This window comes from Megascapheus bottae, chromosome 16 (genome assembly GCF_031878675.1).
Source record: "Megascapheus bottae isolate mThoBot1 chromosome 16, mThoBot2.hap1, whole genome shotgun sequence".
In the NCBI taxonomy this organism is placed as follows: Eukaryota; Metazoa; Chordata; class Mammalia; order Rodentia; family Geomyidae; genus Megascapheus; species Megascapheus bottae.
Window position 1 is genome coordinate 34,439,819 of NC_143524.1, and position 260,415 is coordinate 34,700,233.

At 37.0% G+C, this 260,415-nt stretch overlaps 3 protein-coding genes, 1 long non-coding RNA gene and 1 pseudogene across 7 annotated transcripts; 4 read left to right on the plus strand and 1 right to left on the minus strand.

Moving 5' to 3' along the window:
- Window positions 1–9,095: 9,095 nt before the first annotated feature.
- On the minus strand, window positions 9,096–108,818 carry Pde3b (phosphodiesterase 3B). 4 transcript variants are annotated; one of them, XM_090348102.1, is made up of 17 exons: window positions 107,422–108,818; window positions 39,842–39,892; window positions 37,186–37,434; window positions 32,794–32,927; window positions 30,436–30,542; window positions 28,971–29,181; window positions 27,877–27,950; window positions 26,295–26,437; window positions 24,589–24,726; window positions 23,487–23,598; window positions 22,443–22,556; window positions 17,111–17,310; window positions 15,122–15,325; window positions 13,413–13,574; window positions 11,725–11,977; window positions 11,352–11,486; window positions 11,086–11,173 (listed from the first exon to the last, which is right to left on the minus strand). In XM_090348102.1, the coding sequence occupies exons 1-16, from the start codon at window positions 108,430–108,432 to the stop codon at window positions 11,398–11,400; spliced, it is 3,252 nt and encodes a 1,083-aa protein (XP_090204228.1). In that variant the 5' UTR covers window positions 108,433–108,818; the 3' UTR covers window positions 11,086–11,173; window positions 11,352–11,397. The 4 variants fall into 4 exon arrangements, with proteins under 4 accessions (XP_090204227.1, XP_090204226.1, XP_090204225.1 ...); XM_090348101.1 differs by lacking the exon at window positions 11,352–11,486 and having other exon boundaries at window positions 9,096–11,173; window positions 11,791–11,977; window positions 107,422–108,813; XM_090348100.1 differs by lacking the exon at window positions 11,352–11,486 and having other exon boundaries at window positions 9,096–11,173; window positions 26,295–26,431; window positions 107,422–108,810.
- Window positions 108,819–109,022: 204 nt separating this feature from the next.
- Window positions 109,023–148,395, plus strand: LOC150053145 (uncharacterized). The gene is made up of 3 exons (XR_016538074.1): window positions 109,023–109,165; window positions 111,834–111,922; window positions 147,294–148,395. It is a non-coding gene; the product is annotated as an uncharacterized LOC150053145 (long non-coding RNA).
- A 27,700-nt stretch (window positions 148,396–176,095) lies between these two features.
- On the plus strand, window positions 176,096–176,562 carry LOC150053146 (large ribosomal subunit protein uL23 pseudogene; annotated as a pseudogene).
- A 21,047-nt stretch (window positions 176,563–197,609) lies between these two features.
- Window positions 197,610–207,281, plus strand: Psma1 (proteasome 20S subunit alpha 1). Its single transcript, XM_090348103.1, has 10 exons — window positions 197,610–197,666; window positions 198,809–198,853; window positions 199,505–199,606; window positions 199,728–199,831; window positions 200,539–200,627; window positions 201,112–201,182; window positions 201,897–202,026; window positions 203,279–203,358; window positions 203,797–203,907; window positions 206,925–207,281. The coding sequence occupies exons 1-10, from the start codon at window positions 197,664–197,666 to the stop codon at window positions 206,979–206,981; spliced, it is 792 nt and encodes a 263-aa protein (XP_090204229.1). The 5' UTR covers window positions 197,610–197,663; the 3' UTR covers window positions 206,982–207,281.
- Window positions 207,282–211,297: 4,016 nt separating this feature from the next.
- Window positions 211,298–252,939, plus strand: Copb1 (coat protein complex I subunit beta 1). The gene is made up of 22 exons (XM_090348105.1): window positions 211,298–211,401; window positions 212,096–212,245; window positions 216,439–216,668; window positions 217,392–217,561; window positions 219,655–219,769; window positions 222,561–222,653; window positions 224,580–224,717; window positions 225,671–225,790; window positions 226,676–226,783; window positions 226,867–227,013; window positions 228,525–228,670; window positions 229,888–229,984; window positions 232,394–232,554; window positions 234,105–234,225; window positions 240,896–241,123; window positions 241,293–241,472; window positions 245,093–245,237; window positions 246,023–246,142; window positions 249,217–249,362; window positions 249,846–249,935; window positions 251,946–252,101; window positions 252,563–252,939. Exons 2-22 carry the CDS (start codon window positions 212,155–212,157, stop codon window positions 252,620–252,622), a joined length of 2,862 nt encoding a protein of 953 aa, XP_090204231.1. The 5' UTR covers window positions 211,298–211,401; window positions 212,096–212,154; the 3' UTR covers window positions 252,623–252,939.
- Window positions 252,940–260,415: the final 7,476 nt, after the last annotated feature.

The window sequence follows — 260,415 nt, forward strand, 5'->3', positions numbered from 1 at the left end:
AGAATATTGATTTACATATATTGAACTATAACCGCCATCTGACTGCTGATGTGCAACTTGTTTGTGTGTAGAAAGATCCTGCTGCTCCCCAGATTTCACTGTTCTCATCCCGTCACCAACTCAGTCTTATTCCTGAAGACCCCGAACTATAAAGAATGATCATGTATTCATAAACATTTTACAAGTCTAGATTATAAAATGAGAAAAATGTTGGGGGGAGAGAATTTTGAATGCTTGGTTTTGTCTTTTTCCTTCCCAGAACCCTTCTTGATCCTTTTCATCTATTGTGAGGTAGTTAGGTTTTTCTTTTTGCCAGTGCTGGGCTTGAACTGAGGGCATGGGCACTGTCCTTGGACACTTTTTCTTAAGTGTCACTTGAGCTATAGCACTACTTCCAGCTTTTTCTGAGTATCTGGTACCAGGGAATCGAACCTAGAGGTTCCTGCATGCTAGGCAAGCACTCTACCACTAAGCTTTGTTCCCAGCCCTTGTTGTTAGTGTTTTTAATTGGACTATTAATAGGAAATTAAAGAAGGTGTTACCAACTTAAAAAAAAACAATATTGATTTAATCTTAGTTTGGTCTTGTATACTGAATATTTGCAAGTTTTGTGTTATGAAAGCTGTTTTTATGTGCAAGGAAAATTATTATTTAAATAATAAAATGAAACTTTAAGTTTTAGAGTTAGTATGACCTTAACTCCATGGTTAGATCCTATTTTTCCCATCCCTCTGATTTACCTACTGGATAATAAATACCTTTTCTTAAGGGTGGCTTGTGTACTATTATCCAGCTTTGTATAAAGAGGAAAACCTTAAATGATTTCTTAGAAAGGAAGTTTTTTAGTTTTAGCTCAGCACTCCTAAATGAATTATTAACATAAAATTATGTGTTATCTATGAGATTATGATTCACTTAGGCCTGAATATGTACCTGATTATATAACTAGTGATAGTATTCTCTTCCCTTAAACTACCACTGCTAACATCTTTGTGACAAATATTGATGCACTGGCTTCATACACTAGATTATTTTGGGAGAGTTCAGGAAGTGGCGCTGTGGCTTAAGTGGTAGAGTGCTAGCCTTGAGCTGAAGAGCTCAGAGACGGCTCCAGGTCCAGAGTTCAAGCCCTATGACCAAAAAAAAAAAAAAAAGAGGTAAACTTTGGGCTGGGAGTTTGGCCTAGTGGGAGATTGCTCACTTAGCATGCACTAAGACCTAGGTTCGATTCCTTGGTCCCACATACATAGAAAAGGCTGGAAGTGGTGCTGTGGTTCAAGTGATAGAGCTCTAGTGTTCAGGTTCTGGGTTGAAGTCCTAGGACTGGCAAAAAAAAAAGTCAATATCGGGAAACTTCAACACTCCACTCTGACAATAGCTATGTTATGTAGACAAAAAAATCAACAAAGAAGCCTCAGATTTAAAGACAAAATTGACATTTACAGAGTATTTTACCCAATAACTGTACAAAATACATTCTTAGCAACCCTAGAACTTTTTCTAAAATAGATAGTATTTTAGGACATAAAATTAGTCTTTGCTAATACAAGAAAACAGAAATACTTCCAACATTCTATCAGATTCTAGAGATGTCAAATAAATAGCCTAAGAAAACACCTCAAACTTCTAGAAAAACGAACCTAAAATTAGCAGGCAGAAATAATAAAGATTATGGAACAAGCTAATCTAATATAACATGGAGACTTAAAAAGAAATGTACCAAGGGCCAGGAGTGTGGCCTAGTGGTAGAGTGCTTGCCTAGCATGCATGAAGTGCTATATTCAATATCTCAGTACCACATACACAGAATAAGCTGCAAGTGATGCTGTGGCAAAAGTGGTAGAGGGATAGCCCTGAAAAAGCCCAAGGAGAGTGCCCAATACTCAGTTCAAGCCCCAGAATTGGCAAAAAAAATGCACAAAAAAATCGGTGAAACAAAAGATTGTTATTTTTAAAGGTAAGTAAGATTGAAAAGCCCTTAACCAATCAGACTACAAGGAGGAAGGTAAAGATCTAGGGCCATCACAACAAATACCAATGAAACTCAGAAGATTGTGAAGTAATACTTTGAAAACATGCATTTAAGATAATTGGAAAATTGAAGGATGTATGCATTCATAGATGTAATTGACTTAGCAAAATTGTACCAGAAGGATATAAAGCATTTAAATTCCTTTATAGCAAATAATAATTAAAACAGTAATAGTTTCCCATAAAAGTCTAGGACCTGATTCACAGATGAACTATACAAAACTTTCGAAGAACTAACTCTAGTACTCCTCAAAATATTTCATGGAAATATTTCAAGGAAAGGAGCACTATCAATGCATTTGGTGAGGCTAGTATTACGTTCATTCCAAAACTTGACAGGGACAAAACACAAAACAATTAGGGACCAATATCTTCGACAGACATATATCATTGAAATTTCAGGGATCCAAAAAAATCAGTATGTAGATTTATGAGCATAAAGATTCTAACCCAAAACTCCTAAATCTGATATACTAAGGGGTGGGGGAGAAAGCTAGCAGTGTGGCAGGATACAAAACCAACACAAATATCAGAACCTTTTATGTTCACCACCAATGAACAGACTGCAAAAGAAGTTTGGATAACAATTCCTTTCACAATAGCCTTTAAGAAATAGAGGAATAGGTAGCCTAGAAGGTGAAAGACTTCTACAATGAAAAATATAAAATCTTAGAAAAGGAAATTGAAGAATATATTCAGTTATAAAGACCTCTCAATCTTACTTTGGATTAACAATTTTATGAAAATGATTCTACAAATTGAAGGCAATCTACAGATTCAGCATCATCCCCATGAAAATTCCAATGTCATTTTTAGCAGAAAATCAATTCTAAAGCTCACATGGAAGCACAGAAGACCCAGATGTATTATAATACCAAATTTCAAATTGTACTGCTGAACCATAATAACAACCAAGATCACTGGAACAAGGGAAGCAAATCCATGCAGCTACAGCCATTTAATAGGAACCCCAAATATAAGTTGGAGAAAAGATAGACTTTTCAACATGGTGGTAAGAAAACTGGATTCCTACAAACTAAAGCTTGATACCTATCTTTCTTCCTGTACTAATAGCAATTCAAAGTGGATTAAAGATCTTAATGTGAGACCTGACAGCTTGAAACTACTACAGGATAAAATTAGGGAAGTACTAGAACATGTTGGCATGGGCAGAAACTTCAATACTGAATAGTTCAGAAAATTGATTCAAGAATTGGCAAACGGGAAGACATCAAACTAAAAGGCTTCCAAAAAGGAGAAAATCTTTGCCATCTAACAAAGGTAATAACCAAAATATACATATAGATTAAAAATATGATTTAAAAGGACTGATCACAAAATACATCATATGAACACAATTCTTTAAAAAGTATTATTAATAAATGTATGAAGAAATGTTCAGCATCCTTGACCATTAAGTACAAATCCAAACATTTCACCTAACTTGAGTAAGAGAATCATCAAGAAAACATAAGAAATGCTGATGAAGATTTGGGGGAAAAGGAACCATACTACAATTATTGGTAGGGATATAAATAACAACTATAGAAATAATGTGGAGATTTCTGAAAAAAAATGAAAATAAAGCTACCACACAATGCAGTGATAACACTGGGGCATCTATCCAGAGGAATGTAAGGATTCAATAGAGGGACCTGCACACTATCATGTAAGCATACAATAGAGGAACTGCATCACTATTCACAACAGTCAAGCTCTGGAAACAGCCCACATGCACTACAACTGGTAAATTGGATCATGAGAATATATACACACATACACAAAATGGAGTATTACCCTGCTGTAAATAATTAAATTATATTGTTTTCAGGGAAATGGATGAAACTAGAAATCATTGAGACATAAGGACAAAAGCTGCATATTTTCTCATATATGGATGCTAAACCTAAAGGATAAACATATGCTTATCAGCACCCATGGGATCTCATTTTATGTTTGTATTTACAGATATTAATGTTTGCAGTTGTGAGACTATTTGAGGGGATTAAAGGGAAGAGAAAAAGAAACTATTAAAGATAAACAACATTGAAATACATTGCATCTTGAATGAAAATAGCAAAATCAAACTCAGAAAGCTATTGCATAATAGGAATGGTGAGGATAAGGAAAGTGTAAAAGAGGAGGTCAATCTACTTAAAGTACCATACATGCAAATAAAAATTTGCAATACCATGTTGAAATACAATCAGCATACACTTAAAAAAATGAATGAAAGCAAAATAACACAGGTCCTATCTCTAGTGTGGGCATTAGTGGAAAGGGTGTGGGTGTACATTATTGAGAACAGACTTGCAAGTAAAAAATCTAGTGAAATAGAAATTTTTACCAAATCTAGGGAAAGATATGGATATCTCAAATAGTAGACATTTAGACACCCAAAAAGACATGACAATAACTCATCTATATCATTATAATTAAAATACCTAAAATCAAATGAAAACATAACTCATCAGAATGTGTGGGATACAACAGTCAGTTCTAGGAGGGAAACTTGTAGATATGCTTGTCTATATTTTGAAAAAGTGAAATCTCAAATCCAATGATGTACCCTAAACTCATAAAAACAAAAATAAGCCACACCCCAAAACAATGATGAAAAGAAAGATGAAAGCTCAAATAAATAATACAAAAGATCAATAAATCATAGAGTTGGCTCTTTCAAAAATGAACTACACAAAACTTTAGCCAAAGTGACCAAAAGCAAAAGAAGACCTAAGTTATTACCATAGCACTGAAATCAAGAGATTCAGAATATTTCGAGAACATATTCCAAAAGGTTGGGAAATCTAGATGAAATGCACAAAGCTCTAGTTCTTTTAAAGAAGAGCCTACACTAATCATAATATATTCAACAAAGCAGAAAGGTGAACATTCCAATACTCACTTCTAAAAAGCCAATGTTATCTAATTCCAAAATCAAATAAGGGAACAACAACAAAAATAAGCCTGAAAACTAAGCCAATTTCCTTGATAACTATAGGTGGAAAAAAATCTTCAGTAAAATATTTGCAAATATGATTTTATTTTGAGGTTCAATAATATAGTACATAAACAGAATCAATGACAGAATAGATTCAAGAAAAGGTCTAAATTCAAAATCCCTTCATGTTAAAAGTCCTAAAGCTAGTGAACAATCATAGTTCAAATTAATAAATGACAAACCTCCAACCAACATTATATTGGATGGGAAAAACTGAAAGCATTTCGTTTGAAACCAGGAACAAAAATGTTCACTTACATCTGAAAATGGCAGAAACAAAATCTATAATGCTAAGTACTCAGGAGGATGAGATCTGAGAATCATGGTTCAAAGCCAGCCTGGTCAGGAAGTCTGTGAGGCAGTTACCTCCAACTAAACACCAGAAAACTGGAAATGCGCTGTGGTTTAAAGTGTTAAAGTGCTAGGCTTGAGCAAAAAAGCCCAAAAATACCGAGTCTCCAAAGGCTTCCTCGAGTGGGGTCTGGGCCCTCTCGTCTCTGAAGGGTGTGGGGCCAGCCACCAGCTGCGGCTCGGAGCTGTGCGCCTCCTTTGTTGCATCCAGAAGAGAGTGGAGGGGCTCTGGGCTACCCATGGCGAATGGCAAGGTGCAGTGCTTTCCCACCAGCCAGCTCTCCTGGCTTCTCTCACAGGAGCTTCCTTCCCCAGAAGTGCCTATGATCCAGTAAATTTTGGAAAAGGACGGGGAGAGAGTCAAGATATTACAATTACCTGGTACAGTAGGATCCTCAAGACACTGCAACATTAATTCTGATTTATAGGACTCCAAGGAGAGACCTTTATGCTTTTCAGTACTGAAGACTGTGAAATCCTATGGACCAAAATGCACCTTCTGCAAATCAACCATGACCACTCCCTCTATCTGCTGGGCATTAGAGGATAGAGTTACAATGCAGTATATTTGGGCTAAAATTTCTGGGACTCTCTTGCCCAGCTATTCACACAGAGAAGCAGAGGGAAATTTTGAGGCTGCCCCTCCCCCCCAGAAGTCAATATAAAGCCAGAGGCAAGACTGGAGTGAAGTGTCCACAAACCCTGGAATACCAGAGGTAGTTCATGCAATGGAATACTGAATATCAATAAGAAGAAACCACGCTTGGAAAGGCTCCTTTGAATTCCATGCAGATCACTGGACTCATTCCACACTTAACAACATGAAGATTGCAAGATTGTACACCTCCAAAAATAATAGGGAAGACTCTTGCCTGGCTGCCTGAAGCCCAATAAACAACTCCATTAATTAAAAGGGAACAAATTTGTCCTTAATATAATCATTATTTATAGAAGATGCAGAGTAAGTAATGTTTGAAAGGCAAAAACATGAGGGCCTAGACATATAAATCAATATATGCAAATGGTTATTTAATAAATACTTCAATGGCTTTACTATATACTTGTTAAAATCTTCATGTAAAATAGCACATTGTGACTAGATGACAAAAAAGATATGAGACCCATGAAAAATGATGGCATGGTTTCTGAGAGAGAGAAGGGAGAGATATTGACAAGCTAAATTAAAATATTTTTTCTAGTTAGGTGCCAGTGGTTCACACCTGTAATCCTAGCTACTCAGGAGGCTGAGATCTAAAGATCACAGTTCAAAGCCAGCCTAGGCTCAAAAGTTGGTGAGACTCTTATCTCAAGCTAGCCACCAGAAAACTGGAAGTGGCTCTGTGGCTCAGAGTTGAAGAGTGCAAAGTTGGATCCTTCTTTGTCACCCTGCACTAGAATTAACTCCGAATGGATCAAAGGCCTCGAGGTAAAAGCCGACCCACTGACAACTTTACAAGAAGGAATAGGAGATACACAAGGCCTCCTTGGCACAGGTCGAAACTCATTAAATTAACATGAATGTCTACACATTTTCTTTCCATCTGGAAAAATCATTTCTCAAGTTATCCGAGTTTTCAGAATACTCTGTTCATACTGAAGTTTGCTGAACTGTAAACAAGGTCCCTGTTAACTTTGCCAAATAAGATCAATTTATAAAGAAAATGGTCTCCGAGTTGGTTTAAATGACCAGAAACAATTGAAGTCTATTGATTTTTAAAGATGTAAAAAAACAACAAAATATCCAACAGCCTGTTGCTTTGTGGACTTGGAAATGTCTCTGCCAAAGCAATGGATGGCATGTCTCCTCAATTACTGACAGTACCTTGGCATAGGAGTTCATTTCCTCAGGAGAGCTATTGATAAACAAGAAAGGGGGAAGCACATTCGTTCTGTTTACTTATTCAAGTATGTATGGAGTGGTTTCTATGTGCCAGGCATATTGGAGGAAAAAATTAATTACGAATTTCCAGGGCACCATCGGATACTCCTAAAAGATTGCAAAGGCAACCCTCCTTTTCCCATTTCCCGCAACTGATTTTAGTTCCCAAAAATAATTCCAGCAATTTAATTTCTTTCATGCATGTAAGATAGTCTTCCATATATATCATTAATAATGGTCTACAGAATACCTCTCATGTATGAAAAGCCATGGAAGATGGATATATCAGGATGATATTCTTCCACCAGGAGGGAAAGAATGACAATGTGTGTTACTGACAGGGATGGTAATAATAGGAAGAAAGGACTTTTATTTGGATTTGGATTACAACTACTTATTAGATTTTCTCTCCCTTCACTTTCTTCACCCCCTTCACAACTCTGATAACAGGACAAAGGAATGCTTGTCTTGGTTGAATCCTCAGGAACAAAAGCATTCCTCATGCCTATTTTTATACATGCTAGATGTTTTTGCACAAAAATATTGGTCAAATAAATAAATGTGTAAAAGAATATATTCAAAAAAAAAGCCCAAAGACAGTTCCTGGGCCTTGAATTCAAGCCCATTTTTGCTCTAATTATTTTTGAAATAGGGTCTTTTTTTGTTTTCCTTCACTAGGCTGAACTGTGACAGAAGGTGTGAATTCAATTTAGGTACATTATGCATATATGGACATTTCAAAGTGAAACCATCTTATAAAACTAATTGATGCTAATAAAAAATGTGGAACAAATTAAATCCAATTCAGGAGCAACCAAAATAAGACCTAAAATATATGGTGAAAAATAGGTTAGTGGTAGAGCACTTGCTTCTCATACAAAAGGCTTGAGGTTCAATCCTTAGCACCCAAAAGAACCCAACAAAACAAAATTAGATAAAGAAATATGGCAATTTGGGGCCATGAGTTTGGCCTAGTGGTAGAGTGCTTGACTAGCCTGCACGAAGACCCAGGTTCGATTCCTCGGTACCACATATACAGAAAAAGCCAGAAGTGGTACAGTGGCTCAGGGTAGAACACTAGCCTTGAGGAAAGTCCAAGGACAGTGCTCAGGTCCTGAAATCAAGCCCAGGTCTGGCAAAAAAAAAAAAATATGGCAATTTATTAACTAAGATTCTATCTAAAAATACTATATATATATATATACATATATATTATATATGTATATGTGCATGTAGAATATTTGCATATTCATTTACAAACATGAATTTTAAAAATTTAAGCAAAATACTGAGTTTCCTTGGACTAGTTATTTTGATTTATATTAAGCAAGAGTTAACTAGCTTAAGAATTTTACTATTTTTGAGTTTTCAGTAATATTTTAATAGAATAAGAACCACGGTTCTTTCAAGAAAATAAAATGAACAAATAAATAGTGAGTCTACATAAATTTTAAAATAACAGTATAGAAATTTGAAGCTGGGTGCTGGTGGTTTATGCCTGTAATCCTATCTACTCAGGAAGCTGAGATCTGAGGACCACAGTTCAAACTCAGCCAAGACAGGAAGGTTCTTGAGAGCCTTATCTCGAATTAATCACAGGAAAAGCTGTAAATGTAGCTGTGGCTCAAGTGATATATTACTAGCTTTCAGCAAATGGAGCTCAGGGATAGCACCTAGGCCCAGAGTTCAAACCCCAGGCCCAACCAAATAAAAAAAAAAAAGAAAGAAATTTGACTGAGTCTATGTATATGTGTATACACATACATGAATTGACATACATACCTGTGTATAATGTATTGTATACAAGAAAGAAAACAATAATGAAAAATACAATGAGGTGAAATGTAAGATGTATTTTAGAGAAGCATAGATGATCTGTCACTTATACACAGACATGTACATATGCCGGCATACATGTAGACATATTCATATAAAAGTACAAGCTCAATATATTATTGGTTAAAATTTTATTATTCAGTAATATATTAGTTTGCAAACTGTGTGGCAATGGTAGCAAGACTAGCAGGAAGGAATTCAGCAACACTCAACACATTTAATAAATAAAGCTTAGTGATTCACTTACTGTATAGAGGCTGAGGCTGGCCTCAACCACTCGATCCTTGGGCCTCCACCTCCTACATACTAGGCTTAGAGATATATACCACCATACCCAGATCAAAAGAGCTTTTGAGATCCTTCAAATAACCTAAATATTCTAGTTAAGCCAATATCACACTATAAGTTAACTACCTTGAAAATTAATGGTTCACTGTCTTCAAAATTGCATAATTCCAAAACATGCGGTCTTAAAGAATAATGAAAAGTATTAGTATCTGGGTATCATGTTGGCTGTTCTTTGTAACAACAAATATTTTTTTCACACCTAGGATACATATGTCCACCCTAACAACTATATCACTATTATCCATCTTAATATCATTACTATTAATGTGAAATAATTTATAAACCTACTCAGACTTTTAATATAGAAATTAAGTATTCCCATTATTTACTTTATCTCAGAAATCAGGTTTACAATTGGGATCCAAAATTATTCAGTAGTGGCAGGTCATTTCTGCTATGTAGTTCTGAGTCATTAAAAAAAAAGCTAAATTGGATATCAAACACATGACATCTAAAATAAGGATGTAAGATTGCCACATATTCTAGCTAATTATTCAATGTACATATCTTTTAGAGCCCACCATATACTATTATTCTTTATCTTTAATGGCATTAATTTCATTTCATTTTTTCAAGCAAAAGACAGATAGCTCCTTTTTCTTGCCTTTAATTAGTCTCACATTCATCCAAGAAGACAGAGTGATACTTATTCATTAAAAAAGTTAACATTAATATTAGAACAACTTTTTTTCTTCTGGCAAATCTATGCCATGTTTATAACAACTCAATGTGTTTGAAATACTAATCCTGAGCAAGAGTAAAAGTAAGAACAGTTCTGACTAAAGAACAAAATTCCTTCATTATTGAACAGCTTCAAAATTCAACCATGGAACATAAAAATCAGTCACAATACAATTCTGATTTCTGATGTCCATGGCAAACCTGAATACTATGAGCAAAAATAAAACATGTAGTAGATAATACACAGCAATAAAAAGCATCAGAAATTGATGCACCTGAATTTTGTTAAATATAACAAAGATTACTCAGTCCTTCATGGATAAACCTAGCTGGGATAACAGCATTGAGCAATATATTGCATTGAGCAGAAATCCCTCAAAAAGGCCACAATGGATTCATTTTTAGATAGGCATAAAAAAATACAAAGACATAAAAGATACATTTGGAAATACTATTTGAATCCTGTTTTCATAAAAGCAGAAAGTTCTAGCCACTTTCAAAACTGAAATAAGTCACTTGAGAGTTTATAGATACAGCCTCCCAACCTCATAGAAAATAAGAGCTCACCACCCTGCAAAGCAGCATTATGACAAATTTGTATACCAGTGAAGGCTTCAAGGGAGGACTTTGCAACAGAGGCCAACTGAAGCCTAGCTCTAGTTCATTTGGTGAAAGTGCTTAGGAGTGGGAATCTGCCAGAATAACAGGATCCTCTCACAGTATTAAGGCTGGTTCATATGCGAATGGTCAGTTGGAAGTCAGCACAGTGAACACTGGGTCATGATTTCTGAGCCTGGGCACAGCACTCCAGGCTGCTTTAGGATGACTTTCCCTTCATTCAGACTGTGGCTCTTCCTCTTCATCTGCTTCTTCAATGACCTGAATCTCATCTGGTTGAGGTAATGTGTTCTCCGCCTGTAGTTTATCCCCGTCCACTTTACATTTTTCTTCTTCCTCTATGATTTCCTTCCATATTTTGTGGTTTTCAGAGAGGTGGTGCATTAGTTGACAAAATATTCGCCGCCTGCTTTTCCTTCTTTGTGGTTCTGTGAAATTTAAAAGAGGCAAATTCCAATCGCAGCCATAAAACTCAGGCACTCGTTCAACCAATAGGTTTAAGCACATGGATTATAACAGTGAACAGAATGATTAAAAAGATAACCTCTGGGTTATGGCACTCACATTCCATCTAAAAAAAAAAACCCACAAATTTGAATATGCTACCTGGTACTTAGGTTAGGCTGCTTTGAAAGTTGCACTCCTCAACTGCTCACAGGGTATTTGGGGAAGCGTAAGATAAAGGAAGCCGGCTACTAGGACCCATCAACCTCACAGATGTGTGTAGATGTGGCTGCATCCCTGGTATGAATATATAGGAGAACCTGCTGAAGAGCACTGGCTGATATACTACACTCATTAATTAAACAAAAATTCTTGTGTGTGACAGCATTAGCATAGTGCCCAGAAACACAGCATTACTATTGAATTTGAACATATCAAGACAGGACTGCTAAAAAAAGTTTAATCCATGTTAAATTGGTGACATTTGTAGTTATTAATCTGGGACATGTGTAGTTCTTAAATAAATTATTCTTACTAGGAATCAGATTGTCTCCCATGTCTTCATCATCTGTATCTAATCCTTCACCATCTTCATCCTCACCACTTTCTGTGTCATCCTCCTCCTCTGCTTCTATCCATTGACCTGGTAGCAAACCAGCAGCATCATACGAGTTGCACAGAGGACCCACAATGTGGGTGATAAAGGATTCTTGGAGTTTTGCTAGTTGAGGAGAAGAACGATCCATGAAGGGACTGATGGGTAAACCCAGATTTGCTTCTTCATCTCCCTGAGAATTTTATAGAGAAAATATAATTTAAGTTGTTGAAAATCAATCACCAAAGTTTGCTATTAAATCTATCTTGAGAGAAAATGTCTCTAAGAAAAAGATCTTTGAAAAGATAAAAATAAGATTAACAAACCCTTAGCAAAACTAACAACAATACAAAAAAAGAAGTGGGATTTTTACCCAACTGATGTTTCTTTGTAACTGATATCTCTAGTTACTATTTCTACAGCAAAGCTGAAAATTTGCTGATAACTTCAAGGTGGTGAACCAGTCTATAATCCCAGAACTCAGGAAGCTACATGCAGAGGGATCATGAATTCAAATCTAATTTATGCTATATAGTGAGACCCTGTCAAGAAAGAGGAGGGGGGAGGGAGGAAGGAACAATGAAAAGAAAGCAGGTTAATAGTCTTTAAATATATTTTGGGCATGCTCTGAAATCACTTTAAAACTACTTCATGTAAATATCAACTGTTCTGTTATAGATCCTCAAAGTTGAAAAGAACTTTACAATCACAGCCTATACTGTTATGTAAACTCAAGATACATTGAACTCATTCCAGATCATCAGTACATTTATTTTTGTTGTTCTTGTTACTGCTTTTTTTTTGGTTTTGTTGTTGTTGTTGTTGTTGTTGTTTTTGCCAGTCTTGGGCTTAAGCTCAGGACCTGAGGACTGTCCTTGGATTTTTCTCAAGGCTAGAACTCTAACACTTGAGCCTCAGCACCACTTCTGACTTTTTCTAAGTAGGTGGTACCAAGGAATTGAACAGGGATCTTCGTGCATGCTAGGCAAGCACTCTACCACTAGGCCAAACTCCCGGCCTGTTTTTTTGTTTTTGTTTTTGTTTTTTTTAACCAGTCCTGGAGCTTAAAATCGGGGCCTGAGCACTGTCCTTGGGCTTTCTCAAGGCTAGAGCTCTAACACTTGACCCACAGCAGCACCTCTTCCAGCTTTTTCTATATGTGTGGTACTGAGGATTCGAACCCAGGTCTTTGTGCATGCTAGGCCAAACTCCTGGCCCGCTACTTCAAAATTTGGTAGTGAAGGTAAATGTGAGAAGCACACACACAAAAACTCTCAGCAAAAACTCTCTTTCAAAGCAGCTCTGAATTCACTTCAAATAGCTATCCAAATCCTAAAAATAAACTTACTCACATGGCATCTCTTAAAAAATATTCCACAAATCAAGGGAGGCATACAAATGGAGGGACAAAGGGTAAACCAATGCAGCAGTACTAACTAGACGCTATGTTGATAATGAACTATACAACTTGTTGGTGGGGATAGGAAAGAAAAACTGAAAGTGAAGGGGTGGCATTGTCCAAAAGGAATGTACTTTTACCTGACTTATATAACTCTAACCCCTTTGACCATTAACTTTTTATAGTAACAATAATTTTTTAATAACACAAATTCCATGATTCAACTTACCTGCTCATAAAATTCATTAACAATGCCTTCTGTCCATTTCAAATGCAAATCCCGAACTTTTGCTGGGCCATTTATATCTGCTAATTTGATGCACACCTGGCAGACTAAGAGTCGATCATTTTCACTGTTCCATTCTATACCATTACTGTTTACATCATTAGCCTATTTTGAAAAACAAAATTATTTTAGGCTCTGAAGTCATAAGGAATTTTCTAAGCTATTTTTTAAAACAAATTACCTACCTTAAAACTGTTTCCTGTTCAAATGACAGGAAGAAATTTCAGTAAATGTTTCTGTTAATCAGTTTATACCAGAAGATAAATCTGCATGAGTTCAACTTCCCATTGAAGTATTGTTAGGATTTTAGTTTAAAAAAGCATAGTATTCTAAAAACAAATACCTATGAGTTTTAATATTTGTGTTTAGGACAGAATTATAATCTATATGTACAGATGTATGTTTTATGCATAGTAAAAACATGCACATATATCAATAAACCTGTAAAATTATAACTATTTGTTCCTTTAAAAAGAACATGTAGGGCTGGGAGTTTGGCCTAGTGGTTAAAGTGCTTGCCTAGCATGCATGAAGACCCGGGTTCAATTCCTTGGTACCACATACATAGAAAAAAAAAAAAGCCGGAAGTGGTGCTGAGCCTCAAGTGGTAGAGCTCTAGCCTTGAGAAAGTCCAAGGACAGTGCTCAGGCCCTGAGCTCAAGCCCAGGACTGGCAAAAAAAAAAAAAAAAAGAACATGTAAAGAACTAAGAATTTGGCTCTTGCTGTGAAAGGCAAAGTGATGCAGTTTAAAAGAACACAAGAACTAGAAGCTTGCCTTTTTAGTTTTAAACCCTGTCAGAATGATTTACTAATTCTTTCTATGATTCCAATAAAATTACATCTATCTGAAACTTTCTTCATCTATAAAGTAAGAAACACTCTATCAATTTATATACTGCCATACAGATCAATAAATTAAAATGTCCTGTTTATAATAACTATAAAATATTCTTTAAATGTCATTTAACTAGATGGGATAATCTCTTTTAGATAGGCAAACTTGTCTCCTTTGGTAAAAAATGGAGAGAATGGCCAGGCCCCAGTGCCTAAGGCCAGTAATCCTAGCTACTTAGGAGGTTGAGAGATCTGAGGACTGCAGTTTGAAGTCTGCCCCAGCAGGAAAGTCTGTGAGACTCCAATTAACAACCAGAAGCAACACTGAGCACTAAACTTGAGCAAAAAAGGCTCGGAGGCAGTGCCCAGGCCAGTTCTGGAATTTGAACTCAGGGGCTAGGCACTGTCACTGAGCTTTTTTTGTTTCAAGACTGGTGCTCTATCACTTGAGCTATGGCACCATTTTCGGCTTTTTCTGTGTATATGATACCAAGGAATTGAATCCATGACTTCGTGCATGTTAGGCCAAACTCCAGGCTCATGATTTCCCTTTTTTTTTTTTTTGGGGGGGGGGGGAGTCTTGAACTCTGGGTCTGGGTGCTGTCCCTGAGTTCTTGAACTCAAGGCTACTGCCCTACCACTGAGACACAGCCCCACTTGCAGTTTTCTACTGGGTAACTGGAGATAAGAATCTCTTGGACTTTAGTGCCTAGGCTAGCTATCTTAGTCTCCTGATTAGCTAGGATTACAGGCATGAGTCCCCTCCCTGGCTCTTGATTTCCCTTTTTAAAGTCAGACACAAATTTGCATAACAAACCTTGGCATTGAATTCAGCAAGGAAGTCAAAATGCTTTTTAAGATCTGTGGCCAGGATGGCTTCAATGACTAAAAACCGAAAACGCTTGAATTCTACATGATCCAGATTAAGAAGGAAGTTGTATTCTGATCGAGAAAGATAAAGATTCCAAGCCGATGCAGCATGATGATTTTCCAGAACGGATCTGTCATTGTACAGAACTGCCTAAAATGTATGAAAAAAATTAAACAGGAATTTCAAAAATATGAAACAATAAACAGAGTTAGGAAGAGGTTAAAAGTAGGGTAATATCATCTACTAGATATTTTACCAGGTATTTTCATATGAAAAAGGTGATCATCAAGAGGTTAAGATGCACCTTTGCTTCCTGCACACTCAGCTAGTAAATAAAAATTTACTAGCTAGTAAAAATTTACTTAGCTAGTAAATAAAATTTGTCCCCAAATTTCATTTTCTTTGTACACAATCATACTGCACCCCAAGTGATAGAAAAGTAGTATTTTGAGGTCTGCTTTAATAAGCAAACCTTCTCGGGTAAAGCTTCAGATCATAGCTACTTTAGGGAACTAGAGCAGATTTCAGATATATTTCTGTAGCCAGCATTGTCTCAATGGTTACTGAAGAGGAAGCAAAGGGATTTTCCAGGGCAAGCCAGAAACCTGTATGTTAGAAAGAGAAGCATCCTCTATTTCTGTCCTAACGGAGTCTATAAAACAGATAAAACTACAATGGGTAAACACATAAATCTGTTTCTATCATATGCCAGTGGAGAACTTTGAAGTACCTTCTCAAGTACTCTAAGCCTTTGGAGTATAGAATTTCTGAAGCTTCTTTGACCTCTTAAGGTAGGCAATTTTAAATTATTAAAGTAAGCAAAAACTTCCACACTGAGCCATACTTAAAGCTATGGACAACAAAAACCCATCCTGTTTATAAGGCCTTAGTATCTAGTAAAGAACAAATAAAAATACTGTGCAATATTAGGTAAGACATATACTGTGCGAGATTGTTGTGCTTAATTGTAAAGCCCAGCTCCAGTCTAGATTTCAGCACAGATGAATAATGTCATATTATTGCTTCATACAAGGATCTGACCTTAAATTTGCAGTGAGACACATAAAAGGTTTTAATACTATTTTGTGTACATGTGCTGCACACCGGGCTCTTGGGACTTGAATTCAGGGCCTGGGTGCTATCTCTGAGCTTTTTGTGCACAGGACTATCACTACATTTTTCAGCTTTTTGGTGATTGATTGGAGATAAAAGTCTCACAGATTTTTCTGTTTACACTGGCTTTGAACCATGATTAGCTTCCTAAGTAAGTTCATACTAATCTTAATAGACATCATAAATTTCTAAGAGAAAGGGTCACTTCAAAGACTACATAAAGGGTGAATTTCTAATAGTGTCTTGATAAATTTATGCTATAATTTGATAAATAATGATAAACTATCAAAATAGCATTGTCTCATCAAGAAGAAGTAATCAAACTCCTAGCTCAATAGGGAACTATGTATATAACAAGCACAATTTACACTAAAAACAATATATCCCATCCATCCTGTGAAATTTACCTAAATTTGTTTGAGTAAAACAAGAGTGGTTGGGCCTGGGAGCTTGGCCTAGTGGTAGAGTGGTTGCCTAGCATGCATGAAGACCCAGGTTCGATTCCTCAGTTGAACATACATAGAAAAAGCCAGAGGTGGTGCTGCTGTGGCTCAAATGGTAGAGCTCTAGCCTTGAGAAAGCCCATTATATATGATTTCTATGTCATAAATAATTTACCTTTTTTAAAAAACTTAAAGAAAAATGATTTTTCCACTTACTTAACCAGAATCATGTTTTTAACCAGTCAATTACAATGTATAGCTTTGGGGTCAGATAGAATGGCTTTATGACTAAAATTACCAATGGCTTATAAAGGGATATGCAACAGGGTTGTTAATTTTCAGAATTACTTGTTAAACTGTCTTAAAAATAATTTCCTACCTGAGGTGCATTTGTAGCCACAAGAAATGCATTTGTCCTCCCTGGGTGATCATAATCATGCATGGCAGCTGCCACATACAAAGCCATCAATTCTAATGCAGGAATGTTTGAAGACAGGCAGCCATAACTCTCATCTGGAATAGAGCAGCTCTTTGAAGAAATGTAAGCAATTTGCCCATGAGTAAGTCTACCAGCAGAATCTGAGAAACAATAAGTAGCAAAACAAATGTGAATTAGCAGTTAGCTTCACCACAATTGTGCTAAAGACAGAATTCCCATGATTATCTTAAAATGGACACCACGGGCTTTGAAGAAACACTTTCCAACACAACTGACATAGTGTGAAAGATGGAAGTTGTGAATTTGGTAGGCTATCATAGTACTTTACTATTCCTATACTCATAGGACATTTTATGCTTTTTTACTCAGACAAACACTTTTTAAAACATCTGATTTTCTAAATATTTGTTATTTAAATGCTAGATAATCCCTGTGGCCTGTAATCCTAGCTACTTCAGGAGGCTGAGATTTGAGGATCACAGTTCAGAGCCATTCTGGGCACTAAAGTCTGTGAGATTCTTATCTCCAATTAACCACCAGAAAACCAGAAGTGGCAATGTGACTCAAATGGTAGAGCAGTACCTTGAGCTAAAAAGCTGAGGGATAGCACCCAGGCTCAGAGTTCAAGCCCCACACTCAACAAAAAAATAAAACAAAAAAGGCTAAGTAAGGTCAGGAAATTGGATGTAGGAAAAAAGAAATAATAATTAATTTTGACTTAAAAAAAGATTAGGAATTTAATATATTATCAAACAAGTCCTGTTAATAGACATGCTTTTCAAATCCCATCCAGAAAGATGACATTTCATTTGCAACACTAACTACAACTCTCCATTCCTTTATTCCTTCCATGAAGCTTTTATAAACTAATGGAAGCTGGGCACTAGTGGCTCAGGCCTGTAGTCTTAGCTAGCCAAGAGGCTGAGATCTGAGGGCCGCTGTTCAAAGCCAACCAGGTAGGAAAGTCCATGAGATTCTTATCTCCAATTAACCCCAGAAAACCAGAAGTAATGTTGTGATAGAGTGCTAGCCTTGAGCAAAAGAGCTAAAGGACAGCAACCAGACTGAGTTCAAGCCCCACAATTGACAATGACAAACAAATAAACTAATAAACTAATGAATGAAAACTATATACAGAGAAAACATGGAAAACGATGAAATATTTCAGTTAACTCTATTTTATTTCCTTGCTAGGGATAATATGTTAACTGTCCAAACTGTACTTTTAGTTCTTAAAATCTAATCATTTGTACTTTCATGTATTTTATTGCCTTTATCTAGTTATGCTGTTATTTTTAAAAAATAGAAACTATTTGGAGTAGATAACACATAAAATCAAAGATATGATAAAAATTTCCCCCTTGTAAAACTAATTTATGTCAATAATAGAAAGAGAGAGAAAAAAGAGAAGAGAAACTAAGGAGGGCAGAAGGGAGAGGTGAGGAGAGAGAGAAAGTGGTAGAGAAAGACAGAGAATGAATTTCCTTGTTTGTGAAAACAAGAAATGACTTCGCTTGTTGAAAACATGATCTTTTGAGCCCAATTTAATAGACTCTCCTATCATCATGGCAATTATTTTTAACATGGTGACTTTAATTCTCTAGAAATACCAATTTTTTTTAAATTTTCATGCCATGTATTTTTATAAAAATTAACTTTTAAAATAGAATATGAAAAACCTATTTTTGATTTTTTAATTAAACATATGCATGAGGATATACAAATTAAACTTCTAAGACTTATAGTATTAATATCAGAGTCAATAATTTCAATTCTATCATGTTATATCCATTCTGGATTTCACATATAATTATAAAAATATATATTTAAAAACTGAAAAATGGAAAATATATACTCAATAATTACTTAAACTTACATATTAGGATCTGAATACATTAGTGTATATATGTTTAATAAAAAATAATAATATAAAAAAGGAAGTTGGTACATATATACAATGAAATTTTACTCACTCACTAGAAAGAATAATGTCATCTGTAGGAAAATGGATAGACCTAGAAAAAATCATGGTAAGTAAGCCAGTCTCAGAGAGACAAACAGAGCATGCTTTTTCCCATATGTGAAAGCTAGATAGATCTAAACTACAACTATGCATGATAACATATACAGGGCTCTATGAATTTACACACAAACAAACTGATTAAAGGATGGTATACTTAATGGAGGAATCCAAAAGTTGTGACTCCTTGGCTTAACTAGTGCAGTTCATCAAACTGAATACCAAGAATTGGAAACATGTCTTTGGGGTAAGCAAGAAGGTAAGCAAACTCATTATAGCCAATATACCTTATGTAAAAAGGAAACTATGTAATTGAGGGTAGGGATGGGAAAAGAAAAATGGGGAGAAGGATGGAAGGGTGACTCTGACCATTAAACACTGTATTTATAACCTGACTTATAGAGTTGTAACGCCTTTGTACAACTAACTAGTAATAAAGAATGATGGTAAGAATGATTAACGAAGAGAACATGTACAAACACCTCAGTGAATTATTAGAGTATAATCATCTATAAGAATTCCAAGAAGGACCCCTCTATACATTATCCAGTAAAATAAACTGCTAAACAAAATAAGGAAAGCAATGAAAATGGAATTTAATAGACATAGAAATTGAAAGGTACTAGAAAAGTGCAATTGAAATTCTAGAAACTAACAATTCAAATAAAAAACCTCAGATGGAAACTTCCCCAAAAGACTGAATTAAATATAATACAGTCTTTGAGGCTTAAAAATGTTACATTTGTTTGGAAAAAAATCAGACAATGAGGCAGGCTCAGGTGGCTCATGCCTCTAATCCCAGCTACTCCAGAGGCTGAGATCTGAGGATTGCCCTTCAAAGCCAGCCCAGGCACAAAAGTCCATAAGATTCTTATCTCCAATTAATCACAAGAAAACCAGAAGTGGTGCTGTGGCTCTAGTGGTAGAGAATTAGCCTTGAGCTGAAAAGCTCAAGGATAGCACCCCAGAGTTCAAGTCCCACAATGGACTCCCCCAAAACATCAATTTTTAAAAATGAGGGAAAGTTCAAGTCCTACAATGGACCAAAAAAAAAAAAATCAATGATTTTTAAAAGTGAGGGAAATTCATGGACTATGCCAAACCTTTCAAGCACCATGAAGAGAGCAAATCTATAAATCATGAGTATAGAATAGGTTTAAATTAAAGTTACTGGAAACATTGAATAAATTAATTGCAGAAAAGTCTCAAATCTTGAAAATGAGACAATTATCCAAATACAGGAGGCAATTATGACTCCCACCAGACGATACCCAAATAGAATCATTCAATCTCATAATATACTCAAAACAAAAGCTCCAAAAAAGAAGCACCATAACATATATAAATATAAATGTAAAAGTTCTGGTTTTCCAACACAAAGTTTAAAAGCCAGAAAGGAATGTAACTATAAATGTAGATTACTCTATACAGTAGAATTGAAAGAGAAATTTTAAAAATAAAAATTTTAAAAAAACTTTCATGATAAGCAAAAACTAAAGCAATTCATAATGACTAACCCAGTGCCAAAAAGATTCTTAAGGGAATCCTAAACACAGAAATGATAATAAATGCAACCATGAAAATGATTGGATACTCCAGTGTGTGTGTGTGTGTGTGTGTGTGTGTGTGTGAATGTGTGTGTGTGCGTGTGTATGCACATGCTCTTCCCAATATGCCAGTATCTTCTGAAAGTGGATGGCTATAACTTTATACGCCCATCCAAGAGCTGTCAGTAACATCATCTTTTGGTCCTTCTCTTTCATTTCTATGTGCATTAGGAAAGGAGTGTCAATGTATTAGGAAATAGTGATATAGGGGACTGAACTTATGTTTTGTGCTTCTAGAACTAGGTCAGTATTATATATAAAAACACTCCTCCTTGATGACTGAGAGCAACCACACCTATCAGCTTGGTCTAACAGTGCCAAGTTCATTATGGGTAGATCATGGGATAAACCTAGAGTCCCAGGCTAAGTACACTATTTACCAAAATAATAATCTAGCACCCAAATCTGTAAGACAAACCGAGCTTTTTTGTATCTGTTGGAGGCCATTTAAAAAAATTAGAAACTCACATAACCTGAAACTGCCTACCATGCTTCTCATTGTCTGGACTACATATCAATTCTACAGCCTTAGAATCAATGGACTAGAGTAACAGTATTCAGATGTGAATTTGCTTTCAGAATCCCAAGAACCCTTTAGGTAGAGAATTTCTAATTTATCAGTTGTGTTTCAACTTAGGACAACTTGTCCTCCACATATCTTACCCCTTTTGGACACGAACACAAAGAAATCACAGAATGTATTATAATAAAAACACTAAAAATCAAGAGCAAGGAGAAAAGGAACAAGTTACACTCACATATTTCTCAGTAAGACCAAAGGCTGATTTAACATAAACTACAGAATATGATAGAATTATATATTTGCACATGCTGAAATATGAAAATGTTCTTTGAAGACAAAGTGATATTTATAAAACCCCAAACAGAAAAAAGTCAAAGAAAATGATGTACAATGAAAGGACAGAACCACTGAATGGAACAAAGGACATCAGAAAAAGTAAATAGAGATGGCAGACCAGAAGGAACATGACAGAAACCAAATTCATTAAACAACCACTAAAATGCAAAATGGTGCTGAGTTAATGATATTTACAAAGATTACTATGGTATTATCACTTCACAGGTATTGGCATCAATTAATTCTTCTCTGATTATGTATATTATTGGAGTATCCTCTCCATACCTTTTAGCCAAAATAAGAGTTATAATGTTATAATTCATTATAGTTACATTTATAATTTGGACTAGTATTAACTTTTGGAAGCAAATTTGGTCACAAGTTCTTTAATACCATTTTAATATTTATGTGAAAATTTTAAATATATTCTTTTTAAGGTGGTAATACTATATACCTCATATATAATACATCTAAAATTCAACAAAAATTGAAAAAATCAAGGTAATAATTATTGCAATACTCAGGATAATGATTAACTCTGAGGGGAAAGCAACAGGATGGAAAGAGATGAGAAAGAGAAGGAAACAGGTTAAACTCAGAACCACGAGATCTAAATCTAGCTTTTAAGTGGGCTAATAGGTTTAAATTTTTTATGTTAGCATTACATATCATAGCTTACACAATTCTTTCTTGTACCAGAGGTCAAAGAATTTTTTTTAAGAAAAGAAGCAATAAAATTAGACAGTTTGACTTATTTAATCAAATAATTAAAGTAGGAGGACATACCTGTTTCACTTCCTGTTTCATTATCATTATGGATCTGTTGTAAGCCTGGAATTGGCCGTGTTGTCAGATACCAAACTGCATGTAGGACATCTGTGGCATGTATACGATTATGATCTAAAGTTATTAAAATATTTTATTAAAATGATTATATAAGCATGGTATTATATAAAGTATAAGAATTTGGGGTCATATCAAATCCCCATAAACAAAATGTATGAGTAAGTATAATTTACCACAATTATATTTTGCCTTATCTATTTCTAATGTATCTTGATATATTAAAGAGTTCTCTTGCACAGATAAATAAAAATATTGCTGAAATTCTTGACTTAATATTAGCAAATATTTAAAAAGATAAGGTACTCAGATAAATATTAGTATATATACTTTAGATATGTACTTTATAATAGGCAAAAAGTAGATTATAAATAAGCATTGTTATGATTCACATTATAAAAATTAATTCATGTAAGGAGAAAGTCTTGGAGGGTATATATCAAAATGTTAATGTCATTTAACTTTAGGTGCTAGTAATATATATTTTATCTTTAAGTCTCTATTTAAAAAAATTCTCAAAAATGCACTTTAAAAAATGTTTAAGGTGGGCCGGGAGTTTGGCCTAGTGGTAGAGTGCCACATACTTAGAAAAAAAAGCCAGAAGTGGTGCTGAGGCTCAAGTGGTAAAGTTCTAGCCTTGAGAAAAATCCAAGGACAGGCCCCAGGCCCTGAGCTTAAGCCCAGGACTGGCAAAACAAAACAAACAAAAAAAAAATGTTTAAGGAGACTGAGTTGTAAGCTCAAGTGGTACAGTGCTTGCCAAATAAACACAAAGCCTTGAGTTCAACTTCTAGTAAAAAAAATTTAAGGGATTTATGAAGTAATGCACCTTCTATCTGGCATATATAATGTAACCCTTTTATTAATTACAATAAAAATTAAAATTGAAATAAAAAAATTTAAGGGACTATATGAAGAGAAAGATGTATTACTGAAGAAAACAACTTGTATTATTTGAACTTATGTATAAGATAGGTTAATACTTACATGGAATGTCACGATAGCCATTTTCTAATGCATGAAAATAGTTCATGAATTCTTGAGTGGGAATTTTAAATATTTCCAATAGACCAGTGTCTTGAAATAAGGTATACATAGCCTAAATGTAAATTAAATTAAATTCACTTTAAAAATCATCAAATTTCTATCAAGAGAGAGGGAGAGGGGAGGGAAATAAACCTATGGGCCATGTAACCAAAAGAAACCAAAAATACCATGTCTCAATTTTTAAAATATCCCATACTTCTCTTTAGTTGTTTACTCATAATCAACTGTAAGATTTGTGAATTATATATATATATATATATATATATATATATATGTTTGGGGTTTTTTTTGCCTTGTGGTCAGGGCCTGAGCACTGTCCTTGGGCTTTCTCAAGGCTAGTGCTCTACCACTTGAGCCACAGCACCATTTCTGGCTTTTTCTATATATGTGGTACTGAGGAATTAAACCTGGGTCTTTGTGCATGCTAGGCAAGCACTGTACCACTAGGTCAAACTCTGGGCCCTCCTACTTTTAAGTATTTTTAAAAGTCAGAAAATATATTCATCATGTTTATCCCTAAAGAATTTGATGAAATTAATTTTCATGTCTGCAATATAATTTGTCCTTAGGCTTCTGCATTTTGTAAATAGGATATTTAAAGAATTAATCAGAGTCATATTTGGTAGAGGTGGATTGATCAGGTAGACATTGAGTCTGGGTTCCAGCATGAAATAAACTATTTGGCCTTGGGTAAAATATAGAGAGGTAGGTGAAAAAAAATGAAGCTTCAGTTACAGTAGTGTGAAGTATTACTTGTGTCCTTTTACACCTCAAGATTCAGAAAAAAGTAATTCAGTATTACTTCTTTGATTAAACTAAATTCCATTCATATAATCAAATAAACCACATGTATGTATACATATAAAATGTGGATACAACATGTAATATAACTGTTTCGTTTCTTTGAAAAAATACATAACTCAATAAATAATGAAAATGTCAAACTAATACCTAAACCAATATTATGTTTAAATTTTACTTTTATAAACATTACAGAAAAAAATAATTTATAGTAAAATATAATAGACATCTGAAAACAAACCTGACTGAGAATCCTTCCTGATTTTTCCCCCATCTTTTCTGCAAGCTCAAATATTTGAAAATTCCAATTACTCATCTTTTCTATTAAGGAGTCATAATCTTCTACTAACATTTGGTCCAGTGATGCATCTTGTTCAATCTGTAAATATATTACAAAAAAACAAGGTACTGTTAAATCCACATCTAAATGAGAACACTTAAAATTGAATATTAAAAACTGTCAGTGCCAGAAGAAATGGTTCACACTTGAAATCCCAGCTACTCGCAGAATGGAGACATGAGAATCATTAGCCTGGGAAAAGGTTAGCAAGATCCTATCTCAAAGCACAAGCCAGGTGTGGTGGTTCAGACCTATAATCTCAGCTATGTAGGAGTTATAAAATGGTGGGAGAAAAATTAACTAAAAATAAAAAGGCCTAGGAGCATGACTCAAATGATAGACTGCTACAAGACCCTGAGATCAAATCTTACCACTAAGTTAAAAATAGCACTGCTGTTTTCTATTGTATTATATAATCTATACACTAGATACTTTTATCTGTATTTGCTAATTTTCATTGTAGAATGATGTTACATAACAATAAACATGTTTTCTATCCCAAAAATGAATTAACCTAAAATCCATTCCTTTCATTTTAAAAGTTACAGCTATCAAAAAGTAAGAAAGCCTGGTGCCAGGGGGTCCTGTCTATAATCCTAGCTACTCAGGAGGCTAAGCTCTGTAGATTCTGACCCAAAGCCAGTTCAGACAAGAAAGTCCATAAGACTCTTATCTCCAAACAATTGTCAAAAAGCTGGAAGTGATGCTATGGCTCTAGTGATAGCGCATCAGCGTTGAATGGAAAACTAAGGGATAATGCCCAGACTCTGAGTTCAAGCCTCAGTACCTGCATTAAAAAAGGAGGAGAGCCAGGCGGCGAGGTGGCTCTTGCCCATGATCCTAGCTACTCAGGAGGCTGTGATCTGAGGATCAAGGCTCAAATATAGCCCGGGTACAAAAGGACCTGAGACTCTTATCTCCAATTAACCTCTAGAAAACGGAGTAGTGGGGCTTAGCTGAAGGGTAGGGTGGTAGCCTTGAGTGGAAGAGCTCAGGGACAACACCCAGGCCAAGTTCCAGCTCTAAGACCCACAAAAAAAAAAAAGGAGGAGGAAGAGGGGGAGGGGGGAGTGGTGCTGTTGCTGAAGTGGTAGAGCACTAGCCTTGAGCACAAAGGCTAGGAACATGCCCTGGCCGAGTTCCAAGTTCCACAACCGACAAAAAGAAAAGTAAAAGATACTTATTTCAGTATATTGACATTTATTACTAAGACACAGCTTCCCCAAATTAATGGAAAGGATTGTTTTCTAAAAGCTTACATTTTTAACTTCAAGAAAAACACTTGCTTTTTATAGGTATATCATTCTCTTTGTTTGTTCTTAATGATTATGCAGCTTCTCTCTATATTTTAAAATATACACTGAAGAAATAGACTAACCTATATCCTCTATGAAATTAAATAAATATATTCATTTAAAAATCAATTTAGCTGTTGAATTTTGATTATAGGCTTAGGACTAATTATTCTGTACATCCCAAGCACTATTTCAGTTATTGTGACTTCTCAACAAAAATGAATAAATAAAAATATCACTACATTAAAAAATCTTGTTCTGGGTAAAAAATATTTTCCCTCTAACATAATCATATTGAAATTTATCTTTTACGTTTGGTTGCTGTGCCTCTTCTGTTAGGCGATTATCACCTTCCAAAAATAATTTTCTGCTGTCTCTCTTCTCTGTTTCCTCTTCTTGCTGAATTTCTGTACGGTTGAATGGTTCTTTCAAAACAACACTGCTGTCTTCTGCATCTTTCAAAAAGTGTACAGGGCAATAAAGACAAATATAATTGCTATAAATATAAAGCTTTGCAAGAAAAATGGTTATTGCTTTAAAATACCTAGAGTGATCCACAATAGAATTCTGCTTAAAGTACACTATTGAGTTGTATTTAATCAGACTATTCTGCACATGTACCTTGTGCTTAGGCAACCCACTATATATCTACTTAAGAATGAAAGAGAGGGCTGGGAGTTTGGCCTAGTGGTAGAGTGCTTGCCTAGCATGCATGAATACCCGGGTTCGATTTCTCAGTACCACATACATAGTAAAAAGCCAAAAGTGGTGCTGAGGCTCAAGTGGTAGAGATCTAGCCTTGTAAAAGTCCAAGGACAATGCTCAGGCCCTGAGCTCAAGCCCAGGACTGGCAGAAAAAAAGAATGAAAGAGAAGGATGGATATTCTTTATAAAAGTGAGAAATAAGAAAAAGCCAGTCCTTACCAGCACACACTTACTTGCTGATTTGATATAAAATATTCATAATTGTGAGTGAATACAATTATGTCACATGTAAATTTTAAAGCAAAATAACATGAATTTTGAGATATTTCTCTGCCCATATAATTAATAATACTCTCTTTATCAATTCACATGGAAAAGTAGAATAGTACTGGTAACCAAATTATACTCTTTCACGTTTCACTCTTAGCATAGACAATTATTTTATCAACATTTTTGTTTGATGATAAAACATGTTTCAGAATGATATAATTAACTATACCTTTCTATGACACGCATAATTACACTCTATGACAGCATGCTAACATTTTTTTGTTTAGTACAAGTCTTAATATTTATCAAAACTAGCCAAAATCAAAGAATATTTATCTGCATATTTTTGACTTTTCAAAGTACTTTCACCATCAACTAATTATAATTCATTCTCTTATTTTTTGTTTTTATTATAATTTGTCAATAATTTTTCTGTAAAATAAGTAAAATCATTATCTTCATTTTAAAGATGAATAAATGAGAGCTAAGGATTTAGCTAAGCAGTCATGCACTTGACTAGATCATACAAATTCCTTGTTTAGGTCCCAAGCATCACAAAAGAAATAAAACACACAAACTTACAGATGGATAAATGGAAGTTAAATCCATTTATTCATCCATTCAGAACAAATACTATAAGAAATTACTCTTGTCTGGCATGGTGGCTCAAGCCTATAATCCTAGCTACTCAGGAGGCTGAGATCTGAGGGTCAAGGTTCAAAGCCAGTCAGAGCACAAAAGGACCTGAGATTCTATCTCCATTTAACCTGTAGAAAATGGGAAGTGGGGCTTGGCTCAAAGGTAGGGTAGTAGTCTTGAGGTGAAGAGCTCAGGGACAGTGCTCAGACTGAGTTCAAGCCCTATGACCCACAAAAAAAAAAAAGGAGAGGGGGGGGGAATTACTCTTGTACATTCTTACCTGATTTTCCATTGTGGTGGTCAATACCATCCAATTCACATGTTGAAACATAGTTTAGTATTTGATGTCCACAACTTACAGAATAAAATAGATAAATAATGTTTATATAGTGAGGTTTAAGAGCTTTTAACCTAAACACAATTAGAAAGTCTACTGAATTTTTAACTAAGATTCCAGATGCAACACATCCTAATATTCCAATCTCTGTCAATGAAAATTTTTAGCTGGAATGGGGTGCTGGTGACTTAGCCCTGTAATCCTAGTTACTCAAGAGACTGGTATCTGAGGATCACAGTTCAAAGCTAGCCTAGGTAGGAAAATCTATGAGACTCTATCTCAAATTAACCACACACAAAAAAATCAGAAGCAGAGACATGGATCAAGTGGTAGAACACCAGGTCTGAGCAAAAAAGCTCAGGGATATCTGTGTTCAGGCTAGGACCTACTGAAACTCTAAGACTAGAATTCTTCCTCACCCCCCTCAAAAAATTTCTTTACATATTAGAAACTGTCTGTCCTTGAAGGAAATAAAACATTTCTGAAAGTCACCATTGGAATCTGAGGTAAAGTACAAATTTTCTATCAAAGCCTGAGTGAAAATTAACACTATATGAACTGGATACCACAAAGAAGCACTAATGTATATTAAAATAATTCTCTATTTATAAATAAAACACCACTATATTTCACCACAGATTCACTTCAGATAGAGATATTTAATTAGGAAATTAGTAATAGCACTGAACTGGGAAAACAATTATTTGGAATAAAAATTTATTAAAGAAAAGGATAGGGGGTAGGAGTTTGGCTAGTGATAAAGTGCTTGCCTAGCTTCCCAAAGCCCTGGGTTTGATTCCTTGGTACCACTATATAAAGAAAAAGTGAAGTGGCACTGTGGCTCAAGTGGCAGAACGCTAGCCTTGAGCAAAAAGTGTTCAAGGACAGTGCCCACACCCTGAGTTCAAGCCCCAGGACTGGCCAAAAAAAAAAAAAAAAAGAAAGAAAGAAGAAGAGGATAGGATTAATTTATCATCTAGTATTAGATAGAAGTAGAAATTGGTAACATTTCATTAATATAAAGTTAAGAAACTTACCTGTTACACAGATTGTTTTCAGAATTTCTAAAGTACTGATAAAAATCTGGTGAACTAGGTATATTGCCCAGAGATCTGTGTAAAATTACACTTGGCTTAGAAAGGAAATCAGCAGTATCAGGAAATTCTATGGGTGATCGATTAGTCAGAGAGCCAGAAGACATGGGTCCATAACTAGGAGAATTCACAGGACTCAAGCTGGGCAAAGCACCTTAAAAATTGAAAAGAAAAGAACACAAATCAACCAATATATAAATGCATGCATACAATGTGTTCATTGTATTTATGTTTACATAAAAAAGCATTTTCCTGCTCTAAAAAAAACATTTGTACTTTAAAAAATTAAATTTTATGGGGGGGGTTTCAAGACATTCTAGGAATTTAATAATTTTTATATCTGTCATCACTCACCATTGAGTAAACAGCCTTTTACAGAATAATATATAAAAATGACACAAATTAAAAGTGGCTAATGCATCTCTTTTTAATTATTATCTTTAAATAGTGTACAAAGGAATTGCCACTTAACAAAGCAGCTTATTATATAGTATATCGTGATCAATTTCACCCCTTTGCTCTCACCTATGTGGCCACCCATATACTACTTGAATGGCAGACATTAGGAAGACACTTCAGTTCCAGATCAGGCAAAAAGTTAGCAAGATCAATTTCAATTTCAATCTAGAAATTGCAATGGATGACTACCATCCCAGGTATACAAAAGGTTACAAGTAGAAGGATCTTTTGTTCAAGGTCAGCCCAAGCAGAAAAGGATATAGGTGTGTCTCAGATACTAGACTACTTGTAAACTAGACTGCTAGTAAACACAAGACCCTGAGCTCACACTTCACAAAAAAAATTATTATATTTCACTCATTATACCTGACTGAGAATATCAATATTCTCTGTGGTGACTGTTATATTTGTAAAATATCCCTTACCTAGGAAGTTTTAAAGCTTTTTCTAAGTTTTACTTATTAATAAGATGTAGCCAAGGTTTTTTGATACACTCATGTTTTTTCTCCAGAATTACCACTTTACAAAAAAAATACCTTTCTTCAAGATTTTTCCTTTATTCTAGATTTGCAAACATTTAAGCTAGTCAGGTAATTCTGTGCTTTCTGTTTGAAATCTTAATGCCTAACAAAATGCCTAGTACACAGTAAATGTTGAAAATGTGTTTATCAAATAGATTAACAAATGGTCAAATAGCAGCCAACCTGAACAGATTTAGTCATATTAATTTAAATATATTATGTAGTATTGAAACAGTGCAAATTTGCAAAATTTGCACTATCATGTCCTTTGAAAATTTCCATATTTACATCATAAAGAAATCTTTTAAGGCAGGCAAGATAGTGTATACCTCTAGTACACAGAAAGATACTTTGAGCCTAGTATGGACAAAACAATAAGATCTTGTCTCTTGACAAGATACATATATTTTTAAAACAGAATTTCTTACCAGCTCTTTTCAGACCTACGTGATGTGACAGCGATATAGAAGATGACCTTTGCTTTGGCACTGTCAAGAAATTGGAACTAAAGGGCCCATTCTGATGGCATCCTTGACTGAAAAAAAAAAAAAAGATAAGGTTAAAAAAAATCCTTTATATCCTTTTCGATCTTCATTTCAATTAGCAATACCTGCTTACTCATTCTAAAGTAGGAATCAGCAAAATTAATAAATACTACTGTAGACTCTGAAGCAGGCCATACTTATCATCTCTGTTGTAACTGAAGTGTTGTCTCTGTCACAGTAGCACAGAAACATTAATAAATAACAATAAACAAGCTGGTATGGTTGTGTTTCTATGAAATGGCTGAGATAATCACCTCTCCAGAATTCCTCCTGAGACAAAGTCTGAAATAATGGTCAACTAGGCCACAGCTGTAACTTAGGACTGTTTCGACTACACATAGTTTTCTCACCCACTGTCCTCAATTCTTCCTATTTAACCTGAAGTCAGTGTCTGTACCTCTGAAGATGGCTGAAAATGAACTAAAGTACTGTCTTCCCATGGCTCCCATGTAATAAATCTTTCTCTTCTCTTCATCATGTCTCTTCATTTGGCATATGGAGTCTCTTGGACTTTGGCCTGGGATCTAAAGTATTTCATACTTGTTAAATCTGTAAATCACCCAATGTTGGCATAGTTGTGGCAAAACTGGAATGATTATGCATTGCTGATTATAATTATGACCCTTTTAGAAAGCAATATAGAGAAATTATCAAGACCATTGCTACAGATTAGTTATGAAATGCTCTGCAAAGGTGTATGCATTGAAGGTTTGATATGGTACCACTAGGATGTGGTAGAACCTTAGGAGGTAAGACCCAGAGGAAGACAGGTCACTGGGAATGTGTCTCTGAACAGGATGTTGAGACTGAGGCTTCCTTTCTCTTGTACTTTCTCTCCCTCTTCCCCCCACCTCTCTGTCTTTGCTTCCTATCTGCAATATTCTTTTGTTCTGATGTATTATGCTCCAACAAGCCCAAAGTGACAGGCCAGGAAACATTGCACTGAAGTGTCCGAAACAGAATCAAACTTAAAAAGTTGTGACCATGACATGAGAAAGGGTATCAATATTTGTGAAGTAATGTACCTTCTAACTGGTGAATATAATGTAACCCTTTTATTAATTACAATAAAAATATATGAAAAAAAATAAATAAAATGGCTGAGAGATTGTCTTTAGTGGTAAAGTACTTGCCTAACAAGCATACAGCCTTAAGTTCATACTCCAGTACAAAACAAAAACATCAGAAAAGAAAACATACCCTATGGACCAGAGGCGATCCAAAGGTTTCAGTTTTCTGATTCCCTGGCCTAAGGCAAGTTTCCATTAAAACACAGATTACTCATTCCATCCTCAGGGATTCTGATTCAATGTCTTTTCTAGTAAGTGCTTATGTAAGGCAAGTGAAGCTAATCAAAGAGAACTAAAGTATAGTTTTTCATCATTTTCTTTTCCTGCTTCCTCACAAATATTATCATTATATTTAATGTAGAGTTTAGGACTTTTATAAAGAAATTAAATGTAAACATATAATCATAGCACAATAGTATGATAAAAAATAATTTGTTATATGTTATAAATACATGAATAATTTGTACAAAAGTTTTGGACACAATGTCATATGCATATGAAACACAACATGAATATTACTTTCCTTTCTTTGAATAGTTATTGGCCTATTTTCTTCTATGTGGACATTCTGATATAGGTTTAAAGATAAATCTAGATTCTGTATCTAGTCTCATACAACTTTTCTTAGTTCAGTTATCAATTAGCCCTTATCAAATTCCTTGTCTTTCCTATTTTGTCACACTCCATTTACTCAAGGAAGATTATCGTTCTTGGAAAATAAGGGAAGGGGATATTCTTAAAGGTGATATCATTTGCTTGTACTTCAATTATTTTTAAAACAAAATTGAACTTAATTTTCAAGTAAATTAAACAGAGACAAATTTCAAAACTTCAAGGAAATCGAAAACAAGTCCTATTAGCGTTTCTACTTAAGGTTGGAGGTCTACCACTTGAACCATAGCTCCATTTCTGGCTTTCTGGTGCTTAATTGAAGATAAAGGTTTCACAGACTTTAATGCCCAGACTGGCTTTAAACTACAATCCTCAGCTCTCAGCCTCCTGAGTAGCTAGGATTATAGGAGTGAGTCATTATCACCTGAATCCTGAGTAGCTAGGATTACATGTATAAGCCAGTGCTGCCAAGCCATAAATTTGGGGGGAGGGAGGAAGGACTAGTACAGAAACTTGTATTCAGGATGCTTTCTTTCTTTAAAGGCTCTGGGCATTTTACCTTGGAATGTTAAATTCTTGGTGAGGCCTTTTACCATTACTTCGTTCCCACCTTGATGATTGTTCAGTAGATAGCAATCCTGAAGTTCCAGAGCTTCTCCTCATCTGTGGTAAACTATTTCTACTGCTTATCCCCTGTTAGATGATTTAACAAGAGTTACAACTGTCATCCTTTAATACGACATATATATGTAATTATTATAATGGCACATGAAAGTATAAACAAGTATATTTTTAACATATACAGATGAAAAAATTCATTCTGAAAATCTGTCAGTTTGCTCCCAGTCTCACACTCCATACTGTTTTTCTAGTTATTTCTCTCCTACAAAAAATTTTATTTCTGTTGAAGATCTGATTCAGTGCTAGAGTATAAATCTAGCAGTGCAAGGTACTAAATTCAGACATCAGTACTACCAAAAACAATTTATGAACTCTGTAATTTTACCTAGATTTTTTCATTTGTAAATTTTATTTTTAGATAGCTAAATGAATTTTTATTTTTTAATATATCTTCTTTATTGTTAACATATTTAAGTAGATATTTTTCATTTAAAAATTTATAAAACATTAAATTATATTTAAATATAAATTATATACTTTGTTATTTTCCTTTATTTTTTTATTTTATTTTATTGTCAGGCTAATGAATAGGGAGGTTACAGTTACATTCATCAGATAGTAGGTGCATTAAATGTATCTAACAATCGTTTTCAAAGGACAAGCTTAGAATGAGGAATGATCAGCTCTGTATCTTAAGTTTTTAAAAATATTTTTAGTACAAGGCAATCTAATAGCAACTTCCAAGATTATGTTACCTTTCAAATTAATGATTATATTAACTACAGAACATCTTAAGCATTGCTCTACCCAAACCTTTGAAAACATTCTCTTATTCCAAATGCTCAATTACATTTTTTACTACTGAACTGAGATTTACATAAAATTGTTTTTTTTTTTTTTTTGTGGGTCATGGGACTTGAACTCTGGGCCTGGTCATTGTCTCTGAGCTCTTCTGCTCAAGGTTACTGCCCTACCCCTACAGCCTTGGCTCTACTTCCAGTTTTCTAGTGATTAATTGGAGATAAGAGTCTCATGGTCTGTTCTGCCCAGGCTGGCTTTGAAATTCAATCCTCAGATCTCAGCCTCCAAGTCGTTAGCATTACAGGCATGAGCCACATCGACCAGCTATAAAAGTTTTTGCCTCTTATTAATTCTCTTATTTTCTCAAAGATATTAGATTTACATTTTCCCAAGGACATTGATTTTGTAAAGGCTCATGATTTTAAGTTCATCTAGTATTTATTTCTTAGTCACACAGATGATATTGCCTACTAATCATTTTTCATAAATGCTGTGTTTCTTTCTGAAGTAATATTGGGTTTTTATACATTTTTCCAAAATTACAGATTAATTCCAATATAGGGAATTCCAATAAAGTATCTAAAGTACACAAAAAGGAATGAGAGCTATTTCCTGACTTTTATACAGCTTTACTCCTAACAGTAAATTCCAGTATCCAAAATAAGCCTACTTAATAAGCAATCCTCATGATGTGAGCTGTTTAGTCATTTTGTTAAATTAACAATATGCTTAAAAATCTTTCTAAAGTAAACCAGTAAACACAGCAACAAATATAATACTAATATTAATAGGACTTTAATGGTTAAGTGTGTTTGGTTCTTTTTAAAAAGTTTTGAGTCAGGGTATTGCTCTGGAGTCCATGCTAACCCAGAAATTGAGATCTACCTGCCTCCAAATCCTGGAATTATAGAAGTATGCTGCCATGCTTGGTTTGTGATTAAGAGGGTTTTTTTAACAATTATTATTATTTTTTGCCAGTCCTGGGCTTGAGCTCAGGTCTGAGCACTATCTTTGGACTTTCTCAAGGCTAGAGCTCTACCACTTGAGCATCAGCACTACTTTGGCTTTTTTTTTCATATATTTTTTATTGTAATTAATAGAAGGGTTAAATTATATTCGCCAGATATAAGGTGCATTAATTTACATACATTGATACCCTTTCTCATGTCTTGGTCACCATTTCCCTCCCCCCCATCCCCACCCCTCATCTTGTTTTCCCCCCTTCCCTATCCTATTTCAAATAACCAAATACAAATATATCCAGTATACCAGATAACAAAGTGAGATACTGTCACAATATGAGATAACCAAGAGACAGCAAAAGAGATGAGAGATAACATAGTATATTAAGGACAACAATCACTCATTATATGGCTTTTGTTTCTATATCCTAGAGGTCCTTTCATCGTACTATATGGCCTTATGTATGTTTTGCTCTATTGCAAATCTCTGCTATGAGAGCCCAAGGTTTTTACTGATTATGACAAATGAGGGAAACAATTGAGCCTATGTTCCTTTGAGTCTGGCTTACTTCATTTGAAATGATTTTTTCTAAGTCTTTCCATTTCCTAACAAATGGGGCGATGTCATTCTGACAGCAGCATAGAATTCCATTGTGTACAAATACCACATCTTGTTGATCCACTCATCAACTGAGAGGCATCTCTTTGCTATGGTAAATAGTGCTGCAATGAACACCATTGTGCCAGTGGATTTAGTATGTCCTTGTTTCTGGACAATTGGGTAAATACCTAGTAGTGGAATTGCTGGGTCATAGGGGAGCTCTATGTTTAGTCTTTTGAGGAACTGCCATACTGCTTTCCATAGTGGTTGAATGAGTTTGCACTCCCACCAATAATGTAGTAATGATCCCTCCTGGCCACATCCCCTCCTGACCTCTTGATCCTGACCATTCTAACTGGAGTGAGGTGGAATCTTAGAGTTGTTTTGATTTGCATTTCTTTTATGACCAGAGATGTTGAGCATTTCTTCATGTGTCTATAGGCCATTTTTGTGTTTTAAGTCTTTGGCCCATCTTTTAATGGGATGGTTGTTACTTTGGAGATTAGTTTTGGAGTGATTCAATTTTTTGAGCTGTTGATATATTTTAGATATGAGGCCTTTGTCCATTGTATGGTTGGTGAAGATATTCTCCCATTCTGTAGGCTTCCTAATTAATTTACTAGCTATGTTCTTTGCCATACAAAAGCTCTGCAGTTTAGTGCAGTCCCACTTATCCAGTCTTTCTCTGATTTGTTGTGATTCTTGGTCCTTATTAAGAAAGTTTCGACCTGTACCAAGGAGGCCTAGTGTTTTTCTATGTATATAGTACCAAGGAATTGAACCTGGGTCTTCATGTATGCTAGGCAATCACTCTACCGATAGGCCAAACTCTCAGCCCTAGCAATTATTATTATTTTTTTTTTTGCCAGTCCTGGGCTTGAGCTCAGGGCCTGAGCACTGTCCTTGGATTTTCTCAAGGCTAGAGCTCTACCACTTGAGCCTCAGCACCACTTCCGGCTTTTTGCTATGTATGTGGTACCGAGAAATCGAACCCGGGTCTTCGTGCATGCCAGGCAAGCACTTTAACCACTAGGCCAAACTCCCGGCAGCAATTATTATTTTTTTAAATTAACATTTCAAGCAACAAAGGGAAAACATAAAAGAACAGCAACAATTTGGGTTAAAATTAACTCTGGAACACACTAAAGTTGTTTTACTGAAGATCATCTGTGTAACAAAACTCCTTGTAAGACAAAGGCCTAAAAAATACTGGCATATAAAAGTAGCATTGTTAAATGGATTCTAACAGAGGCACTAGTATAAAAAAGGTTTCTAAATGAAAACATCACCTACCTACTTATAATCCAGATCATTTTCTGTAATTTTTAGATATTCGGCCTTAATTTTGCTTTAATTTTCAACATATCCTAAACGCTACTGCTGAGATCTGTCAATAAATTAACTGATCAAAAATCATTCCAAAAGATAAATTTACCTTTTCTTTTCTAGATACTGTATACACTATTATAATTAACAAAATTAACTAATTAGAATTCCATCTTCTTTTGGTTATTTCCTTACCTGTAGAATAAGTTTATTGAACTAAAATAATCCCTATGATTAAGCTATTTGTGGGCATGTTAATAATAACAAAAATAAGCCAAAGTTCTCTGAATAAATAAAATAGTTGTTAGCATTTAAATTATAGGTGTCGATTACAGCAATATTTATTTAAAATTAAAACTGCTGAGGATGTAGTGTTTGCTTGGCATGTTTAAGGCCTAGTTTGATCAGGGATTCCAGGAAAATTTAATAAAATTAATAAAATAAAAACTGGAGTACTGATCTAGAACTACTTGAGATCATAATTGCTTTGCCTCAACAGTTCCAAGCACCATGATATAAAAAAAATGCCTCTGGTTCTTGGAAAAGAAGTTGTGTGTTATATAACATCCAAATGAGCAGTTTTAATTGGGATGTAACATTAAACATGAGAAGTAGGGTTGGATGATTACTGTATTTTAACCTTGTGAAGTTTTCGATCTCCTTTCTCAGATGGATCCTCTATTTCAGAGTACGGGTAAAATCCAGGAAATGGGGTAAGAGGATTAATCTTTGGCCTACAGGAACCTGAGAAAGCACCCATCAAGCTACTGATACTCCGGAGAGAAGAAATAACTTGTGGGGGAAGGCTTGGGTCAACCAGAAGATCTGACACCATATTTCGAGCCTCATTTAACACTGACAGATCAATTCCATTTCCACCTCCAGAATTCTAGAAAAGATAAAAGGAAAATCATGTGTTATTACATTAAACACTAAACACTTTTTACAAAACTTCCTCTAATTTAAAATCAATTTCACAATACACAATTTATCTATTAAATATAAATTTCTATTCACTTAGACATCTTTGTATCTGTCATTACTAAATGGAATCATTCTTGTGTGTGTTTCACTATGAATTTCATCTATTTTGTGCTAGTTTCTTCCCCTCATGGAATTTTTAATTTATTACTAGTAGCAGAGTTTGTTACACAGGGAAGAAGGGGAAGAAAGAATGGAACACTGAGCAATTTAAGAGGCTGGGAACCCATGACACTCCTTATACTCTCTAAAGAGAGATGGGACAACAAATTGGGAGCTCAAGTCTACTAAGACAATATGGAGAATTTAAAAAGCCAAAATAAGATGGAAAGTAAAACAATAAAATCACCCCCAAGAGTAAAATAGTTTTTTTAAAAAGAAAAAAATAATAAAATGTCCACAATGTAACAGAAAAGAAAATCTTGGAGGTAGAGATTTTAAATACATGAGAGCCAAGGCATAGTGATATTGCTTTTTCCTTAATATTACCTGACTGCAATGGTTATATTATTTTTCTGATCACAGACCAACAATATTTTATTCTTATAATATTTTACCTATTGCATGATGCTTTTAAATAAGTAATTAAAATGTGTAAAAGTAATCTGAGCATTGATGTCTCATGCCTGTAATACTAGCTAACTGAGATGCTGATGCTGGGAAAAAGGTAGTTCGAGCTATTAAAAACAAATTAGCCGGTGGCGGTGGCTCACATCTATTATCCTAGCTACTCTGGAGGCTGAGATCTGAGAGTCAAGATTCAAAGCCAGCCCTGGTACAAAAGAACCTGAGAATCTTATCTCCAATTAACCTTTAGAAAACAAGAAATGGGATTTGGCTCAAGGGTATAGTGGTAACCTGGAGCAGAAGAGCTCAGGGACAGTGCCTAGGACGAGATCAAGCCCCATGACTCACAAACACACACACACACACACACACACACACACACACACACACACAAAAAAAAAAATTAAAAAACAAGACTAAAGGAATAGCTCACTGGTAAGAGCAGCTGACTGGAGAAAGTTGAGGCTTTTAATTCAAACTCCAGTACCACTAAGAAACAAAAACTTGAAAGTCAGTCGTTAACAGGGATATTCACTTTTCAAAACTTTGTGTGATGACACTACAGAAATAAATCAATAACATTTGTGCAACATTAATGAATATATGGTTATTAATGTTATCCATTATAGTAGAAAAACATCAGGTTTCAAAACAGCATATAGAAGCATTATGATGCAATTTTGTAGAAGATAATACAGAAACACGGTTATACTAGGAATATATCTACAAAACATAACAATTAGTTCAATTAACAATATCATATTTATTGAATAGAAAACATTTTCCAGTGATTTTCTCTTTTTTTCTATACTTCTATTTCATTTAATCTGATATTGACATGTATTTCCTAAGTGTTCAAACAAGTCATCTCTAAATATACTATGTTATTCCCAATGTATACTAAATAAGCAAAACTAATCACTTAAAATCAAGATAGGAGTAACTCTGTGAATATAGATAATGACTGAACTGGAGCATGTGAGGCCACTAGTAATGTTCTCTTTCTTCTTACACATGGTAGATACTTGAGATTTAAACTTGTGAAAATTTAGCTAGGCGCAGTGGCTCACACCTGTAATCCTAGCTGGTCAGAAGGCTGAGAGCTGACAATTGAAGTTCAAAGCCAGCCCATGCACTGAAGTCTAAGACTCTTATCTCTAATTAAAACAGGAAATGGCACTGTGGCTCCAAGGGTAGGGGAGTAGCCTTGAGCTGAAGAGCTCAGGGCAGCACCTAGGCCCACAGTTCAAGCCCCGCAATCAAAAACAAAAACAATAACAACAAAAAATCTTGTGAAAATTCATAGCTTGTGCACTTTTCCATATATGTATTATAGTTCAATAATAAGTTTATCAAAAATGTGAGTAAATTACTTTTGGTCACCTATTACAGTATTTTGAAATTGATTTCTCATAGCTTTAGCCTATTCCTCTCTCTCTGGTAGATCAGTGCTCCATATGAAAAAAGAAAAGTAATCTCATCCTTAATATAAAAAATTCAGTTTACTCTGAGCCCAGATCATATTAGCAACACTTCAAAAATAACTTCATAAATTTGTTTTTGTTTCCCTTAACACTTACAATGGTCTTTTTAAAAAATATACCTCAGCTAAAGGTTCATATACATACTCAGTTTAGGTAAAGAAAATCTTTTAGCTAAACAAAATCGGGTGAATGTAACTTTAGTTTGAGATCAAAAGTTTCATTACAGATATTAATTAATAACATTGATAGCTCATTTATATTTACCTGGTAATGAGGTTTATGCCACTGCTTTAAGTCCCAATCCCATAAGATCATCTGAAAAAAAAAATCACTTGGTTATAAACCATAAATAAATAAGCATATGTGAAGACAAATCATAGTCTCTTCAATTATAGATGCCTAAAATAGAGTAAATATGGTGAGAGAAGCGAGAAGGTTAAAATAAAAATAATCTCTTGACAAAATATTTCATTACATCAGACATTTTGTCCTTTTGAGAAATCAAAGGGGTAAATAATCAGAATAAAGTCACTAAAAGAAGCTATAACAATCGTCAAATATTGATTACTACAAAAGGGAAAACATAAATCCAAAATCACAAATAGTTACTAAAACTGTCAGAAAAACTAAATATTACCCAACATACTTGTTACCTATCCCTGTGCTCTTTAAAGGCTCATCATTCATCAACTTAAAACCAGTGTCAATGGGTGGAGCTATTTCCTCACCAATAAAGCACTTCTGTGAAAGTACTTTAAAAAGCTTGTTGACCTTGAGTTAGATCATACATAAAGAAATAGATTTTTTAAAATCAGAAATACAAAAATACAGATATACAGATACCTCTCTGACTAGGCAGATAATTTGTGATTGTTTGCCTTCTTCTCATGTTTATAGGGTATCAGTGAAAACTTCTTAGTCCTAAACAAGTTTTTTATTTTTCTCCCTTCTTCCTAGCAAGCTTTCTGGCTATTTACTTATTCAAAATAGTTGTTGCAACACTCTAAAAGATACAAAGTTAACTTCAACAAGCTATCGTTACCATGATTGTTAATCCTATATTTCTTTAAATTATATTGAGTTAATGGTTGGATTTCCTAGTATCACAGATCCAGTATATACATTTCTATGTTCTGCACTATTTATATTGTTTCTTATCCTTGGTCTTACGACTTTTGGTTGCAAAAAAGTGTTGTCCATTCAATCACTGTCTAATATCACAAGTTGACAAAATTATTTCTGTAATGGGACAGAATATTTTAGTTATAGAAAGCCACATAAAGTATCTATGACATAATCTTTGGGGTTTTTTTCTCTTACAACTATTTAAAATGTAAAAGAAAAAAATTAAATTAAAAAAAACCTTAGCTCAACGGTCATGTAAAAAGGCTACTGGCAAGATTTTGTCAGTGAACTATCATTTACTGATTCCTATTTTAGTTAATAAACTCACCCTAATAATTTCAAGATGTATCAATTGTTATTGCCATCTCCTTGTCAACATTCTTGTGCAAGGTAATCTTTTTGTTTCCAGTTCAGAAAAACATTTCTTCTTAAAGAAAATCATACATACTACACCCACTTAGGATTCATGGCTCAGTGCCAAAAATGGGGCAGTATACCAACATATAAATATGTCATATATTTTAGTTGACTCATTATATTTGCACAGTATTTTACATGGCCCTAAGTGTACTTACTATCATTATTTTAGGTTGTGACTTAACCAGTATGCATACTGTGCTCTAGAGATATTAATTAACATATTTTAAGATTTTAATAGTGCTCCTCCCTTCCCCCCCCAAAATATTAATAACCAGTCAGGCCCTTGTAACTCATGCCTGTAAAACACTTGGAAGAAGGAAATCAGGAGAACTGTGGTTCCAGGACAACAGAGTCAAAAAAGTTTTCAAGGCCGCATCTGAACCTACAGCTGAATATGTGATGAATGTCATTCCAAACATGCATGAAGCTGAGACTGGAAGAATTTCAGATGCCTGGCATCCCAACTACAGTGAGAAATGTAAAATACAAGGATCATGATCCAAACAAAAAGAGATAGACCCTATTCCAAAAACTAATTAGACCAAAACGGGCTGTAGGCATGACTCAAGTAGAGTGGTTGTCTAGGAACTGCAAAGCCCTGAACCCTCAAATTCCATGTTATTTTTTAATACACTAACTTAAAATTCTTAAGATTATTTTATACTTGGCATTGTAACAGTTCAGTTTCTCCATGATATTCTCATATAACTGGATTTTTATATTTGTTTACTTTCTTAGTCTATCAGCATTTCTTCAGAGATTGGGAATGTTAATCACCATATCTCTCATTGTGTCATTTGTAAATTTTATGTTTTTTTTAAGCTCACTAATGAAAGTCCAGAATAGAATAACACTGAAAACTCAATCACACAGTACTATAAGTTACCTAACTGGTATCAATTCACTAATTTATATTCTAAATCTGTAAACTTGCTTAACTGTATAATCATCACAATCTAAGAAGTACAATCCACAATGCATTTATTCAACAAGAATCTAGTAAACAAAGATAAATGTCTCATTCTCCTGATTCACTAGTCTAAACAAAGTTGAATTTTTGCTAAGAAAAGCATACTTATATTAGGATACATCAACACTGAGTTGCCTTCTTTACTCCCCACTTCATTGACCCATAAATGATAATAAAAACATAACCCTTTAGGGCCGGGAGTTTGGCCTAGTGGTAGAGTGCTTGCCTAGCATGCACGGAAGCCCGGGTTCAATTCCTCGGTACCACATACATAGAAAAAAGCTGGAAGTGGTGCTAAGGCTCAAGCGGTAGAGCTCTAGCCTTGAGAAAGTCCAAGGACAGTGCTCAGGCCCTGGGCTGAAGCCCAGGACTGGCAAAAATAAAATAAAATAAAATAAAATAAAAAAACATAACCCTTTAAACTTTCAGCATTCTACAGCAAAAATCCAGATGTGTGTTCACATCTAGTACACAGGAATCAATCCCAAGCAGGCAAAATGTTACCCTTGCTGCCAAAAATCTTTAATAGTAAGCCTTCCAAAGCTCATAATGCATAAACAGATTTACCTGTACATAAAGAGAGATGTCAAAGGTTTGTGGTTTCCTAATGCATTTAGACAAATCCAAACTGCCTACTCTGAAGCTGCTGCTAACAGGAGCAGTTTACACTCCACTTTAACTTTACTCTTAGAGGTACATAAAACCTTACAAAGTGTAATTCATTTTTTTTTCTCTGCTAACTTTTTAGATCCTTTCTTTTCTAATATTTTCTACTGTACACCATTTCACTTAATGAAGTCAATCCTCCTGGTCTTCTATCCAACTGCTGTGGTTTTTCTATCACTGTACTTGCTAGTTAGCTTGGAATCAACACTTCAGAAGTAGCATATGCTTATTTTCTTTCGTTGTCTCTAGGATCTAAATTAAATTCCCAAAAAGCTGTCTTAGGCTGAAATACTCTTCATATTACAACCTAAAAACTGATACAGTAAATGTCATAAAGAGTTGGCAGACTGCCTTCTGTGTAATTTGAATCACTAGAATATTTAGCAACTTTGAGATTTTCTATGTAATTAGCAGAAGATGAATGACCCAGGAATTCCACAGTAAAGCAATTAGAGCACTGTTACTCAAAGTGTGACTCATAAAGTAACATACAGAAAATAAGAGTACACATGACCCCAAGATGGCTGCTAAAAGGTATTTGCTGAAATTTCCTTTACCAAAACATAAAATAAATTAAGAAAGTAAAATAGAGCCCTTTTCCTCTAAATTATTTTAATATATGTGTACTGTACACAGGTACTATAGAAACTTTGCAGAGCACAAACTCAAGATGATCTTAAAAAGAAGGTAATAAAATGCACAGTATCTAATACTCCTGCTTCAGCTGAGATCAGGCTGAACCATAAATATCTTCAAATTGAGGGAAAAGCAAAGCCTTGAAGCTAATAATGCCATTATCACATTTGCTGTTAGAGAAGCCTAAGCTCAGTTTGAGGAGCTGTTGGAGAATCTTCACATACAGTTGGATTATCCTGAGAAAAAAAAATGCCATCTTGAGACCTCACACCTCTAGGGTCTGGGGAAGCCCAATGACAGCCACCCCAACAGGTCAACCAATCCTGTCTTTAGAAAAGGAAAAAAAAAAAGTGTTTCCATTTCCTTACTAAGAGGACAATGATATTCTATCTTATGGCAGCATAAAATTCCAATATGTATAAATACCACATCTTAATTCAATCATCCATTGAGGGGCATCTAGGTTGGTTCCATATCTTAGCTACAGTAAGTAATGCTGCAATGAACATGGTTGTGCTAGTAGCTTTAATGCATCCTTGTTTATGGACATTTGGGTAAATGCCCAGGAGTAGGATTGCTGGGTCATAAGGGAGCTCTATGTTTAGTCTTGTGAGGAACCACCATATTGCTTTCCAGAGTGGTTGAACAAACAAGTTTATACTCCCACAGACAGTGTATGTAGCAGTATTCCCTCTGGCCACGTCCCTGCCACCATCTGCCATCAAATTAAGTGAAGTGAGCCAGACCTAAAGAAACATAGGCTCCATGGTTTCCCTCATTTGCAATAACTAGTACACATCTAGGATTCTCCTAGCAGAGGACCCTAAAGCTCAAAAGCTATGTGCATTTGGCCATACAAGATAAGTGAAATAAACTCCAGGATATGATAAACAATAGGTTTATCTCTGTAATTATTGTTCTTAACCTATTATGTGAACTCATTTCTTTTCTCTCTCTTTTTTTTCTCCTTATGGTTTATCTCATGTTCTTACTGTATCTGACTGTGGTACCTGGTATATTGTATATAAGCTTATTTGTTTATCTGAAATAAGGAAGACAAGGGGCAAACAAGATGACTGGGAAGGGGTGGGGGAGGGAGAAAAACATGGGAAGAGTATCAATGTTCAAGAAGTAATATACCCACTACCTGGTGAATGTAACTGTAAACCCTCTATACATTACCCAGACAATAAAATACGATTATTAAAAGAATCCTAAAATTTATATGGTGCCAAAATTACCCTGAAGATTAAATTATTGTTATTATTACTATTATTATTATTATTATTATTTATTAGGGATTGAACTTAGAGACTTGTTCTTGCTAGGCAAGCACTCTGTGACTTAAGCTCCTTTCAAAATTTTGTATTTTTCAAACAAGATCTGACTTATTCTCAGGACACTACACCTAACTTCAAAGATATCTTAAGCAAAACAACAATCTGGAAACATTATGATACTGTGTGCATGCGTGCATGCATGTGTGCGTGCATGTGTGTGTGTGTGTGTGTGTACACGTGTGCACCCACAAACATGTAAATATATACATATATATGTATGTGTATATATGAGTATATACATATAGTGAGAGAGCTAAAAGCTCTACACACAAACTCACACACAAATATGTTGGTACCAGACTCCAAAATATATTACTATACTATAACAACAACATGTTATTAGTATGAAAGTCAACACACAAACTAATACATAAAATGTTAAATCCAGAGGCTAGGAATTTGGCCTAATGGTAGAGCGCTTGCCTAGCATGCACAAAGACCTGGGTTCGATTTCTCGAGCCAGAAGTGGTGCTGCTCAAGTGGTAGAGCACTATCCTTGGGGAAAAACCCAAGGTCAGTGCTCAGGCCCTGAGTTCAAGCCCAGGAGTACTGGTAAAAAAAAAAATTATGAAGGAAATGGCGCTGTGGCTCAAGGGGTAAGGTGGTAGTCTTGAGCTAAAGAGATCAGGGACAGCACCCAGGGCCAGAGTTCAAGTCCCACGACTAATAAAAAAAAAATTGTGATGAACTGTTTTTATACATTTGCTTACATCCACCAATTGAGCACATAGTAGTGGTACATAGATATTGAAAGTTTTTCTTAATATCAAAATATTCATTCCTCAAATATGATGCAGCCCATTTAAAATCTTACTTCCACATAAGTAGACAGGAAGTGATCTCTATACACATTGATTTTGAGTAAGCAAAAGTTTAGGCATCTAATCAGAGTAACATAGCAGATATATAAAATATGAAGAAGTAATGCCAAATGCCAGTGGGTCATGCTGTAATACTAGTTACTCAGGAAGCTAAGAACTGAGGATCACAGTTTAAAGCCATGACAGTCAGGAAAGTCTGTGAGACTCTTTGATCCAATTAAGCAACAAAAAGCTGGAAGTAGAGCTGTGGCTCAAGTGGCAAAGTGCTAGTCTTGATTTATAAAGCTCAGGAATAGCAGCCTGGTCCTGAATTCAAGCCCTGGGACTGACAACAAAAGAAAAGATAAGTAAATAAAATTAACTTTTAAATCACTGTAAAAGACAAAACAAAAAGTTACAGTGATATTGTTTTCAAAATGTAATTCTATTATACTCTAAAATATCATTTAATGAAGAGATAAACATTTTAACTTCCTGCTTTTAACAGTGTCCATTGCTATTAATTTATTTCCTTCCTAGCTTAGTTACATTATCAGAAATTATTGTATCTTTTTTCATATTGTAGTTCATTACAAACTAATTTTTTTCTAAGTAAAGTATAAAGTATACACTTTTAAAATTTAGTTGATTTGATAGTTGTACCCAAGACTGTGCACCTATTTAAATTTTTTCTTTGTGGCTAAAAAAGTTAAATCCTGATAAAAAGTTTCTGTTTGAATATGTTTATAAGTCTAACATGCTTTATGGAGCTCTACAAAACCACCAAAACCACAGTTGAGTCATCAGCAGTGCAGCCAGGAGATGTTATCAGGCTCAATTACGTCAATGAGGTTTTATTTCATTGTTCCCTATGTAGCCAAAAAGAAAAACATATATATGCCCTCAAATCAAACTTACACAATGGTTACATTTATGTGAATTACAAAAGAATACTTCTTGTGGCATACATTCTGAATTAACATTGCAACAATCTGTACAGTATTCTACTTCTACTAGCCTGTAGTACTACCTCTATTTTTTTTTTTTTTTTTTTTTTTTGCTGGTCTTGGGGCTTGAACTCAGGGCCTGAGTACTGTCCTTGGGCTTTCCTCAAGGCCAGAGCTCTACCACTTGAACCACATCACCACTTCAGGCTCTTTCTATATATGTGGTACTGAGGAATCAAATCCAGGTCTTTGTGCATGCTAAGCAGGCACTCTATCTACCACTAGGCCAAACTCCTGACCCCACTATTCTATTTCTTAATAACATTCTACTTGCACTTCAGGGACAAATCTATGGTAGTAAAACTGATTTTCAGTTCTCCCAATTTTTCTATTTTTATGACTTCCATTTCAGGCCAAGTGATGATAGCAATTTAACTTTTGAACATCATAAAATCATTTAATCATTGAACATCAATCAAAAAATAAAAGGATAATCAAAGATAAATTAATCATAGCCTGAACTTCTTAAGAGTCTGAAGTGCAAAGAAGGAATACAATTTAGACACACTGAGCAGGTTTATGTGAGGTTTAGGGGTAGGAAAAGGAGAAAAAAATGTAATATGGAAAACTAATCTTACTATTTTTATTAATAAAATAATATGATGGTCATGGTGAACTTGACTATTCCCCCTCTCTCTCTCTCTCTCTCTCTCTCTCTCTCTCTATATATATATATATATATATATATATATATGTATGTATTAGCGATATATTAAGCATTTAATATATAGTCTTCTTTAAACTTTACCAGGACTTTATTTTATTATTCTCTACTTTATTTCTCCACTTTACTGATGAAAAAGAAAAGATCAGATGGCCAAAGTCACATGACTAGTAAGTGACAAAGATAAAATTTAAATGTAGATCTGCCTAATTCCTAAGTGTTAGGGATCATTAACCATTAGGCAACAGCCTCTTATTTACTAAACACTATTATGTGCCAGCAGTATAGCAGGAGCTTGGTAGAGCATGTAAAGTTCACAATATCATTGCATACAACCCCATTTTACATATAAGGAAAATAATACTTAGCAACTGTACAAATCAAATTACTCTGTACTTGCTTCCAACATCCATTCTTTCCCCTTCTCTGCACATAAGAAAGCTGAACTGGAAAAGTGTATCTGTTATCTGCTTACTTGGACAACAGAAGCCAACAGTAAGTAACTAGAATTTAAAAACAATGTTATTTCTTTTCTGCTATCTTGCTTGCTCTAGGCATAATTTCCAACAACAGCCATCTACTTTGTGGCTATCCATTTGTCCTTCAGATGGATGCTTTAGCAACTACTAAATTCTGAAAACATCATTCCCACCATTGTTCCCTCAGCTCCAGGTAAGACAGCAGCTTTCCACAGTTATAGGTCTTATTCTCTCACAGTGGACCATTCATTAACTGTTCTCATTTGAACCATTTTTGAATGGTTTGTATTTCTACTGGTCTGCTAAGTAATATGGGGATAATCTAAGTTCTTCCATGTCTCAGCTAGAAAACAAATCTGAAATCTGAACTCAGGTATACCTCCCTCAAAATTCATTTCCTTTTACTGTAGGAAAGTTTGGTGTACTAAAGGGACAACAATGACAACCTATTTTTGATTTACCACTTCTATACAACTTTTCTTTCCAGAAATGAAAAGTATCAACCTATAAATTGTTTCTAATTATCAAATAAAAAATACCTTCTAGTATTTGTATTTATATATCCTGCATTTTATTGTCTCTTCAGATGAACTGTTTGGGGCCAACTTTCCTTCTTTCTTAATGATAATTCACCAATAGTCCTCTCTCTTCTTCTACATCACTATTCCAATTCAGTTATAAATATGCTGCAATTTCTTATGTCTTACATAGATTTACTTTACAACAATTGTTCTTATACTTATAAATAAGCCTAGCTTATGCTTGTAAACCAAGTTTATGGTTGTAAACCTAGCTACTCAGGAGGCTGAGACTGGAAAGATCACAGTTCCAGGACAGCCCAGGTTAAAAAAACAAAAAGTTCATGAGACCATCTCAAAAGAAGAAGGTGAGCCTGGCGGAAAGCTGGCAATACAGGCATGGACCTTAGGGGAAAAGTGAGACTCTATTTTAAAATAACCAGTGCAAAAAAGGGGCTAGAAAGAGGCACATTCAGTGATACAAAGGCTGCCCAGCAAATGAGAAGCTCTTAATACAAACCGCTCTTTCTTCCTGACTTACTTCTCTTTCTTCAATTCCAGAACTCCAGTCTCACCATCTTTCTAAGTCTCTGGCCTCTATAGTAAAGTCTCTGGGTCTTACTCAGCATCCTGATGTCTCAACATTGGTGTGTACCACAGCTCTGCCCTTGTACCTTTTTACTTTTCTACTTACCTAGTCTTGCAGTTATAAATACCTTCAATAATCTCACAAATCTAAGAGCCCTCCTCCCTTGGGCCAAAGAATCACATATGCAATTACTTTCAACTGCACATTTCCACATTTGTCAAATGTAGCGTGTCCAAAACTCAACTGGTCTTCATCTCAGACATTTTAATTAGTCCATTCCACCAAGAGACATGTATTTAGGAAAAATGTCAAAAAACAAATAGAGATTGGAAACCTTTAAAGAACGTAACTTTCAGATGAGTGAAAAGATGAGGATGTAGTTAAGAAAAACTCAATGTATGGCCTATAAAAGTTTTTAAAAGTGAGAGAAGTGGGAAAATTAGGAAGGAGAGATGAGAATGTCCAAAGGGGTATCACTGACCAAACTGCATTCCATTCATAAACTGCTTTGTTCAACAGCAACTCCTTTGTACAACTTCTTAAACATAATTTTAAAAAGAACATAATTTCCACTTTCATCCTTGAATAGATAAAATGTTTTCATTTTAAATTACAATAAAATGTTCAGTACAGGCCAGGAGTGTGGCCTAGTGGTAGAGTGCTTGCCTAGCATGCATAAAGACCTGAGTACCTGATTCCTCAGTACCAAAAGCATAGAAAAAGCAGGAAGTGGTGCTGTGGCTCAAGTGGTAGAGCTCTGGCCTTGAGACAGTCCAAGGATAGTGCTCAGGCCCTGAGTTCAAGCCAGGACTGGCAAAAAAAAAAATGTCAAGCACAATTTAAGCAAGGAAAAGATTAAAAGCAGCTAAGATTTAGAAGAACTAAATATTATGCTTGAACAACTAATAATTATTGAAAAAAATCTAAAAAATATTCTAGAATTCTAAGCACAAACAATTTTAAAAGAGAAAAAAATGGACCAGACACCTGTGGCTCATGCCTATAATCCTAGCTACTCAAGAGACTAAGTCTGAGAACTGCAGCTTAAAGCCAGTCAAGACAGATAAATCTAAGAGAGTCTTATCTCCAATTAATAAGAAAAAAAAAACTGAAGTGGAAGTGTGGCTCTAAAAAAAGCAGAGTAAGAGCTAAAGGACTTGAATTCAATCCCCTTTCCTCTAGTACCAACATAGGTACACACACACACACACACACACACACTCTTCACTAGCAGAAATATACTACAAGATGAACTCCAGGTCTGGAAGTAAAACCTTAAAAGGTGATTCTAAGCTGCAATCCTTTTGCAAAGATTTAAGACTAGCTTAAATTGGTAATTTAATAACCAAATTTAGAGATGCCACATGTGTGTACATGATAAGGCCTAGGTCTCAAAACAGTACTTCCTACTGAAATAAGGATAGGTTGCTCTCTTCACCAAATCAACCCTGTAAAACACAAACTAAAAGAACCAAAAAACATCAAGTAAAGCATATATTTTTATTCTAATTTCTTTCTTTTTTATTTTTGTTTTTATTTATTTATTTTGGTCCTGGGGCTTGAACTCTGGGCCTGGGTGCTGTCCCAGGGCTCTTGAGCTCAAGACCACAGCTCTAATCCTTGAGCCACAGTGCCACTTCCGGTTTTCTGGTGGTTAACTGGAGATAAGAGTCGCATGGATTTTTGTGCCAGAAGTGATGTTGTGGTACAAGTGGAACAGCACTAGCCTTGAGAAAGCTCAAGGACATTGGCCCTGACTGAATTCATGCCCCAGGACTGGCAAAAAAAAAAGTAAGCGTGATGTACAAAGGGGTTACAGTTACATAGGTAAGGTAACACATTTCTTTTTAACTGTTTGCCCCTTTCATTTTCTCCCACCCCCATTTTGCCCCCCTCAAGCTATAAAGTTAATTTCCAACACACTATCTAGTGAGTATCACTGGTGCATTGGGCCACCCTTTGTTCCCACCTTCTGTGATTCCCTCTCCCTTCCTCCAATAAAATAACTTTCTTGCTTGTATTTCTTGGAGCTCATTTTCATAAGCATCTTTTTTTTTTTGCCAGTTCTGGGAGCTCAGGGCCTGAGCACTGTCCTTGGACTTTCTCAAGGCTAGAGCTCTACCACTTGAGCCTCAGCACCATTTCTGGCTTTTTTCTATGTATGTGGTACCAAGGAATTGAACCCGGGTCTTCGTGCATGCGAGGCAAATACTCTACCACTAGGCCAAACTCCTGGCCCCGATAAGCATCATTTTTTCATATATTTTTATTGTAATTAATAGAAGGGTTACATTATACTCAACAGATAGAAGGTGCATTACTGGCCGGGAGTTTGGCCTAGTGGTTAAAGTGCTTGCCTGGCATGCACGAAGACCCGGGTTCGATTCCTCGGTACCACATACATAGCAAAAAGCCGGAAGTGGTGCTGAGGCTCAAGTGGTAGAGCTCTAGCCTTGAGAAAATCCAAGGACAGGACTCAGGCCCTGAGCTCAAGCCCAGGACTGGCAAAAAAAAAAAAAAAAAAAAAAAAAAGAAGGTGCATTACTTCACAAACATTGATGCCCTTTCTCATGTCTTGGTCCCCATTTCCCTCCCCCTACCTCTGCCCCTCATCTTGTTTTCCCCCCTTTCCTATCCTATTTCAAATAGCCAAATAATAATAAGCATCATTTTATATGGCTCTATTGAGCCAGTGTAATCCTCTGCTAAGAATATCATAGACATATTGCAGTTATTACAAATGAGAGGAACCATGCAACCTATGTTTCTTTGGAATTGGCTTACTTAATATAATTTTCCAAGTCCTTCCATATCTATAACCTTTATAATCCTATATTCCAACAATCTCACTCCTGAACCTTTACCCAAATGGCCACAAAAAAGAGAAAAGCTACCAGCACAGCCATGTTCACTAGAGTATTATTTACCATAGCTAAGATATAGAATCAACCCAGATGTCCCTCACTAGGTGAGTGGATCAAGAAAATGTGGTATATATACACAATGGAATTATATGCTTCCATCAGAAAGAATGACATGGAATAAATTATTAATTTTAAAATCGTCTAAAAAGAAATTTTATGTCTTTCCCTTAAAAGTATCAAATTATGTTTCAATTAAGTAAAAGGCTAATTTTCAGGGTTTTTTTCTATGAACCAAAAGCTACTAGGATAAGAGGAAAAAAAGAAGGAAAACAAGGATCCTAAGCTCCTGATAGTCACTATCACTCCTTAATAGTAGAGCACCAAGTAGTTTATCTGATTAGCTGTAGCCACAAAATAAGAATCACAAAACAGTCAGGCGCATACTAGAATTCCACATAACTTTTAGCAAAATGGCAAGGGAGTAAGGCAAAAGAAAAGAGGAAAGACTTGATTAGGCGGGCAAAAAAACAAAAAACACAGAAGCCTTTGTATTATACAAAGGTGGTAATACTAATGACAGGCACAGAATTTAGCAGGATCAAGTAGAAAATGAAAATAGTAAACATGTCAGATCAGAGTTGTAATGGTCATAATTAAGACAAAGTCTGGATATAATCATTGTGTTTCCTTAAGTTTAAGAAAATATTTCAAAATTTTCATATAAACTGTCACAGCTCTAAAGAGTAAAACTGGAGATGCAGGAACTTCAGGAAAACTAAAGCAATGTACTAAGTTGACTAAACCCTAGTAGACTTTTTAAAAAAAGGCCAAATTTCAAACTATCTTAAAAAACATACAAGACATAATAAAAGGGACTTTGTTTCTTAATTAAAGCAGAAAAAAGAGTAAGCCTGTTTCAGAAAAGTAGTATAATATCAGGAAAGAAAAAGAACTGGGCGGCGGTTTACACCTGTAATCCTAGCTACTCAGGGGGCTGAGAACTGAGGATCTCGGTTTAAAGTCAGCCCAGGCAATATAAAGAGACTGGTATCTCCAATTAACCCCTAGAAAAGTGTAAGTGGGGCTGTGGCTCAAGGGTGGTAGCCTTGAGCTGAAGAACTCAGGGACAGTACCCAGGCCAGAGTTCAAGCCTCATGACCACCCCCCACCCAAAAGAAAGACAGACAGACAGACAGACAGACAGACAGACAGACAGACAGGAAGGAAGGAAGGAAGGCATGGGCAAAACTAACTTCTGAATGGTCCCAGTTCTGTTTCCAGAGTCTAACAATCTTTTTTTTTTATTGTAATACTAGACCTAAAGCTCAAGACAAGAAAGCCTAAGTTACTGTTCAGAGTTAATTATAATCACAGGATACCAACACATCAGGTTACTGATAACCTTCAGTGGTTCTAGAAAAAAAGCAAATATAATGATTAAAGAGTAGTTTCAGAAAATATAAAAGATTAGTAAACAATTGCCATTGTATTCTATGTCGTAGACCCTCGGCCCACTTCAGTCATACCTGGAAATACATTCTTGGGAACATTCAGGGAACATTCACATCACTTAACAAATTGTCATTTCAAACATACATCTGCCCATCCTTCTCCTGACTGTTTCAGGGCACTCAGTGTCAATACATTGCACCCCCTGGACTGACAAATGTAGCCTGGATATTAAAGACAAGTTAACTTCCCAGGGAAAAAGCACATATCTGCCATTTAAAAACAAACAAACAAACAAACAAACAAGAGAGAGAGAGAGAGATAAAGATAAATGCTCTAGTCACTTATCCTTCCGACAGAAATTCCAGGAGGCAATCTGAATACATTTCATGGTATCTCAGAAGAAATTAGCCTGTGATACCATAACAATCACTGCAATAATGCAAATAGCTTTTCTAGCTTCCCTTTCTACCTTTCACTTGTGCACTTTCATACTCTGCTTTATAGGAGTAACTCCTAAAGAAATTACCTACACCATGTCTCAGTCTTAGGCTTTACTTTTAGGAAAATGTAAAGCAAAACAATAAAACTGATACTAATTGTTTATAAACAATATTTAACAAATGTTTTTATCAGGTAAAAGGAATCTTGTAAAAAAAAGAAGCAAGTATTGAAAAACATGTTTAAATAATTGCCTTTTTCTAAGATTTATTATTAGCTGTCAAATCAAAGAAATGAAATCTTAGATTTCTCAAAATACACTTGTTCTTATCAAAAAGGATAAAGTATATCACAACATTGATATAAACCAATGATCACTTTTAAAAGGGTGCTTCTTCAGGTCAATTTGTAAAGACACAGTGAGTGTAACATTACATAGTTCTTACTTATATAACATGCTAATGAACAATATAAATCACATGAATGATATAAAATAATGGATTTTCCACTATTTCTCATTTATGTAAGTACTAACTTAAGTAGAGAACGAAGTTTATATAAAATATAAAGATGTTATGGCCACATGTAACTGCTCTAACATGAAGTTTGCTTTTGCTTTTATGGTTTAGAGTGGTATGGGTTTGGGTTTTTTTTTTTTTGGTTTTTGCCAGTCCTGGGCTTGAGCTCAGGGCCTGAATACTGTCCTAGGACTTCCTCAAGGCTAGAGATCTGCCACTTGAGCCTCAGCACCACTTCCAGCTTTTTTCCATGTATGTGGTACCTAGGAATCGAACCTGGGTCTTCGTGTATACACTAGGCTAAACTCCTGGCCAAGAGTTTTTGTACGAGCATTTAAATACTTAAGAGAAAAATCACTGCCTTTTTACCTGAATTATAATGTATTTAATAAAAGTAGCTGCCTTCAAAACTGTCCTAAAAAAATAGAAAAACAAGAGGTTTGTCTTGTGTGATTGTTGTTCTTAATGTACTATGTTATCTCTCTTCTCTTTCTTTCTTGCCCTTATGGTTAATCTCATGTTGCTACTGTATCTGACTTTGTTACCTGGTATATTGTACATATGTTTATTTGTTTATTTGAAATAAGAAATGGAAGGGGGGAAAACAAGATGATTGGGGGGAGGGAAACGGGGACAGAAACAGGAGAAGGGGTATCAATGTGTAAGAAGTAATGCACCTACTACCTGACAAATGTAGCTGTAACCCCTCTATACATTATCCCAATAATAAAATAAAAACTGTCCTAAATAATAATAAATGAATTTTTAAAACTTAAAAGTTAAATGATGAGAATTTCATTGGAAATAATTTTTCCTATTTCAAAAAATGTTTCCAAATGTCAACATCTTATTTAAATCAGAATTTAAATAGTCATTTCATAAGAAGTTTAATATAATAAGTACCCTTTAGTGCCTTTTTAAAAAGTAAGTCATTACATAGTTCACAAAACTTAAAAGAATACTGTATTAAAATGAAAATTAATGCATATGTGTAAGATTGTTGTCCTTAATGTACTATGTTGTCTCTCATCTCCTTTGCTGTCCCTTGGTTATCTCATATTGGTATAGTATCTCACTTTGTTATCTATATTGAATTTATTTGTATTTGGATATTTGAAATTTGATAGGGAAGGGGGGAAAACCAAGACGGGTGGGGGGTTTGGGGGGGGGAGGGAAATGGGTACCAAGACATCTGAAAGGGTATCAATGTATGTGAATTAATGCACCTTCTATCTGGCAAATATCATGTAACCCTTTTACTAATTACAATAAAAAAAATAAATTTCCAAAAAAAAAAAGAATATTCAAGGAATGACTCTAAAATTTCCTCTGTACTAAAAAGCCTTGGTTTCTGAGAAAAAATTTAAAATACATAGAAAAAAATTTAGGTATTAATTTATGAATGCTGCCTCCTCAGGTCACCTGCCTAAAATCAAAACAGTAGCCAATAATAAACTGAGATTGTGACCATTCTTAAACAAACAGATTCATATTAATGAGAATAATTCATAAATCACAGAACTTATTGGTTACCCATTGGTAACTAATGGTAACCCAATTGGTTACCAACTTCAAGTTTGGAGTCCCAATGTAGAATCACAGTATCATATTGTAAAGTTAATCCTCAATATTTTTAGATTTAATTTTAAATTATATGATTTATTTTTACTAATATTACAAAGTAGTGCTATATAAAAGTACAGAATCTTATAATATTCATTTACAATATAATATAAACAATGCGATGTGATAAAATTATTAAATATTTAATCCCTAAGATAATTAAGTATTTTAATTCATTTTCATTCCATATCCAGTGACCAGTGAATGACTATTCCAAAAGGGTTTTCAAATTCTGAAACACAAGACTTAGTATACTTCTATTAAAATGTATTATTAAAGATCTGTGACTTCAATGGTTTACCTATGTCTATAAAACCATTTTTTAAATCATTTTATTCAAAGTATGAAAGTTAAAAAGGAAAAAAGATTTTAAAGGAAGTCTCTCTCTTTTCTTTCTTTTTTTTTTTTTGCCAGTCTTGGGGGCTGAACTCAGGGCCTGACCACTTGTCTTTGGGCTTTCTCAAGGCTAGAACTCTACTCTATCACTTGAGTCACAGCACCACTTCCAGCTTTTTTTTTTTTCTGTGTATGTGGTACTGAAGAATCGAACTCCGGTCTTTGTGCATGCTAGGTAAGTACTCTTACCACCAGGCCAAATTCCCCAGCCCCAGGAAGTTTCTTTTAAAGCCATTCCCCCCTACTCTTTTCCCCTTGACATACATATATACACCATCATCACTAAATTTGGATTATTTTATAGAAATTATGCATACATTACAAAGGGTTTATAATGAAAATTACAAGCTTCCCTTCCATTTCTCTACCATGCTGTCAAACCACAGGCAAGAGATCTTGTTTCCATTATCTTCTGACTACCCTTTGGCATGGGGAAATATATGGCCAATTGGCTAGATAGCATTCATGAAAACATTTGATATATGACAGATAGGAATGTAACACTTCTCATTTACATGTATTAATAATTTTTATGTAATTATATTACATTTTTTGAACTCAGGGCCTGAGCACTGTCATTGAGTTCCCCCCCCCCAGGACTAATACCATGAATGTTTAGAGTGCTGTTTAATTAATCGTATCCAAGTGTAATTACTTGTCTTTTACTTGAGTTTACTTGTAGATTTAGAGACACATTCTAATTATTACAACCTGTATTTCTTTAGGTCTAGCTACTTTGCTCAATATAATTTTTTCCAAGTCCTTCCATTTCCTTACAAATAGGAAAATGTCATTCTTTCTGACAGAAGCATAGAATTCCATTGAGTATATATACCACATTTTCCAGAGCCACTCATCTTCTGAGAAGCATCTGGTTTAATTCCATATCTTAGATATGTTAAACAATGCTGCAATGAACATGGCTGCCCTGGTAGCTTTAACATGGGCTGGTTTGTGGTCATTTGGGTAAATGCCCACAAGTGGGAAATCTGGGTCAGATGGAAGCTCTGTTTAGTCTTTTGAGGAACCGCTATACCGCTTTCCATTAACAGTGTAGGAACATTTTCTTCTTTCTGAAAATTAGGGCAGCATGTACCTACCCCAGGAGTCAACAACCTCTTTCATTCTTTGTAGTAACTTAAAACTATAGGTAGTTCCCAATTTTTCTACACATTTTGTCCATGACTTGTAGCATAATTCATCTATAATAGAATATCTTAATACGTTTATAAGTAACACACTCTTGTATTATTTTCATTAATCTTGAATGTCAGTTCACTTATGATAACTAAGTTTTCATTCTCTTACAGAAATTTTAGTTATGCCCTTTTCATTTAGAAATGTATTAATCTCCTTGTTCCAAATATTGAAATATATACAATTGCTGTCACCTTTAATTTCTAATCTCCAAGCATTAAAAACCTTGACCAAGTAGTAGAGTTCTTTCCTCTTTAACATAATTAATTCACAGAAAGAACCCTCAATGCCCATCCTCAAAAAAATTTAAACTGAAACCACTTCCAACTTTTTTTTTTTGGTGGGTCATGGGACTTGGATTTGGCCTGGGTGCTGTGGCTACCGCCCTACCCCTGGGCCTGGAAGCTGTTCCTGAGCTCTTCAGCTCAAGGCTACCGCCCTACCCTTGAGCCAAGCCCCATTTTCCCTTTTCTAGAGGTTAATTGGAGATATGAGTTTCGGGTCCTTCTGTGCCTGGGCTGGCTTTGAACCTTGATCCTCAGATCTCAGCCTCCTGAGTAGCTAGGATTTACAAAATGAGCCACCGTGCCCAGCTCACTTCCAACTTTTTTAGGAACATTAAGCTTCATCTATACTTCATTTGGTCTTAATCAGACATCATTTTCTCATCTCGTTTGTCACGTTGTTTTCAATTCCTTTCTTTTTATGTTAGCCTTACCCCAATCTTCAGTTCATGGGGCCAGTCATGGGGCATATTCTATCAATACCTAGTCTCAGGGAATTCAGACCACATAAAAGGCTTAGACCCTACTTACAAGGAGGAAAGTACAGATATTTGTTTTCTACTAGATATCTCCCTTCTTGGTTCCAACATGGCATTCAACAATAGAAATGATATATATACATAAAAATTCATAAAATTTATTATTCCCAACATGTTAGGTGCCTTCTGAAAACTCTAAAGATGTTTTCTCTTTGTCTTCCTCACTGTCTTTATCCTTAGGACTTTGATCCCATCTAGGAAGTCTTCCTGCCAAATTTTGAATTCATACTTTTAAAAATCATACTTTTTAAAAATTTATATGGAACACAAATGTCTTTCTCACAGTTCTAGAGGTTAAGAAGTCCAAGATTGGAAGTGGCACTGTAGTCAAGGGGTAAGGCCGTAGCCTGGAGCTGAAGAGCTCAGGAACAACACCTAGGCCAAGAGTTCTAGCCCCACAACAGACCCCCTCCCCCAAAATAAAGTCCAAGATTATTTGTCCAGTAGAGATTATATCTCACAAGGGACGGCGTGCTGTGTATTTGAATGACTAATGGTAGAACAAGAGAGCCAGTTAAACCAGCATATTTCATATTGTATATATTGTAGAACTGTCCAAATGAACATGTGTTAATGCTGGAAATGTTCTAATATGGTAGCCATTAAACATATGTGGCTACTAAGCACTTGAAATGTGACCAGCATGACTAAAGAACCAGATTTTTAATTTTATGTAATTATAGTTGAAGTTTTAAACAGCCATTTGTGGCTATCAGGTGTAGTAACAAATAATTACAACCTATCTCTTGTACACAACCATTAAACTGCTTCCTGTAATGATTCAGTTCTAGACAACATTGCTTTTCTTCCACACTATACATCAGGTCTAATATTGTATTTATGTATATATTTTGTAATCAATTTAAAGAAACTATAATTTCTTCACTGTATTTCTCACTATTGACCTGCTTTACAACCTCCTTAAACATATATTATATAGCCATTTATATTTGTTATATATTACCATTTATTACATAGCTCCAAATTTCAAAATTTTATTACTTCCTTGTTATATAATATTACCATTCTAGTATCAGCTTTGTATCACTGGACCTCCCTGTATTTTATTTCTTCTCTTAGACTTAGAAACTTTCCATCTTCTTTCGGAGTACAGAGGTATGAAGTTTCAGTGCCTATCACCTTCTATAGCACTTTGTCAGATTCACCCTTAGCATGCATTTATACATGATTTTCCTTTAGCAAAATGTATGATACTCAAGAGTCTCTGACAAAAACATGAGAAAGGGTATCAATGTTTGTGAAGTAATGCACCTTCTATCTGGTGAATATAATTATAACCCTTGTATTAATTACAATAAAAATGTTTAAAGAAAGAGTCTCTGAAAATTGTTCTAACAGGCCACATAACTTGAACAGAGTTAGAAAATCAACTAGAATTTATTTGCTAATCAGTGACTTCTGGGTCGCAGCCTGTGTTAATCTCAGAGGCAGAGTAGTGAGTTAATTGTGCCTTCTAAGAGACAGCACTATGTCAGGAACAGCATAGGAAAAAATGTATAGAAATGATAGTGATTAAAAACACTGGCTTTGGACTCAGAGCTGAGCTGCTCTGATCGAGATCTGGTACTTACCTAATGAGTATGTAAAGAGCAAGTTATTTGTACATTCTGATTATACTTTCTCTAATCTAAAAGTTGGAGGCAATAATGGTAAATCATAAAGATATTAAAAAGATCTAGCACACTTACCTTGCCAACTGTACTTTTTGGAGAGCATATTAGTCACCGGGTGGATATTTCATGGTATTATCATAAAAAATTTAAATAAGGCAATGTCCTCAAAGAACTTAGCATACAGGGTGAACATAATAGTATCTATTTTAATTACTAATCTACTTCTAATTCTGAGTTTATACTTTCTAGCCAAACATAATAACTTGGCTCTAATCAATAATTTAATAATAATTACCACCTGATATACTCTCTCTAAACACTGTTACTGCACTGCAAAATGTCTAATTCAGAAAAGTTAACCATTTGTCTACTGTCTAATTTTTCCATCATCTAAAGTCTGTGACTTAGATCCATATTTTATAAATGTATGGATAATACCTCCAAGAACCCAATTTTGATGTGGGGTCAGTATCACAGGGCCAGGAGTGTGGCCTAGAGGAAGAGTGTTTGCCTAGCATGCATGAAGCCCTGGGTTGAATTACTTGGTACCATATATACAGAAAAAGCCAAAAGTTGTACTTGTGCCTCAAGTGATAGAGCTCTAGCCTTGAGAAAGCTCAGTGCCCACACTCTGAGTTCAAGCCCCAAGGCTAGCAAAATAAATAAACTACTAACAATTACTGCCAAATTAGAATTTTAAAAACATGTCCGTATTTTCTTTGTTTTTATGAAAGTGAAGCCAAGTGGTCCAAATGTTATGATCCACATTGATCATCCCAGTTATTCAGAAAGTAGAGAATGATGCTAGGTTAAAACAAGAATATTGTGATAGGAAAATACTTGTATATATAACACTTTACTATTTAGAGTAATAATACTCATGGTCATTTATTATCCAGGAAAATTAAATACCATAGAGTACATTGCGGTTAATCTAAGGTATGCAGTGTGCACACTTTCTAAAAAAATTTTCTAATTTTATTTTATTATTACAGTGATGTATAGAGAGGTTACAGTTACATAAGGTAGTGAGTATATTACATTTTGTACATTATTTCTTCAGCATTGTTATTACTTCTTCACAATACACCAGGTACCAAAGGCCCCAAAACAAGGCCATACTAAACCTACCACCACAAGCATGTTTATTGCAGCATTATTTACCATAGCTAGGATATGGAACCAGCCCAGATGCCCCTCAGTAGATAAATGGATCAAGAAGATGTGGTATTTACACACAATGGAATTCTATGCTTCCATGAGAAACATAGACATTGCCCCATTTATAAGGAAATGGAATGACTTGGAAAAAAACATATTAAGTGAACTAAGCCAGATCCAAAGGAACATAGATTCCATGGTTCCCCTCATTTGCAATAATTAGTATGCATCTAGGATTTTCCTAGTGGAGGAGTATAATAGCTCAAAAGCTATGTGCATCTATAAGAGCCTAAGCAAAATAAACTCCAGGTTAAGGAAACAAGAGATTCATCCTTGTGGTTGTTGTTTCTAATGTACTATTTTTTTTGAGAGTTCTTAAATATAATTTGCAACATAATGTCGCAACTTTTCCTTGGAATGGAAGATTTTTATTGTCCCTCAGTAATAAATAAGAGCTTAGCTGGGTACAGTATTCTTGGTTGGTAGTCATTTATTTGTCTTTAGGGCATGACAAACATCTTACTTGCATGGTCTCTGCTGAGAAATCTATGGTTATTCTGATTCGTTTTCCTTTGTAGATGGTTATTCTCTTCCCCCTGGCCACTTTTAGGATCCTTTCCTTGGTCTCTATTGATTTTGTATGGACTATAAGTGACGGCGGGATGTGGTCAGGTCTGTTTGGGGTTCTAAAAGCTTCTTGTATCTGGATGGGCCTGTCCTTGGCTGGATGTTTGGGAAGTTCTCTGAGATGATTTCCTGGACCAACAAGATGTGGTATTTATACACAATGGAATTCTATGCTGTCATCAGAAAGAATGACATTGCCCCATTTGTAAGGAAATGGAAAGACTTGGAAAAAATCATATTAAGTGAAATAAGCCAGACCCAAAGGAACATAGGCTCAATGGTTTCCCTCATTTCTAATAATTAGTATAAACCTTGGACTCTCCTAGCGGAGTATTACAACAGCACAAAACCTACACACATAAGGTCATATAGGATGAGGCTAAATGAAAAGATCTCCAGGATATGGAAACAAGAGCTTTATTTTGTGTGATTGTTGTTCTGAACAACACTATGTTATTTCTCTTCTCTTTTGTTGCCCTTTGGTTAATCTCATATTGTTACAGTAACTGACTTTGTTAGCTGGCATATTGTATATACATTTATTTGTTTATTTTAAATAGGAAAGGGAAAAGGGGAAAACAAGAGGATTGGAAGGGGGTGGGGAGGACAAAAACATGAGAAGGGGTATCAATGTGAGAAGTAATGAACCTATTATCTGGTGAATATAACTGTACATTATGATAAAAAATGAAAGAAGAAAAAAATTTGCAATGCTTAATTTTCCTTTTCAAAATTCAGAAATTATAACCCATTATGTGATAAAGTTTGAAATATTTAATTATAAGGTCAAAATCAACTAATCACACTAATTTAAGGTTTAAAATGTTAAGAAAATGACTAGTTAAAGATAGTAGTGGATTTTAAAATCCAATCAAAGGAACTCTACACCATAGCATATAAAGAATAAAAATTCTGACCCCAATGAGAAATTCTAGATAAACTACTGTTGCATACTGATGAGACAAAGTATAAGTACTAATATACAGTTAGTTACAGATGGGTAAAACTATAATTACACTATAATAAAATATAGATTTTTAATTATAAAATCCACTGACTATGTTCTGTCATAAAATATTCTGATGTAAAATTAAGGAAAAGAAAAGCAATTACAGGGGCTGGGAGGGGAAAAACTGAGAGAAAATGAAGGACAGGGTGACACTGTTCAAAAAAGAAATGTACTCCTTATCTGACTTATCTAACTGTAACCCTTCTACACATCACCTTGACAGTAAAATTTAAATTAAAAAAGAAATGCAATTACAATTACAGAGTGTCATTACAAAAGTAAGAATGTTTTTCCTAAACAATATAGATTCATTTGGTTGCTGTTAGTTTCTTTTCCTGGATGCATGCCTATGGACTTTCTAAAAGACAGAATAATGACAAACACGTGTTTCAAGAAAACAACGCCACAAGCTGTGGAAGGTCACATATATTACGTCAGATATGAACTTTATTCAACAATGGCATGTTTCAAACATGAACATGTACTGCAGAAAACAATAGATTTGTCAGCCTGTTTTTTACAGAAGGAAATTAAAACAAAGCTTGACTTGGTTTCCAAAACATTTACAATTTTTCATGCTCAAACAGCATTTGAGATGTTTTCTTGTTAATACACTATGGATTGTCAAATTATTTTTTACTCCTGTCTTTCTTCCCTTCCACATTTCTTTCTTACATGTTTCATTATTATTATTTTCCTTTGATGTGTAGCACCCTAGCCTATTCCAGAGATCACTTTGTGATATCCTTGCTCACAAGTCAGCCCGTGCACTTAAAAATAAACATGTTTTAATTTCTTTTCTGTTCAGTTTCTCCTAATTATACCTTAAATCCTTCCCATAGTTACTATGAGTATAAATATAATTATAATAAATGGAGAGGAAAAGTGAATTGAAAAGAATGAGCTTACTCAGTTACTTACCTAGGCCCTAGCATGAAAGACAAAGAAAATACACCAAAGAAAAATTCTAATTATTTTCGGAAAGCTAAAACATCAATGAATAAATATCTAAATTCTAGGGCCAGGAACGTGATCTAGTGGTAGAGTGCTTGAATAACATGCATGAAGCCCTTACACAGAAAAAGCCTCAAGTGATATGCTATGGCTCAAATAGTAGAGTGCAGGGGAAAAAAAAGTCAATAACACTGCCCAAGCCCTGAGTTCAAGCCCTGGAATGGAAAAAAAATCTACATTTAAAATATGCTTCATTATTTTTAAAAAAAGATCTTTGTAATAGGTATGTCATTGATCAATACTACTAAAACTGAAATTATGTACGATTTTTAAAAATGAAGGAATCCAAGATTTTCTTATCTTATAAGAATCTTTTTAAGTACTTTCTGTCTTCTAATTTTTCCGCAATTGAATTATCACAGTTTTGTTTTTCCTAACAAACCTCTCTATTCTATATTAATGTTGTAGTTCTTTCCTGTAATCCCAGCATCAGGGAGGATAAAGCAGGAAGACAGCTGAGTTCTAAGCCAGTCTAGGCTATATAAGAAAACCCTGTCTTCAATTTCTGTTGGTAAACCTTCCTTTGAAGAAACAAGGAAATAATTTCTGAAAACTCCCTCTACTTTGAAATAATAAAAATGTCGTCCACCATGAATCAGACTGGCATTTAATTTCAAGCAATACCAAAGCAGAAAGGACAAGATGGCCTTCACATTTCTGAGGAAAAATAGTATTAACAAATTCAAGACTACAATGTAGATTGTATAATTAAGTCTGAGAGTGAATATTGCCCAGGTATGTAAGAATTCAGAAAATAGGTTCCACATACTCTTTGTTTAAGCGATAACTGTACATGTGCTTTAGCAAAATGAAAAAAAAATACACTAACAAGAGAAAAACAACTAAATCTTGAATTATTAGGGAAGTTCAAAGGGCTTATATCAGAGGGAAATGTAAATGGGATTCAGTTACCTAAAAATACATGGGGAAAAGAGAACTTATAATAGAGGAGATAGCATCATAAAAGACTCAGTCCACTGGGGGAGGAAAATGGTGACAAAAACATGAGACGAGGTATCAATGTGTTAGAAGTAATGCACCTATTATCTGGTGAATGTAACTGTAACCCCTCTATACATTACAATTAAAAAAACTCAGTCCAGACAAAGAGAACAACATAGCAAAGACCATCTTGAGTTACACCTGGATACGGTTCTTCAGTATAAAGGACAAGATGAATTTGTAAGCAATGATATTCCCCCATTGCAGTTCCAAGAATGCTGACTTTTAAGATCTTCTAAGTGGATTCTTTTGTCTCCATAGCATGGCATATTTACTTTTGCATGTAAAATATAACAAACTAACCAAATTTTGTTAAGAGGCATCACTTTAACAGACTCATACTTAAAAAAATTTTACTCTGATGATTCCTACACCTATCCTCACACTAAATGATAATGTATCATTTTCAATTTTTTGCAGTATGTTCTCATTTTCAAACAGTACCAAATATAACAAGAACAAGCAGGTAAAAATCATTACAAGTATAAACTGAGTAAATTTCATTAAAACTTTAAAATAGTAAACAAATGCAAAATGATTGTGAAGGGGCATAAACAACAGTTTTTAGGATATGAATAAAAGCTCCTCAAAATTCCTCATATAAAACACATGGAACTGAGACATACAAACCAAGAATGATTGACCATTCCTGTAATTAAGGCAAAAATCAAATGCATAACTGGAAACAGGCAATAAAGTCCACTGCACAAAGTCCACGGGCAATAAAGTCCACCGATATAAGCTAAAAATACTTATTCTAGCTAGCTGGACGGGCACACAGTAGATGCATCTACTGTACTTTCAAAACAAATTAACCAAATTGAATTAAAATGTAGTGAAATTCTATGTATAGGTGATTGTGTTCAAACACCAGTATCAATATGTTATCTGTACTACCTTGATTTTACAGACTATGTTTTCAAAAAAAATCTAAAAAATAAACAATGGACAGATTGTAGTTATAGCTCACTTTGCATGTATGAGGGCCTACATTCTATCTTCAATAGTACAAATAAATAAAGTGCAAAGGTTGGAAATTGTCCTCATTATAAATAAGAATAGCTAAATATATGACCAACCAAGTCTTTTAATATACAATTTTTAATTTATGAACTTTTTCTTTTTGCAATCATAAAGTAGAAAAATTCATAAAACAATGAAACAGAACAAAATCAGATCCGTAACAACAGATGCAGTAGACTGTCAATAGAGTGGGTATCTGTCCATTTCTGGCCAGCTAAAAGCTGAACTTCCAACAATTGAAAATATCTTTACCTGGTGAGTATTAATGGACCACAGAGTTCAGTTTCTACTACAAAATCTGAAAGTGTTTCTTAATTCACCTTCTAAACTATGTTTGAGGTTACAGCATTAGTATAGGACTGTAGGTCAGCAATTGAGGAACATTCATCCGTTCTTGAAACCGAAAGATAGCAGTTCGATACCATTATCAATACCAATGAGAACCCAAAATTCACTCTGCTTCCACAAATGAGAAATTACAGTAGCAACTTTAAGGTAATGGTAAAATGAAGTAATGGTGGCATTGGTGCATTCATATGTGACAGTATTCAATACTGAATACTGAATGAGCAAGTATTCAATATTGAGTACTGAGTAAGTATACAATATGTGCTCTAATTCTGGCCATGATTCTATTTGAGACCTATCTTCCTCTACCTTTACTCTAAGTTTTGAGTTGAATTCCTTAGACTTCTCAGTAATTCTGTAAACTTATCAGTATTTTTTTCAGTTCGTGAAAAAAATCCAGTTAATTTCTATTATTTGCAGCTAAAGATTCCTAAAATATATAGCATTATTTCATCATGTTATTTTTATTAGAAAGTATTTGAACACTCTAATAAATGTAAAACAAGATTTTGATTTTATAGTCAAAGGCTATTTGTATACTAAAATATGGAAATGAATGATAATCATACATCAAAACTTCCTAAGTAAAAATTCAGAAACACAACAAATCAAAGGAAGACTGGATAAATGGGACTGAAACAAACTAAAGAGTTTCTGCGTGGCAAAGGACATAGTTAATAAGATAAACAGAAAGCCTACAGAATGGAAAAAGGTCTTTACTAGCTAGGCATCAGGTAAAGGCCTCATATCTAAAATGTACCTAGAGCTCAAAAAATTAAATCCCCCTAAAATCCTCAAAGAAAAAATAACAACCTAATTAATAAGTGGACTAAAGACTTAAATAGAGACTTCTCCAAAGAAATAAGAATAGCCACACCAGGTGCGGCAGTTCACGCCTGTAATCCTAGCTGCTCGGGAGGCTGAGATCTGAAGATCAAGGTTCAAAGACAGCCCAGGCACAAAAAAGAATCTTATTTCCAGTTAACCTCTAAAAAATGGAAAGTGGGGTTGGTGCAAGGGAAGGGCGGTAGCCTTGAGCTGAAGAGCTGAAGAAACAGTGCCCAGGCCAAGTTCAAACTCGATCACACATACACACACACACACACACACACACACACACACACGAAAGAAAGAAAGAAAGAAAGAAAGAAAGAAAGAAAGAAAGAAAGAAAGAAAGAAAGAAAGAAAGAAAGAAAGAGAATAACCAATAGGCATATGAAGAGATGTTCAACATCTCTATCCATAAAAGAAATATGAAGAAATATGAATCAAAACAACATTGAGATATATTACCTTACCCCAGTTAGAACGGCCATTATCAAGAAAACTAATAATAACAGATGCTGAAGGGAATGTGGCCAAAAGAGTACCAGCCATACAAATAAAAGGAATTTATGAAGACCAACAACTCAACCAATCCAACTCCCTATCTCCAAACTGCCACTACTATAGTAACTGAAGTGGTTCTCAGGAATATATGACATGCTTTCATGATGATGTATGTAAAGCTGTTAACACAAAGCCTGGCCAAAGTACTTAATATAATTCATGACAATCATCATGGGTGTTATTTTTTATGGCTGTTATTTTTAATAAATCAAAAATAGAAAGACTAAAAAGTATAAAAAGTAAGCCAGCCAATTTCATGGGAAAAAAATAGGATGAAACAAAGAAATAAAGCATGTAAGTTTATTTTGCTTATTTATTCATCTACTGTTATCATCTGGGTGATTCCCAGATTAGGGCTATTATGAATAAAACTGCAAAAAAAGTATGAATATTTCTATGTGAATATATACTTCCATTTTCAATATGTACAAGAGAATTTTAGCATCATATTCTAAACTGACAAATTATTTTCCAAAGAAATACACCATTTTAGCTCAGGATGTCAGTTATAGGTAACAGAATTAATAACTGTGTGAGGAAACATAATTTGGATTATAAAATTCTTGCTTTAATAAAATTCCTTAAACAGTGAAAAAAAAAGAAATACACCATTTTATATTTCTACCAGCAAGGTTCAAATCTTCTGCCTATTTTTACTTGGGTCATTGATTTTCTATTTATTTAGTAATTGTTACATATATTGCTTTATATATTTCAGGTACATTATGTATCATATATGCATTATAAATATTCTTTTTTATGCCTTGACTTACCTTTTCATTTTTACTAATAACTTTAAATAACTTAAGTTTTTAATTATAATACAAGTCAGTTTATTAATAATTCCTCTTCAATGTCACTGGCATCTAGTTGCCTATATTTTCTTTCAGGTTCATATATAGTTTTTAACTTTCAGTTTAGATCTACAACACATTTTGAGTTCAGTTTTATACACAGTAATAAGTCAGAGTTAGTACTCATTTTTTTTCACATAGATAATCCAAATGCTCCACCAGAGTTACTTTTTCCTCTGAATTGCTTTGACACTTAAACCAAAAATCAACTGATAATACAAACAGGTGCCCATGTTCACACTTTCAGCCTTATTCTACTGAACAATTATGTTTATCTTATCAGTAAGCAACTCATTTTTTTAAGTAAATCTTGAACATAAGTAGAATTTTATTAGTATGTATTATTTTATTATGTACTATTATTGTGATTCTCTCTAACCATGTAAATCCCCCCCGATTATTCTCCATGTAAATTGTTAAATTAAGTTTTATATTTAAGAGAAAAGGAAAGGGAAACAGAAAAGGAAAAAAAAGTGTCAGGATTTATACTAGGATTTACTATTAATGTCAGATCCATTATCATTATTATTATTGTTATTATTGTTATTATTATTATTGCCCATCCTGGTACCTGACTCAGGGCCTGAACACTGTCCTGAGGCATTCTCAAGGCTAGCACTCTACCACTTGAGCCACAGCACCACTTTCAGCTTTTTCTGTGTATATGGTACCAAAGAATCAAACCTAGAGCTTCATGCATGGTAGGCAAGCACTTTTCCCACTAGGCCACAGTCCCGGTCTTTATTTTTAAATCCCTGAATTGACAATAAAATTGTCTAGGTACATAGAAAGTCTTGGAATTAGTCCATGTTCCAAACCAATGAAATCAATAGATTCTTAGTAGCCATGATTCAGAAAATTTTCTAAGCTTTTAAAATAATTCTAGCTTTTAAAACTCAAGATCTTGACTATATGATACTTTTATCATAAACATTGCTAAGAAACTAGAAAACCTGTTCCAAAAATTAGTGTCCACTTAGGTCTATGATCAAATGTTGAAGTATGATCCAGGCTAAATATTAATCCAATTGTTCAACATGCCAAACTTAAAATAACAAATTCAATTTTTTTCAAGATGTTTTAGAACAAGGAAGGAAGGAAAGAAGGGAGGGAGGAATGGAGAGAAAGGAGGGAAGGAAAGAACTGTAAATCTAAAATTCTATACCCAGTCAAACTATTATTCCAAAATGAGTTAAAGAACTTTCAGACATTAACTACAAATGGATCAAAGACCTCGAGGTAAAAGCAGATACACTGAAAACTTTACAAGAAGGAATAGGAGATACACTAGGTCTCCTTGGCACAAGTTGAAACTTTCTTAATAAGGACCCAGAAACATAACAAATCAGAGAAAGTCTGGATAAGTGGGACTACATTAAACTGCAGAGCTTCTGTATGGCAAAGGACATAGCTAGCAAATTAACTAGAAAGCCTACAGAGTGGGAGAAGATCTTCACTAACCATACAACAGACAAAGGCCTCATATCTAAAATATATCAACAGCTCAAAAAATTGAATCACTCCAAAACTAATCTCCACAGAAACAACCATCCCATTAAAAGATGGGCCAAAGACTTAAAGAGAGTCTTCTCTGAAGAAGAAATAAGAATGGCCTATAGACACATAAAGAAATGCTCAACATCTCTGGTCATAAAAGAAATGCAAATCAAAACAACTTTTAAGATTCCACCTAACTCCAGTTAGAATGGCCATGATCAAGAAATCTAATAACAACAGATGCTGGAGGGGATGTGGCCAGGAGGGATCACTACTACACTGTTGGTGGGAGTGCAAACTTGTTCAACCACTATGGAAGGAAGTATGGCAGTTCCTCAAAAGACTAAACATAGAGCTCCCCTATGACCCAGCAATTCCACTACTTGGCATTTACCCAATCATCCAGAAACAAGGGCATACTAAATCCACTAGCACAACGATGTTCACTGCAGCACTATTTACCATAGCAAAGATATAGAACCAACCCAGATGCCCCTCAGTAGATGACTGGATCAACAAGATGTGGTATTTATACACAATGGAATTCTATGCTGCTGTCAAAAAGAACGACATCGCCTCATTTGTAAGGAAATGGAATGACTTAGAAAAAAATCATTTTAAGTGAAGTAAGCCAGACTCAAAGGAACATAGGCTCAATTGTTTCCCTCATTTGACATAATCAGTAGAAACCTTGGGCTCTCCTAGCAGAGATTTACAATAGAATAAAACCTAGATACATAAGGCCATATAGTATGATGCTAAATGAAAGGACCTACAGGATATAGAAACAAAAGCCATATAATGAGTGATTGTTGTCCTTAATGTACTATGTGTCTCTCATCTCTTTTGCTGTCCGTTGGTTATCTCATGTTGTTACAGTATTTCACCTTGTTATCTGATATATTGTGTGTATATATATATGTATTTGGTCATTTGAAATCAGATAGGAAAGGGGTGGGGTGGGGGGAGGGAAATGGGGACCAAAACATGAGAAAGGGTATCAGTGTTTGTGAAGTAATGCACCTTCTATGTGATGAATATAATGTAACCCTTATATTAATTACAATATATGAAAAAAGAACTTTCAGACAAACACACATACACATACACATATACATACAAGCACATGCACACACACACACACACATATACACACTAAGAAAAAAACCTGACCACTAGTAGATCTTAACTGAAAGGACCATTTTTAATGTATTTTATGAAGAAAAATATCAAGGAGGGGTTTGATATGCTAAAACCAACTAACTCAAACTAAATCAAACACTTAAATAATGATTTCCACTTTTATATATTATTTTAGGTAACAAAAAAGTAAACATACTCACTGACTTTTTCCACAAATCAAATCTGGTCTTGAATTAAAACGAATTGAGGACAAATATTACAAGAAAAGAGTATTATTAAGCCAATGCCACTTACGTAAATAGATATAAGAATCTCAGCAATACTATCAAGCTAGGCTAAGCTCAGTCTTACAAGCTCAGCCACAGGAGGCATCAATCAGAAAGATCACAGTTTGATACAAACTTGGGTAATACCCCATCTCAAACAATAAGCAGATATAGAGGCCCATACTTGTAATTATAGCTACATAGGAAGCAAAAGTAAAAGGATTCCAGTCCAGACTATTCTAGGCAAAAAAAAAAAGAAAGAAAAGAAAAAAAACCGAAATCCTAGTTAAGGAATGGTGGCCTGTAATCCTAGCTACTCAGGAGGCCAAGATCTGAGAAACTCAGTTTCAAGCCACCCCAGGCAGAAAAGTCCATGAGGCTCTGATTTCCAACTAATCCTCAAAAAGTTGGAAGTGATGCTATGGTAGAGTACCAGGCAAACAAGAACAAGAGGCTCTGAGTTCAAGCTCTAGTACCAAAAGAGAGAAAGCTCTCATCAGAAAAAAAAAGAAAAGAAAGTTTAAAAGAAAAAAAAAAAAAAAAAGAAGGATGGCTCAAATGGTAGACTGTCTACCTAGTAAGTTCAGGGCCCTGAGTTCAAATCACAGCAGGTGATGGGGCGAGAGGGAGGAGAGAAATGCAATTTTAGTATCTATAAAATACGTGAAGGGCCTACTTGGATTTATCTTAGCAGCACGATTTGCATCATCCCTACAAGTATGCTCTTCTTTATACTTTTCCACATGTTTGAAACACTGTATATTATAATTTTCCTCTCAGTTTAACAAAATACCAGAAATTTGGTCTCTAAAAAAAATTAAAAAATAAACTAAAGCCCAGTGTGGTGGCTCAAGCCTGTAATCCTAGCTACTCAGGAGGCTGAGATCTGAGGATCGTGGTTCAAATCCAGCCCAGGCCAATTAATCACCAGAAAACTGGCTCAAGGAGTAGGAAGTAGCTTTGAGCTGAAGAGCTCAGGGACAGGGCCCAGGCCCAGAGTTCAAGCCCCAGGACCAACAACAACAAAATAACAAATAAATATATAAATAAATTAACTAGAGGATTAGGGATGTGCTCAGTGTGTGGCACTTACCTAGCATGCTTGAGGCCCTGGGTTCCATCCCTAGAACCACAAAAACAGTGTAAGGGAACAGAATTAGACAATCCTCTGAAAAAATCAAAATAATGCAACAAAAATTTCCTAATTCAATAAGATAGAAAAATTAGGTTAAAAAGGGTATCAATGTACGTGAAGTAATGCACCTTCTATCTGGTGAATATAATGTAACCCTCTATTAATTACAATAAAAATATATTAAAAAGAAAAGTTAGGTTAAGACAGAAAAATTAGGTTAAGATAGAAAAATAAAATGCCTAACAGATGGACTGTGGGGAAAAAATACTTTAAAATTAAGTAAGTAATATAGGAAACACAATGTCCAACTAATCAAAAAGAAAAATGGGAAGCAAGAGAATTTTTTAAAAATAGGGAATTTTCTTAAAATTGAAAGATACTTATCTCCTAAATAAAAAGTACCAGCAATTATCGACACAAAAACTGATAGTTACAGGCTCTAGGTAAAAGGTCACACTATCTAGGCACATGATCACAGAATCTGTGAACACTGAAGTAAAGAAAACTTTAAAATCTTATACAGAAAAATCAGAATGGTTTCTAACTTTGTAATGGTTAACAGTGGATCTAGGGGAATAAAAGTGTACTACTTATTTAAAACATTATTTCTATAGTCATAGAATATAGAAAATATTTAATTATATTTTATATTATATTTAATTACACTTTAAGTAGTTGTACAGAGGCGTTACCATTCTGCAAATCAGTTTATGAATGTAATGTATCTTGATCAATGACACTCCTTGGTTTTAGCTGCAATATAATCATAGTAAGAAAATGAAAACTAGATCCAAATTTTCATGAAAGACTTACACGAGAAAAATTGGCAAAAGAACCACATTATTTTAAATTATTATGGTTTGAAAAGAAAAGAAAGAAAGAAAAAGAACTAGAAGAGACTGCCTTTGGGGAACAGGACCAGAGAGTGGTGAAGAACCAGCAAGGGACATTCTACTTTCCTCTTACAAGTCATTTGGCACTATGTGATTTTAAACTATATTTATGTACTGCTTTGAAATAATTTTTTAACTGAGCAGAAATGTTATGTTAAAATATTCAGACTTGGGGCCGGGAGTCTGCCTAGCATGCACAAAGACCCGGGTTTGATTCCTCACTACCACATACATAGAAAAAAAGCCAGAAGTGGTGCTGAGGCTCAAGTGGTAGAGTTCTAGCCTTGAGAAAGTCCAAGGACAGTGCTCAGGCCCTGAGCTCAAGCCCAGGACTGGCAAAAAAAAAAAAAAAATTCAGACTTTCTTAAAATAAAAATAAATATTCAGACTTGGGGGCTGGGAGTTTGACCTAGTGGTAGAGTGCTTGCCTCGCATGCATGAAGACCCAGGTTCAATTCCTCAGTACCTCATACATAGAGTAAGCTAGAAATGGTGCTGTGACTCAAGTGGTAGAGCTCTAGCCTTGAGAAACCCCAAGGACAGTGTTCAGGCCCTGAGTGCAAGTCTAGGGACTGGCCAAAAGAAATTATATTCAGACTCGGGCCAGGAGTGTGGTCTAGTGGTAGAGTGCTCACCTAACATGCATGAAGCCCTGGGCTCGATTGCTCAGTACCACATACTCAGAAAAAGCTGAAAATGGCACTGTGGCTCAAGTGACAGAGCACTAGCCTTGAGCAAAATAATGTCCAAGGACAGTGCCCAGGCGATGAGTTCAAGTCCCAGGACTGGAAAAAAAAAATTCAGATATTGAAACTATTTTGCTAGCTTGTTGTAAGGGGATCAAGTTAATTTAAAATCTAAAGATGAATATGATATAGATATTATCTAGTATTCCTTTTACCTAAGATTATTTAAGAAGGTAAAACTTAAGAAAATGCTTTTCTAAAAGATAAAGAAAATGCTAAAGAAAAAATTAGTTAAACCTATTAGTTCATGTCAATGGCTGGAAGCTACATTATGAACAAATTCACTTCTTTTGTCATTAACCTACACAAAATAAAATGTTGGGAAGATAAAGCTCTATTGTTTTACAACATTAGGGTTAAAATTACTTATCCCTTAAGCACAATCAATGAACTGAATGGCCATAGAAATGTTGGGTGCATAAAAAGCATTCAGATCTGTTACCTAAATGGTTAAAAAGTGATAATTGAAACAGAGATCCTAGATTACAAAAAAAAAAAGTACAAATTTAAATTCTACCATGGAGAACATACAAGTAAGTGGGAACTAATAACTGACTAGTGTATTTAACCACTTTTAGTTTCAGTTTTATCTCATTTCTCTTGAAGCTGACCTTTTGCCCTTTCACTGTCAGGTTCCCATAAAATAAATAAGCCAATATAATAAAATACAGAAAAAGGAAAGCAATGATATCTACACATACTCAACAGCAGAATAAACTCATTCTTAAAGATCTTGCCAGCAACAGCTTCCTACACTTACTGTCTGAATGTGAGATATGAAAACACAGAGAGAAAAACAGTGAAAACTCCATTTGGATTTTTTTTCAAATTAAGCAAATGTTTTGAGAAATAATACACAAAGTCTGGGAAAAACTGGCAAGCCTCTTCTATGCTAGTTTTAACATACTATATTATTCTTAAGCAAATAAGAGTTTTCAGTCCATAAATGACATAACATGCAATTTTTCCTTTCCTATACTATTTTTGACCATTTATGTTGACAGTTTATTTTCCAGTTTCATAGCATTAATGTAATAAAACTAACCAACTTTTTTTTACCAACTTATTTTTGTGTCTCAGAATTTTAAAACAACTTTTAGAGCAAATGTTTTCCAATTCCATCAATATACTGAACCTACAAAAATTAAACTTCAATTATCCAGTACAAGTTGTTTACTAACAAGTTCGTTCATATCAAGAAACTTATTAAAAACAAAACTATCTTTAATTCTCATACTAATTAACCTTAGAGTTCACATAGTGACCTATCAGAACAACTGAACATAAAGAAAAGAGAATGTTTGGTTCCTGACAGAACTGTAAGAAAAAGGACTTAACAATAGGCCAATATTTTAGCTCCAGTCTTTAAGTCTATTCCTTTAAGGAAAATTACATCTCCTTTGTTGAAGATATATAATTAATAAGGATTTTTAAACATTTAATTCTATATTTGTCAAGAAAATATTCCTATGGAAATAGTCACAATACAAATATTACAAAGGTTAAGTAAGCTTTTGAAAAGTTTCTCTCTCTAAAATTCTGAGGATACACACAACATTTTTCAGCATTACCTTTACTAACATTATTTTCTTGTTGGTTTCATCAAATAACACTTCATGCTTTAAAAATGAGAAGCTATTACAAAGGGAGCCAGACTTTATAATTAAGTTAACTGGAAATAAGACTAACTTATTGAGGTTTTTATATAAAGCAAATAAAATAATATTATTGGCACAGCATAAATATTAGTGACTAAATAGCATTAAAACCTGTGCAAATTTAGAAAAAAGCAAAAGCTTTTCTAATACAATCCTGAAGAAAAAAGGGAATGAAATAATTGTGAGAAACCCTGAATTTCTTAGTAATCAACAAACAAGGAACAGCTTTGTAATTTGTACCCCTCAAAGGAAGAAAAAGATGTTTTCAGATGAAATAAAAGTTACATTTTTACATAAGGTTCTCTTCCAAATTGGAATAAAATAAGGTACTAGAAAAATCTTTAAAATCACCTTAGAGTTCACTCTATATACAGTTCTGTTTTTTTTTCCTTTATCCATAGGCTTGCCAGGTTTAGATTAGCCAACTGTTTTTGTTTGTTTGTTTGTTTGTTTGTTTTTGCCAGTCCTGGGACTTGAACTCAAGAGCCTGGGCACTGTCCCTGAGCCTCCCTGTGCTCAGGGTTAACATTCTACCACTTGAGCCACAGCAGGCCACTTCAAGCTTTGTCTGTGTATGTGATACCAAGGAATCGAATCCAGGGCTTTATGCATGCTAGGCAAGTACTCTACCACTAGGCCACGCTCCCAGCCCCAGGATTAACCAACTTTAACCTATCATAGGTGTATCTGGAAAAATAGTAATCCCAGTAAATTCCAAGTAAACACTTCTTTCCAAAGAGAAATAAAACTAATTTGTTCAGTTTTGGGTGGGTGGACTTTTTTTCATAGAACCAACAGAATCGTAAAAGTTAGCTATGTTAAGCCACAAATAACTAAGGAACATTCGTCAAGACTGTGCTTTTAAGATAGGCAGAAAGTAAATCATCAAAAGAAGTTTTGTTCTCAAAAGAAAACTTCTAACATGTCTTAACACATACACAATATAACCACCCGGCCAGTCATTTTCTTTCATGTACACTATGCAACAAGGACTTTAAAGAAACACAGAATTAGTATTTAATTCAGAGCAGTAACTACCAGCTGTCTAATGGTGCTTAAGTTTTCTAAGCTTGAGTTTCCTTAACTGCAAAAGAAGACAAGTATAAATATTTTGATAGCTACTTTTAAAAAGAAAAAAAAGATAAACATAAAAATTAGAAGTAGCAAAACTCAATCTTAACACAGTTTCGTTGGCAAATGGTAATAAGGAAAACACTTCTTAAGTTGCCAGCATAACCTAAATAGCAATACCAGACTGGAACACAACCAGAAAACAAAAACTTACAGCCCAACATGTATCATATACACAGATAAATTAGATTTTAAAAAAATTTGGTAAGCCAGTATGGGCTTTGAAGAACTGAGAGTTTTACCCTCTCACTTGGCTTTTTTACTCAACCTAGTGTTCTACCACTTGAGCCATGTCTCTACTTTGAGCTTTTTGCTAGTTAACTGAAGATAAGAGTCAAGAACTTTTTCGCAGTACTGGCTTGGAACCAGGATTATCAGATCTCAGCCACCTGAGTAACTAGGATTACAGGTATGAGCGACCAGCTTCTAGCTACCAATGAAATTTTCTAAAAGTAAAATTAATGTTTTAACAAAATCTAGCAATATGTAAAAAAAAATCAACTGAAGCCCCAATTCTGATATACACACACAGACTTCTTTTGATGTACTATGAATACTGTTTATTTGAACCTAGATTGTTATTACTTAAGAATAGATTGATATACTTCATAGTGTTCATAAGTTTTCATTTTTTTTCCTTCTTTTCCCCCCAGTATTGGGGCTTGAACGCAGGGCCTGGGCGCTGTCTTGAACACTTTTGCTCAAGGATAGCTCTCTGCCACTTGAGCCACAGCACCACTTCTGGCTTTTTCTGTGTATGGGGTACCAAGGTATCGAATCCAGAGCTTTTTGCATGCTAGACAAGCACTCAACCACTAGGCTATACTCCTGACCCATAAGTTTTAATTTTTAATTCAGTCTTCAAAAAGAAGCTTCAGGGCCTGGAGCATGGCCTAGTGACAGAGTGCTTGCCAAGCATGCATGAGGACTCAGGTTCCATTCCTCGGTACCACATACACAGAAAAAGCCAAAAGTGGCACTGTAGCTCAAGTGGTATAGCTCTAGCCTTGAGGAGTTCAAGGACAGTGCCCAGGCCCTGAGTTCAAGCCCCCGGACTAGCAAAAAAAGAACAGAAAAGAAAAGAAACTTCATTTTAGATCTAATTTTCACATATCAGAGAGAACATGTGTCATTTGTCTCTGTAAAGCTTGTCTTCCCTCATTTAACATGATTTATTCTAGTTCCATTTATTGGCAAACGACATTATTCTTTCCAATGGCTGTATAAAATTCCATTATATATAGGTACCAGATTTCTGGATCCACTCAACTATTGTGGGATATCTGAGCTGTTTCCATATCTTGACTATTGTGACTAATATGACAATGAACATAAATGTGCAAGTGTCTTTATCATGTCCTGTCTCATAATGTTCAGGGTAGATGCCCAGGAGTGGTATGGCTGGGTTGTAGGGAAGGTCTATATTTAGTTTTTTGAGGATCCTTCAGAGTACTGTCAAGAGTGGTTGTACATTCCCACCAACAGCGCAGTAGGGTTCCTTTTTCCCCACATCCCTGCCAAAATTTGTTTTGATTTGCATTTCCTTATAATCAGGGATGATGAGCATTTCCTCGTATGTTTCTTTGCCATTCTTCCCTCTTTTTCTGAGAAGTCTCTCCTTAACTCCCTTGCCCATTTAGTGATTGGCTTATTAGGTTTGGGAGGGGTTAGTCTGCTAGGATACAATAAATTATGCAAGATTCTAGATACACACAGTGAGACCAAAAGAGAGTATTCTTAGAAGAGAAAAACAAAGGCTTAATGCCAAAGGCCCTCTTCCCATTTATATAAAATAATAAACAAGGTGAAATGAACTCCAGGATATGGGAACAAGAGACCTTTTCCCCTTCCTTTCCTTTTCAGTCTTTAGATTTTAAATAATTCTGTCTTCTTAGGTACAGTGCATTCAAGTGTATATCTTCAGAAGGAAAGGGTTAGGGGAAAGGTACAGAACTCAAGGGAAACAGGGTGAAAAAGCACAGCAGTGGAACTCACTGGACATTGGTGAAAGTGAACTATATACAACTAGTAGGCAGAGACAAGAGGGAAAGCTGGGAGAGAATGAGAGAACAAAGACACTGTAAGAAAGGAAATATACCCAGCTGATCCATGCAATTGTAACCTCTGTATATCACCTCTATAATAACAATAAAGTAATTTTTAAAAGAAGTTTCAGTCTAGTTTTTGGTTTTGTTTTATTTGTTTATTTTTTTGGTCAGATCTGGGCCTTGAACTCAAGGTCTGAGCTCTATCTTTGGACTTTCTCAAGGCTAGAATTCTACCACTTGAGCCACAACACCATTTCTGGCTTTTTTCTATGTATGTGGTACCGAGGAATCGAACCCAGGTCTTCATGCATGCTAGGCAAACACTCTACCACTAGGCCAAACTCCCAGCCCCTATGCACAGTTTTTTTTTTAAGATATTTACTAGAAATTAAACTATCCCTATTCACAGATGACATAATCTTATAATTGAATGACCCAATAAATCCTACTCCCAAACTCTTAGAACTAACAAACCATTTTGGCAGAGTGGCAGAAAACAAAATCAACCTTCAAAAATCAGTAGCCTTTCTGTACACCAGTAATATACAAACAGAAGGAGTAATCAAGAAAATGATCCCATTTGCAATGGATCAAAGACCTCAATATCACACCTGAAACTGCAACTGCTACACGACAAAGTAGGAGAGACACTGGAACTCATAGGCACAGGCAAAAACTTGAACAGAGTCACAACAAACTGGTGATTGAACAATTGGGACTACCTAAAAATAAAAAGTTTCTGCACAGACAAAGACATAGCTAATAGAGTGGGCACGGTGGCTTATGTCTGTAATCCTAAATATTCGGGAGGCTGAGATGTGAGGATTGCGGTTCAGTTCCACTCCCGGCACTGAAAAGGCTGTGAGACTCATCTTCAACTAATCACTAGAAAACAGAAAGTGGGACTGTGGTTCCAGCAGTAGGGTGGCAGCCTTGAGCTGAAGAGCTCAGGGACAGCTCCCAGGCCCAGAATTCAAGCCCCATGACAAAAAAAAAAAAAGATACAGCTACTAAAGTAGAAAGACAGCCAATCAACTGGGAAAAGATATTTACCAACAATACATCTGACAAAGGCTTAATATCCAATCACTACAGGGAACTCAAGAAATGAATCCCCCCCAAAACCAAACAAACCAATTGCTAAATGGACAAGGGAACTAAAGAGAGACATCAGAGGAAGAGGACAAAATGGCAAAGAAACATATGAGAAAATGCTCATCATCCATGGTCATAAAGGAAATGCAAATAAAAACAATCCGAGGATAGTACCTTACCTCAATCAGAATGGCCAATATTTTGATTCAGACAACAACAAATGCTGGTGGGGATGTGGAGAAAGAGGAACCCTACTGCACTGCTGGTGGGAATGTAAACTAGTACAGCCACTCTGAAAGCCAGTTTGGAGGTTTCTCAAAAAACTAAAATTAGACATTCCCTATGACCCAGCCATACCACTCCTGGGCATCTATCCTGAGCATCATAACCCAGGCTACAAAAAGGACATTTGAACAGCCATGTTCATTGTTGCACTATTCACAATAGCCAAGAGATGGAAACAACCCAGATGCCCCACTACAGATGAATGGATAAAAAACATGTGGAACATATATTCACTGGAATTCTGCATAGCCACCAGACAAGATAAAATAATGTCATTCGCTGGGAAGTAGATGAACTAGAACAAATCATGTTGAGTGAGATAAGCCAAGACCAAAAGAACAAAAGGCACGGGCACATATCCTTGATATGTGGATATTAGAACCAAACAATAAAAAAGCAACGACTCAAGTATTCAAGGTCATTGACATGAACTTAGAGATATAAAAATAACTATATAGACATATAAGTCTATGATGGAATATTTATTCTATAGACATATTGATATATAGATCAATACATATCTATGACATGCAAAGACTCAGCTTAATTTTAATTTTGTTCTTAAATTTATGTGCCAGTGATTGCATATAGATTCCTTTCTTGAATACTTGTTTGTTAAAATTGACAAATGAAATATGATGCAAACCATCAGTGTTAATAAAATCTTTTAATAATAATAAAGATATTTAATAGAAGGGTTAGTCATTCTAATCTATTTGGTTTGCATAAAGGCATGCATAGAAAATAATAAGAAACACAAGCTGAGCACCAGTGGCTCACACCTGTAATCTTAGAAGATCTAAGGACTGCAGTTCAAAACCAGCTGGGGCAAGAAAGTCCATGAGCCTCTTATCGCCTATTAATTACCAACAAGGCCAGGATTGGAGCTGTGGCTCAAGTAGCAGAGCATTAGCCTCGAGCAAAAAAAAAAAAATCTTAAGGACAGCATCCAAGACCTGAGTTCAAGCCCCAGGAATGGCACAAAAGAAAGAAAGAAAGAGAAAGAGAAAGAGAGGGAGGGGGGAAGGAGGTAGGAAGGAGAGAGAGGAAGAAAGAGAGAAAAAGAGAGGGCCAGGAGTTTGGCCTAGTGGAGGAGTGCCTACCTAGCAAGCATGAAGACCCGGGTTTGATTCCTCCATACCACATACATAGAGAAAGCCAGAAATGGTATTGTGGCTCAAGTGGCAGAGCTGTAGCTTTGAGAAAACCCAAAGACAGTGCTCAGCTCTGAGAGTTCAAGCCCCAGGATTGGGAAGAAGAAGAAGAAGAAGAAGAAGAAGGAGGAGGAGGAGGAGGAGGAGGAGGAGGAAGAGGAGGAGGAGGAGGAGGAGGAGGAGGAGGAGGAGGAAGAAGAAGAAGAAGAAGAAGAAGAAGAAGAAGAAGAAGAAGAAGAAGAAGAAGAAGAAGAAGAAGAAGAAGAAGAGGGGGGGCAGGAGGAGGAGGAGGAGGGGGAGGAGGAGGAGAAGAAGGAAGAGGAGGAGGAAGAGGAGGAGGAGGAGGGGGAGGAGGAGGGGGAGGAGAGGGAGGAGGAGGAGGAGGAAGAAGAAGAAGAAGAAGGAGGAGGAGGAGGAGGAGGAGGAGGAAGGGAAAGGGAGAAGAAGAGGAAGAAGAAGAGGAAGGAAGGAAGAAAGGAAGGAGGAAGGAAGGAAGGAAGGAAGGGGGGAAAAGGGACAAGGGAGAAGAAAAAGAAAGGAGAAGGAAAAGAAATACAATTATGCTTAAAAAAAAAAAAGGTACCATAGCCAGGCCCTGATGGCTCATGACTCAAGGGATAGGGTGGTAGCCTTGAGCTGAAGAGGTCAAGGGACAGCACCCAGGTCCAGAGTTCAAGTTCAAGTCCCGCAACCAACTAAAAAAAAAAAAAGAACTAAGAGAAAATAAATGTAGTTGCATGTTTCTTGTTATCCAAATTATATTATCTTGTCAGGAAAGAAAAACATGATACCTTTAAACTGATTTGGGGCAACTTATTCATATACTCAAACAATGGAGGATGACTAAGTTTAATAAATTAAACTAACACAAATAATTATCTTCCACTTATATAATGAAAAAGCACTTTAACTATCCAAATGCAAGCCTGTTAAAATTGTTCTATGTAACATCCAGCTATATGTAAAATACATTAGGTTTAGAAAAATGGCTTGGGAGCATTCAATAGATAAAATAACAAATGAAAAGTGATTATAGTACTGTTAACATAGTTCTAATTAAGATAGTGATGACTAAGTCACCTTCACTGAATTTCACTGTCTATTCGTCTTTTCTTTTTTCTCCTGTCTTGATCCTTTTACCTCCCTACTCTAGCTACTATCTCAACATTGTTTTAACCACCCTGCTATTTTTCCTTCTGTACTACTTTACTTGTAATTTTTCCCTTACATTAGCATATTACTATGTCCACCCATCTTTGAAGCTTAAACACACAAAGAAAAATTCTCTAAACTTTTCTTTCTCAAAAATCTAGTGTTCTAAGATTATAAAAAGTACCTAACCTCCACTTCACATTCAAAAATTCATGTTTGCTCATGAAGGTAATGACCTTCATGAGCAAACATGAATTTTTGAATGTGAAGTGGAGGTTAGGTACTTTTCTATAATCTTAGAACACTAGATCTTCTTTGAGAAAAGAAACAGTCTTTAGAGAAATTTTTCTTTGCTGCTGTTTCAAGCTTCAAAGATGGGTGGCATAGCTCATATTGCTCCATGTAGAGGGAAAAATTATAAATACAAATTATGTACAAAAGTAAGTACATACGTACACTAAGGGGAAAAGTTACAGAACTTAAAAATTTCAGAGAAACTGCAGTTTTTCAATAAATTCCCAGCATACTTCTAGAACAATTTTTCTACAGTTTTATTACATATTATTCGTGATTCTGTTTTTATACTAGAAGGATATGAAGGATTTCTTTTAAAAAATACTGAATTGTTTATACTTTAGAATATATTCTTTGGGCAGGGTACTATACCTGTAATCCTAGTTACTGAAGAAGCTGAGGCAAAAGGATCAAAATCAGAAGCCAGACCTAGCAGAAAATTTCAGGTAACTATCTCCAATTAACTGACAAAATACCATACTAAAGGCATGGCCCAAGTTGTAGAGGCCCAGCTGTGAGCAAAAACAGGTGGAGCAAAAGAACAAGGCTCTGACTTCAAGCCCTGTATCCAAAAGAAAGAAAGGAGGGGAGGAAGGGGGAGAAGAGGGCAGAGGGGTTCTTTGTTATCATAAACTTACTGGTAATTTCAGGTAAATTTTTAGTACTGTAAAATTTTGGGAAACTTGGGCCATAAAGTAACAGATTTAGAGGAATTTTTCCCAGACTAGGCTTTTCTGGTTCTGTATATTTCAAATTTCATTTCTCTTACTCTGTTACATTTTCCTAGTGCCAGGCAATGCAGAACATGCTCAATCACCTTATGATCTCTGGCTTGCATCACTGCGTCATAACTGAGTCAGCACAGTAAATAACAAGAGTATTTCCAGATGTCTATAAAGAAGAGCTACTAAAATCTTAACAGTACAGACAATCCCCAATTTGCTATAGTTTTATGTGCAACTTTTCACTTTTTCAATAGTGTGAAAGTATCAACACATTCAGAAGAAACCATACTTTGAATCCTGAATTTGATATTTGCCTGATCTAGCAAGAGACAATAAACAGTAAGATACATTCACACAATGAATGGCAGCAGCCACACTGGTCCCTGGTCTCTGTCAAACACAGGATCACAAGCATAGCAACCAAACTATACTGTGTACTGTTAGCAGTGTTTTTTAAATATTGTACTCTGTGTTTTCGCTTTCTTTCATGTCTAGAAAATACCCAGATCTGTTCTTCAATTTCAGTATAATGCTGAATAAATTATGTTCACTATTCAATACTTTACATAAGATAGGTTTTACCCAACTATAGGCTAGTGTGACAAGCTATGCATGTTCAAAGTATGAGAGGCTAATATAATGTATGGCAGATTAAATGTGTAAGTGCATTTTTAATTTACTAGGGACATACTAGGGTATACTCCATGGTAAATAGAAAGGTATCTGTGTTGAGAAGTAACACGAACTGAATGTTCACCGAATTCATATTAAGTGAAAGCCCTAAATTCAATTTCCCCTTATCTGAATCCCAAAACTGTCTATTGCCATTTCAATGCCAATGACATGAAGTAAGTCAAGAATGAACCATCTTAAACACCTTAGTTTTGGAAATATTTTTTTTTCCTGGTACTGTTGTGGTACCTGGCACCATTTTTTTTTTATTAGCTTCTCAATCATCATCTGGAAAGAAAACATTCTTGAGTAAACATCATTAAAAACAACTAGCACTGGGCTGGGAGTTTGGCCTAGTGGTGGAGTGTTTGCCTAGCATGCAGGAAGACCCGGGTTCAATTCCTTGGTACCACATACATAAAAAAGCTAGAAGTGGTGTTGTGGCTCAAGTAATAGAGTGCTATCCTTGAGGAAAGCCCAAGGACAGTGTTCAGGCCCTAAGTTCAAGCACCAGCACTGGCAAAAAAACAAAACAAAACAAAAAAAAAAACCTAGCATCATTAAAAACAGCTGGAAATCTTACAGAAGCATATGGCCAGGTTAATACCTTCTTCTCATAGTCTTGAAATAAATATCTATAAATTAGATACCTTCAAGTTTATATTTAATTAGACAAATTAGACATATGGGTCAGACTTAGTGGAATATATTGGTAATACCAACACATGGAGCAGATGCAGAAGGATCACACATTTGAGGCCAGAATGATCTATATAGTGATTTCTAGAGCAACCTGGGTCATATAGCAAGTCCTGTTCTAAAAAGAAAATTAATTAAAATAAAATAGGTTCATGGTAAATCCTCACATCCTGCCACTCCTGACTCTTGGCTCATCTTTGTCACATCACATCAAGCACTAAATGTGGATACTTCCCACATTGCTTATTCTTCTAAAAATATATACAATACAGGATTTCCCTACATCACATTGTCTTTAATTTTAAACATTTTTACCTACTCTATTACTTTTTTTGGGGGGGGGATTCGGTAGTGGGGCTTAGACTCTGGGCCTGGGCACTGTTCCTGAGCTCTTTAGTTCAAGGCTACCACCCTACCCCTTGAGCCACAGCGCTACTTCCCATTTTCTAGAGGTTAATTGGAAATAAAGAGTCTCAGGGTCTTTAGGTCCCAGACTGGCTTTTGAACCTTAATCCTCAGATCTCAGCCTCCTGTGTAGCTAGGATTACAGGGGTAATTATTAATTTTCATTAGCATCCATTTTAAAGTTTCAGCTACATCTTCTAGGAAAATAACCCTCCTAATAGAATGTGATAAGTACATGTTCAAGGAGGAACCAATCCTGTGGACTGCATGAATTTCAGAGCCTGAATCCTCAGGGGCATACAGAATATCCTTAGTAAAGCATACATAATAAGTTCTAAGGCGTAACTGCTGCTTCATTTTCAATTTCAAAGATCCAAACCTACCATTTCTAATTGCTCGGTGTCCTTTTCCAATAGATAACATAAACCCTCACCAAAAAGAAATTTCATAAACCTTGAAATACTCTATGCTTAATTTTAATGCTCAGTAATATTCAGATGCTTACTCATATTTTATAGCAACTGTTATGAAAATTAAGATATGATCTCTTATAAGCCTTCATCAAGACAAATACATATTACTTAGAGCAAGCCATATGGCTCATCAGCCATGTAGATCTATAGTAACAACTTATCTGAAATAGCTTTCAGTGCCCTACATGAAGACAGCATAGTTAAAATACAAAGTTGTCTACTTCTACCTAACACATAGGCACAAAAACAATACTTTAGAGAAAGTAAATTCAAAACACAATAAACAAAACTAAGTCACTAATAAGTACAATAAACATACCCATCCACCATAACTTAATGTTTGCATGTAAAATGTACTTAGACAATACAGCGTACATATTCAATCATGTAGCCTTGCTCTACTGAAAAACCTCACGGTAAACAACCTACCAAACAAGAGTTCCCAAGCAAATAGAACAAACTGCTGACATAATGTCAGCACTGACACACAGATAGTGACGTATATCTATTTGCTTTCAGTTGCTAGGATTCAGTGTCCATTTTTCTCAGTGCTTGAAAACATGCAATTTTTGATGATCTGAAGATCCTGTTTTTAAACAGAAGATTGGTTGATAACTTGATGCATAAAATATATTGCAAATTCAAATCTCTAACTCCTTCAAAAACACATTTTCCCTGTGTTAATTGTGTGTGTGTGTGTGTGTGTGTGTGTGTGTGTGTGTGTGTGTGTGTATCTTGGGGCTTGAACTCAGGAGCGGGTCACTGAGTTGCTGCTGTCCCTGAACTGCTTTTACTCAAGGATAGTTCTCTACCAGTTGAGTCACAGCATCACTTCCAGCTTTTTTTGTAGTTTGTTGGAGATGGCCTTCTCTACCCGGGCTATCTTTGAACCTCAATCCTCAGATCTCAGCCTTCTGAGTAGCTAGGATTATAGGCATAGGCTACTAGCACCCAGCAATTTTAATTTCTTTACCAAAACAACAAAATTTCAATGAAATGAAATGAAACTACATTCTCAAATTACTAGCAAAGACACAAAATTCTAAGTGCAGATACTGGGAAAAAAATGTCTACTCAGAATTTCTTAAGCACATTCACATAGGTAAAGTTATATATTTTATATTTTTTTCTTTTTTTATTTTTATTTAATTTTTTTGCATTTTTTATTGTAATTAGTAAAAGGGTTACATGATATTTGCCAGATAGAAGGTGCATTAATTCACATACATTGATACCCTTTCACATGTCTTGGTACCCATTTCCCTCTCCCCCTATATTTTATATTATAAAAAATATGCCTAACAATAGTTCTAGTTAGCATTCCTCTCATCTTTTAAATTATGATTTAAGATTAAATGACAAACACTAATAAACTGCATATCATTCATCTGAGTTATGTAACTAGCTTTCTACCATTCAAATAGTTCAACTTTTCTATACTTCATGATTCAAATAATTCAAATCAGCATAAAATATAACTTATTATAAGCTTAGCATTTAAATAAGCATTGAGGAAGTCACGAAGTAGTAATTCTTCTACCTATAAAGTTTTATATGTACATGACAATATGTCTCATATAGCTAAATAGGAAGAACATTAAATTAGTATCTTAATTTTGTTCAGCATATCTTATTCATCCTCCTACTAGTAATAAAATAAGAATATTTGGAATAAATTCTGATCAACTTTAACAAAATCATCATGAAACCAAGGAATCTAAATAAACTAACAAAATAAGCTAGTATTTATAATTAAAACACCTGTATACATATTTTAAAGTTTATATTCAGGATGTATATAAACTCAGACAACACAGAGTTTACATTCAGCTATGTGGACTTGCTCCACTGTTATATTTTAATCCACATTAATAAAATAATGACATCTTTAGTTAACAAATAAAATTGGTTTAAGTTAAATAGATGTTATTTTATAACATAAGATAAATAAATATAATTGTAGTTTAGTCTTTATCTTCCTCATTAAATTTTAATCACTGATGGAAAAAAGTTATTTTCCTATCACTTAAAATGGAAAATATCTCACTTAAATTATTTCAAAGAAAGAGGCTTCCTAGAGGTAGAGTGCCTAGCATGCATGAAGCCCTGGGTTCAATTCCCTGGTACCACATACTCAGAAAAGCCAGAAGTGGAGCTGTGGGTCAAGTGGTAGAGTGTTAGCCTTGAGCAAAAAGTGTCCAAGTACAGTGCCCAGGCCCTGAGTTCAAGCCCCATGATTGGCAAAAAAAAAAAAAAGAGACGCTTCGTTCTGCATCTTCAAAACTAACCACTATTTCAAGTTTCCAATTAATTCTAAAGTCTAATTTCTACTATCATTGACATTATTTTCTTTATAGTTACAACAGCCTTTGAACACAAGACCTTAAAAGAGGACAAAAACACATGAAGAAACCTGTTAGACTCACTAGCCTGAATGTGTGTCCTATGTTATGTGCAAAAATAAACTCCCATCTTATTTGAATCACTGCATTTATATCAATTTCATCTTTATCTTAACAAATACAGCATTGAAACTAGTTCTTGGGTTTTTTCCCCTAGTTTTTCTGATTTGTTTTTACTGCTAAAAAAAAAAAAAACTACAGGATTTCTCTTCTTAGTAGATCTGCCTTAATTAGATACTATGTATACTGACTATGTAAAGAATGGGGAAGTATCTCTTATTTCATTTCAAATCTAGGTTGCTTTAGTTATATAACTGACTGGTGCCACTTTTATTAGCTATAGAAAGTCCTGAGTTCATATAAAAGTAACTTTCATGAATTCACTTCACTTATTAAGTGAATTTATTAAGTACTACATTGATATCTGAACGTTGCTTGTAATGGTAAGAAATGCAAAAGATAAGACATTGCCCCTATGACTAAAAAAAAAAAAATAGAAAGAAAAGAAAACCTCAGAGTCTGTGTAGGGCATCGATAACTTACTTGTAAGCATAGCTACTTAGAAGGGTGAGATTGGAAGAATCACAAAACTAGGGGAGTTAAGGCACAAAAGTTCCCTAGACCTCTTTTCTCAACTCAGTTGATAATTATGTGCAATGATGTGTACCTGTTATCTCACCTACTACAGGAAGCTTAAAACAGGCAGGTCATAGTCCAAGCCTGTGACAAGGCAGAAAGATTCTAGGTCAAAAATAACTAGTGCTGGGCCGGGAGTTTGGCCGAGTGATAGAGAGCTTACCTAGCAAGCATGAAGACTCAGGTTCGATTCCTTGGTACCATATACATAGAAAAAAGCCAGAAGTAGTGCTGAAGCTCAAATGGTAGAGCTCTAGCCTTGAGAAAGTCCAAGAGCAGTGCTCAGACCCTGAGCTCAAACCCAGAACTGGAAAAAAGATTAAAAATAAACATAAAAAATAACTAGTGCACAAATAGTCTGAGATTATGGCTCAGCAGTTGAATGCCTATCTAGCCAAATGTGAGACTCTAAATCCAAGCTCAGTACCAACAAAGAAAAAGAAGAGTCTCATATACGTAGATATAATACAAGTTAACAATATTTTAACAATAGTATTCATTCTATAAACTACTTTTTAATAGGCACTCTATCTGGTTATTAATGAGAAGTAGAGATGGGATAGTAGCGAAGAGCCATTTGAGATCATTCAAGCTACTATTATCTCTCACTTGACAATAGCAACCACCTCCTATGGTTCTGCTTCTACTTAGCTACTTCCTGCCAATAGCTTGTAAACAAGTCAGAATTATCTTTTAAAAATACAAACTGCATCATAAAATTGTCTCATGATTTCCCATTAGAATGTGATTAGAGAGAAAATGCAAACAGCAGAGTCTCTAAGGCCATATGTGATCCACATTATTCTTACTTCTCCTACCATTCTCCAGCCACTGCTTTCTTTCTCACCCCAAGCATACCAACCTCTTTCCTTCCATAGGATCTTTATAGCTTTTTTTTCCCCCCAGAGCTGAGGACTGAACTCAGGGCCTTGCACTTGCCAGGCAAGGGCTCTTCCACTGAGCTAAATCCCCAACCCTCCACAGGACCTTTATATCTTGGTAATTCTTCTGTTTGATATGTTTTCCTCAACATGACCAACTCCTTTCCAAGGTATTAAACTGTCACCTTTTCAGAGGTACCTTCACTGACAACTACACCACTATACCCCTCTACCTCTACAACTCCAAGCTTCAGTATCCCTTCATCCATTATTCTGGTTAACATCCTTCATGCATCACAGTATTTAAACTATCTGAAGTTATTTCACTTTGGTTTTATTTTCTATTTCTCTCAATTAGAAATATTCAAAGCACCATTAGGGCAGAAACAGGTTTTTCACAATACTAATGAGAGTAACTAAAACAATCCCTGGAACATTTATTAAATAAAGAAATCTGATATTAATATTGTTGGGAGGCAATGAGAAACAAAAATTTGTCAAGTAACACAAAGATACATAGGAAAATGGAAATTAAATGTGAACTTCATTTTTTTATAGATTTGGAGGGTAATGTAATAGACTATTACATCTGGAAAATTTTATCCTGAAGATTTCATCTAATTTTGGTCAATGTGAGGCATGAATTCACTTTTTAAAAAAATCTCCACTTATTCCTGAACACTTCCATTAGCATGCACATTGTTATCGCATGAGCTAACCAAACCTATTCTGAATTACGCGATTTGAAATATTTCATATTAATTCCAAATCTGCCTGTTAAACAGACCAACTCTTAATTCCATTCATAGAGGTTCACATGAAAATAGTAAGCTTAATCCCTTCTTCAGGTGACAACCTTTTAAATATCAGAACACATTTAAAATATTCTCCTTAAATTAAAACAAGTAAACTTCATCGATAGTATCTCAATGGCTCTGGGTAAGTATTTTATCAGCATCACTCATTTAACTCTCATAAAATTATTATCACTGCACTTATTATGCAAATAAGAAAATTGAACTTTCAAAATGACTGGATCAAGAATTCCTAAGCCTAGCAGCAGAAGCTATATCCCTAAATGTAAGCCTCACTCAAAATAAATAAATAAATAAAACCTCTTTTGCTTATTTCTATTTGTCCTAGGACTCTATGGCAAAACACTCAGGTATTGATGTTAAGGTACAGAACTTTACCCACTCTCTTCTACCTAGTGATGAAGGCAGAATTGACTTCCAAGAATTTATTTTTTTAAGCCATGATATGATATAATACAAGACTTAATAATAAGAGAATAAGCAATGCAACATCAACATTTCCCTATAAATACTAAGCTATTTTATAATTTTTATAGCCTATTATTCCTCTTTTTTAGCTTACACTACAAACTATATGAAATACTTTCCATTTTCTGAACATACTCTTTATTCTAATTCTTTTCCATTTATCTTCCTAAAAGGCTCTCTCCCTCTACTGCCGCAGAGATTATCTTCTGATTTCATAAAAAACCATTTTTTTTATTGTCGGGATAATGTATAGAGGGGTTACAGTTATATTCTTCAGGTAGTAGGTGTATTACTTCTCAAACATTGATAACCTTTCTCATGATTTTGTCCCCATTTTCCTCCCCCATAAAAAGCCAATTTCCATTTGTCCTTCAAGATCCATTCTCCACTCTTCTTCGTTGTTCTGTTTCTCAAGAGGCTTTGCCTATAACAACAGCCCCCCTTGCCCTCTGTCTTCAACCATAGAAAACAATAGATAGAAAATGGAAAACTGAAAGTGAGCCTGAAGTATTTACTCTTCCTAAATCGCATTTAAAATCACCTTTATTAACAATATTGCTTTACTACAATAGTCTCTGCAAAACAGTCTTATTAACAATCACTGCATGTTGGTAATAATTCCATATTCTGCCCCTATAAATTTAAGGGTGATAAAGTCTTCCCATTGTTGCTTACCAAAGACTTCATCACACTATGCTAGTTTCTTTAGCTCTCCACACTCTTTCCATTTAAATATACAATCTATTTTCTCCCATGTCCCTCATAACACAGAAATACTCTTTCCTGTAAGCCTTCTCTGGATTGTATTTATATTTTATTTATGGTCCTTCTTTTCTTTTACTAAATCACATCAAGTTTCTTGAAGGCAAGGTATTTTTTTATTCTCTGTCCATAACAGGCACTACATGAATGTTTCAAGAATGAGTGAAAAATAATGTATTTCCAAAATAAAAAACATTTTGTTATATAAGCAAATGACATAAAATTCAAACATCAATTTCCAATAAGGATTCAAATTAGACAAAATAGCTGGACACCAGTTACTCACTCATGTCTATAATTCTAACTACTGAGGAATATGAGATCTGAGGATCATAATTCAAAGTCAGCCCAGTCAATTAGGTTCTTGTTTCCAATTAACCACTAAAAATCCAGAAGTGCAGCTGTGGCTCCAGTGGTAGAATGCTAGTCAAGCAAAAATAGCTAAGGGACAGTGCTCAAGTCCTGAATTCAGGCCCCAGTACTGACGCGGGAAAAAAAAAAAAAAAAGACAAAATTTATTCAGATAAAGTTTAGAAATACAGACATCTTAGACTATTGTAAGTGCACATGAAGAAACTAGCAAGGGTATTCTGTTTTGATCTAAGTAGGAAATACAGAGGGAAAAACATATTAAAATTCAAATTCATTAAGCAATTTATTCACACTTGATAGCAGGGGTAGGGAAGGCCTGTTACCAAGTAACTTAAAATTCAATAAATCTAGTAGTTGTACTTGGAGCAACATAAATTATAACTAAGTGGATCATAATAACAACATAAATTTTGAAGGACAAGCAAAAGAATATCCATGATGGGATAGACAGGACACATTGTGCACAGGATAGAACAGATATATAAGCTTCTCACTGGCTATCCATACTAGTCAACAAATGATGATATTAGTAGATAAATGGTCTTTAACAGAAAAAAAATGGCTCTCCATTCCTGCTTTACAGTATGCATGGTAAAATGAGGGAAGAACTGACACTGTTCAAAAAGAAATGACTTCATGCTAAGTGAAATGAACTCCAGGATATGGAAACAAGAGGTTTATCTTTGTACTTGTGAAGTCATTTCTTTTTTCTTTTTTTCCCCTTATGGTTTATGTCATGTTGTTACTGTATCTGACTTTGGTACCTAGTTATTGTATATACGTTAATTTGTATAAAGGGAAGGGGAGGAAAACAAGATGATTGGGAGGGAGTTGAGAGAAGGAAAGTGGAAGAAAAACATGGGAAGGGGTATCAATGTGCAAGAAGTAATGTACCCAATACCTGACGAATGTAACTGTAACCATTCTGTACATCACCCCAACAATAAAAAATAAATAAATAAAACTAATGGGGGGAAAATGTCCTCATTGACTGACCTATGTAACTGTAACCCCTCAGTACACTACCTTTACAAAAAATAAAATAAAATAAAAAGAAAGGAAAATATAATTTAGCTTCTTGTATTGATGTAATGTAGCTAATTACCCAAATGTTCTTGACCAAAATAAGCAAGAAAGATCTCTATAGCACTGAAAGAGATGTTGCAAAGACTCTATACTGCATTCATGAGAAAGGCTTTCAGACAACTTCCCCTCTTTTTTTATTATAAGAATTTATTAATATTGATTTTTTACATCATATTTCAAATGACGTGTTTAACAAACAAGTATTCATTCCCCTCTTATTTTTATAGCCAGTTCCAGTTTCCTAGTTTAACGGTTTTCTGGACTTACTGTTGATAATCAGTAACAAGCTGAGAAAGGGGAGGTCTGTTAAAGATTGATAACAGGAAGAATTAACAGCTAAAACTGAAAAGCAAACAAAATAAATACTAAAGACAAGGTAAAAATTGAGATACTTTAATATATGGCAAGGAGCCTTTTTAACTCACTTAGACCTTTTTGTATTATAGGCACAATAAAACTGTGTTAAAATGTAAACCCTTATTTTTCAGGAAATAAGTTATTTTCATTAGATTTGTTCAGTAAACAGAAATAGGAGGAAACATGAGAAACAGACATAGCAAAAATTTATTTAAAATAAAAATGTATTATGTCTTGTCAAGTTTTGCTAGTTGCCTGATAAATTAATTTAGAATAATTGCATTTCTAGCATTTACTAAATAATTACAACTAATAATTTACTATTATTTTCCTCCTTGGTAAGATATAAAAATTAGATTTGCATTAAGAGTGCAAATATCTTCCTCAAAAAGAGAGAGAGAGAGAAGGAGAGGGGGAGAGAGAGAGAGCGGGGCAGGGGGGGGTGAAGAGTCAGGTACCAGTAGCTCATATCTGTAATCATCAAGGGGCTGAGACCTGAGGAATGCAGTCTAAACCAGCCTACACAGAAATGTCCATAAGGGTCTCCAATTAATCACCAAAAGCCAAAAGTGGAGCTGTGGCTCAAGTGGTAGAATACCACCCTTGAACAAAAAAGCTAAGGAACAATGCCCAGAACCTGAGTTCAAGCCCCAATATAGGCATAAAATAAAAACAAAATAAAAGTGATGCAATCTGATCATTGTTTCCTATCAATACTTAACTAAGAATTATTCAAACCGCTAAGAATTTTAACCAATTTCTAAATATTTTTCTAAGTATATCTGTAGGCGGCACCATAATTGTTTGTAACAACACATAACTCCATACTTTATGCTTCATCCTTTTTTTAAGAGGTTATGTCCTACATCAGGCTCAGTTTCTCTTCTCTCAACTTTAACCTGTCCCCAGATTTCATCACTTACAAAGTTGGACATTCATGAAAAGGAAGCTTTCCCTACAGGAGATTATTACTGGGGTTTGTGATTTTAAGAATTTATTCCTTAGGCATCATCTTCTTCAAGTCTGTGTCAAGGACAGAGTTATGAATATTATAGAGCAAACAGAAAATGCCATATACAGTGATAAAGGTAATAATAATTAAAGAAATAAGCTAATTCAATATATTATTCATTTGCTGTATGGGCAAGCTCAAGAAACACAAAGAAAATAAGGTACCATCCTCCATTAAGGAACATGAAATACAGAAATGTGAGAGACAATAAAGGTACAGTTGCTAAGTACAATAACAGATGCATACAGAAGGAAGTAACTTATTTTTTTCAAGAAAGGAAAGAAAAAGCAGAAAGGATCTAGGCTTGGGGGAGGGACTTTTTTGTTTGGATTTTTTTTTTGGCTTTTGAAAACAACCAAGTTTATATTACATATACATAAAAACTAAAAGGCACCTTCTTGATATTGTTTTGTTTTTTCCTTTAGAGACTTGTTCCCAGGTTAATATAATACCCTGCCATCAGTGCCAGAGTTGTTCATGTTCATCATCATCATTATCATAGTCATCATTATTAACTGAACAAAGAGGTTATAATTTCATATCAGGCTATAAATACAATAGTTCATAGTGTTACTTCTTCAATCACTTGCCCCCATTTTCTTCCTCCCATCCCTACCTTCAAGTTACATGGTTCAGTTTTTACATAATGTACATTGGATATAAAGACTGCATTTCAAGCAGTTTTTAAATCATGTAAACTCTACAAAACTGCAAGATCTATGGCTACCACAAAAAATAAAAAAAGAAGAGACATAAAAATTGAATAAATGTATCTGGGAGTTTGGCCTAGTGGCAGAGTGCTTGCCTAGCAGGCATGAAGACCCAGGTTCGATTCCTCAGTAGTACATACACAGAAAAAGCCAGAAGTGGTGCTGTAGCTCAAGTGGTGGAGCTCTAGCCTTGATAAAGCCCAAGAACAGTGTGCAGACACTGGGTTCAAGCCCTGGGACTAGCAAAAACAATTTAATAAATGTGTAAAATATGTCAGTATTACTAGAGGCTTTTTTTTTTGAGTACACTACTAGGATATGGAGTCAAGAACATCACACTTGATCGACATGCACTCTTCTTCTAAGCCATGCCTCCAGCCCTTCTATGCACTTGTTATTTTTGAGATAGGATCACATTTCCTGCCCAGACATGCATCTGGACCACAATCCTCACTTCCCATTGCAGTGGCGATAATAGGTACATCCCATTGCACCCAGCTGTTGGTTAAGAAAGTAGTCTCATGAACTTTTCTGTCCAGGATGGCCTTAAACCACAATCACTTTATCTCAATCTATCCACCAAATACATAAGATTAAAGGCATGAGCCACTGGTGATTAGCTACACATGACTTCTATTTTCATGAGAGGCAATCTCTTTTCCTCAATCCAAGTTCTTCTATAAAGAAGACTTTTCCTAGCCAGGAGCCAGTGACTCAGGAGGCTGAAATCTGAAATCACTGTTCAAAGCCAGCCTCGACAGAAGTCTCCATGAGACTTAACCACTTAAAAACCAGAAGAGAAATACAGTGTTAGCCTTGAGCAAAAGAGAGTTCAAGCCCAACTGACCAAAAATAAATAAATAAATACATAAGATGAAGACTTTTCCTGAAATGCTTTTAGACTCTCTCTACCCATTTACTTATTTTTCTCCTAGAAGGGGGATTGCTTGAATGTTAGTTCAGACTAGCAAGCTTTTGCTCTTAGATGCTTACCTACTAACTGGAAGCACAAATGTTCTAATTCTCCTTCCATAAAATAAGAAAAGTGTTCCTGGCCCTAACTTATAATCAGGTTGAAACTACCTAGATCAGCATTCAGATTTAGAAGTAGAAAATATCTCCACAAATAAGCCATGTCCTCTGTCACCTTTATCAAGAATAAAGAATGGTATTTAAATCTCGAATCTATCACCTTTCCTCCAATTTAAAACTTAGTCAATTATCCATTCTGGAATTTTCCATTTCATATTTTTGGGCCATAAGTAACCAAAAACATACGTTATGGTTTGAATATAAAATGTCCCCCGACGGGGTCATGGGCCAAACAAGGGTCCTCAGGTGTTGGCACTATTTGGGGAAGTTATACAAACTTTAAGAGGCAGATAGAATGGGAAGAAGTGAGTCACTTGGGACATGTTTCTGAAGTTTACACCTGCTCCCTTGCCCCCTCCTTCCTCCCAGCTTGAAGTAACGTCTCTTTTCTCTACTGAAGCTTGTCTCCATATTATCCTGCCTCACTGTGGATCAACAGAACAAGAATTGTGAATATTCTTGTATAGTGTATGACTGTAAAATAAATCGACCATCTGAAGAAATGGCTCCTTAAAATATCAAAAATAGGCCGGGAGTTTGGCCTAGAGGTAGAGTGCTTGTCTAGCATGCACAAAGACCTGGGTTCGATTTCTCAGTACCACATGCATAGAAAAAAGCTGGAAGTGGTGCTGAGGCTCAAGTGGTAGAGCTCTAGCCTTGAGAAAGTCCAAGGACAGGGCTCAGGCCCTGAGCTCAAGCCCAGGACTGGCAAAAAAAAAACAAAATCAAAAATAAAATTATCATGCTATTCAACAATTCCACATATGGGTACAGTCCCTGAAGAACTGAAGACAGGAATTCAAACACCCATGCTCATCACAGAAAATTATTATTCATAACAGCCAAAAAGTAAATGAAATTCAAGTGTTTATCAATAAATGAACAGGTAAAATGTAGCATCTACTTCTACTGGAATATTATGTGCATATTTTACAGCATATGTACACACACATATACACATATTATATATAATTTATGTATATTTCATATACATGTGAAAGCCCTCTTGTGATTACATATTCTTGGGAGAGATTTATTTAGTCCCTCCTTACTCTACACTTATCACGTATCCTTACAACACAGGAAATAGCCCTTTACACTTTACTACATTCCTCACTTTGGACATCCTTAGGCTTTGTCTTTTGAACACAAACCTAACAAAAGTAAATATTCAAGGTCTCTAAAGATGGTCAAAACTCAAAATTAAAGATGACTTTAATGTCTACTAATCTGTCAGACTTCCTACTTACATATTTGGGGCACACTAAGATGTGTCCCCTACATAAATTCCACTGACCACAAAGTATTACATACATAGGCAAATATTCTATCCCAAGCACTACATGTCCAGGCTTAAGATTTTCTCTTCTTATCTGCAATAGAGCAAAATCTTGATACATAAGGCCATATAATGTGAAGCTAATTGAAAGGACCTCCAGGATATTGAAACAAAAGCCATATAATGAATAATTGTTGTCCTTAATGTACTATATTGTCTCTCATCTCCTTTGCTATCCCTTGGTTATCTCATATTGGTATAGTATCTCACTTTGTTATCTGATATATTGAATTTATTTGTATTTGGATATTTGAAATTTGATAGGGAAGGGGGGAAAACTAAGACGGGAGGGGGAGGTGGGGGGGGGGAAATGGGTACCAAGACATGTGAAAGGGTATCAATGTATGCGAATTAATGCACCTTCTATCTGGCAAATATCATGTAACCCTTTTACTAATTACAATAAAAAAAATTTAAAAAAAAGATTTTCTCTTCTTTTCTTTTGTGTCAATTCAGCAATTACTCTGAATCAATTTTGAAGATTTACTGGAGACTTATTCTGTACTGAAAATAGCACTTAGTGTATTGCTACTTTTGAAAACTAGCTAAGTGCTTTTGAATGTATTCATCTTAGTCTCTAAGTGCAAAATAAGACCTAATACGTAAGTTTACCGGACGACTGAGACTAACAACGAGAACTAAAAATATTTCTTTTCTGTCTGGGTATCATGGCGGTTCATACTTATAATCCTAGCTCCTTAGGAGGCTGAAGTCTGAGGACTGTGGTTCAAAGCCAGCCTAGGCAAGAAAGTTCATAAGACTGATCTCCAGTTAATCACCAAAGAGCTAGAAGTGGAGCTCTAGCTGAAGTAGTAGAACACTAGCCTTGAGATTAAAAAAAAAACTCAGGGACAATGCCCAAGCCCTGAGTTCAAGCTCTAGGATTGGATACATACATACATACATACATACATACATACATACATACATACACACACACACATGCATAATACATACGTATACAAAAGTGTATCTTATCCTGAAATATATTGCTTTCATTACCTGTATTAATTTTACCATGGATATTGACATTTCTGGTGGATAATAAAAGCATTTTGTCCTGTTACTTATATTGATTGGTGACTGAATGGTGGAATGTGCTTAATTTGAGAAGTATTTACCTACATACATACGTAAGGAAAGAAAAGATGATACTAGACTAACTTTGGAAACTTGTTCGTAAAGTCACAGAAGTGAATATTTTGTTTATATCGTATATTAACCACACAAAGATTTCATTGAGACATTTCCATGTAAGTGTATAAAGTACTTTTAATCATATTTACCCTTTTCTCTTATTCCCCTTCTCTATACCTACCCTCTTCTTTGCGTACCTGCACTGGGTTTTCAACTAAGGGCCCCTCAAGTTTTTGCTTGACTTTTCCTCTCAAGTTTCATCTTACCCTTATTAGATAATTTTAATAGGTTTCATTTTTTAATAAATTCAAATCATATGCACCTACTTACTATCCTCTTTCCCCTCTCCCCCTCCAATCAGTTTCTCTCACAAAATGATTGCCCTTTTATATTCATGTCAAGTGTTTTTTTTTTTAGGGCCACATTACACCTATGACAGAGTACATGTTTGTCTATGAATCTGACTTACTTCTCTTAGCATGATGACTTTCAGTTCCATCCATTCTTCTTTTCAAGGAGAATGTATATACACACAAGTTTAAGAAGTAACTGAGAACCACAGGGAGAAACTTATAAGTCCACCAGCAGAGTAAGATTGTTTAATACCTAGTTATTGATGAGTCAAGAAGATTTCTTTTTGAAGTTAAAGAAGGCTCGATGTGGGATCACAACCCTCAATCCCAGCTATGTGGTAGGTAGAGATGGAAGGATCTCAGTTCAAAGTGCCAGCCAAAAAGCAAGAGATTCTACTTGAAAGATAAACTAAAGCAAGAAAGGGATGGAGATATGGGCTCAAGTAATAGAGAGCTAACTAGGTGGTCTCCATTATAAAAAAAAAAAAAAGCAAAAACAAAAACAAAAAAACCCACAGGATTCACCAAACTTAATTCAGGATTCTCTGATTTCTGAGGGAAAAAAAATCTGTCTGCTCACCTCTTCCAAAGTTCTACTGACTACTTACTTTCCTTGGCCCATGGTTACCTTACAATGTCAAGCAAGGCAAAGCAGGTTAAGAGAGCCCTTCTCATACTGCATAACTACCATCCCACTCTTCCACTATCATTTCTTTTTCTCTGGCCTCCCATTTTTTTAAGGACCCTTGTGATTACACTGGATTCATTTAATCTCCTATCTCAATATCCTTTACTTAATCCCATCTGGGAATCCCTATTACTATAAGGGATTAACAAATTTAAGAATTAGAATAAGATATCTTGGAATGCCATTACTCTACCTGTCATACATAGGAAAGTTTAATATGAGCACATCTTGAAACCTAGTAATCCTATTTCTACACAGATGCATTCACCAGAGGACATTTATAAATTTTATTACAGAGGCTTTATACACAATAGCAAACAACTGGAAAACATCTCAGGAGTCTATAAGCAATTAGAACAAATAAGTTTCATACAATGTTCACACAATAAAATATTATCCAGCATTGAAAAATAAATTATGACTATCCACATCAATATGAATTTCAGTCAAGCAAATAGAGGAAAAAGTAGTTACATCAGAAGGCATGTAGTATTTCTATTTCTATTTATCCATAGTTCAAAATCAGGTAGCACTAATAACATTATTTATAAATACATTCATAAAGTGTTAGAAAAAATAAATGATCAAAAACTCAAGAGCTGTTACCATGATGCAGTAAAAGATGTGAGAGATATTGATGGAGGTCTTCAAAGGAAAATAAGTAGTAAGCATGCAATTTTTTCCTTAGTTATTTTTTCCCTTAAATCATATAAAATATTACAGGTGGCCAGGCCCTGGTAGCTTACATCTGTGATCCTAATCCAGTTGAATTTCCATAGGCTCAGATGGGGAAATAAATTTTGGAGCCAGTCTGGGCAGAAAAGTTCATGAGACTTTTCTCCAAAACCACCAGCAAAAATAGGCTGCAGCTGTGGCTCAAGTGGTAGAGCACCAGCTGAGCAAGCAAGTCAGCAAACTCGAGGCCCTAAGTTCAAAACTCCAATACTCCCTAAATACTGGATAGATGGATACAGGTAGATAAGATGAATCATATAACTAGATAGATATATACATATGTATACATAATAAACACATGTGTAAACAATATTTTATGTATTTATGCTCATCCAAAATTTAAACTCTAATTATATACATTTAAATGTGTGAAATGTAACTTTTATGAAATAAAAGGAGCAGTCAAACAGTAAGCTATAGCTGCTGGAGGTGAAAAAGCCTATAAAGACAGTACCTCCTGGAAAAATCAATGCTACAGAAAAAGTTCTAGATTCCTCAAGTTCTAAAAGCAATCTCCTAAAAACCACCTAAATAAGTTTAGATTAGTTTCTAAATAAGAATATGAATGCCAAGCCAATGTTTAAAAAATCAAGAAATAATGTTCGACAAGAAATGTACTCACTACCTAACATATATGACTATAACCCCTCTGTACATCACCCTGACAATAAAATTAAATTTTATAAAACAAAATAAAATAAACATTCCAAGAAATCTTTAAAAAATTAGAACTACGATGGGCCCAGGAGTTTGGTCTAGTGGTAGAGTGCTTGCCCAGCATGCAGGAAGAACCAGGTTCTATTCCTTGGTACCACATACACAGAAAAAAGCTGGAAGTGGTGCTCAGGCTCAAGTGGTAGAGCTCTAGCCTTGAGGAAGTCCAAGGACAGTGCTCAGGCCCTGACCTCAAGCCCAGTACTGGCAAAAAAAAAAAAAAAATTAGAACAAAGAAAGAAAGAAAAAAAGAAAGAACTTTCCAGGAAAAAAAAAAAACAGCCATCTTCAAGCTTTAAATAACACAGTTGTTTGTTTTGTTTGAACAGAATACTTTCAGGAAAAGAAGGCAATGGTTAGTTCATTTCAGCTTTTCCTATTCTTTTACTCTCTTCTCCTTCCTCAACATACATTATATGGCTGGCTCCAGATGGCAGGTGATTTTGGGTCTAGTAGAATCCTGATATGTTATCCTGAATTTACCATACTAGATATGAAGTTTTTCTTCAAGGTCATCATTAAGAACTATATTGAAGGGCCGGGAGTTTGCCCTAGTGGTAGAGTGCTTGCCTAGCATGCACGAATACCCGGGTTCTATTCCTCAGTACCACATACATAGAAAAAAGCTGGAAGTGGTGCTGAGGCTCAAGTGGTAGAGCTCTAGTCTTGTGAAAGTCCAAGGACAGGGCTCAGGCCCTGAGCTCAAGCCCAGGACTGGCAAAAAAAACAAAAAACAAAAAAAAAACACTATATTGACCCAGGTGCTGATTGCTCATGCCTGTGATCCTAGTTACTTAGGAGGCTAAGATCAGAGGATCATATTTTGAAGCTAACTTTGGCAGAAAAGTCTAAGAGATTTTATTTCCAGTTAAAAAAAACTGAAAGTAGAAATGTGCCTCAAGTGGTAAAATACTAGCCTTGAACAAAAAAGCACAGCAACAGCACTCAAGACGCTTTTAGTTCAAGTCCTCACAAGAGTGCGCACACACACACACACACACACACACACACACACACACAAATCTACATGAAGTCTCTCCTGACCCCCTGTCCTCTCTCTCCCTCTCCTCAGCCCCATCACTACCCCACCTCCTTTACCCAAGCCTTTGGTCACCTAAGTAGAAATACCTGGAAAATATATAAGCACAATTTCAAAAAGCTATGACTGAAGACTCTATGTTCTTTATAAAAAATACAAGCAAACTATAAGTCAGGATCTAGCTTCTAGATTTTTTTTTTACCATTACACCATAACCATGGACCCCAATATTTTTATTTCTCTGGGATCCAAATGTCTTTAAGTAAATTTCAATTAAATCTGATACTTTTTATATAAACATTCATATTAAAATAAGTTTTTGAAAATGTACAGGTTCTACCAGCTTTGGAGGGCTGTAGAAAGACAAGAAAATGGTTTGACTTGGTAGTAATTCAAAGAAAAAAGGGAAAAGAGAATGACAGAAGAGCCAACCATGGGGAAGACGGAGGCTGAAAACAAAATTGCCTTACATTCAGGGCATGAAAGCAAAATTACATGAATGTTACTAATTGGTTACTAATAAAATTTTCATATCACACATTGCCTTTACCTCACATGATTTGTCAATTTTTACTCCTAAGAAGGCAGCTCTATTACTATGCAACTTTGTTCTCCACTTACATATTATTGTGAATATTAGTTAACTGTCCAGACTTGTAACTTTATGTGTTCCTTAAAGGGGATTTTTCAGACAGTAGGAATGGAAAAAGACAAAAGCAATAACAAGTTCAGTAACAGTAAGTAGCCCTCAAATAGCTAGAACCAAGAACAGATGCAGGGAGCAGCGATCCATCGTCCTAAAATGCTTCTTTAAAAAAAAAAAAAAAAGGATTCAGGCACCAATGGCTCACACCTGTTATCCTAGCTACTCAGGACACAGAGATCTGCAGATTGTGGTTCAAAGCCAGTCCAGGCCAAACTCAGCCCCGAGCAAAAAAGCTAAAGGAGAAGACTACCTCAGGTTCAAGTGTCAGTACTGGTACAGAAAATAAAAGGGGAAAAAAAAATTAAGAAAAGATTTTAAAGCACTTGAAAGCAATATTCAAAGATATGAAGTCTATCCTGTGGACAATAAAAGCTATGAATATTTTTTAAATGAGAATTTAAAAAATATTTTGAAAGGTAACTCTGAAGGTAGAGTATACAATAGTTATAATAGAGAGCATAAATTGCTATGTAAGGCTACCATTAGTATAAAGAAAAGTATCACATGAGCCAGGCACCAGTGGCTCATATCTGTAATCCTAGGTACTTACGATCCTGAGCTCTAGGAATGTCTGTGAGACTTTTTCAGTTAATCACTGAAAAGCTGAAAGTGGAGCTGTGCCTCAAGTGGTAGAGCAGGAGCCTTCAGCAAAAACCTGAGGTCCTGAGTTCAACCTCCAGGACAGGCACAAAAACAAACAAACAAATAAATAAATAAATGCATGAAATTGGAATAATACATGCACTGAAGCCATAAAATAAATTTCAAAAAAGCCTACAATATCACTAATGTAATTCAATGTGGTATGTCTTGGAATTTGCTTTGGGGAGGGATGTATAAATCATCACACTTTAAAATTTCCTTCTTTAAAGTCATCACACTGCAAATGTATACTTTTTCAAATAAAATTAACACTTTAATATTTATGGGCCTGAAGGCCACAGAATTTTTAAATATTTACCTAACAATTTAGAAAGTACTTGGCATTTTAGGTATAGAAAAATATGTCACAGACTGACTTACACCTTTCTAAAGCTCATATTTACCTAATTACTCACAAAACGATGTGGCTGAAAACTACCTATAGAATATACACTTAAAATGACATAAAAATATAGCTACCTCAATTTCAACCAAAGCTTTATGTAAACAACATATGGTTTTCAATGTCTTCCAGCTGACCCCTAGCAGACTTCAAATTCAAACTTCATGTTTCTTTCTATTAACCCACCAAAAAACACAGTCAGCAGTAATCAAATTTAAATTTAAATCCCCAAATGTTTTCTTTTAAGATTCTGAGTTAGGGAGGGAAATGGGGACCAAGACATGAGAAAGGGTATCAATGTTTGTGAAGTAATGCACCTTCTATCTGGTGAAAATAATGTAACCCTTCTATTAATTACAATAAAAAATATATGAAAAAAAAGATTCTGAGTTAGGAACTGATATATAGGTAATATTTAAATCAAATATTATATAGAGTTGTGTTAAGTAAAATCTTTTTTAATATATAACATCCCAAAAGTTGAACATTACTTGAAATCTATTTTTGCATAATTAAAAACATTTCATTAATGGGAATTTTCAAATGGTTTTCAAAGATGATAATAAAAACATTTTAGCTTCTAAAATAAGTTGAAGTATAGTAATCATATCATCACAAAAATGAATCCATATTTCTCAAAGAAAGACTTGTCTAGGCAAAAAAAAAAAAAAAAAACCCAGAATATTTTACCAACCATTATACCCTGAAAAATATTGGTCAGGAATATCCAACTTTCATATTAAAATTAAACGTAAAGAATTACTAATTTGTGAGCTCACTGATTTTTATTTACACCTTATGAAAATGTAAACTGAAATTCATTTTAGAATTGGTAAGTATTACAGAATCCATCTACTGGTATCCCCCAGTTTATAAGAAAATAAAAAATGTTCACTGACATTTCTAAGGTTAAATAAGATTTGACACCTAATTCTCTGCCCATGACTCCAGGACATTTCCACCTAGGACAAATTCCACCCAAATTCTTTTTTATATTTCTTTCTGTCACTACTGGGTTAACATTTTCTTTTTGAAAAAATTCCCAGTGGTGGCATTCTGTGGTGTTAAGCATGTAATAACCATACATAAACCCCTGAAGAATATTTCAATATATTTTAAAACCACCAAAACGTTTCTTCTCAGAGTAGAAAAGTGAATGATAAAGTCGGACGTGGTGGCTCACACCTGTAATCCTACCTACTCAGGAGTATGAGATCAGAGGATCAAGATTCAAAGCGAGCCGGGGCACTAAAGTCCATGAGACTCTTACCTCCAATTAGCTACTAGAAAACCAGAAGTGGCACTGTGGCTCAAGGGTAGGGTGGTAGCCTTGAGCTGAAGAGCTCAGGAACAGCACCCAGGCCTAGAGTTCAAGCCCTACGGAGGGGGGGGGGGGACAGAAAAGGAAAGTGAAGAGTTTTCTGTGCTAAGAAAATATGCTTTCCTAAGGCTAGGGGAGTTTGACCTAGTAGTAGAGTGCTTGCCTAGTTTGCATGAACCCCTGGGTTCAATTTCTTGGTACCACATATACAGAAAAAGCTAGAAATGGTGCTGTGGCTCAAGTGGTAGAGTGCTAGCCCTGAGCTGAAGAGCTCAGGGACAGCACCCAGACCTAGAATTCAAGCCACACCACCGACAAGAAAAAAAGCAAGAAAAGAAAATATGCTCTCCTTAAAAGCACAAATTTTATTTTCCCTCAGTACAGATCATAAGAACGCACCTAGCTAAAGGTTATAAAGATTGTTGTAATGAAAAGAGAACCACAGTAGGATTGCAAGACAAGAAGTTTTTAAACCAGTCACAATGGGGGGGGGGGGGGGGGGGGGGGGGGGGGGGGGGGGCTGGCCTTGAGATCACAATTAGTCAGGAGGCAGAGGTAGGAAGATCACCATTCAAGGCAAGACCTTAGCTCAAGACTATCTGAAAAACAAAGCAAGTTGTAGACTTGCTTTGTTGAATCCCTGAATCTACAGTTGGAATGGGAGGAAGGAATCTAGAAAAAAGTTTTCAATTTAAAACATACACACACAGTAATAAATTACAATTAAAATGCATTAAATAGTAACGTCGCATTCAGGAAAACTGTTTACAAATGTGGTTAAACTGCTAAAAGACTATCTCAGTGTTAATGCAATCTATTTATTCACATATACTCAAGTCAAATATTATTCCATTCTACGAGAATTGCTACTATTTTACTGTATAATGAATTCTCAAAAAGTTTTTCACTTAATACCCATTTTCCTGGGCATTGTTGATTACTGTCTAAAGAACAAGTCGTAACTTTTTTTTCAAGCACTTCACCAATTATAGATGCGAGTGCCTTGGATGAAGTAAAGAAACTTCCATTTCCAGTATTTGGGATCTAGGTGTAAAAGACATGACTAATCTATAAAATCTAAAAACCAAGATATAAACTATTATTTAGAACTTCTACATTTACCCATTGCATTGTGCAGAACACAGCACTGAGAAATGAGAAAATTAATCAAACCCTAATAGTACCACATTCTAGACCTAATGAAGCTGAATTGCCTCAAAAAGCCTCACTTCCCTCAACTCTAAACTGAGGTAATGTCACCAAATGTAATCTCTGTGAGGACTTAAAACAATATATGTAAAACATTTTGCAATTAACTTCTCATCTAACAGTAATGAGAGGCTTGATGATGCAAAACAGATAGACTTCCTAAAACTATACACATATAAAGCTGATTACCTGATAATTCCAATTTCTCTTTAAAAAAAAAAAAGGCTATGACAGCCTACAAGGGGAAAAAAAAATGGAGATGTTTTGGGCATCTTTCCGGGCATGGCTAAGTTTAAAGGTTGAATTGCTAAAACATTCTCCTAATTATGCAACAACTACACAAGACCATTTAAGAAATTGTACTCGCCAATACTGCTGTCTTTTCCCCTAGATAAGTCTCAGTTTCCAGAGATCATTTCTGTTCTTGGTCTTTTCAATTATCATCAGTAATAAAGAAACCTCACTGCTCAAAAATTCATACTCAATTGTTTCAAAGGCAGGACATCAACACCTTAACAGCAGACACCAGAAAATTCTACATGAGACAATGTCCAAGTGGAAAGCGTCAAAGTAGCAAAGCACCAATAATTCATCTCATTCTTCTGAGAACTCATCTACAGCAAAAAGCGAGGCTTTAAAAAGTGCAACCAGATTGTGGTGAGCTATTTCATTTCAACTTAGGTTTCTTAAGGTAATTGTGTCTGCCTTTTTGACAAGCTTCCAGTATTTTCCAAAAGCTTTCCACAACAGTACATAGATTCCTCCCCCTGCAAGCTGGACAGCCTTCAAATGCTCTGATGCACCTGGGTGGGGGGGCGGGTAATGAACCGAGATCCTCGTCTCCCCCCTCCTCCTCCCCCAACCCACTCACGTCCTCCCCAGACCCAGCATACGGGGGGTCACCCTACCTGTTCTTTGGAGATACAAGGCAGAGACGGTCTCCTGAACATTTTGCCACTGCCGTAGTAAGAGGCCGGGCTTTCTCCCAGGGACACGCAGCTGGACCTCCGGCGGGGTCTGATCACAGGCACTTTATCCTCCGCAGCAGCACTCGACAGGCGGGGATGCTGCGGGACTTCCCTGATGTAAAAGAAGTGATCCAAGCCCAGAGCTAGCAGGCAACCGACGGCCCCGACCAGGCCGGAGAGCAGCGGCCTGAGCCCGGCGGGCAGCGCCCCGAGGCTGGCGAACGACACCCACCAGACGCAGCAGGCGAACAGCAGCACCAGGATGCTGTGTCCGAGCCTCCCGGGGTGCGCGAGCGTCAGCAGACCCACGCAGCTCAGCACCAGGACCAGCCTGCCCGCCGGGGGCGTGTGCGGGGCGGCCGCCGCCGCCGCGTCCCCCCACGGCCAAGCCCCCCACTGCCACGCCAGGAAATCCCCCAGGTAACAGCAGGCGGGCAGCGCCAGCAGCCACCAGGAGCCGCCGCCGCCGCCGCCGGAGCCCGGCGCCCGCTGGGTCCGCGTCAGGAAGCAGGTGAGGAAGAAGAAGGCACAGGCGATGCTGAAGAGCGGGCTGAGGCAGAGCGAGCACACGCTCAGCAGCGTCCGCAGCCTCGCCACCCCGGCCGCCCAGCTTCGGGGCCCCGCGCCCGGCGGCAGCAGCAACAGCAGCAGCAGCAGCAGCAGTAGCGCCAGGACAAAGGCGGCCAGGGCGCCCAGTGAGCGGCCCGCCGGGGCCGACGGGGAGCCGCGCCGCGGCGGCGGGCGGGAGGTCGGCGGCGGCGGCTCCACGTTGCAGAAGCGGTAGAGGTGGAAGAAGAAGCCGCGCGGAGGGTCCTGGCGCAGCGGGCTCACGCAGCCCTTCACGTAGCCGTTCCTCAGGCTCTCCGGGGGCGAGCCGGCCCCGTCCGGCGGCGGCGGCGGCGAAGGCGGCGGGCACCGCATGGCTCTCCCGTCTCGCTCGTCTTTCTTCATGGCTCCGGGTCTAGGCGGGGAGGCCTCCGGGCGGCCGCGGGACTCGGCGAGCCCCGTTTCAGATCTCAGCCGACTTTCCCCCTCACGCCGTGTCCCCGCGTTCGAGGCTCCGAGCGCGCGTCAGAGCTGCGCCCGCCACCACCGCCCGGGATCCCCACCGCCGCACGGGCTGCGGAGCGGCGGCGACCGCGGCATGCTGCTGCTGCTGCGCTGCTGCTGCTGCTGCTGCTGCTGCAGAAAGGGGCCGAAGGGGTTGCGCTCCCGGCCGGCGGAGGCCGCCGCCTCCTCCTCCTGTTCCCGCGGGCACCTCTAGGGACTGGAGGCTCCGGTCGCCTCCCAGCTCCCGCGCGGGCTGCAACAGTTAGCGCACCGCCCCAGCCTGGTCCGTTGAGCGCGCGAGCGGGCGGCGGGCGGGCGGACGGGCGCGCGCTCCTCCCCCTCCCCTCGGGGACTCCCGCCGGGAGCGCGCCCCACCCGCCTCCCGCGCGTGCATGAGCTCCGTCCCCGCGGACGCCCCGCGCCTCTGCTAGCCCGACGTGGAGGTGGTGGGGTCGGGGGGCGGGGGGGGGGGCGGTCGGGGGCGGCCGACTCCCGACCCCGCCGGCTGAGCGCGCCCCAGGTTAGCAGCAGTCGGAAGACCCGGCAGTGACTGGCAAGGACGGACCCTGTCATCTGCGGGTGGAAGGGCGAGTCCGCCATCCTGGAACCCCGAGAGCACAGTTTTTCTTGGAGGGTAAGTGACAGACATCCCGAGCCCAGCCCAAGCTCCTTCAGGTCCACTACTGAGAGATCTCAGGAGAGAAGGTATTGGTGTCCCTCCACCCCGCCACACACACACACACACACACACACACACACACACACGCGCGCGCGCGCGCGCGCACACACGCGCACACACACACACAGTGGGCGCTGGGACTGTGCGAGCCGAGCCATGACCCACTGGAGGGGCAGCCACCACCACCGAGGAGGACCTGGAGAAATCCGTCACTGTCCTCAACAGCAACTTGGATTGTTGAGCCAGGATCCTCATAATGCCTCCGAAGAGTGAGTGTGTGTGTGTGTGTGTGTGTGTGTGTGTGTGTGTGTGTGTGTGTGTGTGTGCACTGCACTAAGGCAGTATCTATAGTATGTAGAAGATTTTCTTCACCCAGCCAATCCTCAGTGTTATACCCTTGCCACATAATGCACTGATTCACATCCTGGATCTCCAACACAGCATGCATGTCCTATCATAAATGTCCTTTCCAGAGATTTTTTTTTTTTTTAGCAGTAATAGCAAGTCTTAGAGAGGAGGTGTGGGAGGGGAGTCCTCATCAGTGGTCCTCCCCCCTCCAAGACCACTCGATTAGGGGAACTAGCAACATTAGAAAACAGGGACTTAAAAATGGGAAGAAAAGAACTTTGCTGTTCCAAAGGGACTGTTCTGGAATCTAACCAATCATAACTGCCTTAGAGGGAGAACTGTGTTTCCCTCCACAGAAACTCTCCCTTCAACTTCATGACAAGCCTGCATTTCTCAAAGAGCTAATTCCACATTTTTCCAGGGAGATGAGAAACATTACTGTGTGGTAAAGCCCACAAACAGGCCTATTTTTCACCAATTAATCTCTGCCCACAGCCATGAACTAAAGCAGATCATTTTCATGTATGGTCATGGTTCACAAACATAATAGAAATCATTGAGAAAATTAAAGAATTTGGCCAAAGTAAAAAAAAAAAAACTAGAGTTCCCTTTCCTTTTCTGTAGATTAGAGGGAAAAATAAGAGTTTTCTAATTGGTTACCCAAGTGCTTATCTTAAAATATAGAAGTCTATTGGGTCGTTTCTTCCACCAGCTGAAAGAAAAAAGAAAAAAAATTACTCATTTCAGAAAACACATTTGAGGAAACACATTTTTTAATCTTATGAATAGAACTCAAAGATTTAAGTAGGAAAACTCAATAGAAAACATTTAAAGCTACAGAGGAGCACCAACATTATAGAAATGCTCATTAAAAATTTCTCTGCAATTCTAAACATCACACACTAAGAACAAAGGAAGATATTCTTAGGAGAGAATAGCAAGGGCTCAAGATCATAAAAATGATGCTTAATGAAATGAACTCCAAGAAATGTAAGTGGGATTTGTTACTATTATTATACTGTTTGAGATTCTTTTTTTCTTTCTTTTTTTTTTCCTGTCACTGCTTTTGATTTCTGTACCATTTGTCTTGTATATATGCTTATCTGATTTGGGAGAGAAGGAGAAGCACAGAAATGGTGAATCAATTAAGCAGTCAAACCTACTAGACATTATGTTGGAAATGAACTATACAACTTTGAGGAGAGGGAAGCCAGGAGGGCAGCAAACTGTGAGAGAATGAGGGAGGGGATGACACTGTTAAAAAGAAAATGAACTCATTACCTGAATCATGGAACTGTGTCTCCCTTGTACATCATCTTTACAATAAAAAATTTAAATAAATTCTCCTGCAAAAGAACAATGGATTAGAAAGTTAGAATAAATTTAGACTAAAATTTTTGTGATTTTTTTTCAACCTGAGGGTTAAACTTTCTTAAACTGAGGTTGTTGACAGAGATAAGATAAAGATGGCAATGGAAATAGTTAAAAGCTAGAAATTCAGTTTCTTGAGTTTGGGTTTTAATCCAGCTGTTCTTACTATGGCATTAAGTAAGTTATATAACTTTTACAGGCCTCATTCTTCTCAAATGTAAATTGGGCAAGTTTAATTTAAATGTCTTTTGAATTCCCCTTGGTCTTAAAAAGCTACAATGCCTGTATGCAAAAAAAAAAACATATAGACATCCTTAAGATTCACTTTTCAGAATGCCAAAAGCAGTGTTTGAATTATTTATACAATCCAACTAAACCAAACTTTTAGTGTTGACAAGTAAAATGTAGAAGAGTTCAAACAAAGAAACGTTGTCAAAAAAATAAAAGTAAAAGATATCTTCATAAAAATAACTTCCTTACTCTTTAAAGTTCTTTCAACTATTATTAAGATCTTTATGGGGCTGAAAATTCATCTCTGCCAATAGCCAGCACCTGAGAGAATTATAAAATAAAATTTAAGAATGTGACCAAAGCCCACCAGAAGTTTTGCTTAGATAATATATGTGCAAAAAGAATGATCTCTCTATGTTTATAGCAACTCCCTTCTCTGTCTACACTCTTTATCAGTGATTAGAGGTCAAGTTATTTAATTGTTCTTCTGCCAAATTTAAACAACTAATAGCTTTTGTCATTTAGATTTTTAAAACATAGGACAGTATCTGTGGTGATAAAGGACCTAATTTAATAGCCTGTGTTTGATTTCTCTTAGCACTGTGTACCCAGCCTCATTTTACTTCACTTTGACTTCTCTGATAATCTCAACTGGTAGTCTTTCCACTTTCAGAAGCTTTCTTTACCAGTTTGATGATCCATGAAACAGAATCCTGGTACTCACCATCCATCTCTCAAGTTATTTGGAAACAATACAACCCTGTGAGTACTGGTTGGTTGTCCTTGTTTTAAACAGGTCCTTGTCCTCATACTCCTAAGACCCAGAGTTACTCTATGTGAGCCAGTTTTGTAGGAAGAGCATTCTGAATACACACCAGTAACACACTAATGTTCCGATTAACTATGGATGAACCCTCTCTAGATCTTTTCATTATGAGAGCTTAAAGCTATCCCTACTGGTTCAGCACTTATGGACCCTATTGTCACTGGCAGAACTTCCAGATGTCATCCCATTACTTGGCTAAGCTTAGCTGTTAAAAACTTTCATCTGAGCTGGGTGCCAATGACTCCTAGCTACTCAAGAGGCTGAGATCTGAGGATCGTGGTTCAAAGACAACCCAGGCAGAAAAAAATCATTGAGACTCTTTTTTTTTTTTTTTGTGGGTCATGGAGCTTGACCTTGGAGTGGGCACTGTCCCTGAGCTCTTTAGCTCAAGGCTACTACCCTACCCTTGAGCCAAACCCCACTTCCCATATTTTCTAGAAGTTAATTGGAGATAAGAGTCTCAGGTCCTTTTGTGCCGAGGTTGGCTTTGAACCTTGATCCTCAGATGTCAGCTTCCTGAGTAGCTAGGATTACAGCACACCCAGCTCAGTAAGACTCTTATCTCTGATTAAACAAAAAGCCAGGTAGGGCTGAGAGAGTAACCTAGAGGTAGAGTGCTCACCTAGCATGCACAGAGCCCTGGGTTTGATTCCTCAGTACCACATACACAGCAAAATCCAAAAGTGATGCTGTAGCTCAAGTGGCAAAGCTCTAGCCTTGAGCAAAAAGTGTCTAGAGACAGTGCCCAGGTGCTGAGTTCAAGCCCCAGGATTGGAGAGAAAATAAAGAAAGATTAAAAAAAGAAAAAAGCTAGCTAGAGATATGGCTCAAGTTGTAGAGTACCAGCTGTGACAGTATGAGGCCCTAAGTATAAGACAAATACTAGTAATAATGCTCTTACTATTGCTATTGGGAGAATTCTTGTATTCTCATGCTATTAATACTAGAATCATATAACTTTCAATTAAATTCCATGAAAACCTTATAAGGTCTAGTAAACTTGAAAGAATTGGCATTTAGAAACTAAAAAGTCTAGTTTTCTCTAGTATAGAAAGAATTCTCCTGTTTACAATGTGCAGTGGTAACTCTGGTGCCTAAGTATGTGAATAATGTCTATTTTTCTTCTAGTTAATTCCCATCTCAGAATCTGCATCTCACTTTTACCTGGGGTGTGTGTGTGTGTGTGTGTGTGTGTGTGTGTTCATCTTAGGGGCTTGAATTAAGGGCCTGAGCACTGTCCTTGAGGAGGAGGAGGAGGAGTAGTTGTTGTTGTTGTTATTGTTGTTGTTTGGCACTTGACCACTTGAACCACAGCTCTACTTCCAGCTTTTTGATAGTTAGAAATAAGAGTCTCAGAGACTTTTCTGTCCAGGCTGACTTCAAACCTCAGTCCTCAGATCTCAGCCTTCCGAGTAGCTAGGATTATAGGCATGAGCCACTGGCACCCAGTTATTTACTGTTTTAATTCAGGTATTTTATTGAGTGCTCACTATTTAAAGATGTTCAATTCTATCTAGCATATTTTTTAATTTCCTCCGAACTGCACCTTATCTTAGAGATAAGGCTCACACATATAAACTATGGAAGAGGCACAATGACAACAACAAAAGACCCATTACTACAGGTACCTCAGGAATAGGAAAAGAAACAATTTTCTTCCAGAATACCTTCTAGGTGGCTGTCTCATTTTATTCTATTTGCTTCTCCTCTTCTGTAAGTTCTCTCTCCCTTTCTGTCCTCTTTATGTCTCCTACACTCTCTGTTTTTGTCCCTAAATTTAATTCTCTAGCTTCTTCTGTTCTCTTCTGTGCCATGCTCCTCCAAAAATCTTAACCTCTCTTACTTAATTAATGCATGTATTTATTCAACCTTTATTAAATACATTACATTGTGCTGGGCACTGCTAGATGACAAAGATACAATGATGTTGTGGTTGGTTACATAGTCTAGTGGAAAGTGAGACATGCAAGAAATACTGAAGCCCAGTATAATGAGAGCTGTGATAAAGAAGTGGGCTCAGTGTGCTCTGAGAGCAAGTAAGGTATAATATCCTGAGAAATATGGAATGTGTTGTATGTGGGCTTAGTACTGAAAGATAAATACAAGTTACATAAGTACAGTAGAGAGTAGGTTAAGCTGAGCAGAAGAAACAAGTGCATACAAAGCTTTACAGGTACGCACTCCTGGTATATTGGGTTAACTAAGCATCATATGGCTCTAAAATGGAAGAGAAAAGCAAAAGCACATACTAGAGAGGAGGGAACTAGAGAGATGATGTTGCCCTAATACAAAACAGGAGTCTACTCTTACTATTAGTTATATATAAACACTTGTTACATTTGTTTGTTTACATGACTACCTGCAAAATATAGTTTTTGGTTGTTGTTATTGTTTTGGGTTTTTTTGCCAGTCCTGGGACTTGAACTCAGGGCCAGAGCACTGTCCTTGGACACTTTTTGCTCAAGGCTAGCCGTCTGCCACTTGAGCCACAGTACCACTTTCAGCTTTTTCTGAGTATGTGGTGCTGAGGAATTGAACACAGGGCTACCACTAGGCGAGGCTCCCAGCCAAAAATTATACTTTTCTAACATAATAATTCTGTATTAGTTCACCTTAGCTCAGTCTCACTGCCTAGCACAATAGATGTTACCTCATCTGGTGGCAAGGGCTCAAAACTTTCTCATGTATACATATATTTCTCAAACAATTTAACTTGTATGTTTGCTTTATCAGTCAGTAAGTTGTAACAGAAAATGTTAAAATGTCATTGAATAAAAAGTTTCCATATTGTTAAGATTTATTTTTTTTGGCTGGGTACAGTGGCTCTCACCTGTAATCCTAGCTACTCAGGAGGTTGAGATCTGAGGATCAAGGTTCAAAGCCAGCCCAGGCACAAAAGGACCTGAGACTCTTATCTCCAATTAACTTCTAGAAAATGGGAAGTAGGGCTTGGCTCAAGGGTAGAGTTGTAACCTTGAGCTAAAGAGCTCAGGGATAGCGCCAGGGCACAGTTCAAGCCCCATGACCTACACACACATTAAAAAAAAAATGTTCCTGAGCTTTTTTGCTTAAGATTAGCACTGTTCAATTTTCTGGTGATTAATTAAAGATGAAAGTCTCACAGACTTTAATGCCTAGGCTGGCTTGGAATCATTATACTCAGATCTCAGCCTCCTGAGTAATTAGGGTTATAGGCATGAGCCACCAACACTCAGAAAGAAATACTTTAATTTAAACTACTTTCACAAAGTCAGTAAAAGATATACAAATATATAATATATACACATGTTTATGTTTTAATTTCAAGAATAAGACAAGTGTTTAAGCAACGTATAGGTGGAGATTTATCTTGTGTGGTTGTTGTTCTTAATGTACTAGGTTATTTCTCTTCTCTTTTGTTGCCCTTTGGTTAATCTCATATTGTTACTGTATCTGACTTGGTTACCTGGTATATTGTATATAAATTTGTTTATTTAAAATAGGAAAGGGAAGGGGAAAACAAGATGATTGGGAGGGGATGGGGAAAGGGAAATGGGGACAAAAACATGAGAAGGGGTATCAGTGTGTGAGAAGTAATGTACCTACTATCTGGTGAATGTAACTGTAACCACTCTATACATTACCTCGACAATAAAGAAAGATTTTTTTAAAGAAATGTATAGGTGGATTTTTTTTAATCCAAGTAAGGATAACTTAATTTCTTTGCTATGAAAGAGTACATTCTAGTACTTTAACCCCCCTTTTCATTTTCTAGTCTTCAAAGAGCAACAACTGTATCTCTGTCACAAATTCACTGCTATATTTTTAATATAAAAATTGGTATTTTTCAAGCTATCTTAAATCCCTTACTATTAATCCAAAATTTCCTAGATTTTTTTTGTTTTAAGCCTAAAACCTGAACCTTGAACAATAAACAGCAACGTAGACTCTTTCCAAGTTTTTCTGTTCCCTCCTTAGACAAGCAGTAGTTTCTTCAGCTCTGGCTATCCCCGAAGATCTAAAGGGTCACAGCCACGGCAGTGGCAGCCTACCGTTGACACTGAACTTGTGGTTAATTGTGGAGTTCTGCCACAAAACCACCTCACTACCACAAGCTGGATATTTGCCCAGGAGAGTGACAAACTGCCAGGCCAAGCAATCTACAGGAGGCAGCAAGAGCAAACTGCGTTTCACCCCCAGGCAGCAGTCATTTCTAGATTCTAAATGGAACCCGCAATGGGTCACACCATAGAAAAATTTAGAAGTATGCTTTCTCCATAAACCTACTTGAAATTTTATTCATTCTTTTTTGCAAGAGAACCTCAAGAGAATCAATCCAATATATTATGTAGCATTATCAACTGAATTAAACTATTCATTATTTTAATACAATGCAATTGGTATAAAATTATAGCTGCATTATTCTCAACTGCTATATGAACTGCCTACCTCTGATCATTGCAATAGAAGCAAGTAATATATCTTTGTGTATGTTACTAAGCTGTACACAGAAGCATACAAACTCTGGGAATTTTATTGGAAAGGCAAAGCACCATAAAGTGAAGGAAGGAACTTTAGCATCCATCTGATCTAGTTTTCACATTGTAGTTACTTCTTCTAGGTTATTGACATCTCGCATTACCTACCTCCTCTATGAAATGAAGATAACATTGTCAAGCTCTCAGAGTTATTGTGACTTAAGTAAAGTGGTATATGTAAGGTAACTAACAATGAGTACATGTTCACTAAATATGTTAGTTGATTTTTCTTGCTTCCACCTTAGTCTTTTTAATTGCCTATGGATTGCCAGAATTCTTCTACTCCTAGTTTTTACTATGATCTTCAGATTATGCTACCTATACAACTCTTTCTCAAACTATTCTCATTGTTATTTCATTCCACTAAGTCTTTGCCTTCTTATAACTGAAAATAGATAACAGCTCTCTTGTATAACAAAGCAAATGATATAGGGGTTTTAATGGATCTAATTACTGTAAATGCAGATTTTGCTTTTTTTTTTTTATGCCAGTCCTGGGCTTGATCTCAGGGCCTGAGCACTGTCCTTGGACTTTCTCAAGGCTAGTGCTCTACCACTTGAGCCTCAGCACCGCTTTCGGCTTTTTTCTATGTATGTGGTACCGAGGAATCGAACCTGGGTCTTTGTGCATGCTAGGCAAGCACTCTACCACTAGGCCAAACTCCCAGCCCCTGCTTTATTTTTTTAATGACAACATATTACTATTATTATCTTTGTAGGTCTCCATATCTCAGAAATTAGCCCAAAAATTTATTTAGGAACTAGAACCTTTCTGTACATCACCTTTGTAATAAAAAATTAAAAATGTTTTTAAATTGATTTAGGACCTCTACTAATAAAGTATGAGAGAAATAGAAAAATTCAAATCTCAAAATCAATTTTAAATACTGAGAAGGCAAGGAAATATTTATGTTTTGCAAAATTTTATTTATTCATTTAGCATGTACCAGGTTCCACTTAGATGCTAAAGCTACAAATATGAATAAAGTATAACCATTACCTTCTATTTAGTAGAAAACACGTAAACAAGTACAGTACACTGTGTGTTATAAGCTGCGCACAGCAGCATAGAAGCTCTGGGAATTTTCACTGTCAAATACTCAGAGATCTTGAGAAGATATCAATGGGACAAAGAAGAGATAACAGAGGAAAAGAGCCTGGCCTGGGTATAGATGAATAAATAGGGGACAAAAGCACGAGAAGGAGTATCAATGTGCAAGAAATAATGCACCTACTACCTGACAAATATAACTGTAACTTCTCTATACATTATCCGGACAATAAAATAAAAGAAAAGCCAAGGGACAGCCCCTAGGCCCTGAGTTCAAGCCCCCCAAAAAGAAAAACAAAAGGTTAATGCCTAAGTTCTTAGAAGCCAACTAGATATTCAAGCATTCAGTCTGTTATAGTGTTTTTATTTAAGTTTAAATAAAAATTGGCCTCATAACCACATCTAGTAGGAAAAGGGAAAGAGGAGGAATGTTTTAATAGCCTTTTCATATACTTGTTGATCCTCTTTGTTATTAAATTGAAGCATGTCATACATTAGTGTCATAAGTGTCAGTTGTAATTTAGAATCTAAAACCATTTGAGTAAATGTTTTTACTCCATCAGATTAAAATCATTCCATGATATTAAAAGTATTCTCGCACAGAAAAATAGGGGCTTCCTAGGTAGGCAAAGGTAAAGCATCCAGAGAGCAATATGTGCAAAGCCACAGAAGTATCACAGGCATTTCTAGAACTGTAACCAGGTTGTTATGGTTTGGAATTGAGGGATAATGGGTGTGACAACATGAGGCTGTACTATATGTAGAAGTCAAGTTATAGGAAGCCTTACAAATCATTCTGGGAAGTATGGACAGCTAGATTCTGTGGATAATAAACCAAGCAGAGTCGTGGTTGATTTTTAACTGCATTTCAGAAATCAGTGCTTTGCCAGCTGCCAGTAGCTCACATCTATAATTCTAGCTACTCAGGAGGCTAAGATCTGAGGATCACAGTTTGAAGCCAGCCCAGGAAAGAAGTCTATGAGACTCAAAAGCCATCAATGGAGATGTACCCCAGTGGTAGATGCCAGTCTTGAGTGAAAAACCTAAGGGATAATGCCCAGGCCCTGAGATCAGACCCCTACTGGAAGAAAAGGAAAGTATGAGACAAAAGCTAGGTTGTATAACCTAATGGAAGTTGATTTGCAAAGGGGGGGAGGGTTGAATTAATAGCTACAGGATTTCTGATCAATCACAATGGATGGACATGGGATTGTGAATAAACTCTTCTGCTCCAGTTGATATGACTAGAATATCTTGAAACCATCAAAGACTATAAAAGTACTAGAGTACTTGAGAAAAAAAAGATTATGGTTTCAATTTGAACAGTGGATTCTAAGTAAAGGCATTTCCTGCTGTTAAAGATATATATGAACCTGAAGCTTGAGAGCAGTCTGAGCAGGAGATAGATATTGGAAGTCTGGAGTAGATAAGAAGCGGAGCCCATGGCCAAAAGGAGCTACCTTCTCCAAGAGTATATAATATGAGAAGCAACAGGAAACCATTTTTGAACTTTGAAAAAGACTAGCATGTAAGGGACAAAGAATTCTCAAGATAACTACAAAGGAAGTAGCAAACTGAAAAAAGAGAACAAGCAAGCATGATGTCACAAACCAAAAATGAGGAAAGTTTCAAAGACAAAAACCCAAATGCAGTATTCTACAAAGATGAAGACAGGAACGTATCACAGGAAGTCTTTGTTGACCTTATATGGAATTGCTGCAATGTAGGAGCAGAAGCCAGATTGTAGTATATTGACAACTAGCTGAATACTTTTGACATTAATTACCAAAAGAAGGTTTAATTCTGGAAAGATAGCCAAGAGAAAGCTTTACCTTTAGGTTAACCTTTTTTTTAGTTTTAGCTTTGAAAAAGCATCTTTTACACACACACACATACACACACACACACATTTTTCTCTTGCATAGAAAATATATTTGTTAGGCATGATGGTGCATGTTTATAGTCCCAGCTACTCAGAAAGCAGGAAGATCAAAAGTCTAAACCAACTTGAGAAACTTAGAAGGTCTGTCAAAAAAAAACAAAGGCTGGAGATGTATCTCAGTAGTAGAGCCCTTGCCTAGTGAGGCTCAGTAAAAAAATAATAAGTTTAAAATAACAGGCTTACCTTAACGATATTGCTACAGTCTTTCCTACATTTTCTTATAAATCATTTTGTAGGAACTAGTGTTTACTTTGTATTTATACTGACTCCCTATAATTAAGAAACAAAAAATATATGAATCACTGGTGACTCACACCTGTAATCCTAGTGACTCAGGAGGCTGAGATCAGAGGATCGCAGTTCAAGGCCAACCCAGGCAGGAAAAGTCTATGAGATTCTTATCTCCAATTACCCACAAAAAGCTGAAAGTGACACTGTGGCTCAGATGGAAAAATGTTAGATTTGAGCAAAAAAAAGCTCAAGAATGGTGCTCAGACCCTGAGCTCAGGCTTCAGTACTGGCACACGCGTGCACACACACACACACACATGCACACCCCACAAAATACAGCAGTGATATCGCAAATTCTGAATATTACATACAAAAATAGATCAGTCCTACGTGACTCTGAGAAATTATTTCAACTGGACAGTTTTCTAGCTTCAAAGAATAGTGCTATATGAATCTGATTTTTCTTGTACCCACTTGAAGTCAATGAGGGGTCTCCCTTAAAAAAGGAAGTTCAGATCATAAAATCATTTAAGTGGACATGTTGATAATATCTGCTTAAGAATACTTTAGTTTCACTAGGCTTAGAGTTCATAAACAACAAACTATATCTAATAAATTAAAAGCAAAATATTTATACAACTAGGGAATTTTTAAATGTTTGTTCAGATAATTAACAAAACCGACAATCTTTTATGTCATTTTCCTGCTAAATAGCCAAGATTAGTGGCAATGCTTCAATTTTAACCTAACATCAATCTTCACTAGAATTATGCTTGGACTTTTCCCAGTGACAACTCGCTAGCAGTGTTTGGTACTTTGGTAACTATATTAAATGTAAGTGCAAACTGTGAAAAATAACAAAAACACTTATATAAATTTAAGATTTCAAGACTGTATTTTGGGGATGTGTAACCATATTTGAAAGGACCATCTAATATGAACAAGACTTAAAGCAAATCTAAACTCTTTAACCAACCAATCTCCTGAGCATAGCTGATTTTATTCCTTCAAGAAACTCCTTTTTTACAGGTGAAAAGGTTTACATCAGATTTCCCTTCATTATAACCTCTCTAATGTTGTCGGGACCAGCAACCCACTCTCTTTAAACAAATACCAGCCAACCAGGAAACCATGAGTTTTTATTGTGCTATAAAATAGACCAGACATTTCCAAACCTTCATAGGAATGAACCTGACTGAATCTTTACTAAATATAGTTTCAAATAAACTGTGGGCTCCAAGTTTCTCTAACAATCAAAATTCCTTCATCAGTCTCTCTCAGGCTCTATTCTTTAAGAGTTGTATTGCAGGCAGTTTTTCCAACCACATGTTCATAATAAGAACAAAAGTCTACACTTTATTTACTGAAGTGTAGGAATGGAGAAAATTGGTAGCTTCATACTTTTCATGTATTCACATTTGTCAAAAATTCTGCTTTCAATTGCTCTGCACCCTACTGGGTCCCTAAATCATGATCTGTTTCATGTATTTTTGGCACAGAAAAGATGAACTGTGCAAAGAGTATCTTCTCTTTGTTGAAACAGATTAGGGAGAGAAAAAGAAGATGCTATTGAAAGAAAGAAAAAATGCAGGAGAGTGACCATGGTATTATTTCATCATAACAAAATTGAAGAATAGTGAAAATAAACTTATTAAGTGACTACACCATATTGGATTTTTCTAATTCTCCAACTCTAATTTGCATACCAATATCACTCTCTAAATAGGGAAATTGAGGCCAGCATTTCACATCTAATAATTGAGAGATCCAAGATTTGAACCCAGATTCTCAGACTTCATAGTTCCTAGGTGGTTCCCATTGTATCAGTAATTTCTAAATTTTGGTACACAAATATCATACAAATAACTACTTTGCCAGTCCTGGGGCACTGACCTTGAGCTTCCTCAAGGCTAGTGCTCTACCACTTGAGCCACAGCATCACTTCCAAATTTTTCTGTGTATGTGGTACCTAGGAATTGAATCTAGGACTTCATTCATGCTAAGCAGGCACTCTGCCAGTAGGCCACACTTCCAGCCCCATCCAAATAACTTTATCCAAATTGTAAAAATACAGTTTGCTGAACTCCAACCCCAAAGATTCTGATTTAGTAAACTGAAGATGGTACCGAGGAACCTTTATTTGAACCAAAGGCCTCAACTATACCTGACACAGGAAGGCTAGGAACTACAGGTACCTAAGGTGGACCATTGGTTTGACTAGACCCAAGAATGTGCTTAGACATACTTCATGATGATTGTTATGGACTAAATTGTTCCTCAAAAAATTATATATTGAAGCTCTATCCTTTGGTGAATGCATTTTGAAATAAGGCCTTTGATTAAGATTACATGATGTCATAAGGGTGGGACCCTCTCCAATGATGTCTTTATAAGAGGAAGAGACGCCAGAGATGCACACACCCAGAGGCCATGTGAGGACATAGTGAAAAGGCAGCCATTCTCAAACTATGGAAGCCTCAAGCTTTAGCAGGGCCAAGCCTGTAAACACCTTGATCTTGGATTTCCAGCCTACAAAATGGTAAGAAGCATAATTAGTGTTATTTCAACCAATCATTCTGTAAATTTTGTTATGGCAACCCTAGAATACTAATACAATGAACTAAATTAACTTCCTGATTCTCCTCAATCATACCTTTCTGTCATATATCAAAAGCTGTTCAAAAGATGATCTCTAGTTATCATCACTATCATAAAAATCCCCTATGGGACATTGTGAAATTTATACAGCCTTTTGACATGTTCTGCTACATCTAAACTTTGTAACAGACTATGAAATAACCAAAACTCAGTAAGGTAGTAGAAATCACTGAGGTCTGTTACATATTGTAGAGCTGAATTCAAAACTTCTGGACCCAAATCTTAAGATACTATTTCTAAAGATAATACTTCTTCATCACAATAGAAGTGTGAATACCAAATAAAGGACTCATCTGAGAAAATGTCATTCTGTAACTCCAGAGGTTTAATATTCTTATGCCAATTTTCTAGTCAAATAGGTAAAGAAAATCCAGGCATACTCAAACATCAATAACAAAGATGACATCAGAGCACCAAACAAGATTTCTAACATTTGGTACACACAATTGATGAGGCAGTAACAAGGTGCTTCATTTATATGAATTGTGGTTTTTATGCCTCAGGGTACACACTTTTGAGAGGTTTTCTGATAGTCAAAATAGCTTTATTCAAATGCTAAGTAATAAATTTGTACAATACCTGACTGATCGATGGAGTATAGCTTAAGTAATGATAACTGTAAATAGAGAAAAGTGAAGTACAGTTAAAGACAAAGGAAATGATTCCTTTCCTTTTTTTTTCTTTTCTAGCATTTTGTTTCTATTTAGGTTAGCAAACCTATCAGACAGTTTTCATTTGTATTCATAGAAAACATGTCAACATTGCACAAGGAATTTCTAGAGATCCAATACAATAAGACCGTCTAGCTTCATATTCTAACCATTTTCTTGTTAGCGAAAGTCTCATTTCCCCAGTGGTATTAAGAAGTGCCTGTGTCCTCTGAGAAGCAAATTTTGAGGCAGAATTAGACATGCAGGAGATTGAGTGGGGGAAATGCTCTGAAGGATAAAGGGAAGCTAGACAAAGTCTAAAGAGGCTTCAGATTATGATGCAATTCTAACACTAGTGAAAAAGAGGGAAGAATTAAATAGGAAGAGTCTTACACTACAAAATAGTTCTAAGTAAGTTTCAATCAGGCCACTGCAGAAGCATCTGTTACAGGAATCTTTGTTGAATAGTAATAGTCCTCTATTGGTACTTCTGCCCTCATTGAATAAAAGAAGCCTGAGGGTAGCAAAAACAGGTAGAAGAGCAGGGCACCAGTCACTCACAACTATAATCTTAGCTATTCAGGAGGCTGATATCTGAGGTTTGCAGTTCAAAGTCAGCCAAGACAGAAAAAAAATCTGTGAGGCTCTTATCTCCAATTAACCAGCAAAAAAAAAAAAAGAAAGAAAGAAAGAAAGAGAGAGAGAGAGAGAGAGAGAGAGAGAGAGAGAGAGAAAGAAAGAAAGAAAGAAAGAAAGAAAGAAAGAAAGAAAGAAAGAAAGAAAAGAAAAGAAAAAGCCACAAGTACACCTATGGCCCAAGTGACACAGCACCAAACTTTGAGTGAGAAAATGAAAAAGGTAAGGAACAGCACCCTGCCCTGATTTCAAGGTCCAGTACTGGTTCAAAAAAGAAAAATAGGTAGAAGGCAAGAGCCCAGTAGTCAGTTATGCTCCCAAAGCAGAAATTTTAGCAGTATATTTCCATGGTTGCCATAGCCTGCCCCATGTTCCAGATATGATCTAGATAGTCTTCTATGCAGATTGAGGATGTAGATCATCCTATGGCCTTTCTTCCTGAGGAGGGGGGGAAAGTTAATGAAATGAACAGAAACTATTATGCCACAGTGTGCTTGGGACTATGCCTGGTATTCATCCTCTCCCACTTCTGTTTTCCACTCTAATTACTCTAAAACCTCACCTCTTCTTCCTAACAAGTCTTTGTGGCTTACCTTAGGATGTGAAACAAATCTTCATTCCTAGGGGCCTTCACCCTTAGCAGTCATACCCTTTTCAAATCAGGAAGTTTTGCATGTGCTTATGCACAGTTACAGTTGTTATTCTAGTTGGGTTATCATTAAGTGATAGTTGATTTCATGAAATAGTGACAGCTGGGTGTGCTGGTGGCCCACATCTATAAACCTAGCTGCTCAGAAGGCTGAGATCTGAGGTTTGCAGTTCAATCAAAGCCATCCCAGGCAAAATGTCTATGAAACACATCTCCAGTTTACCATGAAAAAAAAGCAGGAACTAGAGTGGTAGTTTAACTGGTAGAGTGCTGGCCTTCAGCAAAAACAAACAAAAAAAACCCCCGCAGGGACAGCATATACATGAACACACACAGACACAGACACACACACAGACACACACACACACACACACACACACACACACACACACACACTGATATCAACATTAGTTTCTGTTGGAGAGGTTGGACATTCAGAACCATCAAACACTAGCTCAGCCATTGTGATGAGAAGTTCATGCTCCTGTGTTCTGGCATAGCCTGTCTCTTCCAAAAACCACTTGATTAATGCATCCATTATGGAAGATACAGGATAGTCAATGGCAAAGGCTAGCATGCATCTGTTATTTCAATTATTCTATATATTTGATTGTCCATTGCCTCTTTTGTGACAGATGCTTTTTGCTGGGCCATAATGTGCAACACAAAATTGTTCTGTTCATTTGTGTGCTTCTACTACAGAACTTCTTGTCTCCACTCTTCCACATCTTTTTTAGTACACATCTCTAAGAAGACAACCAGAAAACTGACCATCTCTCATGTATGAATGCTCTTTCCATGAAAAGTTAATGGCTAAGTATCTTGTTCACATCTCAACTCATCAGGAAAAAATTCCATTCTTAAATGCAGCCATGGCCCATTTTCAGTTTGTATCCTTATAGAATAGGCTCATTCAATGACCCAAAGTAGGTTTTCCTTTCCCAGGATGCCCCTTATGGCCAGAGTACACACAGTGGGAAAAATGCTTGTTGTGAGGGACATGCCATTCTAAGCTAGTTGTTCATATAGTTTACCACATTCTGTGTCCTGCCCATTCCCAATCCTATACTGTTTCTATATTATAATAGACTTCTGCTGAGTCTACACAACTTTGTGATTTGACATATCCAATAGATCTCAATATGTGATTTGTAGTTCTAGGCCCATAGTTACCTGGTACCCCATGAAAATATATTCTGTTTCTACGAATCCTATTAATTCACCACAAGTTTTTTTCCCCAAAAGATTACTAATTCTGAGACAAATGGCAAGAATTTGATCCAGAATCAAGGGGGTCTGTATTTTTAGTCTTTCAGTGGAACTTCTACAACACTGCGTTTTTCCTACCTACAACCACAGAAGAGCTGCTGTATTGTATGGCCTGTATGATAGAGCTGTGACCTGCAAAATCTGGATCTTCATATTCAAAAATGGCAGCTTTCCATGTCACTCTGTATAGTGGAAAGTGCTGCCTCATGAACCGGAAGAAGACTACCACTATTCTCTGTGATAGTAAATGGACATTGCAGCTCTTGTATTTTACTTTGGAAAGGATATCTTAGGCTTTGGACCACTACATCCAGAAAAGTTTTATAGCAGTTTCAAATGCCTTAATCTTTGTAAGATTTCTCACCAACCCTGTGGCTCACCACAGGCTAACCAAAGCCAATAGCATACTAGCCCTTTCTTGCTTATCTTGAACAATCTGGTGCCATCTATCGAAAATACAAATCCCTTTAGAGTATATTATGACAGAGGGCAATAGAGTTAATATACCCTTAAGGTAAAAATATAAGTGAATATTATTGCCTAGCTCACAAGACTGTAAATTGTTTCTGATCTTTTTATTACAATATAAAAAGATCACAAAAATGAAGAAAAAGTCTTGATACCATATTCCACATTAGTGCCGGAGGCCTTATTAATCTGTTCTACCAATCACACAATGTCCAGCAAAACAACTGTAGTTAAGATATCAAGTGCTTGACCCTGAACTAAAAGTCAAGAAAAGCACCCATTCTTAATATTTTTGTATCTAGAGTATCTACTGCTTAGCTAACATTCTGTGAGTATTTTATAAATGATTTCATAAATTAAGTGTAAATTTCAAGAGGATGCCTATCAAATTCGGTTGATTTGGTTAATATAGTTACTAAATAGGAAACATTTACAATAGTAGCACATTAAAAAACACTTGGTAAGCTTATCAATTCTGCTTTTCCAGGTTACAGAGAACCATCAGGTATGATAGAGAAATGTGACGTTACGGTGACGCCTTAACCAGAAGTATATATAAAATGTGAGAGATGTATGTTTCCCTTTAAAGTAGAAGCATGTGGAATAGTTTTCCCAAGGTTTGAAGTTACCAAAGAAAATTCAAAAGAAAAATGAGGGTAAAGTAAGAAAACAATAATAACTTATAGAAGTAGATATTTAACCAAAGATGGCAAAGGTGTCTTCCAGGAGTAAAGTCATACTCAGCATCACTATTTTAAGGTAATTTTATGGAATCTCAAAGTTGAAATTAATGCAAGACATTATCGGACAAGATCTACAGATGGATTTTTTTTCATCTTATTTAAAAAAAAAACTCAAAAAAACTAAGTCACTGTGATGAATGTCCTGCATTTATTCTTTATCAATTTGGCATTTTACAACTGGACTTAGATGATCTCAAAACTTAAGAAATTACTCATTTACATTATTGCCAGTATCTCTTTCATTGCAAAGCCTTCTAGCACAGAATCAGCAGACTGAATTTATTCCACCAGTGAGTCAGTTGCTTATTAGCACTTTTGATATCCAGATGGTCTGAGACAGACAATACTATGGATAAATTCCCAAGTGTAACCAGTGGAAACTGTTTTGCTGAGGGACTCTAGTCTACTGGGCTATGGGCCAGGGCATGGGTTTCTTTCGCAACATTCCAGCACTGCTGTGGCCTTTTCTATAACACTTGTAAGTCAAGTCACCTGAGAGGCCAAAAGTTAAACTGGCTGTACAGTCTGAATTGTGAAGATTGGAAGTAATGAGGGAAATGGGGACAAAAACATGAGAAGGGGTAACAATGTGTGAGAAGTAATGCACCTACTACCTGGCAAATGTAACTGTAACCCATCTATACATTACCCCAACAATAAAAAAGAAAGATTAGAAGTAAATCCAAATGAACCAATAGCCGGGTCTATTTCATGAATAAACAGAATAGTTCAGGCTAGGGACCCTATAAAATGGAATCAATCTTAGTTATAAAGGAAGTCCTGTTTATTCTTTCTTCTGTTTTAGTTGCTTTGATATAGGAATTCATGTAGAACTATCTAATGTGTTATAATGCAAAAAACATTTTAAAATACCCACACAATATTTGAAACCAAACAGAAAATGACTATTGCTTTTATTGTAAGATATGTGAAAATTGAAAGTGTTTGCCCAGTGTCATTCAAGTGTAAAACTATTTAGTGTTCCTATTTATGAAAGGGAGATACATATGTAGAATCTAATGCCATGTAGTCATCTTATCATGATCATTAAGTTAAAGATAAGTAACTGGTTGCTCTTAAAACCCTTTAGTTGCAATTCTCTGGTGTAAGTTTCTGCCAGTATTCCCTGCTTAGAAATTACATCTAGCAAGGTCTGAGAAATCCAGTGTTTGCACTTGTAGGATACTAGGACAATGTCCTCTAACCTCTTTGAAGTTGTGATGCTCTATTTTGTTTGTTAGATTTCACAACTGCCCCTCTTGTCATATCATTCCCACATGCCAACAAAAAATTAATGTAGTATATTGTGTATTAAAAAAATTTTAATGAACCTAATCATATTATGCTTCACGAATTTGTTTATAGGTTTATTCGGATTTGGTGTGTTGTTGTTGTTTTGCCAGTTTTGGTGTTTGAACTCTATGCCTGGGCACTGTCCCTGAGTTCCTTTTGCTCAGAGCTAGCACCCTACCCCTTGAGCCACAGTGTCACTCCCAGCTTTTTTCTGTGGTTAACTAGGGATAACAGTATTAAGGACTTTGCAGTCCTGGCTGACTTTGAATCATGATCCTCAGATCTCAGCCTGCTGAGTATAGGATTATAGGCATGAGCCATTGGCTCTGGGCTGATTTCCTTGTTTTTGTGTAATTATTTCTCCTTTGAAGTCTGAGTCACCATAAAACCTATGCTTAGAATTAACCTTTCCTAACATATTCTATTAGTTCTTTATATTAATCTATATTAAGCCAAGTGATGTTGGATTATGTCTGTATTCCTAGCTACTCAGGAGGCTGAGATCTGGGGATCACAGTTCTAAGCCAGTCCAAAAATGAAAGTCATGAGACTTTTATCTCTAGTTAAACACCGAAAACTGGAAGTGGAACCATGGCTCAAGTGGTAGAGAACTAGACTTGAGCTGAAGAGCTCAGGGACAATGCCCAGGCCCAGAGTTCAAGCCTCATGAACAACAGCAACTAAAAAAGTCCACACTCTAAATTTAAGCCTCAGAACTGGCAAAAGAAATTCATAGTACAATAAAAAGAATATGTTTTCTGGTTTAACCTTTTCCCATGATTACCATGCAAGAACTATGCATATTCATATTTTTTCAGAATTTCTAGCACATGCTCAAAGAAGTCACTAAATATTAGTTGCATTAATGATTAATGAATTGAATGAATGAATGAAATAAATGCCTTAGAAGAAATATACCAACATGACAAAAATTACCAGAGGATCGTTATTCTCATATGAGATCCTTTGTTCTAGAAGTCAAATCTAATGAAAGAATTGAAAATTAATAAAATCAGTTTATAAACTGTGAAATTCTACATTGATATGCAAATGATATTGCAGACTTTAAGAAATATTTTCAGAGGGCAAAGATGTAGCTCCGTTGCAAAGTGCTTGCCTGGCAGCTGCAACATCCTGCTTTCGATCTCCAGTACCAAACGAAAAGAAAAGCCCAAACAAGAAAAGAAATAGTTTCTGAGTATTTGAATTAACAGTGTATGAACAGGAGAATGAATTTGGTTCGTTGGAAGAACTATAGAGGACCATGGAAAGATTTGCAAGCAAAAAGCAGGTTAACAAGAAGTTGTCTTATAACATGGTAGAATTCTAGCACTGGAAAAACTAGAATTGGCCTTATCAATGTCTTTTTCAAATACTCATTTCCGTGTCTTGGTTTATAAATGACCCTTTTTAGATGCTTATGATTTGGACAATTGTATATAGCATTCCATAAATATGTGTTGCCAGGTACAAAACACACAGGCTTGACCAGTCAAGGAAATATGAGTTACATTTGGGTAACTCCTGTGAGACTAAAATAGCTGATGCATTTCTGAAGCAACCATTGGTTGTAAGCTTCATTGGTTCTGGAAGATGCAATAAAAATATCAGGGAAATTTGACAAGCTACTATGGTCCAAATAGACATTAGATATAGCTAGAATTCACAAATTATTTCAATGAAGCCAGATTCCATTAAGTCAATCAGTAACTAAGGAAATAGTTAATTGAGATACAATCGCAAACTAGAAAAACAGGATAAATTAAAGAAGTAAGATGAATAATCACATTTCTCGAGAGTCACATGCTATCAGATGGCAGAATCTGATGTCTGAAGATAAAGCAGGCATATTTCAAAAATGGAAAAGGAGGCCATGGGCTAGTGCATGAGTAATTCCATTAAAGCAGTCAAATGGGAATCTTTCTGAGAAGCAGATGACGTCCTCACGTCCTCGCAGAAGGTAATTGCCTAAGAACTAGAACATAGTTGCTATGCTATAAGCTTAATCTGCCCAATGTTGCATAGCTAGTAAGTTACAAAGTGGCTTTCTACAACCAGGTTAACATCAAAGCCCAAGTCCTATACACTGTGCTTTTTTCTTTCAGTGTACTTGTCAACCTGCCAGACTATGTTTTTCTTTTTACCTTTTCTAAATCCAGTGACTAGTAAAGTAAGTGTATGATAGTAAAGCCAAACAATGCAGAGACTAAAGATGAACGCAAGCTAAGTTCCTGGGTTTCTGAATGTAAGCCTAAAGGATGAAGTACCGAAGCTATTAACCTATCCCTAGCTAACAGTTATCTTGAGGTGGAGGCATTATGGAATGTATACACAGGACCTTTCACTTCCTAGGCTGGAACACTATCACTTAAGCTTTGACTCCAGCCCTGCTTTTTGTTGGTTATTTTGGAGATGGAGTTGAGTGAACTTTTCTGCCCAGGCTAGCCTCAAACCATGGTTTACCAAATCTCAGCCTCCTGAGTAGCTGAGGGTGACATGCATGAGTCACTGGTGCCTTACTGAGCAATCATGAATGCTGAGCAGAAAACTGAATTGTACTTTTAAACGAAACTAGGGTTTGGACTTAGTCTTACACTTTGAAAGTTGACATAGTACTGCTGAGCCAGACTCTAATTCTTATCTTAGTGTTAAATTCTTCTGTAATGTCTTAAAAACTAGGTAGAAACAGCTAGTCATTTATTCTTTTGAAAAGTAAGTATTGAGTCTTCCCATATGTCAGCCTCTCTTGAAATAGAGAAAAAGACTTCTGCACATGCTTGAAGAAGGAAATAGAGACAGACAAGCAAATAATTACAGTATCAATGTGGCATTGATATTGGGAGCCAAAACTGTAATAAACAGATGTTACATTGGGGGAAAAAAATCTTTACTGAATTCCTGATGTTCCCTTCTATCTAGGCAGAAAGTATTTCTACCGGTATAGGATTCTTGTATAGGATTATTCTGGTATAGGATTCATCAACTTTCTTCCTAGTAAAGGAGAGATTCCTTCATGTTATTGATGAATAAAGAAAAAAAGAGGCAGTCAGGCACCAGTGGCTCATGTCTGTAATCCTATCTACTCAGGAGGCTGAGATCTGATGATCACAGTTCAAAGCCAGCCTGTGGGACTCTTATCTCCAATTAACCACTCAAAAACTAGAAGCGGTGGTGTGGCTCACGTGACAGAGTGCTAGAGCACAAGAGATTCAGGGACAGCACACAGGCCCTGAGTTCAAACTCCACAACCAACCAACCAAAAAAAAGTTGAGCTGATATTTGGCTCAAATGGTAGAGCTCCTGCTTAGCACGTGCAGCATGGTGAGTTTAAATCCCAGGTCTGCCAAAAAAGAAGAAAAAGAAAGTAAGCATACTTCACCAAGATCATTCTCCTCTCCTCTTCTCTTTGCTGCTCCACTGTTTTCCTCTCTCAGCTACCAGTCTTTCTGCAAAGAAGAGAACTTCTGTTCTGTTCTTTCATGCCCTGAGTTTCATAGAAGCAGATCTCACATAAGCAATCTTATAGAAATTTAGCATCTACACAGATTTGTTGTGAATGGTGAATTGATACATAACAAGGCATTTAACACCTGTCACAAGTAATTCAGAAGTTTAAGCCATCATAATTTTAGCCTTTGTAAGTCTTAATCTTTTATTTTTTTCGCATTAATTTTCAACTAATGCAAAAATATTAAAAAGGAAAAGTACTATCCATTGAGATCCTCCAACTCTTAATTCCCAACAGCTATGGAAGTTTAAGAATTCTTACATGAACATTAGATTCATCACCCCTTCACTTATAGTTTTTAGCTTCTTACTAGATGAAATTAGAAGGTCTATCATAAACTGCCGGGACAGACATCTAAGACTTTAGATATCTATGGATAAGACTGACATGGAGATATTTCCCTAATTAATGTCCCTTAAGTTTAACTGCATTTTCCAGAAGATGCTCTTCCATCTAGCCTCTGAACATGCTATCCTGTTTACAAAACACTTCTAGGAAAGAAAGACTCTTTTCCTATCCAGCCACAATTGTTCCTAACCTGGATTTAGACCTGCCCTTAAAGAACTTAATGGGGGAAACAGGCAGGTAAACCATTATATCAGGAATGCAATGCATATTAAATTAATGTCTTCAATTAAAGACATTCCTAGAACCTGGCACTAGGGGCTCATGCTACATAGAAGGCTGAAATCTGATGATTACAGTTCAAAGGCAGCCAGGGCAGGAAAGCCCATGACATTCTTATCTGCAATTAACTTGAGCTATGGCTCAAGTGGTAAAGTGTTAACCTTGAGCAAAAAAGCATAGGTACAGGGCCAGGAGTATAGCCTAGTGGCAGAGTGCTTGCCTACCATGCACAAAGCCCTGGGTTCAATTTCTCAGTACCACATACACAGAAAATGCTGGGACTGGTGCTGTGGCTCAAGTGGTAGAGCACTAGCCTTGAGAAATCCCAAGCACAGTGCTCAGGCCCTGAGTTCAAGCTCCAGGACTGTAAAAAAAAAAAAAAAGCACAGGGACAGTGCCCAGACCCTGAGTTCAAGCCTCAGGATCAAAAGAAAAGACATATCTAAATGGCCACCCTACAGAGGGCCCTTCAAGATAGGAAACATAGGAAATAGATGGTATATTCAAAAGGAATGATTAATGACAGTCTAATAAAAGATTTATTTATTAAGTATAGGCCAAGTTAAGGATAATGAAGCATTAACATTGAAAAATTGCTACCACCACTAAGCCTGATGAGGCAAAGAGGCTTTATAACCAAGATCCAAAAACAAAGCTTACAGGACCAGGAGTTTGGCCTAGATTGGCCATGCTTGCCTTGCATGCACGAAGAGCCAGGTTTGATTCCTCCATATCACCTACATAGAAAAAGCCGGAAGTGGTGCTGTGGCTCAAGTGGTAGGGCTCTAGCTTGAGAAGTCCCAGGAGAGTGCTCAGGCCCTGAGTTCAAGCCCCAGGACTGGCAAAAAACAACAACAACAACAAAAAAGATTACAGAAGAGGGCTATGTGATGGGAATTTTGTTGTAGTATTTTAATGCAGTCCTTACAATTCAAGGACAGAAGTAAAGGAAGTGAGGAAAATATTGCTTTATTATCATTACCACTGCTCCTCATATCTTCCTCTAGAGTTTCTCATTGTTCCAATGCATCGTGAAGTCACAGTTACTACTGCTATACAAAGAGGTCAGACAGGGCGAGTAAAAAAAAAAAAGTAGAAAGGAAGTCTCAAAGTATACCAACAATATAGCCAAGAAAAAGAGAAATAAATCTGTCTGAAGATTCAAGATCTTTTAGAGGAGATAATAACTGAATTAGGCACTGGAGAAAATAGAGATTTACTGAGTAGAGAAGTGAATAATAATATTCCAGCCAATGGGAGAGCATATGCAATAGTTCATAAACATTAAAAGAATGCGCCTGGTTTATTTAGAATAACAATCAAATTTGGCGGAAATGTGATAGTTGAAGAGAGCTGAGCCTGAAGGAAAAAACAGTTAAGATTGTAGAGGCTCTTACCATACCATCCTAAAGTGATTGGAATACATCCTGTAGTGAATGAGAGTTCGCTCAAAGATTGTTCAAAGAGAGAGCAACAGGAGCATAGTTGAGTTAAAACAAGATCACACTAGTGGCAGTGGACAAGCTGGCCTGGGGCAGTTTTGAAAACTGAGGGACGTTTGCCCTTTAAATTTGAACTTATTCATTTAGTAAATGAACTTCAGCTTTCCCATAGCAGTTTCATTTTGTTACATAAAATCTAGTGATTCTTTTTTCAAGTGAGGCATGTGCTAATACTGGGAGCAGCAAAGCTCTTTCTGTCATAGTAGATCCTTAATAGCTGTTTACTGTAAGGAACAGAAGAATGGGTAGGCAGATTGTATTAAAGGAACGTTGATTTTTGTTTCAAACGTGAAATTCATATTAAATGGGTAGAAAACAGTCAAAAGAGAATTAAAACGTTTCACTTTAGCTGTGGAAGAGAGCTGGGATTCAACAACTGTGGTTCTCCTTTATTTCCAACTGCCTCTACTTTTTGTGTGAAACATACTGAAATATTTTTCTTCCAGTTTATTACTAGGTATTATACTAGATATAGGGTCTTACAACTTTTGTTTATTTTGTGTATTTCAGTATAAATATTTTTGAAATCTGAGAAAGGTGGTTCTGATTACACCAAACCACTGGAAGTCTGCTATTAATTGTGCATATAAAGACACAAGTAGAACCAACTGACTTTTGACTCCTAACTTTATTTATGACCACTACATGAGTTAATATACCTGCTAAAAACTGTGGAACTGTAGCTTTGACTTTGCCGTTGAGCACCTGCACAGCATTCACAAGACTGTGGACTCAATTCAAGCATGCAATAAATAAATAAATCAAACATAAAATTATAAGCTGGGCATGTTGGCTCACGCCTATAATCCTAGCTACTCAGGAGGCTGACATCTGAGGATCAAGGTTGAAAGCCAGCCCAGGCACAAAAGGACCTGAGACTCTTATCTCCAATTAACCCCTAGAAAAGGGGTAGTGGGAGTTGGCTCAAGGGTAGGGGGATAGATAGCCTTGAGCTGAAGAGCTCAAGGGACAGCATCCAAGCCGAGTTCAAGCCCCCTGACCCACAAAAAAAAGTTAAGATTATAAACACTCTATGCTCTATTTTGTCATATCTTCTTTTCAAAATTCTACTCACATTAACTTTTTTAAACTCAGTATTTAAACTCAGTGTGTTTGTATATTTTGTGGAATTTAGAATAAGTCATTGATACCCTACATAACTACATTCTTTCCCTGCCTCCATCTTGACAGAGTTTATCTTCCATGGGTAACTCAACATCATACCTTTTCTTGTTAATTCACCCACTAAGCCATCCCATGTAGCAAATGGAAAGGCTTCTTCCTAAATCCTACCTCACTCAGTAGAACATACAGGGGACTCCACCTCAGTCCACATATAGTAAGTCTCACAGACCCATATCATTTGATCTCAGGGTAAACACTCCTTACCACTAAATGATTGAATTAAAAGAATATATGGAACATGAACAGACTTTGTTTCTTGTCATTATACTCTAAATAATACTGCATAACAACTCTTCGCATAACATTTACTTTGTACTAAAAATTATTTGTACTAGAAATTATTTAGAATATATGGAAGGATGAACATAGATTTACATGCAAATGCTTCACTATTTTACAGAAGACATCTGAACATGTCCAAATTTTATCCTAACCCCCAGGATAGGTCCTGGAACGAAGGATCCATGGATTACAAGTGACAACTGTATGTATGCAGTATGTGTGAATATAGGCACAAACACACACATGTGGTCATTGCTAAAGGAAAATGACATGAAGAAGTATACAGCTTCAACATTCTTAGGTAAATTACTTATTACAATGTAGAATATTTAAATACTAATTGTGTATCTCTGTTATTATATAAGCAGATAGCAGAAACTGAAATGAATGTTTTGGTTGTTTTCCTATGACACAACTGGGTGAAAAGCAGAACTACACAGAAGTTTCATAATGAAACTTCAAACCACATCAGATTTGTCTACTGTCAGGTTTTGTTGCATTCCCTCTAACTCAACCCAGACTCCCTGAAGTTGGCTAACAGGGCAAAGTTTGAATCAAAACCACTCCCTTTCTTTGAGCTTTGGAGATAAATTTCTAGGGGAAATGGAAAGGAATAGCAAGTCATGGCAAGTCTGTCACATTCATATTCCAAAGTCAGTACAATAAATACATTTCTGGTTAAATTCTAGAGAATTCTAAAGTACTGTTCTGCTTAAAACGTGGTGATTGAAATTTAAGGCTCCCTAAAAGAGGGAGCTAATTAGGAAGGAGGCAAAGCACAGGAAGAATAGAGAGACTGGGAAAGAGGAAGGAAGGAAAGAAGGAACAAAAGAATAAATCACTGAGGAAAGAGTGTTATACCAAAGATTAGGATAATTACAGTCTGTGGTCCTGATAACCAAGAACAAAACTTCATGTCTGGTTTAATCATGTTCATTTGTCTGGACACTTCATGTCTGTACTCATAAATGCACAAATGGTCATTTAAAGAACAATTTAAGACATAGTATCTTATTGTAAAAGAAAGCAAAAAAACAAAAAAAGAACAGAAAAATTCATTGTTGTCAATTGTTTTCTTTTCTCTACCATTTATGGTTTCTGCTATAGCAATGCCTATATACATCAAACTGGAAAATAATTTTTTCACCTCATTTTCCCAATTATTTTCCTATATAGTAAGTCAACACTTGTTGAATACCAGCTTTATTTTAGGCACTATGCTAAATATTTTGCATAGTTTATGGAAAAAATACTTATTCCTCTGCCCTAATCTTTCCTTCCATATGAGACAGCATGCACGAGAGAGATTTCCTGGATAGCATCTATACTATACTAAATAAGGAGATGAGAGATTTTCAATAGTTTAGGATGAAGAAAATCGAATATAAATGTTACAATAGGTACTTAGCAACTGTCTTTGCTAAAAAGCACTGGTTCCTTACTTGGACTCACAGATTAATGAATGCCAGATAAATGCTTGGCATCCTTGCATCAGTTTCACATGTCGTCTTTATTCTGAGTCCTTTTCTGTCCTGAAATACCTTAAGTTCCAGGAAGAAGGAGACTGAAACTATTCCCAAGGAAAGATACTCAGAATCTAACAGGAGGGCCTACCTACTCCTAAGGCAAAAACTTTCTTGACCAAACTGCTTTGTCAGGCCAAGGAATGACGCTAATAACAATTTCCTGCCCAGATGGATTCAGACCACAACCCCCAGTTCTCAACCTCCTGAGCAGCTAAAATTATAGGCATGAGCCACCAGTACCCAACAGTAATTCTTCCTTTAAGTTGTTTTTCCCAGGGTTTATCATAGCAAGAAAATGTCTAGCTAACACCATATGCTTCGATGATGAAAAGACTCCACAAAGCAAAATCTAGAGAAATACATAAGGAAAAATGGGTATCTGCAGAAGAAAAAGAAAAAAAAAGTCTGTCAGAAAGCAACAGAAAGATAATGTTAAAGTCCGGCAAATAATACTAGTTTTACTAGAAGTACAGCTGTGGATGTGCATGCATGAACAAAGCTCTTTCACCTATCTCATGCCATACACTTAGCCTGAATTCTCCTTCCCCTCATTTTTTGATTAATGGATTCTCTTAAAGCCATCAAGAGTTCCCTCTCCTCTGATATTGTACCTACTGTTCCCAGGCAGAATCTCTCCCACCAAAAGTTCATCAGCGACACTGGTGCCTCAGTTTGTTGTGTTTGTCAGAAGATCTTTCTGCAGACTTGGCTGTCACTTCTCTCACTCACCTTTGATTGCAAGCACAATGAAGGCAAGAGCTGCATTTCAATCAGGCTTTCTAGTACATTTGCTAACCTAACTGCTAACACATAGCAGGAACACATAGTAGGGTTCAGTAAGTTATTCATGAAATTTGAGGTAATCGTGTATAAAACAAAGCAGTAATGTGTTAAACAACTAGGACACAAAGAAAAGACCATGATTATGTCATCCAGGTGAGGTAGTATCCATAGGTAATTCCAGTGCCTGAATGGCTGAGTTGTGGATATTTGGGATGTAACAGCATCTAAACTTAGGTCCCTCTTCCAAGTCTCTGTTCTTTCCACTATTCATTGTATCAGCTGATATCTAGCTAGGAAAATAAAATATATTAGAGGAAGGCAAATTGTTGATAACAGATGAATAATAGAGTAAAAAAGCCAAACAGAATGGTGAAGCAATTACAGATTACCAAAAAAAAAATCAATAAGTCATTCCCTATTTACATGGGTGATAATGGAATAAGGGGGTGTTACCACACCCCAGAAGCCTAGGCGGTTGGGCAGATGAAGCAAAAACCAACAGGGGAACTGCCCAAGTAGACTTGGGACCAGGAAGGGAGAGGCTGCCCAGTGGGAGACTGCCAGACTCCACAGGAAGCAGGAACACAGAGAGTAAGAAATACCCTGCCTTCTCTGATGCCAAGCTTCTTAAGGTACTTCTCTTTGCCTGTTCAATATCATAAAAACAAGAAAGTCCTGAGAAACAGCAGCAGAGGAGAACAGGGAAGGGTGGGAATGGATCCGAAACTCACACCAACATGCATTCTCTCTTCATGAAGTGAAATAATATTTAATCTGGGGCTAGATGCATGACCAATATACTAAGTAAAACTTAGTAGAAGGGAAAATTGATTATGGCTGCAGTAGCAAAGAGAAGACTCTTCAGAAGGCAGAAAATTAACAGCTGGGACCTTGACTCAAGTAAAGCACCTGTCACTAAAATAAATAAATAAATAAATAAAAATAGAAAGTTACACCACTTTCTACAAGAAGGAAGATCTTCTGAAGATGAAAAGTAAGCAAGTATTCTTGACATGAATCTCTTAAGTATTTTCCTGTGGAAAATGCTGTTTACTCATTGTGTTTGTGTGTGTGTGTGTGTGTGTGTGTGTGTGTGTGTGTGTGTTCCTGTGTCTGTGTCTGTGTGTATCTATGCACTTGTGCTGATACTAGGACTTGATCTCAGGGTCTCAAACTCTTACTGGATTTTTCTCTCAAGGCTAGTGCCCTATCACTTGAGCCAGACCTCTACTTCTGGATGTAGAGTAGCTAATTGGAAAAGAAAGTCTCTGGAGCTGGGTGCCTGCTGCTCCCACCTATAAGGCTACCTACTCTGGAGGCTGAGATCTGAGACTCACAACTCAAAGTCTGGCTGGGCAGGAAAGACTGTGAGACTCTTCTCTCCAAATATCCAAGTAAATACCAAAAAAGCCAGAAGTGGAGCTAAAACTCAAGTGATACAGTGTTAGCCTAGAGCTAAAACACACACACACACACACACACACACACACACACACACACACACACACACACACAACAAACAACAACAGCAACTCAGGAACAGTGCCCTGAGTTCAAGCCCCAGGACTGGCAATTTTAAAAAGTTTGTACTTAACAAATATTGCAAAAAAGTCCCACTCTGGCAGAACCTATCTGGGAGCAGAGCTGTCCTTGTCCTTTTTTTTTTTTTTTTTTTTTTTTTTTTGCCAGTCCTTAAGCACTGTCCTCAAGTTTTCTCAAGGCTAGTGCTCCACCACTTGAGGCACAGAACCACTTTCTGGCTTTTTCTATGTATGTGATACCAAGGATTTGAATCCAGGGTTTTATGTATGATAGGAAAGCACTCTATCAATAAGCAAGACTCCCAGCCCATACTTAATTTTTTTTTTAATGTTGAGGGAAACAAATTCTAATTCTGATTTAATTGGTTTTATTTGTATCTGGACATCAATGTTTTGGTTTTGGTTTTGGTTGTTGTTGTTGCTGTTGTTGTTTTTGAGACAAGATCTCATTAGGTAGCCCAAGATGGCCTGAGTATACTTTGAAGGCCATGCATTCAAATTTAAATTTGTAATCTTCCTGCCTCAGCCGTCCACATGCTGGTATTACAAGAGCAGGCCTCCATACCTGGCTCAGATTTTTTTAAGTTCTCTGGAATGATTCCACAGTGCAGCAAGAGTTGAAATTAATTACACTAAAGTACAGCATGGGATCACAGAGCCAGGACAGGGAGTATGCAGGAGGGGTAGTAAAGGAGGCAAATTTCTGCGTGGTTAGAAATGGGGCCCTCAGGCTGAGTTTCTGTGTACATTCACTTAGGGTTGATGGGCTACATCTAAAAGAACAAAGAGAGGAACGGCTACTCTGGAAGTTGTTGAGAAACATCAGACTGATTAGCGTTGTCTAAAGTTCTTAAACAAGGCTGAAATGAAACTCATGCTTTCCATTTGATATGATTCTTCCTTGCAATGTTTCCTGTAGGTTTAAACAAAAGCATCTATTCATGCACAATGAGTAAAATGTTTAGCATAATTGTCCCCTTAACCCTGAGAAGTGTTAAGAGCCACATACCTGCAAGATTCTGTGTATTTAAAAATATTTTCGTGTGTTACTATTTTAATGGTAAAAAAGAGATCAAGAGATGAGCCTGCTGAAGCCAAAAAAAAAAAAAAAAGGCTTGGATTCATGGGTCAGTAGAGGGCCAAAAAGAGAAAGTGAGGTCTGGAGAGACTATTAGCTAACAATCAGCTAGCTGTGAAGTTGGACAATTTCACAATTCCTGAGGTGTATTTGTAACGTAATTAATAAAAAAAATATAACTGATACTCACCAGAAAACTGATCTCCATACTACCTAATTATAATATTCCCTCCAAAGTAGGATAACTGCTACTTCCTATAATCCTATCCCTACCCCTGGCTATTTTAAATCTTACCCAAGAGGTTTCTGTAGTGTGAACACGGTTGTTTGTCCCTGTGATAAATGATCCTAGTCCATTTAACCATGTGAAAGGAGAAACACTAACATTTGATCCCTTGTCATGAGACCCTGTCTTGGCTCAATATAATTGCCAGCTGGAAGCCAAACAGGACCCAAGGGCAAAAGCAGAATGGCATATGAGGAAAAGGACCAAAGGTCAGTCTTTGAGCAGCTATATCTCAGGTGAGATCTAAAGGGAAACTGCTCGGTTGAAAACAAGAAAGAAGCAGAAGTTCAGGAGCCAACAGAGTTCAAGAACACACTAGGAAGGGGGATACAAGACAGAGAGTAGGAAGGGGGTTGGCTATGAATTAGGCCAGAAAACCTTAAGCTTGTTCTTATTGAGAGCTTGCCCTGTGGGGCCCTGGATAAACAGCCAAAAAAAATTTAGGAAGTGGAGGCTGGGACAGTGTTAATAAAAGAAAGATCAGGAGTCCTAAAATACATGATTGCACAGCATATTAATTGATCCTTGGTTTAATGACCCAGCGCCATTCCGAAGAGGTTAAATGTGGTATCTTCTATTTTCAAAGTGAGAAGTATGTGAAATAGTTTAGAAGAGTTGACAAATAACATGTTTTGCTTTTGGTTTTTGATTTTTGTGGTTTGTTTTTTGGGGGGTTTTGTTTTGTTTTGTTTTTAAAAAGAGGTCCTTTTATTCTTTGGACACAATACATTTCAGCTGCAAGGAACTTTCATGTATGTACAAGCCCTTGCTAACTCCATAAACCTAGGTAGTTGTGGCAGTGAGTCAGAAAAGCAGAGGCCTCGCTTTTGACTTTGGATGTCACCTTCCAGCTATTATGACAGATATTTTTCTTCCTTATTTTTTTTTCCAGTCAGGGCTTGAGCACTGTCTGTAGACTTTTTCAAGGCCAGAACTCTATCACTTGAGCCTCAGCACCACTTCTGGCTTTTTTTCTATGTATGTGGTACCAAGGAATTGAACCTGGGTCTTCATGCATGCTAGGCAAGCACTCTACCCCTAGGCCAAACTCCTGGCTTTTTCTCCTTTATTTTGAAGTTGACAAGATAGATTCACATTCTTTTTTTTTCTTTTTTTTTAATTGTAATTAATAGAAGGGTTACATTATATTCACCAGATAGAAGGTGTATTGCTTCACAAACATTGATATCCTTTCTCATGACATGGTTAGATTCACATTCTTATATGATGTTAATTTCATTCCAAAATTTATGGAATGTTCAAGGAAGGGCTTTGATGATTTAACATATATCCTGAGCTTTATTCACTATGTCCCAGCTGTAGAACACTGCAATTGACCTTATTGAATACTGTCTCAGAAGAGCAGGAAGTAGAAGGGATTGGGGTATAAGGATAGAACCCTGAGTCCATCTGGGCAGAAGAGAAATGCCCTCCAAGGAAAGAGGCTGGGAAAGTAAGGAGGTGGGAAGAATGTCCAAGCAGACATCTACCACCATCGCTCAAGTTCACATCTGTTGTGAGTGACACAGCAGGGACCTGGACTCATGTTTTCTATCTTTTAAACATCTTGCATTTTTCTCCTACTGTGGTGCCTCCTTTGTTGGGGAAAGCATTTACAATTATTGCCAAACTCCTGGTGTTCCACTGTCTGTCTTCTCTCATACCCTGCTTTTACCCTCAGACTGGAGTCCACTTGGGTGGAAATACAGCTTATAATGAACTCAGAGTTAATCATCTGCAGGTTTCCTCTGATAAGTCACAGTATGTTTGCTGCACTCCTTCCAAGAGTCAACAGCAGCTGTGGGGATGTGCCGACAGTGGCCAGTGGCATTCCGGGCGCTGGCCCAGATGGGAGGTAGTGTTGCTGGGGAGTCTATCTGAAAATCACCATCTGGAATGCCTCTGTTGCCCTGAAGGCACTTGTCTGCATCTGAAAAGGACACAGCTTAGAGATGCCAAAAATTGTGCCAATTCACTGGATGTACATGGCTTGACGTCAATGGAATTTGCTCATAATTTAGGCCTCATGTGTGATGCACTGTCTGAACTCAATGATCTGTCAAAACAATCAGAGATGAAGAGAAGAGGAAGAAGGGAGGAGGGGACAGGAGGAAGAAGAGAAGTAAGAGGTAGAGGAAAAGGGTAAGGAGAAAAAAGAAGGAAGAGTCAACATAGCCAGAAGCTGTGGCAGGACAGGTTCAGCTTTTGGCTCCTGGGGCCAATAGTCCCTGTAAGTTTGTTGAAAGCATCCAAGCCAAATAAAACATAGCCTTTAAAAGCACTGAATTACGTGAGTGAAGAGCTGTTAAAGTCAGTGTAGCAAAAATCCAGCTGGGTTTAGCCAGTGCCACAAAGTACAAAATGATGATCACTTGCACTGCCAAGACGCAAGTTCCCCAGATGCAGTTACTTGGATATATGTCCAACTCTCCATTCTTTAAAACGAGGTCTCTGCTATTAGGAAATGGACATCTGCTGTCTTCACTTGCTCTGTATCCATAGGAGGATTTACTGTGGCACTAACAATTCTTAAGCTTCAGAGCTTTTCAGTTACATGGGTCTCTGAAAGTTATGGGGTGTGGTAGGTGGGAAAAAGGAACCAGATTGCAGTCAACAACTATTGGTATATTGACATCTCTTGTAAATAGATCTTAGGTAAGAAGTCATATCTCCAAGATTTAAACTTGCTCTTGATAACTATTTCAAAATTATTTTATTAGAGAGAGACCCAAAATTAAAAGCCTAAAGCTATCCCTACAAGTCTCCATCGCTTTTCTTCTGGTAAGTACAACTTGATTTCCCCTTTTGGAAAGGCAGATACCAAGAGAGAAATAGAATTCATAAGTATGTAGCTACAGCATTAAATCCCTCTTCTTTCATCTGTCACGTATATTTACCTTTGTCCTCTTTCCCTCCATTTACCCATTAACTGTATACCTCCCCCGTGTCAGAGCTGGTACTTTCTAGTTGTAGCACATCTGTCATCCCTACTGTTCTGATGTGTTGTCACTGATATTGATGGGAACCCACAACCAAGCTCCACTTCAATAGTGTTCATGCCCAAGATGGGAGAATGAACAGAGGGATTCCAATATGTCTTAAACCACACACATTGTCTCTGAACTGGAAACCTCCGTCTGTTTCCTACCATTCTTTTTTTCTTACACCTATGCCAAGATTTCCTATGCTCTGCCCCAATGTGGTTGCTTTACAAAGATTAAAAGCCTGGATCCCACTGTTGCCAAACCAAGAATTTCAGATGTGAAGCTATGATTTGACAAACATTTATTGAGTACCTATGAGGCACTGGAAATTCAGAGATGAGTTTGAAAAAGTTCTGTACTTATATAGAACACAAGGCAAACAGCCCCATGAACAGTTTGAAAAGTAAAGAGATTTGTTAATATATGTGCAGGAAAAGTAGTCTTTATCTATGTGTCAGAAAGGGGAACAGAGCATTTCAAGCATATGGAACAACAAGGGACATTACTTGTTTGTGAAATGGCAAGAATTTGATCAGGAAAAGCAAAAAGTCTTTGAGAGTGGTAAAAAAAAATCTACAAAGGTAAGACACGGAGGCTACCTTTCAGATTACTTGTATGCTCTGTTAAGGCATCTGAAATTCACCCAATATTGAGAAGGAGCCAGTGAAAAATCTCAAGAAGAGATGAGTGTATTTGTGTTTTAGACAGATCCCCAGGGCAATAGTGATATTCACTTATAGTAATAACACACTTGGTTCAAGACCTAATCTTTGGATTTAAGATTCTGCACATTAATCCAACTTTTAGACTCTATTATCACTACTGGTAGATTTTATCTCTTCCTTAAATGCATAATATTATTGGCCTTACCCATCAGCCAGGGTCATAGCATTCCCTCCCAGAAGCAATTTTCAACCATGTGTGAGTGTGTGTATTAGAGGAGAGGTATAACATTTCCCCACAGAGGTCAGCTTCAAAAACCCACATGGCTCTGTGCCACACTCTGGGAAATCAAAGACAGGAGAGACTAGCATTTTGGAGACGTTTATGCTTTTAAAGATCTGGAAACGAGAATTATAACCAAGATAACATCCCTCCTGATTCCATGGTTGTTTTGAAAATGCTATACAATCTGGTTTATACCTTAATAATGATACCCCTTATACTTGATTAAATGTTGGCTTGAAAGAAAGATATGTCTATGCCCCAATATCAAGCCTCTGCAATTTTTGGCCTTATTTGGATAACAGGTCTTTCCAGCTGTAATTAAATTAAGGATCTTGAGATGAGATCATTCGGGTGGACCTTAAATCCTACAGCAAGCATCCTTATAAGAGAGAAGAGGAAAAGACAGGATTAAAAGAAAAGGTCATATGAAGATGGAAACAGAGGTGGGTTATATCGCCACAAGACTAAAAACGAGTCACCAGAAGCTGGACAAACAAGGAAGCGTTCTTTGCTAGATCCCTCAAAAGTGTGATCCTGCTGGTACCTTGATTTTAAATTTCTGATCTAAATAAAGAAGAGACTGAATAGACATACACATACACATACACAGAGGTACTAATATACACACATATACACTAGGTTTTGATTAATTTTCTATGACATCCTTAGAAAGCAAATGCATCTTTTTCATTTTTATTGATATTAATTATGTAGAATAATGGGTTTATTGTGATTTTTCATACTTCTATATAATATACATATTATATCCTCCTACTGATCTCTTAATCCTCCTCTTCTCCTTTATCCCCTTAGTTGTTCTCTAGGTCTCCTTCTACTTTTCAATACAACATCTCTCAATAGGAGACTATTTTCCACAAAGTGCTGTCTGATGGTGTAACATAAATGAATTAGGACAAGGTAACTCAGTCCCTCTGAACCAGTTATTTTCCTTTCTCACCTAATCCTAATTTTACAGAATGTTGAGGTAATTAAATAAGTATAAACAAAAGTACCTAGCCAGCAAATGACAAAAAGCAAAAGCTTAAGGGTTTATCTATTTGAAAACAGGACCCAGCACCTTCTTCACAGACACTTTGCTGAAGCAAGGCTTCCTAGGAAGGAGCCAAGTATGACATGCAAAGCCCCTGCTTGTATCACAATCTCCTTTGCATGTAACCACTTACACCCATCTGGAGTCAGCTCTCCTCTCCCCCAGCCTTCTCTACTTCCTGTTTACGTAGATTGCTGCTTCCTGACCAAGGGAACAAGGGTTTCAGCCAGGCTGCCTTTCTCCTGGCCCCAAACCAAGGATACCTTTAAAAAAAATTTTTTTTTGCCCTCCTTCCTTACCGCTTTTTTCTTGTGATAGAAGCCATCATATTAATGCAGAGCAAACTTCTTTGAGATATTCCCCCTCCCACCCCAAACTGTTGGTCTCCTCCCAACATAAGCACATCAGGAACCACATAAAAAGAAATCTGTCCTCTCTATTTGCTACAATAGCCCCTGTAAGCTTTCGGTACCTGTGCTTTCTTCATTCAAATATGCTGGTTATTATCCCCCAAATCTCAGGCTCAGCTCTGTCTTGTTTGTATAACACAGTCCTGTCTAAGATTTGCAGTACAGCAATACATTATATTCAACCAGAACACCAAGTGGGGAGATTATTGAAATGATCTAATTCATTGTTCTCATTATGAGGCAAATAGCCAGGATTTTTTTTAAACAAATAACATTTGAACTTGAGGGCAGGCATGGATATTGAGGGCTTGGAGGATGAGAAGAGTTGTAAGTGATCATTCTTTTTCCTATAACTTCAGATTTATCACCATATGACAATATAGGGAAGAATGTGGACTATGGAAACTGGATTCAAATTCTGGCTTTGCCATCTATGAGCTGTGTGTCCTTGGACACATGATTTAATCTCTCTATATCTGTCTCAATTTCCTCATCTATAAAACCATGTGATAATACGTATCTTCTCAGTATACTTGCTTTGAGGAGTAAATATGTAGTCCAGATACTAGTGGCTTGCTCCTATAATCCTAGCTACTGCCCATATACCTGAAGATCTCAGTTGAAAATCAGCTTGGTCAGTAAAGTCTGAGGGACTCCATGTCCTGCAAAATGCCCGTTTGAATGCATGGCTCAAGTGGTAGAACATCAGCTGTGGAAAAAAAAAAAAGCCAGGGCCGGGAGTTTGGCCTAGTGGTAGAAGGCTTGCTTATCATGCATGAAGAGCAGAATTCGATTCCTCAGTACCACATACAAAGAAAAAGCCAAAAGTGGTGCTGTGGCTCAAGTGATAGAGCTCTAGCCTTGAGAAAGCCCAGGAAGGGAGGGAGGGAGGGAAGGAGGGAGGGAGGGAAAAGACTTAAATTGGGTTGGGAAAGTAATGGTTATGCACCCCTATAACACAAGCTATTTAGGAAACAGAGTGGAGGATCATAGTTCAAAGATCAGAACAAAGTTAATATGAGATGTATCTTTAAAAAGAAAAATGAGAAGCAAAAAACAAAAACCTGGGAGTGCAGCTGGCAAGGTGGCTCACATCTGTAATCCTAGCTACTCAGGAGACTGAGATCTGAGATGGAGGTTTAAAGCCAGCCCGGGGAACTAAAGTCCAAGAGACTTTTTATCTCCAATTAACTGCTAGAAAACCAGAAGTGGCTCTGAGGTTCAAGGGGTAAAATGGCAGCATGGAGCTGAAGAGCTCAGAGACAACGCCCAGGCCCAGAGTTCAAGTTCTATAACTAACAAAAACAAAAACTGGGACTGTAATTCAAGTGATTGAGTTCTTGGCCTAACAAATATGAAAGTCTACAATCAATTTCTAGTACTGAAATTATTATTATTATTATGCATTAAGATGGTTTAACCATAAACTGTTACTATTATTAATTTTAGTTTTGTTTTTATTACCCTGTCTGGTGGGATTGCTAAATCAGTGAAGATGTAGACAGATGTGAGGGAAGGACGCAGTAAGAAGTGGAAGCAGGAACAACAGTAGAATGGTGTGAACACCGTCTCTGGAAGGAGAATACTTGCAGTATTGAAGCATGTCTTCTTTGGGACAAGAGCACCTGAATTTACATCTTCCTTCACTATCTAATGTTGGCATATCTGTGAATGAATTCCTTGTTTTCTTATTGGTAAAATGAAGACAATAATTATAAGGGGGCTAACTTATGGAATCAAATGAGTTAATACATAACTTGCTGATTTCTTACCAAGTGGCTGGCTAGCCTTTTGGCAAGTGATAGCTCCTGTTTTTATTGGGGATGGAAAGGTCAAGGAACTGAAGGATCAATTGTTAGCTAGAAGCTGACATTTTCCAAATGAAGCAAAGTTTGAAGTCACAGGAATACTGTGAACCACATGTAAATGTCTCCACTGAATGAGGAAGTAGCAACTAACAAGAAGGGGAAAACTGATAATGGCTAAAATGCATTAGCTTTCAAGTGGCTGAGTCTTTTACAAGAATGTAGAGTGGAAGCACTTTCCAGAAGCAAAGAGGATCCTGGTCTCACATATTATCCCTACACTGAGGCTAAAGACAAAAGGCGAAAAGAACAGTTAAAGAAATGCTGATCCTACTAATGCTTTCTAGATCAAGAGTGACAGGCTAAACAAGGTAGTAAGAATCTGAAAAATGGAAGAAAGATGAGGGAAAGCTACCCTTGCTGAACACTATACCAAGTATGTATATGCTTTGTACAGTAAGTGCCCTAGACCAGTACTATCCATTAGGACTGGCCATATAATGGAAGTGTTCTATATCTGAATCATCTAATACGGTACACAGCAGAGGCTAGTGTGATCAGTATTCCTAAATCATTGCTGAGGAATTTTTTCAAGAGACAGAATCCTAGGCCCTACCTTCATCTATGGAGTTAGGACTTCTGCAAATCAGTGCAAAATGATCCTCCAGAGATGTCTAGCTGATAGCTACACAGTCAGATTTAGGAACTGCTGCAGGACCTAAGGAGGAGAAAGAGGGAATCTGTTTGGATTAAGAATAAGAAAGGTACCACATACATAAAAAAAAAAAAGCTGGCTCAAGTGGTAGAGTACTAGCCTTGAGAAAAATAGCCCAAGGGTAGTGCTTAGGCCCTTAGTTCAAGTCCAAGACTGGCCAAAAAAAAGAAAAGAATAAGAAAGGAAGCTGAAAACTGGGAGAGAGCAAGGGAAGGGGTGACATTGTCCTAAAAGAAATGTACTCTTTACCTGACTTATGTAACTGGTAACCCCTCTATACAACACCTTTATAATGACATTTTTAAAAGAATAAAGGGGGATGTCATATAAGGTCTGACTTGAAGCCATTTTCATTTTATTACAAAGGTCAAGGGTCACAATGATTTTTTTTATTTTAAAAAATGTTTGGCTTAGACCCAAAAGAACATAGGCTCCATGGTTTCCCTCATTGGTAATAATTAGTGTGCATCTAGCAGAAGAAAGTGATAGCACAAAAGCTACATGCATATGGCCATGTAGGATGAGGCTAAGTGAAATGAACTCCATGATAGGGAACCAGATAGAGGAACAATCGCATGGTTGTTGTTTTTAATGTATTGTGTGAACTTAGTTCTTTACTTATTTTCTTTTTTTCTGAGTTTTTTCTCCCCCTTATGGTTTATCCCCTGGTGTTGCTGTATCTGACTTTGGTACCTTGTGTATTATATATACATTTATTTGTTTATTTAAATCATGAAAGGGAAGGGGAAAAACAAGATGATGAGACAAAGGACAAAACATAAACTGGTGTAATCGCGATATTCACAGGACAATATGTTGGAAATGAACTTTACAACTTGGGAGGGGGTGGGGAAAGGGACAGTGGGAGAAAAACATGGAAATGGGTAACAATGTTTAAGAAATAATATACTCACTACTTTATAAATATAACTGTAACCCCTCTCTATATAACCCTGACAATAAAATAAATTTTTTAAAAAAATGTTTGGCTTGGTTGACATAGAAAATTTTAAATTTATAGGAATGTAATGGTAGAGAAAATTGTATGCTTTAGAGGTTGGCAATTGTGTTCCTATTAGGAGAATGAACTTCTTGAGAATACTCATATTTGCTTGAACAAAAACTTATAAATGAGTGCAAGGTCTCTCTGCATAAAAGAATTCATTTATTCTCTCGAGGTAGAAAATGAAGTGTAAAAGGAAATAAGATAAAAAGCTAGTATGTTGAGCACTTCACACACCACATAATAGTTTGCTCAAGTCTACCCAATTACATGTGTTCATTGTAAATTTTTGGCTGAGAGTAGCTCATAAAAAGACAGTTCTGATACGCAGAAGTTGGACCTAACACTCTCTGGGATATGACACATTATACAGGATTCTAGATACACACTGTGAGACTAAAAGAGGACACTCAGGAGAGAAATACAAAGGCACAATGCCTAAGTGCTGCTTCATATTTATATAAAGTAATATGCATACTGAAACTCAAAAATATGTAAACAAAAGACCTTGTTCTTGGTTTTGAATTTTGGATGATTCTATCTTCTTATGTATGGTATACGCACGTGTGTATCATTGGGAGAGTGGGAGGGAGGGCACAGAACTCAAGGGACAAAGGGTGAAAAGGTGCAGTAGTAGAGCTCACTGGATTCGATGAAAATGAACGGTGCAACCCACGGTGGAGACAGAAGGGAAGAAGGGACTGAAAGACAATGAGGGAACAGAAGATTCTGTACAAAAAGAAATGTTCGCATTACATAAGTCATGTGAGTGTAATCCCTCTGCACATCACCTCTATAATAACACTAACGTCAATTAATTTTTAAAAGACAATTTTGTTTGGAGTGGCAAGCAGTAAAGCACTGGCTAGTGCAATCAAATGCAGGTTCATGGATGCAGAGAAAACCAGAAAGCACAAACTTCTGGAAATTCCCAAAAGGCTGAGGAAAGCTTATGTTATTCACACTGGGGAATCACATAGTTGAGACAGTCACAGATAGCTCTCATCTAGAAAAGAAAAGCACAATAGAGAATGACCTGTGAATTCAGCTACTAGATGAGTCATGATACCTCACCACTGAGTTTCCTTTAATTAACCAGAAAAAAAAAAGTTGAACTGGAAGCATGGCTAAAGTGACAGAACACGAGCTATGAGCAAAAAAAGTCAAGGGAGTTTGGAATGCTTGCCTAGCATGCACAAAGACCCAGGTTCAATTCCTCAGTACCACATACAAAGAAAAAAGCTCAAGTGGTAGAACTCTAGCCTTGAGAAAAAGAACCCAAGAACAGTGCTCAGGCTCTGAATCCATGCCCAGGACTGGCAAAAAAAAAAAAAAAGAAAGAAAGAAAGCAAGAAAGAAAAAGAAAAAAAGAAAGGCTAAACAACAGAAAAAGAAAACATGACTTTCATTTTACCTTTTGACTTGACTTTTTTAAATTTAATTTTATTGTTAAGGTGGTGTACAGAGGGGTTGTAGCTACACATGTAAGGTGGTAAGTACATTTCTTGTTGAACATTGTTTGTCTTCGTTAAGATGATGCTCCATCTTGATATTGTAGCAATGAAACGCTGGCTTAAATTTTCCAACGTTGTTATCTCCTTTACAGATTTAAATAAGTAATCGTTCAAAAGAAGATTGCTTACTGTGAGAGTGTCACATTGACTCACTATGAAACAGTGACCTAGAATGGCAGACTACCTAGATATGATAGCCTACCTAGATATGATCTTTGGAAGTTATGATTCTCAAAACATCTGTGTACCTTCTCATAGTTTGTTCACTCTCATGACATGAGGGTTTCTTTCTCTGTCACAACTTCAGCCAAATCTCCTACATAATTCCTCTCTGTTCATTTTCTCTGAGGTGCAGACAAATGCAGGGAGAACCCTTGCTTCTTTGGTATTTTAATAATTCCTTCAGTATTAACTACGATGGATTGCATGATTGCCTTTATTCTAGGGAATATCAACTCCCCTAAATTACCTAATTGAAATCCAATGAATAACCAAGATATTGAAAGAACTGATTAAATGAGAATAAAAAGACACATTTCCCAGACAAACACAGAATTAAGGTGATTTGATATCAGTTTAATAGCCTGCAAACAGTAAGTTAGTGGATCTGGTCCCTATATGTTTTCTATAGAAATATTAAATCATTCCTCAAATGTAAAACTGATAACTGGATTGCTTTTGAACATAAAGAGGACCTAAGCCAGTCCACTCAGATTGCTTCATGAAAAAAAAAATCTATACTATTACCTGAGAAGTCTCTAGAGCTATCTCCATGAAACTGTAAGATATTTCACTCTCTTATTTGAAGAGCTGGTCATATGGACAAAGGAAACAGCTAGACAGACCTGATATTGAACAGTGAGTTCTACCTCTTGATCCTTAGGGCAATTGATATGATTGCCTTTCTGTATTGTCATGAGAATTAAAGTGAGTTTATGAATTTAAATTTGCTGGCACAGAGTAACTTCTCAATGTTATCTCCCTCCCTTCTCTTCCTACCCCTTAAACTATGATGGCACCTTTATCATCTTTCTGTATCATGCTGATAACTGTACATATAAGTATGGGTCCTTATACATATGCCTAAAGACATACCATTTGTGTAAATTGCCCCTGGCATTGATTAGGTTAATAAAAGTACTATTGGATAGGACTATGACAGACTATAGACTAGTGTGTGTGCGTGCATGTGTGTGTGTGTGTGTGTGTGTGTGTAAGTGCACACGCGCCGTAGTGCTAAGACTTGAACTTGGGGCCTCAGCATCAGTCTTGAGCTTTTTTTGCTCAGTAGAGCACTTGAGCCTTCCTGAGCTGGCTTCAAAACTTGACTCTCCGATCTCTCAGCCTCCTGAGTAGCTAGGATTACAGTTGTGAACCACTCGCATTTGTTTTGTTTTGTTTTTGGTCAATCCTGGGACTTGAATTCAGGGCCTGAGCACCGTCCTTGGGCTTTCTCAAGGCTAGAGCTCTACCACTTGAGCCACAGCACTACATCTGGCTTTTTCTGTATATGTAGTTCTGAGGAATCAAACCAGGACTTTGTGTGTGCTAGGTAAGCACTCTACATAGGCTATGCTCCCACCCCTAGCATTTGTTTTAAGCAAGATTATTATGCTCAAAATTCTCACTAAAGAAAAGCTGAATATGGTAACATATCTATCACAATATAGAATCTAAATGATGTTAGAAAAATAAAGAATAGTTTATCCTATCCATATACTTAGGTAAAGAAATCAAACACCATTGCGCTCATTGAAATATACCGTGAGTATGGCGGTTCCTCAAAAGACTAAACATAGAGCTCCCCTATGACCCAGCAATTCCCCTCCTTGACATTTACCCAATCATGCAAAAACAAGGACATTCTAAAGCCAGTAACACAACAATGTTCACTGCAACATTATTTACCATAGCAAAGATATGGAACCAACCCAGATGCCACTCAGTAGATGATTGGATCAAGATGTGGAACTTATACACAAGGGAATTCTTCCTGCCAGCAGAAAGAATGACATCGCCCCATTTGTAAGAAAATGGAAAGACTTGGGAAAAATCATAGTAAGTGAAGTAAGCCAGATCCAAAGGAACGTAGGCTCAATGGTTTTTAATTAGTACACACCTAGGACTCTCCTAAAAGAGGAATATAAGAGTGCAAAACCTACATACATAAGGCCGTATAGGATGAGGCTAAATGAAAGGATCTCCAGGATATGGAAACAAGAGCTTTATCTTAATGTACTATGTTATTTCTCTTCTCCTTTGTTAATCTCATATTGTTACAGTATCTGACTTTGTTACCTGGTATATTGCATATACATATATATATATATTTGTTTATTTGAAATAGGAAAGGGAAAGGGGGACAGATGATTGGGGGGAGAAAAATGGGGACAAAACATGAGAAAGGGTATCAATGTGTGAGAAGTAATGCACCTACTATCTGGTGAATATAGCTGTAACCCCTTTATACATTACAATAAAAAATTAAAAAGAAAATTAAAAAGAAATATACTGTGTGTTATTTTATTTTTTCATATAATTTTATTGTAATTAATGGAAGGGTCACATTATATTCACCAGACAGAAGGTGCATTACTTCACAAACATTGATACCCTTTCTCATGTTTTGTTCCCCATTTCCCTGCCCCCACTCCCACCCCTCATCTTGTTGTTTGTGAGTCATTTTATATAAAAGTCAAATGATAGCATGAAATTCATTTAAATCAAACAGAGACCACCCCGTTCAAGCATGTGATTCATGGACAACACTGATAAAAGGATGTTTTGGACTAAAATCTGAAGAAGCTTACTAGTTTCTGTCCTAATTCTAGAAGCAGAGAACAAGGCATAACAGACAGTGATTCTGAAAGGCAGAATAATGGCCTCTGAAGATATTGATGTTCTAATTCTTAGCATTTATAAATGTATTATGTTTCAGGGCATGAAGAATTATGGAATTGTAGCAAGGGTATTTTATTGCAAATGGAATTACTAGAAACTGACCAAAAGGTCATTCCCTCCAGCCTTTTATATGGCACTTAAATACTTCCCAAAATACCCTGCCTCTTAATGTCACCACGAGGGAGTTAGGTTTCAACATGATTTTTGGAAGGGACACATTCAAACTGTAATAGAAGGAAATATGACAAAAGTAGATGCAAAAAAGTGCAACATATTGTCTTCTCCAGACCTTCTAGAAAAGATAATAGATTTATGTTATTCAAGCCACTGAAACAAGTCACTGTTTGTGATAATCTGTTACAACAATAGTAGAAAACTAATGCTTCAGATGATAGACAAACACTGGGTGAGTATACAGGATGGTGTTTGAATGTAGAAGGAAAACTGAGTCAAGTTGCAAGAAATGTGTCAAAGAAGATGAAGAGGTAAAGATAATATGTCAAGGCTTAAAGTAATTTAGTCACCATCTTTCTGACTTATTGATGAATTTCTGGGTTTGGGTAAGGGCCACTTAACCTCAAGACCTATAGAAATAAAAAAAGCAGGAACTGTGGACTAACTGTCTCAAAGTAAGGCATCCATTCTTTCCTTAGTCAGTTCCTTTGTTATTGGGAATTGCTGGTACCAAAAACAAAACAACCTGCAATTTAGTCCCTGCTACAGAAGCTTGCAGACTTAAAGCATTTACAGTACAGTACCTGGATTGCTTCTGGTATAGAAGATATGGCTCATGTATCCTTGCAAGGGACCATCACAAATTCCTAGAAACTCAGTCTGGTTTGCTTTGTTTTTCGTAGCTGAGAAGAAAAAGAAAAACAAGCCTCACCACTTGCAGGCAAATACCACAAAATGATAGTTTTCCTAATATTAACCATAGGTACCATTTGAGCTTCATAAGCATAGTCATAAAAATCTTTATAGAGCCACTTTCTTTTAACTATGATGCACCCACAAAATACATCTTACAAGTCAGAAAACTATTCAGAGCATTTAAGGAGATTTCTCAAAAAACAGAGGGCAGGCAGTATAGTTCAGTTTAACTCGAAACTCCATGTCTCTTGTGCTTTGCCACAGCCCCCAGCACATCAGACACTACACAACTGTAGAACCCAGTGCAGGATGGAGAGCTCCAGCTTTTGGGAAATCTAATTCAGGGAAGAAATTTAGACTGAGAATTCTAACAATAAACCTGTTTCATAAATTCAACAAAATCCTTTCACCCCAGACTTTATGCTTCATGCTACAAGTGGCATTCCCTCCTTAGGCTCTCACACAAATGTATTCATCTACTCCTAGTCTAATTCCCACTCCCTTCTTCCCTATGTCCTCTCAAATCTCACTTGCCACGGGAGGTGGTGAGAAAGGAAGAGAAGGAGATAGGAGAAACGGAGTTAGGCTAATATGATAAAGGATAAGAGTCCAGAGCCTTATGTTATAGTGGGTGGCAGGGGTACCCAGCCCATGTAGGCACGATACAACTGTAGAACATCAATTATTTGGTTCCAAGCTAAGACTTCAGCATTCTATGCCACGTCCCCTCTTCCTTGCATGTCTCTACCCAGCTCCTGCTTAGAACTCCCAGTTGCATCTTGCCAGAGATGAACAGGTAAAATAGAAGGAAATAAAAGAAGAAAAAAAGAAGTATAGTCAATAGAATGTTGGTGCAATACAGTTTTACTTTCAATCCCTTTGACTGACTGCATTCTTAAGGTTTCTATTCTGTTGCCAGCCCACATCAGAGTTCTTTTTCTGAGGAATACAAAGTTATGGTTTGGATATGAAGTGCCATTCAAGACACTCACATGCTGAAAGCTTAGAGTCTCCAGCTGATGGTCTTTCAGAGCTGGGGCCTAGTTAGAGGAAGTAAGCCACCAGAGGTGTGCTATAACTTGTCCTAGATCTATTCCTCTTTGTTAGTTTCCCGATCGCCTTGAGGTGAATAGCTTTCCTCCTCACGGTCTTCCATTGTGATCCTTTGCCACACCTGAGGCCAAGAAATGGTGCTAGCCTGTTTGACCTCAACTGCAAATGTGCACATTGGACAACCAGAACATTTTTACCACTTGGCACATGTTTGTGAAGAACCACAAAAGTTCCATGAGTCTTTTTGGTTTACAAGTAAATAGTATCAAATAAGTGTACAGTCACAGAATCTATAGGGTAATGAAGATCAGCCGTGTGGATCTTATTAGGACCTGTGTAGATCTTAGTAAAGTATATACAATACTTCCTATGATTCCATTTGGTTGTTAGACCAAAATAACTGGCTTTTTGCTCTCTATACCTTATCTGCCAATCTGAGAGATAGATAACAAGAAATTTCAAGCTAAATTTTATCATCTTTATCCCTGAATCATGAACCAAAATCTATTCATACTAGCTAATGTACAAAAAGACCGTGATTCAAGCAGAGACAAGAGGCAATCTCTCTTTTTTTTTAAGTGTAACCTTTTATTTTCCTTCATTTCTTTCAAATGTAGTAGTTGGATCATATAGTAGTCTTAGTTTATTGAAGATAAACTAATTTTCTCAGCTTAATTTATTTTTTATTGTCGGGATAATATATAAAGAGGTTACAGTTACATTTGTCAGGTAGTAGGTGCATTACTTCTCACACATTGATACCCCTTCTCATGCTTTGGCCCCCATTTCCCTCCCCCCAATCATCTTGGACACTAAAGTGCTGGTAACAACACACCCAGGTCCCCTTGGGATGGGAGTGACACTAACTAGAAGCAGTTTCTCTTCTCACAGGGCTGCCTCTTCCATCTGTGCTTCTCTAGGAGCATCTGCTACACTTCTCTGCTTCTCAGCAGACAGGTTTCCTCTGCCTTCTCTGGCTTCCTTGCACCCTTGTATTTTTGGCTCTTATGTGGATCTGGTTTCTGTGATATTGATGACAGCCAGACACTCTATGGCTGGGGCACAATTGTCTTGTCTGCTTGTCTAGCACAAATCCTCTGCTTCTTATAATGATCACTTACAACATTCTGGCTCCAGAGTTGGCCTGGCCCTGAACACACACACACACACACACACACACACACACACACACACACACACACACACACACACCCCTCTTCTGAGAATCTAATTTGTCTTAGTTATCTTCTACTTCTGTCATTACTCTGTGTATCTTTTTGCTGCCTCGTGGCTTTCGTTTGCTCAGAGCTCCTGTTTATTCACAGTTTCTGCTTACTCATGAAGTCTGAATACAGCTTTCCATGTCTTTCAACTTCTACTCTCACTGATTTTTTTTCCTTATCTTTTCAGTTTTGATTCCCCAAAGGAAAAAACTTACTGGCACAGTTAATTGCCATATGTTTAAGCAGAAGTTTCACACTAGTACATATTCTAGGCTAACATCCACCTACTTACCAGCTGTCCCTAGACGGGCCAGTCATTGTCCAATAGGCAGGTGCTAGTGTTGAAGGAATTGGAGCATGGAGATGCTATAGAGTGAAATGTTCTAAGTTTATGGATTTGTATCTCTTCTCTTCTTGTAACACTTCATACCTAATCAATGAAGAAATTCTGTTAGATTTGTCCTCAAAATATAATTAAAATGCAGTCACTTCCCACTGCTACCATTCTATTCCAAGCTATACTGCTTTTCACCTGCATAATTTAAATAGCCTGCTAAAGGGTAACCTGCTTTTACCCGTAGTCTGTCTCTAATACAGTATCCAGAGTAATCATTTAAAATCTAAATCAGAGTTACTTGAGCTTGATGATATAAACCTATAATCCAATTATTTGAAAACCTTAGGTGGGAGAATTACCTAAGCCTCAAAGTTCAAGGCCAGACTGAGCAACTGCTAGATCCCTGAAGCAGTAGTAATAAACTACTAATTTTTTCTTTTTTCTTTCTTTTTTTTTTTTTTTTGCCAGTCCTGGGCTTGAGCTCAGGCCAAACTCCTGACCTGTAAACTACTAATTTTTTTAACTGAGTTGTGTTGTGTCATTTGTCAGTGACTGCCCATTCACTAAGACGAAAAACCTCATTACCTCTGACCTCATTTCTACCACTTTTCCCATTGTGCACATCCTCCAATCACATGATCTTGCCTTTCCTCAGATATTCCAGGCATGCTTCCATATAGGCCTTTGCTCTAGCTGCCATAGCTCTCCGAAACACTTCTTATAGAACTTGCTTTGGCTAACTCCTTTGTAGATCTTTATTCAAATCTCATATTCTCCACAAGGCTTGCCTGACTATTTTCAATTTATAACTATAACAATAAACACATAGCCTTCAGGCTAGATCAGGAAATGAAACAGTTGAATATTTCTTTGTGAACTTTACGTTCTATCTGGGTACTGTGTTTATAACTTCCAAACTGATTTTCAAAGTTACATATAACAGCAGCTGGACTCCTGAGAGAAAAAAAATGTTATATTCACATAATAACATAAATATTTATAATAGCTTTATTTGTAATATCAAAAAAACTGGAAGTAATCCAGGTACAATTCAATGAATAAATAAAAAGGTTTATATGTCCACATAATCAAATTTTAGTAACAACAAGAACATATTATTGATACATATAAAATATGGATGAAAGAATTATGCCTAAAAATGCTAAGAATTCAGAATGCTAGAAATCTATACATTGCATTATTTGACTCATAGTATACTCTTGAGATATAAAATTATAAAAATGGAGAACAAATTGATGGTTTTCAGGATAGTAGACTATCCAAGTGGGTAATGAGGAGAAAGTGGATATGATTATGAAAGGCCACAGGAAGATCCTTGTAGTGATGAAAATGTTCTACCCAATGTCAATATGCTGACTGTGATTTTGCAAGACGTTACTATGGGGGAACTAGGTAAAGAACATAGGAGATCTTTTTGTATCATTTTGTATCATTTCTTATCACTACATGTGACTTTACAGTTATCTAAAAATAAAAAGAATAATTAAAAATCTCTCAGACTTGGGCTGGGAGTTTGGCCTAGAGTGCTTGCCTAGCATGCACAAAAACCTGGATTTGATCCCTTGGTACCACATACATAGAAAAAAGCTGGAAATGGTATTGTAGCTCTACTGGTGGAGCACTAGCCTTGAGAAAGCCCAAAGACAGTGTTCAGGCCCTGAGTTCAAACCCCAGGACTGGCAAAAAAATTCCAGACTAGGGATGTGGCTAAATGGTATAGCACTTGCTTAGCACACACAAAGCCCTGAATTTAACCTGCAGAACCTCATCTAAAAGAAAAAGAAAGAAAAGAAAAAAAACACCAATTTTAGCCTGTTTATTGGTGAAGCACATCTGTAATCCTAGCTATTCTGGGGGCTAAATGTTGAGGACTATGGTGTAAACTGAGCACAGGAAGAAAAGCTTATGAAAATCTTACCTCCAATTAACCACAAAGCCAGAAGTGAAGCTGTGACTCCAGGGGTAGAGTGCTACCACTGAATGAAAAATCTAAGGGACAGTACCCAGGCTCTATACCAACACACACACACACACACACACACACACACACACACACACACACACACAAAACACCAGTTTTAAAATACCAACGATTACATTTAACAGTAGTTGTTTTGAGGGAGACAAAAGCTTTATTATATTTAACCACTGATTGTAAGACTTCATTTTAATTTTATAAATGTTAAAATGTGGAAAAGTATACCTTACAGACTAGAAAATATATTAAATATGCATATGTATATGTATAATTCTACACATCCCACAAAGAGAATCATTGGAAGAAAAGGCACACAAATTCTAGCAGTGGTTATCTTTATGTGGGCAGTTTTGTTAAAGCTTATCTGCATCTTCTCATTTTCCTACAGTGAGCATCTACTACTTACATAATTTCAGGTGCAGCACATTTTATGACATTAATCAGGACAACCCATAAAACCCATAATCCATTGCTTGAAAACCTACAATCAATCTTCAAATAGTCATTTCAGTCTTTAACATCATAGAAACGCATAGCTCCCAAAGCAACCCTGGCAGCTCTAATTGTTTGAAATGAGAGCTGTTGAAAGCAAAGGTCTCTGCTGTTGGCGCCTTTAGGGGATTTAAGGACATAGATTTATTCTCCACACAGGTCAATTAACTTGGCGTATCATAGAGGAAAATGGTAACTGCACATTGCCTGCCTGGCTCACAGGGGCCAGGCACTACTCAAACATTGTCCATAAGAGATACAAACATGTGAAAGTAAACAAGGCATGAAAATCCATCTCTGCTAAGCACCCCTCCTCGTACTGGACAATTCCTCATTTCCTCAGTAGTCACTAGGAAATACAAACAAATTTTTAAATAGCTGTTACAATCAACAACCGGATGCTCAAGTATAAAAAGCAATCTCATTTAAAACAGAGGCTCTATATCCCCATTAAACAGTTTAATGTGAAGTTAACAAGAATTAAGAAAATTCCAAAACCCTGGTGGCACAGTAAATAAAATCAGACTAGAGAGAAATTCAGGCTAAATCAATGGCATAACATTCCCACTTAATTCAAGTGTTTTATTCAGAGTTGTATAAAAGAAAATGGCAAAACTATTATTAAAGGTAAGTGAATCAAACATATTTGAATCAAAATGTATTTATTAATGTTACATAAAGAAAAAGACGATGCAATTGAACTTTCATGGATTTAAACACATTGTGATGTTATAAAGCCTTAATGATCAAAATTCAATTAAAATTGAGGAGCTCTTCTCAATTAGCAAGGTAAAAGAAAACACTGGGGAAGTGTGGGCTAAAACCCACCCAGAGGCAAGGGAGCATCTTGGGGAAGGGTTTGGTTTGCAAGACACAGAGACCTCCTTCAAGGTGCCTTAAGTAGAAAGGCAGATTCTAAGACAGTAATAAGCTGTCTCATCTTATCTGAGAACAGAGACAAAGAATTGACCTCACATCTCTGAAATTGTCTACCATGGCACAGCACATCATATCTCAAGAACCCGCCTCCTGGGCACTGGTGGATCATGTCTGTAATTCTAACTACTCCAGGAGGCTAGGAACACTGAAACACGATTTTAAGCCATCCTGGAGAAGAAAAATCTGCAAGACTCCATCTCCAATTAATGAGGGAAATATTGGACTGAAAGCATGAATTAAGTGGTAAAGGGGCAGCTAAATGAGTGTGAGGCCCTGAGTTTAATCTGAGTACTAGCAAACGAACAAATGAACAAAAAAATGCTGCCATGGGCCCTTTCTGAAGTCTGAGAAATATCTGAGTGTCTCCTTACCCTACATTGTACCTACCTAGTACTGTTAGCTTGAAGCAAAGCTGCCTTTGAAGGAGATTCATGCTGACTAATCACTTTGGTTTTCCCAGTCTTGTAAGCAGCAGCAGCCCTCTGAATATAAACCTCTGATTCCCCTAGGTTCCCCTTTTTGTTTTTCCAGCTTTCCAAGAGTTGGTTAACAAACTCCCTGTACAAATTCTTTCTGCTTAACTATTATAAAGTGGTTTCTGTTTTTATCCTTAGGCCCTCTGACTGATACATGGTGAACTTCGTCATTGCCTTACTTTAGGGTTGAGAAATGAAGAAAAACTATAGAGATTAAGGAAAGATACTCAAATATACAAAAAAGGAAGTCTCACATGAAAAATACAGAAAGAAATCAATGACCGTGGTAGTTACTGTGGAAACCAATGAGGTTGAAAGCTAAAGGCAGAGGCAGCCGCAATCACAGGGAGACATTTCAGGGACAGGGCAGAGACCGAAGAGCACAGAGTGAGCATTTCAGAAATGTCACCAAGAAGCAGCTACGGAGTGCTGTGGTGACACAAAGATCTGGGCAGTGCTCATGATAGTCACAGAAATGGACTTGAGAACAAATTCCCTCTGAATTTACTCTGAATTCCCCTTATTTTCTTACAGTAGTCTTTTTTATTTAGTAGTTCATATTATTACTTTCTTCTTTTTAAGTAAAATTTCTCCTGCTGGGTGAAATGGCTCATATCCATAATCACAGGTATTTGGAAAGCCAAGAGAAGGAGGGGACTGGCTCAAGACCAGCCCAGACCAAAAAAAAGTTCACAAGACACCATCTCAATAAGTAAAAAGCTAGATGATATGCGTGGCTCACGCCTCTGATCCCAGGTATACCCAAAGCATAAGTAGGATGATTGCATTCCAAGAGAAGTTCTAGGGAGTAAAGTGAAAGAAATAATGAAGGCAAGCCATGGAGCAGCTGCCTAAAGAGTGCCAGCTTTACACTTATTCCATAGGCAAAAATAAGAAAAAAAAAAGATATGACCACATTTTGTTCTATATGCCACAATTAAGAGCATTTTAATAATCAAGCTACCATCTATTTTTTCCATATATTTTATTGTCATTAATATAATACATTATATTCACCAGATAGAAGGTGTATTACTTCACAAACATTGATACCCTTTCTCATGTTTTGATCTCCATTTCCCTCCCCCAAACCCCGCCCCCATGTTGTTTTCCCCCCTTCCCTATCCTATTTCAAATAACCAAATATATCAGGTAACAATATATCAGGTAAAATACTGTAACAATGTGAGATAACCAAGGGACAGCAAAAGAGATGAGAGATAACAGTACATTAAGGACAACAATCACTCATTATATGGCTTTTGTTTCTATATCCTGGAAGTCTTTTCATTTAGTGTCATCCTATACAGCCTTATGTATCTAGGTTTTGCAACTACCATCTATTTTTATTTGATGATAGGAAATTTAAATAATTTATCATAAAATGTAGGAGATAATCTAAAAAATATGAAAGACAATGCAATAATGTAATTTTCCTAACCAAAAATAGGATAACAGTAGCTCAGTGGTAGAGTGTTCATCTAATATGTATTGGTGGAAAGTGAAAATAAATACCACACGTATACTCATTAATTAGGACTATTCAAATAGAATGTCTGTACAATAATAAAGATTTTTAAAAGAAAGCAAGTACAATCTTGTGAGTGAGGACATTCTTCATACTATTTAGAAATTTGTTGAGAGATTGAATCTCTTAGTCATGCATAAAGCCAAAATAGATTAGGTTTCTGATTAATTTTCTCAGCTAATCAATTATGATTTTAGGCATAGCTAACTATCTCATGACTCTCCATCCTCACCCAAGCTATTTCTACTCCAAAATTTCTAAGGCTATTGGAATCCAGAACAAAAATGCCTGTCATTTTGTTATTGTAGCAAATACCATGGTGTGTTGCCTAGATTCTCCCTTCAGAATTGAGACCGTTTGTAAGTGTCTTTCCAAGAGTTGCCCCCACTGAAGAAAATTCCCTTGGCCAAGCTCACTCATTTGTCTCTCCCAATACCTGCTCAATGGATGGAGGACTCAAGGAAGGACATCTCTGCCAGACCAGCTCAACACAAGAACCTCTTTTGCTGGGAGTGACTTTGTTGCTTACTCCTCCCAATGTCTAATCTGTTACCAGAAAATACTGACACCTTTCTTCTAGTTCTTCCAGGTACTTGATGTACAGTTAATTACCCTGGACAGACCTGTGGTTCATTTTGACAGGAATAAATAAATATCCTAGGTATGGGTTTGCCTTTCCTTCTATGAGGGCCCCAGCTGTCACATCAGATCACAATCCTACATAATATTTTTACTGGGCCTGGAAATCCACTTCCCAACAGAGCAATGAGAAAGGCCATATGATCATTGTACCCACTGTTCCTATTTCATATAATGTGACTTCTGCATAAGGGATTGTCAGCATGATGGAGTTATGAAATGGCTTTTGGAAGTTACAACTACTTCCTAAGTGATATCCTGTAAAGATGGAATGACATCTTACAGAATACATCATATAAACCCCAGTCTACACTTGCTACACCAGCCTGTGTTTTCAGTAGGTCTAAACATAATTCTGGGATTCAAGAGAAAGAAGTAGGAGTGCCCTTGGGTTCTACTTACCATTACTCACAAGGACCCTGAATCACTGGGCCCCTTGAATTTAGAGATCTTTTGGATTGACAGAAGCATCTCTTGTAATTCCTTTGCCCAAATGAAACAAAGTAGCAGCTTAAATTGAAGGTAACCAGAAGCCCAGCCAACTACCATAACTTAAGAAGCAAAGCTGAAGTTGAAGGAAACTAAAATGATGATCAGTCATGATCTTCAAGTCAGGAATACTACTAGTAGTAGTCTTGTAATTTCCCAGAAAGAGTCCAGAAAAGATAATGAGGAGCTATTCCTACAAATCACCATGCAAAGTAAATACAGGAAGTGAACAGGGTGGCTCTAACTGACGTTACAACACCCAACACAGGTTCTCCTGAAAATAATCAATCATTCCCTCAACTTCTAGATACACTGACAACAGATAGCTTTTTAAATTGTAATTAATAGAAGAGTTGCAGTTATATTTGCTAGGTAGAAGGCGCATTACTTCACACACATTGATACCCCTTTCTTATGTTTTTGTCCCCGTTTCCCTCCCCCAACTCCTCCCCTCATCTTTTCTCCCCCTTCCCTTTCTTATTTCAAATAAGAAATATACAATTCACCAGATAACAAGGTAATATACTGTAACAATATGAGAATAATCAAGGGACAACAAAAGAGATGAGAAATAACATAGCACATTAAGAACAACAATCACGCATTATATGGCACTTGTTTCTATATCATGGAGATCCGTTCATTTAGCCTCATCCTATATGGACTTGTGTATCTAGGATTTGAGCTATTGTAATCCTCTGCTAGGAGAGTCCAAGGTTTGTACTAATTATTACAAATGAGGGAAACCATTGAGCCTATGTTCCTTTGGATCTGGCTTACTTACTTATTATGAGTTTTCCCAAGTCTTTCCATTTCCTTACAAATGGAGCGATATCATTCTTTCTGATAGCAGCATAGAATTCCACTCTGTATAAATACCACATCTTGTTGATCCAGTCATCTATTGAGGGGCATCTGGGTTGGATCCATATCTTTGCTATGGTAAATAGCGCTGCAATAAACATCGTTGTGTTAGTGGCTTTGGTATGTCCTTGTTTCTGAATGATTGGGTAAATGGCAAGTAGTGGAATTGCTGGGAAAGTTTGGACAAATAGAACTGCATTAAACTGCAGAGCTTCTGTATGGCAAAGGACATAGCTAGCAAACTAAATAGAAAGCCACTAATCTTACTACAAACAAAGGCCTCATGTCTAAAATATATCTACAGCTAAAAATTTGAATCACTCCAAAACTAATCTTCAAAGAAACAACTGTCCCATTAAAAGATGGGCCAAATACTTAAAGAGAGTCTTCTCTGAAGAAGAAATAAGAATGGCCTATAGATACATGAAGAAATGCTCGACATCTCTGGCCATAAAAGAAATGCAAATCAAAACAACTCTGAAATTCCACCTCACTCCAGTTAGAATGGTCATGATCAAGAAGTCTAATAACAACAGATGCTGGCGAGGATGTGGTCAGGAGGGATCACTAGTACACTGTTGGTGGGAGTGCAAACTCGTTCAACCACTATGGAAAGCAGTATGGTGGTTCCTTAGAAGAATAAACACAGAGCTCCCCTAAGACCCAGCAATTCTGCTACTTGGCAACAGATAGCTTTCAAATGAGTTTTGACTGAATAATCACCTCATCCAGGCTCACAGGCAGTCTCCAGCTTAGCTACGAAAGCCCAGTTTTCTTTGCTCCAAAGCAAATCAACTTGACCACTCCCTGTAGGAGAGGCCAAGAGACCTTTGTTGTGATCTTATTATAGCTCAACTACCATCCAATCCTACTTCCTTTACTATTCCTCTGGTATTAAATCCCTGGGTGCTCATTCATTAAATTCTCTACATGCAAATATTCATTTTAGAGTCTATTTCTGGGAAACTTCGTGTACAACTATAACACTCATTTTGCTTTTGTTTGTAATAGAAAAAAAATCTGTTTAACACTTACACAAAGCTTCAAGTGTGTAACAGTGTATAAATATTAAGAATTCCTGGGTGATCTATGTGCAGAAAGCCTCATTAACCTCACCAGCAACAGTGAAACTATTTTTTCATCTTTTTGGAGAACTTTTTTTTTCAGGCAAATATTAAATATTTCTGTCTAATGGTCATTTCCTCTCTCCATCAGTTCTCTGCTTATGTCAGACTCTGAGCTTTCTCATGTCATGTTTCCATAAAGTCACAGGGTCCATGAGCTGTCACTTGTCTCCCTCCACCCAGTCAAATAAATGAGTTCCACATTAAGAGAGTTGTCTGAATCTTCCCAGCCTGCTGGGAACCTAAATTCTTCTCAACAGCAGTCACCATTTTGTTCCTGTTTTTCCTTTTCCCCATTCTCTCATGATTAAAAAGTTACTTCCAGATCCTACAGCATCTTCAACTTGCTTTCCCATTTAGGATTTCAAAACCTTGAGACTTCTTGCATTTTCAGCTTTCTGAATAATAAAGCTCCAAATGGGAACTAAATTCCTTCCTTCCTTCTTTCCTTTCTTCCTTCCTTCTTCCCTTCCTTCCTTCCTTCTTCCTTTTCCTGACTTCTTTTTCTCAGCAAATTTCTTATACATCCATTCTAACTGAAAATCATCTATCTTAAGTACAGCTAGGTTATACCTATGCTTATTTAAGGTTATTAAGTGTGATATAAAAGCCAGGTGCTGGTGGCTCATGCCTATAATTCTAGCTACTCAGGAGGCTGAGATCTGAGGATCATGGTTCAAACCTAGCCCGGGTAGTAAGAAAGTCTGTGAGATTCTTATCTCTACTATCTATTTTTAACAAAAGCCAAAGGTGGAGCTGTGGCTAAAGTGGTAGCCTTGAGTGCAAAAGCTCAGAGACAATGCACAAGCCCCAGAGTTCAAGCCCTGGGACCAATAATGACAATAAAACGTTTCTCTCTCCAAATTTTGCTAGGGGCCAAGGTTGTCAGCAGATCGCTGATCTGGCTGAGTCTTGCATTTCCCTCTGGAACAGCAAAGAGTTCATGCCTATTGGCAGAGGGATTACTAACTGTATTCTCCCTGCATAAGAAGGGCTCCAGCTTTTGTAAAAGCCCACTGTATTTAGTGCAGTACCATGTCTCCAATCAGTAGTTTTTCTATCAGCCACTCTAGTCTCTCTCCAGTGGCTCCTTTAAAACACAAGGCCCGCTTGTACACCTAGAATAATAACATTATTATTAATAGTAATAATAACACACATGAAGCTGGACCATCTCCATTCACATTGTTGTTGACCTTAGTCCTGGAATCTGGGCATATGTCTTAACCTTTCCCAAACCTCCAGATTTCTGAGCTAACAATCCAATCTGCTAACAGACTTGCCTCTCCCTCCAGGTAGAGCAGCAAAATGAATTACTAATATTTGTTAGCATATTATGTGAGTGTTTTACAAATGTATAGAAATGTGTAGAAAAGGTGAGCAAGGCTTGAGATTTTTAATATAACTACTCCTCCACTTGCAGAAAGTTTCTGTTCATCTTCTGTACCTGACTTTATGGGCACCATTTTTCTGACTTTAACTTCAATCTTTGATTTTGCACCTTGTCTCAGATCATTTTACCATTGCAGTAACAGAATACCTGAGGGTGGATGATTTATGAAGAATAAAAGTTTATTTTGGTTAATTATTTTGGAGGCTGGAAATACCAAAGACAAGGCAATGATGACTAGCAAGAGTGTCAAACCATGGTAGAAGGTAAAAGGATAAACCACAAGGAACAGACTTGCTTTATACCAACTGGCTCTCCTGAGAATGAATGTATAACTTGATAAAAAGATTTCAATCCTTCTTAATGACCTATCACCTCTTAAAGGAGTCAGCTTCTAGTGTTGCCACAATGGCAATCAAGTTTCAACATGATTCTGCTGGGAACAAGCCATTCTAGCACTCCTGAATCCGGATTTCAGGCTCAGTCAAACTGGGACATGCTAGAGATAGCTAAAGGAATAATGACATATCTGTTTACAGATCCCTGGAAAACTGAATGAATGCACTAAGGGCATCTCTGAAGATGGGAGTATGAGTTGTGTGTGGAAAGAGAAGATTGTTTGGTAGACTTTATAATGACTGGCTAGATGCCCAGATCTTCTTCCAAATATACTACAACCAGATGACTTCTGTTCTAACACCCTGGAAAAATTCTGGATTTATTCTCTGGAAAGGCCTTGTCAAATAATTTGGCTTGGTGCCCCAGGCTTAACTGAAAATGGAGCTTAAATACAAGTTTGCCTAAATTGTATTGGGCTTCCTCATCCTTCAAGGCCTTCTGTCTCTCATGAGGCTTCAGCCTTCAGAAAACTGGAAGCTACATTTATAAACAACTTAACCACAAACACACACACACACACACACACACACACACACACACACACACACACACACACATACACACGCTGCTGATGAGAAAACTGACTAGTCAAGATCCTCAAATAATGACATTTTTAGGTTCCTCTCTCCCTTCCTAAAAGGATTATGACACTCCTGTGAAGCCCTAGTTAGTAAAATCTGCCTCACCCCAATAAGTTCTTACAATTCTGCATCTGTTAAACAAGAATAGAATACAACTTTAAGCAAAATAAAACAAAAGGAAAAAAATATCAGGAACAAGAGTGAGGAGACTCTCAGAGAAGCAGAAAGACTTTTCAGAAAGTAAAAGTTTGACCATAGAAAATCTTAAATTCAATTGAGGAATTAAAAGATTAAAAATAAGAAAATAACCTAGAAAAAAAAAGGAGATGAATTCAATGTTTAAGCCATCTAGTAATTTAATTAGGAGTTCTGAGAAAAAAAATGGGCAGAGAAAATGAAGAGGAAGGAATTACTAACATAGGATAATTACTTAAAAGTGAAGAAGATTAACGATTTCAAGATTAATGGGGTCAGTACTAGTGGTCATGCTTGTAATACTAGCTATTCAGAAGGTTGAGATCTGAGGATCAAGATTCAAAGCCTGCTGGGGCAGAAAAGTGACTGTGAGAGACTTATTTCCAATTAACCACTCAAAAACTAGAGTGGAACTATGGCTCAAGTGATAAAGCACTAGCTTTTGTAGAGGCTCAGGAACAGTGCCCAGGCTCTAAATCCAAGCCTCACCAACCACGATAAATAAATAAATAAATAAATTCTTTAAAAGATTGAAAGGGCCCAGGTGTAAGAACATTCTTCACAGTGGAAAGCACATCATTGTAAAACTTCAGGAAAATAAGATCCTAAAAATTTACAGACAGAAGAATTGGTTTTAAAAAAAAAAATCAGGCCCCAGCAGCTCATACCTATAATTCTCAATATACTCAAGATGCTGAGATCTGAACGGTTAAGATTCAAAACTAGCCCAGACAGAAAAGTCTCTGAAACTCCAAAATAACCAAAATAACCATCCAAAATAACCATCAAAATGAAGAACTAGAGGTGCCAGGGGTGAGAAAAACAAAAATCTGAGCAAGTAAAAGGCCCAGAGTTAAGCTACAGCATAGGCAAAAAAATTCTCTTCAAATTTCATAGACAGTATTAATATCAAACCTTTTTTTGCTAGTCCTGTGCTTGAGCTCAGGGCCTGCGCACTGTCCTTGGACTTTCTCAAGGCTAGAGCTCTACCACTTGAACCTCAGTACCATTTCCAGCTTTTTTCTATGTATGTGGTGCCGAGGAATCAAACCCAGGTCTTTGTGCATGCTAGGCAAGCACTCTACCATTAGGCTAAACTCCCGGCCCTAATATCAAACTTAAATAGCAATATTAAGGGTTAGTGGAACATAATTTGGGGAAAAATTTATTTCCAACAGTCTATACTCAGACTGAAATTCCATTGTGATGTTAAAGACATTTTCAGACATTCTAGGTCTTAAATGTTTTGTTTTTACCTTCCATCAACTATTACTCAGAAAGTTATTACAGCGTGAGCTACATTAAAAAAAAAAAAAACAATGAGTAAGCCAAGAGGAAGATATGAGATTTTAGAATAAGGGAGATCAAATAAAAAGGAGGCAGAAGGAATTCCCAAAAAGATGGGAAAAGGAGCTATAAGCTACCTGAATCGCTGGCATAGAAAATAAACATTCCAGACTACAGATGGAAACTATAGTGAAGAACTCCATGTCGACATTCAAGGTAGATGTCCATGAAAAAAGAAAGACCTCTGATTATAATGCTTGGGGAGAAAGAAGTGCTTACTGCATGGACACTGAAGTTTGGAAAAGACACTTATCAACCTCAAGAAAAACAATGCTATTGTATCAGATATACGACAACATGAAAAGCAAGCAGCTGGTCTGTGAACAATATTTCCATAGGCTTAACAAGTGTAAATACTAAAAGCAGATAAAGCCAACTTGTATAGTAGGATTATACAATGGGAGGATAGGAATAGGTGAAGAGTATAGATTATTCAAGGTGATGTCAGGAAACTAAATGCTGACCTCCAGAGAAATCCAGAGATAACACCTAAAACAAAAGCAAGAGGGAAAAAAAAAAATCACAAGCACCAGAAGCAATAGTTACAGGAGTGACAGCACATTTAGCTGTAGATGTAAGTCAAGGGGTCCATAGGATGGGCAAAGGGACAGCCATTTTGTTTTAAAGTTGATTACTTTTTATCTGACTTGTTATATGCTTGCATAGTTAGACTTTGAAAAGCAGAGTAGATTGGGAGGAAATAAGGGAGAATAAAAAAATTAGAGCACGGTACGATGAAGTCACAAATAATGTAAGGTCCATGTACATCATTGCTAAAGATAGGCTGGAAATTTGGTACTGTGCTTTTTAGCAGCCAGCACCAAATAGGACATATAATCATTTCTACAGTTTCACAATGTCCAAGAGATAAAAACAAACCACTTACTGAGGGGAAATATATTTCTGGTACTGAGATCTGAGAGACAATTCTCCCATCAGTAAGTCTAAGGAGGATACCATGTGACACAAAGAACCACTTCCTTATCAGCTTTCCCACAGTACATGTAGCAAACAGTAGAGCGCTTTCTTATCATGTCTCTCAACATAGATCAGGGCAAAATGCCAGTGAAAGCAATTCTGAGAAGAGATGAAAATGTGTTCTGTTGAAAGAAGCAATAAAGCATAGTGGTTAGAGATAGCCCGGGTTCCAAATCCATCTCTCAGGCAAGTTACTTAATTACCCTGTGCTCAATTTTCTCATCACTGAAATGGGGGGGTGAGAAGCACTATTTCATAGGGGTTTGCAGGAAGACTATGCATGAGTTCAAGCTTATATAACATTTAATGAGTTTATGTATGTGAAACAAGCAGAATAGTATGTGGCATATCTAAGAACTTAGAAAAAAAAAAAGATATCCAACTTGGTGCCTTAGCTCATGTAATACTAGCTATTCAGGAGGCTGAGATCTACGGATTGAGGTTCAAAATCTGTGAGACTCTTATCTCCAATTAAGTGCTAGAAAACCGGAAGTGGTGCAGTGGCTCAAGGGTAGGGTGGATGCCATGAGCTGAAGAGCTCAGGGACAGTGCCTAGGCCCAGAGTTCATGCCCCATGACAAGAAAAAAAAATAATCCATTATTTAAGCTGAGTTTTGTGGACTATGTCTGATTTCCTAATAGTCAGGAAGCTGCAGCAAGAGGATGCTTAAATCTTGGCCTGGCCAACATGGTGAGACCAAAACAAAACAAAATAAAAGGTGATTCATTAATGAGACATTTTTAATGGGCTTTGTATGGTAAGGCAAGAAAATATTAATTTTAGCCAAATATTAATTTTACAACACTGGAAATTCATTGACCATAACCTCCTGAACTTATGTCTCTCTCTGGAATAGTTTGTTTGTGACAGGGTCTCATTATGTACCCAGGATGGCCTCAAACTCATGATTCTCCTGCTTCAAATTCCTGAGTACTCAGATTCCATGCATATCCACCATGCCTGGCTTTCCCAGAAGGTTCATTGATGAACCTTACCAACAATCTTCCTAGGAACTCTTCTTTCTTTGTGCTTTCACAATGAAATATTCTTTGTATTAAGTAACAAATCACTACTGCAGGCCTAGAATTCATTCCTCTTTGTATGATTTTGCGTAGATTTTTTTTTTAATCAGTTACCTGGGGACTTTAAACTGACCTCTCAACAAATCACAGAAAGTCTTTGTTCTGTCTTCTCCATACCCACCACCTCCTGAATGGCATATATAAAACTATGTTAAAAACACATTTTCTGTCTGGTTTCTAAACACTGGAAACATCCAATTAAGAAGCTGCCTTAAAGAATTTTAAAATAATTACATACTTAAGAAGTCCACCTTGATTGTCATTGAGGATTAATTACTGCATGCACAATGAAAATGAAATCTGCTCAATGCAAATGATCCCATAGTATTGTCGCTGAAGTTGCATTTTTTTTTAGAGTTGAATCACAGTTAAGTGTTGAGTGGTTTCACTGTGCAAATTTTCTGAACTGTGGCCATGTATGCTGAGTTGAGATATCTAGACCCCGGATGTGTAAAAAAAAAGTCTAATTATCATACTCTAATTCCTCACACTCTTGGCAGAGAAATAATAAACATTCTAATAAAATAGTCCCAGCTTGCAAAATGCTTAAGTGTAATCTTATGTAGTTCCTCATTATCTATATTTACATTGGAAAACACTGTATTTCTATTTTATAGGCAGTAAGAATATATAATTAACAATTGACTTCAAAGCTATTTTTCTCATAATAAACTTAACGTATACTAACACAAATGCAGCAAGAATGAAATTCAGACTGATCTTCCATTTAAGACATCATGTAGTTCTCTTGTATTTCCTAGTATTCTTTTGCTTTCCATACATCTGATCATTTTCTTCTCTATTCTTTAGGTGTCACAAGCAACATAGCCATCACTAGTACTAATAAGATCTTCCAAAACAATCAATTCATATGTCCAGTAAAGCTAGATCAACAAGCCTCTTGGCTGATTCTGTATCAGCTCCATGTATCACGATAAATGGATTTGCTGTAATAGCCTAAAACTTTCAGCATGACCGCACTAGAGTTTTAGGATTCCAAATGCACTATATGAGAAAATGAAGTTTAAAGTTCATTTCACCTGGTTGGAGAATAAAACTTAGCATAATGTTCCTATCAAGTTGTGCCTCTTCATTTTGATTTTCTACTTTGACTATTGATGTAACATACAAATGTTTTTAAATACATGAATGTTTGTTCAGCGCTCTGCTTGCCCTAGCTCAAGCATAACAATCCTTTTATTTATGTAAACCCGAAATGATAATAATAATCTATTTGTGTTCTGCCCTGTCCTTTGAGATGCACAAATGCAGTCGCAAACACTGAGGACAATCACATGGCTTCCATTGCCTTTCAGCATGATTAAAAGTAATGACTGTGCTCAGAATTGGAGCAGATGACCATCGCATTCAAGGTACATTTTGTTAAATACAGGACAAGAGGAAATGGGGAAGATGGGACCAAGAAGAATTAACCTATTTTGTTTCGCTAAAATAGAAAAAAATCCCATGTATTATTATAGATTAACTCCATCCTCTTGCATTTGGAACATTAGGACAGAAACTATTCACATTGTCATGACCCCAGCCAGAGCTCTAGCTTCCAGCACACTCTGTAACACTCGGCAGGGAGGATGAAGTAGGCCCACAGGCAGCTGCTTACAGTTGCTATGTAATATGAGGTGGCAAGAATGTCTCATTACAGGAAACAACAAAATCAGATTGTTGGACATTAGTGGAGCTCATCCCAAGGAACTAGAGTGAGATTTAGAAGCCTTTCAACTCACTTATCAAAATGCTTGCAGTTCTTATTCCATTGCAGTGAAACAATAATAAACACTGAACAAAGGAAGTTAACTAGCATCTGGAGGATTTTATTAAATTAAACAAAAAAAGAGTTGTACAGATCCCAGGCAATAAATTTCATATTAAAATTCATAACAGCCCATAGGCACATTTCATCAGAAGCCAGAAATAGATTTTCCTTTTTCAGTAATGCATCATTTTCAGTAATTACTCTATGAATCTAAATTTAAAAAACAAAAACAAAAAAACAGTAACAATGACATAGCAAACCTACTGGGATCTGTCTGGAAGCACAACTAAAGCAGTATTTTTTTTTTAACTGAAAGTTAGTTTAATGTTTTTATAGTAAGTATTTCCTAAACTCAAAATCCCAATAGTCAACACACATTTGTTTTTTGAATTTTGGTGTTAGGAATGAAACCCATGACCATGCATACACAAGGCATATGCTTTACCACTTGGCTACACTTCTAGCCCTATCTTTTTCTCTCTTTTTTAAAAAACCAAGTTGTCTTGAATGGGAAGGCAATTCAAATTCTAAACTACAAGGTAGATTCTATTGTTCACACTATGCTACATGGTGAAAGTAATGTGAAAACTAGTTTAGAAGAAGATTCAGTCCAGGTATAGCGGCATACAATTACAATCCTCAGATAGGGATTAGGAGGACTTCAGTTCAGGGTCAACCAAGGCAAAAAGTTAGTGAGATTCCCATCTCAAACACAAAGCCAGGCATGGTGGCTCATATCTATAATCCTAGCTACTCAGGAGAGTAGGTCAGAGGTCTGGTCTAAGGTGACCTTGGCAAAAGCATGAAGTCCTATCTGTAAAAACAAACTGAAACCATAAAAGGGCTAAGAGTGTCAGGGACTCAAATCTGAGTCCCTAAATTCAATCCTTAGAATCACCACAACAAAAGAAAAAGGAGGTTCCAGAAACTTCTTTGCCCCCACTTTCAAATAATATTTAGAACATCACAGGTTCCATTTTTATTTTTGAAAACTAATTTATTCGTCTCCTTTCTACCTCTTGGTAACCATGTGTGTTAGCATCTGCTTATCTGAATCTTTACGGCATGATCCAGTAAGCTCCCTTCCAAATGGAAGACTGAGTGAATTTGCAAAATCCAAAATTAGTGGTTTGAGCTTGGGTAGCTCACCCTACCTCCAACGGACTCCAACAGCTCTTCTGCTTTGCCAGGCATTCACAGGCAAATTCTAGAAAATATTCCCTCTGAGTAAACTTCCAAATCCACATTTCTGCTGGAGCTCTAAACAACCATCACTCCTCTACGTGAACATGCTCCATCAAGAGAGAAAATGCAGTCACTTAGTTGACATGGGTCTGTGGTAGGGATGAGCAAGGTTGAAAGAGGACAGTGAGGGCTGTAGTCAGAAACAGTTCATGAGCTCCTACAACAACAAAACTCTTGCCCTGTCTTTTTAAAACTGACTCCATTTAACAGTTTATAACTCCTTCTCTTGCACCTAATCCTCTGTCTTAGGAAAATAGGGGGAAAATAGTAGAACTAGGTAGTAAAAGCATTAGACTAAAACTCAAGAGGCTTGAATTTAAACTTCAATGCTCCACAGAGGCCTTTAAGCAGCCATGGGACCACTTGTGTCCACAGACACAATTCAAGGTGTGTAGGCATTTGGAAAGCGTTACATTGTTTATTTTCACTTACCTCTAATAAACCTAGTATTTCCTTCAGAGTCTCTCTATCATTGCCCTATTTTAGATTAGCGTGTAGTCCTTCAATTCTTTTTTTTTTTTTTTTTTTGCCAGTCCTGGGCTTGAGCTCAGGGCCTGAGCACTGTCCTTGGACTTTCTCAAGGCTAGAGCTCTACCACTTGAGCCTCAGCACCACTTCCGGCTTTTTGCTATGTATGTGGGGTACCGAGGAATCGAACCTGGGTCTTCGTGCATGCTAGGCAAGCACTCTACCACTAGGCCAAACTCCCAGCCAAGTGATAGTCGTTTTTTTTTTTTGTTTTGTTGTTTTTGCCATTCCTGGGCTTGAGCTCAGGGCCTGAGCACTGCCTTTGGACTTTCTCAACGCTAGAGCTCTACCACTTGAGCCTCAGCACCACTTCCGGCTTTTTTCTATATGTGGTACCAAGGAATCGAACCCGGGTTTTCATGCATGCTAGACAAGCACTTTAACCACTAGGCCAAACTCCAGGCCCCCTTCAATTCTTTTTGAAATATAATTTCCTTGTTCTTCTTAAGTGTTGCAAAGAGGGGTTACTTTTAGGAAAATGGAGGAAAAACTAAGGAAACAAGCTGGACTCACTCTTCCACAGGGGAGGGCCATTTCAGTTACCATTTCATAAATCAGGTAATAAGTACATTTCTTTTTTGGACAATGTCACCCCTTTCTTCACTTTTTTCCCAGTTTCCCTTTCCTGTCCTTATCCACAGTTGTGTAATTAATTTTCACATAGTGTATACTGAATATCATGACTGAGTTTGTTCACCTCCTCCCTTTGCCCACACCAACAAAAACAACAAGAAAAACGTGTTTCCATTTCAATAAACAGGATTTTAAATGTTCAAAAGAGTTATGCCCATTTTCACCAAGATGGCGCCGAAAGTGAAGAAGGGAGCTCCTGACCCTCCTAAAGCCAAAGCCAAGGAAAGGGCTTTGAAAGCCAAGAAAGCAGTGCTGAAAGGTGTCCACAGCCACAAAAATAAGAAGATACACACTTCACCCACCTTCCGGAGGCCCAAGACCCTTCAGCTCGGGAAACAGTCCAAATATCCAAGGAAGAGTGCTCCGAGGAGAAACAAGCTTGACCACTATGAGATTATCAAGATCCCCCTGACCACTGAGTTAGCCATGAAGAAGACAGAAGACAACACCACACTTGTATTCATTGTGGATGTCAAAGCCAACAAGAATCAAATCAAACAGGCTGTGAAGAGGCTCTATGATCAGGCCTGATGGAGAGAAGAAGGCACATGTTCCACTGGCTCCTCACTATGATGCTCTAGATGTTGCCAACAAAATTGGAATCATCTAAACTGCATCCAGCTGGCTAATTATAAATATACATCTTTTTCCCACTAAAAAAAAAAGAGTTATACCTTTGGATTCCTCCCGTAAGATTATCTTCCTTTAGTCAGACAGTTTTTGTGTGTATGCCTAGAGTCCTGTGTAAGTTGTCACATCCAGTTGTATTTTAGATCTAGCTTCCATATATGAAAACTCTTCAATTCTTAACATAGATAAGAAACCACATGATATAAGTAATTCTGTTAACTTTTTCTAGTAGAAATTAGACATTTTAGCTGGGCACTAGTGGATCATACTGGTAATCTATTCAGGAGACTGACAACTCAGGATTGTGGTCTGAAACCAGCCAGGACAGGAAAGTCTGAGTCTCTTATCTGAATGAGCTGCCCAAAGGCCAGCTGTGGTAGAATATTATACTTGAGTGAAAAAGCTCATGAACAAAGCCCAGGCCCTGAATGTTCAAGCCCAGGAATAGCACATACAAAAAATCACAGACATTTTGTTATTGCCTTATATTCATTGTAAGTATCATATCCTCTAATCATTACTTCAAAATTATAGTAGATAATAGACCTCCTGCTACATCTTATAATTTAATGTGTTAATGAAGAAATACAGGGCTAGGAGTGTGGCCTAGTGGTAGAGTGCTTGCCTAGAATGCATGAAGACCTGGGTTTGATTCCTTAGTACCACATACACAGAAAAAGCTGAAAGTGGTGCTGTGGCTCAAGTGGTAGAGCACTAGTCTTGGGAAAGCTCAAGAATAGTGCCCAGGCCCTGAGTTCAAGTCCTAGAGCTGGCAAAAAATAATAAATAAATACATTAGGATAACACAGATTTGATGTGTTAATATTCTCATCATGTGATATCAATAGAATTTGTTCCCTTTGGACTCTCAGGTATTACATTTTTAAAAACATCTACATTATATTTCAATAATATAAAACTGACCCAGTAAAGCATATAGCTCAAGGGCTTTTATATATTCACAAAATTATGAAATCATACTTTAATATTTAGCATATTTTTCATTGCCACAAAATTAAACCTATACCCATTAGCAGTCACTTTCCATTCTCTTCCCTTCTATCTTTCAGCTTTTTAGGACTTCAACTCTTTAAGCCAAGTAGTATTTTTTACACAGATACACCATATTCTGTTAATCTATGTTGATGAACATTAGGTTGTTTCCACTTTGGAGCTTTTATTGCTACCAACTGACTGGAGTTGTTTTGACCCACACAGGTAGAAATTATTCATGAGGGTAGAGGAGCCCTGCCAAAGTTGGCAGTTCCTGGTCCTTGAGTGTCTAAGGCCTAGAAGCTAGACTGGCTCTGCAGAGACTGGCCTTTGGAAGCTTACAGCTCTAAGAACTGTAAGCCAATCATTCTAGGCTTTAGAAGACAAAGAACTATGGCTTTAGGTTCTCAGGTCAGAGGCTTAGTGCTCTGAGATTTAGCCCCAGCATTAGGCAGCTATTGTAGTCCTCGGCTCCAGCAGGAGTGATTAACAGCAGCAGGGAGTACTTGCTAATTACAGCTCTTCAATAGGCCTTGAGTTTGTTGGAATGCTCAGCTTCTAGAGCAGCTAATGTAGTTTCATGTCCATGGTGTCAGGAGTCTAGGCTTTTAAAGCCTTAATACTGTATCCTTTGGAGCCCTGTTTCCCCCCTCTCCCCACAAAAGAGTACTACCTAAAACTTTTATAATGACCAGGGCCCACAGTTTTCATTTTCAGTTCTTCCCAGCCTCCTCCATCTCCGTTGCCTCTCTGGTCAACAGTCTGGAATTCTCCAGATGCTCATCATCACTACTGCAGTGACCACTGCCACTGCTTGCTGTCACATTTACTACCACTTCTACTGCTTCGACCATTCCACGGCTGCTTCCACCATCTCTGCTTCATTAGTGTAGTTCATATCTCTTAGTTCATGATAAAGATCAGACAGGCAAGAGAAGACAATTTGAGAGAAACCTCTTCATGGTCCTGATGTTATAACACCAAGGGCCAGCACAGGAGGATTCCTGGTGGTTGACTTGAAAAGTGAGTCAAACTGCCTCCTTCTACAGCAGGGGAACAAAGCTGCCTGTACCTCTCACAGACAGGCCTTGAAAATGAAGGACTGGGCTTGCACCAATCACAGGCCTTACGCTGGTCCACAAGGGGAAAGGCTTTCCCTTTGTCCTGAATGAAAATAACTGTGAGGTCATCTAAAGTTCACAGAGGATGACTTGCTTAGAGTGTGGCTCTCCAAGGCCAGTGCACTCTCTCTGGACTGGTTGACGTAAGCATAGTCACTGAGCATTGCAAAGGGTCCCAAACTGCCAAATAGCTAGTAGGGCAGTCCAGCTGGTTGCCAGTACTAAGGCAGCTTGGCTGAATTTCCCATTCAAAGTGTTGTACAGGTTCTCCATCTCATGAAGACAAAAATGAGCTTCCGGCAGGTGAAAGAAAATGTGTGGTATGATAGGAATGGCGCTCACGCTGTATTCAAAGCTCTCTATCCACGAACTCAGCAACAGAACAGCACACGTTCACCAGCACCCCATCAGGCAACAATACATGCTTATATTCTAACTAGACAAAACTGGCATCTGGCCAAACATGGTTATATGGCAGCACATCCATATGTGGGCTCACATTTATATGAATGCTAAGGACCTCTGGAAGTTATGGTGAGGGAGCCTGACTTACTCCATTTTCCCGAAACAGGTATAAGGCGAAGGCCTGCCAAGCACCTTATCCTTGACAGTTTTAATCATTCGCAGAATGCATGAAAAGAATGTTTACAATAAAGACAACAAAAATCAACACAGAACTAATACTTGTAAATGCACTTGGTAGTATTTAAGAATGCTTAACAATATTTAATGACTGCCCCGGGGCCCTATGGAAAGGTGGCTTCCCTTTGATCTGGCCATCATGAACAATGCTGTAATAAACACTCACAAGATTTGCGAGTCACTACTCCCAAGCTCCTTGAGCTGATTCAGAGCTTTGGAAGAGTAGCAGGCTATAAAATCAACCCTCAAAAATCAACTGCCTTCCTTTATGCCAACAGTGAGAGGAACGAGGCAATAATCAGGAAAGAAACTCCTTTCACAATAGCCTCAAAGAAAATAAAGTACCTAGGAATTAGCTTAACTAAGAATGTAAAGGACCTTTTTGACGAAAACTTTAAAACCCTAAAAAAGGAAATTAAAGCAGAACTAAGGAAATGGAGAAACCTCCCATGCTCCTGGATTGGAAGAATCAACATTGTGAAAATGACAATCTTGCCAAGAGCTATCTACAAATTCAATGCAATACCCGTCAACATCCCAATGTCATTCTTTAAAGAAATAGAAGAGGCAATCCAAAATTTCATATGGAATAATAAAAGATCCCCTATAGCAAAAACACTTCTTAGCAGAAAGAACAGCGCCGGAGGAATTTCAATTCCAAACTTTAGACTCTATTACAGAGCTATAATTCTCAAAACAGCTTGGTACTGGCACAGGAACAGGCCTGAAGACCAATGGAATAGAACTGAGGACCCAGATATTAAACCACAGACCTATGGCCACCTAATCTTTGACAAGGGAGCCAAAAAAATAGAATGGAAGAAAGATAGCCTCTTCAACAAGTTGTGCTGGCAGAACTGGTTAAGCACCTGCAGAAAACTAAAGCTGGATCCTTCTTTGTCACCTTGCACTAGAATTAACTCCAAATGGATCAAAGACCTGGAGGTAAAAGCTGACACACTGAAAACTCTACAGAAAGGAATAGGAGATACACTAGGCCTCCTTGGCACAGGTCAAAACTTTCTTAATAAGGACCAAGAATCACAACAAATCAGAGAAAGGCTAGATAAGTGGGACTGCATTAAACTGCAGAGCTTTTGTATGGCAAAAGACATAGCTAGTAAACTAATCAGGAAGCCTACAGAGTGGGAGAAGATCTTCACCAACCAAACGATGGACAAAGGCCTCATATCTAAAATATATCAACAACTCAAAAAACTGAATCACTCCAAAACTAACCTCCAAAGTAACAACCATCCCATTAAAAAATGGGCCAAAGACTTAAAGAGAGTCTTCTCTGAAGACACATGAAGAAATGCTCAACATCTCTGGTCATAAAAGAAATGCAAATCAAAACAACTCTAAGATTCCACCTCACTCCAGCTAGAATGGCCAGGATTAGGAAAACGAATGACAACAGATGCTGGAGGGGATGTGGCCAGGAGGGATCACTACTACACTGTTGGTGGGAGTGCAAACTCGTTCAACCACTATGGAAAGCAGTGTGGCAGTGCCTCAAAAGGCTAAACATAGAACTCCCCTAGGACCCAGCAATTCCACTACTTGGCATTTACCCAACCACCCAGAAACAAGGACATACTAAACCCACTAGCACAACAATGTTCATTGCAGCACTATTCACCATAGCAAAGATATGGAACCAACCTAGATGTCCCTCAGCTGATGAGTGGATCAACAAGTTGTGGTATTTGTACACAATGGAATTCTATGCTGCTGTCAGAAAGAATGACATCGCCCCATTTGTTAGGAAATGGAAAGGCTTAGAAAAAATCATATTAAGTGAAGTAAGCCAGACTCAAAGGAACTTAGGCTCAATGGTTTCCCTCATTCGTCATAATCAGTAGAAACCTTGGGCTCTACTAGCAGAGATTTGCAATAGAGCAAAATCTTGATACATAAGGACATATAATGTGAAGCTAATTGAAAGGACCTCCAGGATAGTGAAACAAAAGCCATATAATGAATGATTGTTGTCCTTAATGTACTATGTTGTCTCTCATCTCCTTTGCTGTCCCTTGGTTATCTCATATTGGTATAGTATCTCACTTTGTTATCTGATATATTGAATTTATTTGTATTTGGATATTTGAAATTTGATAGGGAAGGGGGGAAAACCAAGACGGGTGGGGGGGGAGGGAAACGGGTACCAAGACATGTGAAAGGGTATCAATGTATGTGAATTAATGCACCTTCTATCTGGCAAATATCATGTAACCCTTTTACTAATTACAATAAAAAAAAATAAATAAAGGACAATCTACAAAAAAAAAAAAAAGATTTGCGAGTCACTCAGCTCATATGGTAGCTCTACATTTAAACCTTTGAGTAATTCCAGACTGTTTTTTAGACTGGTTACACCATTTTACATCACTACCAGCCCTATTTAAAGGTCCTCAATTGCCTCTGCAACTATTATTAGTATTTTTTAAAAACCATCTTAGCCAGGAGAGGTGGCTCACACCTGTAATCCTAGCTACTCCGGAGGCTGAGATCTGAAGATCAAGGTTCAAAGCCAGCCCGGGCAACTAAAGTCTGTGAGACTTGTATATCCAATTAACCACTAGAAAACCAGAAGTGGCACTGTGGCCCAAGGGATAGGGTGGTAGCCTAGAGCTGAAGAGCTCAGGGACAAGGCCCAGGCACAGAGTTCAAGCCCTATGATGGACAAAAAGAAAAAAATGTTAGTAAATATGAAATGGTATTTAATTGTAGCTTTCCTTTGATCTCGCTAATGGCTAATGATGATTAGCATTTTTTCTGTGTACTTACCAGTCATGTATCTATTTTCTTTGGAGATCTATTCAAATCTTTGTCCATTCTGTCACCTGGTTCATTATTATTAATAATTACTTTTGAACCAGAAGAGTTATTTATATGCTCTGGATTACAAATCCCATAACAGACTATAATTTACAAATATATTCTCCCATTCTGTAGATTGTTTTCCTAATAGTACTATTTGGCGCATAAATGTTTTAAATTTTGAGGTAATGCAATTATTTTCTTTTATTGCTGGAACTTTTGATGTTATACCAAAAAGTCATCACTTATGTCATGACTGTATAGCTTTGGCAATACCAAAATACTATTGAATAGTACACTATAAATGAATGAATTATAAAGCATATGGAATAAGGTTGGGAAGTAAGTGAAGTTGTTAAAAAAAAAAATAGAAGCCAAAATGGCAGAGAACAAAATCAACAGAAAAATCTATGTCTTAATATCACTAGACCTTCCTTGTACATGAGCCAATAAATTCTCATTATTAAAAAAATTTTTTAAAGAAATTAGTGTTCAAAATTAAATTCTAGTGCTGGCTGAACAATTGTTTTTAATCCTAGCTATTCAGGAAGCTGAGATCTGAAGATCACAGTTTGAATCCAGTCTGGAGAGAAGTCTCCAGTTACTCAACAAACATGCCAACTGGAGACATGGCTGAAGTGGAAGAGTGTCAGCGATGAGTAGAAAAGACAAGTAAGAGCTCAAGGCCCTGAGTTCCAGCACACACACACACACACACACACACACACATTTTCTATCTCTTTCTCTGTGTGTGTGTCTCTCACTCATAATCAAATGGTATATATTTCAAATAGGTAATTTTATGGTATATGAATTATATTTTAATAAAATTGTCTTTTAAAAAGGCAAACTATTACCTAGCACACAATATAGTATTTACTTTGGTGATTTCTTCTAAGAATAGCATAGGTTCTTTTTTTTTTTTTTTTTTTTTGCCAGTCCTGGGTTTGGGCTCAGGGCCTGAGCACTGTCCTTGGACTTTCTCAAGGCTAGAGCTCTACCACTTGAACCTCAGCACCACTTCCGGTTTTTTTCTATGTATGTGGTACCGAGGAATCGAACCTGGGTCTTCATGCATGCTAGGCAAGCACTTTAACCACTAGGCCAAACTCCCGGCCCTAGCATAGGTTCTTATATTCAGTTTTACTATGCATGTTATACTAAACTCTATGTAATATTTAAGGAAAGGGTCTATCTTCCTGTGCCTTATTTTATACTGTATACACATTATTCTGAGAGGGAATTCAAAGACTTCACCAGTCTGTCAAATGAAAAAGATCCTGGATTACACACTTCTCTGGAGCTGGGCTTCCTCTCCTATAAAACACATGGACAGGATTAAGTTGAGAAGTTCCTACATCTCTGTGGTGAAAGAAAAGGAAAACAGGGGAGAAGAGAGTGCAAGGAAGGAGAGGAGGAAAAAAATAAGGAAGAGGACAAGAGGCGAGAAAGGAGAGTCTTAAAAAAAATACCTAAGTCTGTGACACCAGCTGCTTTCCAGTTATTTTTGTTTGAACAAAGGAAGCCAGTGTCTGGCAGATACAAGAGTCTCAGCTAGAGTTTTGAGAAGTATTTTAGGGGTAGACTACAATATGGGAAGGAAATGTTTTCTCTTGAAAAGCAGTCAGTTGCCTTCAACAAGTTACCAACAAACTGGAAAGTTTGTACTTTGTTTTGTTTTGTGGATCCAAAATGCCAGCTTCGAAAGGTCAATAGAATGGCCTTAGGCACTTTAAAATGTACAAAATATTTAGGAGACATGTCAAGCATATAACTGAATCACTGTCACTGAATTCATCAAAAGGGAACACAAAAAAATCAGAAAATAGAATGAAATGTTCATTTATTTGCTTGTTTGATACCGTGTCTCTATATGCAGCCTAGGTTGGTTTTAAACTTGAAATACTACCTCCACTTTCCAAATGCTAAGTTTATAGATGAATGTACCATGCATACCCAGCTTTCAAATGTTACCAGAAAGTCAGCACAGCTATCTCAGTTTTTGTGTCCAGCAAGAGAAAAACTCAGGCAAGATAGGAACTGCAGTGAGTAAAAATCAATTAGGCAAGGAATATGAAATCAGAGTATTAGACCCAGTCCCAAACTCTTGGGATTTCACATATCAAGCCTGGCCACTTGCCTTTGTACATTAAATAAAGAGCTATCACAAAGGGTTGAGAAGACAGGTTTATCATGTGCCATGGGCAGCCCATGGGAAGACAACATTTCAGTTCGGCTTCAGCTATCTTTGATGAGCTTTAAGTTTAAATGAAAGAATTCAGGGCAACTGGTAAAAGGGATGAATAGTTATAGGTATGGCCTGGAAGGTGATTCTTTCAGTTCTGCTTCTGAAGCATTCCAGAGAAGATATTATCACTGTCATCATTTGGAGAAGCAATCTGGTTCCTGTGAGATGATTACTTCTGCTTTTGAGAGCAGCCTCAATATTATAGGTAATTGTCCTCACTGGGTGGGGCAGGTGGGTGGGGGGGGGGTGGGCAGGGGTGCTCTGTCCTGAAAGGCTTTGCTGTTTCTTAGGGATAGTTTCAGTCATTTATCATGAAGATGTTATAGATCAGTCCTGCCCTTCCTGAATTCCAAGATGATTGCTAAGTGACTATAGAGAGAATGACTTAGAGCAAAAACAAAATAAAGCAGGGATGCCAAACGCTTCTCCTACTTTTAGTTCATGGGCCCAATATTTTTCAACCAAAACAGTTATCTGTTACAAACACACTTTCAACAGGTGGGAAGCAAGTTACTTGTGGGATGAGAAGGACAACATTAGTCTTTGGGATTTTAGAACTTATTGAAATAACTAAGAAATTCCTATCCTTAGGTCCAGCCTACAGGGCAGAAGTCATCTATGAATTCAGAAGTTTTAATTATAATGTTTTCTTTGCAGATACCTTGTGATTTCTTCTTCCCATGGTCACCAATTATATCTGTCTGGTATATAAAATTTTCCCCTTAAGGACTGAAAGCCTTGACAAATTTTCAATTTTAGGACTTATTTGCATATCCCTTTCACTCATGGCTAGCTGCTACTCATCATACCTATAACCCTAGCTACTTAAGAGACTGAGATCCAGATGACCATGGTTCAAAACCAGCCCAGTCAAGGAAAGAAAGTGAGACTCCCCAAAATAACTAGGAAGGAAAGAAGGAGGGGAAATGGAAGGAAGGAAGGAAGGAATAAGGAAGGGAGGGAGGGAGATATTTCTACAATTTAATAATCAGTACTCCATATGCTTTTCTTTTTTAAAGAAAGTATCACTGGGCATGGTGGCACAAGCCTATACAACCCCAGCAACTGTGAGGCAGAGGAAGGAAGATCATGAATCCAAGGCCAGCCTGGGTTACAAAGGAAAGACACAGTAGAGAGCGAAGGAGGAGAAGGAGGAGGAGGAGAAAGAGGAACAGGAGGAGGAGGAAAAGAAAGAAAGAAAGAAAGAAAGAAAGAAAGAAAGAAAGAAAGAAAGAAAGAAAGAAAGAAAGAAAGAAAGAAAGGAAGGAAGAAAGAAAGGAAGGAAGGAAAGAGAAAACGAAGAGAAGAAAGAAAAGAAAGAAGAAAGAAAATCAGTCATGGAGGACTTTTTTTTTGCCAGTCCTGGAGCTTGAACTCAGGGCCTGAGCACTGTCCTTGGGTTTTCTCAAGGCTAGTGCTCTACCACTGGAGCCACAGCACCACTTTCAGCTTTTTCTTTTTATATGGGTACCAACTCAGGGTATTGTGCATGCTAGGCAAGCACTCTACCACTCCCACACTCCCAGCCCCATAGAAGATTTTAAATAAAGATGGGTTCGGTCTATTTGTGGCTCATATGTGTAATCCTAGCTACTCAGGAAGCTGGGATGGTTCAAAACTAGCCAGAATAGGAAAGTCCATGACATTTATCTCTAACCACCAAAAAGTGGAGCTGTGGCACAAGTAGTAGAGTGCTAGTTTTCCACAAAGAAGCTCAGAAACAACATCCAAGGCCTCGGTTAAAGCCCCAGGACTGGCATCAGAAAAAAAAAAAAGGAATTGAAATCCATGTGATATTTTTTTTTATTTTCAAGAACCTTAGATCTAAATTCTAAAAGCAATTTATTGGATGCATAGTAACTTATCTTGGAACCTCTTTCTGCACAGTAGAAATACTAGAAATTATTTTTTAAGGCTAAATGTATATATTTTCAAATGTTTCATTGAGAATGGAATTTTAAAGTTGGTCATGTGGTACAAGCCTGTAATTTTTGCTGTTTGGGAGACTAAAGGAGCAGATGTTCCTAGGCAGATGTTCTACCACCAAGACATGCCTCCTTCCCTTTTCTGAGACGGTTGTTTTGTAATAGGTTCTCACTTTGACCCACACTAGAACGTGGACCTCAATCCCCCTATTTCATGCTTCCTGCTGTAGCAGAGATGACAGTTGCACATCACCACATCAGCTATTTGAGAAGAGGCCTTAAAAACTTTTGGGGGGCTGACCTTGAACTACAATGCTCCCCTGAGTGGCTAGGATTATAGGTACAAGCCACTGTGCCTAGCTCAAAAAAATATATCTCAATGAAATTTGTTAAAGACCTTTGTCAAACTGGAGATAGAGATTCACAATAGAGCATTTGTGTAGCAAGCACTAGGCAGTAGGCCCTGGGATCAATTTGTAGCAGAATCACAACAACCAAACAAAAAACTGAAGGATTATCATATATCCTTAATGTTAATAAACTAGCCACTCTGTTGTGGATCATCCAAATTCTCCATGTGATGTCAACTTTTCTGTAACATGTATGATAACCTTGTTGTTGTTTGTTGTTGTTACTATTTTGGTGCTAGTCCTAGGGTTTAAACTCAGGGCCTGAGTACTGTCTTGGAACCCTTTTGCTCAAGGTTAATGCTTTACCACTTGAGCTACAGCTCCACTTCTGGCTTTTTTGGAGATGAGTCTCACAGACTGCTGCCAGGGCTAGCTCTGAACCAGGATCCTCATATCTCAGCCTCTTGAGTAGATAGGATTACTGACATGAACCACTGAGGTATGACAACCTTCTAAATGAATATTCTTATTCCCTTATCAAAGAGGGGAGGGACTCTCAAGAATATCCAGTTAAGACTCCCACTTTTCTTTCCTAGCACTTCTCCCTCAGACTCTCTTCCAAGAGGTACCAAGAAGAGTAGGGACAGTGAAGAATTAGGGGAAGAGCTCACAAACCCTGCCAGTTAGTTAAAGGTCAGCTCAGAAGGGACAATCAGGGAGAGGACAAGAAAACTGAACTGCTCTTGAGCTGGCAAAACTGGATGATGGCCAGTGTCTCCTTCCTGGGCCACCGAAGAGCTTTGGCAACATAGTTCTGCAGACCCCACACAAGATGAAAATGCTCTGCAAACACAGGGTCTAGTTTTCCCTTTTTTAGGTGAATAGACTGAGCCAGTTTTCACCAAGGGGTCAAAGGACAGAGGACAGAGGATCAAACTAGTACGTGCTGATGAGAAGCTTACTAGCCTATTTGGAAAGACTGAAACGAAAGACTTACTAGCACAAGACGTGAGTTGTGAAATCTGGTCAAAGGATTTTATGCAAGGATGTCCTTTTTCACTTTTTGTCAGTCCTGGGGCTTAGACTTAGGACCTCAGCACTGTCCCTGCTCAAGGCTAGTGTTCTCCCATTTTGAGCCACAGGGCCACTTCTGATTTTTAAGTGGTTAATTGTAGATAGTCTCACAGATTTTCCTGCGCAGGCTGGCTTCAAATCACCATCCTCAGATCTCAGCCTCTTGAGTAGCTAGGATTACAGGCATGAGCCACCAGCACCTGGCTGCAAAGATAAAGATACATACATACATACATGTATATATATAACATTTTAATTAAAGGGGAAAATTATTGTCACATACTAACTCATAGCATATATTATGTAAGTGAATACTTTCTTTTTAATTTCAACATAGAAAAGGGACTCCTAAGTTTTTGCACATGATCCCCAGGAAAGAAAAGTAAAATTATTTTCCAGAAATAAAGTATGCTTTTAGACTGGCAACAGAAAACTAACATTAGCTGACTTAATCTAAAACAATCAGATTTTCTAAGAGGAAAAGTTGACATCTAACTCCACACGTTCGTTCTCTTTTTGTTTCCATAATTTTTTTCACATTTCCTTTCTGGTGGGAGTAGTATTTTACTGTTGTGTTAAAAACCCACTTACAAGAAGAATGATGAAAGAAGTGACATCGATCAAGATGCATCGTATTCATAAACAGATTTGATGAACGATAACTTCTTTGTACAACTATTTAAAGATAGTAAAAATATTTTTTAAAAAACCTATTGCAAACTTACCACATATCAGTTATTTTAAAAATATGTGTAAAACTTAAAGGAGAGACATTGATTTCCAGAAACAACACCTTTTTTTTTTTGCTCTTTGCTCATTTGGTGAAGTGGATTTGTTTTCTGAAAATGTGCATTGAACCTGAGAACATAATCTTTCCTAAGTGCTTGTCTAATTCCCTGTGTTTTTCAGAGGAAAGAATCCTGAGGATTGGGTCCAACTGGGAGGAATGTTAGCCAGGGTGGCCTGAAAGCAACATAACTGGATGCACAGTCCAAATTTTCATCATCTTACTTGCAAGGAGACAAGGTCAGGGCACAGAAGGCAACTTTGTGCATTTGTGGGAGGGGCAGAGGCCAAGAAGCCTGTAGGGAAGCTGAAAACAAGGGAGTGAAGATCTGATCAGAGCTGGGGTGGTAAAGAGGGTCAAGGGAAGCGGTTCAGTTCCAAAGCCACAAATGGAAGCCTGTGCCAGAGTGCCCCTTTTATGTTGGCTGTTGACAGAGGTTTAGCAGCTCAGAGTAGCCTCCCATCACTCCAGGCTAAGCATTGAAATGAGTAAGCAGATATAGAGTCTGTTTTATCCTCTCTTGTATATTGCTTTTTATCTCTGGACTATATGTTTCAGTTATCCTTTACTTCTTTTCTCTCCTTACTCCTGTTTTTTGTTTGTTTGTTTTTTGGTTTTTTTTTTGTTTGTTTTTTTTTTTGCCAATCCTGGGCTTGAGCTCAGGGCCTGAGCACTGTCCTTGGACTTTCTCAAGGCTAGAGCTCTACCACTTGAGCCACAGCACCACTTCCGGATTTTTTTCTATATATATGGTACCGAGGAATCAAACCTGAGTCTTCGTGCATGCTAGGCAAGCACTCTATCACTAGGCCAAACTCCCAGGCCCCCATTACTCCTGTTTTTACAGCTCTGATTTCCTTTGGCATTTATTCTTGACTTTTCCTCTTTTCTCCCTTCCCCGGTCATCCCCTGTCCTCTCCTCCCATTTCTCTTCTTTCCTCTCTATCTCTATGTGTTGGTCCAGCCGGCTGCTTTCCCATAGATTCCATGCTCTTCTCCCAGGTAATACTGGGCCCATTTCGGACAGGCAGTAAATAATCAGCCTCCTCCCCCGCTCCTTTACCTTGAGATGGCACTACTTTGAGGCAGTTACAACTATATAAGTTAACAAGATCCCCTTAAAGTTACCCTCAAGTCTGGGGAGCTGCCACCTGAGCCTCAGCCATAAACCCTAACCAGCCATGATGAAGTCTCTGGCTCACACATCTACACCTAGGTCCTCACCTCCTATCCCTTCAGCCTCTGTGGGTTATATAGGTTACCTCAGACAATAGCTGGCACTTTTCATTTTTGTGAGAAGGGGTCTTGCTGGTCCTTTGCTGGCAATAAACCTTTATTTTGTTCTCTGTGCCCAGATGCCTGCAGAGTTGTGGCAGAGCCTAACACTATCTCACTATCTCTTTTACTGTGAGAGCAGTCTACATGTTAGCCTTTTGTAGCCTTTGCTCCCTTTAGTTAGTAAAGTTTCATCTATAAACTAGGACTTTTTGTTGGTCTTTACATTTTCAGGTCTCTAATCATCTCTGTGGGAAGTGGAATCATTTTGCAACAGGCATAAAAATAGTTTTAAAGTAAAAGCGGACACAGAAAAATAAGGCAAAAAAAAAGAAACATGGAGTCAGGGATTTGTCTTGAAACATCCATTCTAGCCAACCTAGAAACAACCTTGCAAATCTTTCTAGGTGGAGGAAAGAAAACCCATAGGGAAATTCTGCCCCAAGTGTGTCATTTGCTTTTACAGATTACCTTTCAGTGAAATTTCGACATACAAACAAGCCAGACTAAAAACAATGGTTGCTATTAGTCAGATGTCCAACGACACTTCTCAAATGTAGGCAGATTAGTTTTCCTGGCACAACTGTTTCAAGAGAAGTTCCGGCTTAAATCCATGTATGGCCATTTTATATCTGCCACTACACATTCTTGCATGCTAAACCTTAGTCTTGTCAATGAGCTATTTTTAATAGGGTTTTTGTTGTTGTTGTTTGGTTTATAAAAAACTAACCAACACCCCAAACAGCAGAACTGCTCTGTGTATACAAATGCTCTGGGAAGGCCCAAGTCAGGTACTGGGTGTAGTCACAGGACAAACCGCATGGCCTGCCTTGGCAGCCCTGTTCTCACCTGCAGGCTGCCCACACACTCCTTCAAAACGGAGCTTCTCTCATGCCAATTGGCTGGCTGAGCTGCTGAGAGAAGAAGCTTGTAAGGGCAAAGGGAGATGACCAGGTAAAGATTTTATAAACTTCTCTTCAAACTTAAAACTTGATTCACCTTTCCAATTCACATTGGAAGTCCCACCTCTTTCTAAAAATCTTGGGCACTCATGAGTTAAAGGGGTATGGAAGCTGGTGTAGCCTGGGGCTGTCATCCAAGCCAGCTGAGCAGGCAGCAGGAAGGGTTTGGTTCTGGCTTGGCTACAGACAGGCCATCTGGATGCAAGAAAAGCCTCGAATGCCAGCAGCAGCTTTTCTCTTTGGTGTTAGGCCTCATTGAGTCCAACCTGGAGAGAGAGAGTGGTTTAAGACTCAAACTGAGATTCTTCTTTGAACAGGGATTAGTTGTTTTGAATTTTATATAAAACAAATACTATATTATACATATGTATGTAGGTATATAGATACATATATGTTCTGTTTGGCAAAGAAAGTCATAGGGAACAATATATACATGAGTCAAATATACTCAGAAAAGTGGAATTGGGGTATAACTTAGCAGTAGAATGTTTGCTTGGCATATTCAAAGACCCGTGGTTTAGCCCCAGCAAAATAACAACCACAACAGTCTTAGACTCAGGTGTAAGCCAGATTTGCTAGACTTAAGAATGGGTAGATATGATTACGGTTTATATTTATTTTTGTATAAATAATAACTTTTCTAGGAATCTGGATTGGCTATCTGAAAAAAATAAATTTTTAAAAAATATTGTATTTTTCTACCACTCATAAACATTTATTTTATTGTGTTTCCTAAGGTCACTTGAACACGCAATGCTGTCACACTGAAATTGCTTTAAAAATTCTACATTTTTGCTGGGTGCTGTGGCTCATGCCTGTAAATCTAGCTACTTAGATCTGAGGATTGCAGTTCAAAGCCAGTCCAAGAAAGAAAGTCCATGAGACTTGTCTCCAACGAACCATCAATAGTCAGAGCTGTAGTTCAAGTGGTAGTGTTAGCCTTGAGCAAAAGAAGCTCAGGGATGGTATCCAGGCCTTGAGTTCAAGCCTCAGGTCTGGCATTTTAAAGAAAAAAGTATTATTTCTCCATCTCTTACATTTAATCATGTGATATTTATAATTAATTGTATTAGGCATAGTGTTAACATGGACAAATGTAATTCCTTTTGTAGGAAATTTTTCTCTATTAAAATTGGGAAAAACAATCCTTGAGGAAATTGTAGCGACTTCCTACTTTATATGATTCATGAACATACTGTCTGTTTAGAAACCACTCGCTTTAAAAGATAGGATCTAGTCTTCTTAGCTATAGCAGTCTATGCTTGATTTGTATGTGTAATTCTTAACAAACAATTAAAGGAAAGGTGAATGTAAATTCACATGGACAAAACAAAGTGCAAGGGTGGGGATATTATCCTTAAGAAAAGTTTACCTTAAGGAAGAGAAAATGCACGTTTCTTTCTCTGTGCTGTGTAGATGGGGGGAAAAGACATTTTTTACTTCAAGGCATTAATTGCCATCTAGTAGCCAAGAAGGGAACTGCATAGTTCAAAAACTTCAAAAAAGCACATCGGCTTAAAAAAGGCACATTACTTTTACTGTGAACAATATCTTAAGAATTATTAGCCTATTGATGTGCCAGGGATTTATTTAGTTTTTGTCTTGAGAAAAGACATGAAAATGTTTGGCTGACTCTTAAGAATTCTCTTTTTTGTCCCAAATGTCTATTCATTTGATATCTTTGCCACCTCACCTATAAGCCAGCCAAAGAAAAATAAATTGTGGAGTCACTATTGACAGTAAAAATTGCTAGTTGTGGCCAATGAGAGGGAGAAATTCTTGTTTTTAATACAGAAAGTACTTTCCCAAATAATCTTAGATTTCTATAAAAATAAGAGCAAAATATATTTTATTGTTCTAAGACAGTAAGAGGATGTTTATTTTGAAAATGAGAGACATTTTAAAAGGCATAAAATAATTTCCAAGCCAGGCACTGGTTCACATCTGTAATCTTAGCTACTCAGGAGAATGAGATCTGATGATCACAACTCAAAGCTATGCTGGGCAGGAAAGTCCATGAGACTCTTACCCCAATTAACCACCAAAGCTCTGGAAGGAGAGCTGTGGTTCAAATGGTAGAGTACTATCCCTTAAACAAAAATGCTAAGGGGCAATGTATGAGTGCGCTCACACACACACACATACCCCAAAAATAAGAATTTCCAGACAAGACTATTCCTCAAACAGTGAAAGAGGTCCTTATTTCATACTCCACTAGCCACATTTTTTATGTTTGAAATAGTCACTCTGAGTATTAAATTTTAAGGGAGATCATCTATTATTTTGCTTCATGAATCTTGGCAACGTAACAAAAATAAGTAAATTATTTCCAGAATATCTAATTGACAGCCCAAACTCAAAATGTAAATGAATATTCAATGTCTCTTTCTCAAAATCTGCTGTTCCTTTCTCTCCTTCATCTCAGTTCACAGTAATTCCGTTCCCATTTGTTCAGGCCAAAAAAACTAGAATCATTTTGAATTCTCTTTCTCTTATACATCATATCCAATTCATTAGCAAGAATTATTGGCTCTGCCTTCAAAACATACCCAGAATCCAACCACTTCCTACAAAGTCACTGCCACAACTTGGGTCCAAAATACTGTCATCTTTCACTTGGATTACTGTAAGAATCTTGATCTCATTACCATGCTTGATTCCTTATTTTCTGTTCTCAATGTGAGAGTCAGGATGATCTTTCTCAGATGTCATGCATGCCATTCCTATTTGAAATCCTCTAGAAACTTTTTATCCCACTCAGAGTCAATGTCTTTATTATAGCTTAAAGGCCCCTAATAAATAATAGGGCTTCTATGATTTCCTTCAAATAATGTTTTTCTATGTGGTTTACTTAAGTATTGTTAGTTCTTAGTAATAATGCTTGGCATATGGTAATAATGTTTGTATATATAATTGGCAAATACATAGTTGAATGAATAAGAAATATTTGACCCTTAAAACTTATCCTTTGTCAATTCACTTTACGCATATATTAGTGTTCATGGGAATTGAAAATGGGAAGCTACATTCTTAGAGTATCTCCATTTTTAATTTTTTTTTTTTTTTGCCAGTCCTGGGCTTGAGCTCAGGGCCTGAGCACTGTCCTTGGACTTTCTCAAGGCTAGAGCTCTACCACTTGAGCCTCAGCACCACTTCCAGCTTTTTTCTATGTATGTGGTACCGAGGAATTGAACCCGGGTCTTCATGCATGCAAGGCAAGCACTCTACCACTAGGCCAAACTCCCAGCCCCCATTTTTAATTTTTTTAAATTCTTTTTGTTGGTTGTGGGACTTGAACTCAGGCCTGGGCTTTTTTGCTCTACCACTTTAGCGGTGGTACCACTTCTGAAATCTGAGTCATCTCTTTTTTTTCTTTTCTTTTTTGCCAGTCCTGGGGCTTGAACTCAGGGGCTGGGTACTGTCCCTGAGCTTCATTTGCTCAAGACTAGCACTGTATCACTTGAGCCACAGCTCCACTTCCAGCCCCTTATGTGGTATTAAGGATTGATCCCAGGGTTTCTTACATGCTAGGCAAGCACTTTAGCCACATTCCCAGCCCTCTTCAGAGAATCTTATAGTCCCACCTTTACAGCCAAAAAAACAGATATTTAGTATTCTGAGGTTGTAAAAATTTTTAGGTCCTTTAAGCATGACTTGGGGATTTGGTTCAGCCTACAACCTAAGTTTTAACAAGTAGTTGCAAAATTGATCAATAAGTTGTTTAGACTAGGTCTGTAGAACATTACTTCTCCAGTTTAAAGACTACTGTTAGTTATTTCAGAATTTATACAATTAAAATATTCTATTAAGAGTCAAGCTAAACATTTCCCATAGACATGTAACATTTATTGTTCTTAATTATCTAGGTAGCATGTTGAAAGAATTGCTTCATTTCTGGAAATTTTTTTCTAAACAACTCACATGTGCCAATGGATTTTCACAGGAATCTCTTGTGGTCACACAATGAGGAAAGGAAATTGCATTATGCAATTTGGCTACAGCTCTAAATTTTTCTTCTTCTCAAAAATGTCTATTAATTCTTATTTGCTTTAGTACAAGTGTTAGCTCCTACCAGTAGAAAACCCTATCAAAAGTTGGCCAAATAAACTATGGAGTATTCATTTGGCAAAATGACAGTTGAAAGTGTGTTGCTATACCAGCAACACATAATTGTAATCCCAGCACTTGGGAGGTGGAGGCAGGTTACATAGCAAGTCCTTGTCTTTAAAATATTTTACACAGGCCGTGAGTTTGGCCTAGTGGTAGAGTGCTTGCCTAGCATGCACAAAGACCGAGGTTCGATTCCTCGGTACCACATACATAGAAAAAAAGCCAAAAATGGTGCTGAGGCTCAAGTGGTAGAGCTCTAACCTTGAGAAAGTCCAAGGACAGTGCTCAGGCCCTGAGCTCAAGCCCACGACTGGCAAAAAAAAAAAAAAAATTACACAAACACACTTATAGAGCACAGCACAGCACAGGCAAAAATGTTTGTGATGTAATATTGGTGTGACCTAAAGCTACTTTCATGCAAATTGTAACTTTGCCCTTTGAATTTCTTAGTATATAGTGAACTATAATGCTGTTCCATATGTAAACAGCTACCGTAAACTGGTGTCTCCACCAATCACAACAACTAAACCTGCGGCTAGTCTGAGACTGAGACCTGACAAACATGATCACATAAACCAGATGCCAACTGTAGCCATTCAGATTGTTTCTTTATGCCACTTCTCCATAGAAACATAACCCTAATGTGTTGTATTCTGAGTCATTTTGTTTCCGACTATCGCCAATTCATAATTTTTCATTTCAGCTTTGGTGGTTTTTCTGGAGCTGGGGTGTATTCGGGTTTGAATTCAGAGCTTCCTACTTGGGCTGTTCTTGGGCCAGTGTTTTCTTTTTCATATTTTAGCATCTTATTTAAGTTTTTCATTTTTATTATTATTGTATAGGTGATATACAGTGGGGTTGCAGTTACATAAGTCAGGTGATGAGTATGTATCTTGTTGAACAGTGTCAACTCTTCTCATTTTCCCTCAGTGTCCCTCTCCCTGCTCCACCCTCCACAAGCTGTATAGTTCATTTTCAGCAGTCTAGTATCACTTCTGAATTAGTTCACCCTTGTCCCACCATTTTTGTGCAACCTGTTACCATCTCCAAAACAGAAAAACTTATATACAAAAGGTTCAGAACACAAAACCAGCAACAATGATGAAACAAAAGCAAAATAACAAAAACCTCTTCTTTCTATTTCTTAATGTTCATTTTCATAAACATCATTTTATAGGATCATATGGACATAGTTATTGAACCTTTGTGATCTTCTCCTGAGAATATCCTCCTTTGATCTTACTGTATGAACGTCTAGACCATTATATAATTTATCATGTTCAAGTTTTGTCTTTTACCATCCAGTGTGTTTATTGCATTAGGCACTTCCTAGTTACAACAAATGAGGGAAACCATGGAATCTGTTACTTTGAGTCAGGCTTACTTCTTTAGTATGTTATTTTTGAGATAGGATATCCTTCTACCTGGGTACACACCACCAATCTACCTATTTAAGACTGTCCATTCTTGTGAGGATGACAGGTTGTTCCCAAGTCCAGTTTTCCTCCACAGTCTCTTGGGCTTTTCTTTTGGGGTTTCCCTTAAAATGCAGTCTTTCCAGTCTCTGAATCCCACATAGGAGAATGACAGGAAGGGTCTCATGAACTTTGCAGTCAGGACTAGTCTTCAACTGATCCATTTTAACCTCACAAGCAGCTAAAATTATAAGCATTAGTCACCAGTGCAGCCAAAACGCTTCTTCCTTATTTTTTTATTGGTTTACTAAAAATATTAATTGCTGATTTGAGGTCATTTATTGAGAGATTTAATTTTATAGACTGGTTGACGTTTTCCCTTGACTAACTGGAAGTGTCATTAACGTTTGTAACGTATTACATTCAAGACGCAATCAGAGAAAAATTAAATTCACTGCGTATATATTAACATATAGAGGGTACTCTCACATGTCATTTATTTACTAGCCAGTTTAGAGTCGCTAATGGGAATACCACAATGAGATTTATGTGTCCATTGTGGGGGTGGCGAAGAGAGGGATCAACTTGTTTCTTTGTTCAGAATTTAACTATTCTGAAAACAAAAGAAAAAAAGCAACAACAAAAAGGCCTGACACCACACTTACTAATGATATTTTAAAGAGGTACTAAGTACACACCCTTTCTCCTTTACAAGGGGAATTAGTCGTGAATAGTGGTGTTAGCTTGCAAAACTGTCTTAACAAAAGAAAGACAGATTCGTAAGAACGTGAAGTTCAAAGTCTGGCGGAAGCAACTGGTAAAACTGAGTGATCAGTGATGAGCTTTGCCTATACGAGCTCTCCAGGGAATAAGAAAGGGGATTCCAGAGTAAAAAGCTTGAACACAAAACTACTCAAGGAAGGGCAAGGTGGACACGCAAAAGCGACAACGACGCCATGGTCAACGATTCTGTGGCCTTTTCTGCAGCCTAGTTCTTCTCAGTTCCACAACGTCCCAAGACTTTGCCCCGTGGAGAGGTCCACAGGCAGCTTCGCATCACCCACCAACCCTTAGCACAGAACTCCAGCTCCAAGAAGGAGGAACTGGCGGGAAGCTACAGCACACCAGATCGAAACCTGAGATCACAGGACTCGCGAGAACACAATTGACGGACAACTGTGGCCCAGAGCTCCCAGCCAATCCTCGAGGCCGTGGGGGGCGTTTTGAGGGCGGGGAAACAGCAGGAGCCCATCGATAGCTCTGGAATAGACAGCCCTGCCCTGCGTCCGCTGCTGTCGTCACGCAGCCCTTCCCTGTGGATCGCCGCGCTCTTCCGTTCGCATCTTTGCTAGAGGCTCTCCTCCAGGTCGGCGCAGGAACTATGGTGCGTTGAGTCTCGGTTTTTAGGAGGTTTAAGGCGGAGGTGTGCTGACCGCGGGTCCGTGTTCTGCCTCTCTCGTCTCCTTGCTCCTGGCGGGCGAGCGGCCGCGGGAGCCTTGCAGGCTCGGGCTGTGATTCAGCACCTCTGAGCCAGGCCCGGCCCGGAGCGGTCGGCAGTGGCCGCGGCCTGCTCGGCGCGGTTGTGTGCGGCTTCCGCGGGGCTTCTGACCACCTACTCCGCGATCGCTGAGTGGAGTTCCTTCAGTGGGGGAAGAGGGGTCTTCGCAGCCCTCTGACATCCCTCCTCCGCGTCCTTTGTGTGGGATCTGAGGGGAAGGAAAGGCCTCCCCGGTCGCGGCGCACCCCACCCCCTCGGTTCCTGGAACCCGCGTCCATTTATCTCGTGGGTCCTTTTAACTTCTCTGTTGGCACGAAAGGGCCCCTGCCAAGCTCTTTGACCAGTCCTTTGGTGATGGGAGGTGATCAGAGGTACATTGTCGGGCCCTCGGCTTCCCTCGAGTTTGCCGCCTCTCACCCCGTGATCTCCGTCCCACTGATAACGTTTTCGGGGGGCATTAATGGTTCTATCCTTGTAGCTATTTATGTTTGTCTCTAACTTCCCGAGGACATTTTTGAGTTTATTCACTCACTATGATTGGCACCACTGAGGGTTTCAGATCTCAAGGTACGCCTAGTCGTACCATGAGGACAGATGTGTACATAAGGAACTGTGAGTAAGTGTTGGAAATTCGAAAGAAAAGAGATGGAGAAGACTTCAAGAGTCCACAGATTTGTGGACTCGTTTAAAGTAAAAGGCTTAGGGGCATTTGTTAGCCTAGAGAACCACAGAGAAGCCAAGGTAAGTAGAAAAGTGGATGCCTATGGACTTGATCGCTTAACTGTCCAAGGTGAGTGCTGTAGAGGGTGACAACAGAAAGGGAAGATTGGACGCCTAAAATGCCCCCGTCCCTCCTCCCACAGCTCGTGGAAAACTTAAAACTGGCTAACTTCTAAGTGTGGATGTGATGTTCTGGCAAGGGTGCATTAATGGAACTGCTTTAATGTTGAGTGGAAACACGTGAAGCCTTTCTTAATGTTGTAAATTGAGATTTGTTCTTAAATTTTAAGAGGTCTTTTTTCTTTCAGTTTCGAAACCAGTATGACAATGATGTCACTGTTTGGAGTCCTCAGGTAAGTAAGATAGATAATGTTTCATTCCATCCCCTCCCCCCTTGGCTTCACTTTCTTTTCTTCTTTTTTTCTTTCTTCCTTTTTTTTGACAGAGGATCTCACTAGATAGCCCAGAACTTTATGTCTTCCTGTCTCAACCTCCTAAATGCTGGGATTACAGCTGTGTCCTGACGGTGCCCACACGTCTTATGACATGTCTGTGAAGTGGCTTTTTTTACCCACAGTAGGTTTAGAAAAGTGTGAGATTGTAAATGCCTTAATCCCATCTGCCCAGGGCACCGAGACTAGAAGTTTGCTGAGTTTGAGGCCAGCCAGAGCAACTTAGAAAAAAAGCAGGGTGATACTGGCTCCTGTTAGTAATCCTAGCTGTTCAGGAGGTAGAGATGTGAGGATGATGGAGAAAAGGGAGCCCAGGCAGGAAAGTCCGAGAGACTATTGTCTCCAAGTTAAAAAAAAAAAAATGAATTGAGATTGTAGGATATGAGAAAATACAATATAATCATTTTAGATTTATCTTTTATTGTAAATATATAATTAAGTTTCTTTTTAAAAAAATCATTCCATGTTTAACTATCCTCATGGTTTTTGAAAACATTTCTAATTTATAAAATCTCCTGAAGTGAATTTAAGTGTTTTATTTTACCTTTTCAGGGAAGGATTCATCAAATTGAATATGCAATGGAAGCTGTTAAACAAGGTTCAGCCACAGTTGGTCTGAAATCAAAAACCCATGCAGTGTTGGTTGCACTAAAAGTAAGTAAAGACATAAGTATATATTGCTCCTTTGGAAAACAGAGCTACCAAATGAAATTTTCACTGTATAAACAAGAAAAGTTACAAGTTTTTCTTAATATCCTATAATGTCTCTGTTTAGAGGGCACAATCAGAACTTGCTGCTCACCAGAAAAAAATTCTCCATGTTGACAACCATATTGGTATTTCAATTGCGGGACTTACTGCAGATGCTAGACTCTTATGGTAAGTATGATCCTGAAAAATGAAATATCTTTATCATAACTGATTACTTTTCTAGCATCGGTCTAGCTCAGATATTTTAGGAAGTTGTCCACTAGAATATTTATAAATTAACATTGTGAATATCTCAATAGACCTGGATTAGCTATTAAATATTTTCATTTGTTTCTTATAGTAGTAACTAAAATGAAACATTATTATTGCCACTTTAGAGAAGTCACTGAAGAGTATAGTTGTTAATGCGTTGTACATATGTCTAAAACCAGCTAGACATTTGTCTGATCCTTAAGGATGAACCAGACCTCCTTTCCTTTAGAAAATTACTTAACATTTTTTTGCTGGACACTGGTGGCGCATACCTATAATACTAGTTACTCAGGAGACTGAAATCTGTTGATCTCTGTTCAGAGCAAGGGCAGTCAGAAAAGCCAGGCCAGGCAGGAAAGCCATTAAAACTCTTATCTCCAGCTGGAAGTAGAGCCATGGTTCAAATGGTAGAGCATTATTAATCTTGAGAAAAAAAAAAACTCGGGGACATTGCCCAAGGTTAACATAAAAATACATTCTTATGGCCATGCCTTATCTTTCTGATTTGTTCATATGGGTGTAATCCACGAAAATGTTAAGGAAAAAGAAAGGTGACTCAAACTGCTTTATTAATTGGATTAGTCTCTGATAGGAAATTACTAATTTTCTTGTTTCTCTTTTAGTAATTTTATGCGCCAGGAATGTTTGGATTCCAGATTTGTATTTGACAGACCACTTCCTGTATCTCGTCTTGTTTCTCTAATCGGAAGCAGTATCCTTTTTAACGTTTATGAATGTAAACTCTAAAAGTGTTTGGTACTTAGTGCCTGTTTTGGTTCATTTGGGGGTAAAAATACCATAGATTAGATTGTAAAGGCTTACACTGGATGCTCTTCATTATTTTTTTTAAGCAATTATTATTTTTCAGACATAAGTCCAATTTCAGAAGAACTGTGAAAACACCATTTTTAGGGGATATTTAAGGTTTCTTATTGTTCTAGATGCCCTGAAGTGTTTTGAACCTCTAAAGCCAAAACAAATGAGGTTCTACATGGGGAGAGATAATTTTGCTAACATGTATTCTTGGAGGGAAAAGTTATAATATAATATTAAGCTAAAAAATACTGTTCTATTTTATTTCTTCTCGTGTACTATGCAGTAATTAAGGAAGACACTAAAGGTCTTGGTTTTGTTTAACTTTAAAATAAAGATAGTACCTATTCTTTGTGTAGAACAAGTTCTTTAACTAGTTTAAGAGACCCAGATCCCAACTCAGCGGTATGGCCGAAGACCATATGGTGTTGGGCTGCTCATTGCTGGCTATGATGTAAGTTTATATAGATAGCATTTTCACTATTTTAAGAACTATAGTGCTGAGCATGGTGATGCATTCTTGTAATCCCAGTACTCAGGCTGAGGCAAAAGGATTGCAAATGCAAGTCTGGCCTGAGCTACATAGTAAGACTCTGTCTTTCAAAAAAATAAACAGAAAACAGCTGGGCACCAGTGGCTCACATCTGCAATCCTAGCTACTTAGGAGGCTGATTTCTGAGGATCATAGTTTGAAGTCAGCCCAGGCAGAAGAGTCCCCATGAGACTTTTTTTTTTTTTTTTTTTGCCAGTCCTAGGGTTTGAACTCAGGGCCTGAGTACTCCTTGGGGGTTCAGCTTGAGCCACAGCCTGAGTACTCCTTGGGGGTTCAGCTTGAGCCACAGCACCACTTCCGGCCTTTTCTGTGTATGTGATACCAAGGAATCCAACCATGCGTGCTAGGCAAGCACTCTACTACTAGGCCATGCTCCCGGCCCCCATGAGACTCTTACCTCCAGTTAACCACTCAAAAACCAGTAGTGGCACTGTGGCTCGAGTGGTAGAGTGTTCAAGTGGTAGTCTTGAGCACAAAGAGGCTGAGGGACAGTACATAGACCCTGAGTTCAAGTCCCAGGACTATCAATAGATAAATAAGAACAATTAAGCAGAAAATGCTTACATTTTTATCTCAACCAAAATCAAGAATTGTTTTGTCTTTCTCTATTTGTAGGATATGGGCCCTCACATTTTCCAAACCTGTCCATCTGCTAACTATTTTGACTGTAGAGCTATGTCCATTGGAGCTCGTTCTCAGTCAGCTCGTACATACTTGGAGAGGCATATGTCGGAGTTTATTGAGTGTAAGTAATAATTTCCATTTTTTTTTTACCTCCTCTAGTCTTTATATAGTGAATAATGTTATCATCCTAAGAAAAATATGAATGTTACATGGGCTCTTTATTAAATGAAGCCCTTAAAATGTCCATTGTTTCTAATTACTACTTATACTTATTTTTTAAAATTTATTGTAAAGGTGAAAGGGATTGCAGTTTCATAAGTCAGATAATGAGTACCATTCTTTTTAAATGATGTAACTCCTTCTGTCACTCCCCCAGTTTTCCCTTCCCATTCCCACCCACAAATTGTGTAGTTCATTTTCAGCATAGTGTCTAGTGAGTACCACTGCTGCATTTGTTCATCCTTTGTGCCTCCCCCACTACCACTTACTCTCCTAAAGATAGATACCTTGAAAATTGTTGATTCAGTATGCCTCAGCTAGAGTTGAGATCCACTGTACTAGATGCTGTGTTTGTAACTTTTAATTTTCTGTGATTCTGTTCATATTTAAGGCCATGTATACACTTCTGCATTAAATAGTCTATAGATGAGTAAAGGGTATTGTACCTAAGCTAAAGGAAACTAGTACCATGGCTTTGTACTTTGATTTTGCTTGCTCACTACTGACACTCTACCACTTGAACCATGACTCCAGTCCAGTATAAGTTTTCTTGTGATATAGCAGTCTGAAGGAACATCTAAGGATCAACAAATGCAGTGAAAAATAATCTTTTTTTTTTTTTTTTTTGCTGTGCCTGGGTGTTGTCCCTGAGTTCAAGGCTAGTGCCATTTCTGGTGGGTTTTTTGTTTGTTTTTTGCTTTTTGTTTTTTTCTGAACAGTTCACTGGTGATAAGAGTCATGGACTTCCCTACCTGGGCTGGATTCAAACCATGATCCTCAGATTTCAGCCCCTATGTAACTAGGATTACAGGCATGAGCCATCAGTGCCTGGCTAATTCTCTTATTAACATTACTTGAAACAAATTTTGTTGTAGGATGACAATAGGTAACTGAGAAAATGGAGTTGTAGAACCAAATGAACTTGGAAGTACTGGGTTAAACTTGAATGTGTTAAATTATGATAATTTGATTGGGATCTTTATAGATCTGATCCTGTTTCCTCATTAAAATAAGCTAGAATATTGTACTACTAAACATTTTGCTGTTTTTATTTTGGTAAGTTTAGTGTGAAACTAAAAGCTGTATTTCAAAATACAGACTTAATAAAAGAGGCTGCATATGACGATGAAGTAATTATACATGTATTTTTATAGGTAATTTGAATGAATTGGTTAAACACGGTCTGCGTGCATTAAGAGAGACACTTCCTGCAGAACAGGATCTAACTACAAAGGTGAATATTATGTTTTCCAGTTGTAGACATTAACATACCAGTTTAATCTTTGTTGAATATTGTAAGTAGTGGAATGTATACTTCATTGGGGGAGTGGGGAGGGATTGATGCTTGCGTCTTCATTTGCTCATGACAAAGGTTTTACCATGTATCTTAGACTAGCCAAAACTATCTGTATAACGCAATTTAGCCTCAAATTCTAGATTCTCCTGTCTTAGCCTCCCAGGTACTGGGAATTTGGTTATGAGCCACCATGCCTATCTCTGCTTACATTCTTCAGTTTGGAAAATGTTTAGGCTCCTGTCTTCCCTTTCAGTGAAGAACTAAGTGGTCTAAATTTGAATAGTCATTTTTTTTTTTAAAGACAGTTTTTTGGGGGGTATAAAGCAAAGGGAAAAAAAGCAGTAAATTTTGTTCATGTTTGTCACTTCCCCTCAGAATGTTTCCATTGGAATTGTTGGTAAAGACTTGGAGTTTACAATCTATGATGACGATGATGTATCCCCATTCCTGGAAGGTCTTGAAGAAAGACCACAGAGAAAGGCACAGGTAATTATTCTTAACACGAAGCTTTTCTTCTAGAAGTAGCTATTCCCATTGCAGCTGTCTAAATGTGCCATTTTTGTCCCTCTTTACTGAGATAGACTCACAGTTCAAATAGGAACAAGAAAATTAAGAACTGAGAAAAGTAAACTATTGTAGGGTCAGTGATCTCTATAAATAAAAAAATGGGAGAATTATTAGTTTATTGTCATACATTGAGCTACCACTAAAACTTAGGGGCTTAAAACAAACATTTTTCACAATTCTGTGGCTGAGTGAGGCACACATGGATGGTTCTGCTATTCTCACTTGAGATCTCAAAAAATGTACTCAAACATTGGGAGAGGAGAGGAACTCCAATGCAACCACCCATATTTTTATTCAAATAGTTCTTGAATTTATGGCTTTAAATACTGTCCATAAGATGATGCAAACTGTAAAGTTTCACATAGATATTAAATAATTATCCAATGGTCATAAAAATGGCTTTATAGGAGCCGGGGTGTGGTGGCTCTCGCCTGTAATCCTAACAACCAAGGAGTCTGAGATCTGAAGATCAAGGTTCAAAGCCAGCCTGGGCACAAAATGACCTGAGACTTGTATTTCCAATTAACCTCTAGAAAACGGAAAGTGGGGCTTGGCTCAAGGGTAGGGCAGTAGTCTGAGCTGGAGAGCTCAGGGACAGTGCCCAGGCCTAGGGGTAGGGCGATAGCCTTAAGCTGGACAATGTATAGGCTGAGTTTAAGCCCCATGACCCCCCCCCCACCCCCAAAAAAGGCTTTATAATTCTGATTAGTAAACTCGGGTAGGCATTAATGGCTTTTTTTTCTGGATCATATAATACCAGTTCCTAAATCATTCAGTATTTTCTCCCCCCAGTGCTTGGGATTGAATACACAATCTCAAGCATGCCATGCAAGTGTTCCAGTGATAAACTATACCCCTTTGTCCTATTCTTCCTTTCTCCTTGACAGCACTTTGTAACATTCTTTGGGGTGGTGGGGGTGGGGGGATTTTCCTATTTTATTAAGAAAAAAGAGAAGCATTTGGAACAGACAGCATTTCTCACAGTTTCTAATAAGTCCCCTCATTCCTGTACTTAGTTTTCTAGATTCTCTCTCTTCCTGTTATAATCAGAATCAACAGTTCAGTTCCTTAGGTTTCTAGATTCTCTCTCCTCCTGTTATAATCAGTATTAACAGTTCATTTTCCTTGGAAAAGCCAACCACTCCATTTGTATACTGTTAAAAGACTTTGTTCTAGCCATTTTTACCTAAGTACTCAGCTTCTGGCTTTCTAAAGGGACAGCTGGATCCTCTGCTAGAGAAACTGGGCCCCTGTCTGTGTAGTCTCAGTAGAGCCTCTCAAGCAGGATGGAAAAAGCTAAGCTTGCAAAAGTTTAAAAGTAAAAGCTGTGGGGGAAGGGGGAGTAGAAAATGACATTCTTAAGTGAAACTGGTAAAACATCACATTTGTTTTATTTTCCTGAGTCCTAGACATTGAAGCCAGGTTCTCATACTTGTTAGCCACATGTTTTACCACTTTGGCCATACTGCCAGCCCAACAGCATCAGTTCTCTGTTGGTAAAAGTAAGTCACAGGGCTAGCCTAGATGGTTTATGAGTAGACATTGAAAGAAGTGTTTATTGGGAACAACTTTGAACACTAAGTTGAGTCATAAATAATAACAAGAGCATCAAGAATTGTGGTTGAAAATTTTAAGTGTTGGGTAATAGTTCCTGGATGCTGAGACTATTGTCTTTGGTTGTCAATTCTTTTATTTTGGGGAGAATTATACTTTAAACTAGGGCTTTGTATTTATGGTGCATTTACCAGTTGAGCCATATTTCCAGTGTATTTGGGGTGGGTGAGGAATGAGGAAGGAGTTTGGGATCTTACTATGTCCCAGATTAACCCCAAAATCATGATCCTATTACTTCAGTATCCCAAGTGCTGGGACTACAGCTGTGGACCTCTATAACTGGCTGGTATTTGCTATTAATGAATGCTTATTTAATAGTTATGGAACTAAAAATAAAAAGTGGTAGCCTTATATTAGTGGCTCACTCCTGTAATGCAGGCTGAGATCTGAGAATCACAGCATGCTGTTTGTGCTTTTGCTCTGTTTGTTGGTAAAGGGTGTTTAAAAAGTGCTAGTTGTATTTTAAGTAGCAGGCTCAGAGAAGAAGGGCACATATTTTCTCATGTGGAAGCTAGATCTAAAATAGAAATATACATTATAACATATGTGTTTAAACAAAGGGATGAAAGGATGGTATACTAAGGGAGGAATTCAAAAAGTGTAACTCTTATCAACTAATGTATTTTTTATCAAAATGAATACCAGGAAGTAAAACTTGTTTTGTGGGGGAGGGGGTGAAGAGAGGCCCATGTAGGGAGGGAAAAAGACAAGCAAATGCAACTATTATAGCCAATGGACATTATACAGAAAATGAAGTAGAGCCATGTACAGCTCACATCTATAATCCTAGCTACACAGAAGGCTGAGATCTGAGGATCCTGGTTTAGAAGCAGCCAGGCCAGAAAGTTCATGAGACTCTTACCTTCAGTTAACCACTAGGAAACTAGAAGGTGCTATTACTCAAAGTGATAGAGTGCTAGCTTTGAGCAAAAAGAGGCTCAAGGACAGTGCCCAGGCCGTGAGTTCAAGCCCTGCAACCAACAGAAAAAAAAAAAAAAAGCATTTACTCATAACCTGACTTAGGGAATTTTATTCCCTTTGCACACCTACTTTAGTAATAATAAGAGACTTTTAAAAGATTTTTAACTTTTGAGAAAGACAAAGTATGCTATTATATAGAATTATTGAATGACTTTCAGAACTGAGATTATGTATAATATAAAGCTTCAGAAATTTTAAGAGGACAATACACAGAAAACTGATTATCAAAAGCACCTTGTAACTTGTTTTCTAATTTTTATAATGCAATATTTATAGTTGAGTATATATTGATGAAGTGTTCATTTGATACCTTTTCTTGTCCCCCCCCCCCCCCTTTTAAGCCTGCACAGCCTGCTGATGAACCTGCAGAAAAGCCTGATGAACCAATGGAACATTAAGTGATGAAAGTGTGTTATCAGATACATGAGAATTCAGAAGTGCATACTAATGACAGTAATTTGTACTCTGAACCAACAAATGCATAGTGGTGGAATGGTATGTTTTAGGAATCAGTCCAAAGGAAGTTTTTTGCAAGCAACTTCCCTGAAACAGTATAATTGGGTGCATTTTTTTTTCCAGAGGGAATACGCTATCATTTTCTAGAAAATATGGATATATATGCCAATGTTTTTTTATATGAAGCAAATAGTGTCTTTGGGGTTTTAAAGACAACTGTGAAATAAAATTATTTCACCTCCTGTTGTATTGGGTTTTTAAGTCACTTCAGCTGGATGTAGTCCAGTATTGCAATTGGCCATTTGCCAGATTATATTGCTTCATTTTTAATAATACAGAAGAATACCTCTTCTCTATCACAGCCTTATAATAAATTTCCATTGTGAAGATTGGCCACATGAAAATCCATAAATATTTAAGGATACAAATTTGGAGATTATTCTTATTAAAACAGAAAGGAAAATTGGATACCAAAGGCTCACACCTGCAATCCAAGTACTTAGGAGGTAGAGATATGAGAGTCTTAGTTCAAAGCCAGCCATGCAGACAATTCCTCAAGACTGTCTCTAGTTATCAAGCCAAGCAAAGTAGAAGGGTGGCAGTTAGAGGACCATAAGAATTAAGTCTTTAAGCCCCCAATACCTGCACACATGGATGTGTTCATGTGGGGGGTGTGCGTGTCTTCTCCCTCCCCCCACACAAGTACTTAGTATCAAAAATAGATTAAACTGGTGTCTGGCTCTAGAAAAGTACATGTTTAGCCTGGACTATGCCATGGGTTCAGGGTTCAGTTCCCGATACACACAGAAAATAGCAAGATCATCAACATTTAAACATTTTTTTTTTTTGGTCGGGATAATATATAGACAGGATACAGTTACATTCGTCAGGTAGTAGGTGTTTCACATATTGATATCCCTTCTCATGTTTTTGTCCCTGTTTCCCTTCCCCCACCCCCTCCCAATCTCCTTGTTTTATGTAGCAGATAGTTGTAGGTATGACTGATCTGTTGGGAAATTTTAACTTCAAAGCTCTTACCTTACACAGCTCTACTTCATCTGTTCTTTGTATTATTCCCATGAGTTATATATTCAGCTACTATGGAGCATTTTTGTTTTAGACTTTGCAAAATGAGGAAATTCTCTCTGTCTCTCTGTCTCTCTCTCTGTCTCTCTCTCTCTCTCTCTTTCTCTCTCTCTCTTTCTCTCTTAATAAATTCAGAATTTACTGGCATGATACCAGTAGTTTAGCCTTGTAGTCATTACTATTCAGGATGTTGAGATCTGGAGGAAGACAGAACAGTTGTTAAAACTCTTACCTCCAAAATAACCAGCAAAAGGCTAGGTTAGAGATGTCATTCAGGTGGTAGAACATGAGCTCAGCTAGCAAAGCAAGCTCTCTCCCTCACCCCCCCCCCCAAAAAAGAAAGGCCCCAGAATTTTGCTGCTTATTGTACAACTTACAGGAATTATTTCCTGTAGTACATCTTTCTAGTGATGAGACATGTATTTATGGGTAGTAACCCAGATTTTGCACTTAATTTTACTAATTAGCTGCTAATAGCTTTAGAATTCTTAGTTCTATTTTACTGAAACCATTGGGAGAGTTATTGTAGTGTAAAGTGGGAAAATTTATAGTATCTTATAAACTCAAACAATGATAAAAAAAATTTTTAGGTTTCTCACAACTAAAAGAAGTTTTATGTCTTGTGACTTCTTAAAGGGAGAAAGGTAAAAAGAGTTGTCAGTTGGAGGAAAAATCTTTTGATTATTGGAATGTATGAAATGTCAGTCTGTGCTCTGGAGTAGCCTCACAGACCTGCCATTTAAATACCATGTGGGTATTTGAACCATAGTGGAGTTATGTCAATAGTATGTAACTTTGATACATACCAAAACAACAACAACAAAAAAAGTTAGCTGGATAAAACTAGGTATTATTGGTGAGATTAACATCAAGAGGATTGAGGATCAGTGCAGACTCAGGCAGAACCATTCATGGAGAGAAGCTGGGCATGGCAGAGCACTCAGGTCATCTCAGTTACAGCAGGAAACATGAAATAGGATCACAGTCAAGGAATATGTCCAGCAGGACTCTTACATCAAAATAGCCAATGCCAAAAAGGGCTAAAGACAGCTTAGTAGTAAAGTGCCTTATCTAGCAAGTCTGAGTCTGAGTTTCAAATTCCAGAACTTAAAAATAAAGATTGTGTATCTTTTTAGAGACAGAATCTCACTGTGTAGTCCAAGTTAGCTTCTAATTCCCTATATGATTTTGTACCTGTTCCCTAAATGTAAGCTACTAGTTGGTCAAAACTCAGTTTAAAACAGAAAAACAGTGGTCTATACTGTGTTGTAGGAAGAATTCTTGTAGTTTCTTTTTTTCAACATGTTATTTTTAGTCCTATGCACTGACTTAAAATTATTCCCTACAGGGCTGGGAGTTTGACCTAGTGGTAGAATGCTTGCCTAACATGCATGTGGACCTGGGTTCAATTCTTCGGTACCACATAACATCTAAAAAAGCCGGAAGTGGTGCTGAGGCTCAAGTGGTAGAGCTCTTGTCTTGAGAAAGTTCGAGGACAGTGCTCAGGCCCTGAGTTCAAGCCATCCCATGCAGTTACCCAATAAAATGTCAGAAGAGGAGCTGTGGCTTAGTGATAGAGTGCTAGCCTTGAACAAAAATGCTGAGGGACAATGTCCAGAATCTGAATTCAAGCTCAGGGACTGCTACAAAAAAACAACAAAACAATGGTGCTGATTGGATTCTGGTTCCTCCCTCTAGTCCTGCTTACATAAGAGCTTTATCTAGAAGATCTGAGTTTGAGACCTACCCTGGAAGAGAAGTCTGAGACTTCATCTCCAAAATAGCCAGCAAAAAGCAGGGCTGATCACAAGTGGGAGAAAGGCAGCTGAACAAGTAAAGCCAAGTCAATGGGAGGCCCATAGTTCAAAACTGGTACTTGCCAAAAACAAGAAGTCCAGGGCTGGGAGTTTGGCCTAGTGGTTAAAGTGCTTGCCTAGCATGCATGAAGACCCGGGTTTGATTCCTCGGTACCACATACATAGAAAAAAGCCAGAAGTGGTGCTGAGGCTCAAGTGGTAGAGCTCTAGCCTTGAGAAAGTCCAAGGACAGTGCTCAGGCCCTGAGCTCAAGCCCAGGACTGGCAAAAAAAAAAGGTCCATGGATAGGATTAGAGAAGTCACTCATGATTAAGATTATGTAAACACATAGCTCTTTTTGATAGTTCCAAATAAGGAAAATCCAAAAATAATTGTACCCTAGATAGATGAGGTACTATTTGTGTTCGGACTCTTAAAGTGGGTTGAGCCTGTTCAATAATGGTGGATTCTAGTAGACCTTTTTCATGTATTGCTTATGATTTCATTTTACCCAGTTAGTTATTGACTGTAGGGGCTGGGAGATTGGCCTCGTGGTCTTCATGCCTACCATGCATGACGACCCTGGTTCGATTCCTTGGTACCACATACATAGAAAAAGCCAGAAGTGATGCTGAGGCTCAAGTGGTAGAGATCTAGCTTTGAGAAAGTCTAAAGACAGTGCTCAAGCCCTGAGTTGAAGCCCAGGACTGGCAATAATAATAATAATTGACCGGAAAACTTTTTTGAGAGGTAGGGTGGGCAACAAAAAGTGAGATATGGAAACACAAATGGGCAAAACTTAAGTTGTTATGCAAGGCTGATTCTATTAAGGCTTTGGAAATAAGTGAACCCACTTAAGTGACCATTTTCCTTGATATATATAAGAAATGCAAACTACTGGATGCTGAAATCATAAATAGACTACATTGTAGAAATTACACCAGTCCAACTTGTGAGGTTTCATACAATGTAGTGACCTTATTAAAACAAAAAAGAAGAAACAACTTACTTACCGGATAGTAATTACTTCCCAGTTTATTGGTGGGAAAGCAGGAAGAGTGCCCCCTGAGTCTCTAGCTCCCATTAGTTCAGTGCTGGACCACAATAGCACTGTACAATTGTTGCTCCTTCTTCAAGCCCTTACATCCTTTGGCCATTTTACTTCCTGGAAGAACAATTTCCAGTTAACGCTTAAATGGCCACAGTGCTTAAATACTCTCTTCCATTGTGCACCCAGTGTTACGACCCAACCCAACGGGGGTGGGGGGGCCTCGCTGAGCTACGTGTAGCGCGCAGCCGCGGAACGGAGCAGGCTTGTCCTCTCTGAGTCGCCGTAGTCGCCAGGTGGCCGTGGCCCGAGCCGTTGCCCCACCCACTTCCACGTCAGCCGAGAACTCCGGGAAGCCTTCGCGGCCGGGACTGGTTGGAGCGGAGGAGGTCGACGGTCCCGCGGTCGCCGCCGCTACCCCACCGGAGCCAGGTAGCGGGCCTGCAAACCCCGAGCAGAGGCGCGGTGGGCCGCGCCGAGGCAGGGACACTGCCACGGGCCGGAGAGCCGCGAGGCGGGAGCGGCTAGGCCTCTCGCGGAGCCCGGCTGAGGGAAGCGGAGGGCGGAGGCCAGGACTCTCCGCCGGACGCGGGGCCCGGCCTGCCGGCGGGCCCGCAGCCTCCTCACTTCCGAAACCCCGAGAGCCTGCGCCCGAGGTCGAGGCCTGCTTGGCTGGGAGAAGGGCAGGGGGAGCGGGCGGGCGTGCGCGGGTGCCGTGGACAGACCGCGGAGCCCGGGGAGGCCGCGGCCGAGCCCCGGGCCACAGGCCTTCTAACGTGTGCACCCCGCATCGTGTGTTGTTCGGTGTGTGTTCTGTCCTTTGGCTTGGCGGCGTGCAGTTGTGAGTTGTCACTGCTTTGTGGGCCTTACTTTTACCGTCCGACCGACATCCCCAAATGCCGGGTGGGAGAGAGGGACAGGGGCGGCGGCGGATGAGAGACTGACAAGTGTGGTTTCCATTGGAGTTTATTTTTCTGGGGGAACATAGTTTAATTCACATTTAAAACCCCAAGAAAAGTCCAAAACACTCCAAGCTAACCGAACTCTTAGACAGCAAAGATCACTACTGTGGGACTTAAAAAAAATGTATAAATGGGTAATGATCTCGCTGACTTTATTTTTCTAGATTTTTCTGGTATCTGTCATCCTTGAATCTTACATTGAGGTTGATTATAACCAGAAACCATGACGGCTGCCGAGAATGTGTGTTACACGTTAATTAACGTGCCAATGGATTCAGAACCGCCATCTGAAATTAGCCTAAAAAATGATTTGGGTAAAGCTTTTTCTTTTTTAATTTAAATTGAACTTTTAAAAATAGGACATTACAACATTAAGTTGAACATACTAATGGTGTGTATATATATATATATATATATGTTGTGTAATGTTTACGTTAAATCAGGTTAAACATGTCTACTTAAACATCCATGGGTTTCTTTATAGTGAAAATATTATGTACGGTACATACTTATTAGCTACAATCATCTTGCAGAACTTCATACGCTTTTCTAAACTGTAATCCAGTACCCATTGAACAATTTTCCCATTCTGCCTTCTCCCAATCTCATCCCAGCCTCTAGTAACTTACTATTGTACTTTCAACTTTATGATGATCTAGGTAAGCCTTGATAATATTTTGAGAATTAGATAACAAAGTAAATGTAAGACTATTTGTATTTTATGTGTCTTAAAATTAGAAATGCTTAATTCTCATCTGAGCTTTGTTTGTAGAGTATGTTGTGATCACAAATGAAAATTCATTGGTTCTAGATAGGTAACACTAATTTGTGAAAGTAGATTACTATCTCTATAATACAGCTAAAGAACTACAATCCTCTAGTTCTTATAGATCAAAATTAACATAATTGCTTGTGGTATAATGCATTATATTTAAATGTATTTGACAATTCTGTGTTAGTAATAGGTTGAGAATGTGAATTGGAATGTTAATTCCTTTGTTTGGTTAGCTTCTTTTACTTAATAAATCCCAAAAGAAATTTATTTTTCAACCTATTCAAACAAATGACATCAATTATTTTCTCTGATAGTTTTAAGTTTTTTGTTTTCAAGGCTTTTTTCTGAAGAAGAAAACAAGAACTGTTTTTTGAACATAGAAGGATATACTGTATCTCCTTTGAAAGGGAATACTGGCCATACCCAGATACACCCACCTACCTGTAATCCCACCTACTTAGAGGGCTAACGCAATAGATCATGAGTTCAAGGCCAGGTTGGCAGTTTAGCAAAACTGTCACATAATTCAAAACAAAACAAAGCAAAAAACTGAGGCTGTGATTCAGTAGTTGAATTCTCCCTCAAGAAGTGTTGGGTTTGATGCCTAGCCCCCACTACTGGAGCAAGGAGTGAGGGTAAGGAATGTATACTATAGTGCTTTTACTTTATGTAAAAGCCAGGCCTGGGGCTTGAACTCAAGGCCCTGGCACTATCCCTGAGCTTCTTTTGCTCAAGGCTAGCATTCTACCACCTGAGCCACAGTGTTACTTCCAGCCTTTTCTGTTTACGTGGTTCTGAGGAATCAAATCCTGGCTTCATGCATGCTAGGCAAGCACTCTACCACTAACCACACCCCCAGCCCTATTTTATTTTATTTTTGAGTCAGAATCTTGCTAGGTAGTTCCATCATGGGCTGGATGCCCTCACACTCATGATTCTCCTGTCCCAGCCTCCCAAGGTCTGGGATTGTAGCCCTTGTTCCACCATGCAGTTATAGGATCTGATTCTGTCAAGAAAAAAGAAATTGTCATACACTTTGTAAAGTAATGATTCTTTAGGTGAACTATGAGAAATACAAATTAAACTGCTACACAAACTGTTAAACATTGCAAAGAAAATTTTGCTTTAAATACTGAAAATATCTTTGGAGTTGGAAAAGAGACACTATTTTGTTTGCCTATTGTCTCTTTATAGAATACTGTCCAGTCTTAGTTGTCTGTTGGGGTCTGTTTTTTTGTCTTGTTTTTATTCTTTTTTTTTTTTTTCTTTTTTCCTTTGCCAGTCCTGGAGCTTGAACTCAGGGCCCGAGCAGCATCCTTGGGCTTTCTCAAGGCTAGTGTTGGGCCTTCTCAAGGCTAGCGTTCTACCACTTGAGCCATAATACCCTTATGGCTTTTCCTGTGTATGTGGTAACAAGGAATCAAACCCAGGGCTTTGTGCATGCTAGGCAAGCACTCTATCACTAGGCTACACTCCTGGCCCTGTTTTTATTCTTGGCAGTACTGTGAATTAACCCAGGGCCTCTTAAGCCTGGCAATTCTACTACCACACTGAGCTGCATCCCTAGCCTTTAACTGTCTATTTTTGAAAACAAAAAGAAGCCCTCTATGTAATATTTATTTGATACCATTACATACAAAAGCTATGAAAATTGCCACTTTTTTATATTCATGGAAAACAGAATTTGCTTTTAAAAAATCATTAGATTAGCTAGGCATGGTGGCTCACCCCCATAATTTTAGCTACTCAGAAGGCTGAGATCTGAGGATCACAGTTCAAAGCCATCCTGGACACGGAAGTCCATAAGACCCCTATCTCCAGTTAATCACCAGAAAACCAGAAATGGCACTGTGGCTCAAGGGGTAGGGTGGTAGCCTTGAGCTGAAGAGCTCAGGGACAATGCCCAGGCCCAGAGTTCAAGCCCCATAGACTGACCAAAAAAAAAAAAAAATTACTAGATTACCCAAAGTGCCTAAGACTATAGATGGAAAGATAAAGAATAAACCTTATTCTAATTAAAATAATACTTTTGTCTTAATTGCAACTACCTTAACTATCCTCCAAATAAGTTTTCTCTAATTTCACTTTAAACAAAACCTGAGATATGAAAAAGTTTAGAAATGCTTCAACTATTTACTTGTTTTTGATCATTGGATCTGAAATTCATAGTTTACATTCTCCAAAGTAGGAGGTACTTAGTATATTTTGGTGATTTGAATTGATCTTGAAATTTCCATACTTGTGATAATGCTCAGAGAAAAATGGTTTTGGAAATCTTAAAGGTATAGAAAATTCACACCTTTCTTTTCAATTTGAGTTGTTGAAATTCATTGTATAGATTTTTTTTTATAAAGTTGCTGTTAAACTTTTTATAGTTGTTACAAGTGGACCTCTGGTCTGCTAAACTTTTAGTAATATACTCACTTGTGAAAAATAGTTTACAAGAAAAAATAACAGTGGAGCGAAAGAAGCCATTAAGGTCATAGTGACACAGTTTTATGGCTTTTGGACTTTGTATTCTTTAAGTTATTAAACAGTAGGGGAAAAATACTTAAAAATCTAAATCAGGGATGGGGATATTGCTTAATAGTAGAATGCTTGCCTAGCATGGCTAAAATTCTGAGTTCAATCCCCAATGCAAAAAAAAAAAAAAAAAATAGAACAAGAGTTTTGGAACAGGGCTGGGAATGTGGCTTAGTGGTAGAGTTGATTGCCTAGCATGCATGAAACACTGGGTTCAATTCCTCAGTACCATATAAACAGAAAAGGCTAGAAGTGGCGCTGTGGCTCAAGTTATAGAGTACTTTGAGCAATTAAGCTCAGGTACAGTGCTCAGGCCCTGAGTTCAAGCTCCATGACTGAGGATAAAAAGTTTTGGAACCAAGAGTAGAAAAATTTATTTAGGCTCAATGACAAGTTTAACCACTTAGGATTTTGCCTAATTTGTACATATAACCAGAGGGTATTCTGTGTTCTACAATATATCAGAATATCCTAATACTATTGCTGGCTATAGAGCATTTGAGGCAAGAAAAAAACTTTGATTTGCCTAGTTTTTCTTGTGGCCCTATCAAGTGGTCATGAAAAGTCTCCATCTCTTTGACAAGAGAAACTCTTCTTTTTATAGCCTCTTAGCAGTAGTTGTTAGCAATCATTTCTCATACTAGGTCTAATACTACCTTTTAATAACTTCTCACTAATTCTGATTGTTTTCTTGATATGTAAAGTGTCTTAAGATTTACAGATAAATGACCTGTGCAAAGATACGCAACTTAAACTGGGTCCTGGTGGCTCATGTCTGTAATTCTGGCTACTCAAGAAGCTGAGATTGAGGATCATAGTTCGAAACCAATGCAGGCAAGAAAGCCTATGAAACTCTGATTCCATTTAACCACCAAAAGCCAGAAATGAAGGTGTAACTCAAGTGATAGAACCCCAGAACTGGCGTACCAAAATAAATAAATAAAATTTAAAAATAGATGAATGTATAGATACATGTATGTAAGTACACACTCACACACACACACACACATACAACCATACATTTGTGGTAGAGCCAAGTGGTAAAACATTGTCATTTGGATTTGTACCTTTATTATTTTATAAGAATCAAATTTGAAATGCAAAATATAATTGCCAATAGTAAAGTATGATTTAATCAGTTTTTTAAAGTTCCTGAGGAATTTTCTTTTGAATAATTGTGTTTGTTTTGCTTTTTAATTATTGAATCAGAAAAAGGAGATGTGAAGTCAAAGACAGAAGCTTTGAAGAAAGTAATCATCATGATTCTGAATGGTGAAAAGCTTCCTGGGCTTTTGATGACCATTATTCGTTTTGTACTACCTCTTCAAGATCACACCATCAAAAAACTACTTCTGGTATTTTGGGAAATTGTTCCTAAAACCACCCCAGATGGGAGACTTTTACACGAAATGATCCTTGTATGTGATGCATACAGAAAGGTAAACCAAACAGTAATTATTTCTGAATATTTCTTTCATTTAAAAATCATTTAAAATTGGGCTGGATATGTATATGTATCGTAGTTGATTGCCTCCCTAGTAACTGCGAGGCTCTCAATTCAAACCCCAGTAAACCCTCCTTCAAAAATACATTGTAAAGGGGGTGGAACGAGCTTGTGGTAGATTTTGAACATGAACTTGATAAGATAAAAACTGTACATGTTTGTCATTGAAAGGGTAAAGAGTTATTGTAAAGTTCTAACACTTGTTTTTAGAAATTTCCTATTCGTTTTATATGTATTAATAAAAAATGACACATGTAGTGTAAGACAAGTAAGAGCTAGGTAAAACTTGTTTTAATCAATGGGATGTGATGGTCTTTTTCCTCAAACTAATATTTTTCATTTTTTTATATGTAAAATTGGATTTTTTTGTTGGTCATGGAACTTGAACTCTGGGCCTGGGCATTGTCCTTGAGTTCTTCAGCTCAAGGCTACTGCCCTACTCCTTGAGCCACAGTCCCATTTCCAGTTTTCTGGTGATTAATTGGAGATAAGAGTCTCACAGACTTTTTTAGTGCCTGGGCTGGCTTTGAACTGAGATCCATAGATATCAGTTTCCTGAGTAGCTAGGATTACAGGTGTGAGCTGCCACGCCTAGCTATAAAATTGGATTTTTATAAAAGCTAAAACTCACCATTTCCTATTTTAATTTTTCCATCAGGATCTTCAGCATCCTAATGAATTTATTCGAGGATCTACTCTTCGTTTTCTTTGCAAATTGAAGGAAGCAGAATTGCTTGAACCTTTAATGCCAGCTATTCGTGCTTGTTTGGAACACCGACACAGCTATGTTAGGAGAAATGCTGTTTTGGCTATCTATACTATCTACAGGTAGATGTTCCTTTGGCTTTTCTCTGTGAAAATTTACTCTGTGAGACCAGAGGGTTCAGAATTTCAGATTTTACATAAGATATTTGCAAATACCTTTTGACTAGCACAGTATTTTTTCCTTACTGTCATTAACTTGTGAATGTAGAAAAGTCAGAAAGAGTTGGCATCATTGGTCCCTAGCTTCTGCATGACAAAAATCCACCAAAATGAAATTACATTAGTGCCATTTAAAAAGATTATTCAGTTTATAGTTCAAACCATTGACTATCATTCTCAGTTGTATTACCAGTACAAAGACTTGATTTTTTTTACTTAGTTTTAGAATTTTGTTTTTGTGTGATGCCACTTTTTGCACATTTGGCTTTTTAATGAGGAGGGCTGCAGTTCTTCACTAATTTCTATCCTTAGAAGGCTGAATATTTAACTTTGCTTAATGATACATATTTGTGAGCTGAGGCAGGAGTGGCAAGTTCAAGGCTGACCTGGGCTATGTAGTGAGAGCCAAAAGGTCTTGGAGCCCACTGTTGGATGCTTACACTTGTAATCCTAGAATTGAGGTTGGAAGCCAGTCCAAACAGAAAAGATACTCATGAGACTTTCCTCCCAATTAACCAGAGAAATCAATGATTTCTCAGTGATTGAGTGCCAGCCCTATGGAAAAAGCCTTGCATTGAAGCTCCAGTACTGACACCAAAAAAGAAAGGGAGAGAGAGAATATTTGGGCTGAGGGAGTGGTTCAAAGAGTAGAGCACCTGCTTTACAAGCACAAGGCCCTGAGTTCACACCCAAGCACTGTATGAAAAAATAAGAGGGCTTGTAATGAGTTCAGTGGTAGACTTCTTGCCACATATGTGCAGAACCTAATCCCTAGTAACAACAACAACAACAACACCCTGAAGATTTAGAGTTGAGGAACAATTGAAAAAACCAGTGAGGGAGGCAAGATATTTGATTTTTATAGTCACTACTATTTTAAAGTATAATACAATTCCTGTAAACACCTTCGTACTTTAATATGCTAGCATGTTTGATGGAAATATAATTCATAATTATCTTACCTTTGAAAACACTAGGTTTTATTTGCTAAGGAAAGTAATATTCTGGTTAATAATGTATTCATTTGCTTATTACCATACAACCTACAAATTCCAAACTTTAGACCACACAAAAATTGTGATACTTACAAGCAATGGAAATTTAAACAATGAATTGGCTCTGTGCTAGTTATTATGAATTGCTAAATGAGGAATCACTTTGAAAATATGATAATGGATTAGTTATAAATTTTAGGTAAAGTGACTATATTACAACTTGACAGATATTTATTTAAATATGATTAGAGAAGTAGGCAGAGTATAGATAAAATTGGTTAAAAAATAATAATTGTCAACAGGTTTTGTTAACCTGATGTTTAGTCTGTGTATTGAAAATAAAATAAAAGTTTAGAAAGTAAATAATGAAGTGGCTATAGTTTTCAGTTAATGAAAGTCCAAAGGACTGTTTTTTTCTCTAATTATTAATTAAGAAATGGTTAAGCTGGATGGGCACCAGTGGCTCATGCCTGTGATTCTAATTACTCAGGAGACTTCAGATCTTAGAATTGCATTTTGAAGCCATCCTAAGCAGAAAAGTCCACGAGATTCTTACTTCCAATTAAACACTCAAAAACTGGAAGTGGCACAGTAGCGTTAGCCTTCGGCACAAAGAGGCTCAGGGACACTGCCCAGGCCCTGAGTTCAAGCCCTACAATACATACACACACACACACAAACATACACGAATGAAATGGTTGAAGCTTTGTGAGTTAATGGCAATAATGATATTATTACTGTATTTCTAAATTATAAGTAAAACAAATGTTAGAATATTAATGTGTGTTGAATAATTCTTTTTTCTTTATTGAAATGGAAGTGATAATTTGATAATACATAGATATAACATTATTTTCATCTCCAACTTCTAATTGATTTAAACTTCCCAAAGTAAAAGGGCCAGTAGTGTTACAAAGTCATAATTTTGGTCTTGCTCTGAAAGTTGCTAAAATAGCAAAATAGGTTTTGATTAAATATGGATATAACCTGTTTCATTTAAAGAAATTTTGAACATCTTATACCTGATGCTCCTGAACTGATACATGATTTTCTGGTGAATGAGAAGGATGCAAGTTGCAAAAGGAATGCATTCATGATGCTAATTCATGCAGATCAGGTAAAATGCTTTTAAAAAAATATCTTATGAGTGTATGTGAAAATAAGAAGTAATACATAGGCCTAATTATGTTTTCAGTTAATAATATAGCTGTTGAGTTTTTTTGTTGTGCTTTTTTATATTTTTTGATTTAATTTCTATAAAATGTTTTTTCTTGACCTATCTTTACTTAAATACTTAAATCTTTTTTAAAGTAAATTATCGGGGTCAGGAGCTTGGCCTAGTGGTAGAGTGCTTGTCTAGCATTCATGAAGACCCGAATTCAATTTCTCGTTACGGTATACATAGAAAAAGAAGTAAACATAGAGCTCCCATATGACACAGCAATCCCACTCCTTGGCATTTACCCAAATGTCCAGAAATAAGGACATACTAAAGCCACGATCACAACGATGTTCATTGCAACATTATTTACCATAGCAAAGATATGGAACCAACCCAGATGCCACTCAGTAGATGATTGGATCAAGAAGGTGTAGTACTTACACACAATGGAATTCTATGCTGCCGTCAGAAAGAATGACATCACCTCATTTGTAGGAAATGGAAAGACTTGGAAAAAATCATACTAAGTGAAGTAAACCAGACCCAAAGGAACATAGACTCAATGGTTTCCCTCATTTGTAATAATTAGTATATATCTAGGACTCTCTTAGCAGAGAATTACAATAAGTCAAAACCTAGGTACATAAAGTCATATAGGATAAGACTAAATGAAATGAACTCTAGGATATGGGAACAAGAGCTTTATCTTATGTGGTGGTTGTTCTTAATATACTGTGTTATTTCTCTTCTCTTTATTTGCCCTTATGGTTAATCTCATATTGTTACTGGGAAGGGATATCAATGTGCAAGAAGTAATGAACCTACTACCTGACAGATGTAACTGTAACATCTTTATACATTATCCTGACAAGAAAAGAAAAAGCCAAAAGTGGTGCTGTGGCTCAAGTGATAGAGCTCTAGCCTTAAGAAAGTCCAAGGACAGTGCTCAGGCCCTGAGTTCAAGCCCAGGACTGGCAAAAAAAAAAAAAGTAAACAGGCATTTCAGAATGCCCTCTCCATTGTCTGGGAGCTTAGGGTGGTGTTTGTTTCTGAGGATTGAATGGTGCCTATGGCATACTAAATGGAAATGGGGCACTTGAACTACGTAGCCTCACACTTCACTACATCATTTTTCCAAATTGAAATTTTTTTGGTTATATTCTATTTACTATACTATAGGGCTTTAGATTAATGTAAATCTGAAATTGTTCAATAGAGAACAATTTGTTTTGTATAGGGTGTACACTTAGGCATGTTTATGAAAGTAAGCTAGCCTATCATGCTCATGTATATCCTTTGTAGGCCTTTTGACTTTCATAAGTAGATACCAAGTCTATATCCACCTATGCTGACAGTTAAACTACACAGATCCCTTCAGGTTAGCAGGAAGGATTTGCTAGCTAGTCTTCATCATCAAAATTGGGAAAAAAATGCATGAAGACTGAAAGATATGGAATCTGTCATTCCTCTGCAATCTTAAGTAATGTCATTGTACGCAGGTCTGCCTTCATAATTTTTTTAACTTTTATTGTGTTAAAATTCAAGTAACATCAAATTTTAATTATTTATAAGTATAAAGTTCCGTGGTATCAAATAACTTGTTAAATGAATTCCTCCTTACTCCTGACCCTGGCAGTCACCAGTTTACTTTCTATCTCAGTAATTTTAATACTCGCTAATTATTTCATATAAGAACAATAATTTGGTATTTGTTAAGACTATCTTACTTCACTTAGCCAAATGTTTTTAAGGTTTATTTGTGTTATAACATCACAATTTTTCATTCTTTTTAAGGCTGGATAATACTCTATTTTTTATTTATTTATTTTATTTATTTTTTTTTGCCAGTCCTGGGCTTAAGCTCAGGGTCTGGGCACTGTCCTTGGACTTTCTCAAGGCTAGAGCTCTACCACTTGAGCCTCAGCACCACTTCTGGCTTTTTTTCTTTGTATGTGGTACCGAGGAATTGAATCCAGGTCTTCATGCATGCTAGGCAAGCACTCTTCCACTAGGCCAAACTCTCGGCCCCTAATACTCTATTTTAAACCATATTTTATTTTTATTTACATATTTATCAATAGATATTTGAGTTTCCTTTGCCTTTTGGCTATTGTGAATAATGGTGTTAAAATGATTATACAAATGTCTACTCTTCCTACTTTCAGCTTTTTTAAGTATGTAGTTAGAAGTGGAACTGCAGAACCTATGGCAGTTCTTTAATTTTTTGAGGATCCAATACACCATACTGTTTTTGATAGCTGTACCATTTTATAAATCTCACCAATGATGCACAAATTTTCTGTATTTCTCTGCATCTTTGCCAACTTAACTTTTGTATACTAGCCATCTTAAGGGTTTAGAGATGCTATTAGATATTGTCATTTATTTCCCTAAACCATATTATAAGAAGACTGTTTATACAAACAACAATGTTTGCCCTCTTGTAGAATTTTACTAACCTATACCTTTGGTTTTATGTTATTCACTTGTAATAAAGAATAAATCACAAATATTTCAGTTAAATTTATTGAGATCTGAAATTGCTCAATAGAGGAAAAAGTTGATTTATCCCATGTACTTGACTTTTTGTCTTAGTTTATTTGATAATTCTTACTTCACTGGTTTTCTCCAACTGGTTTCTCCTTGTCCTGATTTCTTTATTTTATATTTTCATAATTTTAAGCTGCATTAATCATTGTGTTGAATGAGGTGAACTATGATAAATATATTCTTAATTTTTTTAAAGGATCGAGCTTTGGATTATCTAAGTACCTGTATTGATCAAGTTCAAACATTTGGAGACATTCTACAATTAGTTATTGTTGAATTGATTTATAAGGTAAGAAGAAAGGTTGTTTATGATGAGTAAATAAACTCAACAGTTTTAAGAGAAGGCTAAGTAGTCTCTTATGTAGTATCACTCATTAGGATATTTTAATTATAGAAATGTTTTACATTGGCTCTTTTCCTCCTCACATATTTACCTGTTTCCTTTCTAACTGTATGTAAGGAATTCTGTAAAGCATTCCTGTATTCAGCTGTCAAGAAATAATTGTGGATTGTCCAATTCCCTGATAGACTGAGAAGTAAACTTTAGGATAAAACATTTTTCTTGTACTCCAGACTACACTAAAAACAAGTACAAAAGTCATACTTTTTGCACTCCTTGAAATTTAATTTTCATAGTTCAAACCCATCCCATAAGAGATGAAGCTTAGTAGGAGGTTATTGGAGTCACTGCTTTCAGAAGGATGAAGGTAATTCTCCTGGGATCCTGAGTTCTTGTAAAAGGAGCAAGCTCAGGAACTAAGGATATGTGTCTGTGTGTGTACATATATATGTGTATGTATATATCCTTTATATATGTATATGTATATATATGCACATATACATGTACACACACACATACACACATATCTCCTTGGTAAAGTTTTCTTAGCTTGCACAAGACCCTGGCATTAATACAAGGCCACAAACATTAATTTTTAAAAATAAAAGGCACTTCATTAGCACTTTTTTTTTTTTGTGGATCATGAGGCTTGAACTCAGCCTGGGCGCTGTCCCTGAGCTCTTCAGCTCAAGGCTACCACCCTACCCGTGAGCCATGCCCCACTTCCCATTTTCTAGAGGTTAATTGGAGGTAAGAGTCTGATGGTCTTTAGTGTCTGGGCTAGCTTTGAACCTTGATCCTCAGATCTGAACCTCCTGAGTAGCTAGGATTATAGGCGGAGCCACCTGCCCAGCCTAGTAGCACTTTTTTTAAGACAAGGCCACACTATGGCCTTGAACTCAAGGGCCTAAGGGAGCTGCATGGATTAACAGCACTTTAATTTGTTCTGTCTACTGGAAGAATTTCTTTAATGTGAAACTGGGATTGTAAAAATACCATTCTTATGTGCATGATTTAAGTATGTCACTAACATTCTCAAAAAATAGGTTTTCTCTGTTAGCCAGTGACTTCTGTGTTTAGTGGAATTATATTAAGAAAATAAGTTATATTAAAATTGGATTTTTAAACATCATCCAAGTAATAGATATTTGGCTATATATATTTTAGGGAAATCTAATATGAATATTAAAAGGTTTTAAGCATTACTTACAACTGGAAAGAAGTTTTCAGTTTCTAGTAATGAATATAATCCCAAGCAATAGGAAATAACTAGAGAAATAATAATAATGACCAAAGAATATGTCTTGCTTGAGGAACTGTATTTTTCTTTTAACTGGTAACGTGTTGCCATCCAACATGTTTTTCTTGTTGATATAACACTGAGAATAAAAATGAAGACCAAATTTACTGTCCTGTGCTGTGAGTACATTTAATATTTTAAGGATTGTGTGTCTACTATACTAATATTTGTATACTTGGTTAATATGAGTGTGTACAAGTGAACTGTCTTTATTATAATTTCTTATGGAACAATGAAAATATGTTATGATTGAAAGAATAAATGAAAAGTAGCTAAAGCAATTACTTGAGCAGAACTACTTTCTGAAATAACCTATGTTGTGTCATATTATTGGCCAATACTTATGTCTTTATATGATTATTCTTAGCTTTTACATGAAAAACTCTGGTGTCCCATAAGTTAACATCTGTAAAAGTATTCTATTTGAATCAGTGCTAGGGTTATGGCTCAGTGTTAGAACATTTGCCTATCATCCATGAGGACCTAAGTTCAATCCCAAAAGGAAGGAAGGTAGAAAGGAAGAAAGAACGAAAGTCTCCCTGAAATCTGTTGAAGCCAAATATTTTCTTTTCCAGGTCTGTCATGCTAATCCATCAGAGAGGGCTCGTTTTATCAGATGTATTTATAACCTATTGCAGTCATCTAGCCCTGCTGTAAAATACGAAGCTGCTGGGACATTAGTAACACTTTCAAGTGCACCTACTGCGATCAAGGTATTATTGAACATTATAGTTCACTATTGGTTGTGTCATATAGAGGAAACTGCAAATTTTATGGGATTGTCTTACATAGCCCAACCTTTCTTCTGTTTTACTTCCTGCTTTCGTATATACAAGAGCATAAAAAGAGACAGGAAGGGCCAGGAGTTTGGCCTAGTAGTAGAGTGTTTGCCTAGCATGCACAAAGACCCGGGTTCAATTCCTCGGTACCACATACATAGAAAAAAGCCAGAAATGGTGCTGAGACTCAAGTGGTAGAGCTCTAACCTTGAGAAAGTCCAAGGACAGTGTTCAGGCCCTGAGCTCAAGCCCATGACTGGCAAAAAAAAAAAAAAAAAGTTATTCTTAAAATGTATTCTACATTTTTGTCTTTTGTAATTGTTCGAAACATCTACTAAAATACTTTAATAACTAAAGGTCATTTTGCCTTTTTTATTTTTCTGGTGATAGTTGAGTATGAACTCAAGCATACAAGCATGCCACTGCTCAACTCAGGACTTACATTTACTAGGTCAGGTATTCTACTGCTTGAGCAATGCCTCCAGCCTAATTTTTCACTGTCAGGTGTACTAAGGTTGGACCCTCTGTTGAAACAGTTTTAATAGCTATAATGATTGACATTTTCTATCTGCTCTTTTCTTTATTTCAACCTTTAATTTTTTGTCTGTAAATAGCTACTTTTGCCTGTATCAGCCTTTTCTAATTATAATGCTTCTGATCTTTTGTACTAATACTAAGATTTTGATAAGATATTTTCATTAAATAATACTAAGGTTTATTAAATTTAAGTAGTAAAGATGTATATTCCTCTGAACAAAATGCATAAATGACTGTAGTAATGTTGGTAAGTATATTTTGGTTTCTTATGGACATGTTTCTGCTTATTTTCAGATTCTATGCTTATGATTTCTTAAAATGTATTTCTTTTTTTATATATGTATATATAGGCTGCTGCTCAATGTTACATCGATTTAATTATTAAAGAGAGTGACAACAATGTCAAGCTCATAGTTCTAGATCGATTAGTAGAATTAAAAGAGCATCCTGCTCATGAAAGAGTCCTCCAGGTAAGTGTTATCTGAGAGAGAACTATCCAAAATGGAATATTTTTCAATTTACATCATTTCTAAGCCTTGTTATTTTAGTTAACCTAAAATTTTGAAGACTTGGGGGTTAAAATTGTAGTTATCTGAAGTATAATTCTAGAGCTGAGGATATAGCTTAGTGATAGAACATTTGCCTAGCTCATATGACTCCCTGGATTTGAGCCTCAAGCACAAAAGTGGATTACATTTGTAATCTCAGCTGATATAGAATGTCTTTAAATATCAACTTCTTGATATTAGTTTGAAGCCAGCCCTGGCAGAAAAGTGTGAAAGATTCCATCTCCTATTAGCAAGCAGAAAGTCAGAAGGATATAGACAGACAGACTTAAATCACTACAGCTTTTAAGTCTTATTTCATGACATTGGTTTGTTGAAAAGACCAAACCAGTTGTCCTCGACAATGCTGCTTCTTTTGCCATGTGGCTTGTTCTGTTGTAGTGTTCAGTTTGTTCCTCTAACTCCTATATTTCCTAAGTTGAATCTAAAACTTCATAGAGTCATAATATACATAATCAGTTTGAATATAGTCTGTATGATATTAATACTTTATATTGTATTACATCAGGAGACCAAGACTATGTTATTGCTACCACTAGGAATTTTATTATTTTAATCAAAAGGTTAAGGTTGTGATAGATATAACTTATCACTGTGCAGTTAAGATTTACTTATGATCAGAAGTCTTCTAACTCCCATTTCCTGTATGGGGAACAGGAAATGTTTCTCTTTTTTCTCCATTTCTTTCTTCATGAATCTGATTGTACCAAAATAAATCTTGCTAAATTTTTTTTTCTTCTTGTGATCAGAAAGATCACTGTTAATTGTCAATTTTTTGCTCTTTTTCAGGATCTGGTAATGGACATCCTAAGAGTATTGACCACACCAGACTTAGAAGTACGAAAGAAAACTCTTCAGTTAGCACTGGATCTTGTGTCTTCTAGGAATGTTGAAGAGGTAAAGTAAAACTCTGTTCACACCTTATAAGTAGTCAATCCAAATGTGATATAATTTTCACTTACTTTTACTTCATCCTATAGCTGGTTATTGTCTTGAAGAAGGAAGTAATTAAAACAAATAATGTATCTGAACATGAAGACACTGACAAATACAGACAGCTCCTTGTACGAACATTGCATTCCTGTTCTGTCCGATTTCCAGATATGGCTGCAAATGTTATTCCTGTGGTATGTATTTCTGAAGATCTTAAATATTAAATTCTCTAGAAAATAAAAAATTTTAATTCTACTTATTAAATGTTAAACTAAAATCTCAGCTGTCTGGAATCATTAGACCTCACAGTAAGAAGTGATTTTTATGTTCACCCTTAAACTAAGAAGTGTTAAAAAGTCTTGACTTATTTTTCTTACATCTTTATGAAAAAGGCAAACAAAACACAGTGTCCAAAAAAAATGCACCTCTGAGATAAAGTACTTACTTAGCATATGTGTAGTTGGGTTCAGTCCTTAGGACCACAACTTAAAAAAATATAGCTTCATATATTAAGTGATTTTTTTTTGTTTTTTTGGCCAGTCCTGGGGCTTGAACTCAGGGCATGAACACTGTAGGGCTTTTTCCTCAAGGCTAGCACTCTGCCACTTGAGCCACAACACCATTTCTGGCTTTTTTTATGTATGTGGTACTGAGGAATTGAACCCAGGTCTTTGTGCATGCTAGACAAGCACTCTTAGCACTAGACCAAACTCCCAGCACTAAAGTGATTTTTTTTAATGTTTATTAGTTACCCAAAATAAAATCATGCTATTATATTAGTGTGTAGCATATTTTTCTTCCAGCTATTTCTTTTAAAACTTAGCTAGTAAAGTTGAATTAGTTGTGAAAAAATTTCACATAATTGCTTTCTATCAAGAGTAGATAGCCAGGCACCAGTGGCTGACACCTAGAGTCCTAGCTACTCAGGAGGCTGTGATCTGAGGATCATGGTTCGAAGCCTGCCTATCTGGAAAGTTCATGAGACTCCAAAAAATGGTGAGGAAAGAAAAAAAGAGTGTGCTGTGGCTCAAGTGTTAGAGTGCTAGTCTTGAGCACAAAGTGGCTCAGGGACAACACCTAGGCTGAGTTCAATCCCCAAGACTTGCAAAAAAACAAACAGAAAATAGTAGATTAAGTAGGTTATTGTAATTTGAACTTTGGCCTTTGAGCTTGAATATTTTTTCTGAAATGAGTGATTTCAGTTATAATTTAGGAGTATCATATTTTAAGCTGTAGATCTCTAGTTTATAATAAACTTTTCTACACCAAATCCATTTGTAACTTTTGTTTGCATAACACTGTCTTTCAACTTACATTTTGTTACATATTTGTAAATTACCACATTGAGAATTTAAAATATTTGAAAAACTTTAGTTTTGTTTTTGATCCATCACGGGACTTGAACTCAGGGATTAGGCAGTGTCTCTAAGCTCTTCTGCTTAAGGCCAATGCTCTGCCACTTGAAAGACAGCTCTATTTCTAGTTTTCTTCTAGATTTCTACTTCTAGTTAATTGGAGATAAGAATCTCAGAGACTTTTCTGCCTGAGCTTGGCTTTGAATCACAATCCTTAGATCTCAGCCTCCTGAGTAGATAGGATTACAGGAATGATCCACAGGTACCTGGCTAGATTCATTAATTTATTTGTTGGCTTAGGTAATTTTATTCCTGAAAATTATATAAACTGTTGACCTTTGTTCTTTTAGCTAATGGAGTTTCTCAGTGACAATAATGAAGCAGCAGCTGCTGATGTCTTGGAGTTTGTTCGTGAGGCCATTCAACGTTTTGATAACCTGAGAATGCTGATTGTTGAGAAAATGCTTGAAGTCTTTCATGCTATTAAGTCTGTCAAGTATGTTTAAAATACATTTAAATGTAGAGTAAGAGTTCACTCAGTTTTTATTTTCAGAGTCATTTAGTATAAAATAGAATAGAGAGGAAATGATTCAGGACAAGTCTAATTAAAACAAAGTAAAAGTAATAACAAACATCACTATATCTCCAATGTCCATATCAGTAGATGAAAAAATTACAGTTAATTTAGATAGATTTTTGTGTTCTGATTTCAAAACATTGTGAATCCTAAACTATGGTGCACATTTTAAGTGGCATCATTTTTATAGCATTGTTATTTATATCTTCTTTAGCATTTATTAAAGAAAAAGACTGAAAATACAACTTAGATCTGTGCTTCCCTTTAGATTAGTTATTGCTAATAAAGGATTGTAGAATACAAATTTTGCTTTATTTAAAGCATCTGATGGATAGGACTCTTAACAGACTCCTATGTCTGCTTAGATAGGAAGACAGTACAAAATGTTTTAATGTGAAAATATGATAAACAAATGAACAAGATTTCCCATATGCTTTTGAAAGTATAATCTCTTGGAACTTCAACTTCTGTAATTGGATTTTTCTAGTAAATTCAACAAAAATCTTTGGGAAAAGACAACTATAGATTATTCAGTCTAACATTTTATTTCTTATTAGCATATTTGTGTGTGGTGGGTTTTTAAATTTGTTTTTCTTTCTTGTGCCAGTCCTGGGTTCAAACTAAAAGCCTTGGTGTTGTCCCTTAGCTTCTCTTTGCTCAAGCTTACCACTGTATTACTTGAGCCACAGCACCATTTCCAGTTTTTAGAAGGTTAATTGGAGATAAGGGTTCCTCATGAATTTTCCTGCCAACCCTGGCTTCAAACTACAATCCTTAGCTTTCTGAGAAGCTGGGATTACAGATACAAGCCACCAGTGCCCAACTGAGAACAATTATTATTTTTTAAATATTTTTTATTATTAATTTGTTATAGAGTTACTAGCATTTCAGAAGTCGAGTAATTTTTTTTTAACATCACCACCCCTTTCTTTACCTTAGAAGAACAGTTGTTTTTATTGTGATTTCTTCACAGAAATGAAACCTACTGCTTGTTGTATTCTTTCTGAAACAAATTCCATAGTGCCTTACAACCACAAAATCTGGTAGTCTTGCTTTTACCTTAAATTCACACACAGATCTCTGCTTTAAGATGTGTATTCCAGGTCTGTATTTCAGATTTTGCATTTTTGTATTAGGATTTATCGAGGAGCCTTATGGATCTTGGGAGAATATTGCAGTACCAAGGAAGACATTCAGAGTGTAATGACTGAAGTCCGCAGGTCCCTTGGAGAGGTATGTTTCAATGTAGTCAGTCCACTTTGTATGGTAGTTTGTGCTGATGGTGGCTAGGATATGTAACTTAGTGATAGAGTGTCTGTCTAGCATGCATGAAACCCTGGGTTCAAAAGTTAGTACCACCTCTCTCCCTTAAAATCTGACAGCCTGGCATGGTGGCTCATACCTATAATCCTAGTTGCTCAGTAGGCTGAGAGCTGAAAATTGAGGTTCAAAGCCAGTAAAAAAAAATCCATAGACTCAACTCCAATTAACCACCAGAAAACTGGAAGTGGCACTGTGGCTCAAGTGGTACGGCACTAGCTTTGAGCTGAAGAACTCAGGGACAACAACCAGGCCCAGAGTTCAGGTCCCATGACCAATAACAGCAATAAAAAAATCTGACATTTATGTGTTAATTTGTTCTTGTGGATGACATTGTTGTTTGATTTTGTGTGATGGTACTGGTGTTTGAAGTTGGGACCTGTGCTTACTAGCAAGAATTTTACCACTTGAGCCATACTAGCCTGGCCCTTGCTTTTTTATAACACTAAATTAAATGCATTTTAATTACCCAGATAATTAAGTCTTACTGGCTATGGGAAATTAAGATATATCTCACCCCGACAAAAATCATAATGCCTGTCTATATTACTTATTTACTGTTAGCAAAAATTTTGTTAGAACAAAATTGTTGTGATTAGAAAAAAGGAAAAAAAGTAAAATTCTGCCTTAGCCATGTGTTTTGAAAACACACATGAATTTTATTATTTATGTACTAAAACTAGCAGTATTCCCTAATGTGAACAACCTTATGGTAGAACACAATGATCAGTGGACTGTGTATCAAGAATACTGGGTTCTACTCCAGTCCATAATTAGCTCTGAAGCATTTAATTTGTGTTTCTTAATTGACTGGATAGTTTTTTCACTTACAAAATAAAAGATTTCTAAAAGGTCAATTTATATATTGTATTGTCAGGGTAATATATAGAGGGATTACAGTTATATTCGTCAGTGAGTACATTATTTCTCTATCATTGATACCCCTTCTCATGGTTTGGGTTTTTTGTTGTTGTTGTTGTTGTTGTTGTTGTTGTTGTTGTTGTTTTTGGCCAGTCCTGGGCTTGAGCTCAGGGCCTAAGCACTGTCCTTGGACTTTCTCAAGTCTAGAGCTTTACCACTTGAGCCTCAGCACCACTTCCGGCTTTTATCTGTATGTAGTACCGAGGAATCAAACCCAGTTCTTTGTGCCCCCTCTCAGTGTTTTTGTCCTCCTTTCCTTTCTCCCACCCCCTCCCAATCATCTTCCTTTCCCCCTTCCCTTCCCAATTTCACTAGAAAATGGGAAGTAGGGCTGAGGCTCAAGGGGTAGGGCAGTAGCCTTGAGCTGAAAGCTCAGGTACAAGGCCCAGGCCCAGGGCTAAGATGGTAGCCTTGAGCTGAAGAACTCAGGGACAGTACCCAGAGTTCAAGTCCCATGACCCACAAAAAAAAAAAATTAAAAAATGGTATAACAATTTGAGGATCTCAATCGAAGATAGCATGGGTAGACAAATCTTCCTGACTCAATTTAACCAACAAAAAGCTGGAACTCAGCCAAATACCAATGCTTTTCATACCTGTTGTCCTAGCTACTCAAGAAGTTGAGATTTGAGGATATTCCAGTTCAAAGCCAGCCCAGGCAAATTCAAATGACTCTTATCTCCAGTGGGCCAGCAGAAAGGCAAAACTAGAGATGCTGCTCAAGTGGTAGTCATCCTTAAGTGAAATAGCTAGGCAAGAATACAAGGCCTTGAGTTAAAGCCCCAGTACTGGCATACCCATGTACACACACACACACACACACACACACACACACACACACACACACACCCCAACACTGGTATGTATACACATGTACACACACACACACATCCCAACACATTGGAGCTAGAGGAATGGGTCAAATAGTAGATTGCTAGTTAGGAAGGCAAGCAAGCATGAGGCACTGAGCTCAAACACTGGTGGTGGGAGGAGAACGCTTGATCATTGAAAGAGTAATTGGTAAGTTATTTTTTTGTGCAAAAGGAATTCTCCTAATGGGAATTTTAGAATTTGGAACTCTGCTTTCACTTTTTTTTTCTTCCATGCTAGTGTAGTGAGAAGAATAGGACTTTGAAGTTGTTTGTCTTGGGTTTGAGTCCTTACTCTGCCTTTTATTAATTGTATGTTTCTGGGCAAGTTAAACAACTTCAAGCCTCTGTTTCTGATTCTATTAAATGGGAATTTTAATTCTTTAGACACAAGTAACCTAAGGTTTAGGAAGTGTTTGACACAAAGTAAATGCTTCTAAGGTTTTATCTATTTCTTCCTTGAAATTTCAACCAAAACAATTTTGTTTGCTATTGTGTTACTACTAAGTAATCGTTTTCAATTGACTTCTAGATACCAATTGTAGAATCAGAAATAAAGAAAGAAGCTGGTGAATTAAAACCTGAAGAAGAAATAACTGTGGGACCAGTTCAGAAGTTGGTTACTGAAATGGGTACCTATGCAACTCAGAGTGCTCTCAGCAGTTCCAGACCCACCAAGAAGGAGGAAGACAGGTAACCTAGCCCTACCAGCTGAACTATTATCTTGTGTAGAAAATAGTCACATGATTTATTAGTTTGTTTATATGCTCAAAATGAAAATGTTATCCAGTTAAGATACTTGAAAGAAAGAATTTTCTCCCTAGTAATTAATTAAGTAGGTGCTCTTACCATTGAACAGTATCCCTCCCCCGACTTACAGCATTTATTTATTTTTTTTATTTTTTATTTTTTTGCCAGTCCTGGGCTTGGGCTCAGGGCTTGAGCACTGTCCCTAGATTTTTTTCTCAAGGCTAGGGCTCTACCACTTGAGCCACAGCACCACTTCTGACTTTTTGCTATTTATGTGGTACCGAGGAATTGAACCCGGGTCTTTGTGCATGCTAGGCAAGCACTCTACCACTAGGCCAAACTCCCGGCCCCCAGCATTTATTTTTTATTCTGATTATTTTTTAAATTTTTCTTCAAACTGTGATCTTCTAGATTTCAGCCAAAAGTGGTTGACATTACAGCTATAAGCCACCTGATTTAAGACTAAAATATTAAGCTTGATTTAAGACTAAAATATTGATGTTTTTATTCTTTATTCTATCTTTTTATAGTGAAGATGAAAATGATACTTAAAACTTTACTGAATACTCATAAGGGGTCTGTATCATAGCCTTTTTAAAATTTAGCATACCCTAAGTTTTATAAGGGAAGTTTAATTGTGACATTTCCGGATAACATAATGTATTCCAATATACTCCACTCTCACTTTTTCCTATCCTACTCTCCTTAAAACAATTTCAACATATTTCATTATTCTATTTTTATACGAGCAAATAAACTTTGTTTATCTTTCATTTTGTCCTTCTTCTCAAGCTCTCTGCCTTCTAACTGTTATCCTCTCCTGCCCCTTCCCCCCCCCAATCTTTGTGTTAATTTTATCCAAAGGTTTCTCCATGGTATTTCTAGGTGTGCCTGTATTGTATTTTGCTCAAAATAATCCTTATTGCTTTCACTTTTTCCATCCTATCTCATATAGTCTTAATAATGACCTTGGAGATATTATCTCTATTTAATGGAAAGGAATTTGAGACTTAGTCTATAATCTACCTGGTAAACAGAGAATCTGGGATTTGAAACTAACTCCTTCAGTACACACTCTAATTACTTGGCCTTTCCATTCATTTGGCTCTTCAGTCATTTGAAGACAAATGTTAAAAGTCGTATCTTCATTTTCATTTTCCCTTTGAGAACTAAGAAGTAAGTTAACTGAGTTCCTTATCACAGAAGGGTAGCAATAAGGTAGCTTACCTGAATTGCCTGTACAAAAGTTGAATGCAGTTGATACCTTAAACCGGGAGTATGGCCCAGTGGCAGAGTGCTTGCCTAGCATGCATAAAACCCTGGGTTCGATTCATCAGTACCATATACACAGAAAAAGCCTAAAGTGGTGCTGTGGCTCAAGGGGTACCCCACTATCCTTGAGCAAAAGTGTTCAAAGACAGTGTCTAGGCCCTGAGTTCAAGCCCCAGGAAAGAAGAAGTTGGCAGCGTTTGTTTCTCTTGGTCATTTTGCAGACCTCCCCTGAGAGGATTCCTTCTGGATGGAGATTTCTTTGTTGCTGCCTCTCTTGCTACAACCCTGACCAAGATTGCATTGCGCTATGTAGCTTTGGTTCAGGAGAAGAAAAAGCAAAATGTAAGTTCAGTTACTCTACATCTACCCAATAATTATTGAGCACCTTCTATGTGTTTTTGAATAATAAGAAAGTTAAAAAGTTAATGCTGAAGTTCATATCAGTTTAAAAAAGAACTTGAGTTTAATAGGGAAAAATGGAACAGTAGAGTAATAATGACTGTAAAGTTGACAGTAATGCAATACTAATGCCATATGATTGGTCTATTAAAGGAGATATAAGCGTTTATGAACTCATTAATATTTGCTAGCATTATTCAAGAGCCTGTAAAGTGAATAGGTGCCTGTATTCCTCCAGCATATTCATATAGTTATTCATTGTTTCATCCTGTGTCTTTTAAATAATTCTCACCTATGGTTTATACCCTGTTACAGCTTCTAAGCATTTATTTATACTATAAATAATAGTACATTATATATTATGAATAGTAGCACATCAACATTAGCATATTAATATTAGATATCAAATATTAGCATATTCCATATCATAAATAATAACATATTTCCTTCCCACCAATCTTAACTCCCATCCTTTGTCCTACATGTCACATCTACATATCTTTTATTGGTTTTTTTTATTTTTTATTGTAATTAATAAAAGGGTTACATGATATTTGTCAGATAGAAGGTGCATTAATTCATATACATTGATACCCTTTCACATGTCTTGGTACCCATTATCCTCCCCCCCACCCTCCCACCCATCTTGGTTTTTCCCCCTTCCCTATCAAATTTCAAATAACCAAATACAAATAAATTCAATATATCAGATAACAAAGTGAGATACTATACCAATATGAGATAACCAAGGGACAGCAAAGGAGATGAGAGACAACATAGTACATTAAGGACAACAATCATTCGTTATATGGCTTTTGTTTCAATATCCTGGAGGTCCTTTCAATTAGCTTCATAGTATATGGCCTTATGTATCAAGATTTTGCTCTATTGCAGTTCTCTGCTAGTAGAGCCCAAGGTTTCTACTGATTATGACGAATGAGGGAAACCATTGAACCTAAGTTCCTTTGAGTCTGGCTTACTTCACTTAATATGATTTTTTCTAAGTCTTTCCATTTCCTAACAAATGGGGCGATGTCATTCTTTCTGACAGCAGCATAGAATTCCATTGTGTACAAATACCACAACTTGTTGATCCACTCATCAACTGAGGGACATCTAGGTTGGTTCCATATCTTTGCTATGGTGAATAGTGCTGCAATGAACATTGTTGTGCTAGTGGATTTAGTATGCCCTTGTTTCTGGATGGTTGGGTAAATGCCAAGTAGTGGAATTGCTGGGTCATAGGGGAGTTCTATGTTTAGCCTTTTGAGGCACTGCCACACTGCTTTCAATAGTGGTTGAACGAGTTTGCACTCCCACCAACAGTGTAGTAGTGATCCCTCCTGGCCACATCCCCTCCAGCGTCTGTTATTATTCGTTTTCCTGATCCTGGCCATTCTAACTGGAGTGAGGTGGAATCTTAGAGTTGTTTTGATTTGCATTTCTTTTATGACCAGAGATGTTGAGCATTTCTTCATGTGTCTATAGGCCATTTTTGTTTCTTCTTCAGAGAAGACTCTCTTTAAGTCTTTGGCCCATTTTTTAATGGGATGGTTGTTACTTTGGAGATTAGTTTTGGAGTGATTCAATTTTTTGAGTTGTTGATATATTTTAGATATGAGGCCTTTGTCCGTTGTTTGGTTGGTGAAGATCTTCTCCCACTCTGTAGGCTTCCTAATTTACTAGCTATGTCCTTTGCCATACAAAAGCTCCGCAGTTTAATGCAGTCCCACTTATCCAGCCTTTCTCTGATTTGTTGTGATTCTTGGTCCTTATTAAGAAAGTTTCGACCTTGTGCCAAGGAGGCCTAGTGTATCTCCTATTCCTTCCTGTAAAGTTTTCAGTGTGTCAGCTTTTATTTATATTTATATAAGCATTTATTTATATTATTTTTTTTGCATTTTTTTATTGTAATTAGTAAAAGGGTTACATGATATTTGCCAGATAGAAGGTGCATTAATTCACGTACATTGATACCCTTTCACATGTCTTGGTACCCATTTCCCCCCCCCACACACACCCCCCAACCGTCTTGGTTTTCCCCCCTTCCCTATCAAATTTCAAATAACCAAATACAAATAAATTCAATATATCAGATATCAAAGTGAGATACTATAACAATATGAGATAACCAAGGACAGCAAAGGAGATGAGAGACAACATAGTACATTAAGGATAACAATCACATTTATTTATATTATAAATAATAGTACATTATATATTATGAATAGTAGCACATCAACATTAGCATAGTAATATTAGATATCAATATTAGCATATTCCATATCATAAATAATAACATATTTCCTTCCCACCAATCTTAACTCCCATCATTTGTCCTACATGTCACATCTACATATCTTTTATTGTTTTTGTTTTTGTTTTTTTGTAGAGCTTTAACCTAGGGCCACATAGCTCCGCTTAAAGTTTTTTAGTAGTTAATTGAAGATAAGAGTTGCATGAACTTTCCTATCCAGGCTGTCTTTGAAAAACTATTCTCAGATCTCAGCCTTTTCTGTAGCTAGAATTACAGGTAGGAACTGTCAGTACCAGTGTCCAGCTATATTTTTTTTTCTCTTTGTTGGTTGTAGAACTTGGACTCTGGGCCTCAGTGCTGTCCCTGAGCTCTTCAGGCTCAAAGCTACCACCCTACCCCTTGAGCCACTTACATATTATTTTTTAAGCCTATGATCCTTTATTGTCATTTTTCTTGCAGATAGAAATATTTTCTTAAAAAGAAATTTGTTTTCTTCTTTTAAGTCTCTGGTCTTAAGTGGGGAAGAGACATTCTTATATGTGTGGATATTACATTTTCTTTATCCATTTATACTAGTCTATTTTTAAGTTTATTCTTTTTTTTTTTTTTTCAATCCTGGGGACTGAACTCAGGGCCTGAGCATTGTCTTTGGGCTTTCCTCAAGGCTAGAGTTCTACCGCTTGAGCCACAGCACCACTTCTGGCTTTTTTAGGTTTGCGGTATCTGGGTCTTCATGCATGCTAGGCAAGCACTCTACCTCTAGGCCAAACTCGCAGCCTTAAGTTTATTCTGTTAAATGAGTAGAAGGTCTCAGTTTTACTCACATATTTACAATTTAATCTTCATTTCTTTGTATAAATTTATATTTACATTTGTTTTTTTCCTCCTAAGCAACTTTACTATTCTTAAAACACATATAATGGTGAAAAATTCTCTAATAACATGAATACTATAATCCTAATAATTGAGGATAAGGCAAAGGATCTCAAAATTGAGACCAGCCAGCTGTTTCTCAAAGGAAGAGGAATTTTGTCTGCCTTCATTTTCCTAAAACACTTACTTTGCTTTTATCTTAAAAAAAAATCTGGCTAGGGGGCTGGGAATGTGGCCTACTGGTAGAATGCTTGCCTGGTATGCATGAGGCCCTGGGTTCAGTTTCTCAGTACCACATAAACATAAAATTAATAAAAATAAATGAAAGGGGCCGGGAGTTTGCCCTAGTGTTTGAGTGCTTGCCTAGCATGCACGAAGACCCGGGTTCGATTCCTCAGTACCACATACATAGAAAAAAACCAGAAGTAGTGCTGAGGCTCAAGTGGTAGAGCTCTAGCCTTGAGAAAGTCTAAGGACAGTGCTCAGGCCCTGAGCTCAAGCCCAGGACTGGCCAAAAAAAAGAAAAATAACTGTTTAGAAAAACATCTGGCTGAGTACCAGTGGCTTATGTCTGTAATCCTATTTACTTAGAAGGCTGAGATCTGAGTATTGCAGTTCAAAGCAGGAAAATCTGCTCTTATCTCCAGTTAATCGCCAAAATGCCCAGAACTGCCACTTCCTCTCCCATCTCTGAATGGTAGAATTATGCTTTTGTTCTATTTTTGTTTATTTTTTAAATTTACTCCAAAAGTAAAACAGAATATGCACAGGCACTGGTTTGATATCTAGTGCCACACACACACACACAAAAAGAGAAAGTCACTTAACGATTATAGCACTTAAAATACAAATGTCCTTAATATTGTAATGGAGATTTTTTTTTAAAGATTATACGGATAATAGAAGTCTTTCCTCTGAAAAGAGTTTAAAATTGCCTTTTGTTTTGTTTTGTGGGCCATGGGGCTTGAACTCAGCCTGGGCACTGTCCCTGAGTCCCTGAGCTCTTCAGCTCAAGGTTACTCCCCTACTCCTGGGCCTGGGCATTGTCCTTGAGCCAAGACCCACTTCCCATTTTCTAGGTGTTAATTGGACATAAGAGTTTCAGGTCCTTTTTTGCCCAGGCCGTCTTTGAACCTTGATCCTCAGATCTCAGCCTCCTGAGTAGCTAGGATTACAGGTGTGAGCCACCATGGCCAGCTAAAATTGCTTTTTACCTGATAGTACTTTTTCCTTAGTAGGAAAAAATTTTCATTTTGTAATACCAATATTGTCCCGTTTTTTTAAGCCCTTGTTAATCATATTTATTGAACTCAGAGCCTCCTATTTAGCTGGTTTGCTTGACTGGCACTCTATCACTTGAACCACACCTCCAGCCCTGATTTTTGCTTTACTTTTTAGAGATAGACTTTCATGGGTTTTTCTGCTCAGACTAGCCTTGAACTTGAGCTCTATTAGATCTCGGCATTCTGAGTAGCTATGATTACAGGTGTGAGCTACCAACACCCAGCTTATATTTAGCATTTATTTGTATTCCTGATTTGGCTAATCTTAAATGGTCAAGAATGGTCTCACTAGATTGTAGGTAGTTCTATGGTTAGTTTTTGTGAGATCTCCAAATTGCCTTCCATAGTAGTTATATTAATTTACATTCCCAGCAACAGTGAGCGTAATAGGATTCCTTCTTCCTTGCTTCCCCACCAATATATTTGTTGTTTTTATTAGAACTTGATTGGTATAGGCAAAAACTTCCTGAGTAGGATTCCATGGGCTGAGCAAATAGAACAGAGAATTGAAAAATCGGGTTGCATTGTGATAAAAAGTTTCTGTATAGCCAGGTGCCAGTGGCTCACATCTGTCATCCTAGCTATTCAGGAGGCTAAGATCTGAGGATCAAGGTTCAAAGCCAGCCCAGGAAGCATGAAAGTCCATGAAACTATTATCTCCAATTAACCATGGAAAACCAGAAGTGGTGATGTGGCTCCAAGTGGTAGAGTGCTAGCCTTTAGCTGAAGAGCTCAAGAACAGTACCCAGGTGCAGAATTCAAGCCCCATAACCAATTAAAAAGAAAAAAGTTTCTATTCAGTGAAGGACATAGTTACTAAGCTAAATAGACAGCCTACCTAATGGAAGATAACCTTTACCAGCTATGTAAAGGGGGTAATATCCAGAATATAAAAGGAGCTCAACAAATAAATGCCCCCAAAAATCAGTAACCCAATTGATAAATGGACAAAGGCTCTGAACAGAAATTTCTCAGAAGTAAAAATTCCAGTAGATACAAGAAAAAATGTTCAGCATGGCCATAAAGAAAATGCATACCAATATCTCATATTGTTACAGTATTTCACTTTGTTATCTGATATATTGGATAAATGCATATTTGGTTATTTGAAATTGGATAGGAAAGGGGGGAAAACAAGATGAGGGGTGTGGGTGGGGGGGAGGGAAATGGGGACCAAAACATGAGAAAGGGTATCAATGTATGTGAAGTAATGCACCTTCTACCTGGTGAATATAATGTAACCCTTCTATTAAGTACAATAAAAAATATATGAGAAGAAGAAAAAGAAAAGAAAATGCATACCAAGATAACATTGAGATTCCGTCTCACCCCAGATAGAATAGTCATCCACCATCAAGAATACAAGTAACAAGCACTTTTGGGAGTTGTGAGGTAAAAGGAACCCAATTGTATTTTTGTTAGAAAAATGAGCCAGCACAACTAGTTGGAAAGCAGTTTGAAAATTCCTTAAAAAACTAGATATAGGTATGATCCAGCAATATCACTCTTGGAATTTACCAAAAATATTACAAGTCACAAGACAGCACTTGCACACTGTTTATTGCTGCATTATCCACCATAGCAAGTTACGGAAACAGCCCAGATAACCTACAAGAAAATATGATATACTCATCAAGAAGAATAATATATAATTTGCAGAGAAATGGATGGACCTGGAAAAAAATAAAGTGAACTAAGGAAGGCTCAGGACAAAGATTGCATGTTTTCTTTCTTATGTGAATGTTAGGTCTAAATTATAAACATGTTTATAGGGCCATATGGATAGGTACACAAACAGATCAATTAAAGTTTGATATAAGTAGGAAGGATTCCAATGATGTAACTACTTTGAACAGCTAATTTACAGTTTAACAAATACCAGGAAGCTGAATCATGTTTTGTCAGACTGGAGGACGGGGCAGGGAGGCGGGGGTTGGAGGGGGACAGATGAATAGAGAGGAATAGTTCAATGTATGTTTGTGAAATGGTACCAGGCCAGTGGATCATGAATACTTTGAGATAATTGAGTAAAAGTAGACAGAAGATGCAGGATGATATTACATAGCTAAAGGCTAAAGGATTTAAAATCTTACTCAAATGAAATTAAAGCTTACCTGTATTTCTTGAAGTGAGTTATAATAAAGTGACATCTCTCTCTGTAGCTAGAATCATTAAATAACCAGTTTCTCTATTATTCTAGTCTTTTGTTGCTGAGGCTATGCTGCTCATGGCAACTATCCTTCATTTGGGAAAATCCTCTCTTCCTAAGAAGCCAATTACTGATGATGATGTAGACCGAATATCCCTGTGCCTCAAGGTTTTGTCTGAATGTTCACCTTTAATGAATGACATTTTCAATAAGGAATGCAGGCAGTCCCTCTCTCACATGTTATCTGCCAAACTTGAAGAAGAGAAGCTATCCCAAAAGGTAATGTATACATAATAAAGTCATAAAGTGCTTTGTGGGTTATCAGTTTGGGGCTTTCTTAAATTTTGTTCATTTCTCAATTCCTGTTTGTGAAGCTGTTCCTATTAAAGGCCTGATAAGGTTCACTCTTTCCTTATAAAGAGACATGGAAATTGTTTTTTCAACACAGAAAGAATCTGAAAAGAGGAATGTGACAGTTCAGCCTGATGACCCTATTTCCTTCATGCAACTAACTGCTAAGAATGAAATGAACTGCAAGGAAGATCAGTTTCAGCTGAGTTTGTTGGCAGCAATGGGTAACACACAGAGGAAAGAGGCAGCAGATCCCCTGGCATCTAAACTTAACAAGGTAACTGAATATCATATATACCATAAATTATATAAATTTACTAATTAAGAAAGCAATGAGGAAAGGCCAGGAATTTGACCTAGTGGTAGAGTGTTTGCCTAGCATGCACAAAGACCTGGGTTCAATTCCTCAGTACCACAATACAGAGGGGAAAAAAAGCCAGAAGGGTGCTGTGGTTCAAGTATAGAGTCCTAGCCTTGAGAAAGCCCAAGTACTGTGCTCAGGCCCTGAGTTCAAATCCCAGGACTATTCAAAAAAAAAAAAGCAATGAGGAAGTTGTTGGTCCTAATGCTTTTTTTCAAAGTAGACTGCAGAAAACTTTATTTCTAGTGAGAGATAAAGACAGGCATTTCATAATGATAATAAAGGAGACTATTCACCTAAAAGATGTAATTCTCAATAAGTACATATACAATAACAGAAGTTCAAAACATATGAAGCAGAGATTTACAAAAATAGACAATTAGCTGGGCACCAGTAGGTCTTAACGCTTTTTAAAAAGAAAATTAGTAGAATCAGAGCTTTTGTTTTTGTTTTTTTATAGTACTAAGGATTGAACTCAAACTTACCTTAGTTATATCCCTAGCTCTACCATCTGTTTTTATCAAGTCATTGTGATTGCTAATCCATTAAAATAAGCTGCAATCTCAGTATTTAGGGGACTGAGTCAGGAGAATTGTATGAGGCCAGTCTGGATGCACAATGAGACTTTGCCTCAACAAATGAAACCTCAATTGACTTTTGAAAAACTAACAAAGTACTTATATATGATACTACTATAAATCTAGATAATTTTATAATGTGAACTAGTTGGATATGTATCATAGACTTAATTAGAATTAAGGGAATCCTCTGAAGCTAGATTTTTAAAGGGAAGCTGTATATTTAGAGTTTTGGCCTGTTTCCGTACACCTAGATCTCAACTTTGTACCCTGTTTCTTTAGAGTAACTGTGAGTATGTGTATGTGTGTGTGTGTGTGTGTACACCAGCCAGTTCTGGAGCTTGAACTTGGCCTGGGTGCTGCCTGGGAGCTCTTTTGCTCAAGGCTGGCACTCTACCACTTTAAGCCACAGCGCCACTCTGGGTTTTCTGGTTGTTAGTTGTAGATAAAGAGTCTCACAGACTGCCCGGGCTGCATTGAACCACAATCCTCAGATTTCAGCCTTCTGAGTAGCTAGGATTACAGGCATGAGCCACTGGTGCCTGGGTCTTTATACATTTTTTAACTGTGTTATATTCTGGGTGTTGATTACGTTCTGTAATTCTGGTTTACATTTTTATTCTGTTGCTAATTTTCTTTAATACATGAATTGTCTATTCTGTTATTTTTGTTGCCTGTGCCTTAGGTTACAGTACTTTTTTTTTTTTTGTCAGGGGGTAGGGGTCATTCATGGGGCTTGAACTCAGGGCCTAGGCTCTGTTCTTGAGCTTTATTGCTCAAGGCTAGTACCCTACCACTTTGAGCCACCACTTCACTTCCCATTTCCTGGTGGTTAACTGAAGAAGATAAGAGTCGTATAGACTTTCCTGTCAGAGCTGGCTTCAAACTGTAATTCTCAGATCTCAGCCTCCTGAGTAGCTAGGAATACAGGAGTGAGCCACCAGTGTGAGCAATCAATGCCTAGCCAGGGCTACATTTTAAAGTAGCGCTTTAAAATGCACATCTAAATTTAGGAACTTTAAATCTGGGGCAAGGCATTTATATTTTTGTCTTTTTACAAGTTGTATATTTCTTGTCATATGATCTATTAATTCCTGAGATTGTGTAGCAAAAATTATCACATTATCTAAATTTTTTTATCCTGAATTTCAGGACGCACATTGTGAATTTTAGATACTACACTGAAGGATCTAACTGAAAACATACTCAAATGTATTCTGTTGCTAAATTAGAATAATTTTTAGTGTATTTGCTAAATATTTTAACGCTTTCTACTACTCAACAGTAAGCTAAGAATCAACATGTTTAATATACGTTATACTGAGTTTTTGAACTTAAAAACGAGTAGATTGGCATTGTTGGTGGGAGTGTAAACTTGCTCAACCACTCTGGAAAGCAGAATGGTGATTCCTCAAAAGACTATACATAGAGCTCCCCTATAACCCATCAATCCTACTCGTGGGCATTTACGTAAATGTCCAGAAACAAGGTCATACTAAACCTACCAGAACAACCATGTTCATTACAGCATTATCCACCATAGCTAAGATATGGAACCAACCCAGATAACCCTCAGTGGATGAGTGGATCATGAAGATGTGGTATATATACACCATGGAATTCTATACTGCCATCAGAAAGAATTGCATTGCTTCATTTATAAGGAAAGACTTGGAAAAAAATCATATTAAGTCAAGTAAGCCAGACCCCCAAAAACATGGCTCCCTGATTTCCCTCATTTGTAACAATTAGTGTCTACGAGTCTCCTAAACAGAAGATCATAATAGTTCAGAAGCTATGTACATGTGGCCATACAGGATGAGGCTAAGCAAAATGAGCTCTAGGATAGGGAAATAAGAGGTTTATCTTTGATTGTTGTTCTTAGTGTACTATGTGACACTATTTCTTTTCTCTTCTTTTCCTCTTTGATTTATCTCATATTATTACTATATCTGAATGTGGTACCTGGTATATTGTATATATGTTTATTTGTTTATTTGAAAAAGGGCAGGTAAGGGAAAACAAGATGAGTGGGAGGGGGGTTGGGGGAGAGAAAGTGGGAGAAATACATGGGAAGGGGTGACAGTGTTCAAGAAGTAATGTATACACTTCCTTATGAATGTAACTGTAACCCCTCTGTATATCACCCTAACAATAACATAAATAAAGAAAACAGTAGATTGGCTAGAGATACAGTTTTGTTTATGGAAGACTGTGGATTCATTCCCTGTTTAGAACAACAGCAAACCAGTAGGTGCCTAATGTCACCTTTTTTTTTTTTTTTTTAATTCCAGTCCTGGCTCTGGAACTCTGGGCCTGGATGCGCTGTCCCTGATCTCCTTTTGCTGAAGGCTAACATTCTACCACTTGAGCCACAGCTCTACTTCAAGCCTTGTCTTTTCTTTTTTTGCCAGTCCTGGGGCTTGAACTCAGTGTGTTGGCCCTGTCCATGAGCTTCCTCAAGGCTAATGCTCTACCATTTGAGCCACAGTGCCATTTCTAGCTTTTTTCTCTGTATGTGGTACCAAGGAATCAAATCCAGGGCTTCATGCATGCTAAGGCAAGGACTCTACAACTAGGCCACTCTCAACCCCAACTTCAAGCTTTTTCTGTGATTAATTGTAGATAAGAGACTCAGACCTTTTTGCTTGTACTGGTTTCAAACTGTGATCCTCAGATCTCAGCCTCCTGAATACCTAGGATTGCAAGTGTAATCCACCAGCACTTGGCTTGGATGTCACTTTTAAATCAGGTTGTTCTATATTGTTTGAATAACTTTAAGTGCTAAATTTCTTCCTCATTGTTCCAGTTTCCTTTTTCATTCCTGAATTACAGGCCCATATTATTAAGTCTATCTCAATGTGATATATATGTTAATTATTAGACTTAATCACTTGGCTAGGGATATGTTTAGGTAAATTCTATTATTCATTTGACTATGTATTTTTGTTTTGCCAGGTCACACAGTTGACAGGTTTCTCAGATCCTGTGTATGCAGAAGCTTATGTTCATGTCAATCAGTATGATATTGTGCTGGATGTACTTGTTGTGAACCAAACCAGTGATACCTTGCAGAACTGCACATTAGAGTTAGCTACTCTAGGTAAGAATACTTATCATCAAGGTATTTTATCTAACAGTCTTCATGATAGATTGATTATAAGAAATGAACAAGATTTGGTATAAAATTTGTGTCTTTTGTGACATTTTGAATCAGGGTTTAGTTTTCCATGTAGGATTTAGGTTCCTTCAAGTCCAGATTTATAAACTTTTGTCATGCTGATTTGTTTATGATCTTGGCACACTCAAATGAATTTAATCTAGCATACTTCAGTTTTCTAGTATGTAATAAGAGCTGTTAAAGTTAAAATTTACTAATCAGCTCACTTAAATTGTTTATTTCTTTCATACAAAATTAGGTATTTTCTGAACCCATGTCACTCATTATATGTGACCAAAGTCATTATTACACTTAGCAGCATATGAAGTTTTCTTATTAATAAACACATATGAAGGATGGGTTTAGTTCCTCAGAACCACATACACAGAAAAAGCCGCAAGTGCTGTGGCTTATGTAGGAGAGCACTAGCCTTGAGAACACCCAAGGATAGTGCCCAGGCCCTGAGTTCAAGCCCCAGGACTGGCAAAAAAAATCATTCATTAAAATAAAAAGATATGCTCAAAGTACTCTTCCCACATGAGTTATTCTGAAATTCTACTACCCTTAAAAGAAAATGTGCACTTATTATTTTGTTCTCGTAGTATTTGAATCATATACCTTTCATGTTACTTTAGCTAAAAACTTAAGTTTTGTACATTCATTGTTTTATGTTAGTATGTTTAAATATGCCAGGTTTTTTTTGTTGTTGTTTTTTTTTTTTACTCTAGGGGATCTGAAACTTGTGGAAAAACCATCTCCTTTGACTCTTGCTCCTCATGATTTTGCAAATATTAAAGCGAATGTCAAGGTAGCATCAACAGAAAATGGGATCATTTTTGGCAATATAGGTAAGGTGCTATTTTATGGTTTGTGAATTTTTATATTTTTATCAAAGAACTTGCATAGTGAGTAGTTGTGGGCATAAGAAGCACCACAAGAATCCATCTATTTATCACTTAAGAGGCACTCTATGGTACCAAACATTTTGCTTAGTTCTATATAAAAGGGGTTGGTGGCATACCCAGTAGAAACAAAAAATTATCTTGACAGAAATAGTCCTCAGGAAACTACAAGTCAAAATAAGGAGGTGGGTAGGAAATAAATGATTAGAATTTAATATGATAAAGGCTAGATATACTATGTACTTAGGGATCATAAGAAAAATATATATATAATTTAGAAAGTTATATAAAGAAAGCAGATTTCTTATCTAAGAGTAAGATTTGAGCTGAGAATGAAACTTGTATTTGCATGTATGGCCAAGCATATTCTAGAGATTAGCGTGTACTAGTGTCATTCAGTCAGTAAGCATAATTTCTCAAAATTTCTTTCATAGGGACAGAGGTACAATATTGAAAAAGAGTTCTGCCTTTAGGTAGTTGATAATCAAGAAATGTAAAAATAGTTTGTAAAATAGATAGGTTTTAAAACAGCGCAGTACTGCACTGTGATATATTGCATTTCTTCACAGCACACAAATCTTAAATATGAAGTTTGTTTTAGGTAGAGTGAAAGTTAGTGAAGAATGTGACTGGTTCTCAGTTTAGAGGGAAAGGTTAGGAAAGGCCGCATGGAGAAGCTTATGCTTTAATTAGAATTCTTAAAAATCAGTAAATGTCTACAAATAAATAAGGTTGTAGCAGTAACAAATAAAAGTAGTTTGAGAACCTGGAATTTAGAGCGAGTTGGCAGATGATAGTAAGAAAAAAAAATGAAATTAGGAATTTCCTTGGGAGTCATTATTTATTTGCCATAGTAAGGTTTTCAGACTTTGTCCATGGAAATAAAGGGAAAACATTGGGATATTATAAATGAGCAGGCTACCTGATTTAATTGTCTATTATAGCACTATAGAAGAGATAGATTAAACAGTAGACTATTGTCCAAGTTAGAGGTAAGAGAAGGCTTAAACCAAGAGTAGTAATAAGAATGCAAGAAGAGTTTATTAGAATCAATGTTAAGAAAATCATTATTGACTAAAGAGGAAGTGGCTAAAGTAGCCCTCAGATTTGTGGATTGAATTTATTGGATTGTTGTTTATTCACATCACCAAAACAGAAATATGAAAGAGAAGATAAAATGTGAAAGAAAATTTTAGGCAAGTGTCTAAAGATAACTAAAATCAGTTTGACATGAATGTAGGACTTGAAAATGAAATTCAAATAATTACTGGATTGTAGTTCTATTGTAAAGTGCTTTTCTTGAAAAAGCCCTAGATTCTATTTCTAGCATGGCAGACAAAAAGCAAGGAAGAGAGAGAGACAGAGAAACAGAAAACAAGGGACAGGGCGAGAAAAGAGCTTAAAAAAGACATGAGAATGGCTCAGTGATAAGTTTCATGAAGATTTAGGTTTAATTCCCAACATCACAAAATAAATCAAAGCATAAAAACCAAAGAATTTGGCCATGAATGTGGTCTTGTGGTAGAGTGCTTGCCTAACATGCACAAAGCTCTAGGTTCACTTCCTCCCAGCTACATACACAGAAAAAGCCGGAAGTGGTGCTGTGGCTCAAGTGGTAGAGCTAGCCTTGAAAAAGCCCAAGAGTAGTGCCCAAGCCCTGAGTTCAAGCCCCAGCACTAGCAAAAAAAGAAAAAAAATTCACCCAGAGAGAAGGTTATAAAGAGTGCAAAGGGGACATTTGAAAACTGAGTCTAAGACAATAGAAATATTAAAGATTTGATCAGAATAGGAGATAACCTTAGAAAAGGAATCTGAAATGTGCTTAGAAAGGATAAAATCCTTCAACAAGTATCTAAAACTTCAAAAGTGGAGTAACCTAAAAGTACGAAAGAGAGCCCTTTGGATTTGGAGTTGCTCATCTTAAAACACTTGTGGAGCATGTCTTGGGTAGTGGTAGTGGACTGAAGCCTAAATAGTTGAAAAAACTATAGTGGATATTGACAATTCTAAGTTTAAGACCTTGGCTTTGATAGGAATAAGAGGAAACAGTGGCTAGATGAGTGGGTAAAGATGAGATAGGACTCTTTTTCTCTGACTGGAAACTCAGAAGTAGCCCCACATCAGTTTGCAGTTAGTTACAGGCCTGCATCATCAATTTGATGACTTTTGTTTTTGTCTTTTTAATTTTTGTTGACCCCTGAGTATATTTCTAGAGTGTAGGGAACACAGTTAATGAGGGAATGGAAAAGTAAAGATATAATACTGAAAAATTGAGCTCCTAAACTAAGACAGGAATCATAGCTCTCAGATAAGTTCTGAAGAGAAGAGGAAGCATTTCTGTAATATGAAAGGAGATTTACTTGTAGATACAGAGCTTAAAATTAAAGGAAGATATTCTTGGTACCCAAAAGTATTCATAAAATAAGAATAGGAGAATAGCAAGAGAAAAGGTAGACTGCAATCAGATTGTAACTTTCTACTATGGAAGAGTCATAGAAGCAAAAAATCTTAATACTAGAGCTCAGCAATATTTACTTTAAAAAAATATCAGTTTAGGGATGGGAAAGTGGCTCAATAGTAGAGTGCTTGCCTATCATGCATGAAGCTTTGGGTTTGATTCTTCAGTACCGTCTAATATAACAGTAACAATAATAATATAGAAAAATACATTAGCACATCTACTATGGGAACATGGTACTATATGTGTATCCACTTCAACACCTAGCACACTATGGTTGCTATACAAATATTCAATGCATTCAACTACTTAACACCAAAAAAAGCAGGTGTCTTATTTTAAATCCTAGCCTATTTATCAGTTATATGACCTTGAGCAGCTTATTGCACTTTTCTGATATTGTTTCTTCATCTGTAAGGTAAAATTATTGGAAAAGCACTTAGACTAGCACCCAACTTGCAGTATTATGTAAATATCTGCTATCATAGTTATTGGGATACATTAAAATTTTTATATTGAAGTTTTCCTTGTGATCATAGACTTTTATACATGTATATTACAGTTTATGATGTCTCTGGAGCAGCAAGTGACAGAAATTGTGTGGTTCTCAGTGATATTCACATTGACATCATGGACTATATCCAGCCTGCAACTTGCACTGATGCTGAATTCCGTCAGATGTGGGCCGAATTTGAATGGGAAAACAAAGTTAGTCTTTTATTATTGGTTCTTACAAATTAGCTGTATGTAGAAATCATGCAAGTAGTTTGGTAATTTTCTATGGAAAATACAATAAAGTAGCAGTTCTATAGTTTATCTTATTATTTAAGACATTATAGATAGGTTTCTATCCTTTCTATCTATGAACAGTAATTTGCCATTGAATCTAATGTCCAAAGAGGCCTTACAGAGTTTATGACCTGCTAAGGAAGTCTGTTCCTTTAAGCTTGGATTTATTTGAATTGTTTTGTTTTGTGTATCTCATGTTCATCTTCCCTGAAGTTATCTACATCTGAAAGCATTGATATAAGCTTCCTGGTAACATCCTGCCAAGTTGGATTTTTGTAGATCTACTTTTTTGTTCTCCGTTCTTCCCATATATAATTGGAAAATCTGGTATAAAATAACAATGATTCATAAAATCTCATCATTTGATTTATGATCTTAATATATTTTTTTTCTCCTCTACAGGTAACAGTAAACACCAATATGGTTGATCTAAATGACTATTTACAGCACATACTAAAGTCAACCAACATGAAGTGCCTCACTCCAGAGAAGGTAAAATTTGACTGGAAATTTTTTTTTTTTTTTTGCCCATTCTGGTGCTTGAACTCAGGGCCTGGGCACTGTCCTTGGACACATTTTGCTCAAGGCTAGCACTCTACCACTTGAGCCCCAGAGCCCAGTGCCACTTCCAGCTTTGTTTTTTGGTCAGTCACGGAACTCGAACTCTGGGCCTGGACATTGCCCCCTGAGCTCTTCAGCTCAAGTCTACCACCCTACCCCTGAACCACCGTGCCACTTTCTGGTTTTCTGGTGGTTAATTGGAGATAAGAGCCTCACAAACTTTAGTGTCCAGGCTGGCTTTGCACTGCGATCCTCAGATCTCAGCTTCCTAGTAACTAGGATTACAGGCCTGAGCCGCCCGGCATTTCCAGTTTTTTCTGAGTATGTGTTATGCAGGAATGGAACCCAGGATCTCGTGCGCATGCCAGGCAAGCACTCTGCCACTAGACTATGCTCCCTCCCTGGAATCCATTGTTGTTGTTGTTGTTGTTGTTGGAGGAGGAGGACATTGGGCTTGAATTCTTGGCCTGGGTGCTGTCCCTGAGTTCTTTTGCTCAAGGTTAACACTCTACCTCTTTGAACCACAGCTTTGGAGACAAGAGTCTCACTGAGACTTTTCTGACTGGGTGCCTGGCTTGGACATTATTTTATCTGACTAAGTAGTATGGTAGTGTCCGGCTTTCTTGTTTCCTCTAGTGTCTGTTTGTTATAATTCAGCTTAAGAAAAACTTGTTCTGTTAAAAATAGTTACTTTTAGAGTGAATGGTGCAGTGTTCCAACTGAGTTCTCAATTTTTTTTTCTTTTTGGTCATTGCTCATTTGAGATAGAGGGGCTTATTCAGAAATATTTTTTTCTCTTTAAACTGTTAGTGTTACAATATTTATATTATTAATGAAAGAATTTGTGCTGTCAGGTTGGGGATATAACTCAGTGATAAAGTGTTAGCCTGACATGCAAAACACACACACACACACACACACACTTGATTGCAAAAGAAGTAGGTGTTTTGTTTTGTTTTGTTTTGGTTGGTGGGGCTTAAACTCTGGGCCTGGGCGCTGTCCCTGAGCTCTTCAGCTCAAGGGCTGCCGGCTGCCACCCTACCCCTGAGTCTGGACGTTGTCCCTGAGTTCTTCAGCTCAGGGCTACCCTTGAGCTACAGTGCCACTTTCCATTTTCTAGTGGTAAATTGGAGATGAAAGTCTCACCTTCTTTAGTGCCAGGGCTGACTTTGAATGGAGATCCTCAGATCTCAGACTCCTCAGTAGCTAGGATTACAGACACGAGTCACTGCACTTGGCTGGTGTTAGGTTCGTATACTAGTTTATTTAGTAAATACTGAGTCTGCAAAAGTATTCTTTTATTTCATAGAACTTTAAGAGTTTGGTGTAAGAGGAAAACAAGTATACAGTATGCAGTACAAATTGGAAAAAGTTCAGTTCTTTAAAGTCAGGTTTATTGGAGTACACAGTAAAATTCATGCTCTACATGCACATTTATATGAATTTTGGCAAACTATGTGATCCTGTAACTCACACAGTATGAAAGATACATATACTTCGTTGAGTGGCAATGCATTTGTAGGTAAAAATAAAATAAAAAAATGATAGACATGTGTGTGTGTGTGTGTGTGAGAGAGAGAGAGAGAGAGAGAGAGAGCAATTACTTGTGCTTGAACTCAGGGCCTTTCACTGTCTCTTGGCTTCTTTGCTCAAGGCTAGCATTCTATCATCAGAGCCACAACTCCACTTTTGTCATTTTGCTTGTTAATTGGAGATAAAGGTCTGTGGTTTTATCTGCCCTGGCTGGCCTCAGAGTGAGAGTTCTTCAAATCTCTGCCTCTTGAGTAGGTAGGATTACATATAATGTCAGCCACCAGAGCCTGGTGCAATCAATATTTTAAATAGCAATTCTGTTATGCCATTTGGTTGTCGGTGTATACTATTTGGTTGTCGGTGTCTAGTTTTCTAGTAAAATATTCAATTTATCACAATTTCTTCCAGGCCCTTTCTGGTTACTGTGGCTTTATGGCAGCCAACCTTTATGCCCGTTCCATATTTGGAGAAGATGCACTTGCAAATGTCAGCATTGAAAAGCCAATTCACCAAGGACCAGATGCTGCTGTTACTGGTCATATAAGAATTCGTGCAAAGAGTCAGGTAACAGTATCTTTATTTTGAGAACATCTTTGAACTAAACAGAAGGGAGAGAATTTATGTCTTTCCTATTTTTACCACTTTAGTCACAGTGCTACTTCCTGTCTTTCCTATTTCTATAACATAATACCTTCTGTCGCATTTACATTTTGTGCATGAATGTTTTTAAATTAAAAAATTACATTTGATTCTTTAAAAGGCCTGTCTTCTTGGGCCTGATTTTGTTGCTGTTGTTTGTCAATCAAGGAACTTAAACTCAACTCACTGAGCTTTATTATTTAAGGCTAGTGCTCTGCCACAGTTCCACCAGTGGTTAAATGGACTCAATAATGTTTTGCTAAGTCTGTTTTATATGGCCTAAGCTTTGTTTTTGATGGAATGACATTGGCTTAAACTGGAATAATAATAATGTACTGCTGGTACGTACTTTCAATAATTACAAATATTTGCATTCTTCTTTACAGGGAATGGCCTTAAGTCTTGGAGATAAAATCAACTTGTCTCAGAAGAAAACAAGTATATAAGAATAAACAAAAAAATCCTTGAAGCTTTATAGTTAAACTTTAGGTATGGGCTTACTGGATTCCATCATCTTTTGTACTCTTTAATGCTTTATGTTATGTAGAAGCTGAGTTCATGCTAAATGCATACTAGCCTATAATTTATAGTGTTTCCCTTAAATCAAGATTGACTTCAAAATTTGTCTTTTGTCTTAGTAGTCCTAAATTCTCTCCTCAAAGCATATAATGTTTTCACCTATACCAAGACCATTTTCACAAAACCATAAAGACTTATTCATAAATTTTTGTTACTTTATAAATAAATAATTACTTAATTTTAATATGGACCAGTGGATTTCTTTAGTTGAGTTCTAGCTCCCTGTTATAAATTTAAGTTACTTTTTCTTTTTTCTTTTCTGTCTTTTTTTGTGTGTGTGTGGATCATGGGGCTTGAACTCTGGGCCTGGGTACTGTCCCTGAGCTCTTCTGCTCAAGGCTACCACCCTATCCTGGGGCTTGGGCATTGTCCCTGAGCTCTTCAGCTCAAGGCTACCACCCTACTAGCCCTTGAGCCACAGCGCCACTTCTGCTTTTCTATTGGTTAATTGGAGATGAGAGTCTCACTTTCTTTAGTGCCTGGGCTGGTTTTGAACTTGATCCTCAGATCTCAGCCTCCTGAGTAGCTAGGATTATAGGTATAAGCCACCCTGCCCAGCTTGTTACTTTTTAAATCATTAACATATTCAACTTTATTAAGAGAATTTGTAAATTTAGTGAATGAATCAACCCTTGGTTAATTATTGCTTACTTATTTAATATTTTGGCAATCCCTCTTAAAATGCCTTGTATGGTCTTTTCTCAAACTTGGCTCCAGAGAGAAAGTACCAAAGTAAACAAAAGAGGTTTTTATGAAGCTTGACTGAAATAAATATACTGTTCTTGATTATCCCAAATCCATAATGCAAAGCAGATAATCCAAAATAATTTAGTCACTCACATTTAGCTTTGAGTGTTCAATATTTGTTAGAAATCAAGTTGGTTCTAGTCAATTACTGAAGCTCTCTGGGAAGATTAACTCTAGCAGGTTCAATAGTTCCAAATGACCTCTTCCTTACTCATCATCTTTTTATCACTTTAGCAGAGTGGGCACGTCAACTCCCTCCTTATTATGACTCCAAGTGGGTTTCTGAGTAGTTTCCCAGTTTCTTTGTGCTGTTTTTTGGCCAGAAATGATTTAGGTAATATGATCTTTGAGATGAATTGGAACTTAAGTTATTATTCTTTGTTTCCATCTAGGACTTCAGTCTACATTTCCCATAAGTCCACAGATAAGGTCTGTGAAAGAGTGAAAGCACCATCTTCTATTTCAGTGAGAACAGAATATTTTCTGTGTAAGGAGCTTTATACTTTGTATGATGTCATAAACTTTGAAGCCACTTGCTTTTAAAATCATGAAACCAGAAAAATACAAAGCCATTTGCTACCAAATAAGAAAGATACAAGGAATGTATTGAGTCTAAAGGGTAGAGACTTATGATGGGAGAAGAGGAACTGATGCAACTTTATTTGTATTTAGATCATTTCCCACACTCTTCAATTGAACATTAGTTTCATAGATGTCATCAGATATTCTGGGAGAAAAATGATCTCATAGTAGTAAATATGGGAATAGCTACTTAGTGTCTTATACTGGGGATTCATTGTAAATATTAGCATATTACATACAGATTCTGAAAGATACTACAGTAAAGAAAGCAGATTAGTTTGGTTTAATCCAGACACTTGACCAAGGAATCCTTTCTTCTTCAGAATACCTTAATATATGGGTAAGTAGTCTTGTATTCATAATCAGTTTAAAATTGGAAGGAATCATACCTCTATACGTCCTAGAATGTCTCATGTTCTTGGAATCAGATTGTCTTGTGTTGCCTTTTTTTTTCCTTTTGAGATAGTTTCTCTCTGTACAAACCAGATCCATCTGCCTCAGTGTCCCACATCCTAGGTTTATCCTAGGATTATAGATATCCCTGAGCTTTTTATTGTTGTTTTTCAGTGTTAGCACTCTACCACTTGAACCACAGTTATACTTCTAGCCTTTTTGGTGATTAATTCTGCCTACCATGGCTTCAAAATTTGATCTTCAGGGCCAGGAGTTTGGCCTAGTGGTAGAGTGCCTGCCTAACATGCACAAAGACCTGGGTTGGATTCCTTGGTACTACATACATAGAAAAAGCTGGAAATGGTGCTGTGGCTCAAGTGGTTGTGTTCTAGCCATGAGAAAGCCCAAAGACAGTGCTCAGGCTTTGAGCGCAAGCCCCAGGACTGGCCAAAGGGGGAAAAAAAATTGATCTTCACATCTAGCCTCCTGAGTAGCTAGGATTATAAGCAAGAGCACCTGCACCTGGTACAGTGCCATTTAAAAAAAAAAATTCACGGGCCAGGAGTTTGCCTAGTGGTTAGAGTGCTTGCCTAGCATGCATAAAGACCCAGGTTCGATTCCTCGGTACCATATATATGGAAAAAAAGTTGGAAATGGTGCTATGGCTCCAGTGGTACAGCTCTAGCCTTGAGAAAGCCCAAGGAAAGTGCTCAGGCCTCAAGTTCATGGCCCAAGACTGGCAAAAAAAAATAAAGAAGCTGGGTGCTAGTTGTTCATGCATGTAATTCTAGTTGCTTAAGTGACTGAGGTCTCAGGATAACAAAGACAGCCCAGGCAGGAAAATCCTTGAGACTGTTCAGTTAACCGCTTTAAAAAAAAAAAAAAGAAGTGGAGCTGTGGCTTCAGTAGTAGAGAGCAAAAAATAGCTCAGGAACAGCATCCAGGCCCTGAGTTTAACCCCTAGTAATGTGAAATAAATAAATATTATAAAGAAGAAAAAGTAAAAGGGAAAGAAGTTAATGCAGTTGTCAGAGGTTAATTGCAGTTGAAGCTGCTTCATTAGTTTATCTTTAGCTACATGTATGTGACAGTTGAGATGAACTGCTTAGCAGCACTTTGATTTAGAGGAGCTGTTTATACGAGTGCCATCTCTATTTGAATGCAATATACATACCTTCAAAAGTGTTAGGTACTCACACAAGAAGATATCTCATCAGAATCATAACCTCTTGGAAGAAACTAAATATCCAAAACAAAGTACAGATAGGCTTAATATGTTAATAACTAATGTATTGAATGAATAAACTTGTATTAGGACAAAATTATATTTCACTACTGTCATGACACTAGAGGGAGCTCTATGCAGTTATTTTCATTTGGAGATTAAACATGATTAGTGAAGGAAAAGAAGAGATGACAAGGTCATTTTTATTTGGGGGGGGGCCTTGAACTCTGGATTTGGGGGCTGTTCCTGAGCTCTTCAGCTCAAAGCTAGTGCTCTACTACTTTGAGCCACAGTACCACTTCTGGTTTTCTGGTGGTTAGTCTTACAGACTTTTTTTCCCAAGCTGGCCAAACTGTAAAGTAATTTATAAATAAAAGCAATATATATAAAGATACATTGAGCTGTTGATTTACTTTACTAGTAGAAAATTTGCCTTTTCATTATAAAACAACTTCAGTTAGACACAGTGGCTGACACTGTAATACCAGCATTTGGATTTATTTTTTATTTTTATTTTTTTGCTGGACCTGGGGCTTGAGCTCTGGACCTGGGCTCTGCCCCTGAGCTTCTTTTGCTCAAGGATAGCACTCTACCACTTAAGCCACTGTACCACTTCTAGCTTTTTCTGAGTACTTTATTAGAGATAATAGTCTCACAGACTTTCCTGCCCAGCCTGGTTTTTGAACTATGATCCTCAGATCTCAACCTTCTGAGTAGCTAGGATTACAAGCATTAGCCACCAGCACCTGGCTAATACCAGTATTTGGAAGGTAAGGCAGGAAGATCATGTTCAAGTCCTGTTTAGGCTGCATAGCAAGACCTGTCTAAAAAAAAAAAAAAAAAAAAAAAAAAAACCCTTCAACTATGAAGGTGTATACTGATATTTTGCATCTTGTCAGAGTTTTCTACCTGGTAGTTTGTCTTTTGTTCTGAATGCTGTCCTCAAATTAGGGTTAGTCAGAACAACTTGCCTTATTGTCATCTCTTATTCCATACACTTAAAGGGAAATATTTTGTATCTCCAGGAGCACAAAAAAAAAAAAAATACCAGTTGTAAAAGAGAAGTTCAGTTTAAAGTCAGCAAAGTACAAAATTCTTTATGGCCACTCTACTAATAAAAGCTAACAAATTGGAGCTGGGATATAGCTCAATAGGAGAATGCTTGCTAGCATATACTAGGCTCAGGGTTGAATCCCCAGCACTAAGACAAAAATAGTGCAAGTTATTAGATGCTTACTTGTGATGGGCAGGCATGATATTTGAGTGTTGTTTCCATGACACCATCCTTATAATGACCCTTGAGGGAAAATTTTACTAATGCCATCACTCACAAGTAATTACATTCTCAGGAGACGTGCAAGGCCGTGAAAAATGAACCTATGTATAAAACCAGGTGCCTTGCATCAAACATTGTTACTATATCATTTCTTTGTGCCTCAGTTTCCTTATTGTAAGGTGCTATAATGTCTGATTCACAAAACTGATGAAAAGCTATTCTTTGTAGTGAAACCTTTTCCCACTATCTATAACCTTCCTCAGAATTCTTTAGTTTATGCCCTTCTTGGAAACTTTTTGTTTTTGAGACAGTATCTTGGCTCGGTATTCCAAACTAGTCTCAAGCTCTCTCTCCTCTTTGAGTGCTAATGTTACAGGTGTGTAACTCCTTGAATGTCTGTGTGGGTGGGTGTGTGCACATGTGTGCATGCATGTGCACATATGTGCCACTATGGGGGCTTGAACTAAGTGCCTGAGCACTGATCCTTAACTTTTTTGCTCAAGGTTAGCATTCTAGCATTTGAGCTACACAGCTCCACTTAGAGCTTTTTGATGGTTAACTGGAGAAAGACTTTCAGAGAATTTTCTGCCTGGGCTGGCTCGGAACTGTGATGCTCATAGCTTCCTGGTTTTCTATTTTAACACAGGAATGTGGTTAAAAGAAACTTCTATTCTTTAATTAGGGTGTGATTGACCTTCAACTTTGTAACTCTTCTATTAACTACATTTTAATAAGTCTTGGCATTTTTACCTATCAGCTTGTTATTTGAACTAAATATATGCATCACAATCCACATTCTTCATGTAATAGATTGTCTATGATGAATATGTAGGCCTTAGTTTAATTTTAAAATGACAGTTAAATGACTGTTTCTTTTAAAAATTATAACACCAAAGATAACATGCATTTGGGTATAAAAAATATAACATTTAGGGCTACTCACTAATGGGAAGTCAGTTATAATATCTGGTCACATCCTTCTGACAGTGACAGGATTTCTTTGAAGAGTCTGCTATGACAAAAGAATGCAAGTAGGATTTGTGTCTTATAACTGGGATTCTATATATGAGGGATATTAATAAAACTTATACTGTATGTCTTCTGGAATAACTGAAAACAAGATATACGAATGGAAGTAGTGCCATGGATTGAGACTAGCTCTGAATGAGTCTATCTAACCCAATTCTAATCCCAATTTTCTTTCTCTTTTTTTCTCCCAGTCCTGGGGCTTGAACTCAGGGCCTGGGCACTAGCCTTGAGCTTTTTCAGGGCTAGCACTCTACCGCTTGAGCCACAACACCACTTCTGACTTTATCTTTGTATGTGGTAACCAAGCAGTCGAACCCAGGGCTTTGTGCATGCTACACAAGCACTCTACTGGTAGGTCACTAATCTGAATTTTCTAAGTAACTTTGCAGAAATAGGCAGGTATGTCTGAGCCTAAAAAAAAGTGAACTTAATAGATCTGTTTCTACAAGTTGTTTATGGTTACACTTTTTTTATTGTTGTTTAATGGCCTCTTGCTTTGAATAAAGGTGTGATTCTTTCTGTTAGGCCGGGAGTGTGGTTTTTCAACTACCCCAGCTAGAACACAAGTATTCCACAGCTATACAGCTATCAATAGATAATGGCGATCTTTTTCCCAAGTCCAAGGCAACACAAGTTGATAGAAAATTTTAGTGGTTTTATATGTCTTCTCTATAAGTATTTTTAATACTTTAATACCTGCTACAAAATTTTAAAAACTCTAAAGAAGCATTATGATACTATTTGACTAGCTTAATGGTCATAGTCTAAATGCTTATCTTTGTGGCTTTGTGTGTACCTGATGGTTTTCTATTATTGTGTGTATATATTTTTTGCTACAAAATTATCCACCAGGGGCCGGGACTTTGGCCTAGTGGTGGAAGAGTGCTTGCCTAGCATGCACGAAGACCAGGTTCGATTCCTCGGTACCACATACATAGAAAAAAGCCGAAAGTGGTGCTGAGGCTCAAGTTTGTAGAGCTCTGGCCTTGAGAAAGTCCAAGGACAGTGCTTAGGCCGTGAGCTCAAGCCCAGGACTGGCAAAAAATAAAAATAAAAAATTATTCACCAAATTAAATGTGTCAGTATTTTGTGGTGACAGCAAAGGTGTCCTGTTTAGATATCTTGTAAAATCCAAATCCTCTTGCAGTCCATCTAGATCATGTACCATAGGGCACTATTGAGTAGAATAGGCTTTGGAATGTAAGTGCAGATGTAAATTCAGGAAAAGTCCTGATTTTTATTTTCCCCCCATTACCCAGTAGAGGGTACAAGCTAGGTTCTGACTGATAATACTTTATATCTAGTGTTGTACTGTTTTGAAGTTATTCAGCATAAGATACAGTCTGATATATATCTTATGGGAACAAAAATAGCTACTCAGGGCATTAATTACTTAAATCTCTTACTTGAAGTGGGACTTGGCTCAAGGGTAAGGGTGGTAGGTAGCCTTGAGCTGAAGAGCTCAGGGATAGCACCCAGGCCAAGTTCGAGCCCAATGACCCACCCAAAAAAAAATAACTCTTACTTGAGTTTGGGGAAGTTTTCTGTTGTTTTGCTAAGAAGAATCTCAATGCCTTTCATTTTTTACTACTTCTCCCTTATGTATTCCAACTATACTTAGATTTGAATGTCCTTTTGGTATGTTTTAAGTGTCTTTTTCAATATCTTTGACTGTTCTAATTCCTCTGCTTTATCTTCAACCCCTAATAACCTGTTTTAAATTTCTTTTGGTCTATTGCCTGTGCTTTCAACCGTTTGTCATAGGGAGATAGAGCTATTCATGCTTCCTAGTTCTTTATGGATATCATTTTTCATGTCCTTCATAAAGTTCTTCATACATTGTAGTTCATTATTGCTAGTGTCTTTCTTGTCCTGCACTTTCTTCATTATTTTATCTTTCTGTTTGTCCCTGTTCTCTTGGAATGCTAGATTTTTGAGGATCTGCTCTATTTCATCAGTAATCTTCTTCAGTGCTTTAATGATTCTTTTGTGTAGCCTTTCTTCTTCACTCTCATTTGTCCTCTACAGTGTTGTTATTTTTCAAGAAGGAATGTTGTTTGTTCATCAGTTTTGTGAACTTTTGCAGTGATTTACATATCTGGGTGTAGGATTTGTGAAGGTCCTTCAATGTAGCTATAGATTTCATTTGTGACAGGGAGTAGTGATTTGAGAGCTTAACTATAAATGGAAAAGATTAGGATTCTAAGGCAAGCAAAGGGTAAGAGAAAATCATTTGCCAAAGGGATCAGTGGGAAAAAGCCACCCAAATTTATAGAGGAAAGACAATAAGAAAGAAAGAAAAGATACAAGAAATGGGGAGGGGGGTAAGGAATAAGGTCGAGTACTAGTAGTTTACAACTGTAATCCTAATACTTCAGAGGCTGTGATCTGAGAATCATGGGTCAAAG

Excerpts from the sequence above, each read along its gene's own strand:
- Psma1 (XM_090348103.1), top strand. Across the intron at positions 199,832-200,538 it reads GCAGATGCTAGACTCTTATG|TAATTTTATGCGCCAGGAAT; the intron begins GTAAGTATGATC and ends TTTCTCTTTTAG. Across the intron at positions 203,908-206,924 it reads GACCACAGAGAAAGGCACAG|CCTGCACAGCCTGCTGATGA; the intron begins GTAATTATTCTT and ends CCCCCTTTTAAG.
- Copb1 (XM_090348105.1), top strand. The coding sequence starts at position 212,155 with ATGACGGCTGCCGAGAATGTGTGTTACACGTTAATTAACGTGCCAATG. Across the intron at positions 234,226-240,895 it reads AGGAGAAGAAAAAGCAAAAT|TCTTTTGTTGCTGAGGCTAT; the intron begins GTAAGTTCAGTT and ends CTATTATTCTAG. Across the intron at positions 249,936-251,945 it reads AGTGCCTCACTCCAGAGAAG|GCCCTTTCTGGTTACTGTGG; the intron begins GTAAAATTTGAC and ends AATTTCTTCCAG.
- Pde3b (XM_090348099.1), bottom strand. The coding sequence starts at position 108,432 with ATGAAGAAAGACGAGCGAGACGGGAGAGCCATGCGGTGCCCGCCGCCT. Across the intron at positions 23,599-24,588 it reads CAGGAAGGATTCTCAGTCAG|GCTATGTATACCTTATTTCA; the intron begins GTTTGTTTTCAG and ends ATTTACATTTAG. Across the intron at positions 11,174-11,724 it reads GGGAGACAATCTGATTCCTA|AACCACAAAGAAGGAAAAGC; the intron begins GTAAGAATAATT and ends TAAATTTCACAG.